The sequence below is a fragment of the Phaenicophaeus curvirostris genome, chromosome 1, assembly GCF_032191515.1.
Source record: "Phaenicophaeus curvirostris isolate KB17595 chromosome 1, BPBGC_Pcur_1.0, whole genome shotgun sequence".
NCBI lineage: Eukaryota > Metazoa > Chordata > Aves > Cuculiformes > Cuculidae > Phaenicophaeus > Phaenicophaeus curvirostris.
Window position 1 is genome coordinate 136977623 of NC_091392.1, and position 288358 is coordinate 137265980.

At 39.6% G+C, this 288358-nt stretch overlaps 2 protein-coding genes and 1 long non-coding RNA gene across 3 annotated transcripts; 2 read left to right on the plus strand and 1 right to left on the minus strand.

Moving 5' to 3' along the window:
• Window positions 1–19234: 19234 nt before the first annotated feature.
• On the minus strand, window positions 19235–25684 carry LOC138730524 (uncharacterized). The gene is made up of 2 exons (XR_011339039.1): window positions 24934–25684; window positions 19235–21106 (listed from the first exon to the last, which is right to left on the minus strand). It is a non-coding gene; the product is annotated as an uncharacterized lncRNA (long non-coding RNA).
• An 11429-nt stretch (window positions 25685–37113) lies between these two features.
• On the plus strand, window positions 37114–46172 carry ZBED1 (zinc finger BED-type containing 1). The gene is made up of 2 exons (XM_069875606.1): window positions 37114–37231; window positions 44010–46172. Exon 2 carries the CDS (start codon window positions 44061–44063, stop codon window positions 46146–46148), a length of 2088 nt encoding a protein of 695 aa, XP_069731707.1. The 5' UTR covers window positions 37114–37231; window positions 44010–44060; the 3' UTR covers window positions 46149–46172.
• On the plus strand, window positions 37129–203953 carry DHRSX (dehydrogenase/reductase X-linked). The gene is made up of 7 exons (XM_069855050.1): window positions 37129–37606; window positions 75928–76035; window positions 87035–87103; window positions 142047–142148; window positions 158288–158495; window positions 174092–174299; window positions 203492–203953. Exons 1-7 carry the CDS (start codon window positions 37129–37131, stop codon window positions 203687–203689), a joined length of 1371 nt encoding a protein of 456 aa, XP_069711151.1. The 3' UTR covers window positions 203690–203953.
• Window positions 203954–288358: the final 84405 nt, after the last annotated feature.

The window sequence follows — 288358 nt, forward strand, 5'->3', positions numbered from 1 at the left end:
ATTCAGGGAGACTAGGAAGGCTGGAAGAATGGGCCATCAGGAACCTCATGAAACTCAGCAAAGTGAAATGTCATGTCCTGCACCGTGACAGGAAGAACCTCTGCAACACCACCAGCTGGGGATGGGTGGGCTGGGGAGCAGCTTTATAGAAAAAGCTCTGGGGTGGTGGTGGGCAGTAAGCTGGATGTGAACCAGCTGTGTGCCCTGGAGGCAAAGTCAGCTAACAGCTTCTGGGGCTGTATGAACAAAGAAACATAGCCCCTAGATGGAGGGCAGGGATTATCCCCCTTTACAGGGCACTTGTGAGACCCATCTAGGTAGTATATTCAGTTTTGGTCCTCCCAGCACAGGGTACACATGGACAAACTGGAAGGGACTCGACAGCGGGGGCATTGGAGGCTGGAGCATTTGTTCTGTGATGAGCAGCTGGGGAAGCTCAGCTGGGTCAGCTTGGAGAAGGGATGGCTTTGGGGGCAGCTAATAGTACCACTGCCTGCTGTGGCTAGAACAGGTCATCAGAGAGATGAAGCTGGATATAGTGCATTGGGAGAGGATAAGAGACAGTAGTCCAGTGGTCATAAATTGAAGCAAGAGAGGTTTGGACTGGATGTAAAGAAAGTCTTTTTCCCTATGAGGACACTCAGGCAGGTTGCCCAGAGAAGTTATGTAGTTTCCATCCGTGGACGTTTTCAAGACTACTTGCGCAACATGGTCTGACCTCAAATCTGTCCCTGCTTTGTGCAGCAGAGTGAACTACAGACCTCCTGAGGTCCAACTTGAATTATCCTAGGTTTGTATGATCCTATGAACCACATACTCTTGAGAGAGCTGGAATGGGCACTGTTTTTCTTGTTGTAATGCACTCTGTCCCTTAAGCCTTAACATGTGTTAGCCAGATAAACTGAAAAGATGGAGACACAAAAGTGGGAATGGCTCAGAGTGGGGATCTGTTCTGAGTAGCCCTGGTCATCCTTGCATTTTACACCTATGGCTCCTACATAAAACTTCTGGGCATGGTGTGGTCTAGAGCTGAAGTAGTACGAGGCAGCACATCACTAGAGCAGAATGACCACTGTGCTGGTACATGCGTGGAGAATAAAGCCATCACAGATAATAGTAGCCTGAAGGTTGAAGACAAAAATCACAATGTACTTATAGCCTGTTTAATTCTTACACCTCTGTGGGGACTCCAACACATTTCTAGGAACTGGAAATTAATTCTGTTACATTGCTCTGACTATATTATAATCATGCTGGGCACACTCTTGCGAGTATAATGTTTTCCATAATCTTGTCCAATTTTTATCTTACTTTGTGTTTGTCTTCAGCTGTACAAACCCTGTTCCATTAACTATAATGTCCATACTGGTAATTGGTACAGTAGCATTTTCAGGTACTGCCTAGCTCGAACATGAACTGCTTTGAAGAGGAGAACAGTCCCATGGGAACTGGATACTTCAGCATCAAACCTGTTATCTCATGTCTAGGCTACTCACAGTTTATATTTAGGTGGAGAACAGAATACTAACTGGAGAAAAACCACTTAATGCAAAAGTCCATTTTACCTTTTTTTTTTTTTTCTCTTTTTTTACCAGGCCTTCTCCTCAGTACTCAGGAATTTTTTGTGGCACCTGCGTGCTGTACTGGATGGTAGGCAAGCTCTGGGAGAGCAGGGAAGTTGACAAGGTGGTAGTGGACCCACTTTATTCTGACATTTCAATGTACACTGAAGATTATTCCAAAATTACAAGACTAAGCTATAGCTATTAAAAGTAATTATTTTCAGTGCAAATCAAAATAAATGAGAGCTGCAGTGTATATATTGTCAGGGGTTCAAACTTTAATTCTCTCATGTTAGTACACTTACTCACTGCCACTTCCCTTATTAAAGTCATGGAAAGTTACATTTCTATACCTCAATTGATTTTTTTGACTTGATGATGTGTCAAATCATGATGAAAAAAATTTCAGCCAAGAATAAAGAAAACAGACTGCTATATTTGAATGCATAAACTGCTATTTTGGAAATTTCTGAAGTGAGGTTTTTTTGTCTCATATGTGCTTACATGCCTGGAGAGATTTTAAATTAGAGGTAGAAGAGAAGGGAAGAGAAGAGAAACCTTTTTAGGTAAGTTTATGAAAGCTCTCTTAGTTCTAAAACTATATTATGTATGAAGTAGCAAGATCCTCTATTGTGTATTAAATTGACATCATGATTCCCTTTTTAAAATTTTGAAGAGTACTCAGGTGAATTAACTGGATGTAGATAGTGCATACATCTAATGTATTTATTCCAGAACTTCTATGAACCTACTTCCTTTAGGAATAAAACATTTGATTGTATCTGTCCCAGGAACAAGGTATTGACAGCAAATTCATTTAACTTCAGTTCATATGTTGGAGGTGCTGTGGGTTCCAAGGATAAACATGTCACGATATTATGAACTAGTATTACCATTTTGATCAGCCAAGGATTTCTTCTCTTCTGGCTTTACTAATAAGGTCAGCTGGAAGGTAGGGCACAACAGACGAGGCGAGAAGAGACTTGGAAGACATTGTAGCCACTGTTGTGAGTCATCCTCTTTTAATCACATAGGCAAAATCCTATGGGCATGTGGGATAATACATAAAGGAAGGCAAAATCTTGCTTGCTGTGAAAGAGCTGTTCTTTTGTTACAAACATTCAGCTGACTTCAGTGAAGCAATGCCAATTTCTGTTAGCAGAGGCTTTGGTTCTGAGCATACATATGTGCATTAATAAACAGTAGAAGTCCTTCTTCAGGCTGCAGACAGTAGCAGCCAAGTAAGCGCTGTAGCTAGGATGACATCCAGGCACCTTTGTCACTTGTCAGCCAGTGTATCCGAGCCCCGCTTTTTTTAACTGATTTGACACACAGACCTTATATCTAATAATGTTTATTAATAACATGCAATATATGTTCTGTATAGAATATTGCTAAATTAAAAGGCAAGCTGCAATCCAGAAGGAAAAGAAAATGTTCATGGTGTGTGGCTGGAGCTGTATAGTGCGTGCCTTTGGTTCAGCAGATTTAATGAAAAAAGGAAAGAATCAGCACTTCAAAGAAGCTCTATACATACCAAAAAGGAGTTGTTCCTGGATAAGCTTGTAGGTACGCTACTGCTGTTTTTATGAATGTTAGCTGGGCAAACTAAATTTGTTATACACAGTTTGGTCCTTTAGATGATAAGTGAAATCAAGTGGTTCTTGTGATAGCTGTAAAAATACTTAAAAGTCTCTTGAGACTCAGCAAGGAGAGGGCTAACTGAAAGACAGCATCCTGGATGAGGTGCACTGGTGGTAGCTGAGCTTTGGGGGGGTGAGAAAAATTTCTCAGGATACATCACTAACAGCTGGTACAATAAATTAGTGTATAGTATAGCGTGAATGGATGGATGAATGGCAAGCAAATCCTTTGGGAACTTGCAGACCTCAGGTAAATCTGGGAATGACAGACCTTGTGCTGCATTTCTGACGTGGAGACACTTTGATGACAGAAGAGTCTACCCTGAAGGGGGCTGGTCCAGTAGCTGGCAAGGAGATGAAGTGTAGAGCTAGACCACAGAGCTGCAGAACATGCTGTAGTGTGGCAGTCACCCTTCAGTGCAGGCTTGTGAATAAACTGCAATCCACAATACTAAATTTATAGTGATGTGCCTTACCACCTGATGTTGTGACCCGGTGTGGGCATGTATCAATGTGTTTAATGAAGATTTTATTAAATGGTGTCTTCGGCTTTGTACTAAGATGTATTTCCTGATTTGCTGTTTTTAAGATAGCTGTTGTTTGACTTAATACCCATGAATAACCTGTCTCTTGCATTCCTGTTATGCCTGACCTGGTACTGTAACTTCATTTCTCTTTGAGCTACAGTTTTATGAGTAGAACAAATGCTTGAACTGTGAAATCCATTTATTTTTCTCTGAATATTTCAGTTTTATAAATTTTTTAAGAGTATGAATTTTGCTCTCATAATCAATTGGATGTTGTTCACTGCTTGATTTCAAATCTGACACAGTACCTCCATGCTTATTTATCCTCATGTGCAGCCGAACATCCACCTACCAACCTTCTCCTCCTGCTATTCTGCTGGAAATCTGTGCTGGATTTCCCTTGGAACACTTATTGTGTTCTGATAGGGGATAGGCTAAAAGATGCCAAATTATCATCACCTTTGAACGTACTGAGAGAAGAAACAGATTTTTCAGTCCAGAAAGTGACTGCATTTTTCCATCTCTTGCTGTAATAGTAGACACTTGTGATCCAGAATATGCTGTCAGTTGAAAAATGGTCCTTGCTGAGGAAACATTGATTTTGTTTTTCCCATGTGTAAAAAGTGGATTTTTTTTAAATTTAAAAGCACAAGCAAATATTGTTCTTTACCTGCATGTTGCTATTCTTTTACCAATCATAATGGTTCAGTTTTTTAAAACATTCTTTATTACATTACTGTTTTCACCCAAAGGATTTGTTATTGTGAGTTTAAAGAGATACTATGCATATGCATATACATACATACCCATGCACACACATTTATTACCAATGAGCATGTTATGATGCGTGGAGTAAAAACAGTCGCATCTCATTTGTCCATTTCCACCTAATGGACCTTGATTTCCTTGTTTTGCTTAGTTTTGGCTCACAGTTTATTGTATGGGTTGTGTCAGTGCCCCAGAAATGAAGACTGAGACTGCTTGGTTTGCAAAAGCAGTTCCTGTAATTCCTGACTGTCTGAAAGTTATATGGCTTCCCGTTACATGTATGCCAACTTTTAATGAGGACAGGAGTGAGAATGGAAACAGACTCCGTTACAAGTTAAAGGTGCTTCTGAGTTATCTTTCTGGATGGACTTTATCTCTGGTCAAGATGGTGGCCCATCCATGCCTGTCTCATTTCCTACTCAACACCTTTCTGTAGGAGATTCTCTGTTTCAAGAGCATCCTCAGCTTTGGTGTGAGGTGGTAGAATACCCTTCTATTGGTGCTGAAACACGGTGGGGATCCTGTGGTCTTAAAACTGGCAATGCTCCGGTTTGAAAAGACTCTTGAGTTTCGCCTGAACTGGGTGCACTTGACTCGTTAATTTTTTTGGACAGTGATACGTATATATGTATCTTTATATAAACTTCACAACTTAATAAAAAATGTAAATGATAAAATCTTATGTATATATTTTTAATAAAAAATTAGTCTGATTACATATATCTACAAAAACAAATCAGGAAATGAAGAACTGCTTAAGGAAAGGAGAAAAGAATAAATTGGTTTTAGATTACTTATTAGGTACATCCCTGAAATACTACATTGCTTTATTATTTGATTAAGGACAAAATGAGTAAATAAAGCAAAGAATAAACATTTCTTCCACTAGGAAAGCTGCTGTTCTCTGTCACACAGAATTAACCAAAACATAAAAGTATTTCTATAAAATCTCATGAAAAATAGTAGCAACCATGGGTTTAGCACTATCGCAAGGTTTTTCTATTTGTATTTGAGAATGGTTTGTGCTATTTTACACAGAACAAGACCTACTGGAAAAGGCCTAGTCAATTTGTAGAGAAAATTATTGATTTTCTGATAAGTTTAAGTGCACTGGTGTGGAAAGGATGGTCTTACGCGTCTAAAGCATTTTTCAAATGTAAACAGCGGTGGGCTTTGACCAGTCTGCATTTGTGTTTGCTCAGGACCTGGCACCCTGGAGACACCGTACTGTAGTAATAGGGGTAGAATCACTGTAAAAATAGAACAAACCCTGTAATAACAGGAATACTTTCTAGCCTCTATGTGCTGTAAATATGAAAACTACATAGCACTGTGATGTCCAGTCACTTTACAGAGAAGACGAGTGCTAGGCCCCCTGCTTGAAAGGACAGGAAACCATAGCCAAGGAGGCTTGGGAGGATTTCCTTGAATTCAGCACCAGGACCCTGGCAGAACTGGCTTACAATCCAACTCCGCACATCCCTGTCCAGTGAGCTACCTTTGAAACTGGTCTGGAATGCGGTAGTGATGTTGGTGATTATTGTGTTTTGATCCAAGAGCGTAGTGGTAATGTGTACATATCACCACACTATCACTTATGTAATTTTTCCAAACATTTATAAATAATTCAAACTTCAGGTTGGAAGTGGCACATCAAAGGTATCTTGTCACATCCCCTTGCCTTTTTACATCAAAGGAGCACTGGAGACAGTGCTGACATGTTATAGCCATTAAATAAAATGCAGCATTTTGAAGTGAATGACATTTGAGTACCAGACTTTGGCTTATAAGGGGAAAGTAAAAGCTTTGCTAATAAATCTGATCAGAGCACTGCTATCCTGAGGACAGTCAAGAGGAGCATATTGACACTGGAAACCATTGTCATTTTAAACAGAGACTAGAGGCTGTTTTTGACAAACTAAAAGAAGATTATTGGGTAGAGAGGCCAGGGTTCTTCGTGGTGACCATTCCTCTTAAATAACCTGTCATTATTTTAATGAAATGTTATCCATGTCACCTTCTGCAGAAGTGGGAACCACTGCCTTCAGCAAAAGGAAACAGCATCCCAGTCTCAAATTGAAACCCAAAGCAAACCCAGACTTCAGATCTGATTTTATTAAAATGCAAACCTAGAGATGTTTGAAGATATCTTTGACCTTCAAGTTCTTTTCTTAAATATGGCAACAGCAGATGGTGTTGCTGAATATTTCAAGTTGTATGAACGAACACATTCAGAGATGGACATGGTACAGACAAAGCCTAGAAACACTTGGGAAGGATTCAGAAGGCAGAACTGCCCAAAAAATTAAGAAAGCACCCAACGTAAGTGATGACTGGTCATGACACATTGGCAGAAAACAACACAGTTTGTTAGTAACACAGGAAAGGAAACAAAGTTCATTCTGTGTAAGGACACCTAACCTCCTGTTGACCTTCTTAAATTTGGAGAGTTATGTTATAGACAGGAGCGCCAGCTTTCCTGGAGTGCGTGAAGGAGGTGAAGGAAATGAAACTAACATGGAGAATCCTGTTAGTGAGTGACAATGCAATGCCTGCTGTGACAGGACATTTGGAAGGTAGTGTATGCATTTTAAGGAGGTTTTAATCAATCGATTACAAGGGTTACTAGGAGAGAAATGCCATTTTCTATGAAAGCTTAAGAGATGTTCAGTTTAAACTGTCTGGATATTATTAGTACAATATGATGATTTTTTTTTTTTAAGGTAATGTAATAATTTTTGCAGCAAAGAAATGTAGGTAAAAGATCTCCAGGGATCATTAGTTTAATCTACCAAAATGTACGGTGCTCCACTGCCCTCTTTTGCCTTGTATGTGGAAGAGCAGCAGTCTAAGTAATGTACCATCATAGCAGCAGGTAGTTTTCTCTTCCAAGGTAAGTACCTTTTGAAATGGCTTGCAGACCAGTGGCAGACCACAAGTGATCCTTTGGGAATCTTATCTTTCCTGCTACAAAAGGAAAAATACTACAGATATGACCTCTTCTTTTACATGCCTAAGGACCAAACACTTGTCCTTCACTCTTGTAGATTTCCCACTGAATTCTTAAATGCTAATTAGAGTTTGATCCCAGGTGTATTTTTTTCAGAAAGCATTGTGACTCAAAACATCAAAAAGGGATCCTGAAGAAATGAAATTAAGAGCTGCCTCAGGGCTTGCCCTTCATGTGAGTTCTGCTGGGAACAAGTACAGCCTGGTTAATATTGCCTCAGTGAGCTATTTTGCAAAGGAGGCAATCACCTTAACTATTTATTACCTGTCAGTCTTGCTTATCAGGAAAAAAGTGTTTAGAAATTCTGTGCTAGCCTTTCAAAATCTTCCTTCTAGTTAACAGGGCAGTCTTGAATAACTATATTTACAGTTATCTTTCTATTTTTCACAGTTGGTTGTACTCTCTAGCAACTTGAAAAATATTTTATTTTCCTACCATTTCAACACTGAAATTGATGTAGTAAAAGAATAGCCTTGGGGTTATATTAGTGTCTTATTGTCTTGCCAAGATATTTTTTTGCTTTTGCACAAGCATCATTGACAGTAAAAACACAACTCTTGAAACAGTTTTTATCTGTTAGACTTCCTGCAAAGTCAGTAAAGAATAATAACACATCAGGAACAAATTAATCCATCCAAGCAGTGTTGTCTCCTGGGTGAACTTGGCTGTCTGCATTTTTACAGCTAGAACTTGTGAGTTTTGTTATTTCATTTTATGGGGAAATGAGACTTTTGTGCAATAATTATTTGTTCAATAATATAGGTGGAAACATACAGAAACATATGACTTAGAAAATGTTTATACTTCTATGTTGCATATATTGTATTACATCCTTAGACTTTCAATTACAAGACGTAGGTTTACAACATCTAGCCAATGTTTGCATTTAACGTGAAGAGGTTATAATTTGAGGATGCTTAACTTTTATTTCAGTTGTTGTAAATGACAACTCATTTGTTACCACTGAAAAGATTCACTGAAATATTTTCAGTGGATATTTTCACAAACTAGTGAATAACAGCCATGGAGATGTTGATACGGTAGTGTACCGATTGCTATATTAAAGTCAGGGAGCAGGGGAGTTGGATAGAAGAAATTGAGAAGACAGCTGGGAAAGCAAAAGAGCATTGCAGAGCTTGAGAGAGCTGTTTCAAGGAGGTGGCAAAGCCAGGGAGATCCAGGGAGGAGCATAAGGATGTAATGGAGCACCCAGACATAGCACCCAGAGTTTTTTTCCCTGCTCAGCCCAACATTTGGCCCAGCTCCAGTGTATTTTCAGCATGTCTCAACGTACCTACCTTCCTCCAGCAGACTCTCTGAAGACTGGAGAAACTGAAGCTGTGGCACTGGATATAAGTAGGCAGCCATTGTAACACAGCTGCCTGACAGATGTGTGAAAGTTATCTCATGCTTGGCAGCTTTATGATACCAAACATGTTGAGGTAACAAACATCATAGAATTCACAGCAAATAATCTATGATATGTTTTCCTTTCTCCAGCTTCAACTTGGCTTGGCTTGGCTTCCCTTCTGAAGCTCTACTTATCTACGGATGGTAAATTCTAACTGGCACAATGCTTCTTAATTCCTGTACAATGCTTGAGTTCAGTTGTGAAGGTGCAAAAGTTCCTTTGGTTTTTTTCTTGTTTATTTTAGAAAAATAACCCATCTTTCAAGCCCGATGCCCAGAAAGCTAAGTTAGGCTTTCAGGTTATTCAAGAATCTGTTTCCTACTTTGAAGCAATACATTTTTAAAGTCTTAATTTTATTAGCTGAAGATGGAATATGTGAAGAACTGGAGCACCATGACACAGCACTAGTGCTGAAAACCTGTAATAGAAGCACTTAACTACCACCCCATGGGATAAATGGAAAGCATCTACATTAGAGTTTTGGTTGGATCAAGAGCATGCTTTTGAAATGAGACCAGCTTTTGGTTCATATCACAGAGATCTACCAGTGACTATGAAAGGGCTTCTCTCTGGCAGCACAAGATGCAGTCCAGGAGATCCTGAGAGCTCCAGGAGCTGTCATTTACTAGAAAAATATAGCTATCTTTTACAAGTTACAGAATTTTCCAGAAGCTTCAACTATAAGGGCTTCAAGCTCTAACTAGCTCCAAACTGACTCCAAATGTTACATAGGACCGAATCCACATAATTGCTTTCTCCCCTGTTTTGTAGGATATTCAGCTGTGAAGCAATCATTGATGGTGCCAAGTTCATCTGTAAACTGTTATGACACTTGGGCAGCTTGTCCCAGCAACTGAAGCCCCTCATCATGGATATTTTATTGGATATTCAATGACTGTTCTTTATCTCGCAGCATTCTACACTTGATAGTATTTTTAACTCTAAATATGTATAACAGTAGCTGTAAAAATCTATATTAATTAAGGTTAGTATCAGGAAGATAATAAACTGATCATATTTTATGTTCTTGTAATGTGGAAATTTGTGTAATCAGACATATAAATAATTCTTCAGTTGTCTTTTTTATGAGGCTCCAATTTGCAAGGCCATTGTATACTTACCATCAACTCAGATTAGTCCAAGATTTCACTTTTAATTTTTCCACGATATTATAAAGTATTTTTCTACTTCAGTGATGAAAATTTTCACCCAGAGTAGCCACTCTTCTGGGCTGCTGTTATTCTAGCAAATTATTTTTATATTGCAAATTCATAGTATTTTGTGAGTGCAGCTGTGGAAAGATGCAAAGGGCAGTAGCTATGTATGTCCCATTGAGCTTCAAAGGAAATTGATGCCAAAAAAAATCTAGTATTTTTGATTTTTATTTTTTTAATTATTTTAAGGCCTTCCAGTATATTGGACAGTAAAAGAACAGCAGTAAATACCAAACTCTTGAGAATTCAAGTGAAATGTTTATAGGATTTGTCAAAAAGAATAAAGAAGTGTGTTAATCTCTTAATAACAGAAATGCATGACAATTGTATTGGATTATCTAATTATTAAAAAAAAAAATAAGTAAAAAATACCTGCATGGGATCTTTAGGCTCAAATAGTCTACATGTCAGAATAATGGTCTGATCCTCTACAATGATTTTTGAAAAGTTGTAACCAGTTGGGAAATAGCTGAATACAAGCATCTATATTGCTAGCTAAAGAGACTATAAAACTGTAAATAGACAGAAGACGTGTAGGGGAGAAAGGATGCATTTTTTTTTGAAAAACGAGGCAAGGAATCTCACTATTATTATTCAGTAAGTTTCATGTTTAGCTATGGTTAATTACTGTTAAAGAATGATAGAAAAAGATGTATTCAGATATCTGAAGTATGACCAGCACACACATGAATATCCAAAGATAAAATCATGTTGGATAGCGTCATATTTTTCTGAGGAAATAAAACAATTTAAGAGTTACTAGAGATGATGTGTGTCTAGAATGTAATACAACATTTGACACTGAGTGTCACAAAGCGCTGTGCTGAAAAAGAGAAGATTGGTTTCAGTACAGTGAACACTTGCATCAACACTGACAAACAGCTCACTGCAGGACTGTATAGAAGATGGCAGGTGTTAGGAATTAGACAGGAACATTTTCAGTGAGATATCTGAACAGAAATTACAGGTCATATTTTATTTAACATCTGATGGTCAGGAACATCCTTATCTTGTGGTTCTGCGGTCCGTAGCAGACTTCCCTTAGTTACAGGGTGGTAATAATAATTGATTAAAAAATTGAGGATATAGTTTGCAAATTTCACTTTCCCCATTTGCAAGACAACTTTTGCTGCAATTTAGGTCCATCTCTAATAAAGTTCAGGGGACACTTCCACAGGATAGATTAAGTGGGATTCATAAAGGCTCATTTTCAGGATGGACACTCTTCCTTGGATCTTCTATTTTGAGTAGCAATAGATCTCCATTCAGTGTCTTAATTTAATTACCTCGGATTACTGTCTAGAAAGGCTTGTCACGTGCCATCAGTGAAACAGGAAGCTAGGAGATCTTACTCTTTTGGCTAATTAAAAAGCATACAATCAAGTCTGAGTCCTAATGAAGTCAGTTCAAACCTTCTCAAGTTATATCTGGGTGAAGTTTGAGCAGATGTGTCACAGTACTGCTCCGCCAAGGTAACAGGGACTGAATTGTAAAAAATGGTCTGAATTTAACATCAGAGGATGGATTTTGCCCCTTATAGTTTGAAGAAATCTGTGAGTAAATCAGCCACCTCCATTAGCAACACCGACAGGAGAACATAAACTACCATAAAATGTAAAGTTTATCAACTCCTGAAATTCAAGCAGAGTGGAAATAAATTTTTCCAGGCCATTGATGTCTCAAGTCGGTATAGTAGACTGGGCTCCAGCAGAAGTGAAAACTCACTTGTGAAAGCACTCAGTAACAGCAGTCAGAAAGCCAGGGCGTTCCCACTGCCTGATTCACTTACCATACTTTGGCACCAAGGAAAAATCCAACCACGAAAGATGCAACACCTGAGCTGTGACTGTACTGTATGGCATTTGTGCATTGCCAGCGGTTCCTCGGTGTCTAAATGAACTCCGAAGGGCAGCCTAACCAAGTGGCTGGTGCCTTCCACCTGGGATGTGGCAACAGCAGCATCATCTTTGAGAAGAGCACAAAACTGACTTGGGGCAGAAAATCGTAATGACCTAGCATTGCTGTGTGACTTGGCAAACCAAGAGGTTCCCCAGAGAGCCTTTTAGTTCAAAAGGCTTTAATATCAATCCCACAAAAGTCACAACCATAACCACTACTTGTCTGGCACAGTAAAAAACAGACCAGGGCCTCCGTGGCCTGGGCATCCCACCTCAGTGCTCAGAGTCTGCAAAACGCTGTTTCTTGAAGACACTGACAGTACGGTGACGATGGCTGCACAACTGAGGATCCAGCTGTCACCGGCGTTTCTAGGCCAAGTATAGTCCATCAGATTTGTATGTGTTATAATATAAAAAATACAGAAGACTCAACAATGTATTTTTAAATACTAATTTTGTAGTCAAGCTAATTGTCAAATAAAAGTACGCTAAACAAGTCATCTGCCTTGAAAGGTGCAAAGAAAGTGAGGGAAATATGGTTTTTCAGACTATTTTGTCTTTAAAGGACTATGCTTAGCAAATGGAAAACCATAGTGAGTGTCCATTAAGGGTAGTGGAAAAGCATTGAGTTGCATAGTATGTGACCTGAACAGAGCAATTAGAAGGCTGACAAGAGTTGGCTTTGAGTGTATGAAAGATTTTTTCCTTCATGCCTCTTTATTTCTGGAGTAAAAATACAGACAAAGGATAATTGCACTCTAACTTGAGAAAGACTCTGCAAGTTGACAGCTGAGGAAGTTCTCCCTTTCTGTAATTCATATGGATCTTTAACGCAAGGTAGCTGGCATTTCTGAACGTGTTTTCATTTGAAGTAAAGATTAGCTTGCTATTGTTTTTATGTGACTGGCAGGACTTCAAGATTCTGATTCTAGTAACTAATGATTCTGCAATGATAGAAGTACTATTTCTATTTCAATTAATAATCTTTAGGGGAAAAAATCAGATTGGCATTTTTATGAAAAGATAAAAAAACCCTCCACAGTATTTTATTAAATAAACTGGAAAGAAACTTCTCTACAAGCTTGCAACATGAACAGAATGGAGGACAAACCAGAACAAAATAAATGTACCCTTTGGTAAAAGACTTGAGTGCTGAAAGATGTATGTTTTCGAAGAATCTTGTAAATAGCAATCAGTTTGTGCAATCATATGGTTTTATCTTTTTGTTTATTTCATAAATTGTATTAGGGTTTTTTTTACAACAGTAATGAAAAACTATTTTATTACTCTCCCTTCTCCCTCGAGGAACACCAATGAAAGCCAGGTTTTCTTCAGAGATGCATAAAGGTACCATTGACTTTAGTGAGTGCTTAATATCTATCCTTTGATGAGAGAATTTGGTCCTAAGATGTGTCCAGTTAAAGAAGTGCCTAAAAGATTCACTTCATAAAGGAGCTTTCATGAGAATTAACCAGTGAACGGCAATGATTTTTTTTTTTTCACCTAGTCAGTACTTTGTTATTTCTGGAGCCCAGTGGTTTGGCTGATTGTGTAATGTTCATTGAAAATAAACGTGAATCAGAGTACTCTTGTTTTATGTTATTTTTTTCTTTTCTATTACAGTGCTGGCTGACATTTTACCTGACATTTTAGAACCCAGCTAGAAATTTTTCACTTTGGGTCTTTTGTCGTGCTGAATGCATGCGAGTGCTCCATGGTTTTCACCCAAAAAAATGAGGTGGTGTGTTGCTCCCCCTCTGATGAGGGAGACCCTGGAGCTCCCTAAAGCATTACTGAAATCACTGAATCTTTGTGAAAACTCTAGTTCCATCCTTCCATTTTCTTTGGATTGTCTGCCGGTTTCTGAAAGCTGTGACAACTCAATTGTAGCTGCACAATAGCGTGAGCAACCTTGGCATGTATGGATCTCATTGAAGAAGTAGATGTAGTAAAAAGAAGAAACCCAGACAAGTAAAAATGAGGCAGTGACATAAGAATATAATTAAAACTGCTTGAATGACTAGTCTCTGTTGGTGAAAACCCATGGATAATTTAAAAGGGAAATTTCTCTAAGTACTGTGACAGTGATGGCAACTGTCATGATTGTATTTGATTAGATTCTGTTGTTCTTAAACCCCTCAACTTTGACTTTCTAATTACATCTGATTACATTAGCCTCTTTATACTTTAAAGAAAACCATGTGTGAAATGATCAAGACTGTAGAAAAATAGTGGCATCTTACTGTACAGAAAGGTTCACAGGCTAGGTAACAGATTTAAAAGAAATTCCCCAAATACTAATTTTTAAGAATGTTATTGCTTTTTAGGTTAAACATGCTTTTTTTTGAGCCAGGTGCCTGCTAAAATGCCCTAATGTAAGTCAGGCTTATCTGAACTTGACATTCAGATCAGGGTTTGGGGTGCACTATCCTGCCCAGCCAGGGCTGGGGGCGAGAGGCAAGAGCCAGAGGCAGGAGCCAGAGGCAGATGCTGCTCAGTGATCTTGCCACCTTAGCAAAGGGAGGCCTGGCTGCCTGGAGGCCCCTCAGCCCAGGCTTTCCCCTGGTTTTCGCTGGGTTCCTGGGGTTTAGGTGCAAAACTTAATGGCCCTGAGGACTTGGCTCTGGCAGTCCTGGTTTACCAGCACACGTTGCATTCCCTGCACTTGCATTCTCACTGCTCCGAGTGCTGTTTGCAAGGAAGTTGACAATTTAACAATGCTTTTTGCATTGAAAAGATTTCTGTGCTATATTTGGCTGCTTTCTTTTATGAAAATCCACCTTTAGTTGGTGTTTCTGAAGTAGCTGAGTGCCTGGATGAGACTCTGAGGGTAACACTTGGCCTGCCATCAGGAAAGGGATCTCTGCAGCACTTGAGCAAAGCAGGAGCAGGAGATGTCCCAGTATCAAGGGTGTCTCTCTGAGGAGCACCTTATATTTTTGGGGATTGCACGGTTGAGAAATATTGCATTGAGTCATGTATCTGTCACTCTTCAGCGCATGCTCAGGCACAGGCTGTGTGCTGAAGTTCAGCTGCAAATCAGGAACAACGCTATCCTACCTGGCAGTTTGGCAACACACTGAAAATCCCACCATCAGCAATTGGCTTTTCGGTGTGAACGTGTCCCTGCTAACTACAGTGGCTCAGATAAGCTTGTTAAGTGATGCAGATGGACGGACGTTTGCTCATGGAGAGAGCTGTTTTTGTTTGGGAAAGTTATCAGATACTAGAATGATTCATCTGCTACTTCAGGCTAGCTGTTAAGTTTTCCTTCAAGTCAAATCAAACAGTTGCTGTTGGTATGAAAAACAGGGAAGGCAGGCAGACTAAAAGAAAGGACACCTTATAATTAAAATCAGGCTTGATCGTCTACCTTTCTTCATTATACTACTGAAGAAAATGGTAGGTTTTAGTTCCAACAATCAAGACACTCCAAGCAATATCCAGCTGTAGCAATGCAGCTTCAGGCTAAGCAAGAGCTAATATTACAGCTAAGTATTTTAAAATGCTGTTAATCTTCAATGCCAACATAATATTTGGAAAAAAAAAAAAATTAGTGTAGGCCTCTTAAAAATGGACATTGGCATAGTCATGAAGTGGCAGCTGACCTGCAAGTGTGGTGTTGCCTAGCAATCCCTCACCATCAGGCAAATTGGGAAAGGGGGTTAGAGTGATTTACGCCAGGGAAGAGATAAATGCTAATTTTCTCCAGAAGGTTCTGGTTTATGTAGTTATTAGGAAGGATATTAGCTCATGACCTCTTTCCCTTTATATTTTTCTTTTTTAACAAGTCAAAGAGCATTTTGAAACAGACCGTCAGTTCAAAGAAAAGTCCGTGAGAACACAAGTGCACTTGCTCCCAGAACACTAATTTAACAAAAGTTTGAGATAAGTGGTAAGTTTAGAGGGAAAGGATAATGAATGATACAAAAGGAATATTGTTTTAAAACTTCCATGAAAGTTTTGGTAGCTACTTTGATTTCTGGATCAGTTACTAGATTCAATCCTGACCCTGCTGCTGAGTCCGTGCAGGTGGGATGTTGAACCTGCCTGGAGTTCAGCTGCTGCCAGCCTGCTTGAGTTCACTCTGGGACCCAGGCCTGAATTAACTAATGGTCTGGGTTAAGACAGATGAGAAAGACTCACATGCTCACTGGCTCAGGTCACTGGGGAGCTCTAGTACCGATGCACTGTGATGGAATGGGAGTATTTTGGATTTGGAAACTTGGTGGCAGAGGTTGAGAGTTTGGTGGAGATAACAAGATTTTTTCTCCCTCCTTCCATTTTGATGTACAATCCGCTTTTCACACCTCTGTGGCAACATAAATGGAAGGGGGGAGGCATTTTGTTTCACCCTGGTTGCCTTCTCCACACAAATCTCTTGCTGGATGTCAGCAGTAAAGTGGAAGATTTGTTTTTCAGACTTACCGGTTATGCTGTAGAAGATGCAGGGTGCAATGATGTCTCTTGGCGTACTGTGTGGCTGACAAGATGTCTTTGTGCTGTACATAATCTCTTGGTTTTTTTCTGGATATTTTTCCTGTCTCTTGGAAATCACAAGAAGGGTGCCATCTCCTCCACATCCCTTAAAAGCACTTGTGGCCAGGCAGTTATTGCGCTTCCAGAGCACAGGGGCTATAGGTGTGCCAAGCCTCTTTGTGTAAACTGCATTGATTCCCTGTACTCCCTCACACTTAGGTCTGCACACAGCCCAAACCCAGACTGAGCTCTCATTCCAAAGGTTTCTGTATGGAATTGATTTCGCACCTTAATAAACTGAGCTTGTAGCACCCCAGGAATACATTCAATTGAGAGTTGCAACGTTTGCTATGTCTGACACATGAGCTGCTGTATATAAAGGTGTTGAGAACTGAAGCACAGTATAGATTAGAATAGGTGAAATATTCAGAACTGTTACATGTATATTGTGTGATTAATTTCTATGGAAGATATTATCGCATGTTAGGTGCCCTTAGAAAATAAGCACAATAGCTTTTCATTTGCTGGTTATTTTAGCACATGGCCAAAGAATGAAAAGAGTTTAATACCTCTATTGCTTAATCTGAAAATGTGACATTTCTATAGCCAATGACAAATGACTTTCCAGGCATATTTCTGAGTTTATTTAAACTGAGAGGTAGCTGTTCTCTTTCTGAAATGTCAGAATGCTTGTCTGAGGAATACAGATACCTCTCTCCTTTAAGTGGCATTAAGTATGTGAGAGCAGGATTCACAGGGTCAAATACAGACCCCTTTGTGCAATAAAAGACTCCCAAGTCATAAATCGTCTCTTTATATAAGTATCCAAAAAGTTTTCAGCACATTTTTGTCTTGACCTTTTAACACAGACAATAGTACTTCTGCTTGCTAGGCAACTGATTTTTGCTCTTCCCTTGAGAGGTTAAAATGAAATAGCAGTGATTTTTTACCACTGCTTCACAGCACTGCAGAAGGAAAATATCTTTAATCAGAATACATGGCCTCAGGAAATTACTGACTGGTATTATGAAAATAACTGAAAATATTTCAGAAGCCCCCACTGTTACAAATGGGACTGCTTGCCAGTGTACCATTTTAATGACAATTTCGAGAGGAGACAAAGCCTGACAACACGTATCATGGCAGGGAAATCAGAGCTGCATCCAGAGAGAGCAATTTCAGGCAGGAAGTAGTGGGAGAGTTTCACAGTTCCTTTCAGGTAAGTGATGTAACCATCATACAAATGTGGAAAATAAGTTAAAATGCCACATAAAAATTCTCCTAAGTCAGGTAGAGAAGAAAATCCCCCACAAAATGTACCTAAAACTTTCTGTGGACATGTGTTTCTACCCAGTGTCATCACTGCAGCTTCCCGTGACTTTGACAATAAAAAACAGAACCAGTCACTATTAATGATTTAGTGATACTGAGTGAAGTGACCATGCGTGCTTTATAAATATTTGCCTTTTGTCTTTATTAATAGACAGATTTTGCTAAGCTGCCAAAATAATTTGTTTTCAGAGGGGAGGGCAGGCTTCTGTTTGACCCACAAGTAACGGGGAGAAAATGAACTTACATATAAGTAATAATAAAACATTTTAATCCAAAGTTAATACAAAGTCTAATCATACTCCCATCTTCACACAGACTTTGCTTTTGCAGGGTACTGTGCAAGCTTCCCATTCTCAGATGAACTGTGAAAAACTGTGCGCCTATGTATCTGCCTAAGAGCAAAGGCTCCCTGAAGAACCGTGAAGATTCTGACCGTGTTTGCATGGGCATCCTGTTAGCTTGCACGCCTCATCTGTGTCCTCAGTCCCCAATTCACGGCCATAACTTGCTTCGTCTCACTCTCGGCTTGATCACTGGGGATGTTAGTCAAGGATGCAGAAGCAGGTGTCTGGCTCTGGGGGTGTGCGCTCACTCTTTCCTGCCTTTGTCAAGACTGCAGCCATCACACAAGGTCATTAACTGTGTGCCCTTACCCAGCCTGGAAAAGGCACCTACGGAGCAAGACATGCCTTTGAACCAAAGTGAGAAGATGGACAATGCAGTGCAGAGTGTTCTTGGCTCTGACAAAATATGACTTACTTACCAAATGGGGCTTAAAGACCTTTAGCAGAGAGGAGCCAAGGAACAGGAAACCTGGGCTCATTTCACTGTGCATATCAGGCTGAGACCAAACACAGAGTAGCTGTGCTAACATGTGAAAAGTCATCTGATAAAAGGCTGCTGCCAAAGAGGCACAACTTGGAGGAGGAATAGCCTCAATGTGTTCTTTTTCTTGGTTTTGGTTCCAGAAGATGACTCCGTCTCATGACTGTAATAATACTCAATCATCATGCTATAATTAAGGGCTTTTCATGTAATCATCTGTAGAACTGATTACTTTGGGCTATACCCTGCTGATGCTGAGCTTCCTGGCAAAATTCCCACTGACATCAGTAAGAGAAGGATTGGACCTTTCCTCAGCACTTTACTGCTATTGTTTGACAATACCATGCTTTTCAGGCAGTTTGCAATGGAGATTAATTATTTAGACTCTTGATTCTTGGAATATTGAAGTGGCACTGTAAGAGATAACATGCTCATTCTCAGAAGCTTGAGTTTGTTCTGGGCATCAATGCTTCCAAGGGGTACAACACCAAAGGAAGGCACAAACAGGTATGAAAAAGATTTTATCCAAGAGGTTGAAAACAATAGACTCTCAAGGCATGAAAAATGGGAAGGAAGATGAAAGATTTTTATTGTAGATGATATAGCAACATTTGTTTGCTTTTTCAAACAGTAAAAAAATAAGCAATTAAGCAATCAAATACAGAAAAGCTTCAAAATGTAGTACACCCACAGATCTATTCATTGTTTTTTAAACATGTATTTCAACCTTTTTAGCCAAGTTTTCCCATTAACTCTGATGTGACCAGGATGCCCGTGAGAATAGTAGGATCTGAAAAAGCATTGGACATTTATAAGGATAGCCAGAACACACACTACGTGAGCTCTATGAGCTCTAGTTTGTAAAGGTTAAGAGCTTGCTTTTAGACGTATTGAATGTATGTAATTTATTTTGACTTGAGCTGGAGTTCAGGGCATGCAGCGCTTTTAGAGAACAGACCTTAATTTCCTGTCAAAAGGGCCAAGTGTCTCTATATTCAGATATTCTTGCTTTTCATAATTTACACTGCAGTAGCAATTAAGGGATACCATTATAGACAATGATCCCATTGTGCTAGAAATAACAGTTGTTCATTACTGTGGAGGCCTTCGACTCTAAAGCCAAGGCAGTTATTGGAGACAGTTCATGGAAAAGTGAAGAGCAAATCCCTGTAGTGCCTGTTTTCTGGCACCAGGCACAGGTGCTTGGATATGTTCTGTTGAAGTCCTCTGCTTCACCAACATGCAGGCAGGCCACTCCAGGTGGTGGCACATGTTCCCAAGTGTTGCACAAGGGGACACTGCAGCTCTGCCTCTAGAACTGTGTAGGTCAGAGCTGGGGAGCCCAGCCTGTTCATATGGGGACAGGGCAAGCACCGGGCTGAGGGACTGCAGCTCTTGCTGTTGGGTAAGAGACACGTCATCACCAAACATTATTTCTCCCTCCTTCCAGCAGAGCCTTTGATGTAGTTCTCTGTCAGAAGGAGAACAGCAGAATATTCTTTGCGGTGGTTTGAGTTTTCAATCAACTAGGCATTTGTGAGTGTGTTCAGCAGAGTTGGTTGCCTCCTTGTCCGTGTGAGGCATCTTCTGTGAGGGCATCACAGGAGGCATTCTGCCCAAATACTCGGTTTCCAGTCACAAAACAGCAGCTCAAAGGTTGCAGAGATGGGTCACTGAGTGCAGGAACACTTCTCCCCTTCCTGGTGTAAGCCTTTACAGGTAGATTACACAGGTGCACCTATGTTACCCTAAGCTGTGCTGTGCTGTGCCATGGGGCTTGTGTGTTTTTATAGTGCCCTAACCACAGTTCTCAAGGAATATACTTGATAAATACTTTCAAAGATGTCCAATCTTAACAAATAGTTGTAGGAGTATTCCAAATACTGTGAATGGCATGTGGATTTTTATGAATACACCCGCACTAGCTCAGCAGATGCAGAGTGGAGATAGTACTCCAGACTGGGTTCTTCAGGGGTTTTTACTTTGGACCAGATCTAGTTTGATGGATACCTGCTCATCCTAGTATCGTCTTGTGGAGGGTCTTTTCTGCCGTAGCCCAGATGGCTCCAGGGTGCAGGCCAGTCAGGCTGCTGGGACAGGCAGGAGCTCTGCCTCATGGTGCACCACCTGCTACCTGCTCTCCCATGTGCATGCATTGTGTTGTCAGAAATACACCGAAAATCTGGCTTTATGCATGGCACTTCAGCTGAATGATCTCTTCAGTGAGCTAATGCACTGAGCCATATTACAGCAGGCATGATAGTCTAAAGCACAGTGTGAGACTCAGGACTACGTTGCTGCTAATCCTAACACTTCCCTTAAATGTACACCTCTCTCCGTCCATCATTTTATCTGCTTATTTGCCTTGCTTGGATTTTATGAGGATTCAATTTTGCTCATTAGTCCAGAGATGTGAAGGTCTTTATGTAACTAGGCACTGTAAAAAATAATAAATAAATATCCAAATACAGTAATAAAGCTTGTTTGTCATCATACTACAAGGAAGGAAAGGAGGAAGGGAGGGAGGGAGAAAAGGAAGGAAAGAAGGAAGGAAGGAAGGAAGGACGGAAGGACACACAGACAAACCGCTTGATAAGGATATTTTCAAAGAGAGGAAATGCTGAGAGGAGAGGTGTTAAAACTCGGGTAGTAAAACAACAGTGGGTAAAAAAGAAAATACTGCCAGCAAATAATTTTTTTCTCAAAAAAGCAAACATTTCCACAGTGTTGAAAAGCTCACCCCAACATCCTTAGTCAACATAAAAATATTCTGCTTTGTGATTTACAAGTGTTTAATTTTCCTATTCCTTTCACATTGACTTTATAATCAGATTTATTGGAATACCAAATACAATATTACATTATGTGCCTACTAGATATTGATATACATAGGACAGTATTTTGACAGTATCTGTATTTAATACCTAAACCTCATAATTTTCCAGAGTTTTTTCTCTGAGAGGAATTTTATTTTTTTTATTCTGATTCATCATGAAAACAAATTTGAAATGTTAGTGTTCCCCTAAGCGTGGAAATTCTTACCAGCTGTAATTATAATTATCCTAGATAATTTTGTTTCTGAAGCCAAATAGAGCAATGGCAAATAGAATATTCAGGCCTACATATTGTAGCCTATTGATATTCAGAACTTATGCTTTCCATTTGAGCAATTTTTCTTAATTTTTATTTTCTGCTTGTGTATACGACTTATATAAGACACACTTATTCTAAAATAGCTTTCAGTAATTTTTCAGTCATTTTCAGTCATTTTGTTCCATTGTTTCTAATATCAGACATCTCAGCACTGGGATCTTTTAAGGCACAAAATGTCTCTAATTTTATAAGCTAACAGTTGTTTGACCTTTTGCCCTTTTGGTTAAGTTATGAGACTAGAGAACAGACTGCTGATAGTAAAAGAAAAATATGTATGGGAAGTAAAGACTTTTGCATAATTTAGCCTGCAGTTTTGTAGAATCATGTGATGCTTTTATTTTTATTTTTATTTTTATTTTTATTTTTATTTTTATTTTATAGGGTCACTTTCTGAAGCAAGCCCACAGCCTAATTACGGAGGGGGGGGTCAGTAAATAAATCTGAGACTCAAAGGTGATGGTGTGAAGTCTAGTGCTAAGCAGAATAATCCCAGGTTAGAGCAGAGGTCCTCTATAGCATTTACATTTTAGTTCGTGCTGTTTTATTTTTATCTTTGGAAAACCTGCCCCAAAAGCAAACTGAGCTTGGGGCCCCTAGGATTTAGAAGACTGAGGATCATCTCCCAGGTCACTCAAAAGAGACCATTAGAGAGAAACACGGACTTTAAATTGCAATCAATGTAGAAAGGCATTTTTTGCATTGGAAGATGATTTTGGCTGCTGCTTTCTTTTCTGTTTGTCATCTATTGCTACAGACCCAAAAGTATCATAGAATGCTTTGGGTTGGAAGGGACCTTAAAGATCCATCTAGTTCCAACCCCTTTGCCAGGGGCAGAGACACCTTCCACTAGACCAGCTCTGCCCTTTCATTTCATTTGCAGATGAGCATCATGCCCAAAGAGAACCAAAGCCTAATGAGATGTGTTTCACAGACTTACTGGTCTTTGAGTCTTGAACTTAGTGAGTTACCAGAAAAAATTCTCAGTCTGAATATTTTATATATTTCTTGTAAAGATATTAACGGCTGAAAATCAGTGTTTGACAGAAGGTTTGCAGCCTGGCCATAGCACCAGGACTTTCAAGGACACTGTTGGCAATATTGGCCCTGAGACTGTGCAGCTCTGTCTTTCCTTAAGTTGGACTGTACCTGCTGCTGGGGTGTTGCCACTCTGTGACACAGAAAATGATAGGTGAAATTGAAACTTCATTTTAAGCCCTTAACTTCTCATGTCACTTGACTATACCCTCTAAGGCAAATGATTTATGATAGTGGATTTGCCCTCCTCACTCTGCTAGGAGATGAAGCAATGCCTGACAGGTTATCCATCTTCATCGCTGCTATTTTGATTGGAAGTGGTGAGTGCTAAAGATGCAGGAGACAGTAATGGTGCCTTCTGGAATATTAAGAGGTGAAGAAATACACTTGAGGAACTGGCCGATTATTGGGGGGGGCGGGGCAAAAAAAATCAGAAAGAAAATCTCTTTTAGGAAGTCATTGTTTTTGTTTGCTGAATCTACTAACTAGTCCGTAGGGGTTTTGTCATGTAATGTTCATTAATCTGAATAGATATATTTCTTTCTGGATGCATACTAGGGATTATTTCTTAGACTTGAATATTTTCAATCAGTTTCTTTTATAACGAATAAAAAAGGAGACTGACAAGAAGGAAAGCTAAAAAATTTGCAAATCCAGTAATTATAGCAAAATTACTATGTTAGGTTTTCTTCTGCTTTCCAGACTGCCGGTGATACTGCCAGAGATGGCTGGCAGTTAGGAGTGCTTGGTATTCTGGTAGTGACCCTCCTACTTCCCCAGCCAGCTCCTCGGAAGAGTCCCCGCATGGAGACATGAGAGCATGGGTTCTGGTTTCTCTGTAGAGATGTCAGAGGCAGAAGCCTCACGCTTGAAGTGCAAGTACAAGCAAAGAAAGGCAAAAGCTTTGCCTCAGTAGACTGAAGCAAGGAAACAATAAAATAAGTAACTAGGTAGACAAAAAGCCATGCTTTTTTCTTATTCCAAGCTCTGCCTAAGAAGGCTGGTAAATAAAATCAGTCAATCCATGGAGCAATTCCTAGACAGGGAAATCAGTTAATGCAGAGCAGAGAGTGGAGCTGATGGAAGGAGGTTGTATGTACCATCACAACATGCTCACTTGTTTTCCCCTCAAACAAATATTTCCTATAATCATTAATGATAATATATGGAGATGCTGGCCTGAGGTGATTAAATCACTCCACACCTGAGATGCATGTGTTTTTTAGTTACTAATAATCTGGTTTAGGTTTTGATTAGTGGCTACAAGGTATCACAAAGTGTATCTTCAGTGTAGTGAACTCTGTTCTCCTCTGTCTCGTAAATGTGGAATAAACGTGAAGTCAGCAGTGTGCCACTGGTGCATAACAAGCTTAATTGAAGGTAAAATGATTTCTATTTGCAGACATAATGCTAATACTGAAAGAAGAGTAAAGTTCCCCTTTATGCAGGAGAACTGAATGCAGCAAAAACTGGTTTGTCTAGGAGCAAAAAAAAACCCCAAGCTAAAGTAGATATACTAAACAGGACCGTCATACAATGCAACAATCAGAATAATGGCTTGAGGTTATTAAGGAAAAATCATTGAAACTATCAGACTAGTGCATAGCAGAAAAAAGCAAACAGGATAATAGATTGCAATATATTACAAGAAAATAACAGAGAGGAGGTCTGATTCTTGGTATATAGAAAAACTTATTTTTCTGGAAAAAGATGAAGCATCTGCACTCAACAGGTATGTTAATTTTCATATAAGGTTTGCAGCTTTTGTATCAATGTGTACATGAAGTATTTGCTTTTAGAAAATTATATTGATTGATTTTTTATTTTTTTTTTTTTTTGAAAAAGCATTGCAATACATTCTGTGAGCTTAGAGAATGACACAGCAAAAATAAGAGTGAAGTAATCAGCATGGTTCCCCCCGCCCCCAGCAGGAATAAATCGTTACAACTGTAAATCAAACAAGTTATTACAGGGCTGAAACAGCCCTGAAAATTTCAAGTAACAACAGCTAATTAAAGAGGAAAAGCTGAGATCAAGCCTTATATTTAAAATGTTTCAAGAACTCATTGCAAATACCTTTATTTTCTTTCTTGTCTTCCTCTTTCACTCCCTCTCTCAAGTGGCAAATAATAATTGTTGGAAAGAATAGAAAAAATATTTCTTACAAATTGTCCTTAGCAGCGTAGTGAGCTAATTGGTGGCGGGGTGATGCAGTCTTGGAGTTTGGATGGAGAATGACACAGATGGTGAAGAGTTATGTGCTGATGAGAGAGCAGATGCTGTTGAAGGCATTTTGTGGGATTAGATAAAGTTCTGGCTCATCTACATCAGCAGAACTGATCTCGTTATTCTCAGCACATGAGATTTCACCTTCTAAAGCCAGGTCTGGATGGCTGTAATGTAGTGTGCCAGTGCTCGAGATAGCCAATAAAATCGGGGAGCAGACTATTAGGAAATCATCTACCACAGTTGTCATCTGTATTTTCATATGATCTCGCAGTTAAAAATAGGGAAGAGAGCAACACAGTATGACTAGCCAATTCTGTGCAGGCCTTGACAAGAACATCTCTTGTCCGTAGTTCACTTAATACCCATACATTAATCTCTGCCTAGTTTACCCTGGCAGTTTCACACTGTAAATCTATGGAATGCTCTTTATATTGACACTTCTTTCTGTAAATCAGTCTCAGTTACATTATAGCCACTCCATAGTACATTTTGAATAGGAGGTGTCTAAATAAAAGTTAACAGATTGCGCTGTATTGTGAACTCCCTTTGAAGAGACATAAATGATCTTTTACCGTAAACAGGAAATGAGTAAGACAAAAAAGCAGTATCTAAAATAATAAGTATATAAAGCAGTATATGAAAGCAGTATATAAAATAATAAAAATTAAAGATAGACTAGGAAATATGCTTCATATTTCACAGAAAAAAAAGGGCTATGCAATGAAATTAGGAGGTAGTAAATTACAAAATGTTAAAAAAAATTGTAACACAATGTGTATAACTAGGCTATGAAACCCAGCAAAAGTAGAGTAGCCTAAATAAAATTAAAAAATAATTTGGAGAGTCATCTAGGTATCAAATATATCTAAAGAGACAGTTAATTACAGAAGGAGGAAAAATGGATATGAAATCTTCAGAATTTTAGTCTAACAATCATTGCTAAATATCAGTATAGTGAGAAAGAAAGTGAAGATATTGTGTAGAGGATTGTCTGCTGAGGAGATTTTCAACTTCCCTCTGAGATATCTAGTTCTGATCATTTTAGAACATACATACATGTATGTCCTGACCTTCTCTCCCATCCAGCATGGCTGTTAAAGTGTTTGATTCCCATCTCTGAACTACAGATCACACATTCATCCATATGCATTTCTAAGTAAAATTTTCTTCCATCAAATCATGACTTAAATTAACCTTTTGATTAGAGTAGGAGCAGTTAATAATTAAATAGAAGGAAAACTAAACCTGCATGTAAAAAAGGCAGTTCTTTGGGTGTGACTACAAGCAAATTTATGCCCTTTTGTGTATATAAACTGTATTTTGATTAACCAGTCAAGTTCTCTTTTGGTTCGTACTCTCCCTATTTAATCAACAATTGCAAGTGAGATAGAATCAGATCCTTGATTGATATTGATGGTTTGTTGTAAACAGTTGGTTGCAAGACAATGCAAAACAAGGGCATGATTGATATTGCAACAAACAAAAAACAAGGAAAGCCAGATGCAGAATTTAGTTTTACCTTGATTCCTCCTTGAAAAAAATATTTAAACATGGTGAATTGACTGATAATAATAATTATTAGCAGAACATCAAAAAAAGACAGACTGGCCACAACCAAGATGGGCACAAGATTCAACATGCAAGTTGCAGGAAAACCCCTTGTTTTGCAATTAGAAACCCAGCCAGTGAAATCACGAGCATCAAGCCACTTATCCTGTACGTAATGTATGGTTTTGGTTGCTTGCTTTTCTTTAATCTACAACAGTAGTAAAGGCTCATGGCTTTTTCACTTCTGATAGATAAAAACCTGTTTGCTAAGGGCTTCTAACTTGAGTATGGTTATTGGGAGAATTTGCTCCTCATTTTTGTGTAACAAGTACACGTTATAGCCAGTATAACTTTTTAAAAAGCTGAAATTGATTTATATATATATAAAAAAAAATCCCTGCTTTTTTGAGAAAAGAATTAATAGTGCTAAACCAACCCCTTTAAACACTACCTTGTTAAGTCCTGGGTGCAGGAAATGCCTGTGGTGGTGAGACCCCCTGCCCTGGGCCACTTGCCAATTCAGGGTAAGCCAGGCACGTTGAGAAAAGAATTCCCATTGAAAAATGCAGTCAGTTGGAGCTTTAGGGCACTCCCTTAACGTACCCGAGACTGCTGTGCTTGGGAAAGTACTGGAATTACTGACGACCGGTTATCTCGTGACAGCCTGGTACACCTGCTACCCACATTGCAGCAATGATACCAAAACTGTACTATCTGGAAAGTACTGGAATTGTACAGTTGGTAAAAAGTACTGTGGTTACCTAACATGAGTTTTGGCAACAAGTAATGACCAAAGTCAATCATCTGTGAGCCTATAAACAGCAATCCTAAGCAAGACCATTTTGAGATCTCTGGGACCGCAGTGGGCTGCACTCAGCATCTGCCCCTGAACTGGGACTGGACTAAGACAAGGAGTGGGGTGAAGCCAGGCTTCTTATGACTCAACGATTGCCCGTAGAGAATGCTGATGTATTTAAAGTGCATTGATCTTGAAAGGAGGGAAACTTTGGCCAGGTTGAAATCTGTGTGTTCAGATCCGTGAATCTGTGTGATTGTACCTCTTTGTGTGTGATTGGATTTAACCTTGTAGTAAGTACAGTGTGTACCTTGCCATTTTTGAATCTGTAATAGAGTTGCTGATTTGATTCTAGCAAATCTTATTGAATCACTTAGAATCACTTTGTTCATCAACTGATGATTGCTAATAGAAATTATATACTTCTATTTTGTGTTTTACCTCAATAAATCCAACATTGCTGCTAAATCTGTCTTGAAAAAAGTTTAGTCTGCAGTGATGCCATTCCCATTCCAATTGCTCAATGAAATTTCAAAATGTTATTTTATCTCTCTGTACACATAAATATTCATATACATTTAAAATATATACATATATTCTGGTTTTTATTGCAAGAAGTTTTTGAAACTCACCTCAGTAATCTAGACTTCAGAGAAATGTGCTTTAAAGTGAAGTCAGGGGTAGGAAAACGTCTTCTAGCTAGGATGGTGGAATAAAATGTTCTGCAATGCTAAAGCAGCTTATCCTAAACGTATCAGCCAACAGTCAAAGGGACATGCAATGGACAACTGGGTGCTGGTCTTCTGCAAGCTTCTAAAAAACAGCCTAGTATTTGGAAGTAGTTTGAAAGGTTGTAGCTTTTCACTTGAATTATTGATTCGTCTGGATTAAGGTCTTTCACTAGATGAAAAATTCTTGTTATAGAACTGGCTTAAATCTTAGTTTTAAAAGCTTCTTATGCCTGTGAACTACCTGTGTAATTTTGTAATGTCATGCTGGTACTTAAAAGTGTACTCTTACACCAAAAAGTACCCTAAACACTGAAACTAGAAGTATGTCTAACATATATACAAGGAGTGATTGCTGAGTCCTTTGTATTAGGTTCATCGTCATTAAGTACTGAACATAAATGGCTGCTGTTATTGGAACAGCAGCAGCAGATTAGAAAATAACACAAACCCAAGACTAATACAGAATCTGAAATGCATTGTTTCTAACCACTGTGCCTCTTGGGAATCTAAGTGTTATCCATCAGGCTCAAGCAATCTCAGCTTTCAGGGCAGCCAGCAGATTGAGAAATACCCACTTTGTTACGTATTTGTGAGCCTCTAGTGAATGCTTTTTAAAAGTGACCAATCTTTCACTCTTTACTGTCTCAGCAGTCTGGGATGTGATGATGATCTTGAATTAAACTGCTGCCTTAACAGACTTGGAAATTAAACTATCTTATTACATATTATGTATAATCGGAATAGTTTATTACCTTTGAAAAATATGGAGACTAATGTCATATGCATATCGGAATCAGACATCTCCAGATAATTCTGAAACTGCATCCTTAACAACTGTTGGGGTAAGCCCTTGGCGTTCCCCAGTCTTTAAATTATTTTTATCAATCAGCAGAATAATTGTGTTTGATAATTTCTAGTGCATGTAATCTAGGAGGTCAAACTACAATTCTGAAACATTTTATGCTTCTTCACAGACCAGTGTTAGATGAGAAAGTGTAAGGTCTGAGCCCAGCTGAATCTTCTCTGCAGTTGCTCTTAAGGCAATTAGGCACTGATTGCACTGTGATTTGCTTTTATACAGACAAATATGAGATGAAGAATGAAAAATAAAGCTCAGTGTATATGGAGACTCGGATCGCCCCAAGGACAAGTAATGACAGTTTTTCAGATATTTCCTCTTACCTCACCTATGTCACATGTGAATTTGTCCTCAAGAATAGCAGGACCTCTTTATTCTTTTATTTAACTTTTCCCTTTAAATGTATCATGTTGAGTGTTCCTTTCTTGGCCTGGCTAGCTTTTTACACAGTTGCTTTGTGCTTATTAAATTAATGTAATGCTATAGAATAGTAAATCCAAACCATTACTGTACAAGCCAAACATAAACAAGTTATATAACGCTGCAATCATTCCTTTATTAAAGTAAGTGGAAAATTCAAGGCGTACGTAATCTTTTTGGACAACTGACAGGCAGGTGTGATCAAGAGAATGGGGAATCCAGTGATTGTAGGCTGATAGAGAGACAGGTTTGTCCGGGTGATGAGAAGGTAAAGTGAGATGGAATTGGCAAAAATGGGAGAGAGCACTGGCTGTCCTAGGACAAGTTGCAAGTTGTCCTCAAGTTGTGCCACAGGAGGTTCAGACTGGACATTAGGAAAAACTTCACTGAAAAGGTTATCAGGCACTGGCACAGGCTGCCCAGGGAGAAGGTTGAGTCACCATCCCCGGAGGTATTTAAGGACAGGTAGATTAAGTGCTGAGGGATATGATTTAGTAGTGGACAAGTATGGTTGGACTTGAAGATCTCAAAGGTCTTTTCCAGCCTAAGGATTCTATGATTCTAAGGAGAAGTAACAGTACAGATACTGATGAGGATTTTAGAGGAATCAGCTGCAGCAGTGATGAACAAGTGTCTGGAGAGCCAGGACCCATTGACACAGTGGAGTGCAAAGAAGTTGTGCCAGAAAACTGATAAAAAGAAGTACAAAGCAGGCTTAAAGAACTGGCAAATACTCTTCAATTCTCAATAATCCCCTGGTAGATTCAATATAGAAGGGAAAAATGTAATACCAGGCTTCAGGAACCTCCCGCTCAGGCCACTGTTTGCATCCTTCCTGTTTGTGGTCCACTTCCTCACATACCCCATGAGAACATCGCCACCTGAGGTTGGGCGGGGGGCAGCTGGACCCAGCCCTTTTGCAGGATGCATGGTTTTACTGCAACAGGCCTGTTCAGCTCCACTTGCTTTCAGGTGTCCTGAAACTACACATAAGTTCACACAACATCACTGTTACTGAAGATTGCCCATCTTCATCCTTCCTGCTGCATGCTGTGATCTGTGTTAGCAGCAAGCTGGACCGTTTTTCAGCAAACACAAACCAAAGCCAACCCACTTCCAGGCTTTCTCACAACTTCCATTTTCTGTCATTTGCATGTCTTCCTTTGCTCAGCATTTGCATCTCTTTTGGACTGATCTTCTTCCCTCCAGCTTGTTCTACGCATCTCTTTACCCATCACCACCTTTGCGCTCTTGTATGCTGCAGCCTAGAGGTAGGCAGTTGGAAACATCCCAGCCAGTCTTTTAACAACAACAACAAAAATTAGAGATGTTCTTCCTGTGCTGAAGTCGCAGAATGCTGCGGGCAGGACCTGCCCCGAAGGAGTCCAGGAACTAGGTGCAGTTAAGTACAAAAGCAGCATGGGTCTTAAAGACAACATGTAGGTGCTGCAATCCAAGAAATCAATTAATGAAACAGGAATATATGAGGAAAAGTATCTTCACACTGGTATAAGGCACACACAGACAGACTACGGCACAAAGCCAGGTCATTTCAAGCTGTATGAAAAGGTAAAAACAGATAAGAAAACCCCTTTTTGTGCAGTAGATGCCTCCTCTGACTGTCTCAAGCATCAGCTACAGCCCTGACCATTTCTGTGCAGCACAGTCATTGCCCCTTTGGCCATTTCTGTACTTCTTTGAAGATCTTGACATCCAAGCTCCATTTCCCAGCTTCCTTGACCTGGCCACCTGTCTGTCATCCATGTGACGTGCCCTGCTTGTGGTGTGGATTTGCCTGGATATCTGTATCAGGTGGGAACTAATGCTGCTCACATGCCGAAAACCAAAGCTCCCACATATTCATGGGGTTCAGTCCCAGTGTTTCCAAAGGCTGTCTGGCCAGCTGCGAGAGTGGTGAGTGTAGACTTAGAGAAGTGCCCACAGACAGCGCAGATGAAACCAGTGAACCCTGCTACTGAACCTTGAATACTAACAGTAGCAGCACTGTCATAAACCCGCTTTGCTAAGGAGACAGGCAGGGTTATGTGTGCCTGAAAGCTGTTCTGCTGTGTTCTCCCCACAAACCTTGCCTTGTGTAATATTGTTTTATGTGGTACTCAAGTATTCTTGCAAGCAGATGCAACAAAAATACAGCTGCAGATGAGCTTGTGATATCCAATTCAAGAGAAGTGATTCTGCTTTTTTCTTTTCTTCAGATTAGAACAGTGCTAACCAAGTTTCTGATGAAAGACATGTTTATCTTACAGTATTGCTAAGGAAGAGATCATAGACACATGGAAGAGCTGGTATGGAAAAGTCTTGCTTTGGCCCATAATCATCATCTTGGCTGTTGCTGAACCCTAACAAAATCCTCTTAGCTATGGGTTGGGCAGTATTGCACAGGGTATGCCACAGGTGCTTGCAGACATCACTACACAAACATTGAAATAACCACACAGCAATTATTGACAGTAGATATTTTTGAACGCAAATTAACTAATTGTCAACAGATCCATTTCCATAGTGGGCATAATTAATTTTTTTTAACAGCATTGTTCTATCAGTATTGGGATATTGCCAGTCCACCTCCCTTGTTTAAATCTGCCTGAAACTGCCCCACTCCTCTCCTGCTTTGACTAACAGAAATAACACTGTGCCATTTTGCTGCAACAGCTTTTCCCTTACCCCATCCAAGACATTAAGGAACATAATAACCAGCATTGGACTTGGCAGGGAAACTTGAGACCCTGCTGTTATTTTGCTCTCATTTCCTGATGTAAGTTGATCGCTTGAGTTTTGCTCCTACTTTAGTATGGGGTTTTGTGTCTTTTCTTCCATTTTGTAAATATGCTGGGTTTTAACCTATGATTGCTTAGCATCCCTTGTGCGCAGGATCTTGTCTAATAGCTTTTGAAACTTCATGTATGTTAATCAATCAGTTTATCTACTTACAGACATTTTGAAATAAAGTCCCCAAACTGTATGAGAACTGATTTCCCACTGCTGAGATAATGCCGGTTAATCCTTGCTCTATCTAGAATTTCCAGATGTTTTGTTATTCTTTCAGCCAATTCACCAAGTCATGTTGCTGACTACAGTTTGTAGGCTGCTAATACCCTACTCAATTCTAAATAGATTTACTATTTTTAAGTGTTTTATCATGGGAGTTGTTTTTAACGAAAGCTTGTGTATTCTTGTTAGCAACTCACCTTCTTCACATACACGTTCCTGCAGAAGTTTTGTGTGTAAATACATGTGATTAGGGCTTTGGTTTCATTTTCACTTTTATGTTTATTTTTAATTTTTATTATTGCTTTTTTGTCATGCCTTCTTCTGACCTTTTGGTCTCTGAGTCTTGACTAAACTGCAGGGGAGATGCTCAGACCTTATCTGATATGGAGTAGAGGGTATAGAGCTGGGTATACTGTCCGGGCCCCAACTACTCCTGCTCCAGACTTTCCAGACTATGTACCTCCTGAAGGTGCGACATGCACTGAATACTCAGATGCACAAATACAATAGTCACTGCAAGGGTGGTTGCTTTAAAAAACCTGAGCAGCAGTAATAAGTACACTGTGCTTCTTGCATAATAGCTGAGTGGTTTGAGCATTTAGTTGAAGAGGGGAAGTTGTCCCTGTTCCAGGACTCTTATTTGCATTTATTCATCCATATTTTATCCTGTTCTTCTCCAGTCTAAAAAAACGTGGCTCTTCAGGACATATGGACCACTATCCTGTCCCCTTGTTGCCATGAGCTTAAATGCAAGGCTAGAAAAGTCAGATTCATTTTCTTTACTGTGTTCCTGGGCTTCATATCCTTACCAGTATAGCCACACCAGCAAGGGTCAGTTTTTCCCAATGAAACTATCTTCTTGAAAAGTGAAGTATCTGAAAAAGACTGAGAGCGATCAGAAGTTGCTCCCCTTCACAGGCAAATGCTGTAGCACTGGTTATGTTACGTAAAAGGTCAGTCTTAGACCCATGTACTATCTCCCCCAGCGTTACTAAAGAAAAATAAATGTGTCCCATCAAAGGACTGCCCACAGCAAAGGAGCCTGCTTTCAGTCCTAAGGCCTTCCTACTGCATAGCTTACAGACATCTCTCCCCTTGGCAAAGTTTCTTTCCCCTTCCAGGTAACCACCCATCCCTAAGCTACTACAGACAGCGCTAAGTCCTTACTGCTCTGTACGGTTCTGCTGTGCTTGAGTGTGCAATACTAGGTAAGATAATGCATAGTTTGGGGGTACTGAAAATTACTTTTTTTGCAAGGGGAGGGGGGGAAGTGTATGCAGGCAGTCAAAATTTTCTGCAGGTGGTCAAAACCCCACATGAATTCCAGATGCAATCCCAAGTGACTGTTTCCCAGCACTGCCTAATCCTGTGAGCACCTCCCTACTGAACCTGAAAGCTCCTCAGGCATTTAACTTTATTCACCCACACATGTTAAGAAGATCCTGTTTTGGGAAGATAGGCACTTATCTCTTGCCTCGAGTCCCACTGCAATCCAGCTTAGGAAGACAGGCATTTAAATCCCTTTTAGAAGCCTGAAGAATTAGCAGCAGTCAGAAATACGTCTCGCTTCTTCTGGCATGGGCCATCAGCTTCACCATACATGCGAAATGCAGAAAGCACGTCTTGAACTAAGCATGGGAGTGGAAGTGTACGTGTTACCACTTGAGAGGGATTGATGCGACACTGTCAACGAGACTGCTCCAACAACTACACCATGCTCTCGACCTCTCCTACTGACCTTGAATGCCTACGTGGTGGATACAAGTTGTCGGCTCCATTGCTCATCTCAAGAGGATGAAAACCAAGAGGAGCAAACTCACATACCTGTAAAAGAAGGGTCATATGGCAGATTATCATGGAACAATGAGAAAAACAAGGCATAACCTCATAACTCTCCATCCTGTGCCAGAAAATGTCTGAACTGCTAGGCTAACCTTGAGTTCACTTTTGTTTGCTCTGATGTGGCCGCCTGACTCTTGTGTTCCTGGCTGCACAGGGTCTCAGCACTGACACCTACCATCCACACTACCTAATGGTTGCTGACTATCCCTGCTGGGAAGTTTGAGCGAAGGGCTTAATTACAGCCTAGAAACACTACCTACTTCCGTTCTTATGGCTTTATGCATCTTTATGCAAAATGTGGGTGGAAGCACTGTGATCACATACTGCTTCATCAGTGCCAGTCCTGCAGGAGGGACAGATAGACTGGAGCATGTGGATGGATTGTTTCTAGTGTTTCTGAGGAGTTTCCAAGAGGATATCTGTGCTCTAACCACAGGCTGGCTTTGCTCACTGGTTCTGTGAGTCCACTTGTAGTCAGTGGAAAGAATGGAACACTGTAAGCACCCCAAAGGAAGCAGTCATCTTCTACAGGTCTTCAGAAATGCCTCTCTCTGCCTGCTGCCCATACAGCAAAGCTTACACAATTAGATTGCTCCTTTTGTCCATTCTAGAGCTCAGATACCTAAAATATTGAGGTAGTAACATCTCAGTGAGGTATCAAGATTCCAGCGTGAATACTCAAGACTTCACAGTTAATAACTGCAAGAAAAAAAACGAAACAAAATACCAGTAAAAAGTAAAGATGGTGACTCTAGAAAACCGAGAGCCTTTTATTAGTATTTTCTGTTTCTCCTCCACTGCATGTCCCATCAGCCTTTAGAAAAAATAATACAATAAAATGCTTAAACATATTTTCCACCTTTCCTTGAAGCCGTACTCATGGCTGAAAATTAACACCTTGAGAAAAAGTAGTGGGACCAATAAGATCATAATGTTGACTCATTGTTGTTCTTCATTCAGTCTAATTCTTTGGATAGTGCTGTCTGGAAAAAAAAAAAAAAGACATAGAAGTATTTACTTCTGTAGGTTGATTTTATTATACTAGGAAACCTGAGAAAGCATGGTATATGAATATACAGATCATGTAAATACACTGCAGGCAACTTTCACAGTTTAATGTTGCAAAGGGCTTTCGTTAATGCTCTAGTTCTGAGGAAAGGATGTAAAGCAACATACAGGAGTCGAGACTTGATTTTTGCCAAGATAAGCTGGAGTAATAATTCACCTTTACTAATCCTTCATGTCCTTTTATGTGATGCGCTTTCTACCACTCAGAGCATGGTTGAGAACAACGTACATTAAGAATGAAACCTTCATTGATGTGACTTTGTGATGTTCTATTATTTACATTTGCATAATTCCGTGTGTTAATAAAAACAAATAATTCACCAGAGATACACAAAATTGAATTATTGGTTTTGTCCCAAAGCAACTACATGCTACGCTTTTACTTCATGCATATTTTCATAGAAGACAGGGAGTCAGTTCATAGAATCATAGAATAACCAGGTTGGAAGAGACCCACCAGATCATCAAGTCCAACCATTCCTATCAAACACTAAACCATGCCCCTCAGCACCTCATCCACCCATGCCTTGAACACCTCCAGGGAAGGTTGACCGAACGCAGTAAGGGACTCGCGAAGTTGAGTTAGGGTCCAGGGAACCCTACACCCAGGCGTAATCATACATTTCTGAGTGGTGACTCAACCACCTCCCTGGGCAGCCTCTGCCAGTGCCCAATGACTCTTTCTGTGAAGAATTTTTTCCTAATGTTCAGCCTAAATCTTCCCTGGCGGAGCTTGAGGCCATTCCCTCTTGTCCTGTGCCCTGTCACTTGGGAGAAGAGGCCAGCACCCTCCTCTCTACAACCTCCTTTCAGGTAGTTATAGGGAGCAATGAGGTCTCCCCTCAGCCTCCTCTTCTCCAGGCTAAACAACCCCAGCTCTCTCAGCCGTTCTGCTGAGCTCTCTGACATTGAAAAAGTGTATTGTTAATTGTACTTTTTCTAGGTGATCCGGTGGGTCTTTTTCAACCTGGTGATTCTAGGATTCCAAGATTTATTGTTTTTAAGGGGAGAAGGAAATTACATTTTACATGCACTTCCACAACTCTCCCCATGATCTTTAAAAGACAAAACGTTACCCAAGGATTTGAAACTGAATATATAGGTCAACGTCTCCTGTTGTGAAATGACTGATCATCTTTTTTTTTTTTCGTTCCGTATCGATATCTGCATTTATGAAACGCCGCCAGTTCTCCGAATGATAACCACGATGTCACTGCTCGGTTGTATTTCCCGTAGCCGAAAACCAGCCGCCTTTCTGTCTCAAAAACCAGGCTGAGGATTTAAAACTTTCCAGATAAGCCCCGCGGTACACTAGGTACCACAGTGAAGGGAGCGTTTATCAGGCCGGTGTAGAATTTTAGCGGCTGGAAGGCTTTGTGCGTGCGGGAAGAATCGGTCCTCGCAGCTGCTGGGCCGCAGAGGAGGAAGAGAAGCGGGGGGGCAGCTCTCGGGGGCGTCCCTGCCCCCGGCAGGGGCGTCACAACTAAAGGACGGCCGAGGTCCCTTCCGACCTCGCCGCCAGCGGCGAGGGCCGAGGGAAAGGAACCCCCCAGCCCGTCCTTCCCCCCGCTCCGCCGCCGCCGCCCTGCCCCCGCCGCACATGCCCAGAAGGGCGGGAGCCGCGCGCGGGGCCGTGACAGCGGCGCCGCTTTCCCTTCCGCTGGGCCGGGGCCGCGCCCTCCCGGCCGGGCTGCCGAGGGAGCCGCGCGCTCGGGGCCCGCCCGGCGCTTTCCCCCCCGTGGCGGCGCGGCGGGAGGCGGGCGGCCATGTCGCTATTGTCTGCGCTGGCGCCCTTGCTCCGGGTCTACCGCGTCGGCCTCCTCGTCGCCCTGAGCCAGCTGCTGCGCCGCCGCCGCCGCCCGGCCCCAGGTGAGCGGGGCGGGGGCTCGGGGAGACGCGGGGAGCGGGACGGGGTCGGGGGGGCGGCAGCTGCGGGCCGGGGGCGGGAGGGAGGCCGAGCTCCCCCTCGGGAGGGACGCGGCGGGCGCGACCTCGCGCGGGGTCTCGGGGAGCTCGGCTCCTCCCCGGGCCGGGGGTCGGGGCGCCCCGCCCGCCCCCGCTCGCCCCGCCCCGGCCCCTCCGCTCCCGGGACACGCGGGGCGGGGCGGGGGCCGGTCCCGGCGCCGGGCTGGGTGCGGGTCGGGAGGGCTCCGCGGGGCGGGGGTCCCCCCTTTTCTTCTTCTTTTCTTTGCCCGCTGACGGTTCCGGCTCAGACGTCGGCTCGGAGCCTCCCTCGGCCCCCAGGTAGGTGCTTGGCAGGGCGGATAGCGGCGGGCGGCTCCTCCCGCTGCCGCCGCCGTGCCCGGTCCCAGCCGCTCCCCTCCGAGCTTATCTTTGATGCCGGCTGTCACTCCCTGACAGCCTTTAAGCTGACGAGCGAGACGCGCTGGTAGATTCCTCAGAGGGGGCTTCAGATTAGTTATTTGTTAAAGCGGTTTGTGTTTTCACACTTCTCCGATCTGGATCACCGGCGTGGTACTCGCTAGAGGAGGCTTTGAGTTTGCCAGAAGACAAAGATCTGAATTTCTTCTTTTTTTTCACGTTACTCTTGAAGACTTTAAAGCGCTTCTGAGTTTACAAACTCTGCGCAAACTATGAGTCTGGAGAGACGCTTACGATACCGTCAGAGCTGAGTACACGACTGCGTGCAAGTCAGTGCCTTTAACTTTCCCTGCTTAGCAGCAAGTGAGCCTTTGTGGCCCTGTCAATAGTTTTAACCAAAGGAACAGTAAAAACATATATATATACTTATATATATATAGAGAGAGAGCATAGTGTTTCAGTAAGGAAATGAGGCAGATGAGGAAATTGTTTTAGAGAATATCTGAAGCACTGGGGAGGAGATGGGACAAGTACACCACGCAGTTAGAGCGTATTTGTGCGTTTTGTCACACGTGGCTTCCTTGGATAGCATTTCGTTTACTTTTTATTCATTCCTAGTGCTTCTGGGATAGGCTAGAGTTCTCCTTTTTCGTTCTTAAGAGACAGATAAAACCTCCAAACAAACAAGAGAACCCTGGTGACAAAAAGGGCACATGTGCGTACAGTTTGAAGTCATCTGAACATTTTTCTAGCGTTAGTTTTTCTTGGCAGAGTAAAGCTGGGTATTGTGCCTAGGGTGTGTAACACTTTCCAAACCTTTTTTTTGAACCACAGAGAAACTGCATCATGAAAATGTGACCCAAGAGTTCTGTTGCAGTCCGTTCTTAGCTGCTATTAAAAAAATAAGTGTTAAATTTGAACATGGCAGAGGAAAGCAGTGAAGAACCAACCTGGGAAATGTCAGCTTCCCGAGTAGGACCACAGCAGATTTGACAGATGTAGAAAGTTTTCTTTCAGCCCTAGCTTGGGGTGGTTTCTTCCAAGGATGAGAAGTTTCCTTCACAGATAGTTGTTTGTGTGCAGTTGCCTCTTGGCAGTTACCTGCTGCCTTGCTTTGACTCACTGTGTCCAGCCATTGCTTAAAAAAGTGAATCAGCTTGTCAACAGGAACTTTTTTACCCAGATTAACTCCGTTTCCATAATAACTTCAAAATAGCTACTGCAGTGCAAATAAAAAGGTGAAAGTGTTGGTTTGAACATGCTTAATTAAAACTTAGATCAGTAAACTACACTTGTTCTAAGAAAATGCTAGGTAACTTTTCCGGATAGTAAGCTAGAAAGGTACGTATATTTAAAATTATCTGCAAAATTTTGAAGGGGTGTCTGTAATGTCACTAGTACAGGTGTTTTATTGTCAAGGTGCCTTCCTGGGGAGAGCCTGAAGGGGGGAAGCAGGGATGGGAAGGGCAGGGCAGTAAAGTCAGATGTACCTCCGATCCTTTCTCCTTGCTCCCCGTTGTCCTGTCAGAATTCCAGCTCTTCATGCGGCGCCACTGTGCAGCTCTTTTGTGAAAAGTTTAAAACAGGGGGGTGGCCACTGGCTTGTCCTTGTGCTCTGTGGATGAGTGAAGGTGTCTGTTGCCAGTGCAGCCCTTCTGCCCCTGAGTTTTCAAGGAAAAATTTGCTTTCTTGCACATGCTGGGAAGTGTGCAGGGTTTCAATCCAACTAACCAAATTAATTTAAATTTTCTTTCATTTTTCTTTACCCTAAGTTAGAGTTGCATGCGCTTAGCACGTGCTTTACATGGCTTGTAAAAGTGCCTGTCTGTTTTGTCACAGTCTACTGGGGTTCATCTGAGTTTTATAGATAGACTCCAATAACTTGGTAAATATTTTGAGTTGCAAACCAAAGACACTAATATTCACTAGTGAAGTGAGCCCCCTCCCCCGCCACCTTCCAGTCCAGTCCGGAGTAGGGAAGCTGGTCTGAGATCCTGATCTTGAAGCTCAGGGAAGGGAAATGAAGAGCTGAGAGGACACACCGTGTATAGTCAGTGATTGCTTTGCTAACTAAAACCAGTGTGCAGAAGGGGGAACTTACGTGAAAGTTAAGTTAAAACATTTTTCCAAGTACTAATCGCATAAACGATATAACTGCTGATATGTAGTCTAAACTATGTTAGTGTTCAGTGCTCTAAACGATTAATAGTTTCATAAGAAATTGCTGCTTGGATTTTTTTTTGCAATGCTTAAACTTAATTGGAAAGAAAAAAAAACTTGCATTACTAAAGATCTTGATGTAAACAGCTATTTAAAAACAAAAATCTAATCAGTGGATTGATAAAAGACTAATATTAAATTGAGCATATTAACACTGGAAATGTCAGTAAAAGTAATTTTACTGATAACAGAAATGGTTCCTGTGGTAATATTAATTTCTTCTGCTATTTTAAAAGCTTCTTAAGGAATTTAGTTGGCATCTTCATCCTGCATTTTTTCTTCTACTGTGCATGTTTCTTTGAAATTTCGTAGGGGAGGACTAAATGCTGAACGTTTGTAGGTTTTCTATGGTTAAATTTGGTACTTGGGACGTGTAGAAAAGTAGCTCTGAAGAATGTGGTTATGTAGCTGAGGTTCAGAAGACATTAAAGATGACTCCTGTTCTTAAAAGTGATTGAAATTTCATGCGTGTTTTTAATTTGCTTCAATTTTTAGTTATTCAGTATTGTTATTTGTACCAAGTTGCTTTACAATTAATTGAGAAATGTTAATTTTGCTTCATGTATTGAGGGCTTTTGTTTTATCTGAATAAAGCGTAATGGTAGACTAGGCATTTCCTCCTCAAAGCCGTACGAGCTTTAGGTTGTAAAACATCCGGAGATGTGTAGAGAAGCAACCTGGTAGGAAAGATTAACAGCAGGCAGAAATACAGTTACATCTAACAATTAATCCCTTTCCCCCACGCATGTACCTGGGAGAGTTATATAGATAATTTCAAAAGTGAGGAAACTCATTTTATGGTTTCCCCTGTGCTGAACAAGGCAAGGGTTGTGCTACAATGATACCTACCGTGTAATTAGAGAGGGTGCCATTGCTGTACATGCACAAGGGGGCAGAACTAATGTTGCAGGATGACTGCACACCCCAACATTTCCTCACATTCCCATTTTTGGTTTCACAATCTGAGTGACTCTCGTACAAGTTTTGAACCTATTTTCTTTTCCACTGGAGAAATGGAGCCCTTCCTGGTGCAAGACTAGCACTGCTGCCCTTCACAGTGTGTCATTGTGGGCTTTTCAGTATTTTGGCCCAAGCCATGTCCTGGAGAGGGAAGTGGTGGTTTTGTATTAGGAGAATGTGAGGGGTCTGAGGTGTGAAGAAAGGCAGCACAGCCCACCCTGGGGAGAGTGGGAAACCAGGAAACCTGAGCCCTTCCTTCTCCTCCTGTGGCAACTGAGTCTGATGCAAGGCCCGTGAGACTCCTGTCTTCAAGCTTTTAAAAGCCTTGATCCTTGTATGGGTCGGTGTAGTCGGCCAGCTGCATGCAGGAGGCAAAGAAAACAGCAGCTTCTCCAAAGTTGCGCTCTGTTTTAGTGTGGGTGGGAATTCAAGAGTGAAAGGAAAAGGCACGTTTTTAGCCTGAAGGCTTCTGTGTGCAGAAGGGTTTTCAGCAAACAAAAGTGGCACTAGCTTCTTATTGTGGAAACTTCAGCAAGCTAAAAGAGAGCATTTCCATCAGCTGCCCTTGTAACAAGCTGTGGCGCTTCCCAAAGTCGATGAGGTGCTTCATACCCAATGGATTTCATTCTGCAAGGTGCCAGTGTCTTCAGTTTGACTCAGAGTTGAAGCTGCTCTAGTTTTTGCCAAGCCTAGGCTATGAACACTGCAACCACTGAAAGAGGAAAAATTTACCTCCTCTTACAGAAAAGTGAGAAGTGTGGGGTTTTTCAGTTTCTCATAGTGCCAGTTATGCTGTGAAACACTTAAGGAGAGGCAGGGATGATTAGCAGTTTATATTTGAGCTATTATGACAGCTGAAGTGTGGTTTACAGCATTATAATAAAGGCTGTGTTTGCTGGCACAGCCTTAACTATGGCTGTGGTACTCTGTGCCACTCGCTAAGTGCCAGATCTATCTCAAAACGATGGCAAAGCTGTAGCATGCATAAGATGAAGGGTGGGGTGAGTCTGTAACACTCCCTTCCTCTAAAATAACTTGTATTTTATCTGTCTGTGATGAACTTTTTATGATCCAAGTTGTGTCATACTAATTTTAAATATTAAAGACACATCAGCTCTCTTATTACAGTGCTTTCCTCCTTGCTTTCAGGAACTGTCACGTAACTGCAAAGGAAACTATAAGATTTAATGAAATACTGGGAGCCTCTATACTTCCTCAAATCACCATGCCATGGATTGAATGAAGGGATCAAAAATCAGTAATGTTACATGCTAATAAAACATATCTTATCGATGCACAGTCTGATGCTATGGCAGGGTTACGTCATTGTACATTACACCACTTCGTCTTTCAAAATCATCAGTTTTTGTGGGATTGAATACCTTGGTGCTGTTGGTATGCACATCTTTGGAATTAGGCAGCATTACCATGTTGAATCAATAGTTTATCCTGGCAACTTAGAAGACAGTGAATGAATCACAGTGGAGGGAACATTAGTAGTCAGGACATTGCCCCGCTCAGGAGAAAAATAAAAGGTCTACACCCAGAAGTAAATCTTGAGAACAAATCCAGTAAAATGCTTGCCCTGCATCTCTTATTCTGCTTCCAAACCAATAGCTGTGTGTAAATAAATATGTTTAGTCTTGGTAAACCTGTCTTTGTTTTTTCATTCAGAATGTGCTGCAAAATGCCAGCTATTGTTTGGAGAGACAACATCTTTTCTTGGGATGTTCATCAACAGCAGAAAGCCTGCTTGCACTCATGCAGTTCTTTTGGGATAATCCCTTTCAGCAGTATGAAAAATTCAGATTGTTTCTTCCTCCCCCAACTATCCAGTCTTACCACCTGGGGATATCTGAGCTTGGACGCAGATGCAGCTCCGAACAAACAGAGAAGGAGCAGTGCCACTGCTTTCAGGCTGGCTACAGGGATGCTCCTGTTGTTTCTTTCCGTCTTTCTTTCCGTGGATTTTTGTGGAGGAGGTTGTATCGTGTGTAAGTGATGGTTTCCTCCTTCTTCCTAATCCTGGCCAAGCCCCTGCCGAAGGGCTTGTTACTGTCACAGTGGCTTGGCTGGTTGTGTGGAAAAAATGGAGAAGCGTCAGTGGGCAGTCCTGATGTGCCATGACTTGGAGTTTCTGTGTAGCAAAATGAGGTCTAGTTGGTGCTGGCTGCTGGCACTGTGCACAGAGACACTGCAGGCCTCAAGTAGTGCTTGCATGTGACTGTTTGCACAAGAAGTGTTTTCCCGTGCCTTATCACCACGCTCATCTCTAGAGTGTCACCCCCTCCCAACTTCTGTAGCCTTTTGAAGAAAGTACAGCAAAATTATTTTCCAGCTGATGTGGATAATAACATTTATTAATGCTTCCCTGTCTGCTTTTCCTGTAATTATAATGCACTGTTATTCCAGGAACCATGATTGTGAACTAGTAGTTGAGGAGATGGCTTTGATTTCGGAAAGAGAAGGACAGGAAAGGTGTCAGATGCATATTGTTGATCTGCATGTAGGTTCAAACTCCTTTTCCTTTTATTTCAGTCAGAAAGCATCTTTACATTTCAGAGGAGCAGATTAATGCCATAATTTGCATCACAGATTCTTTTATGTTGTTGGGTGTTTTTTAAAGGAAATGCTGAAACAGTTAGATTGAGCTAACAAAACGTCTTTCAAAATAAACAAACAAGCGAACCTTTGCTCCTTCAGTGTCAGGTTTCAATTGAAATAAGTGTTAACAGTAAAGTTCAGTAACTCTTAGGCAAGAGGATGTTAGGCTAGCCCTAACTTTAACTTAAGAGGCAGGAAAATTCTATAGCAGATGATTGGTTTGCGTGACAGTAATATATCAACTCAGTGGTGGTGGTTACACTTTTTCTACCCAGAATTATCTAACTCCAGAAACAAGATTTACTGAGCTCTTCTAGCACAGTTTCACAGCAGAATGTGATATATTAAACCCCTTTTTGATTTTCGGCATTCCATTGGGCTTCTCATAGGTCACACTTCCTGCAAATCTCATCTTTAAATTTGCAAATGTAATTAGTAAGGTAGGTTTCTTGATTTGTTCGCAGAAGCGTTGATTTCACATAGTTAAGTGTGGTCAAACTTGTGCTTTCTCATTGTATTTTTATCTTACTGCCTTTATCAGGTACTCATTAATGAGTGAAGGATCAAAAGGTGGGACGGTGGCCAAGAAGCAATGGAGAATAAAAGTTTAGAAGGTTCCCCATCAGACCTAAAGTTAGTGGCTCACCCGAGAGCAAAGAGTAAAGTGTGGAAGTACTTTGGGTTTGATACCAATGCAGAAGGATGCATATTACAGTGGAAGAAGATCTACTGCCGTATTTGCATGGCACAGATTGCCTATTCAGGAAACACGTCCAACCTTTCCTACCACCTTGAGAAAAATCACCCCGATGAGTTCTGCGAATTTGTGAAAAGTAACACTGAGCAAATGAGGGAAGCCTTTGCCACTGCATTTTCAAAAATCAAGCCAGAATCATCCCAGCAGGTTGTTCAAGACAGCCTCATTATGAAGACCTACCAGAACTATGAAAACAAAAAGCATCAGGAACTCACATCTGCAGTCATCAGCTTAATTTGTGAGGGCATGTATCCAGCCTCTATCGTTGATGAACCCACTTTCAAGGCCCTCTTGAGAACAGCAGACCCCAGATATGAACTTCCAAGCCGGAAGTACTTCTGTACAAAAGCTATTCCTGAAAAGTACAGTGCCATTAGAGAAATTGTGCTGAAAGAGCTCACCGAGGTTCTATGGTGTGGCGTATCCACAGACATGTGGAGGAGTGAAAACCAGAACAGGTCATACGTAACCGTTGCAGTTCACTTTCTCAGCAGTAGTCCTGCTAACTGCCTGGCGGTGAACTCACGGTGTTTAAAAACGTTTGAAGTACCGGAGGATAATACTGCAGAGACTATTACACGAGTCCTTTATGAAACGTTCATTGAGTGGGGGATCAATTCAAAAGTCTTTGGTGCTACAACAGATTACAGTAAAGACATCGTGAAAGCTTGCTCTCTCCTAGATATTCCCGTACAGATGCCTTGTTTGGGGCACACTTTTAACACAGGAATACAACAAGCTTTTCAGCTCCCCAAACTCTGCAGCCTTCTTGCCAGGTGCCGAAAACTAGTGGAGTATTTTCAGCAGTCTACGGTCGCGATGTACATGCTGAGCGAGAAGCAGAAACAGCAGAATATTCTCCACTGCATGCTGGTAAGCGACCGTGTTTCCTGGTGGGGAAGCACGCTTGCTATGCTGCAGCGCCTCAAAGAGCAGCAGTTTGTCATCGCGGCTGTTCTCGTGGAGGACAGCAACAACCACCACCTCATGCTGGAAGCCAGTGAGTGGAATACAATCGAAGGGCTGGTAGAGCTGCTGCAGCCGTTCAAGCAGGTTGCAGAGATGATGTCTGCTTCAAAGTACCCGACAATAAGCATGGTGAAACCACTTCTCCACATGCTTCTGAATACTACCCTGAACATCAAAGAGAATGATTTGAAAGAAATCAGCATGGCAAAGGAAGTGATCGCTAAAGAGTTGTCAACCACCTACCAGCACACGCCTGAGATAGACATGTTTCTCAATGTTGCAACTTTCTTGGATCCCCGCTACAAAAAGCTGCCTTTTCTTTCAGCCTTTGAGCGGCAGCAGGTTGAAAATAGAGTGGTGGAAGAAGCAAAAAGCCTGTTGGAGAAAGTAAAAGAAAATACCTTTCGGACTGAAGAGAAATTTTTTGCTGTTTCAGAAGAGCCTCCAGTGAAAAAAATCATCATCTCCTCTACTCCTCCTCCTACCAGTGTCATCAACAACATGCTTGCAGAGATCTTTTGCCAGACAGGAGGAGTGGAAGACCAGGAGGAATGGCACGCTCAGATCATTGAGGAGCTGAGCAACTTCAAGTCACAAAAGGTCCTTGGTTTGAACGAAGACCCGTTGAAGTGGTGGTCTGACAGATTAGCGCTGTTTCCAGTTTTACCAAAGGTTCTTCAAAAATACTGGTGTATTCTGGCCACAAGGGTCTTCCCTGAACGCCTTTTCGGTTCTTCTGCTAATGTTGTGAGTGCAAAGAGAAACCGGTTAGCCCCAGCTCATGTGGATGAGCAGATCTTTTTGTATGAAAACAGTCGGAATGGGTCTGAGGCAGAACCGGAGGACGAAGACGAAGGAGAATGGGGTTTGGAACAAGAGCACATTTTTAATTTAAATGACTCAGTAAATGTAAACAACAATTTCTTTAATATCCGAGACAGTGGGTTTGTTTAGCAGGACTGCTGCGGTACATTTAGTGGAAAAAAAAAAAGTATTTGACTTAATTTACCAAAAATACTTCTGTTTTATGCTAAGAACGCTGTAAATATTGAACGGTTGTAGCAAACTTGATTTAGCTTCCATTGTCTATGTTTTTCCCACTGTCTTAAAACATGAATGACTTGTGATTAAACAGCACTGAAATGAATGAGGAAATAAATTCTACGAAGACCATGATTTCTGACTGTGGCCCAGATTTCAGAAAGCACTTATGCATGTGCTTGCTTTCTACTTGCTTCAGTGGGGAACAAGCACATGCTTACGTGCTTTCTATCATAAAAATATTTTCCTGAATTAGGACCCTGAGTAAGGGAGTTTTTGAGGCTTATGCCTCTATTTGTAAATCGTGTGTGACTCAGGATGTTAGCTTTAAATTCTGGATTTTAAAACACTATTTTTAAAATCCGTAAATCTGAGCAGTGAGTATTTTTAGAGTTTATCAATGCTATGGAATGAAAAAAGATCTTGAGCCTGAATTTCTTTTTCACTACCTCATGTCTTAGGCCTGGTCTATGCTAGAGAAGTTCAGCTGATATACTTCTGTCAATTAGGAGACTGATGTGTTATTATTTTAACTGATACTGTGCTGGCATAGGCTGTAGTGTGGATGCACTTATACCAGGATAAGTTATTTTCCTTTCCAGTGTGGCGTAAATGCTATAAACACTTCTAAACTGGTGTTACTCTGTCCATATTAGTCTGGTTTTACCATTTAACTACTGGAGCTAAATGGCAAACCCTTTGTTTTTTATTTTTTATTTTTTTTTAAATCTAGGCAAGCCCTGATTGTAGTCTCTTGTGCTTTTACAATGTGCACATTCTACAAAATGCACAGGGTCAGGGTTGCATTGTGTTACCTTTTGCCAATGTTGCAGTTGATGCCACGCAGTGCGAAGCAGGCAAGGCACCAGGCCCCTCTGCAGTAGAGGGAGGAAGAAAGGAGGAAAGAGGGAGGGAAAGAGGGCATGGGAAGACATGTATGGGCCGTGGGTCTTAACGATCTGTCTATATTATAAAATCCTTAAGCTCTTAATTTAAATGGGGACTTTGCCCAGGGTACTTAGAAATTTTTGTTGGTGAGAAAAGCAAAATAAAAAGCTTTAATATTATGTAAATATATTTAAAAGAAAGGGACCCCTCTGTTTCCCCACATGTATTTAGTGAGTCTTTAAGATTGTTTCTTATTACGTTAGCACTTAAAAAGTTTTTTTTTTCCCTCCTGCCTTTTTCCCTCCTGGTTCAGTTTGTAGAGTGGACTTTGGCCCGGTCCAGTCTAATGTTTCAGTACTGTTTCCTATTAGTTGTTGTGTATTGTAATTGCTCCCTTTGTGTCTCTACACCTAAGTGTTTTAAGCCCTTTCGAGACTTTGGCAAACAAGAAAGAAAACCAACCTAACTCTCCCTTAAGTCTTATGAAATACTGCAGGTCATAAACAAGATTAGAGTTCATACTTGGCACAAAGTGGGATAGCAGCAAGCTATTTTCCCTGAGGTGCAGAGGAGGACTCTTGGCATTGTCCAGTTATAGTTCAGGTTTACTTGGGGTTTTATTTTTGTTACTGGTGACTCACCCCCGACCCTGGCTTTAGTCTACAACTATGTTGAGCACAACTTCTCTGGAGAGAGGTCTGTTAAAGACTAGGTGTTACTGCTTTGGAGGGAGAAAGTTTTTTAAATCATGGTAGTACCCATGGACATTTGGTTGTAGAAAGGTCCTAGCCAGCAGCAACATGCAGAAATGAGAATTGTGATGGAATTAATCACTAGACTGATTTTTTTAATATTTTTGGTTAATAGCTTTTTCAAGTTTGAAACCCCTGTGTTTTTCTATGTGGTGAGTGGGGAGAAAGGGCAGAGATTACAGTAAAGGAGAAGTGCAGTAAATTGTAGTTAATTACCTGGCACATTTAAGCACAGGAAAAATGTATTTTAACAGGTGCTGTGGCCTGTGCTTGACTGTCAGTAAGCCCAGATTTTCACTCTCTGGCCCCCTGAAAATTAGTTTGCACTTGTACAAATTACACTCACAGTGCATCCTGTTGAATGTTGCTGTTCACCACATCCACTGATGAGGTGTAGGTGATTGCCCAAGGTGCAAAACACAGGCTTGGCCTAAACTCTTGTAGGTATGTAGGCTACCCATGAGAGTAGCAGAATGAAATTATGAAAGGGAGCGAGATATAACAGATCCGTTTCTGATGTTACCTGAGCGCCTGTGACATCCCTATCAAGAAGACGTCTTCATTTTTAAGTCCACTGAGTGCCAGCTGGTGTTGATTGCATTCGCTTGTAGCACCTGCACCTGCTTCCACCACCACTAGCCCTTGAGGAGCTGTGCAAATACAAGGCATGCACTTCCTCCCTTACACAGGCATTATTCAAAGCTATGTCCTCACAACCAAGGCAAAGTCCAGAGTGTTGCTCCCCGGGTCCGTGTTCAGCCTACCCCTCTTGGCAGCATCCATCTCCTGTTTCCATCTTTGTCCTTCTAGGGCTAAATATATGCAGTGATGCTTACAAGCAGTTTTATTGAAATCAGTGCAATGCACTACTCTCTTCCTTACAGCTTCTTTTTATTTTTTGGTATCCAAAATAAAACCGTAGTTGGTTCAATTGATGTGTCTCAGCATTCTTTTAAGAAAAGGAGAAGGAAAAAAAAAAAGAAAAAAGCCATTGTTAGTCCTACCCATTGTCTGTGAGATTTTTATTTAATGTTCTAAGCCTGGAGTATTGTTAAATAAAACAGAAAAATAAGTTAGTTACTAGATTATTTGTCTGATGTGTTTTCATATCTACAGCACTTTATGACTATGAACTCTTCCGCAACATGTGGAGATTATATTCTAAGGTTTTGAAGCTATGCATTTATTTTCCTTTTGATCCTGTAAGTTATTAAAAAAAAATAATGTAAAAGTCTTTTGGATTAAAAAAAAGTGAAGATGAAAAATGTCAGAAATTTAGACAGTTTCTCTCGCTTAAATATGTGTCGTTGTTTTTCATTTAATGATATGATTTTGTGTTGTTTAGTTGGGTGGAGAACCAAAGTTGCTGAGCTGTTTTAAATATTGCTACAATGTGAGTTCAGCTGAAGTGTTATTGCCAAGGGTGGGCCCAGAACACGTTTCCAAATTACGCTGTTAAGTCAGATTTATGTTTGTGTTTCTTGACAGCTAATTTGAATCCGCAGTGTAACGTTTCCTTTTCTCTTTGTACAACTGAGACATCTTTTTTGGAGGGCCAATAGAGGAACTTCAGCTTCTGAGTGCTTTCATGCTGGAAAAGTGAATATTGAAATGGGCTCTCAAAGTATGTACTTTATCACAGAATTGTAGGATGGTGTGGGTTGGAAGAGACCTTAAAGATCATCTAGTTCCACCCCCGCCCCATGGGTAGGGATACCTTACCATAGAACAGGTTGCTCAAAGCCCCTTTCAAGCTGACCTCGAACACTTTCAAGGATGGGGCATCCACAGCTTCTCTCAGCAACCCATTACAGCACAATCATAGTGAAGATTTTTTTCCTAATAGCTTATCTAAATCTACCTTCTTTCAGTTTAAAGTCATTACCTTTTGTCCTATTGCCACCAGCCCCCTTAAAAGGTCCCTGCCCAGGTTTCTTGTAAGCCCCCGTTAAGTACTGGAAGGCTGCTATAAGGTCCCCCCAGAGCCTTCTCTTCAGGCAACAACCCCAACTCTCTCAAGTGTCTTCAGAAGATAGATGCTCCAGATAGATGTTCATGGCCTTATTATGTTTGAGGCCCTGGAGCTGAACACAGTACTCCAGTTGGCTCTCACCAGAGAAGAGCAGAGGGGGAGAGTCATCTCCTTTAACCTGCTTGTCGTGTTTCTTTTGATAACGCTCAGGATTCAGTTGGCCTTCCAGGCTATGAGTGCACATTGCAGACTCATGTTGAGCTTCTCATCAACCAACACCCTGAAGTCTTTCTCCTCAGGTCTGCTCCCAGTCCATTCTCTGTCCAGTCTGTGTTTGTGCTTGGGATTGGTCTGACCCAGGTACAGGACCTTGCACTTGGCCTTGTTGAACTTCATGAGGTTCACATATGCCTGCCTGTCAAGGTCCCTCTGGATAGCATTCCTTTCCTCCGGCATGTGGGTTATGCCACACAGCTTGGTGTTGTTGGCAAATTTGCTGAGTGTGCTCTCAATCTCACTCTTTATGTCTGTGACAAAGATGTTAAACATCACTGCTCTCCATAGTGACCCCTGAGGAATGTGTTCATCACTGGTTTCCACTTGGACACTGAGCCATTGACTGCAACACTTTGAGTGGGACCATCCAGCCAAATCCTTATCCATGGAACTATCCATGCGTCAAATCCATGTCTCCAATTTAGAGAAAAGGCTGTAATGCGGAACGGTGTCGAGTGCTTTGCACAAGTCCAGGTAGATGACGTCAAAAGAAGACAAATGACCTTTCGCCACTGGCTAAGTATTCCCAATTTAGGATTAAAATTTCCTGGGCTATGCAAGATTTCTTAGGGTGAACAATATGACTGAAATGAGTTTTGTGTGGCTGACCAACTTCTGCACTTATTTCGTACCTCTCTGCCATCAGGTATTACTGTGAAGACAAAAGGAAAACCCCAAACCAAACTGAGGTTGAAAAGGTGAATTTTCCAGCAAACCATGCCTGAGATACTTCAGTTTAAATGAAGGGAATAAAGTTTGGAAATTTTTGTAGAAAAGGCATATTATGTTAAGTTGTTATCGCAGCCATGTATTAGATTAACTTGGGGGGCTTTCCTTAATTAATGCCATGGTGGTCCTGTTAGTTTTACAGCAGCATTTGCATGCAGGCAGGACTATTAAAAGCAAAAGAAAAAATTATCGGGAGTTTGTAATATTTTATAGGATTTATGAAAACTTGAGTGACATTTGGTTCATTTTTTTGTCCTTTTTGCTTAAAAAGAAGGGGTTCCCTGAGGACGTAATTTCTGAAGTACGGGAAGTGAATGAATTTGAAGACAAAAGTAATGTATTTTGTCTATTCTATGATGGGTTAAAGGGAACTATGCTGGAAAAAATTGTATTTTTGTATATGTACACCATACTCCTTTCAGTGGTCTCCATTTCTGAGGGTCCTTCTCAGAAGATGATGTCGTTATGAAGGTCTGGTGATCCTGGTTGTGCAGTGCTACCTAGTCTAAGCTGTCTTTTGGACCATGCTGAGAAGACTCTCTTGCTTTGGTTCCTGGTCTGTTATATTTTGTGGGTTCTCCCCTGGCCAAGACTATATGATCTGTCTCACCATAGTTCTTCCAAATTGCTAGTCTTCTGCTAAATTCTAGATGTGTTTTAGTTTTAGGGGATGTAGGGAATTTACAGAAATCTGTTTTGCTTAATAACATTGTTTGGTGCTGTAGAGAGAACTTGAAGATACAGTGTTGATAATGACTTGGTAACATTTAAACTGAAATTCACAACATCCCTACAGTTGCTATATAATGCTTTCCTTTTTACATACAATAGTATTTCTTTTAGGTTGAACAATAAAACTCAAATAGATTTTTACTGCTTCTACAGTCATTTCTAGTGCCCCTGAAGTTGGGTTAAAATGCCACAATGGAATTGAGTTTACTATTAAAAAAATAACAACCAACCCCAAACACTATCTTTCAGCTTACCTTGTGTTTTAAAAACTTTTTAGTGATAAAATTTGATATAGATATTTCAAAAAAAGTGTCTGCTGTTGCAGACACTGTTTTCAAATGAGACTCCCTCAGACTCTGAAATGTTAATATTATGACTTTTGAGCATTTATATTGACATTTACATGCCAGGTTGTATTGATTTGCCTTGCTGCCAGAAGAAAAGGTCACTGTTCACAAAAGTAATGCTGCCACCTGCTTTGCAGTGGTGATCAGATGTATCTTTTTTTAGAGATGTTGAAAAGACTATTACCTGCTGCACGTGAGCTAGTTTTCATGTGTTACAATTAGTGCTCATTTTCAGTAATTTTAATTTGCAAAATCCTACTTTATTTATCTTATACTCCTCTGTTCTGTCTCCTCTGCCTGCCCCTACCTGAGGAGAGCGCTGGGTGGGAGCAGCAGCAAGGAGAAGCCCTGCTCCCCAGCACCTTTCTCTTCTCTTAGAGAGAGGCTGTTCATTAACAGCAGGTTAGCTCAGTTTAAAATTAGTTTAAACTAGGTCCTTATTCCAGTTCCCTATGGCTACAGCGCCTGTGCTGTGCTGTGCTGTAAAAAGGCAGAGACAGTGATTCCACTTCCCACAGTGATGTGCACTTGAACGCATTGCTCAGCTGGACCAAAACTGACTACAAAAGTGGGAGGATGCTGGGGAATCGGGCTCAACGCAGCTAGGAAAGTATGCTTGGAGTCAAAGACATAGTAAACAATAGTAGTCCTTGTTGCATGTCAGGTTAGAAACAGGATTTCTGCTGCTCTGGTTGTTTGGGTTTTTAAGGTAAATGTTTTAAAATGATACTAGTTTGTGCTCTAGGCTAAAGCTCTGCCTGGGAAATTTTGAGATTACTCAAGTACTTCTGTATTTAATGCTGACATAGAAAAGAGTACTCTGTGGCATTCAAATAAAGATTTTATATAGAAGCTAAAGCTACACTTAATATTTGATAGATATTTAGGGGGTATGGTTTATATTGCTTTTACTGTTACAAATAACATGAGCAGAGGTATATATACATCCAGCTGTCAGAAATGGTAGGATAGTCATGGTTTTAGGTATACCAGAGACAGGAGGGGAGATTTCTATTTCAGATAAATTAAATAAGACATATTGTCTTTATTTCAGCACTTTTAGGTAGAAGGCTGGTTAAAATGCCTCTGTAAATGTTGTGATAGTATAATAATTTATCTAGTTTTATCTGTAGGGAATCAGTCCCTTTGGTCTACTTAGTACACTGAAAGCATGACTGTGTTTGTCCACAGCTGCCTGTGCATGATGACATGTTTAACACTGATTCCCCAAAGAATGCAGAGTAAGATTATTCTTAAAAAGGCAATTTCTTTGATTACATATGATTTTCTGAATGTGTCATTGTCCCCAAATAGTTGCAGTCAGGAATGAGAAATTAATCTTTTATTTCTCTAACAGATGTCACTTTGCTTTTAAATTTTAGTTGGTTTATGTCTCTATGTATCACCCTGTCTTTATGACTGAAAGGGTTTCATTCTCTTTTTTTCTTTTTTTAACTAGTTTTTTTCTCATGAGTCATCAGTGAGGTTTACAGTGATAGGAATTTAGAGTCTTAACAAAAAAGATGTCAAGTCAGCATCAGGAAGGTTTGTGCCAGGAACATCCTGTCCCGTGTCATGAATGCGGTGCCCCAAGGGAAACCATCGTCTTCTCAAATGTGGTTTTTCAATGTGTGTGTGAGAGAAAAATAAAGTGCTTTTGCAAACAATACACAGGTCTGTTTTCTGGGTGATAATCTGATTTGCTGAGAGTTTCTGTGCTGGTTTGCACTTGGGGGTTTGGCCCCAAATTTAGGTTTCTTGAGCACACAGTGGAACTTAAATGAACAGAAGGAATTTAATAATGAATCTGAAAAACTCAGCTGCCTCATTGATGGGAATGGAAAGTGACTCCATCTAGGAAAAATACTGAAATTGAAACAGGAGTCTGCAATTCCTCACACTTTTATGATCTAGAAATGGCATCTGAGCAGTTTTTAAAGACAAATTTGGACTTTGGAGAAGTAAGACAGTTCTCTTTGCTTGACCTCTATGTCAGGCTCATAGCATTACCCCACACAAAACAGTAGTGCTTTGTTATGACACTTCTTAAAACCAGAATATTGAGGAAAACTGTCTAGACTGTATTTTGGTTTGCATAGGCGCTCTGAAATCCTCACAACATTTAACAATACTAAATGACTAACCCTCCTGCAATCTGACATTTCAGAATGGTGTTAAGCTTTGCACGCTTCTCGATGTTACCAAGCTGCTGATGGTGAGCTCAGTTGACTTCAAAACCCTGCTGTGCCAAGTGGCCAGGGAGGAGTTTTCAGTAATAATAGAGAAGAAGGGAAGAACAAGCTCTTATTGTAACTTGTCATCTGGCATGGGAAGCCCGGGTTTCTGAATAATATTTTTACACAGCTTCTGTGATCTAGCACAGACACGCATTCACAGGCAATCCAAGAACTTGCCAGTGATTATAAATCTGGCAGGTCCCAGGAGAGTGAGTACTGTGGTGAGAAAGAGCCAGTCTTGTGGATGAGTGGAGCCTTCTGTGTGTGGTATGTATTTTTTCTTGTCTAATTTTAAGCCCTGTTTTATTTCCTATGCATGTAGCGTGTACATCAGTGCTGAATTTTGCTGTATTATTTGCTGTGTGGTTCTTATATCTAAAGGGTAAGAACAAAATGGTATCTGCATGCTTTCAAGATGTGGTGAAAGCAGGCAGAAGTTCGTATGTGGTTTGCAGACTGGTTTGCACGAACAGTAGGTTGAGGATGATATTTAGTTTACCATATAGTGCTGGCATTGCTGCAAAGAGATTTTTCCATGCCTGGTCAGAGAAATGAGGTGAGCAAAGAGCAACCTTGTGCATGTTGTATCTGAAAGTATCATGCAATCCCCAGGTGAATTTCAAGTGCTCACATGAACTAGTTCTTTTGTAGTCTTGCAAACAGACTAACCACCTTGTTCATGTCTTACCTGCTCCACCCCACCTCCCCTCTATTAATTTGGCTGATATTTGCAAAGATTTTATAGGGGTTTTTTTTTGAGAGATGATTTCACAGATAATATGAGAAACTGTTTGTCAGTTATTAAAACCATTGCATATGCTTTTTGTGCCTTTTTTTGGCAATGTGTATTAAAGATGATGGTAAAATTCTTTTTTCACCCAGAGATGGGACCCACAAATGTCTAAAGTAGGTTGTTGTAGGAAAAGACTGCTAAACTCATCCTGCAGTGAAGGGTTCAGCTCAGTCTACAATTTTGGTCTGTTGGTTGCACTTCTGGCCTGCTCTAGTCTGTTCAAGAAAGTTACTGTGCTTTGCAGAGGGACAATGGATTCCTCCAGAGTGTTTTCCCTGTTTGGTTTTTTTTTCTCTCTGTTCCTGGGGGTGCTTTCTAGTCTGCACATGCCTGAAGGAAGATGGGCCAGGACTTTTCTCCTGATTCTGCTCCTTCCGTGGGCTGGTTGACTGCTCTGGAAAGAGGACTGTACTGGCAATGACAGTGTTGGGTGACAAATTTGCAAACACCAAGACTTCAAAATTATTGATTCATTTGAAGTTTATTTTTAGGCTAAGATTAAAATGATGCAAGATGTGGCCTAAAAAGGCACCTTCAGACCCTCTGCACTAACTCCTTGAATTAGGTGTCCAAACATAGATTTAGGGATTTATACCCTGAATGCAATCCATTTTGTATGCTCTGCCTTCAGAACCACTAGAAATGTCAGCATCATAAGTGTATCTGTTTAAATATATTTTAAATAATGGTATTTTATGGTGGCCTGCTTTTTCAGATGCAAATGACAAGTTTTTGTTTTCCATGTATCCATTTTGTCTACAGGTGTGCTTCATATGTTTGTATCCATAGGATCATTCTGTCTAAAGAGGGTTACTAAAACTCTTGAGGTCCTAGGCATAGATAGACTTAAAAAGTAAGAGAAATATTTTCCCCCATGACTTGTAAGATGGAAGACTTAATTATTCTGTTGTTTACCAAAACTTGGGAGAATGTGAAATATAAATAATTATTTTTTAGGAGGTAAAATTTTGAAAGTTAAGGCTTAAGTTTAAGTACCACCTTTCCTGCCCTGTCACCTACATAGTAACAATATGGAACAGAACTCATGGTACTTCAGTAAGCATGCAAGTAAAAGAACAACCTTCTTTTGTCTAGTCCTTATTCAGCTTGCTATCATGTTTCAATATCAATGATTTAGTCTTAACAAGCATAAAATCAACAGTTTCAGCAGATGTGAATGCGTATTTCTATTGCTTCTTTCTTCCTTCCTTGATAAACAGGAGCTTTTGCTCCTTGGTAGTGTAAAACAAAAGAAAGAAGACAAATAGGGGTCTGATGTTATAGGTGCAAGGTTGGGTGTTTGCTTAGTGCTCATGCAGCTGAAGTACCAATGGATTTCAGAGGCTGGCGATGGATTGTTTGTGCCAATAGGGCATGTGGTTCTAAAGACTGGCTGATGGTATCTTGCAAAGAATACCTGGCCTTAGCTTTCAGGTCAGCACTATGCTGATAAGTGTGATACTTCATCCCTAGCATTAATTAGCTGTTTGTGCAGCTAGGAATTGCTGCAGTCACTCAGCGTCTGCTTTTTTTAGTGCTGTTTCAAGTAGGATCTACTCGTTTAGGTGAGAGAGTAAACTCTGTTACCCTTAGAGATGCTGCAACTCAAGAAAATGAGCTATAAAAGTTATTGTTTCTTTACATCATAAAAGGGATTGTTTAATCAAATTCTACTCAGTCATGCTTCAGTTGAAGGCACTGGAGGTTGTAGAGATACAGCTGAGGAATGTAAAGCTTTACTGCCAGGGCATTTTGGTGGGTGGAGGTCTTTAGTCACACAGCCCCTTGTGAGGGCTCCACTATAATGCTGCCTGTGTGGGACAAGTTGCACAATCAGAAATGTTATTTGGCTTGTTCTTAGATGTGAGTACTGAAGCAGCCTCGTAAAGTTTTGCAAGGCCGGAAGGCAGGAGGAAGTAGCCACGGACCTCGTGATGTTATTTTTAGAGATATTTTTTATAGTAGAGTCAGTTTGCTTAGTACATGTAGATACTGACCCACAGTATCTCAGATGCTTTACCTGGAGCTCGCTCACTCCATGCTGGAGTTGAAATTACATGGGCACTGATGTGTAATTCTCCATTCAACTCAGTTATAGTAAATCTTTTAGTGTACTGAACAAATAAGAGTCCTATGAAATATTTTGATACCTGTGTTACTAGGATTCTGTGGTTTTGCCTTGCCTTGCAGACAAGGCAAGATTCAAAATTTGAATGGTTATGGAGTAGGAATGTCATAATTATATATACACACACAAACAGCCCCCTCTTGGTGTTTTCAGAAATTGTAGCCTGTGAGTTTCAAGCTTCCCATCCTTGCAGTTTCAAAATTACAGACCGTGATTCTGGGTTTGTGGCTTTATCATAGTGAATGAATTATTGGATTAATGCTGCAAATGTGGTGGAATATAGCAAGGTTTAAATGGGGTTATCACCAGCAAGGAAGAAAAATATTTGCCAGCTACTATTCCTGAAGCAAATAACCAAAAATAGTAGTGATATTTTATTTCATGTTTGATTGATTTTAAGAAAAAAGAATGTGCCATTGTTTTGTAATAAAATTATGCCATTTGCTTTCCTTTCACCATATCTGTGCTCTGCTAGGGAGGTTTGATGCTTCGTGGATATTAATTGGGCAAGAAAACTACATCTCCCATCCTACCCAAAAGACCCTCTGATTTTTGTAAGGCTGAATAAGAGCACTTGGCTCTGGTACGCTTCTGCTTGTTGTTGTTTGACTGTTTTCTGGCGGAGTATGCTTCCTGATACATAGACACTTTGTGATCAGAGGGAGTATGTAACTATGATTGCTAATATTGCTCTATATTTTAAATTAGCCTGGAGACAAAAAAAAAGTAAGTAAAATTTGACCTAAAAAGTGCACTGAAATAGTTTCTGAGGGAGGACTTTTTTTTTTTTTTTTTTTTTTTTGCTGCCACATTGGTAACATGGTGATACAGTTAAATGCCCTCTGACTCTATGAGGTGTATTTATCTCCTGTAAACTTTGTGCTGAGTTATCCTCTGTGATGTTACCTTAGCTGGCGTGAGAAAATGAAGTCATGCCAGAGAAAGTAAAGCTTGGTCAACTCCTGACCTCGGATCTCATGCTGGTGTTTCTCACACACACAAACCAGGGATTGAAGTTAATGAACCTTATGAGTTCAATGAGTTAGGATTAAGGTTTTAATCTTCCACGGTGTGTCTAAGTTGAATGCTGCAGGCAAGGGTTTGTTTGCCACCTGTGGCTGCCCAGGCACAATGTGCCACAGTATGAGGCAAGTGATGCTTCATGTTAGCAATTTGTATGAAAACAACCAATATTAGGGCCCATATGCCAAATGCTTTACAAAGGCAACAAAGAAGATGCTCTCTAACCTAGGTAGATTATTTTTAAATCTGTAACAGATAGTTCTGTGCAACAGTACCTTAACATACATTACCCTGTCCTGGCTAAGGAAATTATGAATTATATCACACCTCTTTAAAAATAATTCAGTGTTACTATTGCAAATGGCTTATAAAGAATGCAACAGTCTACATATTATGCAAAATGAAAGCAACTTTCTAAATATAAATAAAACATTACTGGCACTGCATTTTTCCAAGACAGGACTGACACAGTGAATGTATGAGTTTGTAACTTTTTTACTGAATGTATCCCAGTGAACAGAGTGCCTGTAGAACAGTAAATGCTGGCTTTTTGGCAGTTGGATATAACTTGGATAACAAGAAATGAAATATTTGTTCTATTAAATGCTTCCTACAGCAGATAAGCCTTTACAGAAAGGCTTCCTGGACAAGCTTTTCCAAAGTAATGTCTGGCTAATGAATAAAGTCATCCACTGTGAATACAGATATCATCCAATCTGCTTGTTGGAGTGCTTTCGTGCTAATTAAAGCTACCACCTATATGCCAGTCTTACTTGTGCATTCCTAACTGGAGTTGTTACATTGCATGTTGTGCAATTTTAACATTAAATAGTGTGCTGGAAATTAGTAGGAAAAAGGTCAAGAAATGCAAAATCCATGTTCTCTCAGTGGTGCTGTGCTTCCTAATTATATGGTACAGATACTTAAGAAGCAACTAACTCAAGTTAGTAGCAAGTTTGAACAGCTGCAGACACTGCCATCCGTAGTGCCTGGTAGGCACTAGAAACAGTGGTTATAGGCACATAACTTTATTCTTTTTGTACTTTTTCATGGGTTCATTTTTGCAGTGTGTATTTTAAAGTAGTTATGTATAATCATGCAGCACTGCAGGGAGGAAAGGGATATTTGGAGATACAGAGAAGAGAGTGTAAAACAACTAAATAAGTGGGCAATGTTTCAGCCTGGATTTCAGCTTAATTTTGGCTGTTAGGGTTATACTACAGTGGTTTATGGTCTTGTTTATGCACTAATTTAATGACCTTTATTGGATTTATTGCCATTAAGTGTAGCATGTCATCTATCCATCTCTTCCACCTACGTTTTTAAACTAATTAAAGACCATGTTTTTTTCTCAATATTTACTTGTGAAAACCAGTCATAAAATATTCTAGTGAGGCATGGGTAAAACCCATGATTTTCTTCCCAGTTTTCTAATCCAAATTTTAAAGAATACTGCAAATTCAGCAATGAGATCCAGTTTGTTCAGTTCAAATTCTTCCAAGTTACTACCCTCTTCTGTAAAGGACAAAGTCATCTTTACAAGTGTGGTCTGGCAGACAGCTGGTACATGATTTTGCTGAAGCCTACAGCAACAGGGACTGAGGGTGTGAGCCATGGGAGCCACCACGGTGGCTCAGCGAGCAGTGTGTGGCGGACACGGCCCTTCTGCTGGCAGTGCCCCTGTGGGTGTCACCTGTTGCTTGAAAATGCATCGGAGTCTGTGTCAAAATGGGTTTGCAGCATGCTCCTCTGGCTTGGCCTGTGGCAATTTGGAGGGGAAGATGCTGAGATCTCTTCCTGATGGTCCCTGGTGTGTAAAACAGCAAAAGGACTGGCAAAATGCTCATGCTCTCAGGAGAACCATCACTGCAGTTACAGAAGTGTAGATGGTGAGATCCCGGTGAGCTGTTCGAGGTGTCCTTCTTCATATGACATCTCTCCTGTCTGCCTGGATTTTGACTGTAGCTACTTCTTCTTTGACCTGAACACTTGTCTTTTGGCTAAACCTGCATGGGGCTGGCTTTGCTATTGTACTGCTGTCCTGGGCAAAGCTCTCCCTTATAAAGCTACTGTATGCATTAATGGGATAACACTTGAAGAAGGAGAGCTTTTTGAGTAAAATTTTTATTTTTTTCTGTTTCCCGAGATGAAACAGGGATTGCCAATAACTGTGTCTGGAGCAGAGTTTGGTGTTTTACTGATACAGCAACGTTGGTCACAGCAACAAAACGTTGCATCAAGGCACTGACACGTTAGCCAGATGCTGTAATGTATCTTGGGAGGGAGGTAGCACTGTAGCTAAAATAGAGATGTGTAACCTGCAGTGCTGCTGGATTTTCTGTATGGAAAATTGCAAAACTTCAAATATTTGAAAGAATATTTCACACCAAATGGACTGCTGCAGGTCCATGCACTTTGAGCCTGATCTGCTGGTCAGGTGCAACATAAGACAGGGGTAAAGCAGGTTTGTGCTAGCACTGATGAATGAAAAGTGCTGGTATTTCTGTCAAGGTCCTTAGAGGGACTGACAGGGTGCACTGTGACCTGATGGCCTGTGTGAGCTGCTGCTGAGATCAGATAGCTGGGGAGTGAGACCATGGCCTGGCTGTGCAGAAGGGCTGTTGTGGTCCCTGCAGCCTTTGCCTTCCTTCTTGGAAGCAGGGTGGCTGGGACGAGTCAATCAATGAAGATACACATTCCTGTATGAAATAAGTTTTTCCCTTAAAAAAATTTGGGAAGCTATTTAGAGGAAATAATTAAATGTAGGAATATAACCAGTATGTTTGTGTCGTACTCCTGGAGCATTATGAGTAATGTCTCTTGTTTTGTAAGCAGTTGTGTTTCTTCAGAGGGGGATGTGATAGTCTCTAATTGAAATATAATAGCAGGTAATGATGCTGTGGAATGATGGCCTCCTGTACATACTTCAAGGGCTTTTAATCTGTGTGGTAATTCTGCATATTAAAAATCTTTGACAATTCTGATGAAGAGCAATTACTGAACATGCACAGTATCTGCTCTTTTAAGTTAACTAATTCCTTGAGTCCTGCAAATCTGCATTAGATTAATTTCATTCAAAAGTATGTTTTTCACCAAGGAGTAAACGTGTCTAATTTTTCAGAAAAATTTTTCAAAACAATTACCTGTCTCCATTTCAAAACAGCTACCTTTCTGATGAAAACTCTGGGGCTTGTTTTATGAGAGATAAGAAAGATGAAAATTGGATGGAAATCATAGAATCATAGAATGATTTGAGTTGGAAGGGACCTTAAAGATCATCTAGTTCCAACCCACCTGCCATGGGCAGGGACACGTCCCACTAGATCAGGGTGCCCAAGGCCCCATCCAGCCTGGCCTTGAACACCTCCAGGGACAGGACATCCACAACTTACCTGGGCAACTTGTGCCAGTGCCTCACCACTGAAGAATTTCCTCCTAATGTCTAGTCTAAATCTAACCCTCTCCAGTTTATAGCCATTCCCCCTAGTCTTATCACTACATGCCTTTGCAAAAAGTCCCTCCCCATCTTTCTTATAGGCCCCCTTCAGCTACTGGGTGATCACTATGAGGTCTTCTTGGAGCCTTCTCTTCTCCAGGCTGAACAACCCCAACTCTCTCAGACTGTCTTCTTAGCAGAGCTGCTTCAGCCCTCTGTTCATCTTTGTAGCCCTCCTCTGGACCCGTTCTAACAGTTCCATATCCTTCTTATGCTGGGGATTCCAGAACTGGACAATACTCCAGATGAGGTCTCATGAGAGAGGAATAGAGGGGCAAAATCACCTCCCTTGACCTGCTGGCCACACTTCTTTTGATGCAGCCCAGGACACAGTTGGCCTTCTGGGCTGCAAGTGCACATTGCCGGCTCATGTCAAGATTCTTATCAGTCAGCACCCAAAGTCCTTCTCCACAGCGCAGTTCTCAATCACATCATCCCCCATCCTGTACTGGAAGCATGGAGATGTGTTAGTATAAGATTGCTTCAGCATGTGTTAGAAAAAGAGTCTGAAATGAAATTGGTCTTTCCTGGAAAATGGCTGGGAGATTATATACAGTACAGTTGGGACCTTTCTGTGTTTGGACTTCCATATTCCATTTGAAGCTCCTGATCTGGTCGTGTTATCTAAGAAAAGATAAATATGAATAAAATTCCATCTTTGGAAAACAAATGTTGTAGCTGTCTTGAAGACAAAACATGTGCATGCCCTTCGTACTTTCTCATTCCAAGGTAGGATTTATTTTTAAGCAGTTTCGTGTGCGGAAAACAGCTCCATACAGAGGCTCAGGGGGCTTCAGGAAAGAGGTCTCCTTAAAAAAAAAGCAACAATAAATTCATATACATACACACACACTAGCTATCTTTCATCACAAATTTTTGCTTCGCAAGGCTGAGTGGTGGCCCTGCTAGTAGGCACACGGCAGCAGAGGGTTGCGCAGCTTGGAGCCCTTGGCAGCTGGGGCATTAAGCTCATGAATCACCCCATGTAGGGCAGCTCTCTCCGAGTCTGTGCGGCCCTACAAGCATCTGCCTCTCTTGACATACTCTTGTCCCACACAAGCAATGTGAGCCTTGCTTTCCTTTGGGTCAATTATTTGGTTGTTTACCCTGAGGAGCAATCAGGCACCCATATGAGTGAGGATCTGTGGACAGCCTTTGACACTGTCAGACTTCACCGGCCTCTGGCTAGCCAAAGAAATGAATGTAATAGCCAGGGGCTCACGTGAACAATGTGGAAGTAGGGCAGAGAGGAAGAGGAAGGAATGTTGAGGCTATTTTCCATCTTTTTTATTAGGCCAGTAGCACCTGAGGTTTAGTTGACATTGATGTCAACGCTGCAATGACTTCTGATCATTAGGTGCTTCTGGAGATTTTAATAATATGGAAATGTGCTTTGTAACATTTTGTGTTCTAATTAATTTTAGATATCTCAGGGTAGCTTTAAGTACCGATTGGTTTATGTGCTGCACTTCCTGTTAACTAGATTTTTCCCAATAATCTCCAATCACCTTGTGCTACTCCTCTTGATTCTAATTAGTGGAGCTTTGTATATCATAACAAGCACTTCAGTTCAGAAGTGATTGCACAGCTTTCTGAAGTGAAGTACTCCAGAAACTTTCAATTACCTTTTAAGTTCTGTATACCAACTCGTGACTTCGGCTCACTTATTTATGTTTGATGGAAATACTGTCACTCTGAAACCATAGGGAGAAAAGGGGACTGTTTAAGTGGCAACAGAGCATTTTGTTGGCTGCAAGAGGCAGATCTGAATGTGACCTTCAGCTGGATGCTCTTAAGCTTGATTGAGATATGGAAATTACGTTCTCTGTCTCTGGGAAGAGAGGAGGTGCAGTTTAAACAGCATTTAATGATCTTGCCAACTTTGTTTTTTTCTTCCCTCACCCCCCAGATCTTATATAGTAAGGGAATATTTAAAGAACAGACTTTTCCAATGTTTCGGTTGCGCAGCTGTATCTCTCCATCTGTGCTCTGAGCAAGAAGCGATGGAATCAATCTTTTAATAGCGTGTGGTCAGAATAAGATGTGTTGGAATTTACAAGAAGTAAGAGTGAAAGCTGGAAAGACAATATTGGGGATACAATACCCAGTACTGTCTAGGAATATGATAATGCTGTCAATACTTTCTTGAAAACTGAAAATAAAATATTTGATCTTTTGAGAAGTATAGATCATAGTGCAAAGTACAGATTTTCTTCTGTTGGCTTTTTAATTCCTATGCTGACATGCTAAAAAGCAGGTAGCAATATTTCACTTTTGGTTTGGATTTCCAGTTTGACCATAAGTAGATAGATCAATCTTTCCAGTTTGACCATAAGAAAGGAGAACATTCTTTGCTTCAGTTTCTGTCTATGAAAGTGCTGATGAATATCTGAGTTTCAGCATTTTCTGAGCTTTGGGTACTGAAAATAGTCTCTAGACTTGAAGGTTTATGACAGAACCTTTCTTCCATGAAAGGTGTGAGGGCTTGCCTGCTTGGGTTGATTTCTACGTTAGGTGGAATTAAATCAAAAGTAGAAGCTGGGCTTTTTTTTTTATTATTTTTTTCCTGAGGTATCTTTGTTGTGAAACAACTAGCCCAGCATTTACAGTCTTCAGAGATGAGGTTTCTGTATTGCAGCCAGTTTTGAAATTTATGCAGTTTGTAATGGAGTAAGAGGCACATCATTCTTTGCAGATGCTTTTTCCTTTTAGCATTTCAAACTCACTGTCATCACCCTGATTTTTACGTCAAAGCTATAACCTAAATGCTAATTTTTCATAGTTAGACATGAAATTTTAAAACCTTAGGAATACCACGTTTCATGCAGAGAACTGTGGTCAAATTTTTTGAGATACATGGGACGTGATCTCTCTGAAAGAAGACATTTTCTGACAGTATTGCTACATGTTGCTTTATTTTCTATTTATGACTTCTTATAAATTGATCACTGCTATTTCTGAGCATAGTATGGAGAAATATTATGTCTATTAGCGACTTTCGTGGGAGGGAAAAGTGTCTTTAAATGACGAATAGTTAGTGAAACTGAAACTTTCCAATGTTAGACTGGGAGTTACTTTTGGAAGGCTTTTGTCTGCTTGGGGTATGACTGATAGCAAGGACTTGAAAAGGTTTTATGCACCCTGAGGGATGTAAACCGCTTTGAGGTAGAACTGTATCTATTTGTTAGCTGTAAAAGCTTGGAGTCTGGACAATATTCGGATCCCGATACAGAGTGAAAAGAAAAATGTCTAATGTCTCTAACTTTTGCAGGATGGGAAAATTCATTCTGCAGGTACTAGACTATGCAGAGCTATTTCCATTATCCCTATTCAAATCTCACGGGATGAGCTCCTCTTTTTCATCTCTTATTTCACAACAGGAAAAAATTAATTAGAAGTTGATATGACTTGAAGAGCACTGGGAAGTTTTACATAAAATGACATTGCCTGAGGTACTGTACAGTTACATTTACCCAGAGGGAGAGAGTATGGGAGTAAGTATCAGTAAAACTGTTCAAAAGATAACCAGATGATTTTTCTTGATTTAAAGATACACCTGTTTATAACTTGCCTATCTTTAGTGCGACTGGAGTGAAAGACAAGAAAGCCAAAGAGTAAGATTTAATAGGTAAATACATAAAAGGAAGGAAAGATAAGCAGGTCAGAGAATACATGGCAAATGGAAATATGTCCTTTTCCATTCTTTTGATAGCATTTTCCCATGTAAGAAGTTATATGGGTAAATGGATCCTTTAAATATATGCATATGTAGGGAATGAGTTCTTTCTTCTTGGAGCTAGTGTTGAGTTTCTTCTTGGAGATAGCATTGAGTTTCTTCTCCTAGTATTTTTAAGAAATCTATTAGTCTTTTACATGCAGGGTGTGGCTGTCCAGTATTCTCTAAAGAATTATTGGGATTTCTTCACCCTATTGCAACAAACATCTTGCCATTATTTCACAAAGGCCTATGTTAGATTTTTGTGAAGTGCCTTTTATGAGCGAAGATGGGACTGCTCATGTATTGAATTGCCTCTACTGAGACAAATTACCACTGTGCCCTTCAGCTGCTGCTGCTCCTGTCAGAGCATGGTGGTGTCCCACATACCTCTCCTATCTGTCATACAGCAGCAAAGCCTTCCCTCTCAAGAGAAAGTGGCATTTCATGGCCTCATCTGAGTCTCTAGTTGGCGTCTGTCCCAAGACAAAATGATTGCATAGTGGAGCAAAATATGCCATGTGTGGTGTCACACCAGTTGGTAGTCTGGTGCCAAATGTTCTTGCACAAGTTTGTCAATATTTAGTTTCAGCCTTTATCTGAAATATCCACGGTCCTTGAGACTAGTGTTTCTCCAGAAAAAAAAAAAAACAACAACTGGCTCAAGCTAGGAATAATAAGGATATTTAAGGCATGGACTAGTGTGTGATGGCAGAAGTTGCTCAATGCCTGTTTGGAGCTTGCAGAGTTGTAATATCACTAACATAATTTGTGCTTGTAGATCTATGGCAACTTTTCTATCTCCAATTTCTCTCTCTCTCCCTCTATTTCTCTCTCTCTCCCTCTCCCCTCCCTCTCCCATGCCCTCCCGTGGATCAAGTGCCCTTCTATTCCTACACATTTGGTTGGGAACTTTACTCCCAGAGTGGATTGTGGGTAAACCTGAATTCCTGATGAATTTTTAGTAGATTTTAATAGCACACTGTGGTATTTCCCAACTGTCTGCTTTGTATAATGGTGTGTTCAATCTATCTATTTGGCACCGGTAAAAAATAGATTCAAATCTCTTATCTTTAGATGAGTTTTGGCTAAAGGAACAAAGTCCCTGAGAATGGCAAACATAGCCAGAAGTGATATTTAGGACTCGGGAACCTCACTCTTCCTTCTGCTTTTGCTTCTTTTACCTTAGGGCAGCTCCATATTTGTTGGTATCAAATTTCCACATGTGTCTCTGTCAAAATCAGCCTGAACTTGAATTGTAAAAAGATCAGCTATGTACTTCATCATACCTTTTTGCAATGCAGTCTTATTTCCAATTGTCCTAAAGAAAGCCAGTTCAGGAATTCAAGAAAACTTTCCAGATTGACCACCCTTTTTAATTTTCTCCATTTTCAGCCTCTTCCTTCTTGGGGGTGGGGCGGTGCAACATTCAGCTTTTTGGTGTGATTAATGAGCCTGATGCAGAAGGTCCATGCAGGGTTTATTGGTGACAGCATAAATCAGTTTGGAAAATTAGTATCTGTATTATTTTTGAAAAGTGCAGTTACCTTTTTCGCTGTGCAGCCCTTCTGCCAAGTCTAGCAGCATTACAAACTCCAGGATCAATACTACTGAAGATCCTATTTGACCAATAAACCTAAAGCATTCAGGCTCCACTTGAAGGATGCCTGAAAATGCAGCATCCCTTGGCTTTTGTAACCAGGCAGGACTTCTTTGCTCGCAGGTAGTCCAGTCATATGCTCTAGAAAACAGGGCACTGACAATACATGTATAAATGCAGAGGAAATATTTTTTGGATGACTTTGGCAACAGCCATAGCTTACATTTCTACCAGTCTGTGGTTACAGTGCCTTGACTTACACCAGCTTCCCCCCAACAAACCATGATTCATTTGCATCCATAAGTAGCAGCAGGCCAAGATGTCTGTGCAGGTCTCCATGCTTAGATCTCTTATAAGGAACAGCTGAGGGAACTGGGGTTGTTTACTATGGGGAAGAGGAGGCTGAGGGGAGACTTTGTCAGTCTTTACAACTACCTGAAAGGAGGTTGTGGTGAGGTAGGTGCTGATATCTTCTCCCAAGTAATAAGTGGCAGGACAAGAGGAAATGGCCTCAAGTTGCACCAGGGGAGGTTTAGATTGAATATTAGGAAAAAAATCTTCACCAAAAGAGTATTCAAACACTGGAACAGGGTGCCCAGTGAAGAGGTCAATTCTCCATCCCTAGAGGTTTTAGAAAAAGATGTAGATGTGGCATTTCAGCACATGGCTTATTGGGCATGGTGGTATTGGTCTGATGATTGGACTTGATGATCTTAAAGGTCTTCTCCAGACTTAATGATTCTGTGATTCTGTGATTCCTTTTTTTTTGCCTTGAAGACAATAACACTATGCAGAGATTTATGATTCATGTATATTTAATTGCTTAGCAATGTGTCTCTTTCAGCTATTTACTTGGAACTGTAGCGGGGGAAAGGGAAGAGGATGGAAAGGGGGTTGAAGCGTTTGAAAATGACCTCTTCTTGACAAAAATTTTTGGTCTTTTCCTATGCTTTCCAGAGTAACACTCCCTACTGCTTCCCCTTTCATAACCTGCCTCCAGCACATGCTTCTCCCTTTATCTGCATTTATCCTGTCTTTCCAAGAATCACTAGAAGAAATGCAGATAGGTGTGTCATGCAAATAAAATTTTTAGTGGAGCTTTCCACCCCACTTCCTACTGTTGCTAGAGAGATCACTTACACAGGACTTTCTGAATGCCAAAAATTGTTGCTCTTAAAAGCTGCCTCATTTAGGGTATTGTTATTTTCCTATAGCAAAAAATTATTTCTTTCAGTACTGTAATGCTGGCATCATAACTTTCTTCTTACTGCTGCACTAGTTTGAGCTTGCATCTTTACTTTTATGTGGGTTTCTTTTACTATTGTTATATCTTGCTGCGGACATTGGTGCTCCAGTCTCGTGATATTAAACCCTAATAGTACTCATTGCTATCTTATACTTCCCAAGGCTTCCTGATGTGTTCATCAGATGAAAAAGTAAGAGGGAGGAGGAGCTATTCTGATTATTAATCCTTTGTAGTGTGGCTTTCCCATGTTTTAAATGAGATACCTGGGGACATGTCCTGGAATCGATTTTGGGAACTTGTATCTCTGGCTTCTGTGAAGGGCTTCTCATCTTGCCTGCAAATGTCCCAATAAGCAATCTGGCATGCTTGTTGAAAAAACAAAGCAAATGCTAGAAACTATCAGCAGGATTAAATTTGGGGAGGCGGTTAGTTTTTATCATTGGCAATTACAAAAAAATTAATTAGCCCGGCGTAGCAGATTTTCAACTAACTCTGAAGTGAGATCACTTGTTCCCATGTTGACGAGGTCAGGAAGGGATGAGGATACACAACAGTTCCTCAACTGCATGAGCATGCTGCTTTTCTAGTTGGCATAGCTGCTGGCTCCCCTGCTTTTATATCATTTGCTGTCTTGCTACATTTCACCCGTTTGTCCAGGCTTGCTGGATATAGAATCATAGAATCATAGAATAACCAGGTTGGAAGAGACCCACCGGATCATCGAGTCCAACCATATGCGGTGCCTTGTCTTAAGTAACAGCAATGGTTGAGTTCCAGGTGTCCAGACAGTTCAGAAAAATTGCTGCCCCTGGTCCAGTGACTGCCCATGCTGCATGTGTGCAGGAGCTCTGCTGTATTGTGGAAATGTCCACCTCAGAGGACACAGGCTGCATGTGTATTCCTGTGTTGGATATCCCACCTGAAGTACAGGGTATGGAGGTTCTGTGAATTTCCAGAATTGGTAAGTGTGAGTTATCATTTGTCAGTTTTCACTATTGGTGGCTGTGTGTGGGGTTCTTAAATTAGGTCTTCCCCTGGCTGCTGAAATTCTTACAGCCATCTTGCTGCTGCTCTTCCATTAATAGCACCTTGAGACTATGTGTTTGCAGGGCAAGGGACACATTTCCATGGTTTGGTTCCTCCTGCTGTTCTGGTTCTTCAACACCTTTCACTCCCCACGAATAACTCCAGGGCCAACTTGACTTCGGAACCTCCATTTCCTTGTGATTCCTGACTTTCGCTTCTTCTGTGGAAGTAAAGTAAGGCAAACGCTAGGAGGCCTGTCACCTACCAGGAGCAAAATTCCAGTTGTGCTTGGAAACAGATGCTCTCCCCGGGCAAATAAATTATCCTTACACAACGCATTGATTGATTTGAGGTACACTGGACCTGTTGGCCATATGCCATTGGATATGCATGTGCGCATGACAGTTGTTCATCATCGGAAGGTCTGATGGCCTCAAATACAGAAACCAGCAGGATACCTTTTCACAGAAGGACTAGTTAGGCTGGTTGCCACCTACCTGGTTTCCAGCCTTAAAAGCCTTCAATCTTGATTGCATATTGATGTTTCTTAGGAAAGCGATAGGAAGCAGCAGAGTCAGAAAAGGTTTTGGTGTGCAAATTTGGGAAGACCATTTGCATTTGACAGATCATGTGCATGGTCTTAGGACAGACATGATGTGCAACATTTCTGCTAGTGAAAGCTGGTGTCATAGAAGAAGATTGTCTTATTTATTCCTCAGAACTTGACTACTTGAAAGTGTCTTCTGGTAGGATAGTCCTGGAATGACTTTTTTAGTTTAGACTACTTAATCGGTTCCACCAAGACAGAAGTTTATGGAGAAGTACTCACAAAAAAGTCTATTGTGTGGATTCCCCAGCAGACTACTGATTGCCTCTTGGAGTAGCAAATGAATTATATCTCTATAAGTGCTTTGAAAGGGATCTTGATGACTATAATCTCAGAACTACCGAAGTGTAAATAAGGGAAAAAGAATTGGAGTATTTTGGGGTAGGAAAAACTACTCAATAACTTGGTGGTAGACTGAATTGTACGGATTCTTTAGCCAAATAGAAAAACTTGATTGTGCCTTGTCTGGTGGCATTAGAGAGGACTGACAATTACAGTTTGCCCTCTTTTTCTCAGTGTTGCTGTACAGGAACAGCTCCAAACTTGGCTCTTGTTATTCTGTCATCAAACTAGATATTCATTGTGGCTTCTTTTCTTTTTTTTTTTTCCATTTGTTGTACTGCCAGTTACCTTCAGGCATAATATTTGCATGTAAATTATTGAGTTATAGGAGGAAGGAGAAAAGCTGTTAGAATTTGCGGAGGTCTCTTCAGTGCAAATGCCACTGAAGTCCCTGTGCCAGCGACATGCAGGCAGGTCCCAGAGTGGCCCCTCTGACCCCTCTTTGGATTCCTTCAGCGGTGCTCATCTTTCTTGCCAGATAAGGACTGGAGACTGATTCAGACAATTTAAATTCTGCCTTTGGCCTTCAGTGTCTTAAAAAGAGGGTATAATGAAGATATTAATACAAAGATACTGTATTTTAATGTCCACATGACTCATAAAGATCCACAATGCAGATGCCGGATTTGTCAGATAGGAGATGGAACTTTGTAGAAATTTTGATGCAATTTGCTTTCAATAAATTTTGAAAACTTTTGGTTTTTTCCTCTCACCTGAGGCAGGCTGAGTTGTAAAGATTACAGAATACCAAAGCAAGCAGCTCTCAAGGGGAGCTCCTCTTATGAGGTTTGCATTGTCTGTGTTCACACAGTACCTTTCTGCGAAGAAGAAAATTTAAAACCTCTTTTTAGATTTGGCTACTTCAATTCTAATTCTAATTCTAATCAATTTTTTGATTTGGCTACTTCAATCCCTACCCCAGAGTTGAGATTTCACTGGCAGGAGCTGGTCATTGTTATGGAAGTGGTTGTTGACAGGAGCCTGCGGTCTGTTTTGTTTCTTTGTGGTCTTGGCACTTGCAAACACATCTTGACAGCCCTCTTTCAGTCCCTTGAAAATTACAGAATTACCCCTAATTCTTCCTAGTATCAACTGTGTGTGAGGATATCTCTGTACATTGAAGTTGTTTCAGATTAAGAAGTTGTACATTTAAAAGAACAATAATTATTTTTAAATAGCTTCATTTATGGACATATTTATTACAGAAAAAAATCTGTCTTATTTTTCTGCTTTAGCTTAAGCCACTTGAAAAGTAGACAGATTTATTTTGCTGGAATGCAGGCAGAACCTGCAGCCAGGGAGAAGCCTCTTGCAGACTTTGGTGTCATAAAGAAGCACTTAAGGAATGCAGACTGGTTTCTTCAAACACAAAGGGGAAATAACAGCTAGTGCTTGGCTGGCGGATTTCATTAGCACCAAGGCTGTACGGTTCTCATGTCCCACAGTGAGATCACTGGCATTATGCCTCTGTGATTGAGATCAGTATCTTCCTACTTACCAGAAGCAGAAGCAGAGAGAGAGATGGAATGTTTTAAATGAGATGCAAGAAGCGCCAGAGGAAACCTCCCCAGTGTGGCAAAGCCGGTGGGTCTCCACTGCCTTCTGCCCGGGGGGCTCCTGCACAAAATAAACCAGTATCTGCTGGAAAACCAGGCTGAGCCTAGGTCTGCTTTGAAAGTATGATGTTGAATTTCATCATGAAGAGATGGTTTCACACTGTAAAGGTGGGTGTTTCACAAACTCTACCCAACAGTGAAGTTACACTGAGAACAGAACAACAATAAGCTGCTTTTCACTGCAGTTGCCACTGGCTTACACACACAGTCTGGATTTCATCCTTAACACATTTACTGATGTGAGAACTAGCAGTGTGCATGCATTTCTGCAGATTAAAATTAATTTAAGATTAATAAAAAGCAAAATTAATAATTAATTGAAGGGGTTATTATGTGGATGTTTGTTGTTGGTAGTGGTTTGGTTTTGAGTTTTTTTGGTGTTGTGTCCCCTCCCAAAGATATGTTTCAGTTTCTCTCTTCAGATTTCCCGTTTTGGCTGAAATGAGCCAGTATACTGAGATGTGACATGCAGTGTTGTGTCTATTCAAAACCATACTAGATGCAATCTGTATACTGTACGTGTTGTAAATAAAATGCATACTAGCCATTTATCCATGTGTCTGCAGCCCTCATTTCTCCCTCCCTGGATACTTTCGTAGGCCCTCGGATCTAGCTGCTACAAACAGACCTGTTTTAAAGTTCTCTGTAATATAGGATCTCATTAAATGCATCCTTGCAGTGGAGCCTGCCTGTCATGCTCTTCATTGCAGGCTGGTAATGTATCTGATTTGAGTGGCTGCTGGGACCAAAAACTGTCCTTTTCTTTGCAGCCCTCATAGTCAAAATAGGACTAGGCATTTTTTTTTCATTGCCCTCTGCTAAGCACTATTTCATTGCAATGATAGCAGAGCACTTTGCTCTTCTAACTTCCCATTTTTCTTTCATGTTATTGCCCCTTCCCCAGTCCTGACTTCTTTTTCTCCTTTTCTTTAATTCATTTTCTTCTAAGTGAATTAATTTTGCACTAAATTGTCACTTCTTATTCAATAGGTAGATATAGTGATACAGTAATGGAAATGAGTGACAGCACTTGTACGCAACATGCAAAATCCAAATGTGAAGTTTGCAAGGTGGTGAGAGAGGGGGAAGCAAAAGGAGACATAGGGAGGTAGAAAAGGAGCAGAAGGTGCTCAGGCCAAAAGGAAAGCAGTTTCTCTTGAGGAAATCCCTTTTGTTGGTGTTGGAGCATGTTATTTCAGCTATAGTGAATTAAACAAAAATGGAAACTACCTTATTTTCTTTCTTTCTACAAATTTTACTGCCAAATGCACATGAAAGAGGTGAAAACAAACAGGGAGGGAGAAAACCCTAGGGAGGAAGAAAACCTTGTTTTTGTGCAACTCACTCTATCACACGTCAGCAGAATTTTCAATGTAGTTTATGCTTAGATTAACTCAACTTTAAAAGAAAATTACTTAGTGGACTTCAGCTTATATTTTTGCCTTCTATATGGCGTTTTCTTTACAAGCACAAAATTCACGCATGCATCTATCGTGGCCAGAAATGGCCTTCCCTGCTTTAACATCAAGGCAATGCCAGTGCTCCATGTACGGATTTAAAGCTGTTCATCCCCTCTGGAGAGGCATCAAAGTGTCTCTTGCAGCATGGACTCCACTGAATAAAAAGATATTTGCTTTGTAAAAGTTCCTTTTTCAGAGTCTTGAACTTTTTGAGCTAAGAAGAGCTGTTTGGTCCAGAGAGGCTAAGAAGAGCTGTTTGGTCCAGATTTGCCATGTCTTGCAAAGAGTATTGCCCTGTTCCTGGTTAAGGGACCTGTCTCTTCTCAGCACACCTCAGGTACAAGGCGATGTGTTTGTGGTTTTGTATGGTCTAGAATGTTGAACAGGGACCACAAACTGGTCCTCCCTTTTACGAATACAAATCATTCAGGCAGTGATTTTTCATTCCATGTCTGAAAGGACTTGAGATTATATGTCCTTGCCAAATTTCAAGTGTATCCAGTCATGCTGAGGCACAAGGGCTGTTCACATAGAGGTGAAAACAACTTGTTTCACACTAAGAATGTTTATTTTATTCCATCTTTAAAATGTTTATTTCCTGTTGGCATTTTTAGAAATGGCAAAAATATTTTTTTCCTTTTTTTCTTCTGCTTAAAACAGACCAGGAAAACATAATCTAAAAAGGCTAAATCTGGTAAAGTCATAAGCAATTAAAAAATACTACCCAGAGCGGTCAGTTTACCTAGGTATTTAGTGTCAGGTCTCACTTTAATTTCTAGGCTTAACTGTTGAAAAAAATGTGGGCATTTTACTTAGAGTTTGTTTTGAGAAATATTATTGGTGGAAACTGCAGGACTGCTTATAACTAAACTGAATTCCTTTAAGAAAGCTCTTGGCAAAGTTTTATTTAGCTCAGATGATATATATTAGGACACCTACGTGCATGGTTATCACTATAATAAGCATTAACTTTCAAATACTTGCAAACAATTTCACTCTGCACGGATGGAAGAATCACATCACTACCTGAAGGGAGCAGAAATTCCTGTTAAATAATGCTAGAAGGAATTATGTATTTCAGAAAAGGTGAAATCTGAGTCCTTTTTGAAGTTGCTATGCAGAAAGCAGCTAGTATCAGCACCAGTTCTGTGTTTCATATCCATAGGAAATATGAGATTGTGTTGTATAACAAAGCAATCCCCTAAAAACCTAGAAATCAAAATAGGAAGTCTTTTGATAGATAAAAGACGGCATCTTTTTAACATTTGCTGTCTATAACATTGCCTATGGACACTACACCACAGCAACATGAAATATTCAGTACTGTTTCCCTGTACAAATATCTAGCATCTTCTTCTAAAAAGCAAACATAAATTCATCTTGGTCACCTGCACAGTGCTTCACATGAAAGATTTGCCACCTCATCAAAAAGTCTTATTTCATATTTGAGCTAATTGATGTCTCCCCCAAGCAGTTAAGCTAAAATGACTTTACTCTCCTTCGGTGGGAGAGCTCCCTCCATCCTGGAAGCATGAACTGGGAAATCTACAGTCAGCATGAGAGTTTGCAGTTGGGATGGTGGCCAACCCATGAGGGCCATCCCAGCAGTCACTTTTTGACTCAGTTGGTAGTTGAAGGACTGCCTGGGAACACAGGAGGCATGGGCCATAGGTCTAAGCAGCGCATAGCAGAGGGGATTTGAGGAGTGTGCACTGCCCACTGGGCTGTGTGCTGCCCCGGGTTAAGGAGCGCTTGTTGGGGTGGAGGCGTTGTGGGGCTGGCTGCGGGCACTGGGGCTGCTGGCTTTTGCAGCAGACATCTGGGGTGGGTGGGAAAATCAGATGATGGTTTTCATGCAAAAATAAATTGCCCCCTCCACTGTCAGGGGACCAGGACCATGTAATTTTGGATGAGAGGGAATGGCCTCAAGCTGTGCCAGGGCAGGTTCAGATTGGGCATTAGGAAAAATTTCTTTACCAAAAGGATTTTCAGGCATTGGCACAGGCTGCCCAGGGGGGTGGTTGAGTCACCATCCCTGGAGTTATTTAAAAGACGGGTAGATTAAGTGCTCAGGGATATGATTTAGTAGTGGACAGGTACAGTTTGGCTTGATGATCTCTAAGTTCTTTTCCAACCTAGTGATTCTGTGATTCTAAGATCTGCAGCATGGAGAATACTCAGTTATGCATGTAATTTAGCTCAGCCACATCCTCAGATGAATTGTCTTTGAACTGTTTGCTGTTTAACCTATGTTACTGGTAGACGCCTGTCCTTCATCATTCAAGATATTTTCAGCATTATATGGTGCTGATTGAATTTTTTTCCCTGTATGCGTGGGGTAAGCCATCCCTGAGCTGACCTGTAACAGTTGCCACCTTGCTCTGTAACAAAGTTAAAGTGAAAATTTTAAGGGATAAATTATTGCAGGAAGACAAAATGCGTGCAAATAAAAATGAGAAATTTTCTGAACTGGGTGTTTGTCTTTCATGTCATCAGCCTCAATCTTTTACGAACTGGAAAATTATAGTGCATTCAATAGTGGTGCATGCTCAGTAATTTTCATTTACATATAGAGTTTTCTTCCAAGATTTTTTATTGGCCTAGCTTGAGTGATCTGAAATTGTATGCCTTTTAAAAATACATCTTAACTTTTTAATTGTATTACTATTGTGAACTAACCTTGTGATATTTCTTTTTATTCATATAGATTTCCCTACACAAAATGGAAAGGTTGCTATAGTGACTGGAGGTGCTAAAGGAATTGGTTACCAAACTGTGAAGCATTTGGCAGGACTTGGCATGCATGTTATAATAGGTAAGGTCATTATTTTCTTAATGCTAATATATTTTTTTCTGTTCAGGAAGTAATTATATTTCTTTTAAGAAGTATAAGTAAAGACATGATAGACAAAGGTAGGAGAAGCTTTTGCTAGCCTTTAGCACAAATACAGATTTGATTTATGTTTTCATTTGCAAGATCTTAACAAAAAGTGTGTGCGATTTTGTTTTCTGCAAACCTTGCAAGAGCTGGACTACCTTATATAAGAAGTAAACAATAAGGTCATAAAAAACCACATAAAGATATGAGTATAACAAAAATATTTATTATCTTGTTAGTGAGGATAGAGTGCAGTGTTAAGATGCACATGTTCATTAAGAGAAAAACTAAGAAAGCCTTGAAGGAATGTTCCGATTCGTAGTGGGAGGTTATTGCTGTATAAGGTCAGAGGAAGCCCTTATAAGTTAATCCATGTAAAAATTGCACATTTACTTCCCAGTTTGTTACTGTAGGTGACCTTTGTAGGCAAGGCAAGGAAATATATGCCTTGAGAGGTTCATTCCTGTCAGTCTGGGATGTGCTGTACTTACAACTCACCTTCTGGAGGTGCCTGTTTCTCTCTATTGATAATAAAGAGTTCATAAGGTGACTATGTTAGACTGAGACTTCTGAAGTTAGGACAGGTTAATTTCTGTAGGAACTTCAAAAATGTCCTGAGCACGAAATTTCTTATCTCCACTACAGGCAATACTAGTGAGACTTATTTTCCTCTAATTTAAAGCTTCCTGTACTATATGCATACACAGTAATATATCTACCAAATTTGTATGTAACGTCGTGAATACTCATATGTTTAAAATGCTACATTTTGCTCCCTTCATCATTCTTTAACTGTTTTTTTACCTAGAACTCTGTAACCTTTACACCATAAGGTCACTGAATTCTGGTATTTCACAACACTCTAGCAAGATGGTGATGCCATTTTATTTAGGTTTTATATGGAATGCGTTCTCTCTAAGGTTTTGTATACACATATTTAAGAAAAAAACAACAACCCAGCACAGCGAAAAAGGGCATAGTAGCCTTGTATTTTTAGTCTAGTGCAGTCAGTAATATTAATAGAGTTGCCCTGGAATTGTACAGGTGTTATGAGGAATACCACTTACTCATACATTTTAATAGATGTGTCAAAACCAAGCACCTGCAAAATGCAAGCAGATGCTGCTGTATGTAGCTAGATGCTAGATGTAGTTAATGTAGCTAGATGTAGCTAATGCTGCTAGCATTAATATTTCACTAAAGAGGTCACTTTTCCTTTTTAAGGTGAACTGCAAGAATTTTTCTCAACAAAAGGCCAATTTTCTCCTCTTTGCATAGGGTCATGGAAGCATACAACATTGCTACTTTTCTGAAGACTTATTTTATACCACTTAAGGTTTTCACATAACAAAATTCATTGTGAGATCTTTGGGAAAGGGAAGATGATATGAAATTACAAAATCTCTACCTAATCATCTTTTTATAACTCGCTGTCACCCCCTCATAGATCTCATTCACTCACACTCACACCCATACTCTCACAAGCAATAAGATGCATGTGCTCATGTGGTCTGGTGAGCATCAGTTGTGTGCAGCATGGGAAAAGGTATGCCAGCTACTGAGGCTTTATCCTGTCTCTGTGGGTATTCTTGATAGTAAATGACAGAGTAGTTTATGGACAGATCTTTCATGTCCTTGAGGAATCATTAGCTCTTAGTACTTTTTTCCTTGTCTGCAGTACGTAGTCTGTATCTATGGCCTATTTTCTGAGTGTGATACCAACAAAAATAAGGGTATAGATGCTATGGCACAACCTGGATGTCATCCTTCTTCTGACAGAGTGTATTTTCATCTTCTGGCAAGTCGTCTGTGCTGTGGCCTTGACATAAACAACACAGGAACGGTGTCTTGAAAACATGCCCTTTCTTTTCAATAAAGGGTATTCTTTTATCTCTTTGCTCTGCCCTTTTTTTCTGGTGTTTACATGCACTCACACTTCCATTCACTCTTCAATTGTACCAACCTTAATATTTGCATTACAAATCTCTACAAATGTAAATTAATGAAATTAATTATAGGAAGCATTTGATGAGTAAGATTTTCAACTGATTCAATTCTTTCAGGCAAACTCTTACCTAAACACTTATCCTAGTGAGTCACAGCCATCTTCTTTGCCTGTGAAATTCTTCAGAGCAAAGAACCCCTGCCAGTGGTATGGATAGTCTCAGGCTTTGTCCCAGCTACTAGATTAAAACAGTGTCCGGAGTATGCTTAAAATACCTGCAGGGACAGTGGCAGACGTTAGCACATTTAGCTTTCAGGCCATGGAAGCATAGAGTCCAGCCTCCAGTAACACAGCAAGTGCGTTCAAGCTTTCTACTTCAGAAATATTTTCACCCTCTATTTGTATATAGGCATGAACATACGTGAAAAAAATGTAGGTGTTGGGTGAATTAGGGCTTGCAAGGAAAACTCATGTGTAGCTTACTGTCAGTCTTGCTCATTCACTGAATGCTTCTTTCCCATTACAGGAACTAAGTAATGGCAACATTTAGCAATAAAGAATTATATCCTTGTAGCAGGCGAATGAGTCAAACCTGAATGTCTGATGTGAATATGATTCACTATTTGTAATGGATGTGATTTTAACTTCTTTTGACATTTTAGGGGAGTAAATGTTTGAAGTAACTTACTTTTAAATCCAATCTAGCAATGGAATGAGGAAAACAAACAACTAGAAAGCATATCACCTTGTGGAATACAAATAGGCACAGTATGAAAAAGGCAGTGTGCTCACTCAGTGTGTTTTCCCTGTAGGGAAAACTACTGCCAGTGGTGGTACTACTGCCAGAGTCAGGCCACATCAGGAGTTCCTGCTCCCTCCTACACAATTTAATACTTGAAATTTCATTTTCAGAGACAGAAAATAAATGACACACTGTTTTTCGTGCCTACTGACCAGTGGCTTGTGTTGAAGTTGGTGTCTTGTGTGCACATACTAATAAATATAATAATAAGGACATTGAATATCAAGACATGCCAGTCATTTTTATGACCACCCTCTCATAAAACCCAGTAGATGCAGCTCTGGTTCACAGTTTTAGGCACAGTTTTTAGTCTAAATTTAGACTGATTAGAAGCATACTCTTATATTGTTTCTATCCTTCATCACTGGGGTTTAATTTTAAAGGATTCTGTGAGTGCATGTTAAAATTGTTGACTTTAAAGTGAGTTTCAGTTAGATATTTCTTTTCTTTTCCTCAGTACATTAATAAAAGAAGACCAGAAAAAAAAAAGTGTGATAATATTAACACAGAAGCTTTGATAATCCTGTCTGGTAATGGTGAATGAAAATCAAAAGATTTCCAGCTTGACAATGTTGCACATATGCTTCTTGGCATAAAATGCCAGGTTCAGGACAGTGTCATCAATTTTTAGTGTCTGAGTATATCAGTGTCGCAATTTTCTAAGACAGGATCACATTTGGAAGGAAACAGTCTCATTATATTTATGTATATGTACATATATTCAAGTGACTTATTTGAGCCATGCAATTTTGGCATAAATAAATCTAGTTCCATCACCAGACTCAGAATTTCTGTATGATCTCTGTGAACCCTGCAGGAGACCAAAGAAGATATTTCTGTCATCTATTTCATTCATATCAGTTTCCAATTTTCAAGCAGGACTTCCTGCATTATAAATCAGATGATTCTTATATTGTATAATGCTACAAAGTGACTTTAGAAGAATAATTAAACCCTATCAAGATGATTCAATTGTTCATTTTTGAAGACAGTTCTATTGAATTTCAGTTATCAGAAATTTACATGGGATACTTTAATATGAGTCTTTTCTCACTATACATATATATGTGTGTTACTTGAGTTATAATTTTTTCTAGGAAAGTATTTGCCATCCTAAATTTGGTAACACACATCAGAAAAGAAATTAAAATAGTCTAAAACAAGGCACTGTGGTTAAAACAAGAATTCCTCAATAGCATAGAAGTATTTCTGGACTAGTATCTGCATTGGATCTTATATTGCTCTTAGTATAAAAGAAGTGCAAAGTGGGCAAATATGAGTGTTGCGTAGTTTTAGGAAGAATGTTGTGTGTAGTCTACAAAGTGGGAAAAAAATGCCAGGCGTTATAAAAAATACAGTTAAATATGTGATGATAAATTTTGGAAGAGATATTTTTTTTTGGCAAGGTTCATGCCAAAAGATTTTAAAGTGACTAGCTTGTCTTAAGGTAAGAGAAAAATCTCTTGTAGATTAGTAGCTGATTAGGAGACAGAAAACAATATCTAAGAATTGTTTGTGCCTTTTGGGATGGAGCAAAGGGACTGCTGATCCTGTAGGCATATGTATAGTGAATTTATAAAAGAAACACAGAAAACAAAAAAGTGAGATTATGTATTTTGCACAAATGTGGTTAGGATAGTCAAATAAACTTGTCTGTTGATAATAAAGGGATTTGAGCTTCTGGCATACAAAGAGAGGCTGAGAGAGCTGAGATGGTTCAGTGTGGAGAGGAGGAAGCACAAGGGGACCAATCTGTATGAATGTGTATTAATACCTGACGCAGACAGTAAAGAAGATGGAGCCAGGGTCTGCTAAGTGGTGCCCATAACTGGACAAGAGGCAATGGGCACAAACCAAAACACAGAAAATTTCATTTAAGCATAAGAAAACACTTTTTTACATTGAGAGTGTTTAAACACTGGTGCAAATTGCCTAGAGAGGTTATGGGGTCCCCATTCTTGGAGATACTCAAAATCTGGATGGACATGGTCCTGAGCAACCAGATGTGGCAGAGGTTAGGACTGAATGGTCTCCAGAGGTACCTTGTGAAATCTTAACTACTGTGAAGAAAGGGGAATAAACACACAATATGCATTGACTGTGTTATGGATGGATGGATAAATACAGGGGGTCATTGAATGCAAATACCGTATATGAGGAAAGCCAGCCACACCTATATATTTAGAGGACTAGGATCAAAATTAACTGCTATGACTCAAAAGATAAAAAAAAAGTGATTTACTATTGAAAGTTGTCTGCACAAAATCTTCAATATTTAATACCAGTTGTAAAGCAAATTAAAACAGGAAAGAAGGGCAAGAAGCATCCCTATTCCTTTGTAGAAATCATTGATTCACCCTGCTGTGAATACTTAGAAGGAGTCTGGTAGAACTGGAAAAGATCAAGAGGGATAGTGAGGAGGATGGGATGGCTCTGTCCAAGGTGAGGCTAATAAACAAAGGTTCTTCTGCTCGCAAATAACTGAGGTGTGATATCATGCAATTATGAATGATATAGAGAAAGGGAATGAAAAGTAGTGATTCTGTGTCTTATTGTACACAAAGCAGGGAACATCCAACAAAATAATTACAATAGGAAAACCTATAGAAGTACAAACTTTTTAATGTAATTACGTGTGTTATTAAATCACAGAGCCTGTTGTCCCAGAACCCTTTGAGGGCCAGGTGCCTGAATGAATTTAAAGTGCAACTGTATGAAGTAGTGGAGGATAGATTCATTGAGAGGCTAAGTGTGACATTTATTCAAGAAATCTCTGAAACTTCTTGCTCCTGGGAGGGTCTATTGGAAAATGCCACTCCTTGACTTAACTACGTCACTTTTCCTTAAACACCTGGTACAGGTTGTTGTTGGAAACAGTACATTTGTATCTCTGGTTTGATAAGCAGGGTCATTCTTCTCATTTGAATAGCTCAGTTGCTGAAACCTAGGATGAGAATGATGATTGCTTTTCTCTTTGCAAACCAATATCCTATTCCTTATTCAGTTTTGCTCCTTTTATCAAAGGAACACTTATAAAAATATCTTTGGCTTTCATGTCAATACAGCACAGTATTTAATTGTGACTGCTGTATGATGAACTGGATGACAAAAAAAGTGTGGTATGGCTAGACATAAGGAAGCTTTGTATCACTTTCTAGATGTTTTTTCAGTTGGAGTTGAAGATCTCAGAGGTCTTTTCCAACCTAACGATTCTATGATTCTATGATTTATACCCGGTCGCATCCTTATGTCTAGCTTTATTGAATAACAAAGTCATGACATGGAAGTTTCATGACTGAGACCCAAGGCCTATATTCCTTTTTGCCAAGCAAAGTTTTTTTAAAAATTGAAAACAGTATAGATTCCTTTAAAAAAACGCTCATTGTAATGAGTTCAGATTTTTCATCATTGGAGCATTTTGGGGACAGTTATTCCTCTCTCTTAGGCATATGCTATGTGTTGTGCAGTGCCATGCACACTCACAAAATCATAATCCTCATAACAACAGCTGATAAGACTTTGTTTTTTCTCTTGAGGCTTTGAGTGCCCTTGCAAGCCCTGTCTTCAGGCTAGTGCTCCAATTAAATCAGTTCCCTTTCAATCATAATGAGGATTATGCTAGTTTGAGGAGGCACCTTAATTCAAATTTCCAGTTGGAATCTTTTAAAAACTGTTGCACAAAGCCACCTAACCATCACCCTCTGCAACTCCTTAATCAAATGGTATACTTTATACAGTATTTATTACCATACCACCAAGCTTCTCCTGGTAATGCACATATGCATTAGAGTTTATGGGCACCACTTTTAAGCTTGGTTACTTGAAGTGATCAGAAGAAATTGGGGAGGGCCACAGGGCAGGCTGTGAACCCTAGAAAGTTGTTCATTGTTTCAGGGATGCTAAGTAAGATAAGGCATGAACATTTGTCTCAGATAAACAGGTTCTGCAGGCAGTGGTGAATGTAGGGGTCAGGCTTACCAGAGTTGGGGTGTAGGTGGAGGACTGGGAGGCACTGTGCTCTGCTGCCAGGCAGCTCGTCCCTGCCTCCCCTCCTGGGATTTGCTGCAGCGGAATTTATCACAGGCTACGGGGTGCCTTGATGCACAGGGTGGCTCTAGGCCAGGTCTTTCTCTAGGTTAGGTCTTTCTCTGGACCTGGGTGGTTTACATCTTCTCAGTGTTCATCTCAAAAAGGTTTTATTTGTGTTTTGGTTTTGTGTTGCCTTGCTGAAGTTTGGGTAATTCTCCCCCTGCTAACTTTGGTAATCAGAGGCTTTTTAGATTTGTGGGTTTATTCTCTCAAGGCAATCCTAACCTTAATAGGCTGTATCATTGTTCATACGCTAGTTTATATTTCTGTATAATGCCCTGCAACACTTTCCCTTGAAATGTCAAGATTGCAAATTTCTATTTTTGTAAAACAACAATTGGAAAAGTTCTTGTTTTTTTTTTTTGTCAGGATCAATTCTGTATGTAAATTATGAGCATGTATAGCAATTATTCTTTTGTAGATATTTTCAAATTCACAGAAATTAAAAATATTGTATAAAGAATACATGGAGATGTATCAGGACCCCTTAGCTAGCAAGAGCATAGATGTTTCCCAGCTGTGCTGGGTTTCTATGATATGTGTTCTTGCCATCCTTATTCAAGCTAAGGAATCCTGTGTGATAGTTCTATTGAAATCCCTGAAATAACTTTCTGAGTTAGGATCTACTCAAGTGATTAAGATGACAGAGCCTGACCTTTAGAGTTAGATCCAAAGCCTATTACTCCTGATAAAATTCTATGTGCTTCTGTGAAGGCTTTATATGAAAGTACTTTGACTTGTGGAGTTTGTGTAGATGCATGCTGAAGAGGAAAATAACTTTTTTTTAACCGAAAGTTGTATTTAATTCTATTTTCCATCTTTTTTGTTTGTTTCAACATGAGTTTCAGTATCTTACTAAGAATTAGAGTTTTTCATGCCATTAGAATGACATCGTATTTTATACAGGTGCACCCGTTCAGACTTGAACTTATTTTTATATTATTAGTTTTATTTTCAGGATTGATTGAAGTCAGCATTGTTATTGAATAAATTTCACCTGAATTTTTCACTATTCTGTGAGGACAAAGTAGAAGAAAAACATCAGACAGGGCACTGAAGAGCTTGCATGAACAGTCCTTGAGGCAACTATATCTATTTTGAGTTCCCAATAGACACTTTAAATTCTCATGAAAAGCAAGATTATTACAGTTTTGCGCACTTTGATGATCTAAGCTCTCAAGACATCGAATCCCTTTTTCTCAAAGCTCTTATTCAGATTCTTGCACTGCATAAAAACATGGTCTGTCTTCCCTTTCTTATCTTCCCCTCCAAACCACTTGAATCCAAAGTAGGCAGATCTAACACTACAAATGCAATAGAGCTTAAAATGGATAAATTCTGCCATGGAGAAATTCTGGCATGTTGAATTTACAAAAATAGTGAATCACTGGCAAAAGTCCAGCCAGGAGATTCTCCTGTGTATAACAAAGTTTTTAAAAGAATCACAACAAATATGCTACTGAGGATCTAAACCAGCTGATGGTGGTAAGAAGTTGACCCTTGTATAGTAAACTGTCCCCCTCCTCAGTTTAGAGCATTGTACTCCTATTGAGTGTGTTTGAAGGTTGTGCCCTTCAGTGACCTGTCTTCATCATGAAGATGCAAATGCTTTTTATTTTTTCCAACCTAAAGCTGATTGTTAGCTTGGTGACTTACAAAGTATTTTATGTATTTTGAATAATTAATGTAGCATTAATTAATTAAAAGGAGATGGTTCCTTTTCATGCCTACCACTCACTTTGCTCAGAGGATCCCAGAAGTGTATACTAGAGAGAAGCAGTAGAACAGTGCAGTGTCCCTTTCCTCTTCCACTCATCCTCAGCAAAGGGATGCTGATCTGCTTAAGCTAACTCAGAAATGTAGATTATTCTCTCAGGTTTATGGTATCTTTCTGATATTTGTGTCTTTGATATTTTAATAAAGATTTTGGTAATTTGTCAGTGGTTTTTTTTCTTTCTTACAGGATTTTCTTTTAAAGAAGTAGTTCAAAAGCTTCCTCCATTACAGTAGCAGCTTTCACTAAGGATATTTCAAATCTGTGATACTCCAGCCTCCAGAATCTGTTTTTTTTCAAACTGTCTGTTGAATTAGACTGGAAACAGATATTTTAAGTAACCACTTAGCAAAATAATTATTTTTCCCAAGTGGTCTAGAGTGAAAAATAAGCAAATATGAATAAAATGAGCTCTTTTGGAAGGCACTGAGTTTTAATTAATATTCATTTATATAACAGCAAAATAAAGCAAATTAAAATTTGTTGTGAACACAAGCTCTTTTGAAAGAAAAAATTAAGTGAACATACTGAGAGTTAAATCAAGACACTGGAGGCTTTAATATGCCTATTCTCTGAGTGAGGAGCGCTGAATGAAAGAGGAATCAAATAAGACCTTCACAGAATTCGCATCGAAGTTGTTTTTTTTTTCCTAGCATAAATCTATTTGGCATAATAACATACTGAGTTTGAAATCTTACTCTAGTACATCACTTGAGGTGAAACAGCGAGGAAAATTGATCCCTTGCCCATAACCGCTGTGCACAGATTTCCCCAGAAATGGCAGTTTCACTGGAGGGTTTATTTGTTGATGCTGCTTCTATATCTGGAAATTTGCATCACACTGAATATTTCTGCTCTGTACAAGGCTGGATGGCTTTAAAGTGAGGAAAAAAGCAACAGCAAGAAGAAAACACTGCAGATGTCTCTCTGCCTTCTTTTTTTCCCTTTCTCCCTGTGTCAGTCTGAGCGATATAATTCCAGAATGAATGGAATTTATACAGAACAGCGTAGAATAGACTTTAGGTTTTATGTGAGAATTATTTTCTACCCAGTATCTGTAATGATAAATGTCTTTATTTTGGCTACAGTTATGTAAATATTGAGTCTTCTTGTGTATCATGAAAACAAAGATATGTTGCGAATCATTGTTTCTTACTGCAGAAGCACAGCAAAAACTCCATCCTCCAAAGAATGCATTAGCCTATCTTCTCAAAGTCATCAGGTTGTCCCAAAAATCTCTGTTCAGGGCTCTGAGACTTCAGCTAGTGCAATGGAGGGATGACATGATCTATCTCAAAGGGCTTACTCCCACTTTTTGAACACATTATCTGTATGATCAAATTAATCCAGTTTAACAGTACTATAAGGCATGTTCTAACATCTTGAAATAAATATGAGCACATACCAGCTAATGTGAAGAGGAGGTTGAACAAGATGACCTCCTGAGATGCCTTCTAAGCTTAACTTATTCTGTGGTACTGTGATTCTTTCCTTATCTTTGATTAGGCTGATTAACTGTTAGTTAAATAAAAGGCGGGGGGGGGGCAGGGGGAGGAAAAAAAGTGGAAGACCTGAAGTGAATGACAGGGCAGGACACTTACAGATGGGCACAATATAAAGCCTTTATAGAAAGCAAGATAGAGGTTTATATAATCAAGAAAACAACAAGGCAACTTCATGAAATAATAAAAAAAAAATAGTATGTCCAGTTTAGATAATGAAAATATTTATTTTGATGTCATGCTATGGAAAATATTTGTGGATGGATAAAGGGAATGTTATTTTAAAAAAATATTTTTTACTACCAAGCACAATTTGCTTATGCTTGTGTTTTTTCCTTTGATATAAGTTATTATAAAAACATTGCCAAACAAATGTCAGACAATTATTAACTGTCCACCTAAGCTGAATGACACAAAAGACATAATTGGATGTTCAATTATGTTTTCTGTCAGCACTGGTAAAAATTTTCCTGTGCATTTGGGGTAGTGGGACCTTTCCTCCAACTGTGAAATTTTTCATTTTGGAAAAAGAGCAAGGAGAGGTCCACTCTAACCTATAGTGAATCTTCGGTTGCATCTCAGTTTACCTGATCCAGCCAGTAGGTTGTTACATCTTGTATGAATAAATCAGATAAACAGGTAGAACTTGTGTGAACAGAAGCACATTTGTACAGTCCTCTTCATAAACCTCTGCTAACTGACAGTAACATATCACACATTTTCACTTAAAATTTTGTACTGTGCTTAGCTTCATAGTGGCATGTTTATATTCACTCTCTTTAAATTGATTGCACACTAATTTTCCATTTTCTGTATTGTAACAGCTGGAAACAGTGAGAGTGAGGGCCAAGAAGCGGTGAGGAAAATAAAAGAAGAAATTTTGACTGGAAAAGGTACTGTACCTCATACTTTTCTTAAGGAACTCTTTGTTCCTCACTTTTTGCTGACATCATTTTTATATGAAGGAAACTAATTCTTAAGGTAGATCTGACACAGGGGTAAAAAGAGTAGAATATATTTTTAAAAATGTTTTCAGTTTCATTTGATTTATTTATTATGTGTCATTGCAAAAAGGCCACCTGCAAGTTACAGTCTGCCTGTGCATGTGCATGTAGCTGGGCAGAAAAGCAGAATGTTAGTAATTTCTGCTGAGAGGAGGATGACAGTAGATAAGAGTGGGTGTACGCATTTTCATTGCTGATCTTGCCTCCCATCATGTGTATATCCCATAAATTTTAAGGGGTAAGGGATTTCTAAAAGAACAAGGCTGCTCAGTTGGGTTATTTGACACATGTTAAGTGCTTATAATCCTTCAGAAAGGATAAATGTTCCATATCAAAGCAAAATTCCTGTCTTTTCAATTCTTTCATTTTTTTCTTTTAATCCGATGAGCAATCACATTAGGGGAGGCATAAGGACAACATAGCTTAATAACGATAAGGCATAGTGCACTCTATCAGATGTACAATTATTAAGTGCAATTAATGATGGAGGCTAGTACATCTAATATTTCCACCTCTTGGATTCACTGGGTGTAGTTCCTAGTAGTGTATGATGATTCATTGCTGCTACTTTGATGTATAATTTCTTGGCAAAATAAAAGGGCAGTGCTGCTACTCCACCCTATTTAAGATCTTCATGGCTTCTCCTGAGATCTGATTCTAGCTTTGTGCTTCTAATAATTACGGTCATGATGATCAAAATACGTTAATTATTTTGTTGAAAAAACCTTTCATTAAGATTTATCTTTTGACTTTAATAAATGTGCACCCATCATAGCCCCAGGATACATGTATGCTAGTTAAAAGCATCATAAATTAAGGTATAGTCAGAAGGATCGTGAAAGGAAAAAGGTAATTATTACATCGTTTAAATATTTTGCTCGAAGTTTCTGTACAGAGACCAAAAGTATTTGGAATGAATTACATCATGTGACTTGTGTGAAGCTGGATAAACCATGCTCTGTCTTATTTTCTTATATCTGTGTGATCACAGGCTTTTCTGGCACCCCACTTTTTCTTGATTTTTCTGAATAGAATAAGCTCTAATTTTCAGTTACAAATTTTGTCAAGATACAGGTGGTAGTCTGAAGAAGCTGAAAGTTTATCCAAGGTTGACTGAAGTTGTTCCTCATTGTGATTATAACGACTGAGGCTTTAGTAATCTCAAGTTCTGGTAGATTTGAACTAAAACTGGAAGGGTATTGCCTTTTCAGAATTTCTCACTGATTGAGAGATATTTGTATTTGAAAGTACATTATCCTGTGTGAGTCTGAGGCAACATCCTATGTTAGTGCTTATTGATGAATTTCCACTTTGCATTGTGACCAAGACTAGGCTGTGCAAACATATCACCTTTTCAAAAGCATCAGTTCCATATCTGTTTAGTCACTGCATAGAAACGTTATCAATTATCTTGACCTTTTTTCCCCATCCCTTTTATTTTTGAGCAAATTTTTGTGACCCGTATAAAAAGAAACACTTATAGAAAATATTCCCATCTGGAATATTGGACACTCGAAGGAGAACTATTCAAAACAGTATTTCAGGGTAGTCAGCGTGATCAAAGATTTGGACAATATAGCTGTTCTTCTTTTACTGTAGACAAACTATATGAGTGAGTACCATCAGTTTCCTATCTAGATCTCAGATCTCTAATAACATCTCATTGCTTGTTAGCAGGTTAGACAGCAAAAGAGACCAAGAGAGCTTGTCCTCTCCTTTTTGCCTAGCTGAGCCATACATAGCATAAACAACCCCACAGACAGCTCTGGGAAAGGCCAGGCTTGTTGAATGCATATAATTACAGGGTTTTTAAGGCAATATCATCCTTCTGTGTCTTGCCCCCCTGTCTGTCTGGGGCTCTGTCTGCTATCTAAGGGTACGTAGCTTTGCTTGACATAATCTACACTTACTTCAAGAACAAGTGAGATTCAAAGCATGTACGTAAGTTATTCCTATGAAGCAGCTGATGACCAATAATGTGTTAAAAGTTTCAAAGGAGATAAAAGATAATAGTAAAAAGGCTATATGCAAAGGTGATGCGCTTTTTTTGCAGTAGCATAGCAAGACATGAAGAAAGGACTGAGAATTTCTGAATACAGGGGGGCAGGAAGCCTGGTTTCCCATGCTGGAAGCATTCAAACCAGAGCCAATGCCAAAGGGTGGTAGAGTATTGGAGAGGAAAGCAGTTGTGGCTTTTCCCCTACAAAGCAGAAATGCTGAAGGACATGGAAAATCTAAGCAGTATATCATAACACCTCTTCCTACCACCAATACTGTCCCAAATTGTTCCACCAGAAACCTCCTCGGTTCCTCTTCCTGCTCATTCCAGACTTTCTAGGTGTCCTCCTTGGTTTTGGGTTTCTGGGCTGATTTATCTATTGCTGAGTATAAAGCCAAGGAACTACAAAGGGAGCTGAGTGGAAGAGAATAAGGTGCAGGTCCTTGGGGCATGATAGACCTGATTCACTTGACCATCAGAACCTCCTCCATGATAAAGCAATCAAAGCTCTCGGATATCCATAACAGACCAGAATAAGTGCTGCATTGTCATTAAAATTATCACATGGGCACTATTTCCAAAAGACCAAGGGCCAAGGGCAACAGATTGCTGCTCTCTGAATCATTAAGCTGGGAGAAGCCAGAAGATGCGGGCATTTATCTTGCTTCCATTTGCTAAACTGGGAACTTGTGTTGTTAATAGTAGCAATTATATGACTGGGAAAATTGTTGATGGCATGGGATTACCACAGAGATATTCTAATTGTGTAAGTCTCTGTAATTTACACATAGGGTGTGTCTGTGTTAGTGTGTGCATTAATTAGATCAGGAGAGTGCTTTTCAGGCAACGCTCAACTGTTGCTTGCCTGCTGAGCACAGGTTCACATCAGGAAGGGCATTGCAGGTCCTGACCTGGATTCTCTTTGGACAGAACTAACCTGGGAGGTGAGCTGCAGTAGAAACAAAGCATCGGTGCACGGGAGCAAACTTAGAGCTAAGTCTCAGCAACCTGTACAAGTGACTATGTCAGGTCCCCAGCACAAAATGAGCTGTAGAAATGGACTTCTGTTCATCTAAATCTCTTGTTAATGTAGCTTTAACCATAGTTACCAGTCCTGAACAAAATACATTGAGTTATGGAATTGGGAAGTTTCTGTGATAAACTCAGCTCTCAGTGATACTTGAAAAATCTTTTCATGTACTTAATAGAGTACATCTTCTGGCTCAGTTACCACAGTTACTCAGTTTATATCTCTGCAAATGAAAGCTGTTTTTAGCTGGATAATTACAAACATACAAATGCTGGAAACTAATATATAAACATGAATGAAAGTTTCATTCATACCAGGTTTGTGAATGCCAATGGAATCAGCAATTAGAAAAAGTTTATGCATAAATATCATGTAGCACAGTACCAAGGAAAGGCTTTCACAACTGCGGTGTAGAAGCTAGAGTTGCAGCTACACTCAAAGGAGAAAAGAATTATAAGTTAGTGAGAAAACAGGGTGTAAAAGTCATATTAAGCACAAACCTCTTCAAAAGGAGAAGACTGTGTTTAATCTCACCCAACATTTTTGTGGCAATTCAAATAAAACCACAATTATAAAAGTACGCACTAAATCCACAGAATTCATGAGACTTTCATTTGAAGCCAGGTGAGAAAAGAAGATGAGACTTTCTCCCTTGGAGTCGGAGGAACAGTGGCAACCAAATTGTGTCATTTACAGTCTGACCCACATCAAGACAGCATGGGCCAAGCAGTAGGAGGAATTATATCATCTTAAAAACACTGCAGCTCGTGTGCATTCAACAAGCTTGGCTTTTCCCCAGAGCTTTCTTTTGAGATGTTTGTGCTACATATGGCTCAGCCAGGGAAGAAGGAGATGACAAGATCTCTTGCTCCTCTTTGCAGTATTACCTGCTAATGAACAAGGAGATTTTCCTTGTTATTAGAGATCTGAGACTGAAGAGTTCACTCAAAAGAACAGGTAATCTAGCCATTAGGTACCAACCTTAACTGCAGAATAATTCATGGGTGGTTACTCCACTGATACTTGCTGTATATCAGGCACCAATCTTAACAAAACAGTCCATGTTTTTCTGCTCTGTACCAGACTTGTTTGTTGCTGGTTTCCCTGCAAACTAGAGGAAGTCAGCTGCTGAGTGTTCCCAAATTCCCAAACTTTTAGATTTTACTTTTTTCTCAAGCGACAATAGTAGTCACGTGGGCCAGAGTTGTGCAAGTCAGTTCAGCAAAGACCGATGCCTTGTCAAATGTGCAAAAGTGTAATTCAGGACTCTGGAAAAATAGTAGAAAATATTTGTGATTGAGATGTGTTTGTGACTGAGTGTGCATAAGTGTGTGCGTAAACTTGTGCATATACTTGCTTGTATCAGATTTGCTTTTCATGATGTGGATTCACGGTGTAAAAGCGTTACATCCTGAGCTTGTGGCAAGACTTGACGTGGCTACTCTATTCCTTCTACCACATCCTGTCATTGGCATATACGTTCTCTACCACTACTGATACTGAAAGACCTGTAGAATTGGTTTAAATAGTTTCCTATCAATAATAGCGCAGTTTCTATCTATGTGCTTTCTTTTTTTATGCTGTTGCATTATCTCTGGTACTTAGCTTTGGCAGGACAAGGATTGCACTCAGAGCTGTACAACTGATTGCCAGGCTCATGAAGACATCTCAAAAGACAGGATGGTGATATGAGCGAGGAGTAAAGAAGTCTCAATCTGAGACTACATCACTTTGCAGAACCCTGCTTGGAACTCCAGAGCTTTTCTGCTTTGTTACTTGATGATGGGTATAAGAACCTTGCCTAAACATTAAGATTTCTTTTATTTCCGTAGCCTCATCTAAGGTTCTATCAAGTATATTGAAACCATATGAAACTCTCTGAATCTTGAAAAGTATTGGATATGTTTAGGACTGTAAGGACTGGATCCTCCACATGCTCAAGAGACAGAAGACCCCTTTCTAGAGCCCAATAAAATAATGCAGGAACTAATACAGTTTTTCAGTGCTCACAGCACTTATGTCCTTTACACACCCAGTGATGCTGGTGACTTTTGCTCTGCATTAAGCAAGGAAGACTTTAATCCACAGAAAGATATCTCCAGAGCCCTCTGATAAAATAATTTAGCTGAATTGCTTGCAAATCAATTGTCCTGCTTCTCTGTCTGTTTTGCATAATACTTTGATGCAAAAACATGGTTAAATTCACTAAGCCTGCTTGCTCATGTCTTTTTTGTTCTCTTTTTAACTTTCAGTGTAACATGTTACAAGTTTTTTCCCCTCAGTGTTTACGGACATTTAAAACAATAGAGAATCCCATGGGTTTTGTCTTTCTTAAGATACCCTAGAAACTGTGTTGTCATGTTAACAGAGTAGCAATTCAGACATGAAGAGCAATATGAATATGGTTCATTGAGCTAAAGATGAGCCGCAGATCTGGCTGGTGAGATCTAGATAGTTTATTCATAATGTATTCATAATGCAGGCACAAGCTCTGCCTGCTAGTTTCCTAAGTTCCCATTTCCATTGGAAATGTGAAACATATTCCATTAACAGGCCCTGCCACTAGGAAACATGATTTTCTCTTATTTAAATTATTTCTAATTGAAACTTAGAGACAAAAAAGTGCACAGGTGTAGCTGTAGGCAGAATAACAAAGTCTTTTCAGATGTCTTGAAACAATTTTCTGACTAAATCACAAAGACTTTGTGTGACTAATGGGATTGGAGCTCCAAGTTTAGGATTTTGCTGATTATGTCGCCCTACTGAAGTCAAACTGGAGAAAGAGAATTTCAAAAAGCTCCCATTTCACCCTTTAACGGGATTTGGATCCTCTTTTATGTACCTGTAGAGCCATGATGTCAAGCAGTGGCCAGATAGAGGTGCTCCTGGGTTTCACACATCACTTAGTATGCTACTATTTTTCTGGCTCATGCAGTAGTGTCAGGCAGGTTGCGTCAGCTACTTCCAGACTTTGTTCTCAAGAAAATTGCCAGTGAATACTGAAAGGCAAAGCTAAAAATGCAATTTGTTTTCTCTCTGCAATGCTTTCATATCTCTCTTCCAAGATATACTTTATATAATCCTGGCTTCTGTGGGTGTCATGTAGGCTTTAGAAGTTAATTAACTTATAGGAGGTAGAATATTTTCTGTGCATATGCCATTCACTTCTGTGCTAGGGATCCAGCTGCCAGGAGCATGGAGAACTTGCAGCCTGAAGTGAACATGGGAAAAGCAGAGTCTGTATTTGAAGGACTTCAAATACGTGTGCATAACCTTCCAGGTGTGATCTGCCTGTGAACCAACAGACTGTGATCTACTTGAGTGTGCAGACAGTGCTGCAACTTTCCTTGTCAACAATACAGCAAGGCTCTAGAAGGAGCTTCTGCACCTCTGAGGGGCCAGCACTAGTATGTCCATGCTTCACTTGGATTCTGAAGGCCATTATTCAATGGCAAGGAATCAAAGCCCTGAACAGATGTGCGAGTTCTTAAATAAGTTATGAGCCAGGCTCCTCCCAGTGGCACCCAGTTGCAGGACCAGAGGCAATAATGGGCACAAACTTAAATGCAAGAAATCTCATTTAAAAATAGGAATTTTTCTTTTTTAGCAAATGCGTTATTGGATATTGGTGTAGGTTGACCAGAGAGTTTGTAGAATCTTTATCCTGAGAGGTATTCAAAAGCCACCTGGACACAGTCCTGGGCAACCAACTTCAGGTGGCCCCTCTTGAGCAGGGGCTAGGACTGGACGGTCTCCAGATCTGTTTTCCAGCCTCAGCCACCCTGCAACTCTGTAAATCTATGAAATTCTAGCAGGAAAACCCACATAAAACTCTGTCTGCTTTGTTTGTCCAGCTCTGATTACAAATACTGTAGCATTCACAGATTTCTGGACTGCAGGGTCTTCAAGAAACTGTATCAGTGTTCATACAGTGCCCATTATAAAGGCACAAATAGCAGTAAGAACTGCAATAATTTGATCATACTACAGTCTTATGAAATGTGTATTTGAGAAGAACTTTGGAGCAGTTAAAAAAAACCCATCTGTGCAGGTAAAATACCCATTCTGTGGAAACAGAGGGAAGGAGTGTAGGAACACTGATGCTGAGAGAAATAATCTGCATGAAAAGGGCAGGAAATATTTGCCATGACTCTGTAGCAGCTTCCCTTTGCTGTTATATTTTTCTATGAAGGGCATAGACTAATATATTTTATTTTAAAATTTAAATTTTAAAATCTAAGTTTCAAATAAAATGTGTTCAAGATTACGTGACATGTGACATCTCTGCCACATTTTCACAATCTGAATAGAAATTAGCATGCGCATATGCACTTTGAAACCCTTGTCGACCTATTTAAATGCTTGCAAGAAACATGCAAATGCCACAGCATTTTTCATAAACTTTTCTGATAACTGGTGGGAAAATAAATGGGAAAATCTTGATTTAGAAAAAGAAATACTCCTAAGGAGACTGATAAACTCTTGAATTGAGGAAAACATCTAACATGAGAATTACTAGATGTCTAATAATCATATCAGGATTTTGATTTTTCCTCCTATATTGAGGTAATATTTCTGGACTTTGGTTGTGAACCGTTAGCAGCACCTGATTAATTTCCCCAAGTTAATGGCCAGCCATCTTAACATTATTTCTTCTTTTACCAAGATTACTGTTGGCTTCAGGCTGCTTGGAAGGAGTAGCTCTTTACAACTGATGTAACTTGAGGAGACAAAATAAATCAAATAATCTTTCCAACACTTATTTTGACATAGTTAAAAAATAATCCTTTTCAGTGTTTTCCCTCCCAAGCATGAAAAATGTGTGGGCCTGTGTCGGGAGGGAGATCTCCATGGCTCTGGGCTAGTTTTGCTATTGTTCTGTTTCCTTTCATTCTATTCCAACCTCACTTACGCTGACACACTTGCGCTTTTTTTGAATAATTTACAGCTACTAAACTTTCTGGAACATGAATCTCATTTAACTGGTACAGTGTCAGTAATTCCTTTTCTTTAGGAATCTGATGGCATATCAGGAAAAAATAAAGAGATTTACATGTTGGAGGGGAGGAAAGATACAAATAATATAAGAAAAAAAGGAGTTTCTCCTGTTCAAACTTTGTCATGGCAGTTGGGGGCTCCTGAACTGGACATCTGTGAAAAGTTCCTTTTCCAACCTAAAATCTTACAGGCTTTCTCCTAGCTTATATTTTACAGGCCATACAAAAATCTCATGGCCCTAATTAAAGTAATTTTTCATGAAGACAGAGTATTTCCTAGAGATCTGTCTGTTTTGATAGGAGTGTGTATAGTGAAAGAGGGAGAGAAATGTTTTTGTACGCATATCTGCAAAATAAAGTAGGCAAAGCATCCCTGCCTGTAGAACAGATCAGCTTGGAATGTGGTAGCTTATGTTCAGGTCAATCCCGACTCATTCTGAATTTCTTATGTCACAAACTACTGTAGTAGCAAAGACAAACTTTTTTTTAGAATCTAGACCTTAAAATATTCTTGAATTATTAAGCTGCTTATCAGTGCTTTGTGTTGATTTGCAAATGCATGCTATAAAAGAATTTCATTTTTTTAAGAGAATTTTGCAAAATTTTATTTAAAAAAAGATTTTATTTAAAAGTTGCCACAAATTCGAGATGTCCTATGTAAACACTTCTTTGGGCCTACTTTCCATTAGTCTGAAGGGTTTATATTTTGCTTTGAGATGATGCAAATTTAATTTTTTGCTCTCAGGCTAAGTGCAGTCTTCAAATACGATTTCCTTCAAGATTTTGTTTCTAAATGTAGAAGGCAAAACGCATCTCCAGTGCCACAAAATTCTCATGCTTTGCAACCATAGGCCATAGATAATAAAGATAAATATCAAAATATGTGCTTATTTGATGTAGAACTGGTATATATCTTACAAGGCTGATGTAGTGGGCAGTTCTCCTGAGAATCTTACTCAGACTCTTCCTCCAGTTAAGATGATCCTAAATGGCTGGCAGAAGACTGCTGTCTTAGAAGATATATGAAATGATTTTTTAGTCTGGAATCATAATCCTGTAGTTACCTTGACAACTACTGGTGATATATAACTACATTGTGTTTGCGTCTCCAGATGCCCTTTCAGCCGATTGTAGAGGCAGGATATAGATTTTTTCTTTTCCTTTTATTTTTTTTTTTATTTGCCTGAATTGTATCTCTGGAAACATGCTATTCAGAAAGTAGGATCCTTTTCTGTGTGTCCTCCCAGCAGGATGAAATAGTATATTTGCCTTTGCTTGCAAAAGAGAACAATTTGTGGTAGTGCTTACATATTATCCAATTAACTGCCAAACAGTGACTTTTTGTATAAATAAGTATTTCAAATTCATGTGTTCATGTTTAACATCCTGGGTATATGTGAAGATTAAGTATGAAAAAATCTTGAGTTTCAAGTAATGAAAATGATGTCATCCCCTCTAAGTTCTCACATCTTCCTCATGTGCAGGCTGTCCAAATGGCAGTCCAGCAGCTTCATGCCACGGGTATAAAGCCTATGGGTTGGATGTCTGCAGCAGAGAGCTCGCCTACTCATTTTTCTGTTTAGACAAAGAAGTCATCAGGTGATGAAAATTGCTGGTGCCAAGGTTAACTTCATGAGGGTAGTCCGGAAATACTGTTCTTAGGCTGTGTGAAAATCTAGCACCTATATCCTTAGACTCTTAAGTGTAATTTTACCTTACCTTCTGAAGATAATATTTTAAAATAAAGCCATGGTTTTGTGCTTCCAGACTGTTTCCATAGGGTTTATTTTCAGAAGCTGGATGCAGAAGGGCTAATCCCTCCCTTCAGCTAGAGGAGTGCCACATACCAGCACCAGGTTTAGGGATTTGTAAAGCAGCAGAATGAGGTGAGGATGGGGAATTAAATCCTCTCAGCCCAAAGCAAGAAGCATGTGCTGTGATGAGTTTGCGTTCATTGTACCATGGTGGTGCGCAGGGGACAGTTGTGTAAGGAATCAGTTGGAGCTGGAAGAAAAGAAAGTGGTTGTGGTTCTGTCTCTCTCTGCTATCCATCCTGTGAGGTCCAGCAGGGGATAAACCAGAGAGTTGCTCGCCCTGCTGCTTGGCTTCACAGACTGTTTCCACAAGCTGCCATCGCAACCACCCAGAGACCTTTTAAAACGTACCATCTTCTGGTAATCACAGAGGGTATAAATTAGTGCTATTTTTCTTTCAACTTCTTTTTAGCTCTGGGTGATATTATATGTAACTGATGCTATAAAGAGAATTGAGTCTCAGAGGGATTGTATGAAATGACACTACTAGCAGTAAATTATTCTTTACCTGGAAAAATATATTTTAATTGATTTTTTAATTTTTAAAATAATATGCCAGTTTCTTTGTTTTGCAGATTAATTTCAACTTTGCAGATTAATTTAAGATAGTATTTTTTCTATGTTGTTTACTCTTTGACTTAAATAAAAATCACCATCCTACTACAGTGGTTACTATAGAAAGGAATATATACACATGCATTCAAAGAGCAGCTGAGTTGGAAGGAAAAAATGGGACAAAAAAGGGAAAAATGGAAAATAGAGAGGGCAGAATAATAGGAGAAAAAAATCGCAACATAAATACCACATTCCGTATTCAATTTTCTTCTTGAATTGTTGTATCTAAAAGAAGGGTCACAGAGAGGATCCAGAAAACTACAGGCCTGTCAGTCTGACCTCAGTGCCAGGGAAAGTCATGGAACAGGTGATCTTGAGTGCTATCATGAAGCACATGCAAGAGAACCAGGTGATCAGGCCCAGTCAACATGGGTTCACAAAAGGCAGGTCTTGCCAAACTAACCTGATCGCCTTCTATGACCAAGTGACTCGGCTACTGGATGAGGGAAAGGCTGTGGATGTGGTCTTCCTGGACTTCAGTAAAGCCTTTGACACAGTCTCTCACAGCATTCTGCTTGAGAAACTGTCAGCCTCTGACCTGGACAGGCGCACACTCTCCTGTGTGGAAAACTGGTTGGATGGTCGGGCCCAGAGAGTGGTGGTAAATGGTGTGAAATCCAGCTGGAGGCCAGTGACAAGTGGGGTTCCCCAGGGCTCAGTGCTGGGTCCAGCCCTGTTCAATGTCTTCATCAATGACCTGGATGAAGGCATCGAGTGCACCCTTAGCAAGTTTGCAGATGACACTAAGCTGGGTGGAAGTGTCGATCTGCTGGAGGGTCGGGAGGCTCTGCAAAGGGATCTGAACAGGCTGGACCTCTGGGCAGAGTCCAATGGCATGAAGTTTAACAAGGCCAAATGCCGGGTCCTGCACTTGGGGCACAACAACCCTGTGCAGTGCTACAGACTAGGAGAAGTCTGTCTAGAAAGCTGCCTGGAGGAGAGGGACCTGGGGGTGTTGGTTGACAACCGACTGAATATGAGCCAGCAGTGTGCCCAGGTGGCCAAGAAGGCCAATGGCATCTTGGCTTGTATCAGAAATGGTGTGACCAGCAGGTCCAGGGAGGTTATCCTCCCTCTGTACTCGGCACTGGTGAGACCGCTCCTCAAATCCTGTGTTCAGTTCTGGGCCCCTCACCACAAGAAGGATGTTGAGGCTCTGGAGAGAGTCCAGGGAAGAGCAACAAAGCTGGTGAGGGGGCTGGAGAGCAGGTCTTATGAGGAGCGGCTGAGAGAGCTGGGGTTGTTTAGCCTGGAGGAGGCTGAGGGGAGACCTCATTGCTCTCTACAACTACCTGAAAGGAGGTTGTAGAGAGGAGGGTGCTGGCCTCTTCTCCCAAGTGACAGGGGACAGGACAAGAGGGAATGGCCTCAAGATCCGCCAGGGGAGATTTAGGCTGGACATTAGGAAAAAATTTTTCACAGAAAGGGTCATTGGGCACTGGAACAGGCTGCCCAGGGAGGTGGTTGATTCACCTTCCCTGGAGGTGTTTAAGGCACGGGTGGATGAGGTGCTAAGGGGCATGGTTTAGTGTTTGATAGGAATGGTTGGACTTGATGATCCGGTGGGTCTCTTCCAACCTGGTGATTCTATGATTCTATTCTATGATTCTATTGTTTTTTAATTTACTTTTAATTCAGAAAGGACAGTTAAGACACCAACATGCAAGTTAATGAGCCCAACAAAGCTGACAAATTCTAAAGAGTGAGAGTAAAGGGAGACGAGAAAATCAACACAAAGTTTAGAAAAGGATGAAGAAGCATATGAAGACTGAGAGACAGAAGAACCTGGAATGAAGTTACAGCCACAGAAGTTTGAAGGAGTGTAAGATTATTTACAGAAAATACAATGCACAGGGGATGGCTGCTTGGTTACCGTAAACGTTAAGCAGACTTTGAGTAGATGAAGAAAGAACTGGAATCTCCATACTTCAGGATTTTGTTGTTGGGAGTTGCATTCATGGCATTAACACAGTAGAGAAATTCTGAGAGAGTCACATCCTTATTATCAGTGACACAGCTTTCACAGCCATTCCTGCTTACAAGATATGGGCTAGGTAGCACAGTGCACATAAGTCTGATGCTTTGCTTTCCGTCTCATTTATGTAAGAAGTATGTAAGAAGGTATTGGCTTTATTCAAGCCATCAGCTTACATATTTACTCCTACATTTTCTTCAAGGTAAATTGCTTATTTTCCTTTCCATTCCATGAAGTTAACTTTCCTAATCTTCTCTGAAGGTCTTCCAAAATGGTCAGCATTCCTGGCATGGTTATATTTCCATCTCTGCCTCTCTCCTTTTCCTCCCTTACTCTTTTCCTTTTCCCTTTTCCTTCCCTTCCTTCCATGATCTCTCTCTCTTCCCCATTCTCCATCCCTGTCTGTCTGTTTTATTTTTATAAGCAGTGGGAAATGTAGCTTTGTAACACATATCTTGCTGTTTCATATTCTGTTGAAAATGGTATTTGTGTTCCTAAAGAAGTTGCCTCGCATTCTCTGGTTTGCATACTGCAAGCAAGCACTATCAGTGGGAACAGCCTGTACTTTTATCATGCTTTTTCATTTTCAGTTTTAAAAAATAGAGCAGGTTAGTAGTACTTGCATAGTCAGAAAAACTGGACATTTTTTAAAGGAACAGTGTGATTTGCTATTCTGCACATTTCATCCACTATGCTAAGTTTTAGTTTTTCTCTAGCTGACTTCTGAGATGGAGACATAAACATAGTGCCCAACCAGGAAAACCAAGCTGCTTCATTCATTTTATGTAGGACTGGAAGAGTACACATGAATGATTTGGATTGCATGATATCTTCTCTTTGGCAACTATTCTGTTAAATTAGATTCAAAGCTATCAATTCAAAAAAAACAAAGTAGGAGTGACATGTTATGTCCAGTGGGTGTTTGTGTCCTAGGAAGAAGTATCATGCTAGCCTTTGGAAAAGCCTAAAAGATAACTTCTGCTATTATTAATCTGAAAACTAGAAAAAGAATGACTGAATCATTAATTTAATTTTCTCTGAATGGCATGAAATAACTCCTGGTAAGCTTTTCTTTCTTCTTGTGCTTCTCTTCCTTCCTTGTTTGCCCCAATGCCTTCCTGGTTTCTCTATTCCCACTGAGCTGTTGCTCTGTCCTTTCCCTAAACCTTTCTTCCCAAGTCCCAAATCTATGTGTTTCTAACTGTTTCTGGCTTCCTTTTTTTTACATCTCAGGACTGTAGATTCCAAGTTTGACTGCCAAAGGCAAGGCAGAAATAGGTGCCAGTGGGTAGAAACAGCAAATTAAAGGTACGAACTTAATGTCAAGTTATCTATCTAAGTCTTTTCATCACTGCCCCCCTAGTTCCTTGGCAGCGTGGATTCTTCTGCCTTTGATATGAGAGATCTTTGCTCATACCTTGCCATTCATCTGGACCAGCAGTGATACACTCAGGCATTGTGACATCGTCTCCCTTTCTAGGTTGACAAGGAGAGCCCTGGAGTAGCGCTGTAAGAAGGTACTGGAGGGAAGGCTGGCTTGGCTGGAGGGCCACGTGTTTTGAAGCCCCTGAGCCCTGTTTGTGCTGGCTGTGCTTAGAGGAGCAGCACTGTGCATGAATTGCTGTGTGTGAGCATGTGGCTGCACTCTGCCAGCTGCCAAGGAAATGCTAATGGTACAGCGGCGCCTACTCCAAGTGCTGCCAGATGGCTATGTTAACTGATAATAAAGGCCATAAGCTTAGGTAGAGGAGTTTCCCAGCCCTCAGAAATGCTGAACCATCTTAAAAGAGCAGAGGACTGGCAGGAGAGTATGCAAGGCTTGCTTAATAGAGAATGAACCCTGAAAGCCATGGTTCTGTGCCATGCTATAGAGACACAAAGGCTCCCCCTCTGGAGGCTTACACCACTTGATGTGTTTTGTAAAATCAGAAATTAAAAAGTCATTGCAGATCACCACTTCTGAAGTTTTGAAGTGGTCTTCATTCTTTCTCCCATCTTCTCTGGAAGGTGCTGGTGTATGCATTTGAAGTGCTTCTATCAGCATACTGACCCAGTTCTCAGGCATTATTAAAATCTGTGAAGTTATTTTGGTTGTTTTATGTTCATGCTGAATATGAACAGCAAGCAGGTAGAAACCTATGAAACCACACTGGAACTTTAGGAAGACAGAATGAAAAAAATTCCTTAAAATTACAGTTCCTCTCTTGACATTTTGTTGTTTTCATTTGACCTGTATCCCTCCCTGAGAGTGGCCAAGCAACTCAAAAGCACCTCCTTAAAAGTGAGCATTAAAGGAAGATAAGTATAATAATATTGCCAGAGTGACCTTGGTATTTACACAAGACTAAGAAGAAATGTCAAGGATTCTGCACCTAACAGTCTGTATGATTGCGTTTAATAAACATGAATCACAAAGCTACTTGATTATTGCAGCTAAATATTCTAACTCTTTTTGGGAGGATTATACCCTTCTAAATAATGGGGTTTGGGTCTGTAATTCCATCTCTTCTTGAAAACAATGGTAAAATTTCCATTGACTTGAATGCAATCAGGGATTCTACCTTGTAATTTTGAACAGGACAATATATTTCTGTTTCTCTCAGTGCACTGCCTTAATTAGAGGCTTGCCCCAGATTTATCAGTGAAGTGACAATTGCAACAATTCACCTGGACAATTACTCAGAGGTGGCCCAGGAAGGCCAGAATTTTGATCCCAGCTGGCCATTGATTTGTGCTGGAAGGCATCGAGTTTCATGGCCCTTCAAATCTGAATTAAAACAGCTGTACATGCACGTACTGTTCCCTTCCATGTATGCACTTACTGCCAACTCCCACGCAGACTAAAATTCTCAATTTTTTCATTCAATAAGAATTGTAATTGAGCTGCACATTTTAAAATGCATACCTTGTAATAATTTGTTTTCAATTCATTTACAGCTAGTTGCAAGGATTTTTTGAAGGCTTCTGAATCCTTATTTAACCTGTATAGCACTGAATAGTGGTGTGACTTTTTGTACATGCTAGAGTTTATACCTCTGTGTCTTCCATTCCCAGCGTAGTGAGTCTGAACCAGGTTTTTCTGTATTAAGGATGAATTCAAGCAAAAAACATTCTTCATAACTACTTGAGAAACTGGCTTCCACTGTGCCTGGACAGTCACACCTTCTTCTGCGTAAAAAAAATGATTGGATGGCCAGGCCCAAAGAGTCATGGTAAATGGAGCTAAATCCAGTTGGAGGCCAGTCACAAGTGGTGGCCCCAAGGGTTCAGTGCTGGGGCTAGTTCTGTCCAATATCTTTATCAATGACCTGGACTAGGAGATTGAATGTACCCTTAGTAAGTTTTCAGATGACACTAAGCTGGAAGGAAGTGTTGATCTGCTGGAGGGTAGGGAGGCTCTGCAAAGGGGTTCGAACAGGCTGGACTGCTGGGCTGAGACCAATGGCATGAGGTTTAACAAGGCCAAGTGCAGAGTCTGGCTCCTGGGACACAACAACCCTGTGCAGTGCTACAGGCTTGGGTAAGGGTGGCCAGAAAATTGCCTGGCAGAGAAGGACCTGGGGCTGTTGATTGACAGCTGCTCAATATGAGCCAGCAGTGTGCCCAGGTGGCCTAGAAGGCCAATGGCATCTTGGCTTGTATCAGAAACAGTGTGGCCAGCAGGACCAAGGAAGTAATTGTGTCCCTGTACTGGGATTGTGTCACTGGTGAGGCCACACCTTGGATCCTGTGTTCAGCCTTGGGGCCCTCACTGCAAGAAAGACATTGAGGCTCTGGAGCGAGTCCAGAGAAGGGCAATGAAGCTGGTGAAGGGGCTGGAGCACAAGTCTTATGAAGAGCGGCTGAGGGAACTGGGGTTGTTTAGCCTGGAGAAAAGAAGGCTGAGGGGAGACCTTATCACTTTCTACAACTGCCTGAAAGGAAGTCGTAGAGAGGTGAGTGTTGGTCATTTTTTCCAAGTGACAGGTGATAGGACAAGAGGGAATGACTTCAAGCTGCACCAGGGGATGTTCAGACTGGACATTAGGAAAAATTGCACTGAAAGGGTTATCAGGCACTCAAACAGGCTGCCCAGGGGGCCAATTGAGTCACCATCCTTGGAAGTGTTCAAAAGAACAGTAGATGAAGAGCTTAGGGATATGATTTAGTAGTAGACAGGTACAGTTGGGCTTAATGATCTCAAAGGTCTATTCCAACCTAGGCATTCAATGATTCTATGAAAAAATATTCTTTATAATTGCTGTTATCTTTTACAAATGGTAGTTATAGACAACAAGTCGAAGATCTTGATGACTTTATACAATACCCCCCTAACACACCCAGTTGCAGACATTTTGCAGTCCTTCTTTAAAGGTAATTTGAAGAGGTCACACTCATCCAGAATGTTGTTTATTTTTCTCCACACTCATGCAACACCTTTGCACTTATCTGCAATCATTCCTCTTTCAAGTGTTACCTAATTGTGTACTTTTGCTTGGTCTTTTGGGAAATTCCTAATGATCCTCCCAAGCTTCAGTTAAGCTAAATGTTTCTGTGTTGTCAGCAGCTTTCACCACCTGTCTATTCAGCCTGCTTCACAGAAAATTTGTAACACCTGGCACCTACCACTTGTTTGGGTACAAAGCAAACAAACCACTACGTGTCTCCTGAGAGCGCTCAGAACTGGCAGCAGGCAGAGGCAATGACTCTGACTCTGATGAACAGGGCCATTAGCCAGCCCTTGGACTCAGGTGCATAGAGAAGAGTTCTCCTTGGAGCCCAAACAAACCTGACACAGAAAACCTGGACTGTTTGTGTTTTAGTTTTTATTTGTTTTGGGGTTTTCTTGTTTGTTTTTTTTTTGTTTTTGTTTTGTTTTTTCTTTCTGCAGTGGCTTGTGTGCAGAAAAGCAAAATACTCAAATAAAACAAACAAACATGATCTGGAAATAGTGCCTTTGCCTCAATCCCATGTTATAATAACAGTTGTACTGAACTTTGTGGAACAGAAGAATGAAGCTTGCAGATTGCAAAAGCAGGTGCTGAAGGCACCAAGAAGGCAGCATCCTAGGATGCAAGCTGCTGCTATGTAGCGTCTTTGGACAGAAGGTATTTTATTCAGGAGCCCTCCTGTGTATTACATACCTTAGCATGTGAGAGTCAAGTCCACTGAGAGGATGGAAGAGGAAGTGCTCAAACACACAGTGGTTGGAATGCTGTGTTGACTGATCAGAAGCCTTGTTCAGAATGTGAAGCTAATTTTAAGTTAATGCAGTAAGAAACTAGGTAGGAAAAAGATGGATAAATTAGTATATTTTTCTCCCATTTGTTTTGGAGAGAAGTCAGGGAAACATGTTTCACCAGCCAGAACATAGTAAAGGCATTTGTCAATACTATGATGTGTCTTTAACCTAGGTATATTGAATTGTAAAGGATTCAGATACTAGCATGAGCATATAGTGTTCATGCAATATTTTGGAGTTACTTTTTCATGGGACACATGCTTTTTATCTCAAAAGGGAGAGATTTGAGAAACAGATCCAAGCCATGAGAAGCAGTAATGGTGGAAGAGCTAGCAACAGCTGAAGGAGAACTGGGATGCCAGCTGCAGCTGGAGTGCTGCTGGCTTTATTGGACATATTAACTGTATAAACATGGATCTTTCACCTTTTTAATGTGATAAATAAATAAAAGTTTGTATTGAATCTCCATATTCAGTCCCAAGTGTGATTTAAATTGTTGATTAAAGGTCACTTCAATGTCCTGGTGTATTTTGTGAAAGTCTCAGCAGAAGAGAAGGGTGGATGAGATACAGGAACAGTTTGTAAAGAAGAATAAAGGTTGGACTTTTTAATTACAGTCAGTTCAGCCTCTGAATTCATAGTTATGCTTTGTGCTTTGACTCTTCTTTTTTCTTTTTAATGTACTATTTATTGTTACACTGAAGATCTAAAAGCTTCATTTCCCTAAGTGACTCTGGAAGAATTATAAATCAAGATTTATTTTGTCTAGAAATTAATCTTTTCTTATGTAAGCTGAAAGTAAAGATTCATAAAGTGAATAATACTGTGTTTCTTCAGTAACATGTCAATAACAGCCTGTCTTTAGGGATTTCAGCATTTCCAAATTCAATTTCAGATGTCTTATGTATTTACTTACCTATTTTAATTAAGAATTGGCAGGAATAAAAGGAAAAAAAATTACTTGCTTCCAAGCTGATATGATCTTAATTGGAAGTGCCTAGCTCTCATATTGTCATTGATCACTTATTTTTGTGAATTATATCAAGGTACTCATAAGGAATATGTAATACTCGCCTGTGGCAATATCTAGCAGAAGGAGCTGAGAGTGCCCAGGTGTTTTCAAACAGTGGTTTGAAAGAGCTCCAAAATGTGAGGTTTTGGAATCCTTTGAGGAGGCAAGGGACAGCTTTCCAAACACCTGGACTCCTTGATCCACCTGTAGGATAAGCTCTCCTGCCTAAGATATTGCAGCATATTAATCATCTTGCCATGCTTGAACAATGCCCATTTCTTTGTGGTATAGCTTCAGAACAAAGGTGCAATGTTTCTACATAGACCCTGTGCCCCAGAAAATATATTCTTCCCTGACTCATTTCCATCAGATTTGCAGAAAGACCTTGAAGTGCAAGGATCTGGAGGAAATGGGAAATACAATGCTTTATCATGCTTTGGGGCTTCTATGTCCTTATGTATCCATCCTTCTTCCAATGCCACACAAAGAAGGAAAAGCATGGATGCTTACCTAAGTAACGGTCTGATTTTTAACTAAAATATAGTTTCTAAATAGAGCCTTTCAAAATTTGCCATAGTAATAGATCAGACATAAGCTGTGAAATGTTGAAATAGATAAAGACAGAAGTGGGAATTTAGCTACATTTTTGCTGCTTTCCCACTCATCAATACCTAATGAGTAGGCATAAACAGTGACAGGATACTGAGCAATGCAGAGACAAATGACATAAGAGAAAATGGGTACAGCTGTGTAGGCGAGAAAAGGGGGCACCAGCAGGGTGGGAAAAAAAAAGCAGTTGTTCCAAGTGAAATAGTGTCATAATAAATGCATGAGTTGAGCTGTTTCTTTCAACTGTCTTGTACACAATATACAAACTAATAAATTTTAAGGGCATTTAAGCAAAAAAAAGTAAAAATCATCCAGTATGCTGAAAAAGTTGAACCCAGAGATGTAAGATAAGGTGGTTAGCAGAGATTTCAGCAGATCTTTATGTGAAGAAAAAAAGAAACCCCAGAACTGTGTGATGCATCTTAGGAAGAATCTATCATGTGCTTATTCAAAGTGTTTATTTGGTACCCTTATTAAAAAATTACCTGCTGTTGCCAGGCCTAACTTCAGCTTTTTTAAGTGCTTAACTTCCATTTTTGAATTGTGTTGTTCTTTTATGTCTCAGATTAAAAAGCCTTGCATCTTCTTAGAAATATGTATTAGACTCAGTTAATGTATCTGTTATGTTGTATCTATGTCATGACCTTGCTTGATCCACATTGTCCATTTGAGGCTGAGAAATATAAACTGTTCCAACTGTTTTTGGAGAGCTGTGTGTAAACTAATTCTCTGAGGAGATGCTTCTGAGTGGTGACATCGTCATCCCGTACTGAGGTGAGACAAGTGCTTTTGTTTTTGCAAGGAGTAAATCTGGATGCTCTAGAAGGCTAAGTTCTACCAAGTTCTGAGTAACTACAGCATGGTCCCCTACTTGAATTGGAAGGGCTCATCAAGTCCTACCCATTAGGAACAAGAATAGTTTGAGGTTTTTTTAAATTATAAAACAGGAAACAGAGTAGGATAACATACTGTTAATATATGTGCATTAAATATTACTGAGATACTTTATTTTCTGAAATTTTAAGTTGGTGCTCAAGGGGAAAAAAATCATGTTTCAGTGTAATGAAAGTTGGAGATTTCTAGAGCTAGTAAGGTGATTCTAGAGGGAGAGATATATTCTAGAGGTTTGTACAAGGCATCTCATCCACCCTTCTACATCAAAACCTTGGACAAGAGGTTTCAAGATGAGAAAGATCTTCCAGATACACACTTCAGGTATTTTTGTTCCCAAGACATCAGAAGGCAGAAAGCATGGATGTCCTCCCCAGACTCTACCTGGGTCACTTAGCAACAGATCTTTTTACGAGGAAGGAACTCAAGTATACTTCATTACATTTTTATTCCTTGAAAGAAGCAAGGCCTTTCATTACTCAGGTGATGTCTCCTTTATGAGAAACAGTCCTTCAGGAGAGTGAATACTGGGCACACTGTGGTTCATCTAACCTCATCTACACTATTGCTTAAACTCAGTGACTGAGAAAGCCTTTGTGGGGTGTGTTGAGTAACTTGTGGTCTTCTTACAAACTGAAATGTCTCTGAGGCATAGCTTGGACAGTTAGAGTCTCTAAACTGCTGGTGGCAAGGAGCTGATGGGAAAAGCTGTAGCAGTAACTGATGGGCCAGTTGAGTCCTCTTCCTGCTCAGTTTGGGCAGCAACCCTTTGTGTTGAGAACAGCTCCACTGTGTCGCCGGGTCTTGCACACATTTATTGCACCTGCCTCTTAAGTGAGACTCTGTAGACCTGGTACTGGGGAGTTGGAGTGCCCTTTAGGCAGGCCGTGAAGAAATAAGTAAACCAGTAATTGGTGCTGTGGGTGAGGATGAGGCTAGGGGCTTGAACTCTGGCCCTTCTGCTCCTCTCTGATGCTCCCTTGCACTGTGTGACTTACCTAGACAACCTCAGCCATCTGAGGGTTGGTTGTATCCTCCAAGCTCTTCACCCGAACACCTTCACAGGTGCCAGGAGACTGGCACATCTAAAAGGCAATTTTCTCTACCTCAGACACCTGGTTTAAGAAGGGCAGCATAAATGAGCAGCTGGAGCTAGGCAGCTAACATCTAGGCAGCTGTAGTTGACTGAGATCACCTCCCTTCTTTCTGTTCCTATGCTGCTATGCATAATTCATTCCTTTAGAGGAAAGACAAGTGTTTGTTTGGATTAGTGAAAAAACAGTTTAAAGGCTTCCAGGAAGATATATATTGAAGTGTTTCAACCTGCTGCAAAATAATTTGTGTCTGTTTGTAGTAAAAGAATATTTCTATTTCTTTTTTTTTTTTTTCCACACAAGATAAGGGAGAGAGTAATTTAAAAAATAATAAGCCTACCACTTCTAGACAAACTCAAAAGATGTGTATGTTTTGGTACCTGGCCTCAGTCCAAGAAAGCCATTAGCCATGGGTAACTCTAACAAAAAGATATCTACTTAGCTCCCTCTCCTTACACGTTTTAAGGAATTGATCCTGCGTGTTGAACCATTTAGCCCATTGGGCTGGAATATTTGAGGCCCCACAAGGGAAAGGCCACAATCTGGTACAAAGTTCTGTTTACCAGGCCCTCTCCCCAGTGCAAAACCAGCCAGCCAAACTTTTTCCCATCCCCAATCCCAAAGAGTTTTTCTATTCTACTGATTCTGTGTGTTACATGCCAGCCCTCATCCAGTTTTTTATCCTCCAGGCCTGTATGAAATTACAGGAACTCAGATGTGTCAGCCAGGATTTGAGCCCAAACTAAACACAGTCATCATTCACCAAAGGACAGATAGTTGGTTTCTCTAGTGGTAACACTGTTGGGTCCTCCAGAGCACAAGCATTATTCCTCTCAGGCAAGGGAAGGCTTAAAGTTTATAATGTGAAGATTTTTTTACTTTTTCTTTTTTTTAGTTTCTGTTTTATGTAAACTGTGGAGGGAATTTGGATTATTTGAAAGAAACAGTAAAAGCCATGAGAGGAGTTGTGTTATGGAGCAAATGGTTTAGAGAAGGATGCATCAGAACTTTTCTATTGCTTTGTCAGTTTTAAATCTCTGTAACATGAACACATCAGTGGATTCTGGGATTTTTTTTTTCCCTGAATCAACTGGAATTACACAGTGCATTTCATACTTCTTGAAGTTTTTGGTGAACACCTTTAGGTACCTATGGGACTTCTGAAATGAACTAGTGAAGAATATTTCCTTTGCTCTGTGATGTTGGTTAGCGTAAATGAGCCAGGGTACATGATCTGGAAGTAAAGACCTGCATTGAAGCTCCGAAATTTTACATTTGGTGATTGTGTCTCAAAGCCAAGAATGAACAACTGATAATTTTCCTTTCTTCAGTTCCTCTGCAAGTGTATTGTTAAAACTACAGATACAGGAAAATCTTAGGGCTCCCAAATTACCTTCTAGTTGTACCAAAGAGTAGTTTTTCATCAATTAAGTACTTTTCTATGCAGGAATTTGGAGAAGTGCTTGTAGGTAAACTGAAGAGGAAAGGCAAAAATTTCAAGAGTTACTTTTGTGGTTAATCTCTTCATTGACCTGTTATCTTTAGATGTGCCTAGTCTTATCTTATGTATCACTATAGTGTGTGTTTGCTTCATACAATGGGATTTTCCTTACTACCTCATGGAGAAGTTCTTACCTCTGCGAAAATCTGCTGGGGTGATGGCCATGGCTTCAGTATCAAAGCTTTATTCAGAAACATGCTTCTAGTACATGCACTCATTATCAGCATCTGTATGTTAGACACAGTTGTCAGTTCTGTAACTTCCAGAAATATAATTTCCAGGCTAACTCAATGCTATAAGTTGTCAGACACCAAGAGCAAAGGTCAAGTCTTCATTGCCTGAAACGTAAGTAGTATCTGTTCTACGGAGATTTTCACAGTGCTGTGTGTGTCTGTACTTGCTGGTGAGGTGCCTACAAGTGGTATCAGTGTAACGCAGATATTCCTCAACTTTCTCCCTGTTTTGTACAGATGATCACAGCAGTGCCATCTGCCCATTCCATAAGTGGAGTACCCTTAGTAGACATGTTCCTTCCTATGTAAAGGTTGCAGTGTGCCACCACCTTGAATGCTGCCTTCATATATAGATAGTTCAGCTGCAGCCATCTTTAAGCCAGAAAGAAAAATAAATCACTCACAGCAGAAAGAGCTCTTCAGCATGATCCAGATTGCCTGCATGTAGCCCCTCAGGATTATTCATGCAGTGAGATGTCCTCCACTGTGAATAAAAGTGACAAAATCTGATCCAGAGTTAATTCCCCAAAAAATATAAATACAGAAACTGACACTGAAACATGTGCAGGGGAACAGGAATCCTTCTTTCATTCATGATCTTCCCCAGTGAGGTCTCCCTCTCAGGCAGTGACTGTGGCATTGCAAAACTTCACTGTGTGAACCATTGTGGGTTGACAAGGGGAAACATTGCTGATCCAGCTCAGAGAAGCAGACAATTTACTTCTATAAAATTACACTTAGTAAAGCTTTTGGGAGTTTGTCAGGCACATCTGAATCACTCTATCTCAAAGTCTCTCAGTCATGAGACGCAGAGGGGGTCATATGAGGCTGAGAAGCTATCAAGACATCTAGAGTAACCTTTGATGAAGTGCACAAGCCATAGAAAGAGAACCTGTCAGGAACTCAATGCAGTAATCTAGAGATACTGACTGCCAGTTTTATTGTATTTCACGGAAATTTGCAAAACACTGAAACCCAGAAAACTCTACCTGGTATGGTAGAAAGCTCCAGGCTTTTGTGCAAGGGGCATTTCCTTGGCAGGCTGGTTTCATCTTCCCTTGTTCTGCTGATAGCATCCTGCGTGTTCTCAGGGAGTTACTTCCCTGCTTGCATGTCTCTCCATGCCTACTAAACATTAGTGAGTGGGCAGAGGATGTCAGGCTGAGGTTTTCTGCAAGTGGAGAATTGGATTCCCTTGACATAATGCTTGAGACCACTGACAATTAAAAAAGCAGAAGCTCCCAACCCCATGGCATGAATTAGCCATGGTTATCATTGCAAGTGGAGCAGTAAATAACAAAACTGCTGGTCAGATATGGGCATACAGTGCTGCTTTGAGCAATATTAGCGTGTTTCTCTAATAGTTTCATTGGGCTACGTTCATTTTGCAGGGCTTATTTCACCTTTCATTTGTGCACGCTGTCCATATAATGCAAAGAGGCTCCATCTTCATTTTTGCCTGCAACAAAATTTCTTTCTTTAGAAATACCTCTAGTGTTGGGGGAGAGATATTTTTTGCTTTTCAATGCCGGTTACAGCTCCCAGATGTCACATAGCAGCAGCAGCTGGCTGCATGGCAGATCCCTTAGGCTGCAGCTGGGTGAGCGCTCCTGGAAATATTCTAGCTGTGTCATGTAGATTGTCTGCGGATTATTTCTCTGAGCTGTCATACTCTTCAAATGCCTCTAGCTTCTTTTTTCCCCCTTCTCTTATTCTGGTAATACATGAAGCCTAAAAACTGAGCACAGGCAAAATCTCTCATGTATCGTGTACAAGTCTGTGGATCAAAATGGCCTGTGTGTGCGTGATTCCTTTGCATAAGTAAATTATTCAATTAATAAATAACACCAAATAGTCCTAGTAAGTATAAGATTAGGAGTGTCTCTGTCCCTGAATACCCTGTATCTATGATAATAGCACTCTTGTCTGAAGATGAAAGGAGAAACATTGCTTCAGGAAGTATGATCACTCTTTAAAATTATGTACTCAGTATCCAAACTGCTCGAATAGTACTTTTCTCTTCACAGAGTCAATGTGAGTAGACTGATTGTAAATGACAGAATAGTGCTTCAGATTTCAACAAAAGACACAAACTGAAATTAGAGTATATTTTCAATAGAAGAGTGCATGCACAATACACTGTATTACCTACAAAGGAGAGTTAAAGACAAATTAAAGTCTTATTTACCTCACTGGATATATTTTTAGAAGCATCTGTGCTGGTGAATTTTCTTTTCTAGTCATGCTGTACATTACATTTCAACAAATCCTTTTAGTAAATGTGTTGTAATGTTGTCAAACGCTAACATCAATGAAATCATAACAAAGGCTTGGTTTTGCTTTTAACTACAATGTATGTTTTGCAAAAGCAGTATAATTTGAAAATAAAGTATGATACAGATATTCTAATTAAACTTTAGAACCCTTAGTCAGGATCAATAATGCCTTGATAACTGAATGATTTCATCTCACATTATTGGGACATATGCTTAATTCTTCAAGATAATATTTAAAAATATAATTTACTGATAATCTACCTCTCCAGTACTGTCAAGGTTATTAGCCAACTTGAAACAGTTTGTTCTAGAACAACTTGCTCATTGATTCAGCCCCATTCTTTCCCCTTTGTGCAACATCAAGAAAATAAGTTTCACTAAGTGAGGCAAATATACTTTTTCTAAATGATCGGATCACTCCTATGCTCTGGTTTATTGTACTTTTGTTTTCTCAAAATATTACCTGCAGTTACAGTGGAAGTGATTGTTGTAGGTATTTGGGTTCCATTCCTATTGCCTTTCAAGAATTATTGATTGTGCTTGCAGACACAGTGCAGAATCAAGCTCAGGGCTCTGAGAAAATGCAGAAATGCCATGCAAAAGTGATTATAAGCTCAGAGAATTTTTGGCACCAATAGATGCAACTGCATTGTGATTTCTTTTAGATCTAAAGCAATGTAGATGTTTCTGATTTGCAGTTGCTAAATTATGTCTTGTACATTATCTCTGAGTGGGGCAGTCATATAGCCTTCACTTGTGTGGCTTCCTCTAGCTGCTTCTGTGTAACTCTCAGTTCATCTTGCTACCTCCTACTCCCAACTATCAGCTTCATCATCACAGAGACATATAATCTTTTAAGCTCTCCAAAGGACAGGGCAAGGCGGGTGTCAGTGTATGCCATTCTGAAAGTTTCTAATGATTCTCTCTCTAGTGTAAAGGTACGTTTATTCTCCCTTCCTAAAGGAAATCCTATGTATTGACCAATGTTGATTCCTTCTCTTGATGAAGCCATGTGCAGTAGACCTGTTGTGGTTCTTCCTAAAAGGAGACTGGTCTGAGTGCATTCTCGATTTCTCTGTCCTTGCTAGTGTAGAATAGAAATCTTCTGTTTTTCTCTCATCTCCCCAGCAGCTCTTCTTCCTCTGATGCTGTTCTTAAGAAGGCACTCAACACAATTGTTCAGCTCCTTTAATCTCTTTTTTTTTTTTATTGTCAGTAAAGTTCCTGCTGGTCCTTTGTTGTGCTTCCAGTTGGTTGAATTTCTCATTCTCAGTCTCACATGACTGGTTGATGAGATAGAGTGGCAAAATGTCTTGACTGCTCTGAAACAGACTATTAGAAACCTGCTGAAACATTATTTGCTAAATGTTTCTCCATGCTCTGTTTCATGTCTTTCAGCAGGAGGCTTTGTTCCAAAAGCTCTTCCAAATTATCTTTTTTCTATCTTATTTTTGGATTTTTTTTTTATCAGTTGCTTCACCTTATTCATGGAAGCTAAGTACCAAGATGGTACATCACCTAATGCTGGTGAAAATTTATAAATGAACAAAATTTATAACATAGAGCTCTTTTTTTACTTTTTTTTTCCACCATAAAGAACCATTTTAAATCCATTAAATGCTAGTGAGAGCTTGAATTTTATGTTATGAAAGAAACACCAGTATGCCAAAAGTGTAGCAAACCAATGTAGGATTGGTTGCTCAGATATGATACATTAAATTCTCTGTTTTGAAATAATAATTCTGAGTGAGCCCTCTGCCACTACAGATAGAAACATGGAGGAGATATGATCTGCAGAATATGTAAAACAAACTGTAATATTCTGGCTTTTGTGTTTCCATTGGAGGGAAGATGTTGTTTTGTGTGAAATATTTGGAAACAAATGAGTAGTTCTGCCTGTGAACCTGTATTTCTTCAGTAGTGCTAATACTGAACAAAATCATAAAGGAAATTGCACAGAATTCCTTGTCTGAAGAGGAAATGTAAGTCACAAAAAGAAAAAAAGTAGCAAAGAAGAAACACGACAGTAAGAGATGGTATTGAACTTACTGATGTTTACTTCTCTTTTCAGGAAAAAAATATTTTTCCCTTCAAATCTTCTTGAAGATGGAGGCTTAAAGGAGAGCATACATCAATTAAAACCTTGAAACTTAAAACTGAGTGATTAAAAATGTGTTTTAACACTGTATTAAAATACTTGGCAGATACTGTGGTGCCATGGTGTGGCATGTCTCTGTCTCTATAAAACAGATTGAACCTGGGCTTGTGCCTTAGATAATATATAGCACCTCTGCAGCTTGTTTCAGAACTCAGCTCGTGTGTCTTGGCCAATGGAAGTATTATATGTAGTAGATTGTGATAAAATACTACTCAAATCACAAAACCACAAGTATCTGCAGCTCAAGAGAGTGTCTTATGACTGATGAAGGGAAAATAAAGAAAATATTAAAATATTTTTCTGTGTGACAGAAACAGTCATTCATGTAGCAGATACCACATTATTTATTCAATGTATACTTTCATTGCTGGTGGGTATCAGGGCTCCTGGGCAACAACTGACTGCTCCATCATAATTCTCCATTAGGATAAAGCCACAAAGCAAGGAAAAGCCTGAAGTTAATTTGAATGAAAAATAGAGAAAGGCATGTACCGTGAACTGCATTCCGTGACAGAGCCCTAATGTTGTGGAAAAATGCTAATTTAATCTGTTCAGTAATGTTGGTGAGCTTTCTAATGTCATTCAATACCACTTTATATCAGCATTTTCTCCATCTGAATTCTCTTCATACCTAATTATATATTTTCAGGTTGTTTGGTCAGAGAGGTGACACAACCTGAGAGGAAATATAAATGACTGCAAGATGTACTATGCACGGTAAATGATGATGTCACATAGCCTTTTATATAAAAGATGGTAAACAGGAAAACCTCCAGGCAAACTGGATTTTCTGTTTGAAATTCTGAATTGATTCTGCATGAAGCCACATTGTTGTATAGTAATTGTTTTCCTTTCCCTGTATTTTCCTTTTTAATTTTTGAGTAAATGATGAATCTAGTTACTGATTCCATATTTAATCATTTTCATAGAGATTAAAATCCCTTGGAATATGAAGCACTCCTAAGCATGTATTTTGTAATTAGCTCTAAAAATTGACATAATTAATTAAGTAATTAATTTATGAATGTGATATGTGTTTGTGTATATGAACCACAGACCCATGCCCAGTGCCCAGGATAAGAAATGCTCAGCTAATCAATTTCTATTCTGGAGCCTCTGAGACTCCCAGTTAGCTCTAATCAATCATCTGGACAAATTTACCATGGTTAAGAGGCTACTAAGTGCTACAAATTAAAGTGATAGCATTTTTACACTTCTTTTGCATGTGCTGTCCATACTTACAACTAGCAGGGCAAAAATACAAGGCAAAACAGACAAATGGTCTTGTCAAAAACATAATGCAGAATACCCTGATTACATTCATACCCAAGTATGGTATAATTTAAGGAGGGTAGTATTTGTTGGTTTGAAACTGTTGCCCCCAAATCTGTGCATCTGAGTACCTTTTTTAAAAAAAGCCCTTTATAGTATCAAATGACATTCACCACTCCCAGGCCATAGTGTGGCAGTGGTTACCTCACAGACAAATTAGAGCCATTACAGTTGTTTCCTACAACTGAAAAGTCATTGGAAAAAGGCTGTAGCGCCTGAGATGGCACAGGCTGAGTCTGACACAATTGTTGACCAACTTACATTGACAACTTTTCCAAGTTGTACTGGGATGGGAAGAAAATATATGAAGGGAAGAGTTTTCATTATAGGAAATGATCATGGTAGTTTCCACTGACTAATGATATTAGTCTAAATCTTCCTTTAGAGCTAGTATTCATTGACACCTTAGGACCTCCCGAGTATTTGGTAATTTTCTAGAAGGGCAAGTGAAAGAAGTCAACTTGTCACTTGAAAAGCCCAGCTGAACATGAAATCACATGAGCCGTGACTCCTGCTGTCCTGCGAAGTGTGGTGTGCCCACTGAGGAGTCATCATATAACCGAAACAGCTCTACCAGGTAGCAAAGTGGGACTAAAAGTAATGGACAGAGGATTGAAAACTCCACAGTGAACTAATTGTAGTGGATTTGCTTCTCTGAGTTCTGAGACAGTCTGAAGCTGGGGCTATGCCCTGCCCTGACTACGTAGCACAACCAAGGCCTTATTTCTCTCATTTAGAAGATGGGTGTTCTTCATTAAAGCATGTTTGTTCTTCTTAATAAGCTGTGTGAATCTACTAAGTAGGGAGGCTTGACTAGAATTGATTTGCTTTGTTTAAACATGCTCTAGCTTTTGCTCATGTATATAACTCATAAAAAAGAAACCTGTTTGAGTTTAGCCCAGTATCCCATGGTGATTACTTAGATGTGCTGTCGTAGCCAAGAGCTTTGAGTCTAGGATTTTGTTGGCAGCCATGCAGCTGCAGTAATTACAATGATATGGAAAACTGAACCACAATTTGAAACCGAAAAGGACTATTGCAACTCTCACAGTTCAGAGACTGCCGAGTAATGTCCATTCAATATATGTAGGGAAAAATTCATGATGCTTTATTATTTTAAGTAATTAATGTGGATCAAACCTATTTCAGAAGCTATTCTCTAGTTTAAGCATGCAGGTAGGAGGTTTATTTGGCTGTTTTGTTTAACCAACCACTTAAGAGTCGAGTAGAAGTTTTAGTGAAATTAATTTTGGCTAGTTAATACTTACAAAAGCCTTTGAAGATATTTATTGCCATATATTTGTTAGATTTTGTTTATACGCGTTGAGGAGCGATATCCTTTTGTCTCATAAGAAACTTCTCTTGTGAAAAGTACTTCAACAACTTTTTAGACCTGTCAGCAGTATTTTTTTTCTTGATCAGAGCCTACAAAGGCAGATTTATGGCTTGGACTATCAATAGCTCCTGTGAGAGCAAGACACTGAATCCCCCTGAATGCTGTGTGTCATGAATCTGATCTTTCACATCAACTACAGCTGTCACACATAATAAAAACAGAGTGCTATGTGAATTTGGTGTGCTCAACTGTGGCCTTGATTCAGTCAGTGGGAATAAGAAAAAATGTTTGACCTGGCTCTGGCTGGAAAGTAATCTGTTGTATTCAGCACCTTCTCTGAAGATGAATTCAGATATCTTAGTTGGGATTTATTTCAGTGGAAAACCAGTTAATTTGCTTAATCCAAGTATATTCATTTGTAAGATGCAGTTGCCCACTTTTTAAATAGTTCTTCTTATTCCTCTGGTGACAATTGGAGACTGAAAATATCAGCCTTTCACTGGAAAGTCTGCTTGTGAGTGTACCAGACTATTCAATTTCTGCAATTTATACTCTGCGCTTACTATAAATACCTGTTTAATACTTGGTTTGAACAATGTTGACTTGGAGAAGATGACAGTAGAGGAGAAATGCATACAATTTGAAAGCTAGATCCTTTTGTTGTTAATTGTAATGTATGAGGAAAAGCAAACTGACATGCTGTGGTGGCGTGATCATTAGTCTCATGGAAGAAGCAATTGAAAAGCAAAACGAAGCCTGGGAATGCATATTTTCTGAAAAAAAAGGGCTATATGACTGGTAGTTAACACAGAACTGTTTATCTAATGTAATCGAAGAATCAAGAAAAATTACATTGATGAATAATTTCTGGTAATTACCAGAGACAGAATTATCGAGGTGCATGCTATTTTGAGCAACCAGTAATTGTATTAGCTACACGTCACAGATGAACTTTGGTTTCTGTATTACAGTAGGTTCACCATCCTGTCTAACCACGTTTTTTGGTAACCTTGAAGACGTGATTTTCTGCTTTTGAGAGAATGTTTGAAAGTTGTGGATATGATTTTTATGTATTTGGGCAATCAATCAGTTTTATTGCTTGGCTGCCTTCCCAGCTCCTGGTTGCTTTTACTACTTAATTTTGCATCGAACAAGCAAATAAATGTTCTAATCACATATAAAGAGAACTGTTTTGATTGTCATGTTTTGAATTCTTAACAACAGCTTAAAGTATTACAGCTATATCCTATCAGCATATTGTGACACGTCTTGTGAATTAATTCCAGTAATGAGGAAAATGCCACTAGAACCCTGCAGTACAGCTCTTATATATTTTTTGTAGCTATTTCCTTGTAGTTTTTGTATAACAAGGATACATTTTACTAGAAAAAGTTTCGCGCTCTGTTACCTAATAGCACAGTATTTCTGAAAAGGGCTGTTTTGAACTGTGCTACAGCCTCCACTGGTCTTCTGAGGTTTGGGTCTCTAAAAGGCAAAAGATGCTGTCAATGTGTTTGATACCTGCTGACTCAAGGAACAAAGAGTCCATAGCAGCAGGGCATTTGGCCTGCACAGCAACTGGGTTGCAGCCATGCAGGGTAGTGCAGTGGGCACATGTGCCTGAGGGGCAGCAGGCATCTCCAATACAGGGGTGCACATACTGCCCCTGGGATAAAATATTCAATAAATAGTATATGTAACTTCACTGGGCCAGGTGTGGAAGGAGGTATCATCCAGGCACTCCAAACTGAAAACTGCAGCAGCTCTCGGAGACACAGCTAATGCTGGTTTGTTTGCCATTTTAAACCCTGTCACCTCCTCCCCTTTTCAGATGCTTCATACTTCTTTGTGCTCGAACCTGTGCCAAGGCACATGACTTGGAAAAGCTCAATAAAAATCTGGCCAGCTACTTCTGAGCTGTGTGAACCGTGTTGATGTAAATTGCTGGCTAGAAAACGGTCTCTACTGATGTTTCATTGGAAGCGATTGGCATCTGGCGGGGGTGTGTGTGTGAAAGGAGGTTGGCTCCAGTTGGCAAAGTTACATTTTGGCCTGGAAAAGAAAGAAAGAAAAAAAGAAAGAAAGTAAAGAATCTCATCCCCCAAATTACATACCTACTAAATTACTTGCTTTGCGTTAGAATAATTTCACTGTTAACCTCAATAAGTTGGGATAGCCCATAGGCTGCACAAAAGTAAGTAGGCAAGTCAAGGACTTGCCTTAACTCTTTTTCTATATACTCCCGTTGTATGCATTGATCTCTTTTTTCCTTAAAAAAACCCCAAGTCTGAAACAAAATTGAGTCAAAATATTATGACGCTGAGACTAAGGGAAACAAGAATGCATACTTTGTGCATTGCTGTGAAAAACAACAAAAAAAATGAGCTGCAGATTAAAACCCTTAACGGTGAATATAGATACTTTTTTTGATTACACTCTGAAAAATCAGACCTAATGCAACAAAATATATATGTATATACATAAAATATTGGAAAAACTGGTGAAAGTGTAAGGGTGGATCAAGGAAATATCTGAAAAATGGGTGAAAGTGCCTTAGAGGGAAACTTAGGTGTTACCCAAGTATTTGCCAAGTGTATTTGCTTATGCACAGCTCTACATCAAATTCCAGACCAGAGCCAGCTTGCATCCTGCCAGTTTAGACCCCAGGCAAAAAATCTGTGTTCAGTTTCTGCCTGACCCTGTAGATTTTTCCTGGAACAGCACAGAGTCCATTGTCATAAATGTTAAGAGAAAAAGTGCAAAAGCTACTGAAACTAAAGGGTTGTTTGCAGCAGTGGAGGGGAAGAAGAATCATAAGAAAAGCAATTAAGAACACGTTAGGGAGAGTTGAAAACTAGTTGTAATACAATACTTCTAATGGTTGTAAAATTGATTGTGTGATCTGTGGTCTCCTGTGAAGACTGAAACTAGATAGAGACCAAGATAATTAGATGGGTCAATGAATTCTTAGGAAAAGAACAAAAGCTGGGATGGATGCGTAGGTAAATCAGTTTCATTTTTCAGCATCATAGTAGAATGACAGGTGCAAAGAATGCAGTGTCTTGTGTATAATTTTCATTAAATCTGGACACCTGCTTTTACAGGAAACAGTAAAATTTCTAGCTACTACTGATCAAGATGTCTTAAGAAATGTAGAACTGTGTAACTCATTTGCTTTCTTAATGCTAATAAATTTCACAGAACTGCTAGAAATTAGGATCAAAAAAGTGGGAAATAGAAACTTTTTTATTGCTCTTGTCATACTTGTTTATTCCAATCATATATGCAAAAACTCAGATTCCCATATTTCTTATACAGTCAGTGAAGGAAGGTCACCTTTGAGAGCTTCCTTTGAAAGAGCCAACTGTCTTCTTCTGACCATCAGGAAACAAAAGTGCCTTTCCAAAACACTGAAGATGGATGTGTAGGTTTCAGGCTATAGAATTTCCTATAGAGAACAAAGTGGAATTCTTTTTTTTTTTTTAGATTCCCTTGTTATTTTTCTTATCCTGTCTATATATGTTCATTCTATGCTGTATAATGTCTGCTCATTTCAGCAGGGAGAGAGTTGCCCCAGTGCTGTTTATGTCAAGAAAGTGATCCAAATGAATTAAAACGGGGAACAGAAAGAATACTCAAATTCTAATACCACATTGAGTTTTTACCTATTAATCGGCCAATTAATTAATGCTTTTATACAACTCTAAGAAGGACCAAAAGCATTTTGTTTTGGTGTCATCATTAAACCTCTGATGATAAATGTCTCAAGTACTGTGTTCAGACCACTGCATACAAAACTTGTAGTTAATGTATAATTAACTCTAATTTTCAAGCAACTTCAGCTTGTTTCCTGTGTGCATTTCATTAAAATGCTTTCCAACTTAACGGAATTTCATTAAGAGAAAACAAGAAAACAAAAAAACACACAAAACCTACTTGCTGTGCACTGCATTTTCAAAACCATCTGCCTTATGCCAGAGTAAGAACATGACCACAAGTGACAGCACTGGTGTCCAGTGAATCCTATAAAATGTCAGGGTTGGATTAATGAACTTTGAGTGGGGAGGGTCAGAGCAAGCTTTTCTATCCAGACTCATCACAGGTCCAATGGGATGGTGATGACCTCTTTAACGTTCCACTGATTTCTGTGAAATTCCCCATGTCTACAAGATCCTGGAGAAGATATTTATAGCAAGAAGTATGTTTAAATAATATGATAGAGGCGAGAGCCAAAAGAGGGTTATATCTGACTCCACAGATAGGAGGAAGTAGGACCCAAGCTAGCAAGTGACTGGTGCAAATGTAGCCATCAGTACTGGGCAGATGGATTTCAGTTACCCATTGTGGGTGAAGTCAAGCAAGCTTGCACAAAGCACTAGTGCAGGAACAATCTGAACATTGCAAAAAAAAAAAATGCTTTCAGGGTAGGTGCAAAATAAGAAGGAATAAGCAGGGAAGCTTTGGAATGCCAATTCAGTCTCCCATTGTAAGTGAGAGTGTAAGGAAGTGATAGGATACTAGAAATAGAAATCGCATGTGAAAAGAGATGCGATGGATAAATGGAAATTGTGATAGGACATACATGTGAGTAGAACAATGTATAATAATGAAGAAGAAGGAAGTACAAAAATATTTTTAAATATATATACACATATATATAAATTCAAATTTTAAAGATGCTGGCAGTCAGGACAGTAAGGTTTGTTCTCATGGCTACATAGTTCCAGGACTGCTGCCAGGAAATCAGCCAGACTAGAAGAGCTACAGAGCCATGATGTGCTGGTTGTGGCTAGGACTGTGCATCTGGAGTGCTTTGATTCCTCTGATTAGAATGCAAGTCAAAAATAGAGGTACAGCCCTCCAGGACTTAGGTACAGTTCACATGTTGTAGCATGACAAAACTCGAAAGAAAATTTTATAGAATTTATTAACATTTCAAAACCAGCAAATAAAACAAAGAAAGAAATCCAGACCAAAAAAAATATCAAAAACCCTAAACCAAACCCTCTTCATGCTTATCTTTTCTAATAGTTCTTCGTGGCCACTGAAGTACTTCTGAGAAAAAGTTGTTCAAAACTTTGCTTTGTAATTTACCTTCTTCCAAATAATTCAAATACAAATAACTCTTGCTGATGTAAGGGACAAGGAAATGTGCTATGCTGGACCTTTTTCTCACCAACAAGGAAGGGTGGGGAGGGTAGATTTAGATTAGTTATTAGGAAGAAATTTTTTAGTGTTAGGGTGGTGAGGCACTGGAACAGGTTGCTGGAGAAGTCTTGGATGCCCTATCCCTGGAGACCAGGCTGGATGGGGCTTGGAGCAACCTGATCTAGTGGAAGGTGTCCCTGTCCATGACAGGGAGGGCTGGAACTTGATGATCTTTAAGGCCCCTTCTGACTCAAACCATTCTATGATTCTATTTTTTTTATTCTTCACATAAGTATAGCTTATCATATATTGTGAAAATTATCTTAATATTCTTTTGTATTCTTGACATATTTTATCTGCTTTTTTTCCATTCGGTGAAATCAGCAGCCTTTGCCTCAGAATACTCCCCTTTCTTCTGCCTTCCTGTTTTCATTCCCATATTGTCCCAAAGATCTAGCTAAGATGAAGGAGTATGTGTTAAAAAGTTGCTTTGATATTTAGCAGTGATTTTTTCTATATGCCCTATATGGAGGATAAAGAACATTATTTAAATGTGAACTTTTGTAAGCCTGTCATAGTCGAATTTTCCCTGGTTTGGTATGATGAGGCTTAAAAGGATTTTAATGGCAGATTTTCCAGTGTGGCTTAGTTGAATAAATATTAAATTTTAATAATTTCAAATGAAGCAGTATATGTGAAATCCAGCAGAAGATTCTGTGCTAATAAGCTGCAAACCGTTAATACTGAGTTGCTTTTTTGTCTGTCTGGTGTCAAAATGCTTCCCTGAGCTGCAACATAAAATAAGTTTTCAGCTGTAAACTAAAGCTCATCTGTTAAAAATAACTGAGGAAAAGGAGGACAGCAGTGGATTCAGTGTTATTAGTATGACTAAAGGTGACAAAGATAAGCCACTGCTGTAGTGGCTTAGGCTTTCATATATCTGTAAAAAGATAAATGATCCTAACCATGTACTTGGTAATATATACCTAAAAGAAATCAGGAAATTTCAGTACCAACTTGTGACAGAATCATAGAATTGTTTAGTTTGGAAAAGTCCTTTAAGATCAAGTCCAACCCTTAACGTAACTGCCAAGCCAACCACTAAACCATGTCCCTAAGCACTACATGTACACACTGTGGAATTCCATCTAAAATAGAGGGTCCTGTCCTGCTCTGAATGTTCAACAAATTGAGTACAAACGGAGATAGGCAAGGCTTTCTAAGGCAGACCGAAAGTCTGCACTAAAAAAAAAAGACTAAGTGAACTTGGCTTGTTTTGTCCAAAAATAACTAAATGTGAGAGAAGATACTCTTGCTGCTTATGGGTATGTCAATGGGGCAGGTAGTAAAAAAGTACAAATAAATTTACAGTGACTGAAAATTTACAAAAATAATGAGGTATAAACTAGCCATAAATAGGTCTATAGGTTTAGGTTAGCAAGTAGTTTCCCACCAGCTGGAGAAGTGAGATTGTGGATCAAGCTTCCCATAATTACAGTCAATAAAGACCTATTTTCTGAAGCAGAAGCTGATGAATTTATGAAGGGACATGACATAGTGCATGTGGATATACCAATGATTTGTGAATGTCTACTCACTCCACGCTTCCTGACCTTAACTGCAAACAGGCTGTTTGTACGTAACCTTATGCAATAGAATAAAATTTAGAATCTTCCAGCTTTTTTGCCTTCTCTTCCACAAACCCAGACAAAACCTTAAGGATTAGATAACATCTTTTATTGTTTATTATTGCTGCGATTTCTATAGCTCAACCAAGACTGAGGCTCCGTTGTGTAAACAGAAGGTGATTAAAGATTATTTTGCAATAAATAATGTGCCACTAATTAAACTAAGTCAGCCGTTAAATTATTTTAGAAAACTGCCATTGTGTTTTCACTCGTAAGAGCTCTTAATTATTTGTCACAGTTCTTTTTTTATATATTGCAATAGAGAAATAATTAATTACAAATGTATATAATTATTTTGCTGTATTTTATCCTTCTTGATAACTCTGGGTTCAAGCAGCTCTCAAACACTCAAATAGCACTGAATGCTTTCCCCAGATAATGCTACATTTTATTGGATTTAGGACAGGTACTGCTGGAATAAATGTGATAAGTGTTCAGGAAATAACTTATAGGTTAGAGAGATGTCTTTTGCATGGTCTGATGATTTTTCTAATGCTTTTTCAAAATTCATTACATTTTTTCCCACTTTGTTCTTTCCAGGTAGATTAAGTAATGTGATATGAGCTCTGAATTAGAAATTTTTCAGTGCCATGCTTTGTTGTGAATTTGATAGTCTAACCATTTATTATCATCATGGACCAAGTATTCGTATCTTTTTGGCCGATCCTGTGCACATTGGTATGCGATACACATTGCTTTGCAGCAATGCAGAGCTGTGAACAGATAACTGAAAGGCAAAGCATTTGCCACACTAATGTGTTGTTATTTGCCTTCTTTGATGTTCTTCCACATGACAGCATATCCTTTTGCTTCAAAGAGATCCCACTAAACTGTAACTGCAGTAAGGGCCTACAGGAATCTCACTATTTGTAGGAAAAATCACACCTTTTTCTATGGCCCTTCTAATCTTGTGATGTTTTAAGTTTATAAGCCATGTTGCATGATGATCTTTCCTGACTCACTTGCATACTCAGGTCAGGGTTTTTCACAACTAGTGGCTTTTCTATAATTTTCCTTTATTAGGCTCTGTAGACTGTGTTTTATTTTCTGAGTGTTTGAAAGTAGTGAAATTTGCTCAAAACACAAAAGTGAGAAAAGTCATTGGATTCTCATTCCAGGTGAAAATTTCCTTCTTCCATATTGCTTGTGTTTTTGCAGAGCATTTCAGCTTACAAGATTTTTATCCATGGTGTGTTATAGGATTCATAGCACCGGTGTTTCATTTCTTTTTTTATATTACCAAGATTGTCTCTCAGCATCTTGGGTTCAAAGTCTGACCATTATTAATAGGTGGCTTTATCACAAACTGATCACACTATAACAAAGAGTATTCAGATAACTTTTGAATGAGCATAGATATTTTCTTTAAATTGTATAAGTGTTTTGTCATTGTTTTAATTGCGTAAGTCTCAATTTTGTGTCAGTCATCAGTTTTGTGACTACCCCACTACTAACTTGGTCTTATTTCTCCTCTTGTAGTTAAAACAAAATTTTATAGTTTAAAGTGACAGATTTGATATTCCTGTCAGGAATTAATGCATGACACACATTGCTTTTGAGACGTGAATTTCCAGCCATGAGAAGGATTGCTTCCACTGTTTCATAAGTATCAGACGCATCTTCTTCCACTCCTTCATTTGAAAAGCTCAAGAAGACAGAATTCAGCTGGAAGGAGAGGTGTGTAGTTCATGCTTTCCCTTAGTATAAGAAGAGCCAGATTTTAAAAAGGGACTGAAAGAATACAAGAATGCAACTGCAGTGGAGGGAAATAGAGGAATAGTGACATAGTGCAGGAAAGATGTTGCCCTGAATTTCTCCTCCAGACTAAACTCTTCTGCCAGGTACTATGCAAAATGCACCACAACTCTGTTTCCAGGAAAGAAAGGAGCAGCATAAACTGGCCCTTCCTAAGAGCCGATTCACCTCAGCCACAAAACATAGTAGTGAAGAAGCCAAGGGTGAAGGAGAATAAGAAACTGCTCTTAGTGTGGGCAAACTAAACCAGTCAGTTTAGAGGACCATGGAAGGACTTCCTGCTCCGAACATGAAGTACAGATGTCCTTTTCACAATTTCATGGGTGAAACATAACCTTTAACTTTTGACGTGTAACTCATATACCTTGATTACACACTCCTGACATTTTGATGGCTGCTAGTCACTGCGACTGAAGTAAAAAATTTATTGCCTGGATATTGCAGCCACGGTTGCCAGTGATAAAATAGATGTTAACATTGATAATTCTGAAAAAAATATATGTATATATTTAAAAAATCTTTGATGAGGTACTAGTTGAGTACACAGGTTTTCGAGAGATTTTTGAAAACAGGCGTACATTAAAGCAGCATAAAATCATGGCTGTGAGTCAAAGCTTATGCAGAGACAATGTAACATCTGCTCATGCTAAGAAAATATATCTTAAAAGAGCAATGATCAAAACCAGGTTGATTAGAGCTAAAGCGTGTAGTAATTTAGAACAATGCAAGTCAAGCATCTTAAGGGGTTTGTTTTCTGTTAGAAATTTAAATCTCATAAAAACAGCATTGCCAAGCTGTAACAAGTCCTTTATTCCACAAAAACAAAATTATGTGGAAAGTGAATATTGCCCTCCAGCAAAATTACATTCCAGGTTGCCAAAGTATCTTTGGTTCTTCTCTGTTCTTTCTGGTTCAGGCTTCCCTTCCTTCCTCATGGACTTAGCTGAGGCAATGGCAGAGAGATATCTTCAGAGAACAAGAATATAGTCGTTTCCAGAACAGAGACAGGAAATATTTGTGATCAATTCACCTTTTTCTTCATGACTTTCATTACAGTTGAATAATGAGGGGACGTTAGTGGGTCTAAAGTCTTTCTGCTTCACCTCATTCTCTTTGTGAAAGCAGTTTTAAAAGAGAAATGAAGGCTTTATGCTGTGCAAAGTTCATTCATGCAGGCTGCTTGGATGTGTATTGTGGCTAGTTGTGCCTATCAAAAAGGAGATAATTATGACTTACTGTGAAGTCCAGAAACTTTGAAGATTTGTTCTTAGACAGTTACTGAACCTTTTGGGTAGAGACAGATGAAACTCTGCCTAAATAACGTCACCTGAATCTCTCCTTAGGAAATACCAAACTTGTGTTTTTTCTAAATGTTTGTCCAAGGATAGATAGTGAGGAGCAAAGAAATTCTCCAGTGGTATCAGGAACAACTATTCACTCCATTGGTTATCACACAAGATAACCACTGTTGTCCTCTTTTCTTATCAGAGGACAGGAAGATGCTACTGTGATGAACAGATTTTCCCCATTTCAAGACAACTAGCCCTGTGGAGAGGTAGCATCCTTGTTTCTTGCTAGATTCCCTCAGCTAGTAGTTCATCAAGCTGTGCCATGGCTCATCAAGAAATTATATATTTGACTCAGGAATGAACAACTGTAGGATCAGAGCCTGTGCCACAGAGGAGTTCAGAAAGATGGGCTATCCTGCTGTTGATCTGTGCAATACCCTTTACTAAAAGTGTGGGCATACTTCAGCCATTCCCATATTTTCTTTCTACCTCACTGTCTGCAGGCTACATCCTCACTGAACTTTTTAGAAAGATGTTGGATTAAACTCTGCTCAAAATACAATCATCCCTCTTTAATTCAGGTCAAGACTTGTATGGTTTCCAGGTTCGCTGGAGAATGGATGATGCCTCCCAGCTCTTAGATGCAGCAGTGCCTTGTGCCTTGTGCTGCTGTGCCTGTGCCTGCAGCCCGTGAAGAGCTGCTGCCAGCAGCTAAGAATGGATGTATTTCTCAGGAAAGCAGAGGCTGACAGTTTGTTCTAAACTCCTGAAAGAAGATTCTTTTGGAGAGCATGGAGATTGGAGGAGGGGATAAGGGAAGATGAGGGAAGTGAAATGAGTGTGTATGAAGGGTGACTGGATGGGATTTAGTTCCTCTTGAGGATTTCTGAGACCATGCAAAAGAAAGTTTTCTGAAACCATTAAAGCTGTCGGGGCAAGCAGTGTGCAGAAGTAATGTACAGGATGAAGGGGTTCCTTGGAAGAGTACCCTAATGTTTTGGAGAGGCTACTATTTGGATTCAGAGGTTATTTCTAATACAAACATCATCTGTATATTAAAGCTGTTTCAGAGCCCACGTGGCATCTGGACATTTGCCTCTTCATATCCACTAGCTACCACCACCGTTACAGTGCAGATGGCAGTATGTCTGCCTTGGGGTATAACTTATAATAGGGAATGAAGGTCTGCAGTTGCCAAAAATTGAATTACCAACAGCCAAGGGTCTGAAAAAGTGGAAAAATTAAATAGAGATAAATCACAGAGCATTGTTGGCTGCCATCCAAGTAGTCTGGAAGAACCAAACAACAAAGCAGCCAAGCTCCTAACCCAAATACAAAATTTACACTTAAATTAGTGCTCCACCTGGCCATTGAAAATGTTTTGTTCCATTTAGCTATACACAGCTAAATGTGCTTCAGCCCCCCAAATAGTGATCATGGAAATCTGTGTCACTTCTGTGAAGTAACTGGAGGAAGCATGTGGCCCCTACATCCATGTAGGAAGCCAGGGCTGAGTGGTCCCTCTGGGTCTCTCTGTGGTCCTCTTCCCTACTTTCCCCCAGGAAGGGCTGACATGCTTTCCCAGATGGGTGCTGGATCTGCTGTGTCCTGGATCAGGGAGGGCAGGTGGGAAGGGGACCCACCACCCTACCCAGCACTGGGATGGGTTGCACATCATGGCATTGGAGACCAGATTCAGCCCTCTGTATGTGAAAGTTGAGCTAAGCCCTAAATATAGACTTAAGGAGGCACTACGGTGAGTGGGAATCTGCTAAAAACAGGCAATGTGGTTTTTATATGTTGTGGCATGCTGCACCAAAATTTTTGCATCAGAGCCTTTTGATCTTGCAGTGCTGCTAATCTGGGGCTCTGCAGCAATTCAGAATGTATTCAAAAGGTAATATTCAGATCCAGACCTGCTGTTAAATGTAGTCTGCTAGAATAACACGCTCAATTGCATAAAATTTATTATCTGATTTCTTCCCCAGTATGTGGGGGGGTTATCTTGCCAAAAATTGCTAGTTTGGCATTAAGCAAAAATCAAAAACCTTTGTAAGTCCTCAGATCCTGCTGCTTGCGGTTCTCTACTCCCCTTCTTCATAGTTTTAGGATCACAGCTATCACCATATTAGAAATAGTAATCTATGGTGAGGAGAATTTCTAGCTTCATTAACCAAACACCAATAATACATCAGGAAGTGTAGTAAGAATAATTTCATACATTATTAATTTCCTGCAGAGGAGGCAAAATTTAGCAGAGTTTTTCTTTCTGAGTTTTCTTTTCTTAGGTAATAGAATGGAAAAAATATCCAATTTACCTATATTTGAGTTACACTCGTGTATAAGCAGACTAACAAGAATTGATTTTCTCCCTTCCCTGTCTTAAAGGTTTGGTGCTGAAAGGTGTGCACTAAACAAAAAAAACAATACTGTGACTACTGCCTCAAAAATGACAGACCCTTCTACCCACTGCTACTTTCCTCCCTATTAACTAGAGAGCAGACGCATACATAGATCCATGCCCTTGTTTTGCTTTTATCTTAGCTATATGAGGTCTGACACACACACAAAAAATAAGACTGCGCCTATAATTCTTTTTATTTAACAAATTAAGAAAATCAGCTATGATCACCATCAAAATAGTTCCCTGGGTTGGCAGCTGCGTACAATGCTGCCAAAATTCAGAGCAGTTCCACAGATAATTTTCTGAAACACTGTTGAGGATCTCCATTGTTTTTGTTTTCACATGTTCTACCAACAAAAAATAGGTTTCTTTAAGCATCAACTTGATTTCTGGGATCTCTTCGCTGTAAGCCTCAGCCAATAACTAAGTTTCCATCATGGATTTCTTCAGTTTCACAAGAAATTGGATGTTAACTTTGCACACCTACATTTTCCAGCTGAGGGTAAGGAAATGCCTCTATTTGAACACATGTCCACTTGTGCTGAGTGATGTGATCAAGTGGAGCCTTGTCTCACTGTGACAGGTTAGAACATGTTCTATAACTATCTGTTTCTCAGCTCCCACGCTTGGTTCCTGAGCTGTATGGGTCGTCTTAGGGTTTTTTGTGTCGGACTGTGTACATCTCTGTTGATCCATCCAGCAAGCTTATCTGCCATTGCTGTAGCATCACTAACAGATTGCTGTGTACCTTGCATCCCTTCTGCTTGTGAGAAACTCAGACTGGAAAGAGTATCTCAACAGCTTGTTCAAATGAGTTTGACTGATGAAAGTATCTCCAGATAGATAGCATCTCAAAAAGTCTGTGTGGGAATGCAAGCAATACTTTACAGGTAGTCCTTTCTCTAGAACTGGCATAAAGGGCAGCATCAAAGACTGTCACGCACAAGCCAGATTTTTTATCAGGAGAGTCTTAAGGATCTCCTTTTGATGATTTTTTTGTTCATCCAGTACTTTCCCTATAGAAAAAAAAATTTCTTCTGTTTTTCCTGAAAAAATGGAGTTTATGCAGTTAAAAGTATCTATTTATTTCCTAAATAATCCCCAAATGAGAGTGTATCCTTTTCAGTGTGTACCTGGCCTGCCCAGGGATATTTTTTCTAACAAAAGGAAATATTTTCACAAATTATCTAATGAAAATGATTATCAGCATGACTTGAGACTGGACACAGGATGCACAATCCTAAGAGTAAGAATTACTCAGGTGTCTGAAAGTCAGTCAGCTTTCAAGAAGAATTGAAATACCAGAAGCACTGAATACTGAGATGGAGAAGAATCCTGTGGCTCCATGCTCAGCAGCTCTGGCTTACTTTGCCTGAAATTCCAGGTCAGCATTAGCAGAGAACTGCTATGAAAGACAATCACTTCAGAACCCCTTGCTAAACATGGACATTACATTAGAGTGATAGCATTAAAAGTTCTGGAGGGCCAGCAAAGAAGGTGAGACAACAAGAAGAATAACAAAGTAAGTGATAAAGCAGGATTGGAAAGGGAGACATAAAATTTCCTAAAGATGACTTGATCTCAAAAGAAAAAAAAAAAGCCTCTCTTATATGAATACATCCCTGAAAATAATAAGGAATACCTACTTGCATAGAAGTAAAAAGTGAAAGGAAGTGAAGTCCAGCATAAAGTGCAGCCTGTAAAGCAGCAATCAAGAGACTGGTTCTATTCTTGGCATTTTATTCTTTTACACTTCTTGCTCCTATCATCTTGCTACCTAGTAAGATTTCTGCAGCAGATTAGTAGCTGTGAGAGCTGTGTAATTTGTAAAGAAGCAGCAAAACTGCCAGTGGTCACCTAGGATGTATAACTATGCTGTTGTTACATTAGAAATGGTAATGTCTTGCCATTTGCCTCACTTTGGTGTCAGTAATGTGCACGTGCATATATAGTGACACCAAACCCAACCACCACAATTATCTTTACCTTCTTTGACTCTCAGGATGTGTTCATCAATTAGATTGTGCAACAATATCTCAATTTTTAAGTTGAGAAGTCATATTTATTTCAGAAGCATTCACAATATGGAAAGAATTTAATCCCTGCAAGACTCCTTATTTTTTTCCAGCATGAATTTTCTCCGTGTTACTCAATCTGTGAAACTTTGGCAAGATCCTCCTGGAAGTTCTCACTCTCTATTTTTCCTAATCTTGAGTATGGTGAATAACACTGAGTCATTTGCATGCATGCTTATTTCTCTGATTTTTCTCTTGCTCCCTGTTTGTTCATTATTAGTTGAAACTCAATACTAGGATTCAAATCACCTAATTTTTTCAGATTTATAATGCAGAGGTTTAAATCTGAGTCAATGTCCCCAAGCTCCTTTTGAAGCCTGTGGAGAGGAATAAACAGTTGTAGGATATGATTCATCTCATTTTAAACTAGATTTGCGAAACAGGTCAGATTAATCATGTCTTAGAAGCCCTCTGCTGACCTAAGCTTGCTTAAGCATGAGAGAGAAACAGCCTAGTGTCAGATCTGTAAAGAAGAAAGAAGTAAGTCTATGCATCCTGATTCTTGGAGTGGGAGTGGGAAAGAATGATGGCATTGCTACCCGAGGTTACTTATGTTCCCCTACCATAACCCAGATAACATCCCTCGTAAAGGCTGACATGAGCCAGGACTGGCAGACCTGTATGGAAGGAGTGGAAAGGGGCAGAGGCATGAAGGGAGAGCAGCCATCCTGCAAAGTGATCAGAAACCAGGCTAGCGGTGACTAACCTGTCCCTAAATCTGCACCGCTGGTGGAAGGGACACTCCTTGCCTCTCACACATCCTCCACCTTGGCTGCGTGTTCCTGTTGCCTCACTTCTCCTGGATCTGAGAGCTGTTCAACCTTCCCTCATGGGTACTAGGATTGACATGGGGGAAAAAGCAGAAAACTTCTGGGAAAGCGTTTGCAGAAGTATGTATTATGGATAGTTCTCATGTCTAGAGCAAAAGATGATGTATTCTGGACAACTCGGAGCTATTCTTCCCGGGAGCTTGGAAATAGTATTCCTTTCTTTGTTTTATTTCCTTTGACTCTGTAAATTTTTTGTCCTTGAAGTACTACAAAGCAGAAACGCTATCAGCCTCTCTGTGTTACCTGAGAGGGCATGGAGCAGAATATTTGCTGAGTGTTTTTGTGGTAATACCAAAGCTTATTACAGACATACTTCTTCACACTGGAGGGTTTCATTTTGGTGGTTTTGAAATGGTAAGCAGCTACACTTAGAAAATGCATGCTCTTTTCAGGAAGTGTAGCAGATGGGAGAGCTGTTTGGCCATCATGTAATGATCCTGTGGTATTAAAGTGTGGCCATGAATTGAAAGTTGATTTTCATGCATGAAATATCTAGATAGTATCTAGAGAAACAGTCCAGCTGGAAGGGATTTTTTTCAGATCTCCAAATATACATATATTTTTATTTGCATCGCATGGCAGAGTAGAGCATTTTGGTTGCACTCTGACTTTTGACTGAAATCTTTGATGCTTACCATAAAATAGCACAGAAGGTCTTAATCTATTTATTTTATTTTATTTTATTTTATTTTATTTTATTTTATTTTATTTTATTTTATTTTATTTTATTTTATTTTATTTTATTTTATTTTATTTTATTTTATTTTAAATAGCAGGTAAAATTTAAAATCCTGAAGTTTACAAGCCAGTTCGCATCTCAGGACAGTTACATCCATGAGAAGACAGGAGAAAGCAGACCCACATGAACGACAGCCAAGTGACCCAGCTCAGTTCTGGGCCATTGTGGGAACTGGGGTATCAACAGTGCTGAACTATTTCAGTCCAAAAGCAGGCTAATTGGATTTGGAGGTTCATTACTGTAGAAAATAAAACAAAGGATCTGTTCTGTAGATATTATGGCTTTAGGAATGGCTGTAATTAGTTTAATCCTGTTTTAGGAAACCCCTAACTGTCTGAACAGCCTCTTCTTCACTGAGGCTTTTGTTGATTCTCCCTTCAAAATGAATACATTGGGAATATGAGGTCTTCCTTTTTTTTATTTTTTTTAAGGTCAAGTAGACTTTCTCATTAAAATATAAAAAAAATTAAGAAGGCTGAAGTAAGCAAGATTTAGGTGTGTAAAGATATGAGCAAGGTAGCTGAACTGAAATTAAATTGATTTGGTAGGGTTTGGGTAGCTTGGAGAAAATGTTTTGAATAAATAAATTACATTTGCTTGTGAAGTGTAAGCTGTACATATAGAAAAGAAATTCTGCAAGTCAAGGGGGAAAAAATTCAAGAGGGCTGCTGGCACATGTTTTAGTCAAGATACATGTCTAAGAATACATTCTGAAGGAGAAGGCTGCCAGCAAAATATAACTGGGCCTTTTTTTGTCCTCTCTGGTACTCTTTCACATGCGTGTGTGTGTCCTTGATCAGTAAATAATACAAGTGGTTTGATACCTCAACTACTAAGTTATGCAGCTGAAGATGCATTGAAAATGTGCACGTCCAGAGCTGAGAAACTGGAAACAAATGGAAGCTTCATATACTCTGCAGAACTATGCCAATTTAAATCAGCTGAGGACTCGACAGCATTTCTAGGAAGAATCATGTTCCTAGCTTGCTCTGAAGAACATTTTCATTTTGTCGTCTTGTAAAATCCTTGCCTACTTTTATCTTCTTTAATAGCTTGACTTTGTAATACTTCCAAAAGACTCTTTACTTGAGTTTCATTCTTGATGGAAAGTGTCAATATGAGGACACTGTAATGTGTATGTCACATATGTGCCATATACTTTGAGGTTTTAAAGGAGATATAAGTCATAGTGTAGAGCTATGCCACTGTAAGGAGTAAATGTCACCCGAGAAGGAAAAAAAACATATCTGTATTTCACAAAATGTAGCAATGAAGTTTAATATAAAAATCTGTTCACCAGGGAGTAAGAGGAAAATGCATCTATAAGTATATATATTATAGAGTTATGGAATAGTTTAGGTTGGAAAGGAACTTTAAAGGTCATATAGTCCAACCCTGCTGCAATGAGGGTAATAATAGTAACGAGGGTATTGTAAACCATCTTCTCTTCTGTCCATAAGAGATGAATCTTCAAATGCTTACTGTGAGCTCTTCTGTCCCTGTGAGGCAGAAGGAATTTATCTGGGGCAGTCCTCTTGCTTCCTTTTCCAGCTCTGTCCCTGCTGAACAGAAAATGTCAAATATTGTACAAAAAACCCCACTACTTGCATGTTTGGAAAACCCAGAGCACGTTGTATTTGTAGGAACTGTGCTAAATGGTATCATATTTAAATAAAATCCTACTTGGTAGTTCAATTAGCAGTCATGCATCAGCATTTCTGTTGCTTCAAATGAACTGCCTCCTTTTTGTACTGCTGTTACAGCCCAGTGCTCTGGCAACCTCATCTGTGAAGCCATTCAGGAGGTTTTTCTGTGATGAGGTGATATTTTGTCCATAATGGGAGCTGCTGGTAGTGATGGAACTGAAATACTGTTCTTACTCTGGAATTTTGTTTATTTTGAGTAATCATTGCACAAGAACTACTGGGATGTTTGTGAATTTAACAAGTAAAAGCATCACTGAACTTGGCCACGTGCTTCTCTTGTGGAAGTCGAAAGTAGCAAAGCCAAACTACTCAGTTTCCAAGAGTAAATTTCCTTTTAATTTTACTCTTCCACCTCTAAAGAGAATGCATCTCTCAAAAAACTAAAGACTTTTTCCCCAGGTTCTCACAATATGATAGGTTAAGAAATCTCCTCTTATACAATAGATGTTTGAGTAGACAACATTCAAACCAAGAAGAAAAAAACCATGAATTACTAATAATTTCCCAATGTGGTTTTCTGTTTATGTCATGAACACTGATGCAAAGCTCTTTTTACACTCAATAGTCTGGAGGGTGACACACAAAGGCTGTTCACAAAGGCTAACATTAGGCATAGGAAGATAATCTCTTTAGACTGCATTTAAAGTGCATGGTACTAGAAAGGATGACTCAGAGAAGGAACAGCTGAATTTAGGTACTCTCCCTTACCTACTGGAAGGCTGCAGACAAACTAGTCTAATTCAAGTTGTGAGTGTGTCTTTTAATGACCATACCCAAACCGTATGTCTTTAAATATGCTCAACTATTTTGATCCATGCAGTGCGCTCACACACTTCGTCAGATAGATGTGTTCCATCTGTCTTTTTCTTCAATGGCATATCACAAGCATCAGCTTGAACAGTAAATCTGTGCTAGAGTTAGCCATGGTTTATCATTTCTATTAATAGTCTATGAAAGATCAGTGATCTGAAAAAGTGCCATAAAATTATTCAGATTAATAAGACCAAGGAAAAGACTGGGGAGTGGAACTTGTAAGATGTACAACAAGCAACAGCTGACATTTTAGTCAACAGTCATAAACATAAAATAGTTTGAAGGATTAGGTGCAAAAGTTCTGCAAATTGTCACAATAAGCACAACTGGAGTTAAGGGTCAACCAGTGCTGTAGGTACAATTGCACATACTAGGATTTCCTGTACATTAAACAATTAAATATTTAGTTCCTGTGAATCTTGTCTGCTAATGCAGAATCAGGGAGATCCTGGAGTGCTTGTTGTGTTGAAGCTAGAGAGGTCATCAAGTGCACAAGGGCAGGAGCACAGCAAAAATAAGAGATACTATGCTTGCTGCATTTATGACAACTGTCTCTCATCAGATAACTCAATATGCAATAGGCTGGTACACACCTTATTTACTTGTGGGGTTTTGTTTGTTTTTCTTTTCCTAGAAGTCCTTTTAAAGTAAACATCTTATAGTCCTGGATAGCATGCAATGTTCTGTCATTGTGCATGTCTGAGCAAAACTTGCATCCCAGCTCATGTGTTAACCCCAGACAATGTAGGAAAATTCTAGTAACAGGAGTCATATTTTGTCAAAGGCTTCTGTGCTCCCACACATACCCGGTTTGTAGACTGAAAAAACCCAGGTTTGTGTTAGCAGCCTAGAAGTGGTATTGCATTTTCTGCCCACAGTGTTTTCATGTACCAGCCACAGTTTTGAGCTCAGCTGGTCAGAATTTCCAGAAGTTCATTCCTTGGCAGCCCTGTTTTGATTCAGAATGACTTTTGTTTTGGCTGGCAGAAATGTAAACATATAAGCAGAGAGAAAGATGAGTGGATTCTGGGACACCTTACTTTGGGGAGAGAACCAAAGGAAAATGGAGATACCAAACTTGTCCCTGAAGAGTGGACCAGCCAAAGCCACTGTTTACCAATGTCAGAAAGGGCAGTGCAGTGACAAAAGGGAAGGAGGCTCCAGTCAGTACTGCTTTATGTCTTCATCTCACAGTTCATGCTTTTTTCTCTCCTGGGGTTTGCTCCACTTAAATTTCCACCTGCCATCTTGCTGACGGAGCTTCTCAAGCTCTGCAATGCAGCATCTATTAGATGATAGATTTTTGCTTATTAAGAGCACTTTCTGATAAACATCATCTCCATTGCACTGTCCATGTGCTCAGAAGCAGGACAGCATTTCTCCTTCTGTCGTGCAGATGCCAGAGTATAACTCTGTGAGGCAGAATAGCAGATGATAGGCCAAATTCCTTAATACCCTCCATGGAGATATGATTGTCAGAGACCAACAAACCTGTCCAGGTCTTTTGCAACATGTGCTTGAGAGTGAATATGTGACTACTGAGTAACTTTTTTTTTATTGTCTTGTCTAGGGAGCATTCTCTGTGCCTTGCTGGAGAAGTAACTCTTCCTGCCAATATCTTCAAATACTAGATAGATGGGTGGCAAATGGGAATAGGCAAAGCAATCCTTTCTGTATTCCTCTTTGCACTATGACCTGCAAGTTCTCAGCTCTCTGCTGTGCTGGGCTTTGCATGGCAAAGCATGAACATTCGGGGTGGTGTCAGGCTTGCCTAGTTCTGAGTCTCCTCTTGGCTTACATGGGGCTCATGATGTCAGAAAGCTCTCCAAGAGCCGGCAGGTGCGTGTGCTTCAGGTCCTCTCACTGCAGTTACCATGACCAAGTGAGTGGAGGGTGCATGGTGCAGGAACAGGTGTTGAACTGTACAGGTGCTCAGTAGTGTCATGAGTGATCAGCCAGCATAGCTTTGTGTGATTCATATGTCCTCATTTAGGAGCAGCTCAAAAGACATCATACCAACTTCTTTGTTACTAAAAAGATGCGGCACCAGGCATGTACATGTTTGAAAGAAAGCAATTAGGCAAAGCAGCAATTGTAGCATCATCATATGCGTATCTATTCATATGTGAATAATGGCATAAGTAACTCTAGCTGTCTTTCTGTAAATTATGCTCCTTTTATATTTTATTAGCTAGTAACTTTCTGACAACTGAGTCATCAAATTACAATAAAATACTAGTGAAATATTTTAACAGTGAATGTTTTAGCCAGTGTCTAACAATTATGTACTCGCTTGCTTTCATTGGAAAGCTTTTTAATGTAAGAACAAAGAACATATCCACTAGAGGAAAGAAATACAGGCATGTCTGTCATTTCAGAAGCACCTGAAAGCAAGGGGAAGTATAGAAGAAGGAGAGATAAAATTGGATGGAGTTGAAAAATAGAGTATTTCAGTAGTGTTACCTGCAGATATTTTATATGCACATTCCATTCCCCATTTTTATTCTTAATGGCATACATCAAATCGAAGGAACAAGTAAGTTTTGAAAACCTGTTATTAAACTCGAAAGCATAATGACCAGTATTATCAATTATTGAATAATTTGAAGACTAGTGGCAGACAAACCAAAATGTTAAAAAGTAACATAGCTAAATATTAATTTTGGTATATGTTTCAGTTTGCTTGCTGTTATGTCACATATTTTTTCTCATACTTACCTCATACAGAAAACCTTTTGCCATTGTTGTTTCTGGAAAGTGATTCAAGTGACATTGCTAGTGTTCAGGTTTGGTCATTTGCTCACGTTATTAAATACTGTTCTTTATTATTTAAGATATTTCTTTTAAATTGCTTAGTATATTTGTGCATGCTTTGAAATATTCTAAAATCTAACCATTGTCCTTAGTTTCCTGATGCGTAATTCTTCAGTACGCTGCTAAAATAAATTAAATAGTTGGACCATAGGACAAAGAAGAAACTGTGCTTATTTTCATGGCCCTGCTACCAAGTTAGCACAACTTGGAGCTGTGTTTTGGCCCTCCTCGAGTGGAACGGCACCTCAGTTAGGCAGCACTCACACTAGTGAGACCGCCTCCCTGGCAAAGAGCTGCCATGAACAAATAAGCACAAACGAGGACTCTGGCCATTAATGTTTCTGCCTTATAAGCAAAAAATACATTTGAGGTTTGCTTTGTTTGTTTGTTTTGTTTCCAAAGTATGTTCTGATCTTCTGGTGGCAAGTGCTTTACAAATACTGAATATGATGACACGCTTCCCAAGTAAGCAAGTAAGCTTAGTAACGATAGCCTTGGCCTGGTATGCCAGTACTCTGGGCACTGTACATGCATAAAGAAGGACAGGAATTACTCTGCAAAACTACAAAATTAAGGGAGGAAGATCAGACAAATGTAGCAAAGAGTTAATTCCCAGGAAGGATGGGATTGTACCAGTCAGCCTGAAAAGCGCTTGCCTTGTCTTATTGGTTACCTAACCACCATCGTAATTGGCAATGCAGAAATTTTGAGGTCAGATGAGGGAAGAGATTAAAATTTAGCTCAGTAAATGTTCTCAGGAGCCTGCTTTCCTTGCACATTTGGTGTCATTAGCAAAGTCTAGAAGAGTCAATAATATTGCCACAGTCTATATTGATAGTGAAGAAGTACTTGGACCTTGCACTCTACCACAAAATACTGCAGCTAATGAAAGTCTGTACCAGGATAAATATTTAGTAGTAAAAGGTACTCCTCTATTGGTAGTATCAGAGGCTGCCTCCTAAGAAGCTGATCGTATTTTCCCTACCTGATCTTTGATCTTTGATCAGGTGCCTGGAGAAGTAGAACAACAGCAGAGTCAGCATATAGCTTTGTCTAGATCTTTACTCCATTTGCTGTTGCACTACTTATAAGTTAGTGCAACCAGGTTTTGTGCATCTGAGCAGTTACTGTGCCATTGCTCATATTGTTTTATATAGCTGCTAGGCCACAACAAGACTGACCTGAAGGAATCTCTTCTTTTACAGGAATTAATAACTTTTGCATTTCCTTACCAACTCCAGAGGACATCAGTGAAATTAAATAAAATTGCAGGGCTTCTGTTGGCAGCCTGAGAAATTGTCCAGTGTTGTTCCTGGGTCAGTGTTGTTGAAATGGTATTCACAACCTTTGTGAAAAAATGTATTTACACCATCTTGAAACCGGAATCTAAGCTTTCTTTCTTTTAGTGCTGTGAGGAACTGTGTATCTTTAATTTTCCTTTCTTTTAAAGGCTGTTTCTTTCATAAAAGGAGGTGGGGAAATTCAAACGCAAGGAAGAGGGTGGCTGTTCCTTCGCATGGAGTACAGGGGAGCAGCTGAGGGATCATGAGGTGTGAGGGTGGATAGGATCAGCAAAAACACAGTGAGGACCTGGAGCCAGAGTCCTTAGCTGTGGTCACCAAAACCATCCTGGGGACCAGGCATCTCTGCAGAGACTGTCACGGTTCAGGAAATCTGGGAATTTGTTGAAATCAAACCAGACAGTAAAGACTCACTCTGCAAGGACACAATGAGCAAGAGGAGCATTATTTGTACAGCCTTCACTTTTCTTTCTGCTGGGCTTAGTTACTGGTGGTTGCTCAGTATGGTCTGGCTTTCTAAAGCTGAAAAAACCTATTGGTCTTTCTTGGTAAATTGACTTTATGGAAAAGGTTCAGGCAAATCCACCTCATAGCCCTAGTGTATTGGTTTTGGCTGGGGTGAAATTGATAGCATCTACCTGACTTTGACTCTCACCATGACATGTGGCAAGCCAGAAGAGAGAACGACTTCCGCACTACAGACTCACATTTTCTTGCTTAAAATAGCTAATATTGAAACAAACCAAAACCCTGGCCTGCAATATATAAACTTTCTAAAAGGCTAAAACAGGTTGATGAGGACACAATTTTCTTTCTTTTTCCCCTTTCCCAGAGTTTCTAAAGAATATGGGGGGTTTTGTGTGGGGATAGCTACTGATGTTGGGGCAGTGCACTTCTTTTTTTCACTTTGTAACCCTGGTCATTACTGTTATGCAAGGCAAAGCAACTAATGAAGCAGTGCTGTGAGAGTCAGGGGCTGAAAGCTGAACAACTGCAATGGGAGAAATTTCAGACCTGACAGGATTAAAGTTTTTTGGGATTTAAACATCCTTTTAATTTTAATTAGTTAATTGTGTAGTGTTCTAATGAAGATCAATGGCTGAGTAATGCTTTGGACAAAGGATGATTTTGTTAGAGACATGTTTTCTTAGGAATAAAAACATACAAGTGTTAAATATATTTTAAGACGCTGACACCCTGCCCTTTGAGCAACATCGTTGGCACAGGCAGACTGCTGTCCCTCTGCCACCCTGCCACTTGACCAACATTGGCAGTGTAGGCAGGATGCTGCCCAAAGTATCCCTGTGATGTATGATCCTCTCAAATCACACTGGAACCATTGCTGAATCCAAGGTGTGGTGCAACTCTTACATTCGAAAGGCATTTACATGACTAGTTGCTTCTGCTAGGTGATCCATACACCAAGTGTCCCTGGAAGTCCAACACAGCCACGACATCACTTACGATGTCATGTATGGGCACGCTGTTGCTCATTTTTCCTGCTGCCTCAATGAAGCTTTGTTTTATAATATGTTGTCAGATTCCATCACTGTCTGGACCACAGATACTCAGCAGATAATCTGGAACAAAAAAAACCCACAGGGCATCATATTTGGCATCAGAAGCACAGGGAAACATTGTGGTGCCTGATGTGGCTTCTCTCTCCTCTGGATTTCAAGCTGCCATGTCTTGATCATCTCAGTGCTGAGGAGCTGTAGCCCCTTTTCCTAAATGGTAGCAGCAGAAGAAAACCAGTAGGGTTCAGACATATTTGTTTTGTTTGATACCTTTCTTCACCTCCTGGCACCAGCATTCCTCATATTTGCTCTGTGAAGAATCAATAGATTAAAAATAGGAAGGGAGGAAGGAAGGGAGGAAGGGAGGAAGGGAGGGAGGGAGGGAGGGAGGAAGGAAGGAAGGAAGGAAGGAAGGAAGGAAGGAAGGAAGGAAGGAAGGAAGGAAGGAAGGAAGGAAGGAAGGAAGGAAGGAGAAAGAAGGAACCTTCTGAGATCAGCTTCAGCCATAATTTTCAAAATCCGGAGTGTTTTCTAGAATCTTTGCTTTCCTGGGGACATTTTCACAGGAGTCCTTGTTCATATCTATAAGTGTTTTAGTGTGTTTTAATGTAATTGCAACTGAGTTAACTCTGGTTTTGTTCATCTTCTTTTCTCTCCCAGTGGAGTTTTTATACTGTGATCTGGCTTCCATGAAGTCTATACGGCAATTTGTGCAGCGGTTTAAAGCAAAGAATTGTCCACTCCATGTCCTGGTGAATAATGGTGAGTTCTGTATATAATTCATGTATCTGCAGGGGATGATCATTTCAAATTGATTATCTGAACCACGCAGCTGCATTAGCAGGGATGTTTTTCTTGGAGTTAAATTGCATTTTTTGAGGAGATTTTCAGTGGAGCAGACTAGAAACTTTGGTGTGACGCCTGCTTGTGATAGCATTGCAAGTTTTATTCCTTTAATATATTTTTTGCTCTCCGGCATTAAAAATCATGTGACTGCACGAAACTGAGCATCCCTAATAAAAAAAAGAAAAAAAAAAGAAAAAAAAAGAAAAAAAAGAAAGGAAAGCTGTAGAAAACCCGTCCTTTCACCTTTATTTACTTTCTCTCCCTTTATATTTTCCCTGTGTGAACATGTGTTTACTGTGGCTGCCTGATGAGCTGGGTTGGATAGTTAATCCATCTGAGGTTATTCAACAGCCTCAGAGCAGTCACTGCTTGGATCAAGGTGCTGCTGAAAATTTGTCCATAAAGCTGTGTCTTCAGTGGTCAGAGAACAAATTAAAAGGGCATTTATCTTGCGTTTATACAATTATCAAATGAATCTCATTACTCTTAGGGATTTAAACTTTTGTTCTTCACATATGTGCCATCTAATTATGTTTAATAGCCACAGTATTTTTGGAAACCAGCCTGTGCAATAATTTTCTCCCAAAAACCCTGCATGTTCTACATGCACTTTCCTAAAGGGGAATTTTTACCTGTCTGTCTAACTAAGGGAAAAATCCACCAGCAACAATTTAGTCTTCTTTTAGAAGTTTTCTGCTATTATATGCTGCTGTTCTTGCTTCCCCAATTGTTTGCATGTATTTTTATTAAGACATCTCAAATAATATTTTCTGTTTTCCTGTGCACCCTTCATTCCTAGTGAGGGCAAATGTGCTGTAAATAAGTGGGTTTGTTATATCTGTTGGTGCCTTTAAGAACTCTCAGTAACATAAGCAAATATTGCAATAAAAATTCAAGAGTACTTTATTTCCTGACTGATATGAAACATTCATGAAATGTTCAATTAAATGTTCATTTTTATTTGATTAGTCAAAAAAGCCTTTATTATTTTAATTGTGCAATAATTAAAGGTAGTGGATATTTAATTATGGTTACAAAATCTTTCCAGTTTTTTATGCCTACTTTTAAAGATGCAGAGTACAAACTGTTACACAGATGAGAACAAAACTATTTTAAAAAACCAGAATTTTGTGGAAAAAAACCAACTTTGAGATTTATGCACCCAGAAGGCATCCTCTGCCTTTCACTCCTTGTCTGCATTAAGCAAAGCTGGGACTGCGCAGCAGGATGCTGGGGGCAGCTTGGGGGAGAAATGGCGATTCTGAAGAAACATCACCACTGGGAAGCCCTCTTGAATAAAGGATTTTGTTCTGCCCTAGCTGCAAGGGAAGCACAATGAAAGAAAATAGCAGTTAAGAATGTTGTCTTAATCAAGAAACAAAGTTATATGAAAATAGATCTGTTAGTCTGCCTAATACGATAAGAAACCAAGGAGCGTTGGCCCAAAGGATCTTTTAAGAAAGAAGCTTGAAACTAATATTTGCCTGACTCAGTCTATGTTTTCATGACCTGCAAGAAGGGCATTTGATTTCATTTATGCTTTGTTACTAAATACCAGTTGGCAAGAGAAATTTGTTGTTTGAGAAAATCCTATTTGAAACTACAATGAAAGGAAAGGTCCAGCTCTGCTTTTTGCTGAATCTTTAAAAAAATCACTAAACAATCATGTCCAAAAATGCTATAGACTCCCATAAAATTAGGTTAGTCTGTGACCATTACCTGGCAAGTCACCAGCTTCCACTTCTGAAAGCTCTTTCCCACAGTGCTTTATTCGGTCCTTTTTGTTTGCTCTTGTAAATAATCTGCAGCATTTAGTTTTGTTGCTAGTTTCACAGTAAAAGGCCAACTGATTTCTTGGTAACCAAGAGGAAAGTAAACATACCTAGTGGAGGAGAAATGGCCTGATGTAAAAACCTCTAAACAGCTTCTCTTTGCTTTCCATCAGTGTTGAGCCCATACAAGACAAATGCTGACATTTGGGCTAACTGGTAGGCTTTCCCTTTTGCCTTTCCCATCCTCTTTCATTTTTTGTCATTTGTTTTCACTGTAATGCAATGCACTAAGGAGGAGGATTCCATCCATCATGGACCGCAGAGCTGGAAACACTACTCACTCAAAAGTCTCATCACAATTGCCAGCTCTGCTGTCTTCGCTGCATGGCCCCCTGGACACGAGCTTGGGTGCCTGGGAGAAGACAATGCTTGCAGTATCTAAATGTCTGATGGGAATGAGTTGTTGGGCATGTTGCAAGTCAGTGTGAACACTGTCTGTCAGATAACTCTGTTGTCAATAGGAAGGCATTTTGCATGACTATTAGGACCTGTCATAATGACATGGTTGATTTTCTCATGACTTAGCATATGTATCTGGAATAGTAAGTTTCTCACTATCTAGTACTTCTTTGCATCTTCCAGATCCTGAAGCTCTATTATTCTTGATATGAAAAGGTATTTTTATTTTTTAGCAGATAGGGAAGATCTGCATCTGCAGAATGCATTTCTAGGCAGTCATACACTTTTGAGAGTCTGACCCTAAGTCTGTTTGGGCTAATGGAATGTCTCCATGAGGTTTTGAAAATCAGACTTTGTGTGAATCCCATGGCTTCTGAATCAAACCATTGGCAACCTAATAAGAGTTTTCTCTCCATAGGACTAAGCATTCTATTATCCATTACATACTATATAATTACATTTAATGTAAATTGATGTTATTATATTTAATGTAAAAATGCCAAGAAATGTTACGTTGCATTTTTACACCTTATATTAATGCTATTTAATTGCTCTAAATCTTTTAAATCAATTGATATAGTCATGTCTATACATTAGTGATCTTTCCACATCTTATCTCTATGAATATGTATCCTATATGTAAGTGAAAGTATATGATATTTGCTGAGAGCTTATATGAACCTATTGAGAAACCAAACATTTCAAGATTAATTGAGGAAAGTTCTAACATTATACAATAATGCAAATTATGAAATTAACATTGAAATATTATTAAAGATGGGTGATTTGGGATTAATTACTATGCTGGGTAAATAATCAATACTACACGCCTGCCCTGAGCTAATTATAAAATTCAGCAGTTTTCCTGGTCACTTGTAATTTTCTAAAACAATATATCTCCATCACTTGCCTAGCTAAAGGATCTAGTTGAAAACTGAATTCATTCAGAGTTTCAAAGTGTTCTTCTGGAGCTAGACAACCAGATCCCACAAAAATTTCAATGAGGTTTAGGTATCCAACTAACTCAAGCACTTTAAAAATTTAAAATTCAGAACATTCAAAATGGAGATTAGTGGATTAGAGACACCTCCTCTCTTTTTGTTGTAGAGGATTTTGGCATATACATTTAACTTTCTAATTTCCTATTTAAAAGGAAAAATTTGGTTGAATGCACACATTATTTCAGCTGACAAAGTCCTGTGGTTCTATTACTCTGCTTTCTGCATTGGTAATGTACATGCTCAGCTCTTGGTTTTTAAAATAAACAAACCAGAGTAAAGATGCGAATAGAATATTACATAAACAGTTCCTTAAACAATATAATATGCTAGTGCTAAAACCAGAAAAAATGATATGACACAAAGCACAAATTCATTTTCTGTGAAAAAAACAAGCAAGCTAAGCAGCTGAACTATGAGCCACAGAAAGATGGGTACAGTACAAGCAGTTTAGAAAAATTACTCTGACAGAAGGTCAGAAGAACGTTTGCTAATTAGCAACTGGGTGCTAATTTTGGGGGGTATTTTGTTTGGTTTTGAGAAGAACAGCGTATTTGTACAGTTGAAAAGCATTTAGCAAATTACAGCATGTACACTAGTGTAACTTTAATGCATTTATTAAAATGGTATTGCTGTTAAGACACGTTAGAAAGTCTGCTGTCTTCCTGTGGCTGCAAAAAGAACAGATAATAAAACACTTCCTAAAATTCCACAAGCAGTAGTCACTGTTTCATACTGGAGAGTTTTTTTCTAACTTGAAATCAGTTGATTTCTCAATGCGCTAGAATTGTTTCTCCTTGTAGTTGATATTTTAAGTTATAAATTTTTTATAGTACTTAATGATCTTAAACCCAAGAAAGCTAACATCAAAATCACAACATCTTTAGTTATAACAGAATACCTGCAGATACCAAACATGTATGGTCTAACTCATTAACAAAGAAATGCCAACTATCTTCTCTGTTGCAGTTGTTGGATGGTTTGTGATTTTGGCTATAGGTTAGGAAACAAGAGGGAGAAAATGATGAGGACATTTAATATATTCCTTGACCTGCACACAAACAAAAAAAAAAAGAGATTTTAGAATATTACTAGCCAATCGTAGACAGATTATAGTTAATGTATTTCAGGCTGAAGCCTCTCTAAGCCAATTTAAAATCAATATTTCTGATATGCTGGCTAATTCAGTTGTTCATATTTCATATTTGGTGGATTAAGCTTCCCTCTTTAGCTCCTAGATACAATAAAATCTGTATCACTAGGTAAGTGTGTGAAATACAAATATGTTTTGTGTTACCTACACAGTTCAGCTATATGTAATGCACTCATAACCCTTTGCAAGGTGCTATGTGAGCAGTCCCATGGATACTGCCAAGGTTGATAACATACTAAGTTATTCTTGCATTTAAGTATTTGCAGAATCAAATCTTCAGAAGAAGTGTGAGAACTGAGAGGTTGGAGCAAGCGAATTTGTTAATTACAAATAACTTTACAGGTACCTACCTATTCCACAGGTATTATTGATTAGTTATGTTTAACTATAGTTACTTATGTTATCACAGTGGGGTCTATGAAAAGATCCTGCCCCACTAGATTAGGTAAGAGCCAGCTCCCCTCTCTGTAGTAGCTGCAAGCTACACAGCCTGTAAGATGAAAAGTAGAGGGGCCACAGAGAAGTGGAAATTCAAAGGGGAAAGCTTTGAGGGAAAGTTAGAGCAAAGAGTTGCTCTAGACTGCAGTGGAACTTGGATTACATCAAAAAACAATGCTTATCCTCCAGCCACACAGGAAGGCTGTGGTGAACTCAAAATCAACTATCTCATCAATCTCATTCCAATGCCTTGATTATAGCATCATGTTTCATCTTTATCCTTCCCTGAAGACAAATTAGAGCAATAAGTAAGTGAAGCTGAGATGGAAAAGGTATAGAAGGACAGGGAGAAAGAGAGAAGGCGACAAGCAGGAAGGCAAGTGGCCCTTTGCCTGTATGTAATGGGTAATAGTTACTAGACATCATGGGAGAGCTGGGCCTTCAGGAGATTTTTAGCACTGAAAAAGGTAATTTGAGATGGTGGGAAGATTGGCTTACAATGGATATTCAATGCATAGTGGGAAAACCAAGAAGATCTAACATGCAGCATTAATGTATTCTACAATGAGAAGATGCTCTCAGAGCCATAATTTCTGAAGAAGCTCAGTGCATGACAAATGTCATCTAGTCAAAATGTTCAGAAGACATCATCTTTACAAAAGAGGTGACCAGAAAGTATGAAGACGCTGGCTGATCATACACTGCTCTTTACAGTTATTAAGTGCCTTGGGAACTGGAAGCAACTTGTCTGGGCAAATGTGTCAGAGCACCATGATACTGCTGACAGTATCCAGCCCAACTCGTTCAGCGCAAACAAGGATTGTGTAATGCTAACATTTACCTAGTGCCCATATTTTTGGCAGCAGTTGTCAGCTAGAGCTTTTATTATATTTGAATAGCATGTTTGACTGCCAGAATGATATGTATCATATATAAAGATATTGGATTTCTTATAAAAAGCTTAATTTTTATTAGAAGAACTAATAAGTTAGAAGAGTAACTTTAGGCTATCTCTGACTTTCAAAGGGCACGGATTTCATTCATGAAAACTCTGACTTTTGTTTGATACTATCTTTGCGTTTCTAATTATTTCCAAATTTTTTTCTGTGTCTGTGATATCAAACACTTTGTGAAAAGGGAAATATCTCAGACTCTGTGTGCTGCGGGTTCTTGACCCATTTCCTTTTATGTCCTGAATTTGAATGTTTTATCAGTGGAAGACAGATACAAAATTCAGCTATTGATGGATTAGGAAACCTGACCAGTTCTACTTAAGTGTGCGGGAAATTTGCCTCTGGCTTTTCTGAGATGCAGGAGTGAGCCATATTTTATTCTTGCCTAATCCTTTCATAGGTTTTAGGTAAAAATATTTTATACAAATTGCAAAACTAGTTATTTTACTTCTAAGAGAAATTTCTATTAAGTTAGAAAGCTGTGACTGACTTTCGTATTTTCTGATTGTGAGTGGCATAACTCACTATGGTGCCAAATAAACACTTATTGAGCTTATTTTTAGAAAACAGAGGGTATTCTTGTGCCAACCAGATGCAATCATGAATGCTCTGATGTATTTTAGTGTGAAAACAAAACCTCAGTTGTGGATCATATTTTCTTTTTTTAACTGAAGCATTTTCGAGGGAGCTAGCCTGTGCTTTGTGTTCCCTATGAAGTAGTGTGACATTGAATCAGAAAATGAATCTGTTTGTGAGGAGGTGTCACCACCTCGTCAGTTTTGTGCTGAGCCTACCAAGATTTTGTTGTTGTTCTTGTACTCCTTGACTGTGTATTGTCTGAACTTTTTTTCCCTTTCCTTTATCCTACTCATAAACTAACGGCTTTTCTTCACTGGAAAGATTCATTGCTCTGTCTTCTTTGGCACAGCTAATACAGTCCACTTCTCCCTTGTGAGCATTACAGATGAGTCTGGGAGCACTAGCAGTAGACATTACTCAATTTTCAGTTCTTCACTAGTCAGCCAAACTTTTATGTTTGGGCTATGAGTTTTGATGCCAAGCATTTGCCTAAGAGTTTCATGGACAAGTGTTTGCCTAAGGCTAGTTTATTTTTACTTATTTTTTTTTGTAACAACAGACAAAAGAGTTCATCTGTTACCAAGATCAAAAAGGGAAAAGTCTTAGCATCATGGGTGGGTTGGTTTTTCTTTAATGTCAAAAATGGTAGCAAGTTCCTTTAGAAAGTCTCTGGTGTCATCACAGTTTGGAATGGGGACTTGAATGCAGGAAAGATGCTGCCTTCATGTATGAGGCAGGTGTACCTTTCACCACCCATGGAATATCCTCATGTCAGATTGAATCAGAAGCTTGTTAAGCACTGCAGTTTGAGAATCATATTTTACATTTTAATCACTAACGATTTTGCCTGTATAAAGCATGTTCTGAGCTAAGACTGAGCATATCTGCAGTAGCAATCCCAAGCTGTGGTGGGAAGTACTGCTTGCAGGCAAAGACACCAGCAATGAGTCTGGGCAGCAGTGTCCCCTCTACTCCCTGTGGTTACTTCTGAGCTAGGGTGGAGATAGACATTACAGCTCACTTCAGACTTCTCCTGGTCTCTCCATTGTCCAGACTGTGGATCTGGGTCCTTGTGATCTCCATGACAAGCAGGCTACAGGATGGGGATTGGTGGATAGTAAGGTGATGAGTATCTGGAATTTACCTTGATGTACAGTTGGAACGTGACTATGGAGCCGTGACATGATTTCAACACTCTCAGAGCCTAAACATTTCGCCAAACATGGCCAGTGAACTGCTGTAGCTGGTGATCTCAATTGACTAGTAACTACAGCTCTCTAGAAGAGCTGGCTCTTGCATTTTTATGCATAGTGACAAATCTTGTAGAAAAGAAAGACCTATTTGGGTGCAGACAGGACAAGACAGAAACTTCCAAGAGGGGTAGATTTATACAAGAAGTCTTGGTGTGGAAATCTGAAATAAAAGGGAAATGGTTGAGGCTAGGAGGTTATAAGTGAGAGACAGCAGAGGACAGAATGAAGAGCTGGTGTGGGGAAACGGGACAGTTAGGTGGGAACCGGTAGGATGGGGGAAATCTTGGTGGTAACACATTTAAGTTTGCTGACCGAAAGACTTCTTAACATATTTAAACTATGAATCACCACTGGGTCAGTCTTCTTCAACACATTCATCAATGACCTGGATGAGGGGACAGAAGGTACCCTCAGCAAGTTTGCTAATGACACAAAACTATGAAGAGTGGCTGATACACAAGAAGGTTGTGCTGCCATTCAGCAAAATCTGGGCATGCTGGAAAGTTGGGCGGAGAGGAACCTAATGAAGTTCAGCAAAGGCAAGTGTAGGGTTCTGCACCTATGAAAGACTAATCCCATGCACTGATGAAGCCCAGGCGTTGACCTGCTGGAAAGCAGGTCAGTGGAGAATGACCTGGGAGTCCTGGTGGACAACAAGCTAACCGTGAGCCAGCAATGTGCCCTCATGGACAGGAAGACCAATGGTATCGTGGAGCGCGTTAAGAGTGTGGCCAGCAGGTCGAAGGAGGTTTTCTTCCTTCCTCGCTACTCTGCCCAAAGAGGCCCCATCTGGAATATTGTGTCCAGTTTTGGGCTCCTCAGTTCAAGAAAGACAAGGAACTACTGGAAACATTACAATAGAGGGCCACAAAGATGATTAGGGGACTGGAACATCTCTCTTATGAGGAGAGGCTGAGTGAGCTCGATCTCTTTAGCTTGAAGAAGGTAAGACTGAGACAGGACCTTATCAATGATTATAAGTATCTAAAGGGTGAGCATTAAGAGGATGGGGATAGATTCTTTTTCAGTGGTGTCCCGCAATGGGACAAGGGGCAATGGGCACAAATTAGAACACCAGAAGTTCCACCTGAAGGTGAGGGAAACTTCCTTACTGTAAGGGTGATGAAGCACTGGAATGGGCTACCCAGAGAGGTTTCAGAATCTCCATCTCTGGCGACATTCAAAACCCGCCTAGACATGTTCCTGTGCAACTTACTGTAAGTGAACCTACTTTAGCAGTGGGGCTGGAGTAGATATCTCCACAGGTCTCTTCCAGCTCCTGCTATTCTGCGGTTCTGTGAATACAGCATATATTCTTGTTCAATATCAGGAAATTCATAGGAAAGTAAGTATGGGGGAAGGGAGCTTGAGTGGGTAGTGAGGATAATAAGAGGCGTTAGACATGTTTGAACTCTAAGAAGAGCACTCTGTTGCAGTTTGCAAGTGCTTAGACAGAACATAGTTCATGGAGTTTGAGTCTTTATCCTGAGGACTACAGTTTGTTGTGCACAAACTGAACCTTTTCTTGCACTGAGGGAATCCTTGACTGTTTTTTTTTTTTTTTTGTGAGTTTACTGCCATTTAACAGAAATAAGTATTATCCGCCCCCCCAGCCCGGAGGTGATTGGAACTCCTCTCTTCTGTCTGGCCACCAATTCAACGTGACTTGTACAAATTAATTCTCATCTACCTCTGTGTCACATGCGGTTGATATTTAAGAGGGAATGGGGAAACAGATGGAAGCCTCAGAGCCACAGTTCATGACCCCATAAAGAAACCAGACTCAGGAGTGAGGGAAGGGTGATCCAGGCATGTGACTGGCAGATGCCCGCAGGATGCAGAGTGAGATCACATGAGATTCAGACACAAAGGAGCTAGAGTGACTGGGTAAGAAAATTAGGGAGAACAGACTTACTGTTTGCAAGGAAGCAGAGGCACATGAAGCTGATATGCATGTCTGGGGCTAAGCCTCTCCCCTCCTTCCTGCACACATGCTGTTCCTTGATAAGATCAGTGTTGGGTCACCAGATTTTGGGGGTAGGAGAGGGAGGGTAGTGGAGCCCAGAGCTTTGGACAGGAAGCATCACACTGTTCTTCACTTCAGCAGGGCCCTACACTTTGGCCATCACAGGGAATTGCAGGGGTTGTTAGGAAGCTGGAATGTCAGTGGCTGGTGCAGAGCCCATTACAAGGGAGCAGGAGATGGGAGCTAATGGGCACTTGCTCTATGCTGGAGCAGAAACTCAGACAGACTCCTGTGGAGGACCTTGCTCTGGGAAGAGGCAAGAGAGACTGAACCCAATGGAGATGGTTCTCCTTGGCAGCCCAGGGCTGAATCCTGGCACTGCCTTGCTCTTGGCAGCTGTTTATCAAAGTGGTTTTCACAGTGTCCTGACCCCTCCAGTGAAGGTCCATGCACAGGACACTTTCCCAGAGCCAATGCCAGACAGGCTGACAGCAGATGTCCTTGCAACTCCCTAAATTGACACAAGAGGACCTAGAGTCCACACAGCATTGGTATGGATTCTAGGTGTCATCATTATACCATGGGATAAAATTCCTTGCTTCAATTTCCTCACATTTTGCGTGAGAAAACTGAATATGCATCTATACAGGGCTCCAGAAGTTGTTAGGAGGTAAAACAGTCTGATCTACATCTACCTCTGGGAAGACAGAAAACAGAACCATAACACTGGAGAGCTGTACAAAGCTTAATTTGTTTCGGGTTTTTTATGTTTTTCTTCTTAACTGTTTGGATTTTTGCCTTTTCAGCTTTTATATACTCTTAATCTGGCTTCTGTATGTGGTCCTGTCTAGACTCATAACAGTTTTCTGAGATACCAATAGCTGTACAGCATATCAGCACTAGGCTCAGGGTTACAGACCTAGATTAGCAATCAGCGTGTCATAGCAGTGCAGTAAATTCACCTCTCTGCAGTCCAGCCAAGGCATAACTGTAAATATCAGTCATGTGATTATGGTTGTGTCTCCAGTAGGTGCTTCTGGGGGCAGTTCTTCTAATAAAGCATTGCACCTTCTTGTTGCTCACTAGCCAGGAGGAACACGGGGCAAGCATATTCTGGGATAGCATAGCCCAACTGAACAAAGTGGAATGATAATCTAATACAGGCAGCCTAGCCAAAGGATGCGGCTGAATGATAATTGAGATGTTAACTCCACTACAGCTGCCCCTATTCAGAAGAGAAGCAGACTATAGAATTCTATCGCTAGATTCACACATAGATCTTTTGCTGTATGGGTGTGCAGAACAGAGCAGTTTTGACCCTGTTAAAAGATGTGAGTCGCCTTGTGTGGTGGTGCCCATGGGATGGAAAATGCTGCTAGATAAATCAACTACACCAGTACAAAAGCTGTATGGAGAAAAGGCTTTGCGCTTTCACTTGGAGGTACTGCCTCTGTTAAATTCCCCTTGGGAACTTTTTTGGTACAGCATGTATCTCTTCCTTCTGAATAGCAAGAATTGGCTGAATGTGATTATATAGGTTCACCTCCTGCTGTGAACGTGTTACATATAAATGTGTGCAGCTGACCTCTTGGGTTGTCAGCCCAGCCTTTGCATTGCCAGTGATAAAAAGGACTTACATGTGGGTACACTGCCTCCAAACCCTTTTCCATGAGCCTAGCTGTTAAAGAAGACATTTTGTTCTGCATGTGAAAGAGAAATTTAAAATCTTTGTTTTGGAGTGAGTATGAAAGAACTACCTTTAAAAACCTTCAGGTAGCTCATTATGAATAAATATAGATGAGTGAAATAATAGTTGCATTTTTAAAGCTTTTAAAATGTATTTTATAATGGAGCTGAAGAATGTCTCTGCAGTGGGAGGTACAGGAATTACAGCAGTGTTTACAATCATCTGCAGAACAAGCAGACATGGTACAAATTCTCCTATATAATCCAATAAAAATTTGATATGCCTGGCCTGTAAATTTACAACTATCATAAACTTTTTGGTTATGCTGTGTGCACTGTCATGATCTGTTATGCTCTTGTATCAGAAACAGTGTGACCATCAGGAGCAGGGAAGCAATCGTCCCCCTGTACTCAGCACTGGCAAGGCCACCTTGAATACTGTGTTCAGTTTTGGGCCCCTCACTGCAAGAAAGACATTGTGGTGCTGGAGCGTGTCCAGAGACCAGTAAAGCTGATGAAGGGCCTAGAACATGTTTTATGAGGAGTGGCTGATGGAACTGGGGTTGTTAAGAGCAGGCTGAGTGGAGACCTTATCAGTCTATTACAACTACCTGAAAGGAGGTTGTAGTAAGGTGGCTGATGGTGTTTTCTCCCAAGTAACAAGTGATAGGACAAAAGGAAATGGCCTAAAGTTTTGCCATGGGAGGTTTAGATTAGATAGAAAGAAGAATGCCTTCATTAAAAGGGTTTTCAAGCATTGGAACAAGCTGCCCTTGGAAACAGTTGAGTCACCATCCTAGCAGGTATTTAAAAGACTGGTAAGATGTGGTGCTTAGGGACATGGTTTAGTGGTGGACTTTCTGTGTTAGGTTTACAGTTGACCTTGATGGTGGTCTTAAATGTCTTTTCCAACCTAAGCGGTTTTATGATGGTAAAATCACATAAGACTAATTCATTGATGGATCCCAAACCAGGACTTTAATTAGAAAGTGTTGTAGAAGATAACGGTAAATTAGTGTTTACAAAGATAGTTTTCTTGAGGTGTAATCATTCTTTGAGAGAAATATAAGGCTGTTGCCCAGTCATAAAAGTAAAATAGGACAATTCTTTTTTTTTTATTCAGTATAGATAATTAAAAGATATTTAATTTGAATATATCACACTAAATGTATATCTGCAGTGCATTGGGACATATTTCTGTATCTATAAAAATAGTTGTTCAGCAACAACATATTTCCCTTATTCTAGTTTATTTCTACTCTTGCAAAACCAACATTGATATCTCATTTAGGCAGTTTTCTGCATGTGTACTTAGTCTTTTGCCTGAATATTTAAAAAGCAGCTGAACAATTACAAATTAAAAGTTCATGATCAGCTTACCTATTAATTCATTTTCTAATGTCATGCTGATATCAGTGACATTTTGAAAGATAAATTTTCTAGAAAAAAATCCAGCTAGATAAGAGGAAAAAATTTATAAGAAAGTTGTATTGGAACCACAGTGTTTGACATTAATGGTCTATATGCTGCCACTTCACATTTCACATGCATTCCAAAAAACTGAGGAGGCTGACCAATAATGAAAATCAGAAAGATACTTGGTTTTATGGGTTCCATACCAGAAGAATAAGCAAAGTCATTCTTAGTTTATAACGAAAATGTAAGGTAAAAAAAAAACAAACACAAAAAAACCCCCCAAACATTTCTTAATGTTTCAAATACTATTGGATTAGTTGAAAGTTTTAAAAATAGAAGAGGCTTTCATTTCTTGAGTTACCATTTGGGGTTCTTGAGTAAAGCTGATGATGTTTCTGGACAAAAGAAAATCAATTGCATGGCACTTTTAGTATCTACTGAGTGTTAGGCATTTAATAATTTAAAATAGAAGCTTGCTGCTACTCTTACAAGGTTTTCCCTTCTGTCAGAGAAGCAGCCAGATTCTGTTAACTGTTGGGTATTCCTTTGTACATCCGCTCTCAGTGAATTAAAATGGCTTCTCCTCAAATAAGAAAAACTGTCCTTAGACTGCGGGGCAAGATATTTTTATAGTCTCAAAGATGAGATTCTGTTTTAAGAAAAATAAAATCTAAAGGGTTTTGGATTAATGTCATTTGATCCATTCTTGAAGACAAAAAATAAATTGTAGTAGCAACAAGTGTAGGCAGAGCTGATTGTTCCTGCTCAAGGACTTGACCACAATATCTGCTTAGAGGAAGCTCATGAAGAATGAGCAAAATAATTTAAAGGAATGTGTATCTTAACAGTTGCGCTTTGCATGCGTGTAATTCTTTTCTGTCTCCTGACCTGAGCTCAGATCTGTTTTCTGCTTCTAGGTTGTGCAGCACAGATGGCAGACACTAATTGAGGCGCAGGGCAAAGCCTCTAAGTGCTCTTGAAATCCCACACTTCTCTGGAGGTCAAGGGGGTAGTTGCTACAGTACACATGTCCTTGGGGCTGGTGTGATCTGTGACAGCCTCCCTGGGTTTGCCTGCTGGTCTTGATGTAAAGCTGAATATTTGTAGCAGTCATCTATTGCACTTGTCTCCAGACAAATTCTTCCGTCCCTCTGTCTGACTCGGCTGGCAGAAGTGTGTGTACATCAAGGTGCCTATAGCGAGCCCTGCAGCAGCCGCAGCAGATGCAGAAGCTGCATGTGGAGTTCACATAGGCTTTGCTGTGCCAGGGTTGTTTTATGTTGGCTAGCCTTTTCTCGGGCTTGCATTTTACCAGTGTTACTGCAAATAGTCTTCTGGCAAACTATTTCCTCCTGCCTTTTTCAAGTGGCAGAGCTTTGTTGAGCAGGCTGGGCCTCAGAGAGATGCAAATCACTTCTTTGTACAAGCCTGGATCCTCAGAGATGTTTAACTGTTCCCATCTGCCCTCCAACAACTCGTGCTAAGTTCCATCTCTGCTAAAATGTGCACTGTAGCGGGCTGAGACTTAGTTTGGGAGTCTGGGGTTGTTGCTTTCCTGCCCTTTCCTTCTTCCCAGAAAACAAGAAAAAGTTTCAGCAGGACTTGTTTCACCTTTCTGTCAATCTGTAACGTTCACGCCAGTGTTCAGTCTCAGCCACTGTTCTGGATATCATTATATGCTGCACACGAAGATCGTGGAGGAAATGGAAACTGGTTTCAAACGCCGAGCTGTTGCACCATGCATCAGAGTAACTGCTGCTGAGGAAGGAGAATACGGAGGGGCACCCAACCAGACACCCTCTAATTTGTATCTTTCTGTTGTTAAAGTTAAGATTTGACACGCAGAAGAAACCTCACAGCAGCTTGGTTTTCCTGTCATTCTAAGGGATCTGGGAGAATGGCTGTAATAGCAGGGAAAGATGACAATCAGAGCTTTTGTAAAGCCCAGTCATGTAATTTGTATTGTTCAGTCTACTATCAGACAGCATTGGTCATGTTCAGTCTTAAGGTCTCTGTATGCAGATGCGCTGTGTTGTGCTAAACCTTTCATTTGCTCTGTCATCTTTTCTCATTTCTTGCCCTCATACTGTCTGTCCAGTTGCTCCATTAAGCAGTAGGAGGCCATAGGTGAATCGCTATAGGTGCTGACTGCGCTAAATATCTGACAATATCTCTTCTTCAGCCCAAGGAGCAATAACAAAGCAGGACTGTCAGGTGGTGGGATGCTCCCAGAGAAGAAATGTTGATGATGCACGGCGTGTACAATTTAAAATGATAATTTAATATGCTATCATAGCACTGACATCAAGAAATTGGGTGTTAAAGGCTTTTTAATGGACACAGGAAGTAGCACAAGGACAAAGCTGACACTCCGTCATGTCTGTGAGTGGAGATGGCCTTTCTGCTGTATCATATCTGTGTGTTTTAGAGAGAAAACAAACGGCCTACAACAATGTTCTCCACAAGCCATGTCCATCTACATTTAAATTACAAATATCAAGTCCACTTGTATGATAATTAAATTTTAATAAAATAAGATTAATTTATAACATTCAAGTCCACATTATAATTGATTGGGATAGCTTTACCCCTCACAGCCGCAGTACATGATATAGTTTATGCATGAGCTTAGGATTCTCTGCAAGATGCTGGATTGTATGCTAGGGATATGGATACTCATTTTAGGCACTGAGTTTGAAAACTGGTTAGTACAAACAGATGCAAAAATATTCCCCAAATAAGCATTCAAAACCTCATTTCAATATGCAGCTGCTGGTAAGCACAGGAATTAAGATATATTGGCTAAATTTACTACATCTTTGCTCACCGACAGCAGTGAGGCAGAAGTTGCAGATTTCAGATTAACACTCAACAGATCTTTAAACTCCAGCCAGGACTCAGCAGAAAGCCATCTGGGAGAGCAGGTCTGCTGCCTAGCCTGGTCTTGTCTCCACTGCTTTGAGCTCTTTGGTGGGGAGAATGTTGGGATCACTCTGCTCCTACCTTTTATTGAAGTAATTATTGTTGTGGATCTGCAGCACTGAGTTCTAGCATGACAGCAATGCGTTAACTAAAGTTTCAATGTCTTCAAAACACTTTTCACAAAACAACTGATTTATCCTCACAATTCTGCAGGGAGTGAGGGAGGGAGAGATTCAGTCTACCTGTTCTCTGTATAAAGGTACAGAAGGTGTGGGGGGGAGGATGATTTTACTTTTTCCTCAGCAGGAATCAGTGTCTGCTTTACACTTCACATGCCATCACCAGTCACTCATTGCTCTTAAATGCTGTGTTTACATACTGCACCATGAAATTCATGCTTCTTCTAGGTTACTCCTTCTCTGAAATAAATCAACTTTTTAACCTCTTCTTTCTTCTCCAGCTGGGGTGATGCTGGTCCCTGAAAGGAAGACAGAGGATGGCTTTGAGGAGCACTTCGGCTTGAACTACTTGGGACACTTCCTGTTGACTAACCTCCTCTTGGATACGCTGAAGCAATCAGGAACGCACAGTCACAATGCTAGGATCATCACTGTCTCATCAGCCACCCATTATGTAGGCAAATTGCACCTGAACGACTTACAAAGCAGGTACCAATCCATTTTTGGTATTCACTATCTGCAGTAAAGGTGCGCAGCTTAAACTTCAAGAGAATTGTTACTGAATACTGAATGTGGTGGATTTTGTTGCCTTTATCATTTTTTTTTTAAATGAATGGCAGTTCTCAAGCAGTTGCCAAATATCTTTCAGATTTGAGCAAAGCTTGCAGCTTTCAGTCAAAGATAAAAGTATTTTATGACCTTCTAAACTGTGTCTTCGACTCTGAACCTTGAAAGCCTTGTGTCCTTTCTGATGCTGACACTGTGGTGGTGGTTGTGGTGCAGAGCCTGGACTTCTCACTGCCTAATCAGGAAGTTTCTCAGTAACTGGGGCGTTTTAAAATGGCTTTGGCATATGCTAAAAATTTTCGTAGGCATCCTGCTCCTGCCCTCAGATGGTCGGAGGCAGATGTCTGTGCCTGCTACCTCCTGCAAGTCAGCGTGGGGCTGCTGACTTGGCTGGGAAGGTGGGCAGTAAACCTTACCTGCTCAGCTGCCTCACACCTTCACCCAACCCACCCACTGCTTGCTGCTCCTTCCTCACTGGCAGCTCTGGCCACTCGTCTGCAGCTCCTGGCATGCTGTCCTCCTTTCTCTCTGCATCTGGCTTCCACCTTGTCCTGCACTGCTCCTGACATTCTAGTCCTCCACCTCTGCTGCCCTCACAGTCCTTCTCCAGCTCTCCTGTCCTAGCCCATCCCTGGGCTGTGTCATCCCTCCTGTCCCCGTGGTGCTTGCACTCTCACACATCGGCCTGATGATTCACTGTAAATGCTGGAGCTCCTGTGCTTTTTCTGGGTCACCCCTTGCACTTTCCCGGAGAGCTTACTGAGGTCCAAGAGCACAGCCATCCTACGCTTGTAACCCAGAGGTTGGTAAAAATGATGGACTCCAGAGTGCTTCTGCATGCATGGAGCCAGTCTGAGTTCTGCATCATTTCCACAGAGAAATTCTGTCTCCATCCTTTGACAGAGACTTCAGCACATGTTCAGAGGCACCTGGCCTGAGGTTTCATTTTGGAACAAAGACTGAAATTAAAGGCTTGGGCTGTTTCCACTGCAGACGTTTTACATATGAATGCTACATTAAGCATGTCAAACATTTTGTTTGACTTCTGATTACATATTATCGCATGAGTTTTATTACAAGCACATTGTTTAAACTCTGCAGGGTAGTCACAGTTTAATCTCTTGCTTGTAAAACAACCACAGGAAATTACCCTTACTTTTCACTTGATGTAGGTATTCATTGTTTCTGATGGGCATGAGCTGGATGGCTAGGGGGACTGTAATTAGTATTTCTTTGGGTTAAAGTGCAGAACATAAAAATAACTATGGCTGTTCTGTGTCTGTAGGTAGCAGTAGTTTCCTTGATTATAGTGAAACCTTGTACTATGCCTCTTTAGGATCATTCTTACCTGTGATTCATCATTTATATTTTAAAGGAACCAGAAATGTTTCAGTTACGAAAGTTATGGCTAAGCATGAACATGACCAAACTTATTGAAAAAAATAATAACACACCTGTAATTTACCTGTAGGTTTTGCACCAAACCCTACCCTTTACATTTCAACTTTACTGGCATAAGAAGAACCATAAATTATGGCAGGCTCTGGCTGATTTTGTCCGCTCTTTCCCACAGGGATGCTCTAAATCACTCAGGAGGGGTAGCAGTGCCTGCATTCTGAGCACACAGGCACACTCGTGGGATCCAGAAAGGGTTGTGGCTTCAGCTCCAAACCCTTTCTTATTTCAAGCAGAAGACGATACTCCTGGGGTTTGGTGGTTTTATTAGCCTAACTGCTGATAAGCCCACACACAGGTGAATAGTTTGTTATTATGTAAACGATGCTGCTAAAAACAGGGACATCACTTGTGTGTTTGAGTGTGTGCCTACACGCATGAGTGGTTGGTTTATTAAGCCTAGAGGACTGTTGCAGGACACCATGCACAGGCATTGCTCACATCACGGGGCCTCAGAGATGTCTTGAGATTCAAAGCAGTGTTTAAGAGCTTTCAAAGATGTGGTAAAGACACCCATGATAAACACTATGATATGATAGCATTCCACAAATTGTCACAGTTTCCCAGTTGTGCCATCCCTTATTTTTTGCCACTTATGTGAGTGGGAAATATTTCAAAAAATTTTGTACTGATTTTTTTCCTTACTTTAAGTTGCACTAGTTGGCTGTAAATTATTTCTTCACTTGAGTGTATGTTCCCAGACTGGCTGATAGTCCTAATCTTCCAGAAAGGCATCAAATCAATTTGGAGTAATTTCACAAGGAGTAAAGGGGGCATACTCTGTGCTGCAAAAAATATCGTTAGCAGCAATCTGAATTGTTTAACATCTTCTTGTCCCGCTATTCCTAGCTTTGGCTTAGGCTAGTGTTTGAACTGCAGGTGAGTGGTAGTCATGGTGGAGGGATTCATCCATCAAACACCGCAGAGAAGAAAAGGCAAAAGACTGTCTTGCTGTAAAGGAGATAGTAAATTGAGGCTTGCTTCTCTGCTTTACCACAGATTTTTCTGTGGGATAGATCTTCCAGTTGGGAAGCTCCAGGATGGCAGTCACAGTTGTGGCCATTGCTGCCCATTGCTAGTACTTGCTGCTCAGAGTTCTGCTCTGAAGCCAGCAGTCAATCCATATCATAGTGTCTTCGGGACAACAGCATAACAAATAATTGGCAGGTCTGTCCCATGAACAGCATTAAATGAAGCTTGTGCTACTGTCTTCCATGTTTCCTCTTTGGTTTTCTTTCTGCCATTTTACCAGTCTGATTTATCTCATGTTTCTCTTTTCAGCTACTTCTTGGCAGGAGGGTTAATTTATTTTTGTCTTTATTTTTCTTGCATTTTACATTATTTTTCTTCCTTTCTTATCTCTCTTTTCATGCCTTCCTGCTTGCTTTCTACATTAATAGTTTAATTGTCACCTATGTATTTTGAGCTTTTTTGTCTCTATTGCTTTTCCCCTACTTAACTCTTTTTCTTTCTCTGATTCTTTGGTTCTTGTTTCTGCTAACCAGTTCATATCCTCCTCTCTGTTTCTCTTTGTCTTCTCCCCCTAGTCCCAGTCCTGTTTCTCCCCTGCTAATGTCATTTCTCCTCTTCTTCCCACTCATACCAGTAAGAGACACAGCATGGGTACATCAAGGCAGGACAGAGCTTGTTCCAAACTGGCAGGGCATAGCTCGTTTCATGTGTGTTATTGAAAATGCAAACGCACAAGAGCAGTGACTGTTCTCCCAGTTCTTTTGCTGAAGGATATATGAAGAACATCAAACACCTTTGTGGTCTTTTAGATCCAGACCATTTTCAACAGCAATCACATGAGTCAACAAGGGGATCCTTAAGGCAAATCATTCTCCTTCATCCCTACTTCAGATACAACTGTTTTCAAAGAGGTGAAAGTTTAACACAAATGCTATCTACAAGCATTTCAACAGTGGTGATTTCAGCAATTACATACTGATGGTAGTACACTGTGCCCTCTAACAGCATAGTTTAGATGTCCTTTTTTCCTCTTTTGCCTGCCTTAAGTAATACTTTCTAAAGTAAGAGAAGAAAAAAAATTACAATCATGAGATAATATGGCTGTCCTGTTTTTAGCAAAAGCTTAAAGAACTTTGTGCCACCCTCTCAGGTTGAGATAGGATTGAATGGTTCACTGGAGTTCATGGTTCTCTTACAGGATGAGATGGAGGGCACTCATTCAAGTACGTTACCTACCAAAGTAAGAACGAATTTTAGGAAAATAAAGAAAAAAATCTCTTACTCCCTTTCACAGGCTGTGGGTCACACCTGACTATGCTCCCTTTCCCAGGGATTAGTATCTGTGTGTTCTGTCTAGCTTTTTTTCTCCATGACTAAGTATTCCTTTCATCATTCCCTCTTTTTGCATGTGAAATGGGCCCTGTAAAGCTGTGAATCACAGATCTATGAACTCCCCAGCCACAGTAACACAGCTCTTTTTCTAGTTCACATCTCCTGTAAATTCAGGAATGGTTAGTCACACTTTTTCTGCTCTTTTTCCTTTGCTTTCCAACTGCAGAAGAAACTGATGCTTTTTTAACTCTCCAAACTGTACAGTCCCCAGATAATTTTTTGTTTTGTTTTGTTTATTTTCCCTGTAGCTGGAGTGACTATATATATTGAATAAACTGAATTGCCACATGTGCATCCTATTTGGTGTAAAATAGGATAAACAGCTCTGCCCAGGACCATGGGGAATGCTGGGGAGACAAGGTAGCTCCAGTTAAATCTCTGTTAGCCAGTTCAAAAGGACTATAACAGGAGTTGTCACAACCTGCTGGGAAAATCTGTCTGCAAAGTCCCTGGAGACCTCTTATTCTTGGATGGATGTTGCCCTTCATTTTCACTTCCTGTATGTGTGTCAAGTTTGTTGGTAAATAAGGTTATATTAAACTTGGGCAGAAAATAGAGGATTTTCTCCTGGCAGGATTGCTGAGATGAGTGTAATGTTCATCAATAGCAAAAAGTTAAAATGTCAAATTACTTTTTGAAAATGTGAATAATTTTTTCAGACTAAAACCATTTATTTCAATGATTTCAGAAAATTTTATTCCTAATTTATTTGTAATTAGCTGCATGAGTACATTATAGTTCATATTTTGAAGGATAATGTTGATGAAACTGAAACTCCAAACATTTAATTTCTAAGTCATCCTATTGAAGTAAGGTATCTCCATCAGTTTCAAATTAATTTCTTTAATCTGGAGATTTGTTTAAAACAGATTTTCTTCCTCAGAATGGTCTGATGAGTTGACATTTTTTTCGATGCTTTTTTTATTGTTGAAAATTCTCACCTGATTCTTTTTCACAACTGATCTGTCACTTGTAGTTTCTTAACTCTCTCTGGCTGGAAGAACTTGTGGCATGTATAGTATCTGCAGTTAAAAAAAAACCCAACCAAACATTAAGCTGATGTAGCATAGTAGTAGCATAGTACTGTCTTATTATTTCCAAATTTTTAAGTAATACAGAAAAATTTGTAAGAAGAAGCAGGAAAGATTTTAAAAATGACCTATTTATTTGTTAATATTTTTGTCAGTACAAATGTCTTTCACAGTTTCATATAAAGATCTGTGTCACTGCACTTCTGCTTAATAAAATGCTGCTAAAACTAAAGAAACTGTAATCACAAAAGATTCTTCTAGAGAATAAGGTAGATATACGTTATTATAGATTTTATTTCACTCAAGGAATATATGAGGGGTTTATGAGTTGTCTTGTTTAAGCAGCTTCCCCACACTGACTTTTAGTGGATGTTCTGCTTCTGTTTGCAAGATAAATCATGTTCCCTTGACAGGACCAAATACCAATTACAACACACTGCTGTATTCAGTTAAATATGTCCTTCCTGCAGCGGATTCCTAAGTTATCCTACCTATAGCTAGTTGGTAAATATTCAAATGCTTAATGCACCCAGATAGGGGTATTTCAGTCCTTCTTTGAAAAATGTTTTCTGTATAAATGCAAAAGGATTTTCTGCTCTGTGAAATGAACCCTTATTTTAGTAGCAGTTACCATTAATTGCAAAAATCAACTTTCTGGCCTGGGAAGTCAGTGTACTGTGAAAGCACCCCCCAAATTCTATAAATTAATTGAAAAAATAAATGGGATGTTATATCAGCAGACCAATTCATCAATCCAAAGGACAGAGTTTTAGTTCATATGCAGCAGATATTTTATCTGTGCTGCAGGTCACAGGTGAACCAAATCAATTCCTGCAACCAATAGCGAAGAAAATTTAGTCAGGATGCCAGCTTTAAAAAGATTTATTTTTACATTTATCAGTGCATTTTTGTTGAGCATAATCAAAATAATTTTAACATTCATTGGTTTCTGAGGAACAGTAACAGTATAATTCTGGTATCACATAGGTAACACCAGACTTTAATGTATTCAGGGAAATTAAATGTAGCTACTTAGTGTGTCACAATGTCAAATTCTTTCTTGTCAAAAGGGCATTACTGGTCTTAATAAACGATTATTAATATCACTTAAAGATTTAACAGGACACATTGTTTCTGAACGAGTTCAAAATTGCAGTGTGTTGCGATATGTGATATATGGGTGGTATGTGATATATGGGTCTTCCTGCTGCTCAGACTCTTCCTGCACAGTGGGTTAGGATGAAGAAGACAACTCTCTGTGGCACACAGGACAGTGGATCTCATAGATGTGCCATTTTCCAGAAAGATGGTTTAATGGTAATTTGAAAGTAATGTACTGCACTCATGTGACAGAGAAGGCAAAAGGGACTTGAAGAGGAGTATGCAGAGTGGAGGTAGTTTGTAACCCTTGAGAGAAGGAGGTTAGTTTAACATCTCCCTGTGAGAAAAAAGACTCATTAAGGCTGAATGAACCTTAAAAGCTTTGGAGTTCAGGTCCTGGGTGACTAGTCAAATGATTCGCATTTTGATTTTAGCATTCCTCTCAGTTGCTTTAACTACTGGTACCTTTTCAGCAGAGTTGTCCTTTGAGCTGCCTAACATAGCTGGGGAAAGCTGGCAGATGTGCCTGTAAATCCTTGGAATAATGTGTTAAGGAAAACAGTCAAAATTATCAGCTTGCCTTACACAAATCCTCTTTGCAATCAGCCTTGCTCTTGCTTCTGGTTCTTTTGAACCATATATACCTGATTTTGCACATGCATTAATGTTTATAAGCTGTAATGGAGGGAGGCAAAAGCAAACTTCTATTTCTGCGGCTACAAACAATAACTCTTATCCTTTTCTCTGCTCTCCATTCTGAACTTCTTTCACTGGAGAACTCTTCATCTATTCAAAAGAGGGCCAGGCATTTGAATGCTTAAATCTTTGAAGAAATTTGGTCTTTTCATTAAATCAAGTTCTCTATAGAAAATGTGTTTTCTATGAAAAGTACACTTTCTAACTAAACTATTCACTGTAAAAGTAAAGAATTTTAGCCCTGGGGAGTTTTCATACTACCAAGATGTCTTATATAGTTGTAACTTTGTTGCTCCGCTTCTTCTGTTCTCGTGATGTGTCAGGTGCAGTGGCTGCCCTGCATTTCTTGTCATGAGAGGTGTACACAGCACTGTCTCAGCCTCCCAAGGACAGAGACAGAGGTGCTCTGTGCCTCACAGTAGCTTTCTGAGAAGCTCAAGAGCTTTTAACAGCAGTGCAAGCTGTAACACAGCACTGCAGAAATGTCCAGATTAAAATGTTGTGATTTTTGCATGAAATCTTTTGATTCTCAGCTCAGTGGTGAGGTGTCAGTATCTGAATTACCAGCAAAAATCAATCAGTCTGCCAAATCAGCGGTATATTTTAACTCTTTCATTCAGTGAGTGCTGAGGCAGGGCTTCTCTGGGCAGAGAGTGATGGCATAGGATTTTCTGCACAGTATTTTTTACATTTTAGAGGAAAAAATGATTCAAACCATGCAGTCTGTGTGCACCTTTGAGCCATGTTTCCCCTGATAAGTCAGACCAGTCCTTCAGCATGTTGAACACCTACACTTGTGGGATACATGTGGCACCTCCTCAACTCCAAGCCAGTGCAGTGGGTTCAGCCCACTACAAAATGAAAACTTACATTACTTTCATATATAAGCCAACAAATTTCATGTAGTCTACTGGAAATATGCTAACCACATTTGGTGCACTGCACTGGATTTGAAATGCATATGCATATGATCTGGAATGCACTTTATTATGCATAACCAGACCCTGCAGCTCCACGTCTGTTCCAGAATTAAAAGCCCAGAATCTGCAACTAGTCTGTAAAAATCTACACCAGCTTTAAGATGATTTTATCAAAACAGAAATAAGATTTGAGATTATTAAAGTTATTATTGGGCCATTTAATGGCCTTATATGTGTTCTGGTGGAAGGGAAGAAACCATAAGAAGACCCATTTTTTTCTTCCAATTTAAAAGCCCTATTGCAGGAGAGTTAAGAAGCTTTCCACAAGTGGGAGAAGAGTGCCTTAGAGCTCTTCATGTTATAATTCAAGAGATAATCTTAAAAGGTGTATGACAATCTTCAATAACCTGAGGTCCCGATTATCCAAGAGAGAATATGGAAAGATATATGGCCATGATGTTTCCCCATTACTCAAAAGGGTCATGAGCACACAGAATGTACTTTGTGGAGCTTTGACCTGTTTCTTGGCTGTAGCAATGTAAAATCTTGCTTGCTTCCAGTTATTTACTTGTTTGTTTGTTTGTTTGATGTAGATTTTTAATGGAATTAAGGGATACCATTATGCTCAAATAACACTTCAAATATTAGCAAGTATTTATACTGTATCATATGGATCGACTGTAGAAAAAGGCATAGAGGCATTCTATACCTTTCTTTATAATGATATATATTTCATATGAGAATGGAATTACGGTAATTGCAACTTGAACTTACCATCAATATTTAAAATTATCAAAGCATTTGCAATTAATAACAATTGTGCACAAATGGAAACTTAGATATTTTTTTAATAGATGCTGGTTCTGCTCAGACTTTGTGAAAACCAGCTCTTGTTTCTTACATTTAAGAACTATGTTGAGCACACAGCAATGGAGCTGCACACAGCAATGGAGCCACACACAGCAAGGCAATCTGTAGAGCAGGAGGGGATCTTGACATCTCACCTCCTGCCTTTAGGAGGGATGAGACAAATGAAAAATAATGCATGATTCCATCTGTATGACAGAAATGCTAAGAATGACAAGTCTCTGCTTATTTTGCCTTTCATAGTTTTTTTTTTTATATTAAAGACCTTCCAGGTTCCTTCACTAACTGTACTACTCGAAAGACTGTAAGTTAATTCTTGTTCCCTTTGAATTTCCTACAATCTCTAACAAGGGGCTACACACTGAATGCTATGTATTTCTACAGTGAAGTGCTGAAAGTTGGGAAGCATGGCTTTACAAAAAAAACCACAATCCAGGTACCAGTTTATGTTTCCTGCTAAACAGTGGATTAAGCTCAAGCCAGGAGTTACTGGTTTGTAGTGAAGTCAAATGCTACTAGCAAGACCATCACCAAAATTTTAGAGAGAGCAAGTGTTTCCTGGCCCTAAGCTTCTCCCATTACGCTTATCTTCTAATTTAAGACAAAAAATACTAATTCACTACTGTGGAAAGATTTCAGAAGAAACCCAGTTTTGGCCAGAGCTGTTTGTGATCAGTATGTGGCACTGTGCTCACTGCAGGGAGACAGGGAGGTTCTGAGATATGATTAGCCTTTGTCTATGGGTCAGAATGAAGGGACAAGGTGGTCTGCTCTGAAAGTGCTGCCTGCCTCTGGCTGCTTAAATAACCACTGTGCAACCTATTGGGACATGAAGAGCTTGCTTTTCAGCTTGCGTAGAGCCACCAATTTAATTTTTCAGTCTTAAAGCCTTCCTTAGCAATGTGTCCATCACACAGTCATGAGGGCGCTTCAGGAGTCCCTAATGCTTGAGACCCTGTTCACTCAAATTATAGTTGTCTCTGTATTCAGGTTAAAATACATGGGGGGTATGCTAAGGCCACCTTGACTGTTATATGTACACACACACGCATATATATATATATATAAAGGCTTTATCAAGTATATGGAAGAAATATACTTGAGGAAGTGTAGTTGTTCAGTGAACACCCAAAATGTCCAGGCATGTATTTGAAATGGGTGACCATATGTTAGCCTATAGCAGGAGCTAGTAACAGAACAGCTACTATACAACATAGTATAATGTAACTGTAGCAACATCTGACTAAGTAGAGATGTTAACACGTCTAGTTTTGTTTTGCTAATGCATATTCTTCTTTCATTTGTCAGTTTTCAGTTTTTCAGTGGTAAGAGAGTTATTCTAACTCCTCCAGCTATGTCTTGTCTCCATTTCTGTATTTTCCTTTTGTTTTGTATTGAGGGAAAATTGCAATTGATGAGACTCAGCAGATGCGTTCATGGGATAAATATATATAGTACTTTCAGAAAGTCTGCTTAAATCTAATAAGCAATATTTAGAACTCAGGCTTTGGTTTGTTATAGAAAGAGAGAAAATAACTGCTTATGATAACCAGAAAAGACTTACCTATATTCAGCAATAAATTTCTGCAGCTGCCTTAAAATAAACTGCAAAAACTATCAAAAATCTTGTGCTACATTCCCTGGAGAAAGAAAATTTAGGACTGTGAATGCTTCATGAGTGTTTAATAATAGTCTTTTATATTCTTGACTAAGCAATGGTGATGATGTATTGCAAGATTAATACATAAACCATTAGGAAACGTCAGTCATTTTAATACAGCAAGTCTGTGTTTTACTTAATTCATGGATTCATCCTAAGGCATATATTGAAATTTTGTGTGGCCTTTCATTAAAAAACCCAGCATGTCACCCACATGCTGCATCACTTGTCTTTTAATGGGGCACATAGCAATTGGGTTGTTCTGCAGTTTGATCTTGATGCACTCTGCCCTCCAGGCAAATGAACACACTAGAAATTGGGGATTGTGCTGATGGGTGAAGGGAGGATGGTATGTGCAGGGCAAGTGCGGTGTGAAAGAAGTCCACCTCAGGAAAACTTCACTGCTAGCACTGTCCATATTAAATGTAGCTGTGTACTGGTCAGTACGGTCACAGGTCCTCTGAGCCTTTTGTTGAAGCAAGATGTGGTGGGGAAGGGAAAAGTTGCTGTCACTGCACCCTTCTTTCAGTTGGGGTGTATCCACTTCCTGCCTGTTTGCTCATAATGCAAAAGTAACTGTTAATAAAAGACAAAAAGCTGAAAGCAGTGCAAGAGCCTGTGCAGAGGAGCTATGGAGGAAGTAGTCTGCGTAATTTTGTTTCCCCTGTTACCCAGTGGGTATCCTGAGATGACTTAATGCGTTTCACTAAACATGGTATCATTGGACATAAATGGGAGACCTCTACTGAACACAGACTAACTAAAGCCAGACAGTAAAGAAACCAGAGTAAGACTGGTTGCTACGTGGAGTGTTAAACATATATCCCATTTTCAAACTTTGATAGCGACTTCAGTCCATTTTTAAACACCTAATTAGCCACTGCATGCTCCAGTTTGAACTTTGACTTCTGATTATTTATTACAAATACATCGCCCTTACATGCTAGGAAGACTGCTGCTGGAGACAACACCACAGAGGTGAGTGGTAAAATCGCTTCTGGTGGAAAAAAAAAAAAAAAAAATCCACATACCACAAGGCACTCACTCATTCCAGAACTGAATACTTACTTACTTTGTTTTGGCAAAAATACAAAACAAACCCTTTACCTTTTCCTCCCTAATTTTTGTAATGACATTTCAAACTTGTCAGTCAGTGTTGAAAGGAACCTTAAGCCAAAAGTAAGAATTTCTGCTAAAAATTAATTGAATAGAAAATACATATCTTGCCTTATCTTGATCAAAAAGCTGTTATTTTAAAAGAAGAAGGTCTTGGATACTGCTGTTTGCTTGGCCAGATTTCAAAGCAGCTAATTAAATTCTGTCTGCCTTAACTCCTCCTGTGGTTTCCATTTAGCGAGTTGTGCATTGCCCTATTTTATCTGCACCAACTTGACAAAATGCTCTAAGAGGGCATCCTCCAGGGAGACTATTTTCCATGGCAGAAAGAGTGGTCCATAGAGAGACCCACTCAAATGAGTTCTCCAAACTACCAATGCCTGACATGCAGGTCCTTCCCTTTGGACTTCTCACCTAGTCCATGCTCAGTGTCTTGTCTTGCTCCATTTGTCCTAGTTGCTGACTGTGCACAGGCTTGCAGTACTCGCAGCATGTGCTGTCTGGCATAGCTCGAGCCTCATGGGCAGCATTTATTAGGACAGACCCCTGAGCATTCGAACATTTGTACCTCTTAGCTCTCTAGATGACTGACCGGTGTGTGTATATTCCATTGGGAGCTGGGAGCTACCAGTCTTTTGCCTGGCTGGACACCTAGTTAGGAGGCAGACTTTCTCTGCCTGACTTACTGCAATGCCCTGCATCCTCAGGGGTCCAATCACCACAGGCACACTGCGTGGACTGATGTGCCAGTATGGTTTGCTGGTAAGCTCTGTTCTGCTTTGGGCTGTGCTTTGGTTGGCCTCTTGTGTATGTTTTCATTTTAGAAGGCTTTTAGAGCCTTCAGAAAATGAAAGCAATGTGGAAATGCATCATGTCAATATTATAGTTTCATTCACCATAGAAAATGTGAGTTTTCTCACATTTGAGCATAGAGTGCCAAGAGAAGCTACACTTAGATGCATAGGCTTTATAGCCAAATAAATCCATGTGTAGGAATACACTGTATGGTTTTAAACTGAGGAAAGGTAGACACAATGAAGAGATTTTTTGTGATGAGGATGGTGAGACACTGGAACAGGACCTGTAACTCAGGGTTGTTAACAGCGAATCTCGTGTTACTAAGAATTATTGTAACACCCCACCCGAGATTAAGCATTGTTGGTCTTCCTAAGACAACAAGAAATTCTTGTTCTTTTTCTAATAAGATAATAATAAAGCAGTTCATACTACTTGACAAAAAAAAAATCCCCCCCAAAGAAAATGTTGAGGCACTGGAACAGTTTGCCTACAGAAATTATGGGAGCCCCATCGTTGTCAGTGTTCAAGGTCAGGTTGGACATGGCTTTAAGCAACCTGATCTTGTCAAAGATGTTGTTGCCCAAGGCTGTGGCGTTAAACTATATGATAGTCAAAGACCCTTGAGCCCAAACCATTCTGTGATTGAATCTGTGATTCTACATGCATGTGCATAGGAGATGTAGTTGTAGTACAGGTACAGAAGCCTGCGAACTCCTGTGTTTTTTGATGCATATAGTAAAGGCAGGATGTAATTAAATCAAGTAACTAGTGTTGATATTTTTCCTGACGTGGTATTTAAACAACATGAACCTTGTAAGACAGGGTCTCACGGACAAAACAGTTACTCATTGAAAATCTTTGTCAGTTCAGTGTCACAGGTTATTCCTCTGTCTTATGTAGTTCATTCATGTCAGATTCCTGGAGAGCAAGAAGCACACACAGAGAAAATGGGAAGAGAGCAGGTATTCATTGCAGGGGTTCTGCCAAAAGTGCCTATTCTGTGTATCCAATTTTATAACCTTCATAACTGTAGTATGTTATTGAAGTTGGGTTCCCTGCTGCCTTTCAAATAATTTGCATCTCTGCACTGTGATATAAAAGGCTTCCTTGGTGATTGGATAGCTTTTTATATCTTCTCTGCACTAGTGTTTCTCTGACATGGATATCTATGCAAAGTACAAGGCTTTTGAGGATCCAGCCCTTGTAGTTTATGCTTCATTACCACAAGGTAAGTCAAAACAGCACTTGCACAAAATGTGGGAATGTGGAGCATTCACTGCCCTCCTGCTTGGCATCTGAGGGCCAGACTAGACCCAGGCAGAACAAGTCAGAGTAGTCCCCAGCCCTGCTTCCCTTCAAGACACTTGCCAGACAAGACACTCTAATTCAACTCAGGAAGCTTGTCCCGTGCCCCAGCTTGAATTCTGCACAGTAGGGGAATGGTGGCACTGATGGAGAAGTGCCAGGGCTGGCTGCCAGCTGGCTGCTGGAGGCGGCTTCGGATTAGTGCTTATTGCCATAGGTGGCCTGAGCTCTGTCCTGTGTGGCTGTGCAAAGGAAGCTGGTAGTGGGTGAGGATCTGGTCCTTCAAGTTAAAAGAACTGAAATATGCATAAGGCATAAGGTGACATTTTGAGTGTCTCAGATCAGAGGACAGACGTTACTGAATTTAAAATGTAACTGCAATTTCCTGACTAATGCCAAGTCACTTTTACATTCATGCAGTGATTGTTCTTTATTCTTAAGACAGCCCATTTTACCCCAAGGCACAGGCATTATCCAGCATGTTACAGCCCAGGCAATTGGTTCGCTTAAGGACTGTCTATGATCAGCTGTCCTTTTTCATTCTCTCTCAATTTATATAGTGCATTTGTAGCCTGTTTGTGATTTTCTTGAACAAGAACAGATCAGAAAAAAAAAAAAGGTAAAGAAAAAAGAGATGCGCTAGAGAGTCAGTGCTGTTGTCATTTACTTCCTGTAGCTGAGCTGTATGATTTATGATTGTGTCTCCAAGTTTCTGACTCCATTCAGATAACATGAACAGTTAAATTGCTTCAGTCGCCTTATACTTCAGCAGAGAGTCAGACTGTTTGTTAGCATCCAGGGCTTTCTGTGGTGAAGTGCACAGGATATTATAAATAAGGTATTCAACGAGAATAAGATAACAAAAAGAACTCTGAGACGTATTTGCTTTTCATTCAAAGTAAAAACCTTGCACATAGTAGCAACCACAGGAAACTGTAGGCAGGCTTTTCAGCAGAGTGGAGGCATCCCCAGCCGGTGCATTTGCAGTGCTAAGAGTGAAGGTGTGGAGGCTTTAGCTGCAGGTGTCACAGAGGCGAGACAACAACTACGGGGAAGAACAGAGCTGGGAAAGAGAGATCTGCTCCTGGGTGGGTGGCCCACTATCTCCCTCCACCAACACTAGCTGCTGCCCCACAGACCCTAACCCCTGGCTCCACACTGGTGGCAGCAGCAAGCAGCACCACTTCCTTAGGCTCTAGCAGAGGTGAAGGTGAAGAGGATCAAAGCTGTTCTCCTGCTTCCAGGAGCCTGTAGCTTTAGGCTCCTGCCTCTTTTGCCTATGAGTGGTCTGTAATGCCAGTAATTACCTTTGGTTCTGCTAAGCACAAAAAAGGTTAGATGAGAGGCTCTAGTAATTACAGTGATGAATTGTCATAGCATAGGAATTTGTGGAAGTGATGCTGAGGCCCCAGTCGGGAGGAACATTTTAAGCAACATACCTGCTAATTTGCCTGGAACTAGCCTGCTTATTTGAAAAAAAAAAATACTGCTGCCTGCATGCAGTGAAACTCAACTAATCAGCAGTTCCTAGAAGGTTTAACTTGAAAGAAAGGCAGATTCAGCAGCCAGATGAGAGAGGTGCACAGGAGTTTCAACAGGTAGTGTTTTGCTGTAGCTCCCAGTATTTGTGTGCCTTCTCGCACCTCCTGTTTGGCACAGACCCAGCCAGCCGTCTTTGCTCTAAAGGCTATATATGTCATAACTGTGGTTTCACTTGCAGATGCTGCCCTTGCCTCATCTTTTTATCCATCTCTTCAGCTGTGCATGATCTGGTGTGTCACTGGGGCAGGTGCAATGATTACCTTACTCATCTTACTCAGAAGCCTTTGTCATAAACTAGTAGATCCTGCTGCAACACAAATAATATTAACCAGGAGTAGTATGATGCAGCACAGATTTACACTATGGGAATGGGTTATGCATATGCAGAAAGAGGGCAGTTAGGAAGGGGAGAATAGTTTGAGGGCCACTAGTTGATGATAGCCTGAAGGCTGGTGCCTCAGCATTTCTAGTTTAAATAGTTTGACTTACAGATTCTGTCAGGTACTCTATAATTTTATTTTATCACATATACCCCCCATAAATCAGAGTTCGCGTCTGATGGGGTAACCACCAGAACTCCAGCAAACAATGCACCTGCCAGTGATAAGCTGTTTTTATGCTTTTTTATGTGCGTCTCTGTTTCTCTCTTTCTTCTCTATACAGATGTTCGTATTCGCCCCATGGAGCCTATGCCCAAAGCAAACTTGCCCTTGTGTTATTTACATATCGACTACAACATCTTCTGACTGCAAATGGAAGCCATGTGACTGCTAATGTAGTAGACCCCGGAGTAGTGAATACTGACCTCTACAAGCATGTCTGTTGGGTTGTAAAAGTGGTCAAATGGATGACATCCTGGCTGGTTTTCAAGGTATGCAGTTTTTTAAATCTTTTTGCTACATTGTAAGAGCTGTAGTCAGCACAGAGCTGAAGGTATTTTGGAGTTTATCGTAATGTTTGGCATTTATTGTATTTCTCTGTGCTGATGAGACGTACAAAATTGAGCAAGACAGGCCTTCCCCAGAACAGTTTTTTTTTAAATGGAAGTAGCAATAAGACAAGGGAAGACCTTTCACAATCTGTGCCCATGTGCTAGTTATATCTGCCCTGATCTATCTGTGAGCCTTTATGTGTACATGGGGAGAAAAACATCATCCAAACACAGAGGCAGAATATGCAAAGCATTCTTCGGAAATGTCTCGTATGTGCTTTTGATAAGAAGCAGACATGATCTGGCTGGGTCTACATGTACACAAGACATTATTGAGAGGAGGGCAAAGGGAAAAAGGAAGCCATAAAAAAATGGTGGTGGAATGTGTGCATACTCCAGGCTGTGTAGGTCCAGACACTTTTGCTCTGGGAGGTGGGACAATTTTTATTTATCTTTTTCTCATCCTAACATGGACATGTAATGGTACCTGATTTCCTAATTTCTATTCCTGGTCTCCAGTAGAAAACTTAAAGCTGTTTGATAAAACCAATCCAGAAGTGGGGCAGACCCAGTTACGGTTAACTTCATCATTTTGTAGTGGAGTAAGTAGATCAATCTGAAATCAGTTTAGCTGTGTAGGTGCAATCTCCTCCTGCGGACAAGCCTTAGTAGGACTTGTGCTGAGAAAATGTACTGCTTATAACTTTCAGAAAGTAGTTTTGGATTAAGCGAATGGAACCTGATTCCATTAGAGAAAATTAAATGTCCTAATTAAACTTAAGTATTTTAGATCAAGGGGCATGTCCCACAAAGCAAATTAATTTTAAACTTTGATATGGAAATATCACTAGTTTTAATTTTAGAAATGAAACTGGAGGCTGGAAAAGCGGCTGTAAAATAAGATGCAAACAAATAAACCCATATTTAAAAAATTAATAGTGTCTTCTGAGTACACCTTGAATATTGCAATAAAATTGTAATAGGAATGCTCATAATACGTAATGCATTCTTAAAGAAGCAGAATGCAGCTTTTTCAGACTGTATATATTAAACTTGTTTTCCCTTTTGGGATTGCCATTTTAAATTTCAGTCTCACGTGGTTATGTTTTTTTCACTGGACTTGTTTCATCTTCCTAACATAACAGTTTCATGTAGATGTGTAGGTTGTGTTCAGCTTTTCCTCTAGAACCACAAAATTCTGACAAAATTTCTGTGTCTGAGAGTGAGAATTGTATCTCTTGTTGTTTACAGCACTCAATCCCATTCAATTTTATTGGTGTGCCCAGGATACATATTTGTATTATACTGACTGTAGTTAGACACTGAATGGGATGTTACTGAATGCACATAAAATGAGTTTGGCTTTATCATACGAGAGAGTATTATGCTTACAGCTTGAATAGATATGCCGTCAATAGTTTCTAATCACTTCCAGTTCTTTGGATGAGACACTGGTCTAAAGGAATTTTGTCTTGCAACAGATGATGGACAGACATACTGATTTACATGGAAGTGCAATGTGTGTAGTGCCTGAAAAGCAAATGCATCAATTGCTTTTTGAGTCAGAATAACTGTGGGTTTGGATAGATGAATGCTTCAGTTATCAAGGTTGAGATTTTCATGCTTTTATATAACACTCGTGTTTTTTTCTGTAAGCCAAAGGCAAGGGAAGTTCTTACTATCGCTCTTCTCATCCTCCCTTAGAATTCTGAGTTACAGCTCCTACTTCAACTCTTTACTTATTGCTTAAGACATGTTTACGTATTCAGTATTTGTCTTCCTTTCTCACAATCAGGAGCACTTCATCATGTAGGTACGCCCTGTTCAGCTCTGGCAGAACTGCATCACAAGCCAATGTTTATCTCCATGGCAAGCTCACGTTGAAAGCCTGCCTGGCGATTTTGGGGGCACTATTCCGAGCACTGTAGTATCCAGCACTCAGGCCTGGAGAGGTATTGTGCTGGCCTTGTGCACTAAGGTAAATTTCCCCTAAGAAAAGTAAGAAAACAAGTACAAGAAAATTAATTCTGATAGTATTAAATGATAATTGATGTTCTGGATTTCTTCACTCCTGAAATTTTTGTTCCTGAGTGCACATATATGAATCTTCCTTCTAGGATTATGGCAGTAATGCAGTGAAAATGAGGTGATAGCTCTCTAATCATATTGGCTTAACTAACTTTTATCACCCTAAAGTATTCCAGAGTGGTTTCTAAACATACGCAGGAAATTGCTTCATCCACTGCAACCTGGTGCTTGTGAGAGCCAACACAGCCCAGACAGCTCTGGTGAGGAAACGCATCACAAATTTATCTCATCACATTCCCCCAGGAATCAACATGTTTGATTTAATTACAATATAATATGGCAGAGCCTCCACTACCTTTAAATGCATTTTGGCTAGTACTGGCCCCAGTTGCATTCCAGTCAATTACCTCCTAAGGACTGCAGCCCAGCACGCACTATTGCTGGGCTGCTCATGTTTGAGGTGCCTCAGTGTGGTAGATGGGGCTGTTGACTCAACATCTGCTTCAGAGACACCTGAAGATATTTAGGTGCTTAAGAGAATAAACCTACAGTCTTGTAAACAGGATGTAATACGTACACAGAAGTTATTCAAAGTATTAACAGCTTGAATTTCTCAGAACTGTGGAAGCATTGTCCTCTGGTCTCCATAAGCAACTCAGTAAAAATCTCTGCCAAATTAGTTTGGTATTTTTTTTTCCCAGCAAGATGCAGTGAAGGCAGCCCTGTAGAAATAAGATAGGACAAATTAAAGCAGCCAGTGATAGTCATAAAAATTGCAAAACAAATGCCTGACTTTATGAAGTGATGGCTTCATTCTTTCTCAGCTCAACTCTTTCTCAGGAAGGTTATTGTCTGCTGTGATATTCTCTAGATTTCAGTTTTGCAAATGTTTTCTCTATATTTTTAATAAACAGGGATTGCACCTGTAACATGCAAGACAGATATCATGTTCATTTCTCAAAAAAATAAATCTAATTTTACCTCTATGACTTCTCAGTAAATAAAAGCTTAAAAGCTGTCACAGCTCTCTTTTGAGAATGGTGAAATATATTATCCCTTAGGAGTTTCTAACATACAGTGATCTCCTTCTTGAAGATATAAATTCCAAACTGCTAAACAATGCTAATTAATAAAATAATAGAGCTTAAAATGACATTGGTCAGGCATCAAATTTCAATGTAGCCAACACACCAGTTTTAGTGATGGGTAACGTCAAAGGTGGAAGCTGGGAAGGTACTGTTTCTATCTCAAGTATTTCTGCTTTGGGTACAGATACTAAGTAGTCATTCTTAAGCCAGGTGGCCTCTGCTTATGATACAACTAAAATGCCTTAGAGCAAAAAAAAAAATGTTAACTGTCATTAATATCCAGTGGCAGGGACTGTTCTGCTTTTTACAACTTCATTATGCCCTTGAAGAAGAAATATTCCCCACATAACATCACTGTAAACTTCCCCCAAAGCTTCCCTATGACAAGCTGGGTGAATGTGTCATTATCAGATATAGAGTATTCTGTCCTTTCAGCTGCCTCAGATGGGTATTTAGGAAGGCATTGTGGAAGGAAGACTGTACATCAGATGTTGTCTCATCTGTCATTTCCTAAGATATGGTGCCGTGTAAGTGATTATTGACTGACAAACTGAAAGTGAGTAGGATTAGTGACCCTGCCGGCCTGTAAAGCAGAAGGGAAAGGCTTCAGGAGTACAGGCTAGAAATCAGGCAACATAAATGATTTAATTTCTTTTGTCTGTCAAAGTAGGCTTAACTTTAGTGTAGTTTTCCTATAACATTTTTAAAGAAATGCTTCCAGTCTGTAAGTGCTGCTAGAAAGTGAGATCTAAGGGATCTTGATTCGTCATTCATGCTAGAGGAAATAGCAATGCAGGTCTTATTGCAGCATTTCTTATTCAAACTGTCCCTTTGGCACTCTGAATGTAGAAAATTCATTTCATCCTCCCCCCATCTCTCCCTGGGGTGTCAGAAGACAAACACATCACCACACAATAACACCAGCTGTACAGAACAAGAATAATTGAATTCTATAGCTGAAAGCAGCAATCCATCAGCATCAACATTTTTGGTCCATGTGAGTGCATAGTCCTCAAATAAAGCTAGTCTGGAATTTTCTCACAAAATGAAAACTTCTTGCAGAAACATATCATTCACAGTGAATTTTTACTAAAGGCTTTTCAGATCAAAAATATGAATCCAGTCAAGACCAGAGAGAAGGAAACAGTCTACTTTATTCTAGTAACTCTGATCTTTAAGTGTTCCCGTTTAGGTACACATTGGTATGAGGATTATAAGCTTCAGATCCATAAACATTTTTGTGTATCTAATAAATATTTGCTTATTCATACAGCTGTAGGATGATTCTAGGGGGAAAGATGGAGGTACTCACCTGAGAAGGATAATAAGCAATCCACCTTCAAGGTACCAAATCCTGGTAATCTGGGTAAAATTTTTGGATGTTAAACCATGGACTTCGGTAGGCATCTAGGTCCTGCCTGTTATGGGGTATGTTTATTTATTCTAACTGCTAAATAAGAAGGCTTTGGAGTACTGAGTGGTTTGTGTCCTAATTAGGATTGGACCTCTTTGAAGGAGGCTGACTCAAAGCACACACCTACATAGCATTGGACCCTGGTCTCCACTGTTGTTCCCCTGTGGTCACAAGATAGCATTCCTTTGTGTATATTTTCTCAGGCCTGAGTAACCAAAATGTTTATTGTAAGAAACATGTTGAGAGTTGCTGGAGAGTGTCTTGATGGCAGGAAAGTGAAGGATTTATGTGGTGTGCCTTGGCGTATGGCGTGCAAAGGGATAAGAACACTACACAAAATTGGTGGGATTGTGTTGGAATACATCACAGGGAGTCCAGGCCATTGAAGCTCTTGTTTATAACTCTTATTTGGAGCAGCTGCTGGTGTGATCTATCCCCAAACCACACCCAGGCTTCCTCTTGGAGGGTGCTAGTTTGAACAGGCTAAAGCACAGCCATGGAGCAAGCAAAATATGAAGCAGTGTACACAAAGACGTGTCTCGCACCCTATTCCAGTTTTAGTTGTTTGGTTAAAAAGATAAAAGCGTCCCTTTTTATTCCGGACAGTTTGAAATGGGAAGACTATCTTCCATCTTTCAGAAGTGTTCACAGGGCAGGAAAACTGTCTCTATATCTAACTCTGCCTGCAAGATTGACCCATTTTAGCCTGGAAAATGGTCTAAAAAATTAGAGGTTGAACCTACACAATTCATTATGTGAAAACCTACTCTTGCCCAATGTGAAACTGTTCTGGAGTAAGATGTGTGGACTGGTAAATGGCTGAAATGTTGTGATATCATTTTACTGGCAGATCAGAAGCATAGGGAAAAGAGGCAGCTGTACTGTAAGAAAAGGTTTATTCCTAACTTCTATGTAGCAGAGGATTGTTGATTTAACTTGACAGCTCAAGGCAGATTCTTTCATTCTGTCTGAAAGGAATTAACTTTGTATCCATAAGACTGAAAAGATAGCATCTGTACAGCTGTAATGGGGAGAGAGTAAGTAAAGAGTTAAGAAATTGTGAAAATATATGAGCCTAGCCAGTGTTAGCACATCTGCATATATTATCTTGTAATCTGTAACTATTTTCATGTTCAGAACTCGCAGCGTTAGTTAGGAAAGAATCTTTCCATCCAACAATTTACTCCTTACAAACATTTCTCAGCAGTACTTTTGCATGTATTTGGTTAATACCTTTATATGATAATATATTCCCTGACTTTTTGAAAATGGAACAAACACAAAAGAAAAAGATAATTTGCTGTGCATCAAAAACATGCCAGGGACTCAATACTAGTCCTTTTCAGTTTAAAAGAAGGTAACCACAATGCCTGTAATGTAAAGGTTTCCAAAAAGAGGTGGAAAGGTTGGCGAATTAGAGAAAATCTTGAAATTTCAACTAGATCATTAGCCTTTAACTTTCAATCCACAATGCTTATAGTTAGGAGGTATAGCATCACAGTACTGTAATTCTCCCTTGAATATGCACCTGTCATATTCTACCTCCATTGCTACATAATTAAACTTACATTTTCTTTCAGTCAGATAATACAATGCTGTTGGAAACTTAAACCCATTGATAGCAGGATGCAAGGCAGCCACTATTCTTTCTTATCAGCGTATCTCTCAGACAACTCTTTGAAAGAGAAAAAGAGAAAGAGAAAGAGAGAGAGGGGACTGTCCTAGCCTGACTGAAATGACCCATTCAACAAGGATAGGAAGAGGGTTACAGGTGGTTTCTCTCTTCCATGTAAAAGAGCCATAACACTAAGTCAATGAGAAAGATGACAGGCTTCCCTTGGAAAATCCTACTAGCAAGCATGTGGGCAAGAAGCAGTTTGGAATTAAATCACTAAAATTAGGAGATGCAGAGGAGGAGGCTGTGGGAGTGAACATTCATATATATATCGCTATACACACACACACACAGACACACACACACGCAGACAGTTTGCCATCAGGTGTGGTGTGCATTATAAATCAATTCATATTTCTCTAGGGGTGATCAATTTAATTTCTTATTATTTTTTCTACTTGTGAGTATTGCATCCATAACAAAACAATGCTGATAAAATTTATATTGTAGAGCTCCATCTCCTAAAGCCCCTACTCACTACAGAAAATTTAATTTTAGGAGTTTTTGGAGATTTACAGACACTCCATTCCACCTCTCTGAATGTGGCAGTCCTTAAAATACCAGTAAACCAAGGAAACGGAAAATCCTTTCAATGTTAAGTAAGGAAATTCTTCGCTGAACAACATAGATACAATTTTTAATGATTCTCCTGAGCTTTCAAAGATTGACAGAAAATGCCAAGTTCTGCCAAGAAGCTGGAAACATCCTCTTTCCAGTGCTCTAAGGCATCTGTGCCTGGAAGCCACCTCTGAAATGTCTCCTAGTTCATAAATGCCTGCAATATAAATGCCTGCATCAGAGCTGTTCATCCAGTGATCTCCTCATGGTCACTGCTACTACTGGATCTATATTATCCTAAGATAAATATCAACAGTTGACCAGATGAATCAAGTCCTTTGAGTGCAGTTTATGCCCATGCAAGACGAAGGGATCATCTGGTAACTAGTTCAGCTGTAGATGTCTGTGCTGTATAATGTTAGTTATAAATAAAGTATAAATGTATAAATAAAGTATAATAAAGTTAGTTAATATGAATCCCATCGCAGGATACAGGATATTCAGCTTGTGTTATTTTAAATAAAAACAATGCTAGTAAAGAACTGAACATATTATGGAACGAGTAGGAACTGGAACAGTATGTTCACATATCTGGGGCAAAAGTAATCTGTAATTAAGCTGTTTTTTTCAACTGGCAGCTCTAATGAGTTTGGGGTATCAGACCATTTCAGTGGGAAATGTATACGTGGGCAGCTACAGGTGAGGAAATCCCACTTACTTATAAAATCTCTTTCTCATATATGTTTACAATCCATCATGTGCTGCCATTATTTATCACATAGTTATTGCCATCAATTTAAATAGGTAGTTATGAGTACTTGCTGTATGTATTTATAATAGTGTAGTGTATGTAACAAGAGAACCATGGAAAGAAAGCACCATCCACTACTTGAGGAAGAACTGGAAATAACAAGTACATGTTTTAAAAAATAACGTTATCATCCAGCAGCTAATTTGTGAATTGTGAAAAGTTTTAGTTCAGAAGTCACTTGAATAACTAGTTTTAGTAATGACTATAACAATTACGATTGCCAGCTCCAAACATCCATGTCTGCATTTTAGAAAAGATACTGACATGTTGCAAGACATAGTTTACATGGTTCGTTTTGTTCTCATCACGTTCTCACCTAAATATATGGAATTTGGTGGATTTTGGTAGTTAAACATGAGAAAGTAATTTGGTGCAGTGGCTCTATCTCTCATTTTTCTAGAAGGATCTTCATCCTAGATGTGGCACCAGCACAAGTCACCGATACAATCTGTCCTGTGTTTGTGGTTTCTGTATGTTACTACACATTTAAACATTCTCTTTAAATTGTGTCTCTGAGTCTCTTCAGGACAAATTACTACATTTGGTTGTTGACATCTTGGTGCTGGAAAGGGGAATTAACCACAGCAGTTACATTACAACACACCAGACGCTCTGTGGGGAATACAGAGCATGTGCAGAAGAGGATTTAGATGAAACCTGAGCAAAGCGCAGTAAAACAAGAATGAACTTGAACAGTTTATCTGGGATGGGATTTATAGTGGTATTTGTTTGGTCCCATCACATTGACCTACTTTTCTGTCAGTGGAATAGGAAGGAACTGCTGCTGCTGATCTTCGACTCAAGAACAGTCTGAAAAAATAAAAGCTGTTCACAATGTCTCTTAATTGCTTATCAAAGTCTTTGAGCTAGCCACTGCCAACTTATGAGCTTAACTTTTAGCATCTTACTAACAGTTTATCCAATTGAATATATATATTACTTTTTGAATGAATAGCAGGGGCCAGAGTTGGTGCTCTGTGCCTGGCAGCTCTGTGTGCCTACAGCTTTGCTGTAAAGCGTTGTGCAATGGCTCTTCTTCCATACCTGAAGCAGGCAACACCGTGCTGAGGCTGGATTTGTCTCAGGAAGAGCAGCATTGATCGAATTACTCAATATTTTTGCCTACCGAGTTCTTGAGATGTGAAATGCAGTCTTCCACAGTGTCTACCACTTGTTGCATAGCTGTCCCATTGGTTTTGAAGTTCAAAGTACTGAAGACAAAATGACATTCTAAGAGTATGTTGTGAAAGCTGGCTTTGTTCTAAAAATGATGTAGAAGAGGCAGCATGGGGCAGCATACTTATTTTTCTGTCAGGCTTCTACATTGTCCAGGTACAAAGGTTATTTTTGTGGCTGCCCAAGCTGTGAATTCAGCTTAATTATTTTTCAGAGAGGAGTTCAGTTATCACGACTCTTATAACATCATGATCAGTAATGACAACCTAGGTCCCCATTTTCCTTTGCATGTAAAATAATGACTTGCGTTACTATGAAGTTTTTGGTACTTCATCTGTGACTTTGCATAACTGTAGCTGTTCAGAATCTGCTAAAAAAGTAAAGAAGACCCAAACCTAAAAGCATCCAGGTCTAAATCTTGTTGCCTATTCTTGTAGCAATGATTATCTGATCTGACTTTGCATCCTCTATGTGAAGTACTGTAAAAATCCTTATGTAAAGCATTTAACATGTCTGATCCTGCTTCTTAAATGTTCTCCTTGATCTGGGTCTGGCCTTTTATATTTCATGCTTGGTTTAGGTTTGTGGCACATGTGTCCTATTTTATATGCCTATTATCTGGGGAAGTGGATTAAGGCTGGCATGGATACCCCGAACCATAATCGCTTTAAGGGGGCCTGCAGGTCTCCAGAGGTAGTAAGTACTTCAAATGTGTATAATGCAAGATTCAGCTGATGTTGCTTGAAATCCATTCAAGAAGCAGATCTGGAAGGCAGGAAGGAAGCAGTGTTACATAGTCTTTTTCTTCTAAATATAATTGCCCTGTTAGTACTATCTTATATATACTCAGTTCTCAGTTTTGATTTTGGTGGTGTGGTGGGTTCTTTCCTTCTCATATTGAAGCAAACCTATTTCATTTGAAGCATCGTTTTCACTGCAAAATATATCCATCACCCAGTACCTTGACTGTATAACTTCTATGAGAGTTTCAACCCACTCTGCACAGCACTGGGTCATAGGCAGATTGCTGGTGAGTCATCTACTTCCAGCTTTTTGAAAAAGTGATAAAATATAAAATGCGTTTGTGTTGAGGTACCTGAATTTGTCATCTCCAGGTCACTACCAACACTTTACTCAGAGGAGCCAAGGGGATTATAAAGCACGTCCAGTGCTCAGAAGGAGCACTTGCAGATGTGACGTACAATCTGTTCCACACTCTCCCAGTTGGGAAGAATGCATTTGCAGCATTAGCATCATTAGACTTTATAGATGTGAGGAGGTACCGTTCTGCTCACACTGCTCACACATTTACTTTAAAGACAGCACATCCTTGTGTGCTGGTTTCAGTTTGACTCTGTAGAAGCTCTAGGCAACAACGTTTGGGTTTTTTCTTTTTCTCTTTATTAACAGGTTATTTCATGATATCTAGCAATAGCCTTTAATCAAAATAAACAGGAGTAAGGTTGTTTTTAAGGAAACAATTTTCTTAAGACAAAAATTAATCCAAGCAAGCTGAATCAAAATATATTTACTTTGAGAAAGTGAGAAAGAAATAAGAAACTTTTTTTCTAATCAATGAAACTGGACTCTGGAAAAGGCTTCCATAGAGTGGTAGCTATAAGAAAGCTGTTGGTTTTAAGATGGAGTTTAAAGAAGTTTATGGAGAAGATCAGCTGAAAGGATAGCCACAATATATGCAATATGCAGCAATCAGAGATGTCCAAAGGGTTCTCTGCAGTCCCTTGTGCCTTCTGAATTCTTTTTGTATATAGAATCCAGTTAATTTTCCTCAGGTTTATGTGTTTTGCTCACACATTGTAAAGAAAAAGGAATCCAGTGTTGGCGTTCAAAAGTGAAGATTTCACGACAACAATTAATTTTTATTTTGAATGTTTTGATCACCCAGCAAATATTTCTTTAGGAAAAAATTTGGTGAAACTGTGCCACTTCTTGCACTCACCTCCATCATTGTCTTTCTAGACAATAGTTCTTCCAGTTGTTTGCTGATGAACTGCGTTGAACTGCTTCCAGCTGTGCTGGCTCTTGGCTAACAGGAAAAAATCAAAGATGCGGCTATGGGTCACACTGAAGAACCTTTAGTAAAAATAAGATCTTTTATTGTCCTGGTCAAGAAATCTGTGCTATTATCACATTATTAGAAAATAAGTTAACCAAGGTAAATTGAAAATGGAACTGTAGAGATAGTTGGTATAACTACCCTGTCAATCTCTAATCTGGGTTACCACAAAATTCTTCGAGAAGTTGGTCAGTGCTAAGAGACCCTTTCCAGCAGAGAGGCCGGGCAGCCAGGAGCAACAGCGTGACACTTGTAAAGGAGACTGAGACTGTGGCTTCCCCTTTGTTTCCACAAGCAGCTCAAGGCCCTTGTCTCGTGCCTTTCTGACTGTCTGGTTTGCTTCTAAAGTACCTATGAGATGACTGGGGAGGCTTGTAGCCCTGCTGGAAGTCAGCTGAGGAGCTTTAACTGATGGTGTCCAGAGTGGACAAATGATGGGTTTCACAATTAGGATTTCCATTCCCAAAGTGTCCAGAACAGAGAGTTTCATTCAGGATTTTGCCTGAGGGAAAGAAAGATGTTATTATGCTCCTATATTGTGATGGCAGGTCTGCCTCACTCAAACTGATGTTTTCAGTGTTACTTGCCATATTGTTCTTATGGAGAAATTATACTGCACTTTTAAAACTGGAAAAGTAAAAAGGAGGTTTTGTGGACTTTTTTATTTAAACCATGATATGGTGTTTTAGAGAGAGCAAAACTGGGTTCTTGGTCTTTCTCAGGTGGTTCTTTCAAATCAGAGCTATAGACCTGTTGCAAACTACTGATCATGGATCTGTTATGATGGCTAAGATGTGTCAATGTTCCAAACTACTGAGTTAGTGCTTTGCTCTCTGATACGAATGGATGCATGGATTTAAAAATAAACCCTTTGGATTATAACAAAAATTGGAACTGTCAAGAAATAAATAATATGGCGAACTAAAACATAGGTCTCTTAAGTTGCCTTCAATTTAGCTGTATCTTAGTAATATCTCATTCACCTTTCATTGCTGTCAGTAACCTGTAGGGTTTCTTTTACTTTTATGATTGGAAACATCTGTCTGTGTATTGTGTAACTGAGATGTATGTGGTTTTGCCACTTCAAGGAATCAGTAAATGTTGCATAGTTTCTCTGGTGAAGAACACTACATTGCTGGATCATTTATACCAATAGGTATTTCTTCATGTAAACAACTTCCTTGCATAAAATATTCCTTATTTTCACATGCAGTAGGTGGGAGGTATTTTGTTTAAGCAAGTGCATATAACTTCATTTCTTAGTTTTCCATATTTTCACTGTCAACATATTTTTCTGTAAAACTATTGTTAACAGTAGGTATTTATTAACAGGATTTTACAAATATTGTCTTATTACAGTTACAAAGTGCCTTTATAATTGAAAAAAAAATGTATCTAAAACATAACCTACTGTAGCTTTGCAAGTTAAACATATATTATTAAGTATTTTTCAATAATCTTTCACTCTTAATTTCAGTCACCTGCAATACCTAAGTATGTTTATGAAAGATAGATAAATAGCTCTAACAAAGCACAAAGCAGTGTGCATTTTGCAAGACTGCAAGATCCTTTTCATTTGATCTGTTTTGGTTTTTTTACTCTCACTGTGGATTATGGATGAGAACACCTGAAATTATGCTCTGGTTAATACATCTTTAATTGGAAGAAAGGGCAAAGCTACAGTGCAGCTGGCAAGTAGTCAGCTAAACTTCATTGCTGGAGTTCAGAATATCACTTCAGTGTGGGTTCTTAATGATAAAATACATAGGACTTGCTTTTCTGACAACCCATAGAACATGACAGATGATAGCAAACTTTTCTTTGAATTAAGCCAGAAAACCAAGAGCCAGCAAAACAGTGTGCAGAGGTGCATAAGCATTGGTATAGCAGCTTCCTTTCTTGCTCCTCACCCCATAAAAATATATTTTTATGTTTATTTTTAAATTATGTCAATATATTCTCAGCTATATTCTCATGTCCATTTCGCTGAGTCTGCTTAACACTTTATAGTTTTGAAAGAGATATATTTGTACTTATTTAATGTAGCAGCAGTTATAGCAGACCAGAAGGCTGTCTAGATTTTATTAACTTCTGAACACAAAAGCAAACTCTGTGAATGTGAGCAGCTCTACTACTTCCAAACGACATGTATACTGAGAAAATCTTCAGTCTCATTTTGTAATTTTTTGTACTTGCCTATATAAAAGGAAAAAACCCTGAGTGAGCTTTTTTGAAATGAGTTTACATTTTCAAAGGAGGAAGCAAAGAGCATACTCGACTAGGGCATTTATTTTTGCTTAGGGAAACGTTTTCTGCAAGAATATGTACCTCAGTGCTTTTTTCTCATCAGATTTCTCTTTGAGGTTATGGTTTCTCTTTTTTTTGCTGTGGTCATTATAGGTATTTGTAAATTCTTCATAATATTAAATTAGACTAGAAGAGGAATCTGCTTCATTTTTCAAGAACAAAACCACTTTTCTCCATTTTATTATATTAGTGATTAAAAAATACTGTTTTTTTCTTCTACAGAAATGTAGTAAGACACCCAAATCTGGTTATTTCTAGTCACAGCTGGGTATTTATTGTTTTGAAAGTCTCTACTTCTTTTCAGATGTTGCTAGTAACTGTTGTCAGGTGTTTGAGTAGCTGTGCTCTGATGTCAGGCTTGAAGTTTATTCATTTTCTAAGCAGAGACAAAATGTTTGTTCTGGGGTAAGCAGACTGATTTGCCCTGAAAACTGAAAGTAAAGATGCCACATTTCAGGCTATAAACCAGTCACATCTCAAGCCACATGTAAATCAAAAGAAGAAAAATGTAAGAATTAGAGGTAATTGGCTTCTTCACTGCCCTGTACGTCTGGGATATTTATTTACACAAGTGAAGAACAAATATATTGTTCTATCTCCTCTGTTAATGGAGGAGAATTTAGATTTGTGTCTTGGACTTGTTCCTGCTTTTCCCTTGCTTTACACGGAGATAGCAATTAAAACAAGGTGAAGGACTGTTTTTAGGGAGTTAGGCCAATGGAAACTCACCAGTTGATTTTAGGAGCCAGTGATAAATCTGTCTCACTGGAAGAGTTCAGCAAGCATTGAGGCACACCACATCCAGCTCCGAATGCTTCATGTACTTCCAGTTACTCCAACCAGTAACCCATTGCACACTGAAAAGAAAAATGGGAAGATTTTAAAAATTTGCAGTCCTGCAGGGTTACACTGGGCCTGTGAGAGGTGAGCTTTTGATAATTTTGTGACTGACAATGTCATACACAAAAAAGTTCTTTGCATAGAGCCCCACGACTACAGCATTTTGAGAATAGTAATGCCACTGCTGGGCTGTTAGACTATCCATCAGAAGTCGTAAGTTTTGCATTTTATTTTAACATCTTTAGTGTAGTCACACTAACTTTTAATATTTTCACAGTATTACAGGCAGGAAAAATTATACTGTGATGAAGAAAGAATGGCAAATATTGCTGAAAAAATTTTGAATAACGTGCAAATCTCTTCCAGGCATTGATTCATGTGCTTCATGATATCAATAATTGTTTGTGAATTGCAGCCATTTTTTTCCTCTGAACAGGGCATTACTCCTGAAATATAGTCATTACCTATTGATTAGCTCTGTAGTAATTTTCATGCATCATGCATCAGTGCATCCAATAAAAAAAAAACAAACTAGCACTTATTTTACTCTAGTGTGTAAGTCCTGTACATTGTTCATTATAACTGAAAGGAGTACTTAGAATATTTTTTTATTACAGGTACCACACTGGTATTTTCAATAGCTGTAAGTCTCAGGACAAATGGAAAAAGTCTTAAGGGCTTCTTTTTTGTTTAATTTTTTTTTTTTTTTTTTAGATCAGGAGTTGTAAATGTTCTGCTGTCTCAGGACAGGGCTGCAATAAAAAGGACGTATTTGTCACTGTTCCTGCTTTTCCTACTGCATGACTCTCCTTTTAATCCCACTTGTCAGTAATGTGCTATTTTTTGATTATATGCTGAGACCTGAGATTCAGCAAGGAGAAAATAATTAAAACTATTTGTTTTAAAGACTGTCAGCAGCTATTAGGGGTTAGACAAATACAAATTAAGGGTTTTTTCCCCAAGCCATGTTACAGACTTTGCAAAGTTCACAAACAGTTGTAATCCTCTTTTGTTGAGCCCAGATTTAAAAGTAAAGGTCAGTTATGTTTTGGTCACTAAGAAGTATGTATAATTGGTAAAAGCCAAAAGTTTAGTTTATTTTTATGTAAAAAGTGTGCTGCTTGGGAAGCTCTTGCTTCTTAATTGTGGCTCCCTCATAGAGCTCAGGGACTGAAAATGAGCTACATAAGCTCAGCAGACATTTGCAGAGCAAAGTGGGCTTTGCAACTCATCTCTTCAGCTGCAGGAGCAGCTCATGCCTTGGGAATGGCCAGGCAGGGGCAGGGGGTCAGGGATTGTGGCTGATGTTGGTGGCCTCTGTGCCCGAGACCAGCCACAATTGTTTTGAGCCCAAACATCCAGCAATGCAACATGCCATCACACCACTGTTTCAATGCCCCCTTCAATTTTACTGGAAGAGGAATGATATTTTCTTCCCTGCTCCAAGGTCCTGGCATTGCTTGTGGACCCACCATTTCTCTTGCCTTCTAAGATTTGGCTGGGTCAATGTATTTACAATGCTTAACTTAATATTTCATTTTTCTTTCTTTACCATCAAAAGGCTTGGGCTTGCTCCTTTGAATGCTCCAGAGCTGCTTGGCCATCCATGCCGAGAGCTACTCTCTACCCCCTTTTGAGGTATTTCTTGGTTTCTGAAGAGGCTTGGTGACACAGATGGGTGATCTGAGGAGGGTGAGTGTCAGTGCTGTGCACGGATCGCTCCTACCATGAAACCCTATGGAGACCCTCTTCTACATGGTATATGGATGGCAGGAAAGGATCTGACCCAATGGGACCAGTGCTTGGCGCTCTGGTGTAGGAGCCGCACTCAGTGAGATTGCAGTGAGGGTCTGGCAAGAGGCATTTAGGAGGAGGAAAATGCAATGAAGAATAGTCGGGAGTATCTGTGAGGCTGTCGTGGGGCATGATGAAAGGGCGAGCGGAGAAACAGGTGAAAGTTTAGACTGCAGATGTGCTTTGCATACCACCTAGAGAAGCAGAGCCCTAATCTTGATTAGAACAATTGAATTCTGCTGTGAAGTACATATTAAATAACAATAGGCGGCTGCAGAGCTGTGCAGACTTGCAGGTGAAGAGCAGAATTTTAAGCAAGCTGTCAGGCAGGCAGGTGAGGCAACAGGGAGGGTTGGGACAGGCAGTCTGTTCTGGCACTCAAGCCTCTGCTCAGACCTCAGCCTGTATTTTTACAAGTTAAAAGCAGTTACAAAACCACAGTGCAGTTCTGCATTAATTCAACTGGAATTTTTCCTGAGAAGCAGTTTAGTCATCTGGAGCATCACTCTTTGCAGTGTATCATCATGAGCGAATTAACAGAAAGGGCTCATTGATTGGACTTCCAAGGCATGTGTAGCAAAATGGCTTTACCAAAGAGCATAGTTCAATACAAGCTCCCTAAACAAAGTGAATTATTTCAGCACCAGATGAATCTGTAACGTGTTTATTGAATCACAAACCCTCCCATTCCAAACAACTGCTCTAACCTTTTAGCCAAAAAGCCCTGTGAATACAAGTGCAACAGAAAAGCTGCAGTGGCACTTAATAAAAAAGAAAAGGTTAATTCTTACTCTGCTATTTTGGCTATTTGTAATTCTGTAAGTGTAAGCCTTTGGGTCATAACTACCTTTGCTCTTAACCAGCCCAGTATCAAAACCCCAGATATAAGCTCTCTGCAGAGGTAGGAGCTGTCTGAGGGTGAAATAAAAGAAATGTGAAGATTTTCAGGAAAAATATTTTTTGGCTCACAACATTTTTTTTTTTTTTTTATATATAGCAGACTGAGTAAAGACTTTGGGTGTGGAAGGGTTTAAACATTATTTTCCTTTTCAGTTTCCATTGTCCTTCTTCAGGGAATGAGATTTGACCATTCACTGTGGATGTCATTTTTGGAATTTGAATCAATTCTTCCTGTGACACAAGCCAGGACAGTGGGTTTAGTCATCCACATAGGACTGGGGATGTAGTGTGTAACCTGTACAACAAAATGACACTTCTGCTTTGACTTCTGTCATCTGGAAAAGGAAACAGCAACATGGGGAGGACCACATCTATCACCAAGTTAAGTCCTGTCGTTTGTAGGGGAGACATTTTTCACAAACAAATTGTTCCATCTGCTACCTTAATGAAGGTTTACAAAACACCTTAGAAATAAACCTGGATACTCTTGCTACTTACTAGTCCTTAAAAATTTTCAGTACATCCTGTTTCCCTGTTTTCCTTTATCTGTTCCACAGGCAAGAACTGCCACCTTTGTTATTCTCTCTTTACCCCCTTGCAAATTAATAATGTTATTGCCTTTCCCCAGGCTAACGTCTCCCCTCTGCACTACGACTTCCAGCCTGTCCTTCTTTCAGACCATTTAGCTGATTAATATGATGAGTTTAAACTCATGAGCAATAGTTTTCAAGATGGAAATTTTTTGCTTCTGTTTCAGACCTTGGGAACCATTTGTGTGGCTGAGAGTTTGTGTGTTTCCTCTATCTATAACAAGCTCTGTGGTAGAAGATATGATGCCTCAGAACTTGTGTGACATAATTTTAGAAACATGACTAATCTCATTGAGATCAATAGCACTATTTGTCTGTATACAATTATGCATGTTCTTTGGGGCTTTTCTGAATTGAAGCCATCAAAAGGTTCCTTGGTGGAAGTAAAAAGCCTCAGAACAGAATGATTTAACAAAGGAATTTAAGTTACAGAGCTTAAACTCACTTTCAGTCAATGCAATAAAAAACTTGATTTCAGTAATAAAATTCAGTCCTCCTTTGCATTTGCATTTTTAGTTTTGTTAAAAAAAGTTTGATTCCAGTGGGTGAGTAAGCATTTGGATATGTCAGTTTGGAACCAAATATAGCTTTTGCCTTTAAATTTAGTACTTCTCTTGGGTAAGTGGCAGTATAAGCTACTCGGCTAGCGCCATAATTATATAGTTTCAGAATTTATCTGTGAACTTATGACTTTAACATTCCTTTCTGGTAGAAAGGGGAAACAGTAGTTTTGTTTAAAAGATGACGTGTTTTTTAATTTACTTTTTTACAAGCTGCTTTCAGATGAAATATGTCTTTAATTAAACTTAAGAGAACTGACATTTTTAAAAGTTTTTTTATTACTTAAACAGCCATACCTTGAACTTATTGGGCACATTTTTCTCATCCAAACCAAGAATATATAATCCATAATTACAGACTTGAACTAACTAATTCTGTTTATCTGTCAGAAAGATAGAATTAGAAAATCTCAGCCACTCTCACCTATTTCTATTCTTTCACTAAAATATAGAAAATTAGTCTGCTTCTCTTGTTTCCCATCTTTGGGGCATGTCAGTAAGGTCAGACCTAAATTAATCCCCTTGTTTAGATCTTTTTGGTTTATTGTTCAAGATTAAATGCCAGCAACTGGAATTATAGGAGACATAAATTTGCAGAGTAAGATTCCTTTCTTCCCTACCACCTTTATCTGTGTTCCAGTCTAGGCTTTGTCATCTCAGATGTAATACTGCAAAACTATATTTCAAACACAAAAACTATATAGAAAACAGAAGCCCGGACCTGTTGAGGGATGGACAGTGCTAAGTGGTATTTGGCCATCTGCTTTAAGCTACTTCCAGCCAGCCAGCGCAGCCTTTGCACGACTGTCATATTTCAGTCCTGCATTAAGGCTCAGAGTCAGCAAAAGGGAAAAGGAGACAAAGGCTGAGATCCAGGGTGAGGTTAAGCACTGTGAGGTGATGTCTCTTTTTCTGTGCAGGAGCTTTGTGTGGAGCGGACCCATCAACAGGATGCGTTACAGCCCAGCTAGCTTTCTGCTGCAATGTAGACAGAAGAATTTTAGGGAAAAGTGTATTTTGCTTTCATCTTTCCCATCTTCTTTAGCTTGTTTTAATCATGCATGCTATTAATGCAGAGCTGTAGCACCCTGTCTTTGCTAGTGGAGGCACATGGCTGGCCTGAGCCCTGGAGGACAAGTATCTTCTGCTAACCTTACCTGGTGATCTAGGAAGGGATTTGCACCTTCTCACCTGAGCTGTCTCATTGTGGCAAGTGCCTCCAGTGGGAAGGTGAGAAACTTGGGCTGGCAGCTAGCCACTTCCAGCCCCACTGCTTGGCTAAGCCCATGGGTGGATATAGTCCCACTGTTGTTTGGGTTGCAAAATGGGAATAGTAGCTATTTAAAACAAAATAGGCTGTAAAATAGCTGCTGGCTTGTGTAATTTTGAGTTATTTCATTTTGTCTATGTTCTGTACAGTCTTCAATGCTTTTTGATCTCATCTTAGTTTTTAAACATTTTCTGTATTGTGGTTATCTTTTAAATATTTTGGAATTCCACGCCTGTCCTGAGTATTTATAAACATTAAAAAAAAAAAAGAAATGGACAGGTCTCATAATAACGTTATGAAGTTGAAGACAGAAATGTCAGTTCCTGTTTTCTGAGAAGGGAAAACAAAGTATATGGACAAAGTGACTTGTCAACTATTAAACCGTAAGTAAAAGAGTAGAGGTGATGGTAGTGTGCTACAAGTAAGAAGGGGCCATGTATCCTATTCCTGAAGTCTTGCGTTTTTAGAAAAAAATGGAAGAAACATTTACTTTGCATGAGCAGACAGGTAATAAAAGAAATTGTTCGGAGGTATACGCGCTCAGGAGCATCATTTTCAGCACTTAAAACCTTGCTGTGTCTCCTGCTCTGTGGGGCTGGTAAAAATGCAGCTACCATTTCACTTCCGTGTACTTTTCTGTGTTGTTTCTTTTTGATTACCAAAATCTGGGATCATTAGAAAGAATTCAGCAAACTAGAGATGACCAACACACTGGTATAAGATAATGAATTAGAGAACAAAGCTTCGAAGTTGTTCAAGCTTGTTGGTTGTTTAAAATCCTCTTTAATTTTGATCTATGCATATTTTGAATCATATTTAAATTCTGTTTCCAACTAAAGAATTGGGCATATATAATTAAATGATGCAGATATTTCTGCCACTGCCTATCAAAGAGGTTGCATGTCTAAGGGCTTTGTTGGAGGGAGGCGTAGTCTTATGCTCTTATTCATGTTTCTCAGACAGTAATATTTCAAAACTTAGTAGAGGCAAAGCCTTGCATTGTTAATAAAAGTATCAGGATGATTCCTTAGCATATATCTAGCATGAATCGTAAACTGTAATTAAGTATTCTTAATAGCAGATCAGCCTGCATCTCAGAATGAAGAAGATTAAATTGAATTGCTCATATGATTCTTTAATTATGGCCATAGAGCTGGTAGTAAACAAATAAATTGTGTGCTTTCATTTACAAACAAAAATGAAGTAACAGCATAGTGAGAGAGACATCAGGATTAGGTTTTAGGAGACTCATTCTTTCTTCATCTCTCCTCCTGACTTGCCCATTTGCTTCAGTAAATCTCTTTGTCAGTGAATAGATGTGTTGCATAAAATCCTGTATTATGTGAAGATACCCAGGATAATTCTCAGTGATATAAGTCAGATATCCCCAGCAATAGGTAGCTATAGGACATCACCTGTTTTCCAGGGGGCTAGTTAACCAGTGCCACTCTCCTAGAACAGGCTCCAGCATTTTGTGACATATGTGTACTCTGTTGGCTTTCTCCTCCTGTTATTTTCCTGCCTTAGAGACTGGATGTTCCTCCAGCAAGTGACTGTCTTCATGTTTATGCAATGTCTGGGACAGCAGGCTCGTATTTGTCAAATTTTGCATATTGTTACTGAGCTGAGCAAGGTAACAAGTGTTTGTAGTTTGAGTGGCTGCAGTGATATCTCAGTTCTGACTTTAAAGACATCACTGCTGCAAAAGGAGCTTAGGGATCAACCTTCAGGCAAAATTAATCTTACCCAATGTACTTGACAAAATGAACAAAGGACTAGGTTATGATTAATGACTTTGACCCAAAGTTTAAATTCCCTGCTCAAATTCAATCATGTAAAGTTGAATTCTTGTTTCCATTTTGAAAATTACTTAAAACTAAGCATTGTTCTTCTAGTCCTCCATTTCAAGAGCTTAGAAAGTGCAGAGTATGGATTCACAAACACTCCTGCTCAAATTACTGAAGTTGTATTATACTTCTAAGTGGAAGAGTTTGAAATTGAGAAACATACATTTATTTGTGCAGTGTCTGCAAGTGAGTTCACTGTTGACACTGCTATTTGAAGTCAGTGGAGATCTATTCAGTGTGCTCCAGAAAGCCGGTCAGCCAACATGGACTTCATTCATCTGCCTGATAACATGGGCTTCTGATGCCATTTGGGATAACCCTTGATGTCCTACTTAGTCTGAAGCAGCTGCTTTGCAAGAGGAGGATTCAGATCCGTTGCCACCATCTTCCTCAGTAAACCTTTGTTTATGTTTTGAGTCTGACAGTAGAACCATCCCAGGCCTTCAAAGCTAAGCTGCTTGATTATTTTCCAGTAAAACAGATTTCCAAGAAGGCAATGCTCTAACACAAAACGAAATGAAACCTTCCACCATTGACTCTATCTAAAGATTCATGGGAAATCAGGCATTCAAGGCTGTTTGCCTGCTCCTTGAGCTCCTTGAGCAGCAGGCTGGCAGTCTTTTTGGAACAGTTCCTTTGTTCTGTGGTCTGCTTTGTCTACAGACTTCTCATCTACCAGGATCTGACAGGAAGATAAGGTAGGGCTTCCCAGGCACTTTATATACCTGGATTTTTTTGGAAAGACCTTTCCAGAAAATTTTGTTTCAATGGAAAGGGAAGGAGAGATTCAGAATTTGATACTGTGTCTGTTTGCCAGCTATCTCTGCTTCTGTTCTTTACAGCAACTTGTGCTAGGAAGCTCAGGGAAAAGCTTCTCTTTTTCCCAGAATAGGCATGAATTATTCATATTATAAAAGCTCCTTTCCTTCAACATTTTGGTATTTTTTTAGTTAGAAAATTGCCTTGTGTTCTTAATTTGTCAATGTTTCGCATTTATTTCATATATATATATTTGATTCAGAAATGATTTCTCTGTAGCCACAACATTGTCAAGAGAAAGGCTTCACATTTTAACTCAGACATTTCTATTTGTAGCTACTGTCTCTTTTAAACATGAAATCTAAAGAATTTTATTATGGAGTGAATTTATTAATGATTCTCTTTTCTGTGAGCTGGGGATTGAAGAGAAATTAATTTGATGGTGCTGACTGGGTCTCTAGGGAGAACCATATATTCAATAAAACATCTCTATCTCTTTCTAGTCTATAATCAAGGCAGAAATTGGATAGAAAGAGAATAATAGTGAGCTACATGGAAAAGAATAAGAGGACAGAGAGAACGCAGGTGGAAGCCAGGGCTTTTGAGTGAAGGCAGAGATGTCTGAAAAGCTGTGCTGCCAGACCCCTCCAGCAGCTTTGCCTTCCTAGGGATCTGACAGTTGGTCCTGGCCGCCAGTCTCACCAGGACTTACTGTCATCGTTTACAGCCTTATTGATCAAAGCTTACTGAACACGTCCATACGCCTGTGTCATAGTTTCCTTTCTGTTTTTTATTTTCATTGTCAGTGTTTCAAATGAGTACTTTTAGGCTGATTTTTTCAAAGCAGCGATCACGCTAGGAGGTCTAGACACTGCTGAAATTGCACAACAAGCATTGAGCACATGCAGCCTTCACGAGGAGGCTCTGACACTAGAGCAGCTGTTATTTCATCTGGAGTCTTGCACCTATAACTAACCTGGTTTTGAAATGGTTTGGTAGTTCACAGATCATAGTAATCAGTGCTCCCTGGAACACAGGTAATTTGTTTCTCACAAGTTTATTTGCTTTAATAATGGGAACACAATCATGACCACTCCATTTCTGACAGTTTTCAAACTATTCTGTGTTGCTGTGGCTTCACATTTGCCTTTATTCTTGGGAGTCAAGCAGTGTGTTAAGGGTGACTGTCACCCACCACTAGCTGCCTGCAAGTAGAAGGAAGACTGCTGTACAAGCTAATAGTAATTTAATGTTCTCATTCTTATTGCTAAGCCTCACTGTGCATATGTATAGTACTGTTCAGGGGTCCCAGAAGATTGTTGGCTTTCCTAAAGAAAGACAGACAAGGCTGAAAACTCTGTATATGCAGAGTTTTTCAGTTCAGAAGCAAGTCAGTAAAATACTAATATTTGTAGAACATTGCTGGAATAATGATGTTGAGAAAAGCAAAGGAATACTGGCCAAAGTGCCTGAGCACCCAGGCCGAGAAAATGGCCTTTTAGTGCTTACTGTTTTCCTAGTGAGAACCTGGGAAATGTCTCTCTAGCCAAAAACACGTCTTCTTGTTGCCTGAGGCAGGAATGGCCTGATGGAAACTCACCCATTTAAAAATACCTTGAAACCCAGTACCAAAAATACCCTAAAATCCCCCTTAAATCATTAGTCTATGAGTAGGTTGCCCATATCAACTGAAAAGTGCATAACACAATGGGTGTGTGTACATGAGGTAGAATCACCATTATAAAACCACTGCCGATGACTGTTCCTCCAGCAGTATACTTAGTATTGCTGCTGAGGGGCATTGCACCAGTACTTAATGTGTTCTGCATCACAGATTGTGTTGATAAAGGCATTTTAACATGTTCTTCCTGGCATTAAACAATTTGCTGGCATACCAGGAAGTTCTGGATGCATCTGTGCCTATTTGTCCCCCCCATTCATGTCCCTCAAAATGCAATTGCAATGTCAGTCTTTGAGTTTCCCAGCTGCTTCCTCCTCTTCATCCTCTTTGCCCAGCCTTCTCTCCTACCATGCCTCAAGGTGGCAGCATCCTGAAGTCATTAATCACAAACCAAGAACAATCAGCTGATTGACTGGGATGAGAGGAAGCTATTCCAGAGTAAGTACTCTTCTAATGCCAAGGGTTGTATCACTACTGCTTTTTCAGTCATATGGCAAACTTTGTCAACCAGTAACATTTGAAGTGTATGCATGCCATCCATTCAAAGAGTTCCTCATAGTGTTGAAGATATGTAACAAGTTTCTCACTATTTTCTGGTAGCTACTGTAAATGGTACTGGGAGAATGAATGAATTGCAGAAGAGGAATTATAGGAGCATATGAATTTTGTGTCCTGTCTGATTTTCAGTAGTTTCTAAAGGACATACTGTATGGTCTGCCCAGGACTCTGAGCTATAAATTCAGTCGGATGTGGAAGTGGATGAGTACATGGATTGACAAGGAAAGTACCATGAAGCTATCATGTATAATTGATGCAGACACAGAGATTTCCAAAGAGTTAAGCTGTTGCACCTGTTGTAGGCAAATGAAAAGGATTTGACATTTTGTGTCGACATGGCTTTAGGGAGTGACCATCAACTAACACGTTCTGCGAGCATTAACGTCTAGTATTGACAAGATTATATGGCACTTAAAAATGCATTAATCAAAGTACATTGACTGGAAAGTCTTAAAAAACCAAAACTGAACCACAAACCCTGTAAGTATTGTCCTGGTTTTCGTGGAAGAGGATATTCCATTTCAGGCTGAGGGAAAGTTATCCTGTGTTGATCATAGAATCATAGAATCACTAGGTTCAAAAGGACCCACTGGATCAGCCTGTTCCCTGGGCAGCCTGTTCCAGTGCCCAATGACCCTTCCCGTGAAAAATTTTTTCCTGATGTCAAGCCTGAACTTTCCCTAGTGCAGCTTGAGGCCATTCCCTCTTGTCCTGTCCCCTGTCACTTGGGAGAAGAGGCCAGCACCCTCCTCTCCACAACTTCCTTTCAGGTAGTTATAGAGAGCAATGAGGTCTCCCTCAGCCTCCTCTTCTCCAGGCTAAACAACCCCAGCTCTCTCAGCCACTCCTTGTAAGACTTGTTCTCCAGCCTCTTCACCAGCTTCGTTGCTCTTCTCTGAACATGCTCCAGAGCCTCAACATCCTTCATGTTGACTTCTTGATGACTTACTATTTGTAAATATTAAAAAAAAAGAAATACCAAAGTTTCTGTAAAAGCTCATCTTTTTCTTTGGTAATAGACACTGCCAAAATAATGTATTTTTTTTGTATATAGACTGCAGTTTACTTAAATAAGGTGGTCACATGCAATCTTTTCTCTCTTTGTTCCACAGTATGAAATGAGAAATGCAAAGATATGTAATTTCAGTCAGATGCTTATTTTCTGTTGAATGGGTACTGCAAACCAATAGTTAACTGCAAAAGAGAGTATAAGTAAAAGCTGATATCAATACTGTAATAAGCAAAAGAAATTTTAGATGCAGAATTTCATTAGGATTAAGGTAAACAGAAATCAGTTTTACTTGGATATGACAAAGGTATCAATTACAGTTTCTTGAATACTAATAATAATTTCTAAACAAAATTCCAGTTTAAAAAAGATTCAGCATGAATAAGTTGGCAACTGAAGAGCGAAGAAAATATGTGTAATTTCTAGAAAAGCCTCTGGTCCAGCCAATTAATCAACAAGATGTTACTGATCCCATATGTATGCATATTACCCTCTTTATTTTTAAAAACAAAAATCTAGCAATGTGTAGAGTAGCCTTCCCTGTGATTTGAATGATACTCATTTTACTGCTTGTCTACCTGCAACTTTTCATATAATACTTCAGAGTTCCAAAGACAAGAACTTGTTCCTGTTTGTAATGAGTGTCATGCCAAACATCCTGGGTTTTATGGATCAAGGTATATAATTACTGAGTTGTCATTCTCGGGCCTGTTACCAGGTTCTCTCCTTCCTGGAAGGCCATTAGCATCAAAGGATAGGTCAGATGTGTCGCTTTAGCAGTAGTCTGTTGCTTTAGCAGTAGTCTCTTGCTTGTGGTTGTTTTCTTTTCCAAGGACTTTATGGTTCCTCCCCATCTTTTGATGGGCTATCATGTGGTAAGAGAAGAGCTATGAGGCTCCCAGGAATGTTGCCAACCAGGAACAGGGCTGCCACTGCTGGAACAGTTAATCCTTGTCCCTGTCCAGATACTCAAATTCCTCCAGTGATTGCAATCTGCTGCCAGCTTCTTCCTTCCCAAGAGCTCCTCAGGGGCAGGACATGTGTGTTTCCATGTGTCTGTGTATGTTGCAGTTGATCCGTGGGTGTGTGGAAGATCAAAAGTTTTGGGAAAGATTCTTTGTTGTGCATGGGCAGGTGGGTGTACAGTGCTTTCATGGTGGCTATGGGCATGATTCAGAGGTGGAATCACAACATATACTTTTCTTCAGCCTCTCAAAACAGGTAGGTCATCTACCTACCCAGAAGACCAGGTCACACCTGATATAGGGTTTCCTTTTTACTTTCATTCAAACAGAAAACATTCCAAAACAATGAAGAGATCCTCAAATAAGGGAACAATAATGCTTTCAGTGTTAATTAAGCACTGAGAAGATGGGATAAGACAATTAATTAATCATACATGTGCAACTCTGCTTCCCATTGCACTTGAAAAATTGTTTTCCTTTAACTTAAATAATTATACACTAATTGCTTAATGTATTACAGCATTGTTTTCCTGACGTATTTAGAGAATCACTTTCAGCAACAGGTGATAGAAAGTGAATAGGAATTTTGCTTAGAGCCTTCTACTCGGCATATTAGATATAGTGGACAGGATGAAATCCAAATTAGATCTTGTGAAAAGTTACACAAGCTGACCACATCACTGTGCTTTTAGACTGCTCACAGTGTGGCCATGGAAGCACATTTATTATTGTGTGAGCCTGCTCAATACTTTTTCTGCATTGAAGAACAGAAACAAATTTGCTATATAAAATTGTTTGGTAAAGGTCTGTTAACGCTGCATGAATAAAACCAACAACTGACTTTCAACTGATATATAACCTTTATTTAATATATTTCATGTTAATTTTAAAAGGTTCCTTCTGATGGTTCCTACCTGACATGTAAAAAAATAAAAATCATGATAAATCCTGCATATCTTTGGAGATCCTTCTCTTCAAATCAGCAAAGGTGAATGGTATTTATGATGCTGTGGGAACATCCATACAGACTAGTCTCTGAGGCTGTAGATAGCCCTGCTCATAAGAACATAATCACACAAAATCTGCCAGCAGACAGTTTTTCAAACAATATTTTAGTTTTGAGCTGTTGTCATTATGATTTGGGAGTCATCGGCATTGACATTTATACTTGATTGTGCTGGAGAGCTGTAGAAGTAAGGAACATAATGACCAGTGAACCATCACATGAAGTAATGGTTTATCTGTGTTACCAGATTAGTAAGTAAAGCACAGCAGTACGTTAAAAACTTTCAATTTTTCTCTGTCATTCAGAATATATTGTATAGAATATGAATGCTTATATTCATAATTGTTCTGCTGCTTGACAGTATTAAGATATTTTAAATTGCATCATAGCTGAGCTTGATAATAGTGACTATGAGCATGTGTACTCCACCTTTTGTGAGTCATCCTGATCCTGCAAAGAATTATGCATGCACATATCTTTATGTTGTTTACATAATCTACTGGATGTGACTAGCTCTATTTTCCATAAACCAAAGAAGGGTGAATAAGTGGTAGTAGAGTACTACACTAAGGTAAATAAGCACTTCATAATTTTTTCTAGATAGTATCTCACAGTACAGTCATCTTATTAAAAAATAAAAAATATTCCAGCAGTTACCTGAACTCAACTTTTTTTAATACACCGACTGATATTTTGCTGAGTGAACAGCTTGTTGGATGGCTGTTGTCATCTTATTTCATTAGGTGGTATTTGGCACAGTACATGGTGTCTTGGTGTAGTAACTGACAGTAAAAGCTGCCAATTTTGTGGCCATTGAAGCAAAGAATGGTAGTATTACTGTTCTTTGCAGCCTGTTACCTTCAGGAGTTTTCCTTCAGTTTAAACATCTTTAATCAAGGGTTTAGCATGGGGTGGACTGTTTATATTAGAACCAGCAGAGCACTGTGCATAGAAGTACCTCAGCAGGGCGTGTTCATTCTTCAGCAGCTCACTTTTTGGTGAATGTGCCTGTGGCCACGCGGGGAATGTGTTTCCCTTGCGGATGCCAAGTGTGCTCTGCTGTGGCAGCAGCTAGAAGAGGTCACAGTTTTGGTAACTTTGTCTGTGTGATTGTGTGACATGGCTCTAATGTATTTGTAAATGAGACCAAATGCCAGATGTATCAGGTGATAAATAAATCATTTCTAATAAGTTGTGTTGTATTTATTGCACAATAAGAAAAAAGAGGAGTTGTTTCTTTTTAAAAAATCAGAACATTATCACAAAAAGCATCAAATTACTTAGATTTTTTTTTTTTAATTAGGCACTGAGTAACCAATTCAATACAGTCTCATTCATCAAGTGAGTTCTTCAGGAAAAGACATTCTGTCAGGTGGAGCAGATCAAGCTATAAGTAGCATTGGTACTATTAGTGACTCAGAGAATCACTGCAAAGATTGTAAAATGACACATTATCTAGCAGGCATTGATCCTAATTATATCACTGATAAACTATATCATATGATGTGTTTTAAATATGCCCTTCAATAAAAGGAAAAAAAGCCATTGAAGTAGTTTCAATAACAGCTATGTGGTCTGTCTGAATGCAAAATGGAACTGTGTTGCATATCCTAGGGAGATAAGGAGTTATTGCTTTAAGCTAGTCACTTAATAATTTTCATTTAATTCTCATGGTGTATCAGACATTATAGATTTTTCACCATTTTGCTTTATGACACTGCAGAACTCTGATAACTATGTTATGTGTAAAATGTAATTCCCTGGTTTACCTGCCTGCTTGGCTTGAACTGTGGAATCTTAATTTGCTGTCATGTTTTCCATGATCCTTTGCTTATGTCCTATTGTTGTTACAATGAACACACTGCACATACAGCATAACCTTCATCCTCTTAAGGCACCATACAGACCCTTTCATCCTTGCAAAATTAATAATTAAACTCTGTGAAGACTAAATCAATTATTTTGTATGCTCCATCTGACTACCTCTTGAAAAAAATGGACCAGAGTTTTCCATATATCTGTTCTGTGGCTTTAAGATATTTCAGAAGAGCACTGTTGTAGAAATAGACTGTACTCTACCAGTCGGATAGGTGGCATTTTTGTCATTGCCACAAATGTGATGCAAAACCAAAGAAGCTGATTGTCACCGGTAAGGTCCTATGCTGTAATGTAATACTTCCATTCTGCCTCACCTGAATTTGGGTTTTTTCTTTCTGCAGACTCCAGAGGAAGGAGCCTCTACAAGCATCTATGCAGCAGTATCACCCGAGATGGAAGGAGCTGGAGGCTGCTACCTTTACAATGAGGAAAGGACAAAATCGGCTGACGTAGCATATGATGAGGAGCTGCAGAGAAGACTCTGGACAGAAAGCTGCAAGATGGTTGGGATTTTTGATGAGTCCAGCAGAGTTCTCTAGAAAAAGCCTCTTCCATCTGGGTAAATGAAATGCATTGACATGCATCTTACGTGAATTCTTGCAGCGTCAATCATAATCCTGGAAATCACTGTTCAGTCCCAAAGGCAAACATGAACAGCTCTGTTCTTCACTTGGACCCCTAGTCTGCTAGGGTGTGGGGGGAGTATTCCCAAGGAAAGATGTAGTGGTTGGTTTTAAATCTAACCATCAGTTTTGTAAATCATTATGTTTCAGTCTGTGATTAAAATACAATCTTTAACCTTGTGCAGAGTTGAGTTTTCATTTTTTGTTCAACAACAACAAAAAAGACTTTTTGTGATCTGTGGTATGTTAAACTTAAGCCACTTTTGTACATATAACTTTCTCATTATAATCACTCCTAAAAGTTGCAGCTTTTTTTTCCTGAAGCTTCGTTAATCTCTAAGACACTTTATAATGAATGTCGGCTTCTTCTAATGCAGACATTTGGCATTCATGGTCATTATGTTGTTTCTATCGTAATGTTAGTTTCGTATGTCAACTTTTATACTGGAGGTTTTACCTGAAGGTCAGAACCAAAAAAAAGGTAAATAAATAAGGTCTTCAGGCAGGATATTTAATTAAGTTGTATTCAGTTGAAGTTCAGCTGTCCTTTAAAGGAAAGCCATAAGAACAAGGAAGGGATCAAACGCAAGAATGGTCTTTCCCCCTAAACCCGTGTAAACTTATCTTTCAAACTTCTTGCATCTTCTTTGGCAAGGATATTCACTCCTCTACTGCCCGTTGCATGAAGAATCACCTCCTTTCTTTGGTTTTGAACCTACTTCATGTGAGTTTCAAAGCTAGAATACATGGTTTGGAAGAGGCAGCAAACGATTAATGCCTGTACACTTTTTTGGGAAGGGTTTTGGAAACTTCCAGCATGTGCCCCTTAAATTGTCTCTTTGCCATGTTTAAGATTACCCCCTGCCTACTCATCCAGCTTATGCACCACCAACAAGATATTTTCCCCCTTGTTATGAATTTCATTCCTAAAAATTTCTAACAGCTGGGTGTTGTTTTTAAATTTTATTTTACTGTTCCTGAGTATGGATCTGATATTTTTTAGGAAGCTATTTTCAGTAAACCCTGAGTTTTATCTTCTGAGTGCGATAGTGGTCAGTTCAGACGCCATCAGTTTTGAACATGCTCTGTTGTGTACAGCTCAAGGAATTCTACCTGTGTCTGCTTAAGTGAAGTGTCAAGAATGATGTTCACATCCATGGAGTAGAGAACAAAACAGACATTTTGCAATATAAAGATAGTCTGAGATTCTGCAGGCTCAAATAAGGAAAAGAAAAAAACTTAATTGAAGATAGACACAACATTTTGATGGGTAAGGTGATATAAACCATGCAAATAGTTTACAGAGAAACTTCCTCTGGAAGTTTCAGTCAAGATTAGAAGTCTCCCCAGAACACCTAGAAGGCTCCGAGGAGCCTTCCGGTTAATTAAAGAGGGCCTACAGGAAACATGGGAAGGCACTCTTTGTCAAGGAGTGTAATGATAAGAGAAGGCATATTGTTTTTTAACTTAAAGAGGGTAGATTTAGATTAGATACTAGGAAGGAGTTCTTTACTATGAGGATGGTGGCAGGTTACCTGGAGTAGTTGTGGATGACCCATCTTGGTAGTGCAGCCACGCTGAATGAGGCTTTGAGAAACCTGATCTAGTGGAAGGTGTCCCTGCTCATGGCAGGGTGGTTGGAACTAGAGGGTCCCTTCCAACCCGAAGTATTCTATAATTCTATTTTTCTATGATCTCTCCTCAGTGAGAGATATTTCTAAGCATAGGCTCTATGACTAGGGAGCCTGAACTCTTGCTATTAATGGAGTAAGCTCTACGTTACTCCTATCTTATTCATTTTAGGTGTGGCCTGACAATGCAGCATAATCCTACAAATGTTTTTGCATTTCCTTTTTTAAGGTATACATAGCGAAAGAGACCAAGAGATGGATGTAAATCTTATATTCACTTTGGCACACTGGAAAACACTGCATGACAGAACTAAGAACAAATGGTGTTGTACTTTCATTCACAGAAGACTAGAAACAGTATAAATATGTTCCTACACACTGAACTATGGACTAATATCCCTTTGGGACTTTTAGGCTCCCCTGGTACTTCACTGACCATATCTTCAAACTTTGATTTAGAGAGAGATCACATCGAACTGAAAGCAAGCATACCGTTACATCCAGAGACTAGCAAGGAGATGCAAAGACAAAAAGAAATAAAAATAGTATGAACAAATAAAAGCAGTTGACAGCAAAAGTAATAAAAAACCTGAAAGAGAGTATATTTCCCCTCTGAATTAATTCTTGCATGATTTATTCCCAGCTTTTCAGAGTTACTATATACTAGGGTTAGCAGCAAGAAGTTTATCACTCAGTCATTGTAGCACTTTCTCTGTGTGACTGGCTGACTTTTTTTCTTGATAAGTGAATGTAGTGCTTGTGAAATGTGCCAGACTGACACACTGGGAACTAAATTCCTCTGTTTATTCACGGATCATGCACAGGATGCAGTAAGTCTGCTAGACAGCCAACATTTTGATGTTGCCATAGCATTCCCACAAAACATACAAGAAGTATGTCCTGGATTACTCAAACTAGATTGTACCAAAATACCTTCAGTTTTAACTCTCTCGAAGCTCCATAATATTTGCACAACAAGTTTCAGGTGGCTTAGGGTAAAATAGCAAACTGTAAAGAGAGCTTGTCAAGCAGAAAATGGTATGATCTCTGCAATGTCACACAAGCACGTGAGCTTCTCTTGAGCAAAATACAGTGTTGTCATAAAGTGCTGTGTGTCACTGGGATCACTCACATGTGATACTGTTGCAAAAATCCATAACAATCATTAGCATATATGTCTAGGAAAATGTATATTTGTGAAGCATGAAGAAAGAGGACAATGATTTTACATCTGCACATGAAATGGTAAGAACTGATGCTTTTCACATTTCAAGGACATGACATTTCTAGAGATGTGAGAAACCCTGTGTTTCACTTCACTGAAGATGAGAGATGGCTTGAGTCCTTGCAGTAGATACATAAGTATAGAAGAAATCCCTGAAAGTTTTTCCACCTTGCAAAGAAAGGCAAAATAAGCTCAAATAATTGTCAATTGAAATTAGATAAATTAACTTTCCAACCAGTCTGTGAGAGTAATTATTTATTGGAACACAGAGATCGGATATCTGAAAGTAATGAAAAGATGCCTCTGAAAATATACCTGGCAAGGAGGCCAGGTAGGCACCTAAGCAAAGTAGATCAGTCACAATGAAGTCATATTTAGACTCTCTCTCACATCCAAAATGACAACATTGGTTTTGATTAGGATGAGAGGGACCCATTACTCACAACTTCTAAAATTAATATATCCATCCTAGTACTCCACTCAAGCTAATGTTTGTTTAGGTGCCATATCTAGTCTTAGCAATGTTCACAAAAATCTATGGTCCAGTTCAAATCTGGGATAATCAGAAGCACCTGCTAAGTGCCACCGTGGTCTGATTTTATTGCCCTTAGTGAGAGAAAAAAAACATTTCAAACCAATATTTATTCTTCTTTTTTTTTCTTTAAAAAAATATTACTTTATTTTTCAGCTCCTGTGGGGGAAAATATCTTTAAAAAGTGGCAAAAAAGGTGAACACTGTTTTGAAGGATAGTTGAAATAAATATAGGTCTTATTTCAATGAGTGCAGTTATCCAGGAGTTTGATAAGACAATATTATTTAAATAATGAATTTGCACAGGAATTACATAACATGCTGACAGAATGCCCTAAGTTTCTTAGGAAAAATACTAACTTGTTCATTAATTAACTAGCTTATTTGTAAACAATGGGGAAATTAATTATGTATTCAAAGAGTAAGTGCTGTGACTTGTGTGTGGATACACTGTTATTTGCATGTAATAAAGTAGTTACATCCATGCTTCCAGTTCAAAATTGATTTTAAGTCCTAAATGTGATCACTAGACATACTTCCACTATGATGTTTTATAAATATTTAAACTTCCTAGTTCAATTTTTGCAAAACTATCAACTATTTTAGTGCATTGTGAGAAGTGGTATACCATACAAACAAAGGACATCAGCGTCAGGCTTGCTACTGCCTCTTCCAAATACACAGGAGTGTTATCCTTAAATACAGCAATACCTGGTAGATAGTTCAATCCCCATATTAAATAAGCTATCTACATGAGATCTTTGGCTTTTGTACAGTTTGGGTATTAGACTGTCCTTGCTCATTATATGGCATGGTTTTTATGCTTCAGCTGCTTCCACGGAAAGGCAAAATCAGATTCAAGTGAAGTTAACATGAAATCTGTCACAATTAAGATAAAACACATGATTTTAAGAGAGTGAAGGCTGACAACACTGAGCAGTCACCAATAACTGAAGAAGTCAGTGCAAAATGTGAATTGCATTGTGCAACATCAGTCCAGGCAGGGAAGATAAGCCATTATTATGAACAATTCTTTGAAGGTAATTTCATTGCTTTTTGAAACAAAACCACTATGTTTCAGCAATCCAGTGTGGTAAACTTGACAATACTGTGAGCACTGTCAAGAAAACAGACTGGTGACCAAGAGTGTCGTTTCCAGATGCATGTAGGTGCTGACTTCCATACTGTACTCATCAACTCATGTTAGCATCTCTCCTTTTGGAAATGGACCTGAGCCAAGGGCTCCTTTCACAAGAACAATCAAGAAGAGTCAAAAAGTAGCAGTGAGCATCATTTACTTAGTCATTGTCTAGATTGAAAACAACTGCCTTAATGTGAAAGACTTCCTATTCCCAGAAAAGAAGAAAAGGGGAAAAAAGGAGGAAGAAAATAGGGCCAAAAATCAGGCTATGGCACTTTTTTTAGTGGTATTAAACCTGGTCACCCCTTCACAGATAGAATGCAGGACACATTAAGATGGTAAGCAAGATTATGTCCTTTCCAGAGAACACAAACAAAAAAACATGGACCTCCTCTCTATCTTTGCATTGCTTGAACTCTCAAACTGAGTGCAGGCAGCATGACTGTTAAAGTTTACAAGCAAGTAGATCAATTTAATGTACTGTTTATCTTCCCTGTTCTGAAACTAGCAACATGATTTGCTCATCCTCATTTATGGAATTTGTTATTTAGTCCATATTCATCTGCACATATTCAAGATCTGTGATGTACCTAAGGCTTTTTTAACAATACTGGGGAAAAAAAAAACCCAAAACAAACCAAATTCCATTTGAGAATTAAGCGCAGCTAAGGGCCAAATTCTACATTCTTTCCTGAGGAAAAATTTCCATAGTAGACAACCTTGCTTCTTTACAAGAAAAGTAAGACTATGTTCAAGAAAGTTAGTTTAAAATATTCACACAGAACTATTACCTTAACTACATTGTGCAGCTCTGCTGTAGTTAATGAGACATCCCAGAGTCACTGTTGAAAGACATGTGACTTAACAGCAGAAGAAGCTATAAAAACCTTGTATCATTTAAATTTGATACTGCCTCAGAACATTATCTGTGGAGTGAAAAGGACATCTTGCTGTCTCAAAGATATTGACCTAAAAAAAAAAAAAGTGCACTTTAAAAATTCCACTGATACAGTATATTGAGAAAAGAGAATAGCATTTATCTAACTTAAAATAAATTATATAGAAGCAGGATATATAGTTCAAGGCAGTCATTTAGGTTCCACCCATGGTCAGTGAGTGTAATACTTCTCTGGTACAATTCTTCTGACCTGTTTGAGTATGAAATAAGTCATGATGCAATTTCTCTGCTTGGACAGAGAGAGAAAATGGACAAGAAGTCTAAGGTTAATGTCCAGTGTCTGTAGGTTGTCACACTCTTATTGGCTCAGTCAGGTCTACATGCAATCAAACTACCTAAGAATAAAGTTTTTCTTTCATGATTTTCTTTGTTTTCTTGTCATGGTTTCTTAGAGCAAAAAGTAACGTAGCAATCTTAAAGACTGATCTTCTACACAGCAAAAATCAACTAATCCTGATTTTATGGAGTTTGCCTCTTTCAGATAGTCATCAGTCCTTGTTTAAAATTTTCCAGTGAAACATAGAGCACCTTGAATATGTTCTTTCCAGCCATAAATTGCCCTCAGCTTAAAAAACTGAAGTTTTTTTTCACATCTGATTTGGGCTACCTTTTCAGCTCCCAGGTATTTTATCTAATTACACTTTCATCTGCTGGGCTGAAGAACCCATGTTCTGATCCCAGTGGAGATAGCCAGTCAGGGAAGAAGTCATCCCTTGGCATAGTTTTGATTAAACTCTGAATCTTTCATTAGAAGTCCTGTTTTACATCTTGTAATAATTTCCTTATCTCTTTGTGAATCTCATCCAATTTTTCAGCTTCCTTCTTGCTTTCAGAATCTCAGCAGCTGATTTTTACAGACACAGGTTATATAGCCTCACTAGTTAGCTTATTTTTTCTCTGTTCTACACCCCAAGGCCATATGGACCTTCTTCCCTGAACCATCATAGAGGAGCTCAAATTCAGAGACTCTAAAATCTTTCTACAGATCCACAAAGTCTCATTCTGTAAATACAACCCTCTCTGTTTGTTTCAAGATGTATGATCTAACGGAACTCTGAACACTTCTTTTATTGTGATTCATTTCCACCATTAAGGCCCTAAATCTGCCCTAAAGAATGCTTGAGAGGATTTTGGAGCCGTTGAGTCAGGAGGTACAAGAAGGACTGAATATCAGAGCACTGACATCATGAAAGCATGCCATAGTTCAGCAACTGAAGCCATAGATAAAATAGTATGTAGTGACTTGCCTTGTCTGGAACATAACTAATTTCACCAAATTAGTGATTTTCTTTGTTTTTGTTATTTCTGTTATTTAACTCTTTGACAGAATCTCCCATAAGATGTTTCTCTCTCATCCCAGCTAGGATTAGCTGAATAGCCCATAAGCTAATTTAGCAGAACGTGTTGCTCTGCAACTGCGAGGTGAAGAGATCCCCTGCAATTACACGGTATTTCAGCACAGTGCTGAAGCTTCAGCAACTTGGCTCCAACGCTTGATTCTAGTAGTGATTTAGAAAAGTTTACTAGGGTCTCAGAAATCTTTTTTTTTAATCTAGTGCTAATTCTTCACCTTTCTTTTTAACCTATCTTTCCCTCTCATGTGCAACTGCTCTAAGTGACCATCTCTGCAAGTATTCTCCCAAAGCTGATGGAAATTAGTTTTATTCTGTGTATCCGTTTGACATGACAGCTGTGACCGCAGTACCTTGACTACTTCTTGCCCTACAGGTTCTTGTTCCTGGCCACTGAATTCAGGTTGCAAATTCACAGCTTCTCTGCTTGTTAGGAGAAGAACCATTACCACCTGTTTTATGGGACTTTAAACCATATTTCATACCACATTTATTTAATACATTCTAGCTGTTACTGCATTTATCACCAGCCTTCTTGCAGACCAGAAAACATTTTACCACCAGCTCATCCCCAGAAAATGCTGAAAATGTTGTCATCCTGTGTCTGAACAAAACCCCAAGAAATGTGTACTTCCTGAAGAAAATAGGTTCTGAATTATTGCATTTGGAAAATCAAAACAGTCTGATCAAAAGGTTTAATTTAAATTAAAAAGGCAATGGAAAAAATAATTACTACAAATTTTAAATTATTTTCTAGAACATATAAAATAGCAGCAAGACTGGTTTTCCTAAATACCTTGTGGACAGAAGAATTATATTCAAGTTTGAAGTGATCTGGATCAATGTGGCTGTGTTTCTTATACTGTTTTGCTTTAGACAGTGCAGCATTTTGCAGAGAAGTAGTTTTCTGAAACAAGCTCAGGGAAGAGACCTTTAGTGAAAGATACGTATTTCAAACTGTTCTGAAAATAAAAGTCTATGTCTTTAGAAATTGCTCTTTGAAGAGATTTTTCTTTTGATGAGGATGACTTGATGACTTGAACTGTGAGAGAGGATTTGTTGAACACAAATCTTCCTTCCACCTCACACTACTGGGGCCTGTGAAGACCTAGAAAGAAATGACTTTTTATCTCCTCTCTCTCTGCTTGTTTCAACTACGAAGGCTGCATGAAAAGAAAACAGGAGAAGGAAATGTGCTTCTACTGGAAATGTGCAAGAGTGAAAGAACAGTTATCCAAATCTCAATCAGACCAAGCACTTCACAGAATCATAGAATCATAGAATAGTTTGGGTTGGAAGGGATCTTAAAGATCATCTAGTTCTAATCCCCCTGCCATGGGCAGGGACATCCCACTAGGTCAGGCTGCCCAAGGCCCCATCCAACCTGGCCTTGAACACCTCCAGGGATGGGGCAGCCACAGCTTCCCTTGGCAACACGTTTCAGTATCTCACTACTCTCACCACTTATATTCATGGCGAAGACATTCTTCCTAATGTCTAGCCTAATCTGACCCTCTCCAATTTACATCTGTTCCCCGCTCATCCTATCACCACAAGCCTTTATGAATAATCCCTCTCCAGCTTTCTTGTAGGCCTCTTTCAGGTACTGGAAGGTCACTATAAGATCTCCTTCATATACAATCTCTTCATATTCCTGATGTTTTGTATAGGCCCACGAAGAGTAGCTCCCAGGATCACTTGTCTAGAGAAATTCAGTCCCAGCTTTTTAGGGGGGGTGATTTAGCTTCTCTTGAAATGATAGGCTCTTACTTTCCATGCTTGCTAAACCTTAATTTTAAAATGTCTGGTAACACAAAACAACTACTTTTTTCAGTACAGGTGAAAAGGTCAAATTCTGGGTGTTGCTCTCTTTCAGATATCAATCTCTCAATTACTTTACAAATTCAGGCAAAATCATTTTGATTTTATTTTGAAGGCTACAAGGTCTGGAGGAAGCACCACAGTCTTCTGGACAGTAACCTTCAGACTAAAATATCAGTGAAGTTGTTTTATAAATGTTTTGATGCTGCAAATACCTTCCTATCATGCTCGTTTCTAAAGCAAATAGAAAGGTCTGGGCAAAAGGTTAGGCTGAATTTGTATTTTTTTTCTTTCCCTGCAGTTCTGTAAATCTACATGACCTAATACTCCCAAGAGCAGATAGTTTTGGGACATTGCATTTAGACTATTCATCATGTCAGTTCGACAAAACATGTTAGTATAAAAGCACATGCTTGAGCATGTTCTTATGAGCAAATTGCTTTTAAGGATGTGCTCAAATTTCAGCATGTGCTTTACTGACTTCCAGCTATGATGTGTTGTGCTGCAGATGTGAGACAGGTGACAAAACATTTTTGAAATTGCACCCAGGTAGGTATAATACATAGCACAGGTTGGAGGGCTAATAAGCTAATTTTTATCTGTAATAAAGAATAAGCCAAATGGTTTCTATGTTTGAAAGTTTGTCATGAACACCAACACTAACCCAGAGATATGTTCAAACTTTAAGCCTTTTAGTTCAACACGTTTTAATCAGAAAATCATTGTGTCTTCATGGTCTCGAGAGGAAAATAGTAGAGACATAAAAATATATTTGTAAAATAGAAAACTGAAACTAATCCTGTATTGCCGAGCAAATAGTTGTATACCAGAAGTTTAAACCGTATTTCAAAACTCACCAAGCATAAAGGCTCGGAGATTTGGGAGAAGATAAGGGAGAATGATCCCTTTGTCAGAGTACTATAAATGCAATAATTATTATTTGCAAGTACTTGATTATGTACAGTGCTACAACACAACTCAGAGATTTGTACTTCTTCACAGGAACATAAACTGGAGTGATAACTGTATGTTATTGTAAAATTGTTTATTTTCATGAATGGAAAATAAATAAATTCAAACCCACTTATATTTTCCATATTCAAAAAGCAGTTGATTTGCTGAATACAGATGAGCACTTGTACTTCTTCCTGTTTTTCTTCTCTCTTTCATTTTTAATAAGTCATATGCGATATAAAGCTTTAGTTTAAACCTCTTGAAGTAAAATCCAAAACTCTGGGGAAAAATAAGAAAGATGAATTTATTTAGCTTCTAAAAACATAACCGTTTTGCCAAGAGCCTCCAGCTGGCAGGACAGAAAAAATGTCTCTTCCAATTGAAAATTGCCAATTCTAAGATGGCACAGCAGCAGCTTTCCTCCCCGATTATCTACAGCTGGCCTGCCTTTCACCTCCCCTCTGCTAGGCAAAACAATAGCTTCCTCTTACATCTCTTCTACCCTACCTTTTCCAAAACGCACGCAAAGTTACAAAACACAGTTGAAAATTACTTGTGTATTTGAAAAGAGCCTGTAGTGTAGCTGTCAGGGGCTCATGAAAAGGAATAAGATTAGGTTCACCTCATTCTCCAGACCAGCTGGTGTAGCTGTGGGAAGAAACAGGCAAGCTTGCAGCTCATCAGCCCTTCTGTGGGTCTAAAAAAAAATAAAAGTACTGATCTTGAGACTAATTGCTCTCAGTTTAACTTCATTATGTTAATCAACTAGGTAACTCAAGAGAAAGGTTGACTGACATCTATGGGCCTGAGGGATTCTTCTTGGCCAAAGAAAGCAAAAGCTTTTGATCCTAGGGGTTGGAGATAGTTGTACAGAGGAAACCAAAGCACAGGTTATGTTTTCATGGGCTTTAGGTAGCCTAGATGTTGCTCAAGGTGAAACAAATATTAAAAAAAAACAAACCTGATCTGTCGATGTTCTAAAAGCACTGTGTGTCTAATGGGGGAAGGAGTAGGTAAAGTGGCGTGCAAGCTCTTAGTAAGAATTAAAAGCACATGCCTAAATTAAACATGGGCCAAGATGATTCTTCAGACAGGGGAAGGCAGCAGGGCTGCTACTTCTCTGCTGCAGGTGAGTTTATGTTCAGGAGGCTGCAGAGGCTCAGGCTTATTAATTTGCCTTTCTCTTTGGATCCATGTCTTTCAGCAGCTTGGCAGATCTTCAGCACTAGCTGCAAAAAAGGAGACTGCCTGCCCACAGCAACTAAGCCCTTGTTGTTTGTGCCACACTCCTGGAAAAAGGGAGATTCATCAAGGGAAAGAGGATGGAGGTGGGGACCTGACTCACTTCCCTAGCATGCAAGAGGCAGTGAACTTGATATTTTATGAACAAAGCAGTCCCAGTGCTTGTTGTGGTTGTCCCAGCCCTACAAGAGGGTCTTACAAGAACTCAGGGTACAGAATATAGTTCTATTTGAGAGATTTAAGCAAGATTCTGCCTAGATCCTGGTTAAGAGAGTACATACAAGAGCAATGCATCAATTGCCAGGGTGGAGAAGATCCCAGTCATGTACAGCAGCAGATTTCTCTGTGCTTGAGGGAACTGCAGGTGAGACAGTGAGGCTTCTGATGACTTAAAGCACTCCTAAAGTTAGGCAGGTCCTGAGCAGGATTATACTTGGTGGGATTTTGTGATATTACAGTGTTCATCTCTGTCTTGTTTTAGAGGGTTTTTTGTTTGATTGGTTTGGTTTTGGATCTGAACCTTGCTAATTCATATTCATTAGGGAGAAAATACTGAGGAATGGTCCCTGCTGCCACATCTGAGCTACTTGTCCCATTGGAAAGCAGTGCAGGACAGCTGCTGGTAAAAGTCTGAAGGGCACCTTCCTCCCATGGGCATCAGAAATCCTCACTCAGAACATGGAAAGGAACACCAGGAGCAATCAAAAGTGACAGAAACATCCCTGTCACAAACATGAAACTGAAACAAAATCCAGATTCTTGCAAGGGACAGCCAGTGACCTATTTTATGTGCCTATTCTCCTCTCTTCTTTCTTCCAACAGAACATGAGATGGCTGTAATTACAAACAGCACCTGTGTTAGGTGGCATATTTCCTTGACATATTTAATGTCATGCATTTCTAGAGAGTGCAGTTGCCTTCCGATGAATGATTGGTACTTATGGAGAAAACACGTCAGTAGGCATTAAGGTAGAGAGTAGAAACTTTACTCCTCAGGAGTGGACACAGGACTTTAGGTCATTCTTAATGCTGGGCAAAAGAGATGGCATTTGGGAGAGGGAAAAAATGACAGAACAGGTTTGTTTTACATAAGGGCTTCACTGCTGTACCTGCATGAATCCAGGAAGACAAGGAGATGCTCTTACTTCATCCAGGTTACCTTTCTAACGTGGAAAATGTAGCACACAGACTTCAGAAAATCTGCTCTCCTGCAGTGTCCCAGTATTGCTGCAAGGCCAGTGATGAAGCTCAGAAACAGAAATTCTTCAAAGAAACAAGGTGTTATGTTCAGATGTGAGGTGTTCAAACCAATCCAGGATTGAGAGGGATTTTACCCCTCATCCTTTTGAAATGAAGGAACTGTTAGAGAAAAAGATCTGGAGAAAATCAGAAGATACAACTGAAAAAGAGTAGAGTGAAGAGAATAAACCTAAAAAAAATATGTAAGTGAAGAAATATTAGTTCTACTAATCCAGCTTGCTTCTGAATTTTAGGGTCCTTGTGTAACCATCCTCTGAACTTCAATAACTCCATTGCTCATTGTAAAGTCACTGTAGAGTTAGAGGGTTCTCTGCAGTTTCCCAAAGAAAGATCTCGTCTGGCCATGTTTAGGTGCAGTAGGTAAGTAGACAGGAGATCACCAAGGATGCGATTGAAATAGGAAAGTAGGAAAAGGCTGAGAAGAGAACCAAAGCAGAAATAGGATAAACTGGCTAAGGAACATAGCAAGAGATAGCATGAAGAAATTTCTAACAGAATGGGATAGTGAAATATGAATGATGCAAGCTATGAAGGAGAAAAGGAATCTTCAGGGACAAGACTGACTGTGGAGAAGGCAGCTGAAGAAGAAAACAGAATATAATCCCAACAAAGCAGCTTGAAGAAAATGGAGCAAATAAGTGGAAATCTGTTTGTTTTGAAAGCCTGCTTTAGACATTGCTGCCTGGAGAGCACAACCTTTTCCTTATAACTCTTTTAGTGCAAGAGAGTGAGACGTTCTGATTATCCCTGACCTCCTGTTTGTCTTGGAAGTAAATTCCTCACATGTTCTGTTTGCTTGATGAACTTGTAAATGACTATCCTGATCTTCTTACCATAATCTTTGAAAGGAAGAACTGAAGCAAACATATTCTCTCTGGATCTGTGCCTCTGAGACTGAAAGAAAAAAACTGAAGCTTAAGTGACTAGCGATCATTTAATTAAACGTGGTGAAGGAAACTACAGTTTAATGCTGGGTCAGTTTGGTCTTTTTTCAAAGTTCAGTTTAAAACTGAGATACTCCCCTCCAATTTGCTGACACATTACTCCACAGACATGGCTTAGAAGTTCCTCAACCACCTTGAATTATGCCTCTGCCCTTGTTCTTGCCTCAAGTAAGAAAAAGTGCTTGGTGTCTTCCTCTCGTTGGGCCTTGGTTGAAACCCTAGAACCTGGAAAAGGAACTTTCCTGTAAGAGTTAGTAGCAACTCTTCTGGCTGCTAAATCTATAATCAAGAGAGAGAAATGGCACACAATTCACTTTTAAAAGCACTTATTTCTTCGTCACAGACTGAAGGCTAGATCAGACATCCATTTTTTAGGGAGGATAAATCTCACTCTAGGTGTTCCTATCAAGGAGGCTGGCAGGCAGTGTCAGAGCAGACCTAGTGTATCTTGACAGAACCAAGAAGTATGGGACATTCTGAAAGGATCCAGGCTGGCTAAAGAGGCTTGATGCTACATTAACCTGGGATAGACCAAGACTGAGCACCCTTATCTTGATCAGAAGTTCAGGCTGCAGTGAGCACAGGGTTGGACCAGATGACCTGCAGAGATTCCTTCCACTCTAAAGTGCCTGCTGAGACTGTGAATGTCCATGCAGAGTACCCCAGTGGTAAACTTTGGAGGGGAGGAGAGGGGACCAATCTTCAATTGGTCATTAACTCTGAGGCAAGGAGGGGAAAGGTGTTTTAAGAACAGTCAAAACTGAGCCAGTGATTCCTGAACTTTGTGCTAGTAGTACAATAGGATGTCTGACCTGTCTACCCTTTAGTGTAGATGAAATACTCTAGTGCCAAGGTTCAAAGGATTCCAGTACTATGAAGAGAAGTTAGCCTTGCATTGCATCTACCATGTAAAACAAATCCATCATGCCTTTCCTTGCTTTTTAAAGTAATAATAGCATTTAACCTCCAGGACAGTCTTTTTAGCTGCATATCTGGGGGACAGACATCTTAGTGCAGAGCCGAAAAAAGATACCTGGGAGACAAGGCTCAGCATTTCATTCATGAAAACTTTTAGATGTCTTCTGGATCAAACAAACTGTCCTTTTTTAATCCCTTTGTAAGGTACAAGTTGTCCTCTTGATAGAGGCTTACTGTGAGTCCTGGATTCAACTCTGGATGACCAAGGGCCTCAAAATTGACCACGAGGCACAAGGATCTTTATTCAGACCTGGGCCTGGGAGCGTGATTTCATGTTCTCCACTCAAAACCAGAGATCAACCTTAGCGGTTTCTGTTGGTCCTCTCATTGTGAAAGACTCTTCAGTGCCAATTGCACCAATCCTGCTCCTATTTTACCATGTGTGGCCTTTGCATGCAGTTGCAATACAATTCATAATGTATCTGACTGTAAGCAAGTTCACAATTGAATATTACACTGCAGCATGAAAAAATGTAAGAAAGAGGAAAATAAATTAGTAACACACAGTCTATAAATTTTATGAGCAGAACCAGATCCTTCCTATTCTACCACAAGGGCAACATCCAGTTTCTTCAGAAAGAATCTCTGATGATTAAAGGGTTGTTGGCAACAGAGCCACAGAGGCTAATTACGAATTCAGTGTTGCACTTCTCACCAGTCTCTCAGATTGTTGCTAGCATCATGCAAATACTGTAAAATCCTAGGATGGAAAACAAGGAAGGAAAAGATTTAAGTCCTGCCATGAACGTAAATGGAGCATAATCCATTACTGCAATATTATTATCTGTTTATATCATATGTACAAGCTACAGAACGTACATCCCAAGTATCACAAAACATGTAATGGTTCCTTAATAATGAATGTCTATGAATGCCATATGGGGGGTTCTGGAGATCTACAAGCCTATTCCTTTCTTCCTTCTCAAAGCCATGAAAAGTGTTTGTATATGTGAACAGCATAAAACTACACAGTTATCTTCCCTATAGACATGCTGATTTTGCAAGAATGCATCTATGGCATGTTCCAGGCTATTTGTTAACCGTTTTGTGCCTGGAAGAATACAGATCCTTTTTCCTCCACAGTGGGTTTGATGCTCAAAAAATCTATTTTGTTCTATTACAACCATGTGTGACAGTTGGACTTTCTATTCTGAAGCTCTTTTAAATGGGGCATTGATTTATTCCTTCCCATTTATGAATTCATAGCACAGACATAAGGGATGAGACTGGATAAAATACATGCCCACAATGGGAGCATTCTGGTGTAGCAACAGCAGGTTTGTGAAAGAGCTGAGCTGCCTTAAAAGTCCAATCTCATAGCTGAGCTGCCTTAAAAGTCCAATCTTATGAGAACAGCAACCTTCAGCTTTTGAGAAACTATAGTCTATTAAGGGTTACTTTTCTAAACCTGTTTCCCCTTTTATGCATGTTCACAAACATGCTGCTTTTGCCTCAGAAATAAAATGGATGACAAGCCCAGGGTGTTCTTTCATTGTTGGAAGAAAGGCTAAACACCTATGTCTGTGTGGATGCCAAATAACAAGAACAGCCATGTCTGTATTCCAGTCGTGTTTCTTTATTGTCTGTGCCGTCCTGCCCATCTCCAGAACACAGGCAACTGCTTAAGCGGATGTAATTTTGTTTAAAAGTCTGTCACTGTGAATTACCGAAGGAAAAAGGCAAATCACGGGGTGGTGTAGCAGTACTTTGGTGCCAAAAAAATCCTGGACCTTTTGTAGTGTCAGAAAATAATTTGCAGTGAATATCCAAGTTCCCCTATATTGTTTCCTTGAGGCTAGAAACATGCTAATGTCTTCTATATATAAACACAGACTGCACTTTAAAGGCACATTTGGAAAGAGAAGATGGCACTTCCAACTTCTGCCACTGCTAAGCTTCAGTCTTTAGATACTGTATGTAAACAACTGCCTCACATTTGACATGAACAGCTCTACCTATTTTGTCTAAGATTTCCTCCAGCAATATAGTAGCTGCATTTGCAGTTTGTCTGCCTCAACATTTTTTTCTCATCCAGGTTCAAAAATTGCATAACTATGTTGTCTTCAAGAAAAAGGATGTTTATAATATAAAAGGAGATGGGCCTGGGGTGCTTTGGGAGACTGTAGGTCACATTTAAAATAACTTGCATGTAAAATTATTCAGCAAAAAAACAGTTGCCTGAAGTAAGTCAGTGGCTCAGATACTATCCAGTGTATTGAGCAGCCTAGAAGAATTTGTTACTGGTCTTTTTAGAATTGTCATTAATCCTTGGAATGAAACCATTCCTGCTTGTGTTTCCAGAAGTTTTATTCAGGGATGCTATCCCTAAGGAAAAGATCAGCAGAAAGCCAGTGGATCGACAGAATTTCCTGCTAATCCTCCGAGCTCGGCAGTAGTGGGATGGATGTCAAGAATACAAAGCAAGGAATATACCTTCTCCTGGCTCTCTGCACTGCAGCAGATTTCATTTCTACAGAATCCTCAGAAAGGGCAAAAGACCCAAACAGCAACCCCCTTTCTTATAAACTGAAGAAAGATCAGAAGTAAAAGACTGCCCTGAAAATGTCTCTGCGGATAGTCTATTCAGACAGACAGACCTGGCTAAAACCCACAGATTCCTCGTGGACATTAGATTCCCTAAAACGTTTGAAAATAAGCTGCAAAATCATTAAAGACATTTCTTTTTTAAGATAGTATTAATAATGGTGGCAGAACCACCACCCAATTGCAAGTGTCACAGTATCACTTAAAAGGAGAATCTGCCGTTTCAAGTAAATTGGTGCTACTCCATGTGAATGAATTTTTCGAAACAGACAGGATGGATGCTATAATTTACTTCTTGATTTTGAGTTTAAATATTTAATTTGAAGGAGGTTCTTTGTCTCATGTATTAAAGTGACTGCTACCTCCTAATATACAATAAAACCTAAATTAGATTGATGTCAAATGATTAAATTTGCCAGTGAAAGGGTTGTCCTTGTATTGCCTGCTGGGAGTCTCTGTAGGGACTTGTTTTTTACCCTTCTTATGTCCTTTCTGCCTAATATGCCAAAAAAACCCTAACCTTATTTTACTGTCAAATTTTCAAATTAAACAACTTATTCACAATGCGTGCAATACTTGGATGAATAGGAATCTGATTAGGTAGTTGTGTCAGGACTCACCGTGACACTATAAAGGAAAGAAGATTTTTGAAAAAAAGTTTTGAAAATCTGCTTCTTATACCATCTGAACAGGAAAAAATATATAATTAAGAAATGGTCTGTCCCAAAAATTGAAAAAAAAAAAAGTGAAGTGAATATTTTTCATTACCTTAATTTAAAAAAAAAAAAAATCCACTTTTTTCCATCCAAAATTTTATATTTTGGGGGAATCAGGTTGCTAGTAATTTAAGTATTGGTAAAGAAGGCAGGGAATTGGCATGGGAAAATCTATTTTGTAAAATCACCCTTATGCTTTCGCAAGCTTTTTCATGTTTCTCTTTTTGAATTTTGCTTTCTTGAAGAATATAAATAGTGAATGAAGAAAAAGAGGGGAAAACTTGAAGACAAATATGTTTTAAAGTTTGTTTTTTTTAAAATACGGGGGGAAAAAGAGAAATTACATAGTGAAAAAAAATAAGTATCTCTATTTAAAATAACCCCATCATCGCAAATGTATTTACAGGAATGAACTAGCCTTTGGCAAACCCTCTGCATTAACATTTACTATACCTGAAAACACCTGGGAATATTCTTTTGCTCTCTTCTGGTGCTTAAAGGAATAACTTAATTCTATAACTATTATTTCTCTTTGTCCTTTCAGATTTCCATTTTAGTTGCTCTTACTAATTTTATATAGATCTACGACAAGCTATGGGAAGACACACTATGGTTAGAGGGACAGGGTGCTAATATGGATCTTAACCTGTTGCCCTGGGGCATGCTGGGGATGCTGCAGCACAGATGAAGTCTTGTGGAGATGACCTGGGGGCTCCTGAGGTAGCAGGAGCCAGCAAGGAAACTTCCATGGAACACCATAAGGGAAATAATGAGTGTTCCACTAATAAGGCGGTGCAGCCAACAGCCCAGATGAAGTGCCTGTCACAAATGCACACAGCTTGGGTAACAAACAGGAAGAGCTGCAAGCTAATGTGCTGCTAGAAAGCTATGGCCTTATTCCTGTTGCTGAAACTTTGTCGGACAAATCCCATGACTGGAGAGTGGCTATTGATGGCTACAAGCTGTTCAGAAGGGACAGATCAGGAAGAAGGGGTGGAGGTGTTGCCCTCTATTTGAGGAAATGGTTAGAGTGTGAAGAGGTGTCTTTGGAGAATAGCCACGGACAGGTTGAAAGCTTATGGGTGAGAATATAAGACTGAGCAACAAAAGGAATCTTGTGGTTGGTGTATACTACAGGCCACCTCATCAAGGAGAGCCAACGAATGAAACCTTCCTCTTCCAGCTACAGGAGGCTTCATGCTTACAAGCTACAGGCTGTGGAAGGAATGGCTTGGAAGCTGCCTAGCCAAGAAAGACCTGGGAGTGTTGGTCAACATACGACTAAACATAAGTCAGCAGTGTGCTCAGGTGGCCAAGGCGGCCAACAGAATCTTGGTTTGCATCACAAATGTTGTGGCCAGCAGAACCAGGAAAGTGATACCCCCCTCTACTCTGCACCATGAGGCTGCACCTCTAATACTTTGTTCAGTTCTGGGCCCCTCCCTATAAGAAAGACATTGAGGTCCTGGTGTGTGTCCAGAGAAGAGCGATGGAACTGGTGGAGGGGCTGGAAAACAAGACTTATGAGAAGCGACTGAGGGAGCTGGGGGTGTTTAGACTTGAGAAGAGGAGGCTGAGGGGAGACCTCATTGCTCTCTACAACTACCTGAAAAGAGGTTGCAGAAAGTTGGGTGTTTGTCTCTTCTCCCAAGTGATAGATGATACGACAAGAGGGAATTGTGTCCAGCTGTGTCAGGGAAGTTTAGATTGGATATCAGGAAAAAATTTTCACAGAGAGGGTCATTGGGCACTGGAACAGGCTGCCCAGGGAGGTGGTAGAGTCACCGTCCCTGGAGGTGTTTAAAAGGTGGGTAGATTAGGTGCTTAAGAACATGATTTAGTAGCAGACAAGTACAGTTAGAGTTGACGATCTCTAAGGTCTTTTCCACCCTAATGATTCTAAGATTCTATGATAAAGCACATGGATAACAGGGAGGAGATTAGAGGCAGCTAGCATGGCTTCACCAAGGGCAAGTTCTGCCTAACCAACCTAGTGGCTTTCTATGATGCGTTACCCACATCAGTGGACATGGGAAAACCAATGGATGTGATCTATCTAGACTTCTGTAAAGCCTTTGACAGTTCCCCATAACATCCTCCCTCTAAATTATAGAGATATGGATTTGATGGGTGGACTTTGGTGGATAAGGAGTTGGCTGGATGTTAGCATTTAGAGAAGGTTGAGGGGTGACCTTAATGTTCTCTACAACTACATGAAAGGAGGTTGTAGAGAGGAGGGTGCTGGCCTTTTCTCCCAAGTGAGAAGGCACAGGACAAGGGGAAGTGGCCTCAAGCTCTGCCAGGAGAGGTTCAGACTGGATATCAGAAAGAAATTTTTCACAGAGAGGGTCACTGGGCACTGGAACAGGCTGCCCAGGGAAGTGGTTGAGTTGCCATCCCTGGAGGTGCTTAAAAGATGGGTAGACGAGGTGCTGAGGGACATGGTTTAGTGACAGATAGGAATGGTGGGACTTGATGATCCAAGAGGTTTTTTCTAACCTGGTAATTTTATGATTCTATGATTTAAAGAGTAGTGTCAACAGCTCAATGTCCACATGGAGAGCTGTGACAAATGGTGCCCGCAGAGGTCTGTACTGGGACCAGTGCTGTTTAATGTTTTCATCAATGATACAGACAGTGAGATCACCCTCAGCAAATTTGTAGATGACATCAAGCTGAGTGGTGCAGTTGTCACACCAAAAGGACGGGATGTCATCCAGAGGGACCTGGACAAGCTGGAGAAGTGGGCCTGTGTGAACCTCATGAGGTTCAACAAGGCCAAGTGCAAGGTCCTACACTTGGTTTGGGGCAGTGTGTGGTTTCAGTATAGGATGAGGGATGACATGATTGAAAGCCGCCCTGCAGAGAAGGACTTGGGGGTGCTTATTGATGAGGAGCTTGACATGAGCCAGCAATGCGCACTCACAGTCCAAAAAGCCAACTGTGTCCTGGGCTGCATTAAAAGAAGTCTGGCCAGCAGGTTGAGGGAGGTGATTCTCCCCCTCTACTTTTCTCTCACAAAGACCTACCTGGTGTATTGTACCCAGTTCTGGAATCCCCATCATAAGGATATGGAACTGTTGGAATGGGTCCAGAGGAGGGCTAAAAAGATGATCAGAAGGCTGGACCACCTCTGCTATGAAGACAGGCTGAGAGAGTTGGGGTTGTTCAGCCTGGAGAAGAGAAAACTCTGGGGAGACCTTATAGCAGCCTTCCAGTTCCTGAAGGGGACCTAAAAGAAAGCTGGAAAGGGACATTTTATAAGGGCATGTAGTGATAGGATCAGGGGCAATCGTTATAAATTGGAGGGGGGAAGATTTAGATTAGATATTAGGAAGAAATTCTTCATGAGCTGGGTAGTGAGACACTGGAACTGGTTCCCCAGTGAAGTTGTGTATTCCCCCTGCCTGGCAGTGTTCAAGGCCAGGTTGGATGAAGACTTGAGCAGCCTGGTCTAATGGGAGATGTCACTGTCCATGGCAGGTGGGATAGTACTAGATAATCTTTAGGGTTCCTTCCAACCCAAAGCATTCTATGTTTCTATGATTCTATGAAATCATGAGCTTCATGGTTTTCAGTGAAATCAGTACTATTCACAAGAGTAAAGCATTTATTGCAGTTCTTTGATGGGCACTTCTAATAATGTTTTATGTTTTAACAGGTTTTGAACAATATCCAAAAGGTTTTCAAAGCAGTGGTTGAAGCTAAGAAGCTTTATAAATAACTTTACCATAATGTTATGTAGAATTGGGAAACACTAGGCACAAAGAAAACTGAAAGTGAAAATTATTTTTATTTGTGTCTTGAAAAATAATTTCAGGCCTCTGGAAGCAGAAATTATCCTGTGTTTCAGAAACAGGCTGCAGCATTTGGAGAAAAGCACAAGACTGGAGTTTAATTATAAAGGACTGTACTTATACCATTTTCCGCATTTGTTACTATCAAAATCATTAAACTAAATTAATTTATCACTACCATTTAATCTTGTTAAAATCTATGTCAAGAGAATAAGCAAGAGAATGAAGTAATTTGCTCCCATACCTTATGGAGATGTTGCTAAGCTGTTTCATGTTATGCAGAAGTCTCTGTTTTACCAGCAAGAGACTTAAATGTTCTGGATGGCTGCAAACTGCAGAAAGTCTGTTAACTTCTGGAACCTAGTCTATGGGTTGGAGATATGCCTACACTCTATCAAGTGCCTTACAGTTTTATCATGCAGCTAGAGGACTGAGGTGACGCCTGTCTGGGTGCTCAAGGTAAAGCAGCATTTGTGGTTTTGCAGCTGGATGTCCCTCCTTGGGCTGGCATGGTGCTCTCAGCCAAGTAGAGAGGACACTGCACAGTGGCTGTTTTCTGGTGGGGAAGTTGTCACCATGGACTTGCCTTGAATCACAAAAGCAAGCCTAACAGGAACATGAGAGGTTAAAGTAGGTAGCAAGGTGCGTAATAAAACCTGAAGGCAATGGAATATTTTACTTCTGCACCTTTCTCCCGTCTCTTTAGACTGTACAAAGACATGGGAATGGAGCTGCCTCAAGCCTCCAGGGCACCCTCTCTCACAGAGGGAATGGAATCCAGGGAATAGCGTGTCCTGCTGAAATGTTGTCATATCTGCACTACTGCCTTAGAGGCAACTGTTGTTATTGTTCACATCCAGGCTTTTACACAGTCAGCTGGGTATCACCAATTCCCATTTCTGCTCTCCTGACTCACCTCCCAGACCCACAGTATTCAAAGAGACCGACTGATGAGAGAGGTCATAAATTCACGTTTCTCACAGATGCCCATCTCGGGTTGCCAGGGAAGTTACAATGATGTCCAAAAGAGAGGCCCATCCCTCCCCTCCACCCTTGGTGACTGCTTGCAAATTTCCTTCTTAAGACCCTGTTGGAGGCTTTGACTTTATTGTAGGAGACAAGGGGTGTCAAGATCTCCTTCTGGATCCAGCATGACTGGTGTTTGTTGCTTATTTCCACACTGGAAACCAGAGGTTTAAAATTCCCGTGTGCACTATCCCACTGATCACATCAGGCTGATAATCTGTTACCAGTACTATCTTTTGTTGTCTGCAAAACCAGCTGCCTATTCTCTTCTTTACAGCTGCAAAGCATGCCAGTAGCTCTGGAATTTTTACAAGGTTAGATATGTCCACTGGGACAGTAACAAACTACAGGCATTTCATATTTAATCACCATGTTTAAATATCTTTAAACCACCCATGCACACAGATTTTTCATTACATTTTCAACGGTCTAATAACAGTTCTGAGTCTGTGCCCTACTTGTGCACATTTTGCCAACTGAAATGCCAACTGGCACTACTTGGTCATTTTCAAATGCAAAGGCAGATGTCTTCTCTTGTAGGCAACATGGTCAGGAAGGGTTTTCTGTTTCGTTTTTTTGCAAGGGATGTACATGCATAACCACCCCTTTTCACTGTTACAGGAGTATTTTTCTGAAATGAAGTTGGGTTTCTAAGCTCTCATGAGCTCCCTTTCATAAAATATCAAAGACATTCCTCCTGAAAGACATGAAGCCAGTGTAACTATAGAAAGACTCTAGGATTTCATTTTCACTTTTTCATTTGGTCTGTCAGCATGAATATATTTGTCCATTCTCCTATCACCAAAGAAGCTTGCATCGAGTGCTCTTTATGTGACTGGACTATTTTGGAATTATTTAATTGGTATTTGATTGATAGTCATAGCATATTTGTTCTTTCTGTCTGAAAGAATCTTTGACAACTGCTCCAAAGATATCCTTTTCTCTAAAGCACCTCAGCATCTCTGTGTTCAACATGCCATTAGTTTCCCCGCTGTGCTGGAAGCATTCGATAGCTCTATGGTCTTGGGGTGTAGGGGGAATATAAGTCCCTTCCCCACAACAGCGGGAATGGGGACCATCATCTGGGAAGTCACAGGTCTGCTGTTGTAGCCATAGGTCTTCCTCCAAACTCATGGGATGGGGTTTCCCTATCCTGTTAAGATCAGCTCCAGGGATGTGGTCCTGTTCCCACCCAGTCCTCATCCTCCTCCCCATCAACCTTTGCTTCTTTTCCATTGGCTTTTCATTGCCCCAATTTCACTATTTCTCCCCTCTTGCTGTGGGTCCTTTGCCCACAAACAGGGTTAAAAGAGGCAGCATCTACACACAGCTTTAGTCAGACTGAAACTAAGATTTCGTATTACGTATATTTAATACATGATGTGTGTTTATTTGTTATAGTACCTTGACATGTGCAAAGTAAACCAAAGGCCCTGCAGGAACCTTTTTCTGTAGCCATTACTCTTCCATTTTCCTTATCCTTCTCCCATCCATCATATGCAAACACAAGTTATAAACCCTCTGTGACAAAGAGTGCTTCATTTTATTTGCCTATTTGCAACAGCAATCTTCTGCATGAGGAATGAATAAATAATAATTACACCTTTTAATTTAAGAGTGAGCAATGAAGAGCTTTTAAATTTTCCTTCAGAATTAGAACAATTAGGTGAAAATAAACCCCAAACCTCCTTTACTTCCTGTAGTCCACGTGGAGAAGTCCTTGAGGATTAATTTCATTTCATGGGAACCTCTAATAGAGGGTGTTTTTCTTTGCCACTTCAAGAAGAGAGATTATTGTCATAAAGATATCTCTCCTCTGCAGTTAGGAAAACCTATGTTAAAAGAGTAAAAATATATTTTGAAAAATATATTGTTACATACTGTTGTGAGTGGATTGAAGATAAGTTAATAATTTTATATTCTCTGTCTTTTCTGCCTTGTTCTAAGAACTTCATCTCCCTCTAGATTAATAACAAGACAAGAGTTAGACATGAGATAGTTTACCACATCATTTATTTACACATTTTAATGAAGGAAAAATCACAGAAGCATAATAGAGGCAAAGTTTGTTGTCAGTTGGGTTTGGAAATGTATATAAGTTCCAGGAACATCTTAGTCAGTACTGATGCTATTTTAATTTTAAATTGAAATTATGCAGCTAACAAGTCATATCCTGTCTTCTCATTGCTGTTGATCTGCAAAGCAAGAATTCTAGAGGGCATAGTGGAAGATCTCACAAAAAATACTTCTGAGAAATAAAATCTGATGTGTGATTCTGCCTTAGTATTAACTGCACTGCTACACTAGCGTAAAAAAATTTGAAAGCCTTTTTCATATGCCTTGAAGTTTTCATTTTCTTATTTTACAGTCAAGCACAGACCATAAACCTGATTGATATCATCTCATCACCAATTCATTGGAAACATCATAATTCAAGTATTTGATTACACACTTGACAGCAACAGAAACAGGTTAGAGTATATTTGCCCTGACCCACAGCTGCCTTTGCAACACTTATCTGTAAAGATGGAGTCTTTTTTCAGTGCTTAGAGATATTTATTCTATAGAACCAAACAAAGAGAAAGATGCAAGAGACAGGTATGGTTTAACAGGAGAGATGAGAGATGCAGAACTTGGAAATATTTTTCATAGTCCAGCTATGGAGGGGTAAAACAAGGAAACATGAGTATCCTGCATCCTGCTTCCAGCATCACTTTTCTGTTTCACAGTAAACAGTCACTAAGAAAAAGATAAAATTTCTTTTTGGGATTATGGAGTAGAGATTAAGTGAATGCCCAGATTGGTAGGCACAGAGCCATCACTTCCTTGCATGACTGAAGGAGGCTGGTATTCTGCTCTGCAGGATGAAGCATGATTCTATGATTCTATGAAGCAGGCCAGAAGAACACACAATCTTCTGATACGCATGCTCTCCTTGGAGGAGGTCAGTATGGGCTGGCAGCCACTGAGAATGGGGTGGGAACTGCTCAAAGGCATTTTGTAAGACTGCTGTGTTATGACACAGAACAGGTGGGGCATGAGTCATTCTCTTCTCCTTTGCACCAAAACGCATATTTGTAGCTGCACTGCATTCAGACCCACTGTGGGATCACTTATGGGATCAGTCCTTCCAGGACTATGGGATGGAGGAATGCCTGCTTTCTGTATTGCAATTAAGTTTAGTCATGAACATGACGTTGAGATGCCCAGTCCCATCAAAACTACAGCAGTTCTGGACATATAACAAGGCATGACTCTGAAATACAAAAGGTGCCTCCAGGGTCACCTGGTGTTTTTCAAGATTATGAGTTTGGATGACACAGTGCATCTTGTCTCCATATTCCTGTGTTCAAGAGAGTGTGGTGGAGGCAGCCAAGATGTCTGTATCTAAGTGCAGACATGCTCTCGTGCACCTGGAAAACACAAATCTTACAGATAGGTAGCATATGACAAAGCTATAAATTCTCTATTTATAGCTGGATGGTTTGATGCCTATGGTCTCCTGTGCACAGTGTTAAAACTTCTTTCTTTAGTTAGGTCATTTTTTTTTTTCAGAATTGCTGGTGAAAAGTATCTCCTCTTTAAGCTTTTGTCCTCTTGTTTTGATTCCCCTGGGGACCTTCTTCTGTGACAAGCTACTGCTCATGGTGACATAAGATATAAATGAAATATAAGTACTATTCTAGACTTGTTAAGTCAAATAACAGACAGATCTATCTATTTTGTTTCCCCTACAAAGAGGCAAAGACAAATTAATCTTATTGGCCATTTCCTCAGTTAACTTTTTTTTTCTTTTTTTTATTTGGCTAATGAAATCAAAATTTCAGCCTCTTTCTGTTAGTCAGGTGGGAAACAGGAAGATATGAAAAAAAAACATACCATGGTTTAGCTAGTTTAGTCTATATTGTCAACGGATATGAAGTCAGAAGAAATCCTGGGGCTTGCTCTTTTATTTCCCCAGAAGAAAAGTTCCAGTTTAAAAGAAGCAAGTGTAGGTCACCCATGATACTTGTGATTTACGGGTTTATATTTTCCCTGGAGTCATCTGTCTGAATCTGTGATGGATGAACTCGAGTTTGGATGACGAGACTGCTGGTGATTTGGTGCCGGCTCTGGAGGAGGTGAAGACCTGAGCCATAGCCAAGTCAAGAACTCCTCTAGTTTCAATCTGTTGTCTGAAAACCTACAAACTAGCAGAGTGACGCAATGAGCACTGATACACATGAGCTTGGATTGCTGATCATGTGATCAGCTCTTGAATAGTGGGTAGCTTTTCCAAGATTCAACAAAGACAATTGTGGTTACATGGAGTCTCACGCATACATTTTCTATTGCATGTAATTTGACTATGAGCCAACTATTTTATCCCATAAACATGATAGCCTGACTGAGTCTTCTTTGTCCTCTCCCTGGTAGGCAGTGTGGCTGCATAGTGGTGATCTCCCCATGAGCTGAGGCACCTCTCACGGTTGCTCCTTGAGGCAGAGAGACCTTTTTACCAACAGAATTTCTTTAGTAAGCAACTGATATCACATATAACCTTCTAGTGTGGTATCTTTTGCCTTGGTAACTTTGATTACATGCTGGATTGATACTAAAGAAACTTTGTAATCTTATCTGATTGTGCATATATAATCCTTTAGAAATAAACCATTAAGGGCCAAAACATTTGTCTTAACACTGAACAAAATGTTGTCTTTTGAAATACTTCCTGATGAAACCACTGAAATTGTACTTGTATATTTTGGAAATGGACGTGCTCCTATAAGAACCCTTTGTGATTCTATATTCACACACAACACCACTGTAGAGATGTATAATCACTCATTCATGACAAATTGGCATAGTCGGCAGGAACCTAAATCAGGATTCATAATAGAATCTTCACAGCTTTGCCAAAAAATTCTTTCCATAACCTGGATTTACCTTCCCACATTCATCATCTTCATTTCATGCCATCATATTTTTGTTATAACTCCTGAAAAAATCTTATCATTCCCTTGTCTCATTTATCATATCATAATTAAACTTAGGAACCCAAATCACTTGTGGTTTTAAATCTTTGTTATCCATCAATCTTTAAACTAAAGTTGAAGGGGGAAAGCAACATCAATCCATCCCACTCCTACCAATATGATGTCAGTGCCAGCATTTGACACCCAGAGCCTGAAGAAGGGTCATAAGTCAGCACAAGAACACCTGAAGAGAATCACAAAGGATCTCCAGCCAGTCAGACAGCTTCTTTGGGGTCCAAATTAAGCACCTGTGTGCAAATGGATATAGCATGGGGAATAAATAAGAGGACTTAGAAATATGTGTGTGCCACCAGGGCTATGATCTCATTGGCATCATGGAGACATGGTGGGATGGATCCTGTTACTGGAGTGTTGGAACAGAGGGTTACAGTCTCTTTAGGAAGGCCAGGCAGGGGAGACGAGGAGGGTATGTTGCCCTGTATGTCAATGACCAGATCCCAGCCTGGGGATGGATGAGGAGCAGACCCAAAAATTATGGTTCAGGACTAAATGGAGGGCATGGACAAGTGACATTATAGAAAAGGTCTGCTACAGGCTACTTGACCAGGAAGAGCAAGCACATGAGGCCCTCTATAGATGGATAGACACAACCTCATGTTCACAAGTCCTGGTCTTCATTGAGGACTTCAACCACCCCGATATCTGTTGGAGGGACAAAACATCAGGGCATAAGCAATCCAAGTGGTTCCTGGAGTACGTTGTTGATAACTTCTTTCTCCAAGTGACAGAAGAGCTGATGAAGAGAGGTGCTAGACCTGACCTTGTTCTCACCAACAAGGAAGGGCTGGTGTGAAATACGAAGTTAAAGCCTTGGCTGCAGTGACCATGAAATTGTGACTTTTTTGCCTTAGTCTTCATTGGCAAGGACTCAAACCACACTGCCCAAGTTGCAGAAGCAAAGGCAGGGACTGGAACAATTAATTGCCCATTGTAGGAGAATACTGGGTCATGAGACCATCTAAGGAACCTGAACTTGCACAAGTTAATGGGACATGATGAGGTCATTCCATGGGACCTGTGGGAGTTGGCAGATGAGGTTACTAAGCCACTATTCATCATATTTGTGAAGTCATAGCAGTTCAAGTGAAGTTCCCACTGACTGGAAAAGAGTAAATATAACCCACATTTTTAAGAAAAGGATACAAGGAAGACTTGGGGACCTAGAGGCTGGTCAGTCTCATCGCTGTGCCTGGCAAGACCATGGAGCTGATCCTCTTAGAAATTCTGCTGAGACACATGGAAAATAAGAAGGTGATTGGTGGCTGCCAACATGGCTTCACTAAGGGTGAATTATGCCTGACAAATGTGGTGGCCTTCTACAGTGGGGCTATGACATAGGTGGATAAGGGAAGACTAACTGACATCATCTACCTGGACCTGTACAAAATATTCAACACTATCCCACACAACATTCTTGTCTCTAAATTGGAGAGAGGCACATTTAACAGAGGGACCTTCGTGGATAAGGATTTGTCTGGACTGTCGCATTCAAAGAGTTCTGGTCAATGGCTCAATGTCCAAGTGGAAACCAGTGATGAGTGATGTCCCTCAGGAGTAGATATTGGGTCCACTGTAGTTTGACATCTTTGTCAGAGACATAGACAGTGTGACAGTGGGATTAAGTGCACCCTCATCACCAAGCTGTGTGGTGTGGCCAGCATGCTGGAGGGAAGGGATACTATCCAGATGTAACCTGGCAGGCTTGAGGGGTGCGTCTGTGCTAACCTCATGAAGTTCAACAAGGCCAGATACAAAGTCCTGCACCTGGGTGAGCACAATCCCAAACACAGTTATGGGCTGGGTGGAGAATGGATTGAAAGTAGCCAGGAAGAGAAGAACTTGGGGGTAAAGGTGGATGAGAATCTCAACATGAGCTGGCAATGTGTGCTTGCAGCCCAGAAAGCCAACCATATGCTTGACTGCATCAAAAGAAGTGTGACAAGAAAGACAAAGGAGGTGATTCCCCTCCTCTACTCTACTCTCGTGAAATGTCACCTGGAATATTGCATTCAGTTATGGAGTCGTCAGCACAGAAAAGACATGGATCTGTGAGAATGACTTCAGAGGAGGGCCATGAAGATCAGAGGGCTGGAGAACCTCTCATATGAGGACAGGCTGAAAGAGTTGGGTTTTTTTTATCCTAGAGAAGAGAAGGCCTCTACTAGCAGGGAGACCTTCTAGCAGCCTTCTAGTACTTAAAGGGAGCCAACAGGAAAGTGGGAGGAGCTCTTTATCAGGGTAGATTTAGATTAGATATTAGGAAGTAATTTTTTATTATGAGGGCAGTGAGGAACTGGAACAGGTTGTGTAGAGAAGACATGGATGCGCCATCTCTGGAGGTGTTCAAGGCCAGGTTGGATGGGGCTTTGAGCAACCTAATCTCGTGGAAGGTGTCCCTGCTTTTAGCAGAGAGGTTGGAACTAGGTGATCCTTAGGGTGCCTTCCAACTAAAAGCATTCTTTGACTCTATCATCCTGAACAGTTTTCTGAAACTGAGTTCACACCACTCAAAATGTCATGTTTTGAAACATGACAGATGATTTTCTTCCATGTATCTCACTATGCATGGTGGAGAACTCTATCTGTAAAGTGACTTCATTGTCTATAAGCAAGTTTTCCCTCAAAACTTGTCTGGATTGCAATGCCAAAAGTCTGATAGTCAGACAGCTGGCATGTTGTAACTGTTGCTTTTCATTATTTACCAGACTGCCACTTATGTGTTTTCTCCATCTGTTGCTTGTAACTACCTTTGGTCCTCTTGTTATTGATCATGGGACAAACACTGTCTCTTTACACTTAAAATTCACAGTAGTGCTCTGGTTCTTGACATCAGTGTCTAGCACTGTTTTATCCTGTTAAAATTATCTGAACTGACTTCAAAGCAATCTGCAACAGTATAATGGAAATACATGTAGCCTTTCAAACAGGTACGTTGCTTTGTATAAAAGTATGTGTGAAGCGATGTACTCATGATCTCCTTTTATGAATATCTGATAAACTGATTGCCATGGTGCCTAGAAGCCCTCTATTGAAGTAGATGACATTCAGCTCTCTACCAAGATATCGTTCTTTCTCTAAAGTACTGGTAATAATATACCAACTTCTGAAAGAATGAAAAATGTTATATACTACTAAAATCCACACATTCCAATGTTTTAATTATTTTAGCTACTGTAGTTTCTTTTCTTATTTCTTCTGTTCCATTGGTAAGCATCACACATTTCATTAGTGGGGTACCATTTGACAAAGTTGTCCCCTATTGATGCTTAAGCCAAAGCAAGCAGGTCATGATTAATGCAGAAAGAGAAGCTAAAATTCTATGGCTGGAGACACAGGTAATGGACAGAGTTTATGGAGTTTAGTAGATTATTAAGATGTGACAGTTTTAAAGTCTGAGGGATAAATAATGCAGGTGGAATTACACCCTGAAAGAACAGCTATTGCCAGAGGCGTTTCTAAGGGTAACTATTACAAGCATAAGTGGATATGAAAAGATGTCATTAATGGTCAGAAATTAGGCCAAAGAATCAATAAGTATTTATTATTTTAGCTATTGTAAGCCTAATATTAAATTATACAGGACAAATCTAATGAACAAGAGAAAACCCGTTCATCTCCTGTCCATAGAAATTAAGTAAATTTGGGTAAAGAAATAATGGTCATAAAAGCTGATGAGCAGAATATTCCCACCATTTGGAGTCAGCATTCTGAGCAGAAGCAGACATTTCTTAACAGCAAATAAAAGTTCCTGTGTTTCTTCAGTTCCCTGGACTTCAACTGTCATTCCCTTTAGCCTTTGCTAAGGCTGGCACCTGCTGAGATAACTTCTGTCCTCTTATCAGCAGTCAGCTAAAACTCTGCCATTGTAGTAATTTGGCAGAGAACACTTTGTTACTTCTTTGCTTTATTTCAACTTTTCTAAAGAACCAACAAATGGTGAGAGATCCATGGCCAAAAAAATCAGTCCCTTGACATATACCTCGTGCTCCTTTGCCTTTACGTGTACTCTCCCTTGCCTCCTCCCAGGTCCTCACCCCATTACAGCCTCCTATGGAGGTTGTTTTGAGCGGTAAGGATATAGCCAGGATATCAATGCCTGCAACTGGTGTTGAGGAAAAGGCTTGATGGGGAATAAGCAATGCACTCCTTTAGTTGTCTCTACAAACACTTCTGAAAGATTTGGCAATTAGAGCTGGGTGATAAAGTTTTAATTACAAGCAAAGGAAATGCTGACTTGTTCAAGTTTCTAATGGGAACATATGGTTGCAGTTAAATGTTTTGAGAATGATTCCTTAGGACAGGATGGACGTCTGGTAAAGACAGTGACAAATGGTTAGGGAACTTGTTTAAGGTAAGGCAAATAGGCATCCAAGCCTCCATGATGCTTTATGCATGGGACAGAGCCTGCAGCTTTTGGCAAGTACCCAGTCTGATCTGATGGCTGCATACTCCCTAAAGCTTTCTACTGTTGTATAACCTGTAGGAGGATGAGGCTCTCTCTACCTTCAAAACTCCAAATATCAAAGTCAATCTGTATCAGCTGAACTCAGTATATATAGGTGTCCTGTTTTCAGCTGAGATAGAATGAATTTGCTTCCTAGTAGCTGATACAGTGCTGTGTTTTGGATTTAGTATTTGAATAAGGTTGATAACACACTGATGTTTTAGTTTTTGCGAAGTAATGCTTATACAAAGTCAAGGACTTCCAGCTCCTCATGCCCTGCCAGCAAGAAGACTGGAGATGCACAAGGCCAGCCCAAACAGCTGGCTGAAACCGGCCAAAGGGATATTCCATACCATATGATGTCATGCTTAGTATACAACTTAGGGAAGTTGGATGGATGTGCCACAGCTCCAGGCTGGGCTGGGTATCAGTCAGGAGATGATGAGCAATTGCATTGTACATTGCTTGTTTTGTATATTCTTTTATCATCTTCATTATTATTATTATTTACTTCCTTTTCTGTACTATTAAACAGTATTTATCTCAACCTATGAGTTTTACTTATGATCTTCTTCCTCACTAAGTGTGGAGGGAGGGGTGGAGGTGGAGGTGAGCAAACAGTTGTGTGGTGTTTAGCTGCCTTCTGGATTAAACCATGACTGTAAGAGAGCAAAAATTCTCTCTGTGCGAGTATTCGGGTGCTTCAAAGAGTACTGTAGTTTGCCAGTGATTTCTCTCAGATGTCTTTCTAAGGCATGAACTGTTCTTTAGATCTGTAACTTTCTGTGGCAGTTTGTCAATGTTTTTTACACCATTAGAAGTATTTTGTCTTTTCTCTTTCCTAATTTTTCAGGAGATTGTTTTAATCACTGTTTCCACTGCTGTATCTAGTGCATTAAGCAGAGTATCTTTTATTTCAGCAGTTTGGAAATAATATTCTTCATTGAATGGTCATTGCAGCATCATCGTGCTGCAGGCATTCACAACAAAGGGGAAAGAAACAATAACAGGCAGTAGGCAGAGTAGTTTTAAGTGCTAACTTTTGTTAAACAGGCAAAATACCCAATTCTTAAATCAATATTGATATACCATGCTAACATCAGTGAATAGGAATTAATGACTGATGTGACTACAGCCTCTTGTCCACTTCACTTGAGGCTTTATTGCCTGATTTATGTGCAAAATTGATTGTGCTGAATTTAACCATTACCAAAGGGAAACAGAGCACAACAGGCAGAAGAACGGCAGCCTCAATAAGTTGTGTGCAGCTGTCTTTTTTTGCACTGTAATATCAAAATATATGTTTGACAGGTGTTGCCTTTTTTTCCAGGATGTCCTCCACTGGCATATCCAGAGTGGATGATTTTATCAGAAACAGGAACGAGACCTAATTCTGCAAACTCTAGAAAACATCTCAAGAGGTTACAAAAGGCTCTGATGCTGATGGATGTCCCAGCCTTTCATTTACAAATATAATTTCACTGCTTACTCCTTTTGCCTGTTGAACAAGGACATTTGAGGTCACACAGAGAAACACAGTTCTACTTTATAACGGTATTTTACTTGGCCCAGTATCACTGTTTTCAAAGTCCTACTTTATCAGAGCCCTTTGATGTGTAATGCCACATTGCAGTATATGCTATAGCATATACGTAGCATATATGCTATAGCTATGCCTTGAGCTATTGTGTCTTATGGGCCTTCTGGTGACTTTTGAAAAACATTAAACATATGTAAGGTTTAAGAAGATTCATAGGCAAGAAAGCCAGTATGCACATCCATCCCATACTGGGCTCAGCATAAGAGCATGATACAACTTCAAAGCTTCCAAATGCAAAGTTCAAAAGACTCAAGAAAGCCTTTGCCTGAAGACATTTCTGATCAAACACTTTCCCTGAATCTTCTGAAGTAGGAAGACATCCACAACAGAGCAAAATCAGCACAATAACCCTCAATGACATTTCTCTGGAATTTGTTTTGGTTTTTTTTCCCCCTATGACTTCATGTGCATTGGTGCTTCTTTGCACTTGAAAGCAAAATCACATTCAAACTCTTACGAATTCAAAGCACAGTTGCTAAATCTGAATCATACCATAGGTGGATGCTGCAGTTCCAGAGTGACTGGATTGCTCCTACTCAGTTGGAGCTGGTCCAAGCCCAGACAGTGTAAGGCACTCTGGAATATATGAATGTTTTCATGAGTATATCCACAGGTCCCTTTTTTTTTGTGTGTGTGTTTTTCTTTTTCATGAACCGACAGAACAGTGACAGCTTTTTCTTTCTCTTTTAGCCATGCAATGGAAAACCAGGAAAGGGGAGGGAATTCTGCCTCCGTAATTTAGGTTTCTAGCTGAGGTGACTTGATGGCCACAGTCACACAAATAATGAATCATGGAAGACACTTCGTGTTCTCCAGAGGCAGCTCCAGTCTGTGTCACTTAGTGTTCCTCTGGACTGTATAGAGAGATTGGTTGCCTCCAGACGATGATGAATCTATCGGGCTCCAGTGACATCCTCAGAGAGTTTATGAGAACCAGTAGTCAATACTCAGCAATTGTTCTGTCTAGTCCTTTTATGAGATGCAGGGGAATGCGGCAAGGACGGTGGTGATGTGTTTGTTTTGTTTGTTTCTTTGCTTCTTTGGGTTTTTTGGTTGTTTTTTTGGTTTGTTTTATATGAATAGCCAGTGGATGTCACATCCTGTAGGATCACATCTGACCTGACAGTAGGTCACAATGGTATTGCTAGTCCTCTCTCTCTCCCTGGTGGTCAAGTATATGTACCCTCAGAAGTGTTGGGGCTGGAAGCACAGCCCATACCCAACCTTAAGCATTCAGCCAGGACACCTCTTTTTTATTTATTTTTGCATTTCTCCCCCTGGGACTCTGAATCCCCATCTGCATTGTTAATTGGCTTCTGCTGAAGGTCTGAATAGTGTGCCCTATGGCCCACTCGTTGGCTATATTGGAGAAGTGGAGAATTTGACTTCTCTCTGAGTAGAATAAAGCCTAAAGAATATGATTAGTCAAGGTGGACTGGACTGCTGCTGGCTACCCAAATTATTTACACTACCAACACATCTAGCATTTCAGCCTTTTCTCATGGGTTTTATATGAAGTCCAGGTACTTGTTGATCTAAATGTGGATTACAAGAGAACCTTTGACATGAAACTAATAGACACACATCTGGAGTAGGCATTAAAGTTTGGTGATGAAAGTCAGTGTCCAAGAAAAGGGACACGGAAATTTTAGTTTTGAATTATTTCATCATTTTAGCATTTTTGAGCTAGTTGATTCTGTATTCTTTTTTTGCTCAGGGAGATGCAAAGTCCAGCTAAACCATGTCTGCAAATTTATAGGTATGAGAATAATCTGCAGTCAAGAGGAACACATTTGTAACTGGTGGCTGAGCATTTCAATTTACACTTATGTGCTTTCCTCCAACTATTTCCACTGAGTAACCAAGACCATGACAGTGATATTGATCTCTGACTTTAAAGAAAAACAACCAATGCTTATTTATTCTCTTTTCTTTCCTTTTATTTATTTCTATTCCTATTCCATTTCTTTTTTACCATTCTGCATTCTTCTAATGCTACTGAGGTTAAACACTGAAGTAGCTGAGCCTCTCAACAAGACATTTTCTAAAAGAAAGCCAAGTGTTTACAAAAGGGACTGACGTGTCAAAACAAATGCACTTACAGAAGTGTGTTCATTGTGATGAACACTGAGTGGAGCAGAGATGTAAGCGTGATGGGCAGGCTTTTTTTAACTTGATGTTCTGTGTTTCAGGGAGTCTAGGCTTTCCCCATGACACTGGAGAAGACTTGCCTACAGGTCACAGCACTTTGGCTGCAGCTGGAACTCATATGCTTTCCTCCACCATTCATGTGTTCCCATGGTACAGCTGATGCCTACTTCAGTGATCAAGAGTTGTGAAAGTGTTGGTTGATGCTACATTTCTTTTTTTGATTAGAAGTTATATGTATACATTAAGCAAATAACTTTTAAATTATTGTATGAAAAATCATAGGAAAAAAGAATAAAATAGAACTTTATTCTAATGTCACCTAACTATGAAATTAAATAACAACAGATCTTACTAAAATTTAAAAATTCCATTGGGCATTTACTTTAGAATTAAAAAGTGAAACAGTTAAACAGAAAAAGTAGTCCTGTTCTCCAGTGCACTGGAGAATGATAAAACAACAAAAAACCAAAACAAAACAAAACAAGAAACAGTGGGATTATTTCAAACCAGCTTTTTTTCCCTTCTTTTTTTTTTCTTCAAAAGATAATATTAAACCTAACATTTTTCTTTCATCTTTATTCCAAGGTACCATTTACTCCAAAATATCTGTTCAATATCTTAGTATGACGATCTTTTTTTTGTTTTTCTCAAAAAACTCTCTTGAATGAATTACAACTAACAAAGTAATGAAATAAGTGGTATATAATATCCAAACTAAAGGACTTCTCAAATTTTAACTTCATTAATTGACTTGATAGTTTATGTATTAATAAACATTGTGTTGGTTGGATCTGGTTTTAGTTTGAGAATTTCTGTCATTACACCTGCAAAGGTGTATTTAGTTTTTCTAGACTGCTTGTTTTAGGGGAAAAAAAAAAAATGAAGTACTTTTTAGCCTCCTGAGCCCAGAGTACTATTGCTTTGACTATGAAGAAAGCACTGTCATTATAAAAATTTTTTCTTCTTTTCATAATTGTCTGCTCTGAAAAACAAAGTAGCCTAGTGCACCCTCTGATTTCAAGTGTTTGCGGGAAGCTGCGTTGCATACTGCTGTCCCATTCAGCTGGATCTCAATGATGGATCTTCCATGTCTTTTATACTTATCCGCCACAAACACAGATAAATTGTAATTCCAGTGCAAGCAATCCACAGTTCAGATCCCTCTAGTGTCTGAAAGCCCATTCCTAATCCTTTCAAACCTGCTGGGACTCTCTCTGCTTCAGTAATAAAAGCATTTTGCAAAGCTGTGCAATATGGGACACAGACAGCTGCATGGGTCGTGTCCAAACTTTGACCCAGACAGGGCAAAACATTCACTCCAGTCCCTTTCTGCAGTCAAACGTAACTTGTTGATAGCAAAAGCAGAGGTGGGTTGCTGCATTGCTCTCCCCTGCATAAGCAACTCTAGGGAGAGAAGTGCCGTCAGCCAGTAAAAAAATAAAAACTGCCCACGGAAACAACCAAGCGTCAGGTTCGCTCAGCGTCATCTGATAACCCCGTGGAACAGGTGATCAATATTCATCAGCATCACGGTTCTCCAGCTAGTGATGGTTAATGGGCTGATAATGCCATCCTCCTTGTAGCCAAATCCCATCAGGGACTAGACAGCTGGAGCAAAAGGAGAAAACTTATCAGATATGGCAGGAGACAGTTTAGGAGGCTAAAATTAACCTTGGACCATTCACAGAAAGAACTAATTGTTTGTGACTGCTAGATTCCTGCCAGTGGCAAAAGTTTATTTCTGCACAGATCTTAACCTGATACTAGTTTTTCTGCAGCAGGAAAAAAAGAAAAAAAATGAAGTGGGGAAAAAAAGAAATCCCAGGGTTATTTTTTAACATCTTCCTCCCCCACAAGAAATATAAATTAGTGTATATATAGTGAAAATTAAAGCTAGAGCTAAAGCTTTATGCATTTTTGCTTTAATGATTTGATTTGCTTCAGGAATCCAGAACATATTGTATATTAATGAGTATGATAGAACCTTCATCAAGAAAAAAAAAAGAAAAGCCTGTCAGAAAAGCCCAAGCCTACTGAATTACTCTTACTTCATTAAAACTGCCATTGGTATAATTTCCTTCCATTCCCCTGCCAGCAGTACACAAGCTGGAAGCTGGTTTTGACTGAAGAGTCATCAGATGGAACTCATGGAAAAGGATACGAATAAACAAGCAGTGTAACCAAAGGCAACAATAGACTTGTACAAGAGAGGGAAGATGTAACACTGGCAACGTTTGAGTTACAGATTTCTCGACTTTCAGGCATGATGTTGTTCAGCAAATGTATTGCATAACAGAACTGCAGAGCAAACTCAGTTACAAGAAAGTGAACCTGCAAATACACGCTTGTGCAGTCTGTGTGGGGAAGGAGAGATCTCAGAGCTGGAGAACAGGTTTACTCCGGAGAAGAAAATAAAGAATTGCTGGGAGCACAAGATAAGTTGACGAGTAAGAAGACAGTGCATTAAGTCCAACAAAGAGGAGTGGACATCCAAGGAGCCCTTGGTAGCAGGTATAGAGCAAACTAGAACTGGGACTTGGAAGATGCCCTTACTAGTAAAAAAGAAAATTAGAATCGCACCACAGGAGCTGGTGTACAGAAAACAAGAACTAAGAAACAATACTGGAATTAAGAGTATTTTGAAAAGAGCAGGGAGGACCCTAGAGAGTGTTATTGGAGTCAGGACAAAAACTCACACTGGAGTGGGTCAAGGTTGTGTACACTAGCCTATGATCATCAAAGAAGAGAATGTTTAAGTTATCTCTCTGGAATTTATCCTAGTCCCAAGAGAGGGATGTAAATGCATAGCAAGAAAAATTAAAAACAAAAAACAGGGAGTGGTTATAATAGGAAAGAGTTGACTTCCAGTCACATATATACAACATGGTAAAAAGAGTTTTTCTTGAAGGATTGACTCCATGCAGGTGTCTGGGGTACTGAAGTGTGATGTGGATGACTTAAAAGTGAGAAATATAAGAGTGGAGAAACAAAGTGATCTGGAGATGCTTCTGAATCACCATAGTGTTAAAATCCATCTGAAGAGGACTCAGGCAAATGAGGATTCAGCAGAAGATGAGATGTTGGAGAGTCTGTAGGAAATAATTTTAAAATCATTCTCCTGAGAGAATTTGATGAACCAGTGATAAATCCTGAGGGTTAAAGGCATATATGGATCAAGGATCTCCGTTACAGGACCATAGAGATGAATAAATACTTGAAGTTATGCCCTCAATGAGAGATTTTAATTCCTAGATATATATCACCTTAGACTGAGAAATCTGAGAAATGCCAGAAGTGGAGCTGAATTACATATCATGAAAGGTATTCATGCGAGTAGAATAAGTTCTTCATCCATAAGACATAAGGAAAATGAAAGAAATCAGTGTGATTTATTCTAACCTAAAAGAGTGGCTAGGGATATTTTAATCAAAGCAAGTTAAGTGCATTCCCTTGTCTTGTCCAGGGAGCATGTCAGATATCTGTTTTCTTTCCTGTTTCATGTTTTATTAGCTAGAAAAAAAGAAAAATAAATTGATTACAAAGTCACTTAGCAATGCAGCTGTCAGTGTTAAGCTAAACATTTCCAAGAGTGGTGTTATCTACCCATCAGAAGAAGCTTGGGTAGACATGCAACAAGCCCAGTTTGCAAACAAGTGTCTAAGTCTATATTTGAATGGCAGAGGCTGTGTAAGGCAGGTGGACTTCTGTTTCTTCCATGTCTCTTATTTGTAAAGCACACCGAGAAGAAGCAGAAAAGCAAAACTCAGGGTTACTAGTTCTTGGGATAAATATGCATCTGGGAATGTTTCTTTGCCAGCACAAACATCTCCACTGGAAGAAACTTGATTGGAATAATCTCTTCTATGTTGCAGTCAGCACCAGCAAGATTACCTTGCAAAGAAATGTAACTATGCATTTGTTTTCCTTGGCATAACTCTTAACAACCTAGCATTCTTGCCCTAACACAATTATTACCTCTTTGCATTACAAGCCAGAGCATAAAGATCATACTAGACGGTATTGCAGTAATAACAATAATTCCCTGCCCATAAATAAATATTACTATCATTGATATTACATGATGATGGTAGTACATGTATTAGGTAATAATTAAGTAGACTTAAGTAGCTATATTATGGAAACAAAGCTAACTCTTTAATACCGTTGTGTAAAACAGACAATAAAAGTATGATGTGGAATTAATTCTAATGTGTTGAAAAGTCAGAACCAGAGATAGTATAAATACCACCCTGCATTCAGGATATGGATAAGAAACCTTTCATTTATGGATAATAATGAGACACAGAGAATGAAAATGGTCCAAAATACCACAGACAAACACTGAGAAGGCACATAGAAAACACAGCAAGAAGGCATGGAAGTCAATCAGACTTGGATGGTAAACATAGATAGATACAAAGGTAAATTTAAACATAGATAGATACAAAAGTAAATCTAATGCCTCCTACCATCCCCCAAAACTAATAGAAGCAATATTTCAACCTGAAGAAATGACAATTATATAACCAGCCTTCCCAAAAATACAACAATCAATGAAAGCAAAGTTCATTGGAAATAAATTTGCCTAAAATTGTCTAAATAAAATTATTTCATATTGATATAATTATGATGGATAAAAGCCTATTAATCAGTTTGAAATATTATGTGGAAAAATTCAAATCAATGTGACAAAACCCCTTATTAATTTTTCATTAAGCATTTAATAGCAAAGGAAACATGAAATGAAACACAAACCTCTCACTTCTTAGGCAAGCATTTTAGCATTGTAGAAGATATTTCAGTTCTTTCCTCAGCCAATAAATACTTAATTTCTTCCTCCAAGTTTATCTAGCTAGCATTGAAATGTTGTTTGGATATATGTTCTGAAAAACAAAAATATCAGGATGGTTTCTTTCAAAATTTTTCACAATGTCATTTTGTTTGTTCAAAACCATTTGGAAAATCCAACTAGAGTATTAAAATAGCTTTGAATCAACCTAAGAAGTACTTTTATTGCAAATTTTAAAATCATACAGTTCTGTTCATGACAGCTCACATTTGTTACTTACATTATTTTCAACACCACATCCAAAAATTTCACAGCTATTTCTGAAGGGGAACAGAGCAAAAATAAGCCTGACAAGTTCATTTTGAAGAGCTTCTCTCGCCAGTTGATATACTTAAATAGTTAAAACAGACTATTTAGCTACATAACTGTGTCAGGGAAAAAAAAATACTGCAAAACCAATGCAGAACAGATGGTTTTCAAAGTATGTTATACATTGCACGTTGAAACAACTTTCATCATTTTTAATGTCTCTGTTGATTTTTGCTATATAACTTTGCTAAATGACAAAGCTAATGGCAAGCAACTTAAGATATTCAAAGGCCAAAATGCTAAGAACAGGTTGCCTTCATTTTCTCTATCATTCATTATTCAAGTGACTGCTTTTAATATTTAAATGGGCTAGCCAAGTCACAGCATTCACTGCAGAAACTCATTACTGCTTATTATCTTATGACCGCTACCCTACCAGGCAGGGCAAGTGGCACGTGCAGTGTACCAGAGAGGACAGGTTAAGTGACAAAGACAGAAAAAAAGAGGCAGAAGCTCTTTACCTTTCAAACAAGATTGCTCTTTACCTTTCAAACAACATTATTATTTTCATTCTATCAACAGCTTTGCAGTTGTGCATGGGTCCTTTTCTTCCAGAATAATCTGAGTCTCCTTCCAGGAAATAGAATCATAGGATCGTTAGTTTGGAAAAGACCTTGCACAACTTGGAGAATTTCTCTGTTTTTAGAATCCTGATCTGGAAAAAAGTAGGGTTTGATCAGCAGCAGTATCTGGATGCCTGCTCGTATAGATACCTGTCTGCCACAGAAGTCTGGGGTGGTAACTTTGTGATATTTGTTTTAATTTCCAGTTCTGTTCTTCCTAAGCTCTAGAAGACAAATAGAAAGCATCCTGGCAACATCTAAATAAAACGCCTCAGTGGCACTGGTTTTCCTTTTACCGGGTATGTAATTTCTCCTGTGAATTAATACAAAGTAACTGAGCATTGTTAGTGCTACAGACCTACACTGCAGCAATTAGTAATTGAGACCTACACTGCATCAATAAAATATTTTGGAAGATTTTTAAGCACTCAGCCAACCTTTTTCTTTTTTGTCCTGTGCTCAAACAGCCATTTGAGGAAGCATGGACTGACAGGGCAAGGACTGTCTCAGGCATGTGTTTGATATCTACAGCTGGCACAGAACTAATTGCAGCTACTGCATAGCACTTGGCTGCTGGTCTTCAGCCTCTAATTACAGTTTGGCACTTAAACTTGCAAATATCGATTGGTGAAACAATTTATGATAATCGTGTGGAAATGTTTAGCTGCTCACTCCTTAATGATATTACTGGAAACATTTTGTATCTCATTTGGCTACCATTTCATCTTGGCACTTAGATGCTTCACCTTCGTGCAAAGAAGCTCATGCTTCCCAGGGGACTTCACACTTAGGGTGATAGTCGCCATCCATTACACAGTTGCCTAGTGTATGCACAGAGAATGATTTCTGAGTATAGAAAGATAACTATATGATTAAACTCGTAGATGCACATAACTGGGCTCATACACAGATGTGAAAAATTGAATGAGGGTTATAAATAACAAGAAAGGGGAGTGCTAGTAAAATATAAAAATAAAAAATAAACACATTACCATTTTATAGGACTTCACTCTGACACAGGCTTTTCTATACATTTTTTAATCACCTAGGATAATTGCATACAAAAGATTTCATCATGCTGGAAAGGTTAATGTACTTCAGTATAAAGTCCCTGGTACCTCTAAAGTAGTCTCATTCAAGTTGGTTTGAAATCCTTCTGGGTTTTTTCTAATCCCGCAACACACTACAGAACTAACAATATTTCTTTGATATTTACTCTGATAACAGCAAGGGAACATGACAATGAGAAAGGATCTATTGTGCTGGGATCCCCAGCAACAGCATCCCAGTTTCAAAAAGGTTAATCCTCCATTTTATCACATCCTGATGCCTTGCTGATTGTCCTCACTAAAAGTGTTCATGTGCAGCCTTCTGCCATTTGCAGATTGAATGTGTCTGGTTCTGGGGAATGTTTCCTTAATTCAAATGACAAAAAATGAAATTTAAATTGCTTCAGTAAAAATCAAAAGAATTCTACAGGACAAAAAAACTATTTGTTTTGTGTGTGTGAAACGGAATTTACTAGAACAATGCAAAGAGCAATACAGTAAAATGTCTGGGATTAAAGAAGGGTTTAAAGCTGTTCACATTAAATGATCTAAGCAGAGACAAGTGCATACTGGATTTTAATGATACATTAAAGAATTGGATGAGCTCTGAGGCAGATGCGTAATTTCAGAACTTTTATAATATGCCTTCATTTTCTCTGCTTTATTTTATATTAACATTAAAGAAGACCTGGAGTTTTTACTGCAGATTAAGCTAATGAGTGTCAAGAAAACACATCTTGTGCTGCATGTTACTCTAACTTGAAATAAGGGTTTGGTTTGCAGTTTTGCTTTAGTGTTAAGCACTTACATAAAATTTCTTGGCTGTCAGGATCTGAGGTCACAGCTGGGAAACTGCTGCAAAAAAATGAAAGGCTTTTCACTGAATAGCCATGGAAGCCACATAGACCTTTCCTCTTGATTTTTTGTTTTACTCATGTCCCTGTTTTAGGCACCTAAGCCACCTTCCTTTCTCATCTACAAAAAAGTAGTTGTAAGGAATTCAGACCATAAAACTATAATGGTTGCTTTGAATGAAGGTTTGAAGCCTCTTTTTCTCACTGGCTAGAAAGGAAAGCCTGTCCTAACACTCGATATTAGCACTATGATGTGCAAGTCGTTGGCAATGTATACTTCATTAAATCAATCCAGATTTTAGTGATTCTACATACAAAGTCTCAAGGATAGTATGTTAGTCTCAAGGATAGTATGTTAAGGATACATTTTCCTATTTTTTGACATTGCTTCCTTCCAAAACTACAGAGAAATTCAGGAGAGGAGTTATCCGTCCATATCCACTTTCTAGCATGTAAGCTGTAAATCCTCACCCTCAGAGAACTCTTCCTGCTTATGCTCCAAGCAAGAGTTTTGCCAAGGCAGCCTCTCAACCAAGCTTTTTGTGTCCTTACCCCTAGTCACTTTGCTGCTGAATGACAAAACAGGCAGCCCAAAGAAGTCACCCTGCCAAAGAACGGGGCACTCACACACGTTTCCTAGCTGCAGCAGATCAGAGAGGATTTTTTTCCATCAGCTGTGTCTGCACAAGCAGTAAACGTCAGGCTCTGGCAGCTCCTATCCCTGTGCTGACTTGGATGGCCCTGGAAATGAGCAGAAGAAAGGGAAAGGGTGCCAGAGTAGACTGCAGGTTCATACCTGCTCTAATTTACTCCTCTGAGTTTCTCAACAATTTCAGCAACAGTGAGTAGGGAAGTTGCACAAATGTGTTACAAAGGTATGTTTTGATTTGTCTTTAAGCTTTACAGATCTTAAACAGCTTATATGAAGTGATCCATATACAGCAAACATTTAGCATTGTCTATACACAGATTGCTTCTTGTGTCTCCAAAGAGACTATGTCAACATTTAAATGAGTGTTTGGATTCTTTTCTGTAGACCATGAAGCAAAACTAAAGAGCAAAGTCATAATGGAGTGTGGTTTTTTCATTATTTGTGCAAACAGTATCTTTTGAATATTCGGTGAATTACAGCTGATCTTTCCTTCCAGCAAATCTGCCTCCTTATGAAAAATGAAGTACTATGGAACTTGCATCATATACAACTATTTCCCTTATTCTCTACAAATCAAAGCTATTTTTTTCAGATTTGGAAGTGAGACATCCATAATTAGAGACAAATTCCAAAAGGAGCTGACAAGAGGCAGAACAGATTTTAAAGGCATCTTCATTAGAACTTCTCTTATAGCCAGAATTGGAAAAACGTTCCTCGAGAAGGAGAATAAAAAAACAGAACAAAGAGGGCTTTTTTTTTTTTTTGACTTTTAACAGTGAGGACCCTCTGTTTTGTTTCAGATATCCAAAGTCTGGTTGTACCTCAGAAACCTGTAAGAGTTTGTAAACTGTCTGGCCCTAGACCCCTGCTAGCCAAGACTCTGGTCTGTGAAATGCAAGTTTTATTTTGTGTCACTGATGTTCTGTGCTGGGACTGGGAAGAACAATGTCTTTGACGTGACTTGCTATGTTGCAGACTAGTATTGTTGTGAACGTGACAACCAATTAAGACATCTAGCCACTCACATGTAGTCTAAATTAACACCCGGACTCCCTGTTAAGTCTATTGGATGTATCTGGAGGGATGTACCAGGTCTGGGGATGCCCATCACGTGATGACAAGAATGATTCACTCTTCTGGAGGATATGTCTAACTGTTTCAGCAACATAAGCTGGTGGAACTAAAAAGGGTCATAAGACAATTGGCGTGGAAGTCATCCATGCCAATCCAAGGGCCAGTCAGTGAAATGAGATGTGAATAACAACAGAGAAGGGTACAACTTTTAGTGTTTTCTGCATAATTACTTTTTACAAGACATGATTGCTAGTGCATAAGAGAAATATGCACTCATTTGCATCATTAGCATTTCTTCAACTGCAGAATCAGACACAGAGGTCATCTAGGTGTGGATCTTCACAAGTGTTATGGCAGTCACTCCCTAGTGACTGGAGGGCAGGACAAATCCAAACATCAGTGTGCAGTAAGCAACTCCAGGCGTGATACCCTCATGATACCAGATATTTCAGGAGTTTGTTTATGCCCTTAAAACCAAGGGCAATTACACTTCCATCTCCTGCAAAAGAAACCCCAAGTTAACAAGATGAAATAATGAGAGAAGCTGCTGGTATCCGTTTACTTTCTGCTTTATGCTTATCAGCTTTATTTCTCCATCAGGTACAATGTTTTTCAGTAGTTACTAACCTGACAGTCCACTTTGATATTTTGGTGAGGTATCCCTTCTCCAAAGCTCAGCTGCTCTGTTGCCTGTGAAGATTGTAAACAAGTGAAACAGAACTTATTTTGTGTTAACAGCACCCCTTGCTCAAAGGTGTGCCTTTGCCAGAAAAGCTGTCCACACAAGCAAAATTTGTATTAGCAGTGGGTTGTAATGGGTGCCAGACATGCACCCTAAGAATACAATATGTAAAAGGCATGTAGATTCCCCATGCCACTGGTGGCTGCTCTGAATTAAACATCAGCAAATCAAGCAACAGTCATTAAATGAACTAAATAAAATGAAATTATTTTCAATGCAACAAGATAATGTAGTGCCCACTCCGCTTGAGGGAATTCCCAGAAACAATTAATTAAAAGACTGGAAAGATAATTGGGTTCTCTGGGCCTTGATATTGGATTTCACAGCAGGCTCTATGTTAAGCATGCTCTTTTATCTATTAAAACACACCTTTACATGTCCTACTATTCCTGTTCTGCTGAGTTTCAAGGCTTTGGAGGCATCCATTTAGTACAACATCTTCAAAACGACTCCTCAGATTGTCTATGTCCGTGGATTTTTCCAGCATTTTTCCTAGATACAATTCAAAAAACTTGATTATTTATGTACTCCAGATAAGAATTTAAGTTTTTTTCCCATTACATAGAATTTATTTCTTTATCATATCTGGCCTCCAGAATAGCATTCCAAGTAGAACAGTTATGACAGAGCATCAACCATGCAAATATTTTTCTTCTGTACTGTACAAAGGAAATACTGCTATGAAACTCTTTGAGTTGAAAAAATACCTGAGCTAGTTTTATACAGACTTCATAAATATTTACTTTGGGATCTTGAGGAGCCCTGTTGTCTGTCCTTAGCCTCTTTTTATCTTGGCTTCATTGTTGTCAAGACCGCAGCTGGCAAGTTTAAAAGTCTCCGTGAGCTGCAATTTATCTTCTAAGTTCAGATATAGACATAACCCTAAAAATAAGAAGGTTGCTGAATTTTTCACCTCTTTACAGAAGAAGTTCAGTTTCTAGCTGCTGTAGCTGTGACTTATGTGGTGTTCCTGACAACTAGAACCGAAGCACAAACATGAAATGTTTTTTTTCTGTTAGACAGATTCGTATACCACCACTACACTACACAGTGAACAAGAAAGTTGTCTTGATAAATAGCAAGTATCATAAGAGCTTAAATAACCAATGCAAGTGGAGACAACACTCTAAAACAATTTTTATTCTACACCACACTCTGACTTTATACTTGGTTTAAATGCTTTAGCACGTGTAAATGCAGAAGTGGCTGAAAACCTAAAGAAAGCAGAGCATATATTAATTTATACAAGTGTCCTTGGTCTGGCTGGAATGGGTTTAACTTTCTTCTCGACAGTTCATATGGTGCTGTTTTGGATTTGTGATATACACAGCATTGATAACACCTCAGTGTTACAGCCGTTGCTGAGCAGTGCTTGCACAGTGTCAGGGCAGTCTCTGTTTCTCACTCTGCCCTGAAGCAAGTAGGCTGGTATTGGACAAGAGGCTGGGAGAGGACATAGACAGGACAGGTGACCCCAACTGACAAAAGGGATATCCCATGCCATATGGCATTATGCTCAGGAGGAAATCTGGACTTGGGGTGGTTGCTTTTTCCAATGTAGCTGCTGCTAACGCTGTCTGGGCATCAGACTGCTCCTGGGAGGTGTTGAGACGTGGTCTTTGCATCACGTGTTCATGGGGTGTTTCCTCTTCCCTTTGTTTATTAAACTATCTTTATCTCAAACTTTGAGGGTTTTTTGATTTCCTCTTGCTCTTTTGATTCTCTCCCTGACTGCTCTGGAGGAGAGGGAGCAAATGGCTGCCTGGTGTTTAGTTGCTGGTCAGGCTCAGTTTCAACCCTCTACAGCATGTCATTTCCTTGTTTTAGAGAAGTAAATAATAAGAGACAACAGCCTAATTAAAAATTCAAATTTTTAAGCTGTTAAAGACATCATGTTTGTTGTGGGATCATTTGTCACTTTAATTGCTGAGTCTAAACGTCAAATGCATTTAAAAATAAAGACTTTTCAGTCTTTTCCTATACTGAAATGGCAAAACTGTATAACTATAGTGGCAACGAGTATTACTGTATATTAAAAAGGGCATTTTATGAGAGAGTATGGTATGTGAAGACCGTGTGTATGCATCACCTTTATCCAGAGCTTTAGTTTATGTTCCATGTAGTATATTATTGAAATAATGAACCCCATGCACCCAATTTAACAATTTTGACATCTTTTACCCCCTTGACATTTTTCAAGCTGGAAAACTTTTCATAGAGATCCCTTCCCTGGAATTGCACAAAGTCAACAATTACATGTCAGTGAACGCAAAACTTTCTTGCCAGAGAGCAAGGGCAGCAGAAAACCATATATCAGAGTACATCCCTTCCTGTTATGCCAGGGGTTGGCAAAATTATCATGGGAGTGAAAAATAGCTACCAAATACATGAACCTGTCTCCAAATTTTTCAGATTTTTCTCTCTTAACTTCAACTTCTCCTCCCCTGACAGCTTTCACCAAAATAAAAGGGCAGACCTCAGAATAATATGGCAAGTACTTATGTATGTGTGGATTCAGCATCATCTGAGTTAGGACACCCCACTGAATAAATATCTAAAAATATACTTCCCATAGAATTATACAACCTGCAGAAAAATTCACAGAACTGAAAAAAACAACCTGAATCAAAGACTGATCACAGTTTTTTAATTTCTGAATTAGTTGCTTTGAAATACAATGAAAAATTTGTGCATATTTATTTTAATTTTGTCTAAACCAGTTGAGCATCCCTAGTTTATACTACAGAAGTTGAAGCCAATGGGGATAGGGTGTTGATTACTTTGCTTCATTCAAAATATGAAATATCTCAGTGATTTCATTCCCTTGTATCAATAGTACCAATGAAAATATCTTCCTCCTGACTGAGTAGATAGTTAATTTTAAATTAAACATCTGTGTCCGGGCACAATGTGCATATATCTCTGTTGCATAGCAAATGACTTGTAATTGGAATTACCAATTGGGTCTTTGACCTCCAAACAGGTAATTAAAATTTGTCTTATGTGAGTAATACGAGACTGATACCACTAGTGATAATGAAGTGATTTAGAAGTTGGAATCTGGTAGGGTGGCAATACTGACCACTGTGTAAAGATTCTGGGAACTTGTTTGAAGGTTACTGCAGAGAAGAGTTCTTGGGAGGTGTGGACTATCTGAGTGTGGGCTTTACTTTCATGCTGGGTAAAAAGCCTTTTGGGATGCAAGAGTCATTACTTTCCCAGATCAGTAATTGCAGACAAACTTTAAATGATGGAAGTTTTGAACCTATTCAGTGAGTAAGTAATTATTTTCTGGAAAATGCCCAAGAAGCCAGTGGATCAAGTATGTCACCCACCTTTCTTCGTGCCACACACAAATTTACTTTAATTCACCTGTGTGTAGTGTGAAGTAGTTTCACAATGACTGGCTGCTAAGCAGTACTTAATTCAGCCATGCACAACTGCAAATCACAAGAACAATGAATCATTGTTTATGTAAACCATAAAATCTAGCTGTGTGCTAAGAATAATTCAATCTGTCGATAAAAAGGATCATCCACAAATAGCTTCTCCCCTCTAAACTACTTCTACTTGGTTGGAGTTCTCAAAGCATATCTTTCCTTTACTCCTTTGAAAGGTCAATGATGAAAAAACAGTCAAAATTGCTAGCAGTAGTCCAAATGATAAGAAAGTCTTTCCAGTGTCTTTCCACCCCCTTCATTTGTTTATATTCTCTTTTTCAAACAATTAACCAAAACATTGTATTTCTATGAAGGGGTTATAGGAACATGCTTGTGTATTTTCTTACTCTCTGATCTCATGTTTCTCTTATGTTTTCAAAGTTTCACTTTAGTGTTAAATTAAACCAATATAAGGAGCAGTGCATTCTTCTGTGGCAGATTAAGTGGTTTGTTCCTTTACATTCAAAGAGATGGCCCTTCCCTTCCCTTCCCTTCCCTTCCCTTCCCTTCCCTTCCCTTCCCTTCCCTTCCCTTCCCTTCCCTTCCCTTCCCTTCCCTTCCCTTCCCTTCCCTTCCCTTCCCTTCCCTTCCCTTCCCTTCCCTTCCCTTCCCTTCCCTTCCCTTCCCTTCCCTTCCCTTCCCTTCCCTTCCCTTCCCTTCCCTTCCCTTCCCTTCCCTTCCCTTCCCTTCCCTTCCCTTCCCTTCCCTTCCCTTCCCTTCCCTTCCCTTCCCTTCCCTTCCCTTCCCTTCCCTTCCCTTCCCTTCCCTTCCCTTCCCTTCCCTTCCCTTCCCTTCCCTTCCCTTCCCTTCCCTTCCCTTCTCTGCCATAAGCCATAAGCCATAAGCCATAAGCCATGTCAAAATCCAATTTTTTTGCATTTCAGGACAGAATATCCATTTTAAAAATGTTATTTCTTTTTCTGTACAATGTAGTTGAATCTTGTCTTCAAAAGATACAAATCACAGAATCACAGGGTGGTTGAGGCAGGAAGGCACCTCTTGAGATCATCCAGTCCTAGCCCCTGCTCAAACTGGTGTCAACTGGAGAAGGTTGTTCAGGACTGTGACCGGTAGATTTTTTAATATTTCTAAGCATGCATATTCCACAATCTCTCTGGAAACCCATTGCAGTGTTTGACCAACCTCGACCACTTGTGGCTATGAAGGAGACACAGACCTTGCAGTTGTCACTAAGTATATTCTTTTAATCAGCACGGCATATAGAAATCAAATTAAGAAAGTACACTGGCTTCTCTATTTCAAGCAGATTTCTACAGTTCATTGGTTTCTGAACGAAGACAAAACATGATATTTTGTATTACCTCATTCACACTAACACTCTCGTGACTGTCATTCCCAGGCGGGTTTCCCAGCCGGATGTTCTCACACACACAAAATTCATTATCCTGTGTGTCTTTTTTGGAACACCTGGTCTTTTAATCACATTTATTCTGATATGATTGGTACTTGCTTTATGCTTTATCTTAGTCCCAATTAATCTTCCATATACTTGGCATCACTCCCACAAACACCCTCACATTAAATAAGAGTTTTGTGGGTTTTTTTAACCATTAAATGAAATGTCAGTGTGAGTCCGTTGCCTCTTGTTCTTTCACTGGACATCACTGGAAAGAGTCTAGCTTTTTCCTTACTCCCCCCAACAGGTGTTTTAACACATGGATAACATCACTCTGAGTTTACTCCCCTCCAGGCTGAACTCAGGTGAACACATCTCTTAGCCTCCCGTTATATCTTTGTGGCCCTTCTCTCTGCTCACTCCAGCATGCTCATGTTTCTTCTGTACTGGGGAGCCTAGGACTGGATCCAATACTCCAGATGTGTCTTTCCAGTGCTGAGCAGATTGGAATTATCACCTCACTCAACCTGCAGACAATATTCCTCCTAATGCAGGCCACCACACATCTGGCTTTCTTTGCCATGAGGTCAAAGGTTGAGTTGTTTCCTACCACAACCTTCGAGGCCTTTTCTTTAAAACTTCCTTCTGGCTGGTGAGTCCCCTGCCTGTGCTGATACATGAGTTTATTCCAATCCAAGTGAAGGGTTTTGCTTTTTGCTTTGTTGGACATCATGAGATTCTTGTCAACACATTTCTCCAGCTTCTCAATGTCATTGTCAACATGAACCCAGGTCTATAATTTGGTTTTGAGGCATTTTTATGATATAATTACTCAAGTTCATGAACTCTGATTAAAAAAATCTCTATCCTTACCATAGTCATTACAAAGACGAAAACTTTTTGTTATAACTAGAGCTGTTGTTTTAGAGAAGTATTCAAACATAGTTACTATGTTCCTGTAAAAGGTGAAAACAAGCAAACAAAGCTCTTCCTCCTAGGCTATAAAACTTGACATCTGTTTGAAAACTCCCATCTCAATTTTTGGAAAGAAAGTATCTAATTTTGACTTGCAGTTAGCTGTATTTCTTCTTTTACATTGAAAAACTGTATATTCTCAGACTTGAATTTACCATGTGGAAACTCAAGTCTATGGCAATTGTATATTTCTTCAGGCCTTGCAAAAATGTGGTGAGTTCCCTCTAGCTTTCTTGATAAGATGCATCTGCTTACTCATTACATCAGGTGTCTCCTTGTTGTCTTTACATTCTCTCTTCAGCTGTTGAAAGCAAAACACAATACCATGTCCTGGTAATAGTTAGATTTGTACTAAAATACACTAATAATACAGATAGGGTTTGTTTTCTTAAGTGTAGGTGTCTAGAGAAGATTTAGATGCACAAGGGTATCTTGCCTAGCTTCCGGCTGTCACCTCATATCAGTCATTTCTGGTAGGTCCTGTACCATATCTGTGCTACATGCTTGGGTGTTTTGGGTGCTGAACAGTACTTCATATGACACTAGACATCTGTTCAGGCAGCCGAGTTCTACACAGTGTCTTTACACACAATTCATCAGCTAATGCATACATTCACTCTATCAAGTTAATCTCTAGATCACAACATTGCACAAGAAATGATATTACTCTAAATATTTATCTCTAGACTCATTTCTTCCTAGGCTAGCAGGTCTTATCCGGCTTGTTCTACAGTCTTATTCCATTTTTCTAGTTTTGGTTGTACACTTCAGTTGGTGCTGAAATTTCCACTTTACTGAGCAAATTAGACTATCCCCAAACCATGTTCTCATTATGCTTCCAATTTTCTCAGTCTTTGAATATCAGAAAGCTGTATAATAATATAAGAAATTGTTTTTATGTTGTCTTCCAAAGGCTAGAAGGATCTCATTAAAAAAAGTGTCCCTTTAAAGTGATTTACCCCTTATGATTATAAGTAGAGACATACCTTTCTAATGAAAGGCAAGTTTCTTTCATTTCATTCAGTCTCCTAAATGATTTAGCGTAGTATAACATTTCAGATGCCCTAAGGAAATCTAAATATGTCAACACCTTTTGTAATATCAGTCTGTTTCATTTTATGTTCTGCAGTTAGAATAATTATAGAGTTCGCTGTTTACTGTACATTTTGTCCTCTGGCTTTGATTTTGTATGTACTTAAGAAAGGTGCATCAGTATTAAAACTGTCAGACTGATGCAGTCATACAGATGCAAGACATTTATTTAAATGAAAGGAAAAGTGGATTTTATCCTTGCTGATGCTAATGGGCCAGTACATTTCCATGAATCATAAAAGAACAAAGTGCCCTCATCTATACAAACATTTAGCTAAAGTCTAGCAGGATGCCACCTTGAGGGTAGCTTAAGGACAAGGAGAAAATTGTGACTGAAGGAGAAAGAGCAGCCAAACAAAGTTTGAGCTGCACCATCCTACTGTTTACAGTCCCAGGGTGGGAACTTGAAGGCAATTCAGAAATCATATGAATCTCCAGAAAATATGTCCATGTTTGAAATCAGTCTCAAGATCCCTCCTGCAAGGAAGAGACAGGGAAGGACTTTCTCCCTCTGCTTAATGGGGCTGACTTCTAGGTCCTGTGGGCTCATCAGAAGAAGCAGAATAGTTCTGAGCAGAGGAAATATTTCTCCATCTGTTCCCAGTGTGCACTGCAGGGATGATGGGGACACATCGATGGAAGAGAACTCAGGAATATTGTCAAGAGCTCCGTTGATGTGGAAGATGGCTTAATACTGTTTGATTCACCCTCCTCCTCAATATTTCTTTTCCACCAAAGATCAAACATTAAAGTCTTAAATTAAGTTTAATATTGTTATGACATCATCAATTCTTCACAGAGGTGTAATGTCCTCAGTTATGGAATCCATTCAAATGCATCTACTTCTATATACCTAAGATGGAACATTTTACTGCATTGCTCCCATTCATTGAACTTATTCAGTAATGAAATGGTATTCTATTTTACCCTGTCATCTGGGTACAAATACCTTGAGGGATTGCAGAAAGGATCCAGATAATTTAAGTTACACTACTGTTGGATGAAGGAAGCCAGAAGAGGACAGATGCACAACACCTACAAGAGCATCCAGCTATTCTCCTCTCAGTGTTAAAATTGTGGTCGTTCTTATAGCCAGCTTACTACTTTAAAAATGTTTCCAGAATATCTTATTCAGCTAAGCAGGTGTTTTTCTTCAGTCCTATTGTACAATCAGCCTGCATGACTAACTGTCTAAGAATGTTTACAGGACATTTAATCAGCAGGAGATACTTACGTTTACAGAAGTAATAGGAAATTCCCCGTGGCTTTGTACCTAATTTAGTCATCATTAAAGCTTAGTATATTTACTGTTGCAACTAGGGACTGGTACTTTCAAAGGATTCACAGCATAGAAAGAAAATTCAGCAGCTCATCTGCCTAAAATGAAATTCCCTAGGTTTCAGGAAGTTCTGACTGTTCCGCTAGATCAGGAAATTATGGCCCTTGTGCCCAGAAAATTTTACTTAGAAATTCATACACAAAAGCAAAACACACTCCCAGAAAATGTGGAAATTATTTTTCTTTCTGGACAGAGAATAATGAAAAAGGGTGGGATTTAATATTTCAGTATTAAAAATGGCACCTACATTTTCAACACAAGGAGAAAGAAAATTGCCCCAAGCTGAAAATAAAAAGATTAAAAAGATCCCCTTGCTGTATCCTTCAAATCATCCCATGGCCAGCTGCCACCCATCAGTTCCACATAGGGTGTTCAGTCCCTGGCTCTTCTGTTTTTTATGCTGAAATTCCACTTATTCCACCCTGATAGAGATGAGAAATATGTATCTGACTGCATTAATCACGTTGAAAAAGAATTATATTCTCTGAGTTTACCCAGAATATTTTGCCTACTCATTTTCTTCCAGCTCATATTGTCATTAATTCTTTTTTAGCAGAAAATGAGAGATAAAATGTTGTTCTCAACTTTTGATTAAAATGTGAGATATCGTATTAGGATTTGTGCTAAATTAAGTTAAGAAAGGTGCTGTAGCATTACATAATGCCACAAGAACTGATGCAATGCGACAAAGCACAGTCTGAACAATATTATTCTTGACATTCAAGCAGATTTTATCTTATTATTCTTTTAATTTTTGCACCACTAAACCCAGATGCTTTGGACTGAACATTTCCCTTGATGCTCTGGGGCAGTGCAATAATTTTCATTGCTATTTTTGCTTGCAGGCAGATTCCATCTCTGGTGGTACACCACTTTTTTTTTTGACAGAATGAAGAAGAGGCCAAAATGCTTAAAAAAACTAAGAAATGGTAAAAAAATGTTTCATAGTACATATTTTATCAACTTTTTAAAATTCAGCTAAATATTTAAGCACATGTTCAAGAACTGCTGGTGTCATTGCTACTCCTGAGAAACTCAATGGTAAACAGCTGCTTAAGTCTTTGTTAGATAAAACCTTCTACATTATCAATAGCAAGAGAAGAAAAAGGTAGCAGGTGAAGAAACAACACAGTGAATGTGTTCACAACCCAACGCATAATTTCCAGGATCACCTAGCAGGGGAAAGGCCATATAGTATTTTCAACATCTAAAGCCAGATTGCATCACTAAAAGCAGATATAGCTGTACAACTCTCCCATTTTGATGTTTTTTCTGAGAAAATAATTCAGGACTAAGAATCACAAAATGGAGGACCAAGAAAAATAAAAGCTGATCCTCATTTAACAGGGATATAGGGCTCAGTTACTGCATGTATCTTAACTAATTTTCAGTTTATCACAGGAAAAACAAATGGGAAGCAGAAACTTTTAAAAAGTCAGCCAAAGATGCAACTTATCAGAAAACCAACTCTGACATATGGCGTCTCTATTTCCATAAAGGACTAGAAAGTTATCCATTACAAATTAACTCCCTCACAGATGTCTAAAAGGGAACAGCTATAATGATCACGATGCTTAAAATTAATTAATTCTTTCTGCAAGCCCTTGGCTTCTGTATCTAAGTCTTCTTTCACATGCTCTGGCCCCGAGGTTGGCTTCTAACCAAGTTCTGGATGAAATTCAGAGTATCTTAATGGCTGGTTTGAATGATGCCAGAGGGCAGGATTGTTTGGCATAACTTTACATCTCCAGTGTAGATAACATTCTTGTAGATTCATTAAGCCCTATGTAACCTGAGATTCAAATGGCTTGTCTACCCAATACTAGTTTCTATGTTGTGTGCACCTGGTCTTTATCAAGAAAACTTACATTTCGTGGTCATAGTCCTAGACTGAAGATATGTTTGCCACAGAAGCTGCTACAATGAGCACAAACTGGTGTTCCTTTCCTTGTGACTGGTCCCAGAGCAATGTTGGCACAACCACACTGCCCTGGTTAGCTATCCCTGGCTACAGGGTTTCCTAGTGTTGTGTCAGTTTGGGCAGGAGATGCTCAAGTCTGCCTGAAGAACACCCTGCACACGCTCTCTCTGACTTCAGAAAACCTGTGCCAAGTTGAGCCGTGATAAAAACTGCAGCAGGAAGTCAAAGATGTTCCTTACATACACAGGGGAAGCAATTAGGAATGAGACTATTAATTCTCCTTCAAAGAATTGAGCCATATTTCCTATAAAGCATATGCAGCCCTCTTTTCTATGATACACAGAAAGAGCAGAGTACAGACAAGGAACAATAAAAGTCACTCTGCAGCCAGCTTTTCATTATGCAATGCAGCAGTGCTTGTAAGGTGAGGGTGACTGAGCAAACTTCTAGATGAAAATCAACTGTGAACAAAAAAATGCCAGCGTGATCTTCTGATGGTTGTTTTTCAGTCCTCCCTCTGTTCATATATCTGCTCTTATAAATATTCTATGTTTAATCAGTGTATTAGTGGGCTGATTGTTAGAGGTGAACGTGAGGCCAGAAGGAGTTAACCACTGGGTTGCTACTGCGCTTAGCTGCCGGTTTCCTAGCCAAAGGCTTTCTTGTATGGATTTAACTGATGTGATAAGACACGTCTGTCAAACCTTTGAAAGGTGACTTGTGACTTTGTGTACTTTCCTGAAGAGGCAGCAATTTAGAGTGATGAGGTCTGAGAAACAATGTTTCAAGGTCTCCACCTGTACCTGCAAAAAGACTGAGATACCCATTTAAATGACCTTGGAAATTAATGCACATATTATTAGAGCTATGATTTAATCAGAGTATGTCTGATTTCTAGGCACTGTACAGATTTGCTTGCCTCTGAACTGCTGCTTTCCTCTTTCCAGGATGTACCTTTGCAAAATGAGAGCTTTGTCTCACTTTCTTATGTCAGTTTGTACTGTATTATCCTGCTTGAAGATACCAAGAATCATACTGTGCAAACTCTCAGTGTATAAAATAGCATCAGAGACAAGATCCTCGAGCAAATACCTTGCAAATAATTTCTTTATCTATGTCTGAAATCAAGTGGATTCCTCTTACATGGAATTAGGAAGGCCAGGATAGCTGACTTTTTATAGGGCTTGCGATTGGGGTAGAAAAGGACGAGACCAAAGTGGATTCTGGATGTTATCCTATGGGCATGATTTCATGAAATGCTTGTCAACATTGCTGGGAGTAGCATATACATACAATTGTATGCCTGCTCATATTAAGGTTTCTTCAATCAAATGGCTTGCAGGTAATTTTCAGGAAAAGGCCAAGCCTAGATGTTTGGAGTCAAAAATACTATTTTTTTTATTTTCCTCCTTGATAATAATAACAGAGTTATGTTACCAGTTCAGCATCTTTGCATTTGCTGGAATAGTCAGTAGGCAAGTGCCTAGCAGCTTTTAGGGGAGCTGTGATCTGACAGTCCCTTTCCAGGGATGTGGAAACATATGGTCCCTCCCTGTCCCACCCTCCCTATACATCCTGGTGTGCCACGGGCATATACATGAGTCTCCCTGTGATAATGTCAAAAGCAGAATATGGCCCTTCCCATCTGCGTGAAGGAACAAGGACAGATCTGGTCTGAAATTTTAAGACACTGTTAATGTATTTGGTGTTTTGGTGGGGTTTTGTATTTTATTTCTTTTTAAGAGGCCAGATAATAAAAATCTGACATGTTTTGCTGAAACATCAACTCTAGTAAAAGATTAGGCTTTAAAGAAACACCTTTGAAGACAATTTTCTTACCTGTTTGTATTAAAATAATACTATTTTAAAACGTATGTCAATTTTAAAGAACGGAGCAGTGCGTACAGCATGTTTCCCTTATGTTAGTACCTGATTGGCATCCGATGTGATTCATGCCTTCTCCGGGCCAGAAAATGAAAGTTGCAGTGTGATTGGAGTGCATTCAGACCTGTGTAGACATGTCTACCTGGAGACTGACAAGATATAGTGCTATCTTGGAGATGACAATGGCAGTCAACAACTGGAAGTTAACTTTTTAACTTCTGGTAACCAAGAGGGACAAAGCATGTGCAAACGTGCTGACAAGAGTTTCAAACCAGGACCAAGGTCTCTGAACGCTTTACTGGGAAGGTGATCGCCTGGTGCAGGGACTGAACGAAGCCAGAGAGGTGAGTAATACTGCCAGCACAGACGTCTGCACGTATTTTGGTTTTCATTTCATTTAGAGCTGAAGGGAGTCTTAATAATTAATACCTTGTTTTTAAAGGTTTTTGCAAACTTGACTTGTGCCCTAGCTACACAAGGTGTCAGGCTGCACTGCAGTTGCTAAAAGAGTCACTGTGAGACCTGAAGGACCTCACAGTAGGAGCCTTGTTTAAAAGAGAAGTCAGAGTTGAGAAATAAACGGGCCCATCTTGGGTAAAAGCCAGACGTGATTTTGCTCCTCAGTCCTGGTGACAAACTGAAACTTTTTTTTCTCAAAATGAAGCATCGTTTATGAGCCCTGAAATAATTGTAAAGTTACAGGGAGTTTCTAGAAGCTTTATTTCTATTCTGGAGTGGAAGAAACTGAACTAATGGGAATGAATCAATTCCACCCCATCCTTCATCACTGAAAGCATCTTTCTGCATGGGCACCTTGGGTGACCATCTTCCAGTTTCTGAAAGAACCTCTCATGACAATGGCTTTGAAGAGGCTTGCTGACTAGAAAAGATAAGATCTGTTAATCACTGTTGCCTGGTTCCATTGTTGCGCCATGTTAGATCCAAACAGTGAGTTGTCAGAAGGGTAAGAATCAATTTTAAGCTGTAAAAGACATCAAACTGTGTAGTCTGTTAAATTGTTTCAATACAGATAAATGTTTTTTTTCAGCAGCTGTCAAGTGCACTGCAAGCAAGATAAATCTTCTTATTTTCCCTCTGTTTTGATCAGCACATCTGCAAGACTAACATCTGTTATTACATTTTTGTACTTGGATGATATTTTGCAGAAAGTTCAGAGGTATATTTTTAAAGAGAAATGATAATTCAAAATTCATTATCATCAAGGCAAATTTAGTACACACTAAAAATAGAAATGACACTTCTTTTTTTTATTTCTTGAAGAGAAAAAGGAGAGAAGTCTTATGTTTGTACTAAAAATTTCTTTACCTACTTGTAACCATAAATATGCACCCCTCTATGAGCTTCATGTAGCTTTCCACTTTTCCTTATTAAGAAAGTCTTTACTAAGCAGGAAGTTCTAGGACCTGGCTGGAAAAAACTGGTCTTGCAAGGCAGTGAAAAAAAAAATTGAAGATGGATGTTTGCTGAGTATAACTATTCAAGATATAGAAGAAAGAAAAGACACGCAAAGTCATAGTTACTCTCTGCCGTTTGAAACTGTGACCAGCTCGGTCTGTTTGCAGTGTGCACAGCTGTACACACAAGCAAGAGGCATTACACTTCCACCTTGTTAAGCGTAGGTTAGGCATCAGGTCAAAGGTAGTTTCCAGGCTCCCTCTATAGTCAATGGAGAAGAGTAGTTATTTCGGAGGGCAAGTTCCCCTACTTTCCTTGGACATGTATTTTGCAGGCTTCAAGATGACTGCATTCAGATTTATGAACAATGAAGTGAATTGCCTGGGTACTTGAGCACCTTAGCAGTAAAGATACGAGCATGGACATGACCATCTCTGCTTATACTTTTCCACTTGTCACCTAACAATTTTCTGTGTTTATTGAACAGAAGAAAAACCTTAAGTATTTTACGTATCTGTGAAGATGTCTTCTATGCTTTATGGCAAAACGAGATCTTTGTTCATTTTCAGCAACGCACGATTTTTACGTAGTTAATATTTCATCAGACACATTAATTCCAAGGTTTAATAAAGTTCATATTTGGGATTTGAATTATTTCATTTAAAGCCATTAAGTGGCCCCTCATCCACAACCTCAATGAGAGATCTGTCATTTGAGGATTTGTTATCATGAACTGTCATTAGCATGGGGCAACTTACAACTTTTATGGTTCTCTCTTCTCCACTGCTCTATCATAAATGGAGAATATATCAGACTTCCATAAGTTATATTGATCATAACCCTGTGCAGATTTAGCAAGTCTGTTTCAGTCCCTTTCTTAAGCTATTCCTGGCTGTGACCTCATCTCTGTTGAATACAGAGGGTTTGTTCTGTTTTTCTTTTTCTGTTTAATTATTTTTTTTTAAAAAAAGGAACACTGCTGAAATAATTCTTTCCTCTTGTTGAGGAGTACATTGTAGAAGGAGACCTTCAAGGAGATTTGAGTGCTATATTCATACAAGAGACAGGAACACGTTGTTCCAGTGACAAATACAAAAGATGAGCGTTAGGATAACCTTTGTGATAAAGACTCTGTGTGAATTTAAATATGAACTAAAAAAAGAGAGAAGTCAAACAAAAGGCAGTGAGATAAATTTTCTCATGTCAAAACATACAAAACTTATTCTTCTTTGGAGATCTAAATTAATATGGATATTTCAAATACAGTAACTAACTACAAATAGAAAAAAGCAGGAAAATGTTGTTTCTGTCCTCTGAAATGGATACTGTCAAAATCAAGGTATGAACAGATGTAGTAGCTCCTGAATTAGTACTCACTCTTCCTAAGTCCAGATACTAAGCTCTGCCACCAGAGACTGATAAACACTAACACAAAATGCCCCTTATTTAGAGTTATAGACAGTCTCTAACTCCAAGTTAGGAATACAGCACCATAGATTTTGTCTGTGATAAGTAGCAGAGAGGTAGTGCTCTTCCAGCATACTTTTCTCAGCACTACATACTGAACAACAATTAATAAGTAATTTTGAAACAGGGCTTTGTTCCACAGAGTACAGTGGCTAATGCTCCATTGCATTGTCCCACCACGGCCACTGTGTTTTAACTAGAAGTGTCATGCTACAGTGGTATTTGAAAACACGCAATTTTAAGCCACTCTAATTTGTTCCATACTCTCGCCCTTAAATCAAATGAACAATAAAATCTCTCTGTTATCAAGCTGGAAGGACTGACATATTTCTGTACTTGACTTTGAAAAGGCAATTGACATTGTGAACACTAGATCCCAGATTCATTGTTGGTGTCAAATCTTCTGACAGAGCAAAGGTGGGAGTTGAGCTCGTACATCAAGAGCATTGAAGTTTCTTGGTAAGATCCCCAAACTGTAAAATAACAAAGAAATCAGTAGCTGTTTTACTTCTCCTGTTTAAGTTTTGTTTTTACTTCAAAGAAAACAGAAATGCTGAAAGACTAAGTCCTTCAAACATGGTAGAGTAAAAACTGTAGAGAGGAGGGTGCTGGCCTCTTCTCCCAAGTGACAGGGCACAGGACAAGAGGGAATGGCCTCAAGCTCCGCCAGGGGAGGTTTAGGCTGGACATTAGGAAAAAATTTTTCACAGAAAGGGTCATTAGGCACTGGAACAGGCTGCCCAGGGAGGTGGTTGATTCACCTTCCCTGGAGGTGTTTAAGGCACGGATGGATAAGGTGCTAAGGGGCATGGTTTAGTGTTTGATAGGAATGGTTGGACTCGATGATCTGGTGGGTCTCTTCCAACCTGGTTATTCTATGATTCTATGAAGATAGAATTTTGTTTGAAATGCAACATAAGCTAGGAATAAAATTGCTGCAGTGACCCTGTCTGATGGGGCTACCCATAGCTCCTCTGGTTGCACCAGCACTGCTGCGTTTGGAGGTGGGATGTGAAATCACTCTTTCCTCTTCTTGAGGAGTTCTGGGGGCAGACTCTGAACTAACTGTACTATTGAGGCATATCAAGAAACCACAGTCCAGATGATGAAGAGGTTGCCTTGCTGTCAGGTGTCCTAAGTACCTCAACTTCAGCTCTTCTAACTTGGCAGTGGCTACTTTCCCATTTGCAAATGCCTATTGCCTTTCTGCCCATGGGCTTACAGAAATACACAATTTATGTGTATGCCAGCATTGATAGAATGCAAATCTATGGGCATTAACTTTCCAAATTCCATTCCTACCGTCACTTACACAGGAATAATTCTAGCTTTCTAATAATGTTTGCCATTTAGATTATCTATCTGCTTTTAACATTAGTATTTTCAATATAAATCTTTGGTAAGTTCACCAGGTGCCCCAGTTTCTTGAGTGTCCTGTTTTCATGATGACAGTCACAGAGATAGTAAGACGCCCTAGTTTTCAAAACTGCTGGAGAGCCTTCTGCTGCCTTCGGTGTATAATTATTAAGCCTTTGTGAAAGAGAAAAAGAGGATTGTCACAGGAAGGAGAAGCATTTTAAAGTGACAGCAATGTAAAATACTAATTTTTCTTTCCTGTTGAAGGTGCATCAGTCTCTCCCTGATTATTTACTGTTCTGTTTTTCTGCCATGCTCATATTCATAAATATTTCAACTGAAATTCAGATTTAAATGGACTGTAATTTTATTCACATTTTAGATGAGTAGTTACAGCTGTCTAGAAAGCTATCAAATTTTATTCCACCTGCTTCTTTTTCCTAATGCTACACTATGTACTGAAACCAGCTCACTGATCCAATGAATCCTTTTTTTTCAATCAAGATCTTTTGTTTTGTTTTGGTTTTTTTTTCACATTAGTAGTTAGTTTACATCACTCTTACATTCTAAGACAAAGTATTGCTTATTCCTCCCTAATTTTCTCTAAAAAGTGAGTGAGTCTGAAGTAGTAAGTGAATGGTGCCAAGGGAAGTGATTGATGGTGTCAGCCCGCACTTTCCAAAGGTAGCTCTGGGCCTGACTGCCAAAAGTCCCACCTCCAGATGTGGGCTTCAGTACCTTTCTGCCCACAGTCAAGCTCATAAAAATTAGAACCAATGGGATGTCAAGAAGAAAACAAGACCTAAGCATACAAAATGCTGAAAAGGGCTATCTGTTTCAGAGACAGCCACAAGCTCTACTACTCCTGGTTAGATTTAAATACCTTTTAGGCGAGTAACAATTGTTTCTGCTCAAATGCTTCATTAGAGCTATAAAGCAAAGCATTTGAGCCACATAAGGAAGGTAATACCTGGCATTCAAAAATTCAAATATCCTTAAAAATTTATACAACAGCACACCTATTTCTCTCTTTGCTCTATCTTTTTTATTTATCTAACATTTTCTTTGCCAATCAAGGACAAAAATTGCTAGTTCTGTGGATTCCTCAGTGAATCCCTTAAGTCAGTTACAAATTGGTGTGCTATCTCTGTCTCCACTTATATTGAGATAATAAATCAAATTTCAGTCCCCTTCTGCCAAAGCTATGCTTTTATATTATTCTTGAACAATTTAAAACCCAAAGGAGAAAGTAAAATGAACCAAAATCTGCTATTCCTTTTAAAAAAAAATTTATTGAAGAGCAAGCTAATGACAACGTGATCTCTTAAAATGCATAATATGCTATAATCCCTCGCTTAAATAAAACTACTTGATAGAAGTGTGTTTCATTTGTTCAACTTATTTCTTAATTTCAGGTCCTGACTGAGCCTGCACATCTGTTCTTCAGAGCCAAGCACTTTGCATGCTTTTTGAAGGTAATTGGATTAGATCCCTCATATTGAAAATTAGATAGTTGTGCATGTCCAAGAGTCCTGCAAGTAAAATGTAAGCTCTATAAATGTGTTTCTTTAGATGTAAAAGTAAAAAACAGATCACTCCATGGCTCTTGCCCTGAAAGGGAACAGTGGTGCTCTGCTTGCACTCATTATAGCTCTCTCTGCAGAGGCTGTTTCACTGTAATTTTTCATTTTCCTAAAGGGAGGGGGAAAACCGAATCTAAGAGATAATATGCCCACAATAAATGCACACAATTTAACTCCCAAATGGGGATTAACATGATTAAAATAATAAGCATCACACTGCGCTCAACAGCACTTCAATGAATTTAAACAAGATAGAAAACATTAAGCATGTCTTCAATGCAAAACATTTTGAAATAAAACTGCAATAGCAAGTCTAGGAGAGCATTACAGTGTGGGTTAGCCTGTTGTTAGTCTAAGTGTGCTTGTAAAGGTAGGAAAGGTTTACTGACATAGCCAAAGATTGTCTGAAAATTCCATCCATGTCTTTCCTCAGAGAAAACTGTATGATGGAAAGGTTGACCCCATCTTTGAAAATATGCCAATGATTTCCATATATCTTCCACCACATTTTAAATCCTGAGTTATTAATGATGCCATTCATTAGATCTTTGCCTAAATATAGAGATGGACATGGCTTCTTTCTCATCTAAAGAGGCTGCCATCTTCTAAACCAGAGGGCTGGGGCTGCAGGGTCAGTTGTCTCATGACACTAAGTCTGCAGGTTGCAGAAGCCATAAGGTACATCAAATGTGGGAAGTATTAAAAAAAGGGAAGAGGCAAAATGCTATTATCATCATGGCACTGACTCAGAGGGGATAAAGTAGAAATATGAAAGATCCAGTGAGGGCAACAAGGAAGGCCAAAGGAGGGAAGTGGTTTTAAATAAAGAACTACTATATAGACTATGGGCTTACCAGATGGGAATAAGCAATATTTGAGGGAGGCACAGCACAGGCAATACACTGACTGATCTGAACATCAACAGGGAATGGATTTTCTGCATTTCTTTCAGGGCAAGAAGTAAAGGGAATCTAATGAATCTTGCTAGTAGCAGATGTAAAACAAGAAAGAGGAGATGGCTTTTCACACTTTCGTATGTAAACCACAAATCTTACAACTGGTTGTGGCAGAGTTAAGTTTCCATGAGGCCAAGAAGCACTTGGACAAAACAAGAGGATAAAAAATGCATTAGTGACTACCAAAGGCAAAAACCATGTCCCTGCTCATGTGCTTTTGTGAACATGGAGGACAGGGAGGTGACTGATGGCAGCCAGCACGGCTTCACCAGGGGCAGGTCCTGTATGAACAACTTAGTGACTTTCTATGATGTGGTAACTACAGCAGTGGACACAGGAAAATCAATGGATGTGATCTATTTGGATTTCTGTAAAGCCTTTGACACTGTCCCCCACAACAACTTTCTCTCTAAATTGCAGGGATATGGATTTGATGAATGGACTGTTCAGTGGATAAGGAATTGGCTGGATGGTCGCATTCAGAGAATAGTGGTCAACAGCTCAAAGTCCAGATGGAGATCTGTGACAAGTGGTGTCCCTCAGGGGTCCGTACTGGGACCAGTACTTTTTAATATCTTCATCGATGATATAGACAGCCATATCAACTGCACCCTCAGCAAGTTTCACAGAATCACAGAATCACAGAATAACCAGGTTGGAAGAGACCCACCGGATCATCAAGTCCAACCATTTCTATCAATCACTAAACCATGTGTCTCAGCCCCTCATCCACCCGTGCCTTAAACACCTCCAGGGAAGGTGAATCAACAACCTCCTGAGCAGCTTCTGCCAGTGCCCAACGACCCTTTCTGCAAAAATTTTTTCCTAATGTCAAGCCTGAACCTCCCCTGGCAGAGCCTGAGGCCATTCCCTCTTGTCCTGTCCCCCGTCACTTGGGAGAAGAGGACAGCACTCTCCTCTTTACAACCTCCTTTCAGGTAGTTGTAGAGAGCAATAAGGTCTCCCCTCAGCCTCCTCTTCTCCAGGCTAGACAACCCCAGCTCTCCCAGCCGCTCCTCGTAAGACTTGTTCTCCAGGCCCTTCACCAGCTTCGTTGCTCTTCTCTGGACTCACTCCAGAGCCTCAACATCTTTCTTGTGGTGAGGGGCCCAGAACTGAACACAGGATTCGAGGAGCGGTCTCACCAGTGCCGAGTACAGAGGGAGAATAACCTCCCTGGACCTGCTGGTCACGCCGTTTCTGATACAAGCCAAGATGCCATTGGCCTTCTTGGCCACCTGGGCACACTGCTGGCTCATATTCAGTCGGTTGTCAACCAACACCCCCAGGTCCCTCTCCTCCAGGCAGCTTTCTAGACAGACTTCTCCTAGTCTGTAGCACTGCATAGGGTTGTTGTGCCCCAAGTGCAGGACCTGGCATTTGGCCTTGTTAAACCTCATGCCATTGGACTCTGCCCAGCGGTCCAGCCTGTCCAGATCCCTTTGCAGAGCTTCTCTACCCTCCAGCAGATCGACACTTCCACCCAGCTTAGTGTCGTCCGCAAACTTGTTAGGGGTGCAATCGATGCCTTCATCCAGGTCATTGATGAAGACATTGAACAGGGCTGACCCAGCACATAGTTTGCAGATGACGCCAAGCTGAGTGGTGTAGTTGCCGCACCAGAAGGACAGGATGTCTTCTGGAGAGACATGGACAGGCTGGAGAATTGGGCCTGTGAGAGCCTCATGAGGTTCAACAAGGCCAAGTGCAAGGTCCTGCACCTGGGTTGGGGCAATCCCCAACTTCAATACAGGAGGGAGGATGATGTGATTGAGAGCGGCCCTGAGAGAGCCTTGGGGTTGCTGGTCGATGAGAAGCTTGACATGAGCCAGCAATGTGCACTTGCAGCCCAGAAGGCCAACTGTATTCTGGGCTGCATCAAAAGAAGTCTGGCCAGCTGGTGGAGGGAGGTGATTCTGCCCCTCTCTCTCTTGTGAGACCTCATCTGGAGTACTGTGTCCACTTCTGGAATCTTCAACATAAGACAGATATGAAACTGTTGGAAGGGGTCCAGAGGAGGGCTGCAAGGATGATCAGAGGGCTGGAGCACCTCCCATATGAGGACAGGCTTAGAGAGTTGGAGTTGTTCAGCCTGAAGAAAAGAGGGCTCCAAGGAGACGTTATAGCGACCTTCTAGTACCCGAAGTGGGCCTAAAAGAAAGTTGGGGAGAGACAGTTTAGAAAGGCTTGTAGTGATAGGACTAGGGACAATGGGTATAAACTGGAGAGGGCCAGATTTAGACTAGGCAGAAGGAAGAATTTCTTCACTATGAGAGTGGTGAGGCACTGGAACAGGTTGCCCAGGGAAGTTGTGGATGCCCCATTCCTGGAAGTGTTCAAGGCCAGGTTGGATGGGGCCTTGGGCAGCCTGACCTAGTAGGTTGTGTCCCTATCCATGGCAGGGAGGCTGGAACTAGATGATCTTTAAGGTCCCTTCCAACCCAAACTATTCTATGATTCTATGAAGTCTCTGAGCCACAAGTTGCAGAAGACAGGAAGAATATTTTGAGGAAGTACTTCTGAGCATGTTAATATTGCTAAATCATTGTTATTGTTAGAATTTTATACTGCTTTTATATATTCTGCACTGCTGGAGGACATAGTTCTGGACAGACTTTTCTTGGCCTAACCCTTCTTACGATTTTAATTTTAAAAAATGGAACGAGAAGGATGTAAAAATGCAGACCATAGTTTAAAATATGGGGGAAATACACTAGAAGATTCGTTGTTGTTGTTATTGTTTAAATTATACCCCTCTGTGGCTCTTTATGAAACTGATCTTTCATGGTTTGAATCAACCCAGGGGCAGCAAAAATATACAGTGCTTTGGCAGTCAGTAAGTGCTGTAAATAATTTTCACTGGATAACTGTCTCTCTGGAACATTCACTATTGCCTTTGACAATTCACTAGTCTCTTTGGGAAAAGAAATTATTTCTGACATACTAAGCTTTCCTGGCTAAAAAAAAAGGCTTCATTCGTCAATTTTAACTTCTCTGGCAAACTGAAAATGCGTTGATTAACAGCAAAATTATCCGTAGTACATGGATTGCACTATGGTACATACCAAGAAATACTTTTCTATAAAGTCATCACAAATAATACTATTTCATCAGATGAATTTGGTGTCTCTGGTTACAGAAAAATAGAATGTGTCATGTGCAAAATGCGGATGTGGCCACTGTCGTCAGGTTATATTACTGTGATATAATGACAATAGGCTTTGCAGCCCACACACTAGACCTGTAATGACAAGTAATCTCCAACTATCTTCTGTTGTCATCTTGAGAATAGAGGTATAAATTTTAAAGGTCTGAGTGTTACTCAAACAGAAGCAGAAATCTATTTTCTGTAGCAGAATTTATTCTTCTGATTTATGGCACATATTCAGATCTCTGGGCCTTTCAGAACACCTGCATGTACTGCTTTACATTACACCTCAAGTTATATAGCTACATTGCCTGTAACTATACAACTTTAGGGTTGATTTTTATGAATTTTCTTGCTTTCCATAATAGGAATGTGCAGGTTAATAGCATCTGAAACAGTTCAAGTTACTGCATTTCTGAACTGAAAAAATCGATGTCTGGCCACATCATAGTCTTTAAATAGTCAATAACTTTTATGACAGCATCTGTCTATTGAATTTGAAAGAAAGAGGCAAAGTATAGTTGGCTGTAATTAGCATTGAGCAGTACGTCAAATACACTGGAATGGATTTTCTAATTCCTGTTGTTCCACTATCATTCAGGAGCATCTGAGTACCCATTCTGATGTGAAAATGGATTTGCTGGAAAAGGAATAAAAAGCCAAGAAGCAAAAATCCAACTGTTTATTTGTTTATATTTTCTTTGTGTCACTGACAAATGAAATGCACCAACACCTTCCACAGTGTGCCCTTTATATGATGTATTTTTCTGCCGCATAAGAAAACTGAAGCCTTCTGTAGAAAATGGAACAAAAGCAATTTCATCCACTGATGAACTTAGTTTTTTTCCTTGGAAAAACTATGCCCATTTCTATAGAAGGCAAAAGTTATGCAGGAAGCAACTGATACTAGAAAATAATGGTTTCGACATTTTTTCAGAGTCTAGTTCTGTATTTTTCTCAGTGATTTTATTTTAAAATTATTTTTACTACCAATGTAAGTAAAAACCTCTGGAAGCAAGAAATAACTCATTTCTGTCCAGATTGAAGAAAAAATAATGTGAAAAAATAAATATAACATACACTGTATTCTTGAGTAGCAAAGTGCATTTTTGTTTTGATGTTGCACTTTAGGATGACACATTTTCATTATCTGTAATAAATTCTCAAATTTTTGAAAATGTGAGAGATTCAGTAATTTTATTTTAATCACTAATTATACTGATATTAGAAACCAAGTAGATAGGATAAGGAAGGGTTATTATTATATCACCTTTATAGCAATTTTTCAGATTAGAAGTATTTGAAGAGAACCAGAAAGCTGCTGACTTCTGCAATCGATGTAAGTAGCTAAAGAGAATAATTTTCACTTTGTAAAAATACAATTGAGAAAAACTACATAGAAGAAAAAATTTTGTGAACTTCTGCTGAAGCATAAACAGCACAGCCATCTTCAAAAACTAAATCAGTTTTTGCCTTGGTGAATTGCAATTTGTTGTTAGTGGGATCTGTACTGCAAATATTTTCTTCATAAATCTTTACAATCTTCAGACTTCTTGAAGATGAAGATATTTAGCACACTCAGTAATTTTTCTGGCATACACCTATTGGTCCATTTTTGTTTTTCTTGCTTTTGATATCTTTTCCCATTCTTCTTGCTTATGATTCTTCGATACATGGTGTGGTCTGTACTTGGTAACTACTAGCAAATTATATTGTCTTATATTTTAGTGAAGTACAACTTTTATAGAAAGAGATGGAGAAAGCCACAAGGAAGAACAAGAGAGTGTTTAGAGTAGTGTGACTGATGCAACTGGGCAACTGTCACAGGCAAATCAAGAAGCAGACAACCCTGGCGCAGACAAGCAAGACTTTGGAGCTCAGATGATGAGTGATGCTCTGCTGACTGGGGGACCTGGGCAGTGAGAGGATGATGAATGGCACTCAGCAAGTGATTGGTCATGAGAGAGCAGAGGCAAAGGCTTCATGGGAAGTCATAGAATCATGGAATTATAGAATTTAGAATTGTTTAGGTTGGAAAAGGACTTTAAGATCAATGAGTAAAGCTAACATTGTCAATTGTCAACATGTCCCTAGTCCATGTCCCTAAGCATGAGGTCAATACATCTTTTAAATACGTGCAGAAATGTTGACTCAATTAATTTTCTATGCAGACTGTCCTAACACTTGGCAACTCTTTCTGTGAATATTTTTTTCCTGATATTCAACCTAAACCTCCTCAGTGCAACTTGAAGCCATTTTCTCTTGTTATTTGAGAGAAGAGACTAACACCCACTTCATTACAATCTCCTTTCAGGTAGTTGTAGAGCATGATAAGGTCTTTCCTCAGCCTCCTCCAAGGTAAACTACCTCAATTCCCTCTGCCACTCCTCAAGAGACTTGTGCTGTAGACCTTTCAGCAGTTTTGTTGCCTTTCTTTGGACATGCTCAAGCGCTTCAGTGGGTTTATTGTACTGAAGGGCCCAAAACTACACACAGTATTTGAGGTGCAGCCTCACCAGTGGCGCGTACAGGGCAACAGTCACTTCCCTGGTCCTGCTGGCCACAGTACTTCTGATACAAGCCAGGACACTGTTGGCCTTCTTGGCCACCTGGGCCAACAGCTGACTCATATTCAGCCAACTGTCAGCCAACACCCCCAGATCCTTCTCTGCCAGGTGGCTTTCCAGCCTTTCTTTCCCAAGACTGTAACATTGTATGGGGGCTTCTAGCCTGAGTGCAGAACACAACACACAGCCTTATTGAATCTCGAGTCACCTTCCCTGGAGGTGTTTAAGGCACGGGTGGACGAGGTGCTGAGGGATATGGTTTAGTGTTTGGTAGGAACGGTTGGACTCGGTGATCCGGTGGGTCTCTTCCAACCTGGTTATTCTGTGATTCTGTGATTCATATAATTGGGCTAGACTCCATTGATCCAGCCCATCCAAATCCATTTGTAGAGCCTTCTTTCCCACAAGCAGATCAACACTCCCACCCAACTTGGTGTCTGCAGTCTTATTAAGGTTGCACTTGACCTCCTCATGCATATCATTGATAAAGACATTAAACAGAACCAGCCCCAACACGGACACCTAGGGAACACCACTTGTGACTGGCTGCCAACTGTATTTAACTCCATTCACCACAGCTCTCTGGGATTGGCTGTACAGCCAGTTTTTTTACCCAGTGTATAGTACATGCATCCAAGTCATGAGCAACCAGTTTCTCCAGCAGAATGCTGTGAGAAACTGTGTCAAAGGCTTTATTAAAGTCTAAGTAGTCAACATCCATATCCTCATCCGCTAAGCAGGGTCTTCCTTTCACAAACCCATGTTGACTGGGCTTGATCACCTGATTGTCCTGTACTTGCTGCATGATGGCAATCTAGATGATCTGTATGGTCCACAATCTCACATTGCTAAGAAAGAAGTAAAGATATTTTAGGGTCATGATCTAAATCTGTCACCAAAACATGAGGATTTCCCCATGGCCCTCCTCTGAGGTGTCTGCCCCGGACCCCACTATAGCTGTACTTCTTCACACAGGATCCTTGGATGTGTCTCCCTTCTGCAGCAGAGACATAATCTTCATACTGCAGTGGTGATCCACAGATTTGCACACCAGCACTGTGCCTTAAAACCCCAATCTATAAGCACTCTTTGGATACAAAAGTCTTAAAACTTATATCTTTGTGGACTGAGCCCACAACCAAGGGAAGAGCTATTTCAGGGCTGCACATGCACCAGATATGTTCTAAATCTTGTTAAAAAAACCCCACATAATGTCTACATTTTGTTAGAAAAGATCCATGAAACTTGATGTGAAGAGATGGCCCTTTAAACAGGAGATGTTCTCCTCAGGACGTGCTGTCTCAATGGGATTCATTATGACTTCAGATAAGTTGGAAAGGCACAGGAGCAGCTTTCTCAAAGGACAACATCTTGGGTGCAGGGTGAGCAAACCTGTAAGGGATCCCCAGGACTCAGCAATCCCATGAGGAAGGGAATTTAACCTTAATGTCAGATTATGTAGAGATAAATTCTACTGTGCAAACTTTGAATTAAAATATGTTATACAACATAATTCTTCATAGGCATCATTACCTAAAGAAAATTTTACTAGGTTAAACTAAGAGATATGAGGAAATCAAGATTAAATGATCACTTCCATGACTGAAAGTGATTCCGGTGCTTATTGAGCAAGTTCAATGCATCGGTTATCACAGGGATGTAATGAAGGATCTTTGTTTATCATTGGATGGACCTCTGAAGACAGAGGGCTGATTTTTTCCTCCGTCATAAAGGAGCTTAGTCTCATCATCTGGTCATCTCACTGGTAAAAGCACCTAGGTTACTGAGGAATAGTGCAGGTATACTATATTTCAAGATTCTTTTCACATTTTATGAAGTTTTTTGGATGATTTGAGTTACAACCCACTGCAGTGAGATTTTCTAGTTTTTTTTTGAAGTATGTAAAGTAAGTAGGTAGCTGTCTGAATTTTGACATACCAGACTGTTTTCTGCCTTCTTTGATGAGGATACCTGGTATGGCCCTCTACCTGTCTATCAAACATTTGCCTATTTGCCCAGTGTTTTCTACACAAAACTCTAAGTGCTTTTTGTCAATTGACCTGTCAACCTGTTTATCATATTTCTAAAAGCTGTCTCATTCCCATGGAGAATAGTTTTCAACATGAGGACTGAAAAATGGGAGAAGTGAAAGCAAATGGGTGGCAAGTCTGTCTTCCTGAAATTGCTCCCCTGAGAGCAGGAATTCAATATCTTATGGGAAGTCCTATTAGGATACTATTGTCAATGAAAGTACCCAGACAACAACAACATAATCAGTGCTCTTTCATTTTAGGCACTCATTATTCTTCACCATAGGCATTGCTAATTATTGCTTTCAGTAGCAATATCAGAGACATTTTTAATAGGATATATTTTTAACATTGAATGTGGGAGAAAGACCTATAAAGCCTGCAACCTAGTAATGGAGTTTATATCCTGGATTTCCTCTGTGACTTTATGCTGTGTTTTTGTGGAAAACAAAGAATTAATTGCTGTTTTCCTTACTCTTCCCTACTACACCCCAATTTTGTTACTATAATAGCTAAACAAACACAACAGTTGGAAGAGTAACTACATTTTAAATAAAAGAATGCATTTAATAAAGACAAAGAGATGAAATTAGTTTCTGGAGAAAACATGTTTAAGTCATGGAAACATCATGAACTGAAGGATTTTCCATTTTGGTCCCTCTGAAAATTTCAGATGTGAATCAGAAAGTGAACGAAGACAGTGAACTGTAAACCACTCTCCTAATTAAATATAGTAAAACATAATGCTTAGGCTCCAGGAATTCTTTTCTTTTGGAGAATTTCCCTCTTGTATGACAGTTTACTTGGCTGGGAGATCATGAAAGCAGAAGAAAGCATGTTTGTAACTTGCCACATTCATTTGACGTGGCCAATGCAATGAGTCTGTAAAAATTGGATAGTATATTCTATGCCAGAGGATGTTCTACTATCTACATTCAGTACTAAGTGAAGACAAAAAAAATTAAACATCTGTGCTCTGGATCTAACACACCAGCTAAAATCAGTCCTTGGATAGGTCCTTTACAATAGTAACAACTTGAAATGCATTTCTTTGGGTCAGTGTTAGAATTATTTTGCAAAGTTAATGTGCTATCCATTTGTGCCTTTTGCCTGAACTGTTAGCTGAACAATAAACTACACAAAATAATCATGAGGGACTAATAAATTTTCTGCGTTTGTCATGATATTTTAAATTTATTTTCGATTATTGTCAAACTCATTGAAATTCTCATGAGCACCTGGGAAAAATCAGATCCTTTAGAGTTCCATTTGTGTCTTAGCATGATGGAATGAGATGTAGGAAATGCATTTGTTTTTTCTACAGACACAAATGACTTTTCCTAATGTTAATAATGAATTTCTATTCTAAGAATTACCATATATGCAACAATTTAATTTCAGAACAATAATTTCAACTAGTCTTTTGAGAGAGAGCTCTGCTGAACTTGTTTTCCACTTTGTATTTGAGTGAGTTGCTTTTCCATAATTTACTGTGGAGCTTTTCCTCTCCCACCAGGAACCCATGATTATTGAAGACACTTTATAACAGAATTTATTTTATTGATTGCATGTGTAATCTACTTCACTAAAGCCTGCATGCCCTCCATTAGCATGCTACTTGGGCTTGGAGTGGGATCTAACAACACCTTTCTAATACCTCAGATGAGATTTTTGAGATGACAGAGCCAGAATCAGGTTGAGGAGGTAGAGAAAATTGGCAGCAAAGTTGAGACCAGGAATAAGAGAGGGGCAGTGGGAAGGTAGTTTAAAACATGGGTTTATTTTCTCATTACTCTACTTTGATTTTAATTAGTAATAAATTAAATTACATTTCCTGAGTTGAGTCTGTTTTGTCTGTGACAGTAACTGATGAGTGATCTCCCTGCCATTATCTTGACCCACAAGCCTTTCATTATATTTTCTTCCCCTTGCCCACATAAGTAGAGGGAGTGATAGAATGAATTTGGTGGGCACCTGGAGTCCAGACAGGGTTGACCCACCACACAATGCTTGAAAATATCATTCTTAGAGGAGTTTTTGAAGTGTCAGTTATTTGGTTTCTGAATGAGAAAGAAAAAAGAAAAAAACAGAAGAATAGAAATTCTGAAGACCTATCATCACAGGTCTTGAGAGTGTTGCTTAAATACCTCTACATCCTTTATGTAAATGGAAATGACATTGTTGGCACTAAAGCTGATTTTTTTTTAATCTCAGAATGGTGTAGTGGAAGCGAGACCAATAAGCCTTGAAAAGAGACTTGCAATTGTTTGTAATAAATGCAGGAAATGTGAAGGGAATGGAAGTTTTTCTGCTATGTGCCTTAATAGCAAAAGTCCTCTTTATCCATAACCTTTTCTTGTGAAGTTAGTAATTAGCAGTTTATTATGCTGAGAATAAATTGCTTCTTTCTGACTTCTGACCAGTCTAATTAAAGCCAGTCATTAATGTAAAGACTCTGTATGAAAGAGACGCTTCATACCTGATCAAACAATTATTTTGAAAGGTGTTAATCCTCTAATTTTTTCTCAGGGTATTTTTTGGTTGATTGGAGATGTGGCAATGGCACAGCAGATTAGCAAAGTAATGGAGATGAATGACTATGAAGTTTTAAATGATATTTCTGCTCTGGTGCTTCAATGAAAACTGTGAAAGCTGTCTTGTAATAATGACAGGAAATACATGTAAAATTAGCATGTATTTCTCATTGCTTTCAATGGAGCTATCAAGTTTCTAATGAAAAGAAGTCATTTGAAAATTCACAGTACATCAGTAGGCACTGCAGTTAGTAGATGTATTTCCTATATATCAAAAGTTGTTTGCTGTCAGGCAAAAAAACTGAGGTTTTCCTTTGTGTCGGTAAGACTGTCAGAGTTGGAATCCCAGGACTGCTATGGCAGGATGCGAGTGGGCAGGAATTAACACTGAGTTTTATCTGGGGTGTGTGAAGTAGTTAAACTTGATGAGGTACTAGAATGGATGGGCTGACTGCAATGAAAAGACTTAACATTTGGTGAAATTAGATGAAAACAATTCTCAGAAAAGGATGACACTGGCCATGGTTAGTGTGTGGTTTGTGTGCAGCAAAGGTGGCTGCATGCCTGACCTTCCATACAACACAGACTTCTCCAAACATCTCCTTGGGTGCTCGATATCCAGAATGGGAGGAAAATGGGGGAAAAGAGGTAGGATGTGCACCTGCAGAGGGAACTAGCCTGTGTACTACTGGTCTGAAATACCTTTCAGGTGCTTAGTACATCCCTGAAGCATGGTTTCAAGTCCTATGGCTCCAGCTTCCCCACGTGCAAGGCTGTGCCAGCTGCATACATCTGGCCTTTAAGATAAGTTTTTGGTGGCTAAGATATTGCCTATATTTTGCTTCTCAGGCAAGCAAAGAGAGTGATACTTGGCTTTAGACATTTTACTTCTCTTTGATAAAGTAAAAAGGCGGAATCCTCAAGCATAATAAGAACAACAAAGCCTAGAGAAGGATATAATATTTATGCTTCAGGTATTAATCAAATATTAGTCAGTAGGAAGTGAGGAAGGACATCTTCTGTGAGTGAATAAAATACTCATTCTGTGGACTTTATTATTGGACCCTCATAAAAATTCTGTTGCCATTTGCTGTATTAGATAGAGAAGCCATGGGGCTAGGTCCTGAATGGTTATACCTGCTTTTATACTTTCTGATAAAAGAAAGAAAATGCATTGCAGGAAACAGTATTAGAAAATCAATCCCTTGATTTGATTTTTGAGAAGTGATTGGAAATGTTAATTCAGTAAAGTAACAGCAGGGATCAAAGTTGTGAGGATTTTTTTTTTTCAGTCTGATCCCATTGTCTACCTGTATCAAGGGCAATGCACTTCCCGACTGGCAATATCTTGTCAGCTCTGCATGTACAGTATTTCCAGGTCCTGAATCCAGGCTAGAATTTTTGAAATACAGGAAAGGATCAGGACAAGTATTGCTTAGAGCGGACAAATGAAATATTCAAAAGCTAAGCTCTTGCCAAAAATAAAGATGACAAATCTGTGTCCTATTTGAAGCAGCCCCAGTGCCTGCTGAAAATGAGGAAAGGGTGAACTGGAAAAGGATGAAAGAACAGGCTACAACCTGCTCATCATGTCCAAAAGCACTGAAAGAGTGAAATATGCTGCTGAAACCAGACATTGACCAGTAACTTTGAACATCCACTTGCTTTAGAAGAGGTCCGTATTTACATCTGTTCCATCCGACTCCCCTGGTTTCATGTATATGCCATAGCTCAGGGTCTGTCTGCTATTTTGTGATTAGATCCATGTATTTTGAAAAGGTTTGTATTCTGTGTATGGAAAATCTTACCCTTTCTGTGTTTTGGGGGTTTGATGGTTTTTTGTTTGGTTTTTTCTTTTTTTTTTTGAGAGGTGGTTGTTGTCCAAGTAAAATTAGAAAACTTCTTCACAAGATCTTTTAGTTTTGGTAGACTGCTGTTTTCTGACAGAATAATTATCTGTTGGAAAATTCTTTGTACAAGAGCGGGTAGTAACACCACAAATTGTGAAAATTTAAGTGGATCAAATAGATGAAATTCTATTGAAGACCCATGCTGAAGCAAGGAACATGTTGCCAAAGATATCAATGTGAATGGCTCTAGTAGTGTTACCATATACCTAATCCTGGGTCCATATAGGTAAATGGTAAGTTTCTGCTCTTTTAAACAGAAAAAATTTCCAAAGAAAAAAATACCTTCACTTTCATGCTCCCTGAAAGGCACGTGAACAAAGGATGTTATAATTTCAATAATTTGTAGTGCTATTCCCATTGTTCCAGCTTTCAAGTGCCTTTTGTTGTGTGCTTTCCACTATCTGTACATGAGATCAGATCCTCTGTTCTAGCTGTATCTTGCTGGCTTTCATCATTAGCAGATTCAGTTTTCAGGACTGCTGGAAGTTATTTACTGACAATACCTTCGCTTATATTTCTAAAACTTCTGACTGTGAACTAGTCACTACGGCATCTGTCTAGAAAGCTCATCATTTTCCCATATAGATGTGTACAGTAGGAGTGGGGAGTTGTCCTAAAGGGCTCTTATTTCTCCCCACTGACTAAGGCAATTAAAGAGAACACATTCACTCAGACTTACGTATCTGCATTTTCAATTATTACAGTCAAGTGAGATGAACTTTGCCTCAAAAATATCTGGAGGAGGTTCCTGGACTGAAAAATCACTTGATGTGTTGACTACTCAGTTTGATATATGCTGTTTGGCTCCATTGATCACGTGGCATATATATGTTGATAACTAAATACACCTCATAAACTTGGATTTCCAGTGCAAATAACCTTAATTAAAATATGATAATAATTTTCTTCTGTGCTTTGCTATTTGTTTCTAATCTACATATTTTGGCCAACATTTCTGCCATGATGTGTTTTGGAATATTCATACACAAAAAGCAAAAGAAGAGTGTGACTGCCAAAGTGAATTAATTTGAAAATTAAAGCAGACATTTCAGGTTCTCTCTTAAAATATTATCCTCTTTTTCCTAGGCACACTTTCACTTAGATAATAGACACAGTCAAGCGCACAGATATTATGAGGAAATCAGGTTGCATGAGATACTTCTAACAGTGCAGTTTCTATTGGAAGTCAAATATATATCTCACAGGGCTGCAGGAAGAACTAAAAATGGGTCCCAGATGATGTCCTCTGTAAAATGAAACCAGAGAAAAATAATCAGAATGTGAAGCTCCTTATGAACTCAATTAAAAGACTACTTTTTCAAACCTCATCTCCCAGGTCAGCCTAGCTGATGGAGAGAAACAGCTTCTTCCAGAGAGCAATTCAGAGCATGTAAATGTAGATTCTCACTCAGCAGACGTTGTTCAAGCTAAAAGACAGCCAGTAACTTTCAGTAATAAAAAGCACATAGAACAACTGTCCTCAGGATTAAAAAGTTGTTAAAAAAGTTGTTGTTGGTGCTTGGCTCTGCAGTACATGCAGGATTTACTCCAAAGAGTAAAGTATTAGAGGTGTAAAGTGTCACAGTGTTATAAGTTCCAGAGTTGAATACTAACATTCAGGTCCCTCATCACTCTTAATAACTTGTCATTTCCAACTCTGCTGAGCAATCCAGTGTACATTTCCAGCTTCATATTTCTGCTGGAGCTTTCCAGTCTCAAGAAAACCAACTAATGTAGTTTGGATTCCGGCATTCTAATAACTAATAACAGCATTCTAATAACTAGTTAGATGTAATATTTGCATTTTTAATGTCATTTCTAATGTTTAAGGCTTAGATTTTGGAATGTTAGACTGCTGATACAGTTAAAATGTTTTATACCTGCATGTCATGACAGAAATGTCACCCAGAGCTTAATCTTCAAATCTGTTAAAATCTAGTGGGCATTTTCATCTTTTTATATAATAATGTATTTATAGGCTGCAATAATAATTTTAATGAGATAATTACAGCAACATTTATGAGTCCCTTCTGGCAGTCTTCTTAGGCTCCTCTATTAAGGGAATGAACACCTTCAAAGACCATGCTTTCTAATTTACTGAAGGGTTGTTAGATAAAGATTTTAATGTGGGGAGATTAAGAAGCAGTTGTTTTGCAGGGTAAGCCAAGTGAAAGGACTGTGACGCACGTTTGCATCTGTATGCCTGACTGAACCTTCCAAATCCTGTTTCTTCACTTAGCCATGATCTGAAAATCTGTGTGGACTCAGTCCAGGCATGAAAACCACTTTTGTACTGTTCTAGTAATTTAGTCCCTACAAAATTGGTTGCTTATAAGTAAAATTTACAGAGAGCAAAAAAGCAGTGTTTGTGTGTGTATGTGAACCTGGGCAGAAATGGATGACACAGCCAACCATTACTCCAGAAAGAAATTTTGATTTAGATGCAAATCACTTATTTTATTGCCAGTTTTAAAATAAACTGTGGATTTATATAAGCTGGAGGTATAAGTAACGGTGTTGTAATGCAGCATCTTTCAGCACTGTCAAATCAATTTCATTGGTTTTGCAAAATATTAGAATGAAATAAGTCAATGTTGTAAAAACTGTGTGTTAAAATTCAATGCACATGTGAACTTAAACATTAAGGAACACAACAGCTTTATGATGTATATTTCTGTAAGTAAATTTTACTGAGATAAAGTACACCATTAGCAGACATTTCTCAAGGGCAGGTTCTAAAGGCTTGAACTTGGCTGCACATAATGAATTTGAAAATGTGCATTGAATTTGGAGGGGAAAGTATGCAAAATGTGCACTCTAGTTAAAACTAAACATTATTATTACTTCATTGCCACAATATCCTTGGGTTTTACTGTCACTTTTCAGACAAATGCAGGGAGACATTTCCCTGCCCAAAGCACTTACAGAAAGCCTATGGCCATGATCCTGCCACTGATAGCATATAGGAGGAATGTTGTCTCTAAAAGGAGTGTCCTTGAAGAGAAAGGGTAGTTTGAGGATGAATCAATCAGTTCATGAGTTGTTATTTCAAGCACTGTGAACCATAGATCTTTGCTTTGGTCCTACTCATCTCTTACCATTATCTTCAAAGACTGTAGGATGGGCCCAAAGTCATATACAGTACAAACAAAGGAACAGAAGTGAAAGGTAAATAAAACAGACGAGTCAGAATCCAGCAGGCACTGTAAGCTCTCACTAGAGCCACCCATAAATAATATTGTAAGAAACTGAAAAATAAATAACATTGGGCTAGAGGAGGACTGATAAGAGATTTTTATTCTCATGGGAAATTTGTTTCAACCTGTGTTCCCTTTGTAAATTAAAGTAAAATTTGAAATTCTATATATTTGGTGTACCGATACGAAATTCCATAGCATCTCAGTTCAGAAACTCTAGTTCTCTGTGTCTCAATAAACTAAAAATCATAATATAGAACATGAAAACATATATAAATACTTTTTGATGTACATTAAAATGCAACAATCTAAATAAAATAATCTAATCAATGAATATAGTTTTTATTTTCAGTTTTATCAGTGAAGCATCATGAAACAGAATATCGATTGTGACAGGTTTGTGTTTCAACCAACAGCTCTTTCATCACTAAAGTTTCAATAGCCCTAGGTCTTGCATCAGTCATAATCTTCTAGGGGCACAAGGAAAAAGAGTAAGACACTTTAAACCTCCTTTGCCACTGCTGGACTTGAGCATGAGCTCTCTGATTTTTTACAGATTGTCCAATGGGGGCCCAGCTGTGCTGGGGACCAGTCCAGCCTGGAGCTCTGTTGGACACAGTTTGGTAAACCACCTTCTGAGAACCCAAAAGAGACTGGGACATGCTGTGTTCCCTCATGCAGCATGTGGCTTTGAAATGCTTCCTCAGCGACTATGATATTGCAACCAAGATCCATCCAGCAGAACAGCTAAATGTTAGGTTGTTTTTAACTGTCCTGTTATTCCTGCGTGTCTCACTGGTACTGTTCTGTGCTTATCATGCAGACAGTGCTAACTGCTCTCTACAGAGGAGACCCTGCTACTGGTACAGTCAGAAGTAAAGCTCAAGACCTCTTTTAATTTCTATCTTATCTTACTCAATTTTTTTGTAGAAAGAGTTTGGGGAGATCAGCTAAATTAGCCTTTGTGCATCCATCTTAGTGGATGCTTCTGCATTAGTAGTTCTGTTCAAACTGGAATTGAGGTTGGGAAATTAATCTTCTAATTTCCCACCTACTATACCTTGGTTCTTGTCGAGAAACTATTTTTAGCACTTAGACTCTGATTCTCAGGTGGAACTAAAACAAAAGAGAATCCTAATGCATACTTCCATTGGTATTCAGACAGCATGACCAAACTAGAGTTAATCCAAAAGAAAAGACCTCTTGAACTGCATAAAGTCTGAATGTTAGGCTTTCACCATCAACCAGTGCTCTAGAAATTGATTCCTATTATACTGCAGTACTTGATACTGGATGCAAGGCTCTCCTGGCAGATCTAGCCTGGCAAGGAATTAGACCTACTCCCATTACAGATCTATCAAAAGGTTTGTGATTGAAATATGAATCAAACAATTTGTGCCATAGAAATTGTTACACCAGTTTCACAGAAAAACTGGTTCTCCTCAGCAGTGTTTTCCGCATAAAAACCAGCACACATAGGGCACAGGGTGCAAGAGCAGACTCCATGACAACAGTGTGGATCTTCAGAAAGACAATTACAAATTTATTATTATGAAAAAGTTATACAAGTATTAAACTGTTTCTTTGTCCTCAATGTCTGGTATTTGTTCCTAATGGATAAAAGCTTTTCCAAATGATGCTTTTTTCCTGATATCATAATGTGTTAAGTTAACATCTTTGCTGTTGACTCTCTGTTCTAAATGCAAGATTTATGCCACTTTCTAGTACCAACAGAGTATTCAACATATGCCTGGGAGGTTTGGTAATAGGTAAGTGCTTGCCAAGTGTCAAGACTGTATTTCTTTGGTAATAAACCCAAAAAGAACATTTATATTTCCATATTTTTAGAGAAAAAAACATTCTATTTAATATTAAATATATATGGAAACAACTGGCAAGTATTCGTGTTTAAAAATGCAATCATAGTAAAAAACCGTGTGTCTCATACATGATACATGCTATCTCTGTAAACTTTTTCTTGCTTTTCTTAATTGATACAGTTTATCCTGGGAAATGTGCTTGTCATCTCATGTATCCTCTGTAAATGAAAACTGATCATATTGTACCCGTGTAACTGCTATCTTGCCATTGTTTATGAGAATTCCCTTTGTAATCTCATTTGCTGTCTAAGAACTTGCAGAGCTGCTGGTGCATGAACTGGAAAAAAACGCAGCAGAACAGCTGAAATCTGAGATGAGTTTGGTGGTCTAGATGACAAAACCCTATTTATTTGTGTGCACAGAAAACAGGATATGGAAATTACTAGCACCTTGAAGGTGGAAAACCACCATCTCATTAAACAGAGGCCAATTTTATGGCAGAAATGTAATTCCATTGCTGCAATTGTGGAAGGAAATGTGTCCTTGATAATTATTCCAGTGTAATTACCAGGATATGCCATCTCAGATAATTTTAGGTACACAACCTTAAAACTGCAAGGCACAGTCATAAAGATCTGAGGCAAGGTTCCTGAGATGCTCATCCAGAGGTACCGTATTCAAGATATGGATGGAGACACTTACAGATGGTATGCAAGTAGATATCTGCAACAGATCAGGTAAATTGCTCTCTAGAAATACCAAAGAGTTTATGTGTGGCTGTGTGTGCTGTGGAAGACTGCAGATGAATACAGTTTCTTAAACTGTAATCTTAACTTGGGTCATATTGCCCAAGCAATCCTACTTGTGTGAGAAGAGGCTGTAGAACTGACTCTTAAAGTTTTTACCTTGATATATCAGTAGGGAAGTGTTTCAAAGGCCTTTCTGGGGATCATGGAAGAAGACTGATCAAACCCCAGGGAATACCCTAGCTATGAAAAAGGAGAACAGTTTTCCTGTGTGGAAAACTGGTTGGACAGCCGGGCCAGAGAGTGGTGGTAAATGGAGTTAACTCCAGCTGGAGGCCAGTGACAAGTGGTGTCACCAGGGCTCAGTGCTGGGTCCAGCCCTGTTCAATGTCTTTATCAATGACCTGGATGAAGGCATCAAGTGCACCCTTAACAAGTTTGCAGATGACACTAAGCTGCGTGGAAGTGTCGATCTGCTGGAGGGTAGGGAGGCTCTGCAAAGGAATCTGAACAGGCTGGACCGCTGGGCTGAGTCCAGTGGCATGAGGTTTAACAAGACCAAGGGCTGGGTCCTGCACTTGGGGCACAACAACCTTATGCAGTGCTACAGACTGGGAGAAGTCTGTCTAGAAAGCTGCCTGGAGGAGAGGGACCTGGGGGTGTTGGTTGACAGCCGACTGAATATGAGCCAGCAGTGTGCCCAGGTGGCCAAGAAGGCCAATGGCATCTTGGCTTGTATCAGAAATGGCGTGACCAGCAGGTCCAGGGAGGTTATTCTCCCTCTGTACTCGGCACTGGCGAGACCGCTCCTCGAATACTGTGTTCAGTTCTGGGCCCCTCACCACAAGAAGGATGTTGAGGCTCTGGAGAGAGTCCAGAGAAGAGCAACGAAGCTGGTGAAGGGCCTGGAGAACAAGTCTTACGAGGAGCGGCTGGGAGAGCTGGGGTTGTTTAGCCTGGAGAAGAGGAGGCTGAGGGGAGACCTCATTGCTCTCTACAACTACCTGAAAGGAGGTTGTAAAGAGGAGAGTGCTGTCCTCTTCTCCCAAGTGACATGTGACAGGACAAGGGGGAATGGCCTCAGGCTCTGCCAGGGGAGGTTCAGGCTTGACATTAGGAAAAAATTTTCGCGGAAAGGGTCGTTGGGCACTGGCAGAAGCTGCTCAGGGAGGTTGTTGATTCACCTTCCCTGGAGGTGTTTAAGGCACGGGTGGATGAGGGCTGAGGCACGTGGTTTAGTGATTGATAGGAATGGTTGGACTCGATGATCCAGTTGGTGTTTTTTAACCTAATGATTCTGTAATTATGTGATGTGTGCTTTTAGTATGAAACTGGAAAAGGAGTGACTATGGTGGCATCTAGAGAAGAAGAAAGAAGCAGTAAACAAGGAAAGAAACTCCCATCAACTTTCATTCTTCCAGAAAGCCCCCTGCTATGTACTTTCTCAAAACATGTATACACTGCTTTAATTAGTACTATACCACGCACGGGAAAGCTCCTCTTTTTTGGTGGGTCAATACCCAATTTCTTTGTATCTGGAAAGGCAAGTCATTTATTAATTCAAGCTGCCCTGCTGTCTGCCAGTCCTGTTCCAGTACACTTTGTTTGTGCCATTCTCCAGCTGGAGTGGCCATGAAGTCCCTTAATTTCAGAGATGACTTCAAAATGAGAAGATAAAATGTGAAAAACATTAGAGTTAATGCAATACTGAAGATCATCTTTTAAGCAAAGTTCTGAAGCATTGTCTGGTGTTACTTCTTCTGCAAGCGAGGTTTAAGTCTATACTTGTCTCTTCAGAGGTCTTTTTACCTTTTAGAAATTTCAGTCACTCTAAATTTCCTCGTTCAAATCATTATAATCCATCAGTTTGCCAAACAGTATTACTAATAACACTGTGCTTAGCTTTCACATGGTGCTTTTATCTGCTTATCTGAAAGCACTTTACAAAAGATGTCTACATCATAATCTTTGTTTATGCATTTCTGCTTCCTCCTGATCGCTTCTTTTTAATGAGGTCCTCTGAAGACTGTTTGCAGAATGGAGTGGCAGCATTCTACAATTATCTGCCTCAGTTGTTGCTTCAGCCCTTGTATTTGATCACACAAGGGAAGCAGCCCAGTGCCTACAGCACACCACGTATACCCATCTGCCTTCACTGGCTGGGAATCAGACATAGGAGGTCGTTCTGTAGCACAAGCAGCTTTCAGCAAAACTGCTCTGTGCAGTCTGTCTTCTGAAGAGATTTCATTTCACTATCTCCCAAGTTACTCATACCAACTTGTCACTCAATCTGTCATTTTTATGTGGATGTTACATCGCACTGAAGCCTCATCTTAACAGACATCTGATACAGTCTATAATACCTGTGGAAGAAGCACCATCAAGACATCCCAAAATGAAATC

Bases quoted from the DNA above. Each gene is read 5' to 3' on its own strand.
- ZBED1 (XM_069875606.1), top strand. From the start codon at position 44,061: ATGGAGAATAAAAGTTTAGAAGGTTCCCCATCAGACCTAAAGTTAGTG.
- DHRSX (XM_069855050.1), top strand. From the start codon at position 37,129: ATGTCGCTATTGTCTGCGCTGGCGCCCTTGCTCCGGGTCTACCGCGTC. The intron at 37,607-75,927 runs GTAGGTGCTTGG...TTATTCATATAG, and splicing joins GAGCCTCCCTCGGCCCCCAG to ATTTCCCTACACAAAATGGA. The intron at 142,149-158,287 runs GTGAGTTCTGTA...TTTCTTCTCCAG, and splicing joins CCATGTCCTGGTGAATAATG to CTGGGGTGATGCTGGTCCCT.